Genomic DNA, 222,892 nt, shown 5'->3' with positions numbered 1-222,892 from the left:
CCCTCCAGGTCTCACTGTCATTGCCCACGTGAGCGTTGAAGTCCCCCAGTAGGACAATAGAGTCTCCAGAAGGAGCATTTTCAAGCACCCTTCCCAAGGACTCTAAGAAGGCTGGGTACTCTGAACTGCTGTTCGGTGCATAAGCACAGACAACAGTCAGGACCCGTTCCCCAACCCGAAGGCGTAGGGAAGCTACCCTCTCGTCCACCGGAGAAAATCCCAACATACAGACACCGAGTCGAGGGGCTATGAGAAAGCCCACACCTGCCCGCCGCCTCTCACCATGGGCAACTCCAGAAAAGAATAAAGTCCAGCCCCTCTCAAGGAGATTGGACCCAGAGCCCAAGCTGTGTGTTGAGGTGAGCCCGACTATATCTAGCCGGTATCTCTCAACCTCGCGCACCAACTCAGGCTCCTTCCCCGCCAGTGAGGTAACGTTCCAAGTTCCAAAAGCCAGTTTCAGCAACCGAGGATCAGAACGCCAAGGCCCACGCCTTTGGACACTGCACGATCCACAACGCACCGAACCCCTACTACTGCCCCTCCCATTGGTGGTGGGTCGATGGGAGGGGGGACTCATGTAACTCCTTCGGGCTGGGCCCGGCCGGGCACCATGAGTAAATGCCCGGCCACCAGACGCTCGCTGGCGAGCCCCTCCCCCAGGCCTGGCTCCAGGGTGGGGCCCCGGTAACCCTGTTCCGGGCAGGGTACACAAGTCCCGTTTTTGTGTATTCATAGGGGTTATTATGGATCACACTTTGTCTGACCTGTCACCTAGGACCAGTTTGCCATGGGAGACCCTACCAGGAGCTTTTGCTCCAGGCAACATAGCTCCTAAGATCATTCAAGCATGCAAACCCCTCCACCACGATAAGGTGGTGATCCAAGGAGAGGAATATGGTTTACATGATTTGCATATTATTGCATTATATATTTATCTACATTCAGCACAGCATCCCAACTTTTTTTGAGTTTGATGTGAAAGAACTGGCCTGCACAGAGTCTTGACCTCAACCCAGAACACCTTTGAGATGAATTAGTGTGGAGACTGTGAGCCAGGCCTTCTCGTCCAACGTCAGTGTCTGACCTCACAAATGTACTTCTGGAAGAATGGTCAAAAATGATCATAAACACACTCCTCAATCCTTATGGAAAGCCTTCCCAGAAGAGTTGAAGCTGACATCATATTAAACCCTATGGATTAAGAAGGGGATGTCACTCAACTTCATATGTGTGTGAAGGCAGACGAATGAATACTTTTGGCAATATAGTGTGTGTGTGTGTGTGTGTTATATATATATATACACACACACACATACATACATATACTGACTGATGGGTAAAGAATGATGGCTGCTTTACTCTCCTGTTTTTTGCCTGGGCATCTGGACTGGCTGATGAATGCTGACATGAGAGTCCAGTCATTAACATGTTTCCACCAGTACCCCCTCAATTTTGACCATGGCACCAGCAGTGAACAATCTCCATTATGCTCTTCCTGCCACACCCACTGTCATGACCCTGCCGCAGGGAATGTAGTGACTTTACTGGTCATGTACAATGAACTGAAAGTGGAATCTTCCCCCTGCCTAATTTATGTTGCAGCCTGATGGTGTCTCCCACTGGCATCAAAGATAATCACTTCCCCCTTTAATAACAGCATTCATAACATGTTTGCTAATGTTGACAAACATAACTACTCTGATCCCAGATCTATAGGTCTTGACAACAGTGAAATGCGACTACAGTTTTGGCTGTCCCACTATATATATGGGTCTAAGGACAGTTATATATTTTTGATCCAACTAAGGTTCCCTGTGGGGTGACCCAATTAGTCCATAAAATGAATGAACACCTGATATCATGTGCCTTATTAAGCTTGCCATCCAAAGCCAGGCAAAACTGTTCAAAATTAATGCATGCTGTATTCTCATTTTCACTGTGATATTCTTCTAACAGTGGTCACTAGTGTTTATGCATCTATTTCTCATTTGTTGCTCTGGTAGACATCTAACAGTAGTCAGTGACAGTAACAGTGACTGTAACAGTAACATCGTAACATGGTCAGTAGTTAGTTGCAGTAAGTGGTTTTCATAGATCTGTTTCTCATGTGTTACTCAGATATGCTCCTAACAGTAGTCATTAGCAAGAACTGGTTAATCTAAATACTGCTGTCCAATGACACTCATTTTTGTTCTTTTGTTTCTGTATCCACTATTGTGGTCAAATGTTATTCTTTATTCATATTGCTCTTGTTGTATTATTGTTTTGCTGTCTGGTGTCAGGCAGAGAAGGATGTAATCCCCTTTTGATACAGCGTTCTTCTTAAGGTTTTTTCTTTTGATTCTTATGGAGTTTTCCTTGCCACACTTTCCCTTGCCTTGTTTATTTTCAGCAATCCTACAAGGGGCTACATCAGCTCTATCCTAGAGGAGTCCTGTTTCTATTAGTCATTCTCTGTGCTTCATATGAACAGTAACAGAATGTTACTTGCCTTTTACTTGATGATATGATGAACTGTCATCAGAATCTATGAGGAGTTTTACATTTTCCACGTGATCAGTGTGCTTATATTACTCGCTGAGTCACACATGTCCCTTTGTGACTTTGTTGATATAAAAGGAGTATCCACTGTGCTTGCACACTATCTTGGGCAGTAATCCAGTATCCATAGAATTACATCTACACACAGAGCTAGTGATCTGTGTGAATTGGTGCACAGATACAGACTTCTCTCCAAATAGGTGAGTTTTATTTTATTACAAATACATTCTGATTTATCAGTGGAATCACATTAGTGGGTGCACATTTACACATTTATATCGCTGCTGTTGGAAGAAAAACTTGTATCTCCAAAATAGTAACTTTATAGGAGAAGATAAAAACATACTTCACTTTCAATGTAAGTCAGTGGAACCAGAATTTTTCCCATGTCATTTTGAGTAATTTCTTAAAGGCCATTCATCATAAAATTTACAAACAATGTAAAGAGTAACAGATACTTTCAAATTATGTCACAAACTAAAAAATGCCAAAAATGGAGATACAAGGTTTTCTTCCAACAGCAACGATATGTAGGTTTACCTATACAGATATATTGAGGTATACTGAAGAGATAATCTCAGCCCATAAAATAAAAATGTATATCTGATGTGTTAAGAAAAGCTGGCTTTGCAAATTTTCTGTGTCCCATTTTGAAGGGTTGTCTTCATTAAATGTCAATGCAAACACATTTTACTTTTGGTTATTTGTTCACTAGAAAGTTTAAGGCCACTAGAAAGTTTAATTTCCATTGCTGGTTGGCACTGGTTGGTCACATAAAAACATACATCACACCTAATTGTGAAAAAAAACAAACAAACAAAAAAAGATAATTTAGAAGTAAGCATAGGACTAGGAAACTACACATTTAAAACATACAGAATGGTCTACATGATACTTATGCTCCGTTCAAAGATATTCCACACATGATTGCAAATTTTTGTTGAGGAAAAACAGTTGATATCGCTATATGATGGAAAACATTGAAAAGAATAATTCAAATGGTGAATTAAGACAGTTCTTTCCATAAACCATATAAGTAACTTTGGTTATTGGGATTTACAAAAATGGATATGTGGAATTTTAAGGATTAAAAGATATTGCAACAACATGAATTACAGTTTTCATTGTCACAATGAAACCATTGTGAAAACTCCCATGTAAACAGGGTCTTAAAGTTTACCCAGATGCTGAATTCATTCAAATAATATTTTAGTTCATGGCAAGTGTCCTTCATTTAATGTATGGCAAAACGAAACATGGCAATTACAGTAATATAAAGTCAAAATGCTGCATCATCTTAGAACCTTGTGATAGAACGCTGTTCAAGCAACATGTACTGCTAATTATCTTTGAGAAAAAAAAACACTACTTTTGTATTTCCACTACTAAGTCACTAAAAAGAAAACATCATGCCTATAACAGGTTCAAAACATCAATACTGATATCACATGTAACATTATTGTTATTATTATTAAGTGTCTGTGCTTAGATTTTAACCATTTAAAGTATTCAAAAAAAAAAAAATTAGTTAGCCCCCTTTTACCATGTTCTTCAGTGGTCAGGACCCCCATGGACCCTCACAGAGCAGGTACTATTTGAGTAGTGGATCATTCTCAGCACTGCAGTAACACAGATGTGGTGGTGGTGTGTGATGTGCAGGTCTGAGTGGATCAGACGCAGCAGTGCTGCTGGAGTTTTTAAAGACCTCAGTGTCACTGCTGGACTGAAAATAGTCCACCAACCAGAAATATCCAGCTAACATCATCCTGTGATGACTCATGAAGGACTTAAGGATGACCAACACAAACTGTGCAGCAGCAGATGAGCTACCGTCTCTGACTTTTCATCTAAAAGGTGGACCGACAAGGGAGGAGTGTCTAATAGAGTGGACAGTGAATGGACACAGTGTTTAAAAACTCCAGTAGCACTGCTCTGACTGATCCACTCAGACCAGCGCAACACACACTCACAGACCACTACCTCATCAGTGTTACTGCAGTGCTGAGAATGATCCACCACTCGAATAGTACCTGCCCTGTGAGGGTCCATGGCCACTGAAGAACAGGGTAAAAGGGGGCTAACAAAGTATGCAGAGAAACAGATGGACTACAGCCTGTAATTGTGGGACTACAAAGTGCTTTGTTTAAATAAAGGCCAACAAAGAAGAATGTGTATCATTTATAGTGTTATAATAAGATCTATGTAATAGTTTTGAGGACCATAAACAATGATTGCAGTATAGTAACAAATAAGTAGCTACTAGATACCACAGAATGTTACATCTTACGTTTTACATTTGCATTTACATTATGAGTTTTTACCTTTATTTAACCAGGACAAATGTCACTGAGATTTAAAAATCTTTTATAATAGTGTATTGGCCAACAGGAATTTGTGTTAAGGTAGCCTCTACTCCAAGTCAGCTTTAGCTAGAAGAGACTTATTGTATTTTATTAAGGAGTTTTAATATCACATCACATAGATATAGTGCCTACAAATGTTTACATAAGCATTTTTAAATGTTTATACATGTCTTATCATTCTGTGTTATACATCTTATATGAAAATCTAAAGGAAATGAAATACTATCTAGCATTATATTTGAAAAATCTGTCAGTGAATACAAACAGCACGTATTTAAACAAAGTTGCTGTTTATGTTAGATTTGAATATGCGTAAATGAGTTCTGCAAGAAATGTGTAGCATTTACTCTTTCAGCTGTTCTTTCAGTGGAAGCCACTATTTTGTGAAATGAACACTTCAGTGTTACAATATTATTGGAATAACAAAATTTATTGAACATTCATTTATCAAAGTAAAATGCTCAAGGTTTCTAGGCAGGTATTTATCTGTCCCTATATTCCCACACAATAGAGAAAACAGATTGAGACATGAAAGAACACGCAGGCACTAGATGTTGGATAAACAAACACTACAGTTGACATTTTGTCAAGTAAATATTGCTGGCGGATAGAACGATAGTCTCTGATAAACTTATCAGCATCTATCCTTCTGCCACCTAACAGTAATAACAGACACATAAGCTCGAAAACACCAAATATCCTGAGAAATGAACATAAACTCTCTGCCCTTTCAGGGTAATTCAATAACACAGTGACAGTATACTTTTCCAGTACAGCAGCACATTTTATCAGCTCCACTAGGTAGTGTCTTGCCAACCAACCATGAGTCTCTTATGTTGTTAGAATGAATCTAAGTGCTTTTGATTTCTTTTTGTTATCCCAGTGCCTTGAACCCATGATCCAAAACTGGACCTTAGGTGGTCCAGGCAACCAGCATGAAGAGAGACATTAACAACACCTGGACGGCTTTTCCAAATGCCTCAACTCAACCAGTCAGCCCCAAGTTCTTACAATGGCCATATATTGCTGCTGAAATAATGATTTCCATCATTTCCACTTCTGGTAACCTACTGGTTTGCCTTGCAGTAGGATGCAATAAGAAGCTCCAAAATGTCACCAACTACTTCCTGGTCTCGCTGTCCGTAGCTGATTTCTTTGTAGGCACTTTGGCCATCCCCTGTGCAATAATGACAGATCTAGGTTTACCCCACCACAACCTATATCTTTGCATTGCCATTCTGTATATGCTCCTCATGTTAACACAAAGCTCCATCTTCAGCCTGCTAGCAGTGGCCATTGAACGGTATGTGGCTATTCTACTACCTTTCCAATACCAAAGGCTTTTGAAGCCAAGGAATGCTAGGCTAGTTATATTGCTAACCTGGTTGCTAGCTTTCCTTGTGGGCTCAGTGCCACTAATGGGCTGGCATGGCAGGTCTGATGAGATGAACTACTGCTCCTTTGCCTGTGTGGTGGACATGGCCTACATGGTGTACTTTAACTTCTTTGGCTGTGTTCTAGTGCCTCTGGTAACCATGTTTATCATTTACACACACATCTTTGTAACCGTGAGGCGCCATGTGAGGCGGACTGCAGCCATGCAGACTGCACTGGAGCTGCAGGCCAGGCAAAACACAGGTATGCGGGATGAAGCAAGGAAGGCAACCTCGATTTTTGTGCTTGTTTTTGTCTTTGCACTCTGTTGGATACCCTTATACACAGTGAACTGTGTACATTTGTTCTGTCCACACTGCAAAATCCCGCTGCCACTCTCCTTGATCACCATCATCCTTTCCCATGCAAATTCAGCCATTAACCCTCTGCTCTATGCCTACAAACTGAAATCATTTCGTGATGCCTTCAAAGCCATCTTTCTCTGCTGTCGAATGACTTCTCCAGTGCCTGACAGCACAGACAGTAATGGGACCTCAAGACACATAGAAACATAGAATAAAAGGTGTTGATGCTGATGCTAAAGCACTATTTATACTACTTTAAGAAAGGGCACATTTGTGCATTACAGATGTGTAACAGCCTGTGTAATTGTTATTGTAATTGTTATTGCTTTTCCTGCTGGCCCCCTGAATAAGATTTACTTTTAGATGCAGTGTTATATGTAAATTACCAACAATGCCACAGGGCACCCCAGCCCTGGGTAAAAGGACACAGTACAGTTAAGGGGACTAAAAACTGGCCTGTCATTCAAAATGTTGAATGAGATCAGCTGACATTTTGTGTCTAAGCCAATGTATTTGTTTCTATCGAAAAATGGCATAGGCCCTGCAAGATCCGAGGATCTATCTTGTACACCTAGTTGCTTTTTATGCTCTCTTAAGAACATTTTCCTTTCCCGTGATCCATGATTATTTCCAAACTTGTTACAGCAGGAAAAATAAGCCAAACTGTGCTTTACTCCAGCTCTCCAGTAATGGAATTGGGTACGATATGGTTACCTGTGTAACCCTGGTTCTCTGTAACAAGAATGAGGTATCTCACTATGGGGAGCGACCTTGTGTCTGCACCATGTCTGGCAGTGCCAATCACACCCGTGATTTGGGAGCCCTCGCCTCCCCTTATAAATTGTGGCATTACACGTGTTTGTCAAGCATACTCCTCCCCAAGTGAAATGCAAGGTGGGATGTGTAATGAGATATCTTACTCTTGTTTCAGAAAACCAGGGATATGCAAGTGATGTTTTCTTTCAACATTCATTTAGCATCTCACTATGGGAAAGATATAGCCAACTCCCATATTGCATGCTTTCCAAATTAACTGGCAAGACAGGTCTGGTAGGGGAACAACCTGGGCACTGAAATCAATTACAGTTCTGTCCAGTGTGATTGACCTGTGCCTCCATTTAAGACAGTGAGTGATGATGCACTGTCTGGAAAAGCACTGATTAAGTCAGCCAGGGTTCCAAGTCCGGCCACAGTCAACAGATGATAGAAGACATGCATCTGGGTTTCATAAAGACTGCATAAAAAGACAATATTAATTATAAACTACAACCATATACGTTACATCCTTGATATGTTGATGTCCACACTGAGGACAGTATGGGCCAGTGATGGCACAGTGACATCTAATCAATAGATCTTGATGAATGTTGAAAACCCACCAAAGCCCAGCTGGCCCCAGCACAAATGTCTTTTATGGAAATGCCCCTAAAGGGGGCCTACAAAGCATCCACTCCACTGGTGGGGGCTGGTGGTTTTTAGCCAGACTTATCATTTTGACCATCCAAAAGTAGAAGCACTGAAATGAGATGGGCAACCATCAACAGAGGTATGTGAGCCTATCTGGACTATTGACGATAATGACGACGATGATGATGATGATGAAGCCAGAGTATACTGTAGGCTACAGTTGGTACAATAGTGGTTAGAAAAGATTACTAAAATTAGTTTTGTTGAGTAAATTCAAATTAATTAAATAATTAAAGGAGCCATTAAAGCAATTAAATAATGCAATGTCCTACTACAAGCCAATACATAAATTATTTTAAGGCACCACCTTTTAAGGCATGAATAACTCAATGATCCCTCTTTCTTTGGCAATCATTGTACATAAATGAGAGTTACTATGACGTGATAGCAACAATGATGAGTTTTGTGCATTCAAATACAACTAGAAAAGGTAGCTAAATGTTAAATGGTAGGATAGTAGTAGGTGCTTCTGGCCTTCCCTGTATTAGACTCTCACATCCCATGGTGTATAAGTCCCTGGCTCTGGGGGAGGGCACTGAAACAAAACACACATATGCAAAGGTCAGTAACTGGTGTTCTGGAGTAAAACAAACAGATTTTTTACAGATTTAATTCTGCTTTTATATTTATTATATACACAGCTCTTAGGAAAGACACAAAATATATGGTGCTCCTGAACATTACAATTAAACCACTGCTCTATATTGATACTGTGTATACATTCAGGACATTTAGTCTTTGAAAAGAAAAGAAAATTTGTATCATTGTTGCAGACTGATATTTAAGAAATGATTAATACGTTATATGCACAGACTAGCAGAAATAATTGTGTTGTTTTTCATTTTTCATATTGCTGTGTTGGAAAAAAAACTTTTATCTCCTAAAAGAAAACTTTACAAGAAAAGGAAAAAAGTACCTTACTTTCAATGTAAGTCACTTTTGCAAGTAATGCATGTTACTTTTGGTCCATTCTTCATGAAATTTACACCCAGTGTAAAGGGTAACAGGTACTATGAAATCATGTCAAAAACTAAAAATGTCAAAAATGGAGATACAAGGTTTTATTCCAACAACAGTGCAATTTAACCACATATTTAAAGTAATATTACCTTTTGAGACAATATTGGTTAATATAACTGTTTATATCCATTTTTTGAAACTGCTGCTTGCAACTAATTCATGTTTCATTCATAAAAATCACTGAGCATTTTTAATTCCATCATATTTTTACAAACCTGCAATAAACCTGCTGGCCAAAAAAGACCAATAAACACATTTCATGTGAAGCTGTGATTTATTATTATATTCTGTGGGAATAAAGTAAATTTGTTCATTTAAAGAGACACTTTTTCAACATACTAGTTTGGTGAATTTGTCCTCGCACGCATTGCGTATTCTCTCAGGGGTAGCAGGGCTATCCAATCTGAAAGGTCCAGAAAGGCCAGACTCAGCCCGTGCAGCAGTAATGGCATCTTTAATGGCATAGAAGACAGAAGCTGCCAGGAATAGAGGAGGCTCTCCAACAGCCTAAACGAATAAGATATATAGACATTTTTCTTACATTTACAACACTTAATGCACTAATATACTGCAGTTTAATAAAATCTACTATGTGTGAAAGAGGTAACATCACATGTCCTTCAGCAGCATGCAGTAAATCATGAGTCAATCTCACCTTGGAGGAGAAGATGGCCTTCTCATTGGGGGCGTCTCTAAGGAGCGACACCTTCAGTTCAGTTGGAATGTCGCCAAAAGCAGGAATCTTATACATGCCAGGTCCACGGGTATACAGATAACCTTGGGGAGAGTAGCGTAGTTCCTCCAGTGTGAACAGACCCACTCCTTGCATGAACGCACCCTCCACCTACACAGTTATGGCAAATGAATGCTATAAATTAGAGACAACTATCAGTAGAATAGGTCATTGTAATTGAGAGAAAATATACCTGGCCAATGTCCAAAGCTGGATTCAGGCTTTTGCCCACATCCATGACAATAGAGGTGTGCAGGTTCTAAGGGTCCCACAAGATGGTAAAAAAACAGAACTCATGAGCAGCATATGATCTATCTTGTTATCACTGCAAGTGATGTCATACAAACTAATCATGTAGACTGTACAGGATTACTAATTCTAGTTAAGTCGTTATGACTTTTTACTATATTTTGCTGTTAGGTATTTTATGCCACACAGTTTGAATTAAGTATACCTCTAAATTCAATTATGGTTATTGTTGTGGTTACCTTGTGACTACCAGTCAGACAGTCTATCTCCACCTCTGAGACAGCTACCCCATAACTGAAGTAGTTAAATGGATGTCCTGAATTTGTTTCAAAGTCATAGCCAAGATCTGGAGTCCTAAAATCAGAATCAATAGATGAACAATGTATGCTGATAATATATATAAAATGTAACACTGATGATTTACGCAGCTTTTCAAACAAGACAATATCATCAAAGATCACAAAAAGCTTTGACATACCTATAAAACCCATTGGCTGATAAGTTAACCCTGTCAAAGTAAGCTGCTTTTACCTGCAAAAGAAGAAACAATAGAAATTTTAAGGTCATCATATTAAATAGACTGTTCCATAGCACATGAGGCTGATACAGGTCCAAAGTAAAAAGTGATTCATTCTGCTTCAAAAAGACAAATACAACACCCAAAGAAACAAACCAAAAACTCTAGCCTTGTTAGTAATCTGATTTTCCAATACTATATGGTGATGTTTTTCACCAATTAATTAGAATCAGAAATCTGGTACTTCTATATAAATCGAAGCTTGTTTCAAATATATTACAATATTTTTCTTGTGGGGAAAGAAATTGGTGAATGAGCGCATACATAAATGGATACCTATAGGGATATATATCTTAATCTACACACCCAATCCTCCCAGCTCCCCTTTGGGTTCCTGGCTTTGTATGGATCCAGTCTCTGCAGCAATGTCTGACATGCATTCTGTGTAAGATTAAACAGAGTTTTATGTCTTTATATTGCTCAGACACTCACAAGCATAACAGCAACTTTCACATTTGTGAAACAAAATTTTAACCATTACCACCTAATGCAGAGGTTTTCAACTACAGACCTGGTGCCCTATAGATGTTCAGGACTTAATTTGTGCCCGAACAAGCTGGAATTGGCAACTCCCGGACCAACACATGATACTGCTCATTGGATAATTAGAAAGCCTTTTAAGAGTTTGATCAAGGTTAGATCAAGTGTGTTGGAAATAATTGAGAATAATTTAAAAAGTGTAGGGCAGTGATCATAGTTGAGAGCCATTTGCAATGGAATAGTAGATTTCTCCTCTACTGACAATAACATCACTAGTCTGGAGAAGGTGAAGTGAAGGCCAGGCCTCTGACTTCACAATTTTACAACTTGGCCTAGTATGCACTGCTTTCTACACAGTTACTGAATGATAGAGCTAAAGATATGATAAGTCTTTTTTTAAGGGGTTTGTATTCCATAGGCATGAGAGACCTAAAGAAAACATTGCTAAATAGGTATCAGTTTAGTAGATCTTACATAGACCGCCATGCCGTTGAGATCTGAGGAAGCGGAGGCAGCAGTGGGGCTAGTGTTTGGAACTGTGTTAGTACTCGTCTCACTGATGTGAATCTTTGAGGTGGGGATTCCCAAAGTTTTGCTGGCAACCTAGGCAACAAAAACAAATAATTTTTGTAATATTATTACAAGTTGGCTGATATATCAACCTGTCAACAGCCTGAATGTAGACAAAACTAAGGAGATGGTTGTTGACTTCTGAAGAGCGCGAGGCGACCACCCCCCACTTAACATCACTGGCTCTGCTGTGGAAATCATCAGGAGCACCAAGTTCCTTGGTATCCACATCACAGAGAACCTCACCTGGTCCCTCAACACCAAAGAGCCCAGCAGCGCCTCTAATTCCTGCGGAGACTGAAGAAGGCTCATCTCCCCCCTCTCAACCTCACCATGTTCTACAGGGGGACTGTGGAGAGCATCCTGAGCAGCTGCATCATCGCCTGGTTTGGAAATTGCACCACCTCAGACCGCAAGACCCTACAGCGTATAGTGAGGACAGCTGAGAAGATCATTGGGGTCTCTCTCCCCTCCGTCATGGACATCTACACCACACGTTGTATCCGGAAAGCCACTAGCATGGCTCACATGGACTTTTTTCACTACACTACACACACACACCCCTTTTGATGCTCTGTCTGCACTATCTGGATCATTGCTGCTACACTGTGTTTTCACTGTTTTACTCAGGTTTTTATACCTCAGTAACTGCTGTGTTTATGTCATCTGACTGCGTGACTCACAGATCACAGCATGTTAAATATCTCTGCACCTTATTCTCACTACCTCATGTCCAGAAATGTGTGTTGCATTGGTGCTGCACTGTCCTTTCTGTTTATTGTGTCTAATGTCATAGAAGTTACTGAATAATAAGTCGTCAGATTGACACCCTAATATGTATGCATGTATGTTTCAAGGGGTTAAGTTGCACTTCAAATATGAATTATAGTGTGAAATTCCAAAAGCAAAAATGGAAACTTGATTGGTTACAGGTATTAGCATTGTCCAAACAATTTTAATTATACTTATTGGTCCATTATTGGTCAATATTGGTACATTATTAATGAACAGCACATTGTTTCAGAACTAAAACACTGATAACTTTATCAGTGGACAAGTAAGCATGTCTGGATGCATTTTGGTAGGCATTACCTGTATCATTTTAGTATGAAGTCCTTGCCCCATTTCTGTTCCACCATGGGTGAGAAGAACTGAACCATCTGTGTATAAATGAACCAGTGCTCCTGCCTGCAAAACAAAACAATTATCAGTCTAAATCAATGCCCCACACACTGTTAAACAGTGCTGAATAAGAGGCTGTAGGAGATCTGACCTGGTTGAGGAAGATGGCTGTAAAGCTGATACCAAACTTGGTGGGAACGATGGACAGGCCTCTTTTGGTCCAGCGATGTTGTCTGCCAAAATATCACAAAACTGTTTGGTAACATTTACTAGCTAGCATGATGCTTAATAATACCTTTAAAACGAATAAGCCCAGATAATTCCCTTTCTCTTTATGATATTTCATATAAACTAGGGTTCTAAAGGCATTATTGGTAAGAATTTGGTTTTTGGTTTTACATTGGCATCATGGCTCTTACTTGTTGTACAGCTCCACTCTGGCCTTGCGCTGATGGAAGTCTGAGATATTCACACACTCCTTCCAGCAGCGGTCTATGGTGAACTGATCCAGGCACTGATTAAATGGGGTGTATTCTCCCTGTTTGTACAGGTTTATTTCCCTCACCTGCAAGTGCAATCAGATAGTATAATAAGCATAATAAACATGATAGATAGATAGATAGATAGATAGATAGATAGATAGATAGATAGATAGATAGATAGATAGATAGATAGATAGACATGTAATATTAACAGTTAAGGAAGGCAATAAAGAATAAAAAATGTTCTTCAAGGGTTATTTAGTTTAGACAAATGGTTATATATAGAACCATGAACAAAGAGTCGTTTGCATGCTTGAACGATTCTTTGCATCATGACTGATGAAGAAGGTGTTGTATATGGGTCTATACAGAACTTTTTTTTAAAAAAAGGATTCTATATAGCACCAAAAAGGTTCTTCTATTGTTACAATGTCAAGCTTGTCACGATAGAAGAAGCCATTTTGGTCCTATATAGAACCCTTTTCAAAAAGGTTTTATGAAGAACCAAATACAACACATTCTTCATCAATCCTAAGAACAACTTAACAACATAAAGAATCCTTTAAGCATGCAGAGGGTTTTCTGAGTGTTCATGGTTCTACATAGAACCATTTGTTTTTACTAAAGAATCTTTTTCAAGAGTGCAGCTCTATGTCACCTAGATGAATATTTGCAGTATGAAGATACAGAAAAGTGAGAAAATGGCCTCATAGCCTTTACTTGATAAACACTTTATCAGTGCCAGGTACTGAGACTCTAACCCACACTCGCTATTGCCAAGTAAACTTTTACTGCAACTTGTGCGAACAGTGTTTTGTTTAATAAAGGAAATACTGAACTGAAACACGTCTATTCAGACAAGATACAATTAAATTTTTTTTTGCCTCTAATGTGGGTATGAAGCTGATTAGCTTCACTTGGTAACTTGCTAGATATCCACTCTACTGATCACAACACTAATAACACTAGGCCAATATTACAGAAAATGAAAGAATCCTGAAAGTTTAAACTAAACCTGTTCAGCAGGGACGCCACAGCACAGAGCAACATCACTTATCCAGGATTCTGACACCATCATTCCCTGCGGCCCACCAAAGCCTCTGAAAGCAGTGTTGGAGGGCAGATTGGTCTTACACATGTAACCAGTACCACGAATGTGAGGGATGTTATAGCAGTTGTCCATATGGAAGAGTGCCCGCTCCATAATCTAAAGAAAGCCAAAATAAATAAATAAAATATTGCTATGTATCAGTTTGAGACTATAACTCAATAACTCAGTCAGGCAATTTTACATAAACATTCTGATACTCACTGATAGAGAAAGGTCCATAGAATTTCCTACATTGCTGTAGTACGTCACATCAAGAGCCATCACTTTTCCATTTTTCTTGAATCCAACCTAAACATTTTTTAGAAAATATAGTGTGACACTTGAGCATAAACATAGATCTATGTTCAGTTCCTTACATGCACTGTAGCAAATCTGTCAATAGCTTGGGGTGAATATTACTTTGATACTACTTTGATGTGTCCATCCAATGGTAATTTTGTCATGGGCATTGAGGGCATTTGTCAAGGAACATTGTTTTATATAAATTGTATTACCTTATAACGCCCAAAGAATGGATGTCGGCCACCTGAGACTAGCATATCCTCATCACGGTCCAACATGCAGCGAACTGGTCTTTTGACTCTATAAAAAAGACATTTTAAAAGTGAGGTACTTTTGAATATACATAAACTCAAGTTAAAGTTCAATTACTACAGCCATTGTCACAAAGCAGCTTTATAGAATATCTGGCTCTAAGTCCCAAATGAGCAAGCCAGGGGTGAGAGAGCCAAGGAGAAACTCCCTGAGAGCAAGAGGAAGACTTAAGACTCAGACGTCAAACCTACCTTCCTCTGGGAGCAAAACAATAATACAACATGAGCAATATGAATAAAGAATAAGATTTGACAATGAGTTCACAACAGAGGATATGGATTAAAGGAGATAAATGATAGATTACATTAACCAGTGACTACTATTAGAGCCTATCAGAGAAAAAAAGAGCTACGAAAAGACTGAAAGCTGTGTTAGAAGGACTGAAGCAGTGAAAATGAGAATGAGAATACAATCCACATAAACCAGTGACTGCTGTTAGCAGGCTACCATGACAAGTTAATGTGAATATGTAAAGGACTGCATGTAGAGGATAGTGTGAGGCATTGAATGTTTAAGATTGACTAGTTCTAGTTAGAGTCTGTGCATGAGGCATGCATTTTGTTTTCTTACTTATGAGCAGCAACAGCCACAACGGTGGAGAGAATGGTGCTCCGGCTCTCTTTCCCACCAAATCCTCCTCCCATTCTTTTCACTCGACACACTATGTGACTGGCCGGCACTCCTAGTGCTTTGGCTACAAGTGCCTGAAAGATAGCAGCATAAATAGCATGGTGTAGCATTTCTCCAACATGGTGCAGCTTTCTTTCGCAGCTTAGTCTTATTTCGCCATTGCATTTTTTGTGCTAATTTCATTATAAATACTGTATATTCTTCCTCCTGTTTGGTGGTGAGGCCTTATTTTGCCTTTGCATTACTTTTCTCATATTAATTTCAACCAAATATCGATACTGATATGATGACAGAAAATTGTGAACCACTTTAAGCATTTAAAATCAGAACTGAGGAGAATATTAACAAGAAAAGGGGTTTCATCATTTAACCTCTCTTACAATAGTTTTTGTTTGAAAACTCAAAATGTTTGATTACTTGTGTCTTGGAGGCCGACTGTGTGGACACAAACAGCTCCATCTCTCCGTCCTCTCCTTGTGGGACAGCCAGGGTACAGTTTGTTTCCAGGTAAAAGTGGTCCTGCCCTCCAATGTGTATCTCACCTAAGATCCAATCCAAAACAACAGGCAGAAGTAAATTCAGTCACAATGGAGAATACAACTGCAAACACATAGTTTCTGTGATTGCAGAGACCAAACAGCATACAAAACATCAAGTAACTTTGACATATTACACACATTTAATCTATTAAAAAGAGGTCCCACATTTTCCTTGTCCACTTTGTGTGGTTTCATTTGTCCAAAAACTGTTACTGTGCCTTTAAGACTGATATACAGTCATATGCCAAAGTTTGGACACCCCTGATGTAATAATGTTTTGCTGATTTTCTGAACAGATAATAGCACACAACTTCTTCAGAGAACTATTTTTTGTGCACATTAGCAGTCACAGCTAGTGTTTATTTGCTGTGTTTAACATATTTGGAAAAAAAATTCTAAAATATAAAATGTGGCCTGTGCAAAAGTTATGGCACATAAATGCAAATATAACAACTGTGAACAGAAATGCCTTATTTACATTTGTTCTCTGTAAAGGATGTTATTCTTTGCACTGAGAAAACCAACAAAACAGGTCATTTGAGAACATTTAAACTTTTGCATACATTTGTTTGTAAAACCAATTAAATTTGAAATAACGCACACATTTTCTCATGTGATGTAGCGGTGTATTTCTTCATGTGGTGTAGTATTTGAGTGACTTGAACATGGTGGACTACTTTTAGATGGTTATCCTAAGGGAAATGTTGGAATTAAACATTGCTCTTTTAAAAATACTGGACTGATATCACAGTTTTTCCAGTATGGGTATCTGTATAGCTATCATCAAAGTTCCATCCTCCCATCTCTATTGCAAAGTACATTAACTGGGCTACTGATCCTGTTTTTAAACATTCAGAGGGTATAATACCTTCCAGGATGTTATCAGACTCATGAAACCCTTTAGCGAGATCTCCTTTCTCTATCGTTCTCACTGGCTGGTAGAATGACTGATTGGTAATGGCATCCTGTACAAAAGAAAAAGATTAAAAAATGCATGCACTGTATGTACACAAGCTGATAGGGAACTGGTGTAATCAAGCTTATCTTTCTTCTGCTGTATATTTTCTAACCTGCTGTGGTCATTTCGCTGAAACCCTCGGACTGTATAACCATATTATGTAATGCTGACAGTTGAAGCGCTGGATAAAGCATAAATATTTCTTGAATACCACATAGCATATTTTGTGTTCTGTTATGAATAGCTTTAAAACACATGAAACATTATTTAATATCATTTAAACTGTACAGACTGTGGAATAGCACAAGCAATTTCAACTGTTTAAAGTGCCACCAGTCGCACGCATTAAGAGCAGTAAAAAGTGAAAAAAAAAAAAACCCAAAGGGTATAGCTTGGTTTATCTGTACTTGGAAAACCTTCCATCACAGTTCAAAGTTCTCATTAGGTATGTGTGCAAGTTGTAGGTGTCTGTTTTAGGTATTTGAGTAACACTTTACAATACTGGTCCACAAATAAGCATAGTTAACTAGTGCTTTCATCACAATGAATTAATACATAGACTAATACTTAGCACACCAGTGAATAATGAAACATATATAATAAGGAATGGAGTCATATATGAATAGCCATTAATAATGCTAATCATTAAACATTAACATATTGCTAACTAATTTGGTTAATGGATACAACAATGCTATATTAATTAAGATCCTTTTTATAATGTATACAGTATGTTTGAAGATGATGTGTAAACACAAATTATGGGCTAATAACAATACAGAAATCAATATCTTGTGTATGCAACAGAATTCAAAATCTATACATGTTTTAATGTTATAATTACACAAAATTCTCTATAATATGGACCGTATTGGTGTGGTGCAGTTTATGTTGGGACAATCCCATCCCCTTTTTCCTCTCTTAACTCTCCTTTCCTTCGCCTACATCCTCCCCTTTTGACTTTTGTCTCATGTAAGGAGGTAGGTATTATTAAGATAAGTAAGATTATGTATCATTGTCTAATCTTAATCATTATCAGCAACTGTCATATTTTGTTGATGGTCAATTTTAAAGTGAATTATGCTCATGCACATATGGCTAACATGTTCCATTCAGTGTACTACTTACTCATGGGGCTCACTAATCAGCACTGTAAGGCTATATTTCTGTTATCAGAATAAAATTATGAAGTTAATTTTGTGCCAAAAGTTTCAAATAATAAAATTCACAAGCAAAATATAAAGTATCAAAATGATTTTCAGTGACAAGTCTTCTCAACGCATAGCCATGACCACTCAGTAAACTGTGATTTGCCTGGATTTGACAAAAAGTACAATGAACACTTCACAGGCATTAGTAATGGCACATAGGAAGGGCCTTGCACCAATGAACTAAGCCATTCTCAAACAGGACGACCCTCAAGAACCTTTTCAAACCCCTAGTCATTTACAGCCCTGCAGTGCTTCACTAATTCAGTTAATCCATCTTTTGATCCTACTGTGCCAAAGCCAAGCTTTAAAGAGGTGGTTCGTATTCTTGACAAAGTTCTTTTACTTTGCATAACTTCTTTTTTTCAGTGTTAGAAGCAACACTCTACAGCTATCAGGGACAAACCCACCAGCCTTGTCAAGTGAGAGGAAAACAAGAACACTTAACATCTGATCATTGTAAACTTCATCAACTTTGTTGCCACTGCCTAAAGCCAGGCCATTTCACAAGTGAGGGTGAAAATACTGCCCAGCCCCAGACCAGGGGTCCTTTAAACTAATTAGCCTATGTGGTGAAAGGGGAAACATGGGTAGTGTTTTTGCTACCTTATTGAGTCAGACTGAGAAGCAATCTATGTAAAGAGCTTTGCACGTTCACCTGCAATGAAGACAGCAATTTTTGTGTCTGCGATAGTCAGAGACAAAGTAACATTACAACCAGTTCCTCCTTCCACAGAAGCAGTATCAGATATGAAGGAAGCTGCCAAACACTGTATTACAAAAAGCCACTGTAATGGTTGAGCTTATGTCTTCTAGAGCAGGTCCTAGGAGCATTCTGGTTAGAATTATAACACCCATTTGGAGAGATCAGTGGGTACCATTGAGAGTTGTGCCATGTCATGCTGCAACGAAGCACCAAGCTGGCCAATGTGTCACACTGCCTTGCTGTGGAAGACCTACCAGTCACATAGGGTTTGTCCCAACATCACTCTGACTATTCGTATCTTCAAAAGTGGTGCCATCACCTGACACTAAGCAGCTGCTTACGGATTGTGGGTTGGGTGACACTGACACTGATGTGTGCAAAAATTCAGAAAGCTGGAAAGCTAAGCTGCTGAGCTCTGAGATTCCAAGATGGCTTCTCTAAAGGCAAGCTGGACTGTGGCGAAGCAAAAGATTTTGTACACTGGATTAATCTCCCCAATAACTCAAGTTCTGAATGAGATGGAGGAGAAAAATGAAGAAGAATACAGATCTAGGGATCGTCACTGTTTTTAAATGAGCTCAATGCCTGATAAGGCATCCCTTGCCACATCAAGAAGACTGCACTAAGTGGAAATTCTTACTCTAGCACCATGGATTTAACATTCAGCATCCCTTTTCATAAGGCTGATAGGTAATACACAGGCCTTGGTGATTTTTAATTTTTTTTTTAGTTAATTTTACAATAGTCTTCCATAGGTATTTTGCAACACTCTAGCTTTTTCATGAGAATGATGCTCTCCATGTTTGGAGACCTGATTTTTTTCTACTTTTTTGCACTACATTAATGACTTACTTTGGATGGCACCTTCAGAGGACACAGTGAATTTGATCTTAGAATTATCATTATTTGCACAGTTCTGTGCGGTTTCTTGGCAATATTATTAACAGTGAAGTGTGTCTGTTGACCAAGAGAAGGTGAAGGTCATCACTGACTTCAAGGCTAAGGATCTCATAATGGAGAATGGCTTCATCCCATCACAAAAACAAATCCGATTATTTTTTGCTATGGTATGATACTACCAACATTTCATTCTTGGTTGTTCATCAACTGCAAAATAATTGTTTGCACTAATGGCTGGCCAAAAGAGCAAAGCTAAAGGCAATTGAGGATGCAAGAGTCCTGGCACCATCCATCAGCTTAAACCTAATGATGGGATATCAGCTTGTGAAGCAGAGTTTGAGGAACTGAAAAGAGCGCTTATATGCTGTGTAATACTGGCCCATGCAAATTTAAAAAGGGCCTTTTATCCTTTCCAACGATGGCCTCTGTGCTGTTTTATTACAAATTCCAGATGGTGAAGACAAAGGTAGGCCAATAGCCTTCAGTGGTAAATCTTTAAGCCAAAGTCATGCCAGGGACTCAAGTCAGCACATAGACTTGAGTTCCTGGCAATTAAGCGGCCTGTTTGTGACAAGTATAGTCGCTGGCTCAAAGGTCACAGATTCATGGTTTGGACAGGCAACAATCATCTCACATACACCATGACCAAACCCAAACTGGATGCAAGTGAGCAGAGGTAGATTTCCAAACTCCCTTCATGCTGCTTCAAGACCAAACATGTTGCAGAAACACAGAATGTAGTAACTGATGCCACTACAGCCGCTTAGAGACTCTTTTCTGAAGTTTACAAACAAGAAACTCTTGTCAGACAATACACTGTTATAGCAGACATGCAGAGTGGATGATGTATGTGTTCAGGAAGTTTTTCATAGGTCATGTCAGTCACAAGTACTGTTTAGCTTTTCCACTTATAATTCAGAGTCAGTGTCCATGCCAGAGGATGATGTCTCTTGTCTCCTCACATCTCTTGAGACTTGGGAGCTACTTCTATGGTAGATTACATGGAGGAATTGATTCCTAGTAGACAAGACCTGGATCCATGGAAAGGTCACATCAATTACAAGATATTTGTATTGCTTAAATATTGTTTTATGTTGAAAAGAAGCATAGGCCAAACAGGCATGAGCAATTCAGTGAAATTCAGATTTTGAGGGACTGGGAGAAACTGACATTGGTAAATAGCATTCTGTACAGAGTTTCTAAAGATCCTGTGACCAAGCACAAAAGATTTCAGTTTGCTTTGCCTGAGTCATTAAAAAAGGTTGCCCTAACTGGTGTTCATGATCTGGCAGGACACCAGGGTTAGTCATATACATTTTCTTTTACCAGCCAGCAGTGTACTGGTGTAATTTGGAGAAAAACCATCTGAAATTAGAGGGCTGTTACTCAATGCATGCCCTCTGCGGAACTGTGTTTCTGCTGAGTAAGATAAACTTTTGTGCTAATCCATTAAACCTTTCAATATTATTTAACTGCTTTACTGTTGATAAATTTTAGCCTTTGGGAAAATTTGGGTTCAGTGGTAGGTTGGATGGATGAAAAACACCTAACAAAAAAAGATAGTAGATAAGTTTGCAATGCACATCTGTGGAGTGAGATCCTTCTGTGTGTGACTGAAATTAAATTATGTATTTCATTAGGCTTATAGATTTAACAGTTTATTTATGATTTATCCTTAACTACATCATTTCCAAATAGATATTATGCATTATAGAAAGCATTTTAATGTATTAGTTTAATGTATAGAAAGTAATTTAATATATTAACAGAATGAGTTAGTAATTTTAATGCTAAACAATTTCCATTATTAATGGTTACTCATATATAACTCAATCTTTAATTAACACATATGCTTTGTTATTCTCTGATGTGTTTAATTATGTAGAAAGCTTTAAGTAAATATGCTTTTTCATGTACTTTATGTTCTCCATGCTTGTATTATAATCAAGTAAGAAGAGGATAGTTGCATTTAGATGCAGATAGATACATTTATTTCCAGAATTACATGCTCCCCCAACCAATAAAGATAGTAAAGAAAATTTGGGATTTGGGGATAGACAAATAGGGAATATCAACATACCTGAATGGTAATAATCACAGGCTGGATTTCCTCATAAGAAATCTTCACAGCTTTGGCTGCTGTTTGTGCATGGGCCTGCGTGTCTGCCACAATAGCTCCCACTATGTGTCCCACACATGTGACCTGATGAAAAGAGGCACATCATCATGAAACACTCTGTATTTGTCTTGACATAATACCAACAAAACCACTCATGACAGCATGTGTCATTGGCAACAGCATGTTTATGGCATGGTTATGTTAATGGGTTTTTCATCAAAAATCAGTGATGTCCTATAATTGTCCTATAAAGTTTTTTGTGCATCTCACATAGAAGGACTTGAATGCAAATAGCTGATGTATAAATCACTGAACCACTGACAGCAGTCTATACAGCTAGCATGTCCCCCAAAGATGATTTGCAACAATCTCAAACTAGACACTGACATGCATGCCTTACTTACATTACTTACATACACAACCTGCTTTTACCAGTGGTGGACAGTAACTAAGTAAATGTAATTTGTAACTGTACTTAAGTAGTTTTTTATTTGCATCTGTACTTTACTAAAGTATTTCCATTTCACTCCACTACATTTCAAAGTCAAATAGCTTAATTTTTACTAGACTACATTTTGCAAAATCTGTCATTACTTTTGGCTTATGTGTGTATAAAAACGTAACATGTCAGTGTGAAGCAAGAACACCAATCAGGGCACAGCGCACACTTTGTTTTGAGCTTGTTTTGACCTGTTGGTCATACCGACCCATCAGCTGTCTATTCCAACATAAATGATAGAACTAACTTAACTTTGTGTAAAAAGACCACAATACAGAGACATGTACACATATGCATTTGTGACTGGCATGTGTCTTTTTAATGAATTCATACAAACACTTCCATTTTATAGTAAATTTGTTTTTTCTAGTTTATTTTTATGAACAGAGAGCTACAGATGCAGAAAGGAAAACTCATTTGTGAACCTGTGTTTAAAGCAAGTTTTATTAAACTTCAACTTGTAACTAAGTTGCAATTAAATCTTAAATTGAAACTTTGCTTGTTTGCAAAAAGTTATTTCAGAGCCACTCGGTTCTACCTAATGGAAATTGTTTGCCTTCAGTGTTTTGTGCTGATAATTTTAATAGACATCAGTGCCAGACTAATTAATGAGATTCTATTAAAAGACTGGTTTATCAAGTGTGACACTAGAGTATTTTCACCTAAAATGAAGTAATGAAGCAACTTCATTACTTGCTTTCGATACTTAAGTACATTTGAAGGCAAATACTTTTATACAACCCCAATTCCAATGAAGTTGGGACGTTGTGTAAAACATAAATAAAAACAGAATATGACGACTTGCAAATGCACAACCAGTATTCAATTGAATACACTACAAAGACAAGATATTTAATGTTCAAATGGATAAACTTTATTGTTTTTTGCAAATATTCACTCATTTTGAATTTGATGCCTGCAACACGTTCCAAAGAAGTTGGGACAGGGGCAACAAAAGTCTGGGAAAGTTGAGGAATACTCAAAAAACACCTGTTTGGAACATTCCACAGGTGAACAGGTTAATTGGAAACAGGTGAGTGTCATGATTGGGTATAAAGGGAGCATCCCTGAAAGGCTCAGTTGTTCACAAGCAAGGATGGGGCAAGGTTCACCACTTTGTGAACAACTGCGTGAGCAAATAGTCCAAAAGTTTAAGAACAATGTTTCTCAACGAACAATTGCAAGGAATTTAGGGATTTCATCATCTACAGTCCATAATATCATCAAAAGATTCAGAGAATCTGGAGAAATCTCTGCCAGTAAGCGGCAAGGCAGAAAACCAATACTGAATGTCTGTAACCTTCGATCCCTCTGAGACTGACACAAAGTGGAAAAGTGTCCTGTGGTCTGAGTCCACATTTCAAAATTTTTTTGGAAATCATGGACGTCGTGTCCTCCGGGCCAAAGAGGAAAAGGACTGTCAGAATTGTTATCAGCGCAAAGTTCAAAAGCCAGCATCTCTGATGGTCTGGGGGTGTGTTAGTGCCCACGGCATGGGTAACTTGCACATCTGTGAAGACGCCATTAATGCTGAAAGGTATGTACAGGTTTTGGAGCAACAAATGCTGCCATCCAAGCAATGTCTTTTTAGGGACGTCCCTGCTTACTTCAGCAAGACAATGCCAAGCCACATTCTGCACGTGTTACAACAGGGTGGCTTTGTAGTAAAAGATTGTGGGTACTAGACTGGCCTGCCTGCAGTCCAGACCTGTCTCCCATTGAAAATGTTTGGTGCATTATGAAGCGCAAAATACAACAACGGAGACCCTGGACTGATGAACAACCCCTTGTTGTTCATCAAGCAAGAATGGGAAAGAACTCCACCTACAAAGCTTCAACAATTAGTGTCCTCAGTTCCCAAACGCTTATTGAGTGTTGTTAAAAGGAAAGGTGATGTAACACAATGGTAAACTTGCCCCTGTCCCAACTTCTTTGGAACGTGTTGCAGGCATCAAATTCAAAATTTGCAAAAAACAATAAAGTTTATCCATTTGAACATTAAATATCTTGTCTTTGTAGTGTATTCAATTGAATACTGGTTGTGCATTTGCAAGTCGTCATATTCTGTTTTTATTTATGTTTTACACAACGTCCCAACTTCATTGGAATTGGGGTTGTACTCAAGTGGAGGTCTAAAGGGAGAAACTTCTACTTTTACTGGAGTAATATTTTACCTAGGGTATCTCTACTTTAACTCAAGTACAAGATTTGTGTACTTCGCCCACCACTGGCTTTTACATCACTAGATGTTTATGCAGTGTGCAGTAAGTATGAATAAAGGGTGACCTTATTTCCTGCCTATCGATTCTATGCTCCTTTTTTAAGAGGTTACAGTCATTACCATACAAACCATATGCAATACAATGATGTAAATACTCAATGACAGAAAATGAACCTTTTGGTACATAAATAAATTTGCCATTACTCCTTATACCATCGTTTATTAGTAATAGTGTTTTTTTACATATTATGCAAGTAACCTTGTTGTCAGCAAAAACAGTCTCATCACAGACAGCAGGTCCAGTCTTATTACTACCGGGGAGGTCCTTGGCAGAGACAAATGTAACTACTCCTGGAACTGCCATAGCATCATCAGTTTCTATAGATCTGCCAAAAGACATACGCACATGACTAATACTCAAAAAATGTGGAATCAGAAGTGTGGAATCAATGTTTGCAATAATGAAAATTTTGTTATAGATAAACATATAGGATTCTAAAGCACCTAAAGTAATAGTACTGTTAAACTTTACAGGCCTCAATTAATTTGTAGAAAACTAAAGGTAAAAAGAAAGAGTCCAGAAAAATGAATTATATGGTTCTAAAATGAGTGAGAAAACATTAAGCATAAACATTAATGAAATTAAATTGAATTGGATTAACACAAACATATAGAAGGTGAAGTAGTGATTAAATCTAGGGAAAAAAGAAGAAAAGAAAAAAACAAAACAGTATAGTATTTACCATTTAAGCACTTCTTGAAACATTTAATAAACTTTTAAAATACATTTTGCATTACATTGCATTGTACTGTAAAATTACAAAGGTCATTAACATGACAAGTAGTTCTTTATTTTTGAATGGTAGTGTGACAGTTGCATTACTTTGACAATACAAATGTAAATTTGTTGTCAATAAAGCAAATTTTTAATTGAACACACGGGACACTTTTTTTTTCCCTACGATTTTGTAAGATATTCAAACTGTATGTAAACCTGGATCAAACAACTAGCCATGTACATTAACTAATGCAATAAATTTCTTTCCACCACAGGTAATATTTAATTTTATTGAGTCTTATCAGCCTTTTATAACTGCGTATATAAATAGTAAAAGTTATACACTTAACCTCATTTTACGATAAAAAAAAAAATTTAACATCAGTAGTTTATACTCACTTAATATAAGCATGAGCTTTAGTGCTGGTGACCAGGGCCAAATAGAGTCCATTCTCATATTGAGGGATGTCGTCACAGTACACTGCCTCTCCTGTGGCCTGCTTCAGGGCAGATAGATGCATGATAGGACGACCTACCATATCATCTGTGCTCTGACCAGGAGGAACTGCCTATGAAAAGTAATGGACATAATGTTTCATCATGATGTGTACAAAAAACACATCAGCTGTGTAATTAGATTTTAATAATTTTGCAGAAGACAGAACTAGCCTTGAAACAGTGTACCTGGTAAAGCTGAACACTGGTAGGAGAGTCCACATGGAACAGCTCTATAGCACTGGCATAATTAGGTTTGACATCTTCAACAGAAAGATGCTGTAGAGACACTGATAACAATTAGCTAGAACACTCTCTATTTCTCTATCTTTGTCTCTCTCTCTCTCTCTCTCTCTATATATATATATATATATATATATATATATATATATATATACACACACACACACACACACACACACACACACACACACATATAGACACACACACATATACACACTCTGGAGATTTCTTTGAAAAATTGAAAGTAAGTCTCCCAACAAGAATAGAAGCTGTAATAAGGAAGCTGTAATGTGAGGGGTGGGCACGCTAAATACTGACAACACTGAAATATTTAACCGAAGATGCTTCTGTGTTATTTTCTATTAACTATATTTTTTGCTTGTACATTAAAAGTTCTTTTTGGCTGAAAATAAATGAATGAGTGGTCTCAAGGTTTTGCACAGAACTGAACATATACGATCATTTAATCTCTACTTATATTTTTTTACCATGGCTATGACTCAAGCAAACATAAGTTGGTTTTACCATTTGAGCCAATTTGTGCTGGACAGTGAGGTAGAATTTGAAGAACAGGCTGATGGCCAGCGTGCGTCTATATGTCACCATCCCACCTGGAGCAGAGGGGGACAGTGTCATCTCCTCAGCTAGGGAAGAACAAGCATCTTCCATCAGCTCCTCACCCCACCTCCTACAGCCATGTAAACAAGGCAATTGTAATAATTAATGTTCAATTTAAGCAATACATTCTAAAGCTTTTGGCAATTACCTTTGTATTTTATTTAGAGTTTACAAAAAAGCTTCTAGATTACCTGCCAATGAGCCGGTTGCACGTAGCAGTGGCTAGAACAGTGGTGGGGGCAATTCCTCCATAGCTGAGTTTGATATCCTTAACGATGTTGGAACCCTGCTGGAAAACGACATTCATCCCACAAGTAATAGTGGCGATGTCGTCCTCTTTGCGAGTTGACTGCTTAAAGGCTGAGAAATACTGGCCCTAGAAAACATTGTAATCTCATTTTTACTCTGATGCAACTGTTAGCAATTAGCCTTAAAGCATGTTTGTTTGTTTTTTTTTTTGTATACAGCGTAGTTAATTGTTTTACATTATGAAACCAAATAACATCTTGTTTTGTAACTGCAGCAAATCTGGATTTATTTATTTTGTTTCTTTTGAAGATGTGCTAAATCAGACCTTTTTTGTGTATGGAATCTCAATGGACAGCAGAATCTCCTCGGGTTTCAGAGCAGTTTTCCTGTAGCCACTGAAGAACTTGTCATCCATCTGAAGGGCACGTTTCCCCTCTTCAAACAGATTATATGATGTTTAATACATTATGATAAACAATAAGTATGCAATGTGATAGTGATTACAAATGTTGTATTAAATGAATAGTGTGGTTATATTACTTATTTAATCCTATCAAGAGATCCATAATTGATTTTTCTAACCAATAAATCACAACTACACTAATTATTATTCAAGTACAAAGCATCATATTAATTAATGTTTCCTTTTCTATTTTCATTCCGACTATGTCCTTTGCATTCACTCTGCCCATATGACAACATGCTGTGATCCAAGTAACCTTTGATCCTTAAATAGAAAATCCCAAGAAAAAAAATCGTTATTTTACCTTTGGACGTCAGAGTTAGCTTACAGCCCGCCGCCATAAACACAGGGTTAAGGTCTGAAATAGGACTCGCTGTCATAATATTCCCACCAATAGCCTGACAGCACATAAATGGCAGTCAGCCCACACACATATCACAAATACAGATGTAATTTATTGTGTTTACTATTTACTGTTGGTGACAATGGCTTGCATATGACAGTTATAGGTGTAACTGAAAACTTCTGGTTCATAATTGTGTGTATACTAAGATCTGATACTGACTGGCTGAGCCATGTTACAGGAGCCATAGAATTATCATAGAATTCTCAATATGCACACAAATGATTACTGTTGGCCTATTGTTAATGACCTAGAAACCTTTTCTCAAGACTAAGCGGGATAAGGTATGCTGTTTTGCACTAAAAGGGAAGTGACATACTGCAACATTTCGGATCTGCTGTCCTGCGAACCAGCGCAACTGCTCCAGTATGGCCTGGAAGACTTCAGTTCTGTAGTTGGGCAACTTGTTTACCTCTTCATGCAATTTCTTCCCCAGCATAGTCAATGTGACAGATGCTCCAAATTCAATCCCTAAGGCATGTACATATAGAGAGACATGGACAATGTTCTCCAAGATAAGGTGAAATTACAACAGTTAAAATGCATATAGCAATAGCAATGTTTCACATAAACTTTTTTGCATAGCATATTATTATATATCACAATGCCTCATATGGGAAGAATGTTATCACTTGTCAACCATTCATGAATATTGAAGAAGCCACCTTGCTCTTGAGCTTGGACATATAACCAAAGGGAAATTCAAAAAAAGCTTTGGATTACGGTTGTAACCAGCTAATCTATATCAGGTCAAAGAAGTGACTGTATGGAATTAGAGCTTATACTAATTATTAATACATTAAGAAAATTAATACATTAAGAAAACAACACACTGACCATTTTCAGTGTATTGAATGCTGCTGAGTTCTTGGATGTATGCTGGTGCCAGGATCACAGGGTACAGGAGGTTCTTGAATTTCATTTCTATACCTTAAAACCACAAAGATGACGACAATGAAAGATGAAACAATGACATCTCTCATCACAAACTGAATTCAACTTGCTCTCAGGTGACTGACATGTCATACATTCTCTACTTGTTTTTTGATTTGAATAGTTTCAGGAAATACCTTTAATCAATAAAGAACTTTTACATTATGTGAAGGTTCTTCAAACTTTAAACAGATTATTTGCTCTCGCACATCTCATTTATAAAGATAGTTCTTTCAAGAACCATGAAACAGTTATGAAAGGATCTTTAGAAAACCAAAAACATTTTTGTATTGCCCCAAAAGGTGCCTTTTTGGCATTCTTAAACTTGGTCATTTGAGATTCCAGACCTAGTACTCAAGTTATTCTGGTATTCCATTCCTGAGACCATAAACGAGCAGTCTCAGTCTCAACCTCATGCTCCAATGCCTCCTTCTGAGATAACTGGAAGCTGAATTATCATTGAATATCAATTAAACCAAATCCCTGTGTACTTAACTCTCTGCTCTGAGCTGCTTTTCAGCTGTGTTGCTGAAACCCATGCACACGCATTCCTACAGACAGAAGCAGCGAGAGCAGGAAAACAAAACTGAAAGTTTCAATCTTTACCGTTAAGCATCAAAAAATATTAATGTTATTGTTGCTGTCATATGTATTGAGCAATGTAGTTTTAGGCTATATATTTAACACTATATTTTACTAAATATAATACTATAATATTCTGTATTAGTATATATAATCAGTAATGATAATAAATGTACAATTAATGACAATACATGTACAAAGCTACAAACAAATACAATTTTTGAATTTTTTTGTCTGAAGAAAAAAAATCTTCATCTGGTCTTGACTCAATGTGTCATAGTCTCGTCCTTGACTCAGACTCGGACTGGCCAGACCTAGCGATAGACTACAAAACTAACCAGACCTCTGGAGAAATATTCTCTGTATGATTTTAGGACAAAACATATTCAGCTGAGGGCCTCACCTACTTCAGTGTTCCCCACCACCAGCTTGGCTGCTGGATAGACTGCCTTAAGCTCCAGGAGTTCGTTCAGTGAGCTAGGCTGAATCCACAGCACTCTCTCCCCGATGAATCTCAATGACCTTGGTGGCTGTTTACCAAGACTCTGTAGAGTGACATCAAAATTATACACTAGTTATATCCTTGCCATTCACTTAGAAGCTTCTACCATGTGTTTACAATCACTGGCCACTTCCTGAGGTCCATTGAGATCTTGTAAGTCCGTTATTCGGGCATACATATACAGTTGTCACATTTTCAGTCTCTCTCTACTTCACTTATCCATTTCTGAGAACAGGACTGCTGCTGTCCATATATTGTCCAGGAGTGGATTACTCCCAGGACAGCAGTGACACTGACACTGGCAGTGTGTGTGTGTCATTGGTCTAAGTTGCTGAGGTTTTTGCACACATCATTATTTCGCTATGCATAAAATCATGCAGACACAGGTGGGGAATTTCAATTAATAATCACATCAAGCACAAAAATTAAGAAAAAAAATCTGATTTTTGTTACTTTGACCACAGCATGGTTGTTGGTGCCAGGTGGGGTGGTTTAAGTGTTTCAGAACCTGCAGATCTCCTAGGCTTTTCATGTACAACAGTCTCTAGAGTTCACACTGAATGATACAACTTTTTTGACCTGATAGAAAGGTTAAATTAACACAATTTTTTTTACAATAGCGGTGGTAAGAAAGCATTAAGCATCTTTGAATGCACAGTGTCATATCTTGAGGTGGATGGGTTGCAACAGCAAAATACTGTTGCTGACCATAGGCATCCTTCTATGGATATAGTTTACCCATCTTCTAATCACCATGAACATGACAATGAGTTCAGTGTACTGTATTTCAGTGACCTGCCAATTACTAGATCTGAATCTAATAGAGCACATTTGAGCTGACAAATCTGCAGCTATTACATGATGGAATCATGTCAATATGGACAAGAATCTCTAAGAGAATGCTCCCTGTTAAATCCCATAGAATTTAGCCTGAAGGGAAAATGTGGGTCCCTCTCTAGTATTAGAATGGTGTTCTTAATAAAGTGTATGTGAGTGTGAGGGTACTACAATGGAACTAGATACATTATAGTTTGTGAACATACTATCAGTTCAGGAGGGAAAATGATCTCTTGTGTTGGATCCAGTGGCATAAATTCTGATGGATCGAAGAGCTGTTGACCTGAATGCGTTGAAGCTCCCTAGAAAACAGAAACATCCATCAAACAAATGCAAAGAGAACAAAGAAAAATTCTGTTATATAAAAATAACTGATCTATAAATTAGGTTTGTGTACTTTGTTGCATAGCACTAAGGCTGAATATGAGCTCATGAAACAAGTGAACTAGACCAATTTCATGACTGCATCTTTCACCTCATGGCCTTATGAATTCTTATACAAACATGTGACTCCCTTCCTATGAGAATGACATGGCTGCCGTGACATTGATTTCCAGCAAGGAACACTAAAGGTTCACCAGGACTAGGCGCAGATACAAAATGGTGATGCCTTGATTAATGATGCATGAATTGAGACTGTAGCCACAGGTCACATTGGTTGTGCTCACACTAACATGCTCCTCTTCATGTGCACTGGTCAAGCAACAGCCGTTGCCCTTTCTCCTGCTCCTACAGCATCCTCCCTCCTGTGCATAGAAAGGAGAAGATTATCAGAAAGTAAGATGCACTCTAAAAAGTAGGAATCAACTCTTTTATGAAACTTTTATCACCAATACTTATTTTAATGAGTTAAACAATTCTAAAACTAACTGTGGTGTCCAATATAATTTAATATTGCCAAAGGTTAAATAGACTCCACTGGTTTAAATTCATTAAATTACTGACCGATAAGATTGTCAGTTGTCACTTGTTGCATTTGTTCTTTATCTCAAATAAACAGAATGTCTCAAAGTCTTTTAATACATAATAAATCGCAGTGCTAGGGGAAGAGCTCACTCTTGGCTTTGTTGGTTTCTGTATGTTACTTCATATTTTTATCCATTTTTATCCAGATCTCTTCACCTTCGTCAAATGTTTTATATTGTTTTATATTATATGCTAGGTTAGATTTGGATACATTTACATGATCCTATTTCTTAAACTATGTTATTGTTTTGCTTTCAAGTTTATTAGTTGAGCACATAGTGTTTTAATAATGGAAAGTAGGAAAAAAATCATGAAGAGAAGCTTCTGAAAAGGCTGGTATAAGACCATGAAGGCATTAAAATGCTCATAAATGACCACTTCTTCATACATTTTTTCATTAAAATACAAAAACTTTATAACAGTTTAGACATGGTGAGAACTCTTAACTGATTGCACCTAATATGACACTCATCTGGATAATTTAAGACCTAAACATTAAACTTAGACATAATAATTTAAGAAACATTTCTATATATTATTGCAATTTTTTCTTCTTTTCCATTTGGAGTGCATCAAAAGAGGAACACTGCCACATGATTATGACAGTCCATCAGTGTGATTACTTTAGCAAGAAAAAAAAAGAAACTGAGGATCAGTGGCTGAACACCAAATAATAGAAAATACAATATAATACAGTTTAATACACAGCATAACCTGTGAGCACATTCAATCATAAAGTTACAACATTAGGAACTGTATTACCTTTGCAAAGGTCTTGTAGCCCTCAAGAATGGGTCTATAGCCAGTGCAGCGACATAGATTACCTAGGACCACCACCAAAACTGTATTAGTGGATTTGCCTGAATAAAGCCCCTATGTATTCATAGAGAGTTTAGTTTAAACAACATGGTAGAAAAATAGTTGGCAAGGTCAAAACACATCATTAAACCAGTGAGTAATCATTGTACCTTGGAATGCTTCCTCCATGTCCTGCATTGAAGGCTGTGGACTGTTCCTCAGCAGGGCATACATGGACATGACGATTCCTGGAGTGCAGAAACCGCACTGAGATCCATGAGCCTTGGCAATTCGTTCCTGCACGAGTGCAATGATGTTTAACACATTGTGAAAATACTGTGAGAGATATAGAAATGTCACCTTTTATTGCGAACACATTGAAATTCACGAATATGACAAAGGTAACTCTGAGTGGAAAACAAAGCACTTTTGTAAGCTGCCCTGGGTAAGAGCATCTCATCTAAACGCTGTAAACATAAATGTAACATTAAGACTGATATGCTACATCATAAGACATGTACACTATATGAAGATGTTAATCATACCTGGACAGGATGGAGTTTGCTGGCTACGCTGCCAATTCCTTCAACTGTAGTGACTGCACAATGATGCAAAGAGCACAGAGGGGCTAGACAGGCATTAACAGCATGGTGACTGAGACAGAGCTATCAAGGATGTACTTCACAAAAGTCCATGTATGACATCAGTTCATTGTGTATGTCTGCTCTTCACTATATAGTTATCTGTTGAAGTAAGTTTAAGTTAAGTTTAAGTGTAATCCATTGACATAGACTGCTTGTGGCAAGTTGCGGCTTTGCGAAAAGGATACATAATCTGGTTGTGATGTGGATTAAATCTGGACACCATCACAGTGCAGGCACCACAGCCACCTTCAGCACATCCCAGCTTAGTTCCTGTCAGACTCACTGGCAGTGTTAAGGAAAAGCTCAGGGAAAACACTCAGTTCCATTGGGATATGGAAATAACAAAAATACAATTTTTTCTTTACTATTTAAGGATGTTTAACATCCTTTAAAAACCATGCTGACATTTCCCTTGTTTTGCAAGACATCCAACACAGAGGACATATTATGCAATAATAAAACAGCAGAGGGCCAAACTCCCATTCTGTACTCACAGTAAACTTCATGAACTTTGTACTTTGCAAACGAAGAGGTATGATTATCAAAACCCATCGGATCAACTGCCATAAAATCCCAGTAGCAAAAAAAGAATTTACTCATATAGGAGTAAATTAGAATTTACATTACAGCGTTACTATAGTTTTCTACAGGATACTACACAAGCATTACAGATCACTATAAGACAGTCTTAGGTATTCATATCATATCATAGGTAATATATAGATAATAAAGTAGATAATGTAATACTATAGAGGTATCACAGAACACAACAGAGATATAAAGAGGTTATTAGACACTTACTATAGAGCTTTTCTTAGAGACTGAGGCTCCATCAAATAAGCTACTTTTATTCAAACACACGTCACTAAATATGGATCAACATTTTATTCCAACAGCGTAAGCGAGCAGCAATGAGAGATGTGTGTGAGGATACACTTTCTCCTGAGAAAGATCAGCAGCGTCATTTCTGGATCAGCATTTGTCTCAACGACCTGCGGAGAGAGCGTTAACTAGAAACCAAACACCCGGCACAACAGGAGCTTTTCACATGATAATAATTAGACGAAACTGCTGATAATAATATATTGGAGAAGCTCATCACTGACAATAACTATCAACACTCGAATCAACACATTCAATGTAGCGTTTCTTTTCTAGACTGCATTAATGAAAGGGATAAAGGGACACTCAACGAAATCATTCAAGTTACCTTTTTGCCATTTACAAAGAGAACCAAGTCATCGTGATGATTTTGGTTCATTTCCTCCATGATTTCGATCCCAGCACCCCGCTGCAGTGTGGGGCAGAACTCCAGCCATCAGCCGTGTGATCAGATATAAAGAGTTTGAGATTGGGACGGTTCAGAAAACAACACGTGACACGTGTATCAAACAGAGCAGCAGCACACTTCTACATCGGTTAACCAAACACGGGCAGAGAGAGAGAGAGAGAGAGAGAGAGAGAGAGAGAGAGAGAGAGAGAGAGAGAGACCCTTAAAACAAAGTAAAGTAAGTACTAACATTGTTCTCCAGTTTGTTTTAAATGAAGCTCAGGTCTTCCAAATGACACCAGTAAATGATCCAACATTTCCAAGATGAACTGGGCCAGTTTGAAAGCATATATGAACAGCCGTTCAGAACCTAGTGTCAGAATATAATAAACACAGACGGGATATTCAGCTTCCTGCTGGCTAAATCAGGCGGCCTGCCATCCCTGTATGCCCCAAAGCGTTTTTCAAAAAATGCTTCCACCTTCAAGATACATCATCAGCAGGGGGCTTTCCTCATCTTTAAACTAGTAAGTCTCACTCTCGAGAATATTGTGACACCCCTTCAGGAGGCGGGTAGGCATGTTTGCTGCAGATGGGTGTATTTTACGTTTTGGCTGGACTGCGCCTTTAAGAGAAGCAGAACGAAACAAAACAGTCCAATCCGGTGTTTAAAGTAGTCTTTTAGCATAGAGGAGCAGTACACAGGAAACATGGCTTCATTCATTTCATTAATGTACATTTAAATATTATCTAGTACTATGATATAATTGGTCAATATCGTGATATTGAATTTGAATTTAATTACCATCCAGTACTACGCCCCATTATAGATTCAATACTAGTCTATTCCTATTATCCAGGTGCAGAATGGTAAAACCCAGGTACTTTAAGTTGTTGTTTCTTGAGTTTGCATGTACACTGATCAGGCATAACTTTTTGACCGCCTCCTTGTTTCTATGCTCATTGTCCATGTTATCAGCTCCACTTACTACACTGCTCAAAAAAATAAAGACTCAAATAACACATCCTAGATCTGAATGAATGAAATATTCTCATTGAATACTTTGTTCTGTACAAAGTTGAATGTGCTGACAACAAAATCACACAAAAATCATCAATGGAAATCAAATTTATTAACCAATGGAGGCCTGGATTTGGAGTCACACACAAAATGAAAGTGGAAAAACACACTACAGGCTGATCCAACTTTGATGTAATGTCCTTAAAACAAGTCAAAATGAGGCTCAGTATTGTGTGTGGCCTCCACGTGCCTGTATGACCTCCCTACAATGCCTGGGCATGCTCCTGATGAGGAGTCCATAGCTTCAATGCCTTCATCTTGCAGGAACTGCTGACACACTCCAGCCACATGAGGTCTAGCATTGTCCTGCATTAAGAGGAACTCAGAGCCAACTGCACCAGCATATGGTCTCACAAGGGGTCTGAGGATCTCATCTCGGTACCTAATGGCAGTCAGGCTACCTCTGGCGAGAACATGGAGGGCTGTGCGGCCCTCCAAAGAAATGCCACCCCACACCATTACTGACCCACTGCCAAACCGGTCATGCTGAAGGATGTTGCAGGCAGCAGATCGCTCTCCACGGCATCTCCAGACTCTGTCATGTCTGTCACATGTGCTCAGTGTGAACCTGCTTTCATCTGTGAAGAGCACAGGGTGCCAGTGGCGAATTTGCGAAACCTGGTGTTCTCTGGCAAATGCCAAGCGTCGTGCACGGTGTTGGGCTGTGAGCACAACCCCCATCTGTGGACGTCGGGCCCTCATACCATCGTCATGGAGTCGGTTTCTAACCGTTTGTGCAGACACATGCACATTTGTGGTCTGCTGGAGGTCACAAAGCATAGGTACTGAGAAGGGGTCTGTGGTCCCCACCTGCAGAACCACTCCTTTATTGAGTGTTTGTTGCTAATTGGCAATAATTTCCACCTGTTGTCTATTCCATTTGCACAACAACATGTGAAATTGATTGTCAATGAGTGTTGCTTCCTAAGTGGACAGTTTGATTTCACAGAAGTTTGATTTACTTGGAGTTATATTGTGTTGTTTAAGTGTTCCCTTTATTTTTTTTTGAGCAGTGTATATAGGTGCACAGTTACAGACTGTAGTCCATCTGTTTCTCTGATACTTTGTCATCCCCATTTTACCCTGTTCTTTAGTGGTCAGGATTCCCACGGACCCTCACAGAGCAGGTACTATTTGGGTGGTTGGTCATACTCAGCACTGCAGTTAACACTGACCTGACTGTAATGGTCGGTGATGTTTTAGTGTGTGTTGTGCTAAGTGGATCAGACACAGCAGTGCTGTGGTCGCACTTCTTTATTTTTTGTGAACTGTTGGGGTGGAGGTATAGCAAAAGAGCTTTTGAACCAGAAAGCAGGCTACAAATTCTCTTCTTTTGGAGCAAATAAGAGCAAATAAGCCAACAGGGCCATATTCTGAGTTCTTACAGGAATGTGCTGGCTTTCTATCAAGTTTATTAAGGCTTCTGAATCAAGTAATAATTGTCAGAGATTTTAATATCCACTTTGATAAACCACAGAATCCACTAAGTAAGGCATTAAAATCTATCGTAGACTCTGTTGGATTCACTAGAAATATAAAGGAGTTCACTCATTACTACAGCCACACTTGACTTAATTTTGACCTTTGGTGTAAACAGAGATCATTTAACCATTCAATATATGTTTATCACCACATTATCATGTTTAAAGCGAAATATAACCATCCATAGCTAGTAGCTAGTAGAAGAAGATCATTAGTTATCTTAACTAGAGCTGTCTCAGTGCTGTGATGTGGCCTGAATCCAGATTGGAATTTTTCATATATATGGTTCTTATGTACATACGAACTAAGTTGTTGGGCCACAGCTTTTTCTAAGATCTTAGATATAAATGGTAGGTTAGAAATAGGCCTGTAATTAGACAATACGCTAGCATCAAGATTTGGTTTCTTGATCAGAGGTTTGATAACTGCTAGTTTAAAAGCTTTGGGTACTTGGCCCAGTCTAAAGGATGAGTTTACTATAGTTAAAAGAGGGCTTATAATAACGTAGTACTTCTTTTAGTAATTTTGAGGGAATTGCATCAAGTGTGCAGGTTGTACAACTTGCAGAGGAGATAATCTTCTCTAGTTCTTGCTGTGGGAGTGGGTAAAAAGTTTCCAGCCTTTCTTCTACAACTATGTTATGTTTTATATCAGCCACATCAGATGAGAGCCAAGTTGGATTTAATACTGTGGGTTGAATTTGTTGTCTAATATTATCGATTTTATTATAAAAGTCCATAAAAACTTCACTGGTGAGAGTCGCCGGAATTTGTGGTTCAGTACCTGTCTGATTTTTTGTAATTCTGGAAATCACACTAAACAGTACTCTAGGATTATATTTATTATTCTCGATCAGTGAGGCCAGATATGCTGAGCGAGCTTTAGTGAGAGTATTTCTATACTCTATAAGGCTGTCCATCCAGGCAGAGTGGAACACTTCCAGCTTGGAAGCTGGAAGTAGACACAAACTGTTTGAAAGTTGTTTTTGTTGTTTTTTTGTTGTTTTTATCATTGTGCCATGGGGCGAGCTTTTTCTGCCTTATCCTTTTTATTTTAAGTGGCGCCACATTTTCTAAAGTAGATTGAAAGGTATTTTCTAAATAGTCAGTTAGTCCATCCAGCTCCATTGGGTCTGATGGACTGGAAACTGGGGTTGATAGTTGAGAGGTTTTCTATAAATTGTAGGGCGGTAAAAGGTTTTATTGAGCGCTTTGTAGAATAGCGAGGGGACGTACATCTATTACGGCTAAGACGTAGCTCATATGAAATTAGGTAGTGGTCGGAGATTGCTGAGGTTTGCGGTAGGATATTAAGCTTGTCTATGTTAAGACCTAGTGTCAAAATTAAATCTAACATGTGACTACAGTAGTGTGTAGGCCCTGTTACCAACAGAGTCTAGGATTGAAGTAAATGCCTTTTTAGTGGGTCATCTGCCTTCTCAAAATGGATATTAAAATCTCCTACAATTATTACTTTATCATTGCACACAGCTAGGTTTGCAGCGAAATCACTAAATTCTTTTAAAAATTCAGAGTATGGCCCTGGTGGTCTGTAAATGTTAATGATAATAATGATGAATAATGAATGAATAATGATGAATAATAATGAAAATGCGTTCTTTTTTGTGACCGGATTTGTAATGTGAATGTAGAGGACCTCAAGGTGTCACATTGTTTCTGACTCATATCTAGGGTATCTTTCCCTTTATGTCAAAGATTTTAGAAATAGTTGTAGTACAACAGCTAAGTTTCTGTTAGCATAGCAATCACATACATAAAAAATTAAATCTGGATTTAGGCCTCATTTTAGTACAGAGACAGCACTAGTAAAAATTGTAAACAGTCTCTTTTTATTCTCTGACCAGGGAAATGTATCTTTTCTGGTTCTGCTTGATCTTAGTGTGGCATTTGACACAAGAGTCCCCTCTATCTTACTAGACATGTCAGAAAACCTTGTAGGAGTAACAGGAATAGATCTTTCCTGGTTCAGGTCTTACCTGACTGATCACATTTGTAAATATAAATGATAAATTCTCTGCCATGTTGATGACACACAATTTTACAGATCAACCAAACCAGAGGTTAAACTTTAACTTAAGATTAAGGACTGTGTAAAAGACATAAAAGACTTCCTCCTACTCAATTCAGATAAAAACAGGTTCTTTTTCATGGTCCAAAAGCGCCTAGAAACAAACAGTCTATTTTAACACTTAAACTTAATAACTTCTCTGTTGCATATCGTAATTCAGTAGCATACAATAATAAGCACAAAATTATTACTCAATTATTGATCATTAATCACTGATTAATTCATCTTAATTAATTGGCAGCTAATATTTAATGATGACAGGCCCACATCTAGCCACACATTATACGGTTCCTTGCTCTTGCATCTGCACCAGGGTGAAGACTATTAAGCTAAAAACATTCGGCTCTATGACAAAGCTTTTAGCCTAAACAGTACCCATCCATCCACCCATCCATCCATCCATCCATTTTCTAAGCTGCTTCTCCGTCAGGGTCGCAGGGGGGTGCTGGAGCCTATCCCAGCAGTCTTCGGGCGGAAGGCATGGTACTCCCTGGACAGGTTGCCAGTCCATTGCAGGGCAGAGCGACAGACACACTCACACCTTGGGGCAATGTAGCATGTCCAATTGGCCTGACTGCATGTCTTTGGACTGTGGGAGGAAACCGGAGAACCCGGACGAAACCCACGCATGGGGAGAACATGCAAACTCCACACAGAGAGGACCCTGGTCGCCCGGTCAGGGAATCGAACCCAGGCCCTCCTTGCTGTGAGGCGACAGCGCTACCCAGCATGCCACTGTGCCGCCCCTAAACAAAACCATTCTTCCAAATGCCACAAAGTGCATCTTTGATATGCCCTTGTGGAAAGCATAAAGCTTTTTTGCCATTTGCAGAGACAGTGGATGGTAAGATAAGGGGTAACAGACATGTTGAGATTTTTACACAGAGATTTTTGTCAATCCGAATGAATTCATTTTGACTGCAGATTCTGAAACTTTTTAACGATCCTAAACCCAGACAACACAATATACAGTGGCTTACACATAATTCTTGCAAGGGTCCTTGTCATGTAAAACTCAGTTTTCTTGCTTTTTTAGTAATGGAGATGTAATCTGCAGACATTGTTAAAGTTTCAAAACATATAATTCATTCCCCATTTCATGCAGTCCATGTATGGATACTATGCTGTTTTGAATTTGTCAACTACTGCGACAACATTGAGAATATATACACTTATCCTGAAAGTGATTAAAATGTTTACATGCTGATTATTTTTCCACTTGAACAATAATCAGCCAAGAATAGTCCTCTATCCAATGCTGTATACCATCTCTTTTGATCAGACAGAAATTAGTGTTTCTTTCATTCTTCCATTTATTATTCTATTGTGACTTAGGTGTTTGTGTGAAGGTTTTTCTATTGACTTATTAGTCATATAATTGAAGGATTATTAGGCCACACATAAAAAACATTAAAGTGTAGAAAATCTGCACTGAATTTTGCTTTGAAGGTGTAAAATTAATACACAGACATTAAAACAAATAAAAAATATTGCCACTGAACAAAGGTAGCGATCATTTTCTACTTAAATATGTTTACTTAAATCATCTCTGCTCTGTATAAAAAGGCATTCAACTCATGTAATATTTATTTAAAATTTTGAAATACATGGCACAAATGACCTATTGCCAACACTGGGATGTAATAACATCTCTTACACCACACAGCCGAATATTTTCTATTGGTGTATACACTTTTACCATTCTTTCTGTACAAAAAAATGGCACAGAGAGGAGCTGCCGAAACAACTCAAATTGTTTGCACAAATATTATAGAATAATTTAGATTTATATGCTAGATTTGTGCATCAAAGTTTAATTAGGAGTCGTTGCAGTTGAGGGAGGGGGTTGTTGTTAAATACTGCAATTTCAGAAGGTTCTGCAACTGCAACCAACAAAAATAGGTTCCCTTTGTCTTGCTCTCTTTAAGTCCTAAGGAGGCTGTGATACTGTACCAGAAATACACTTCAATTCATAAACATATGAGATATATGGAGTTCATTTCAAAATCTTGGGAAGCAATAACACACAAACTTGTGACATCTGGGTTTCCATTTGACTTCACGTCATCTCCATTAGATGAAAGACTCCGTTAGCCTCACGCAATGTCTCCCTCTTGCGGGCCTGCACCAAACCAAAGACCACTGCAGCCAAAGTGTTTCTTCCCAGAGTAAGCCTCCTAGTGGCCGTCTTCTCAGCATGACTGGACCTCTGCTCCCTGCTGTTCACGAAGTATGTGCGGACGCCTCCTTGCCGCTCGCTCACCCCTTTGACATAGATGTCACCCCGGAGCTCCAGAACGAAGCCGTGGTCAGCCAGGATGTGGCTGGTGCTCTCTGGGACCTGGATGCACCCGCTCACTCCAGTGCTGTCCATCCGACTAGCCAGATTGACTGTCATCCCCCAGATATCGTACTGTGGCTTGGTGGCACCAATGACTCCTGCCACTACTGGTCCATGGGCAATGCCTGCATGAAGCATGTAAGTTCATTTACATTGTTTTTGCAAATGCATAAATTGTTAACAAACTGCACTGTTAATCTTAATAAACTATAATCAGCATTCAAATTACAATTATGTTTAGGTGTCAGTTCAAAGAAAAGTGTGTTAGATTTAAGGTTAGAGAACAATTAGATTTAACAGGTATTAAGAATTATATTAAACATAAGTTAAAGGCAAGGTGGGCATCTGTACAACATCTACAGCAGATCATCAAAATAAAGTGCTACCATCCAGATTAGAAGAAATTTCAACTCATTTTCATGGCAGACTATAGACTGTAAATGTAGGTATAATTATACAGTAGTGTGCAAACATTTAGCTGCCTGAGAAAAAAACTTTTAAAAGCTTTTAGTTGGGCAGTAAGCATTTAATTGTCCAGAAAAGAATACTAATATTAAATACAAATAACATCAATATTTTAAGTAGAGATTTTACATGTCGCTGCTGTAGGAATAAAACCCTGTATCTCCACTGTCGTTTTTCAGTTTTAAACATAATTTTAAAGTAACCATGGTCCTATATATTTTGCGTAAATTCCATGATGAATGGACCAACAGAAATGATCTAAATTACCTGGACAAAAGTCTGGTCCCATTGATTTACCTTAAAAGTAAAGTATGTTTTTACCTTCTCCTGTAAAGTAACCATTTTGGAGATACGAGGTTTTGATCCGACAACAGCGATATGTTGAGATGTTTTGTTTAACTATCTGCAAATACTCTCTTTACACTAACAGAGTGCTAATTATAGTTATCATCCAATATCTAACACATTATATCAGGTGCGCTGGTGATGAAAATTAAGAAATCCATTCAATGACTGAGCACAGCGAGGAGATATCTGGATCTCTGTATTTTTCTTTACACAGCTTACAAGATGTCAACTACTTTTTTGAAAACAAGGAATTCTTTTACTTTTTACCGCATTAATGTTTGACTATACTTATTATTAATGTAATTTGGTATATTTACTAGCAAAAATATACATTGCTGATAAAAATGATTTAAGCAGTTTGCTTATGTACCCTGTACTGTATCCTGTTTACTGGTACATACTTTGCTTTTGTACAACTGTGTGTTATTAAGCCTGTGGGAACAAAACTTTTGGAATTTCTAATTGATATTAAATTGATATTTGAATGAAGTCAAATTCAGTATTCATCACTGAACTTGGACAGCCGAGTGTATTTGTAGTCACCAGGGGAATAAATTTTTTTAAACGATTCACTGTAACCACCAATCTGATGGAACACCATTTAAAAGCATGTATGCTATCGTATTAAGATCAGTTCTCCACATTCTTACCAACTCGTAGTCTGAAGTTGTTGTTGGTTCGCTTGTTTATTTCATTTAGTATTTCTTGCATGGCCAAAGCAAAAAGTACTAACTCACAGAGATGAGCCCATTCATCCTCTCGCTCCTTAAACACAAACACAACCTTTTAAATATGCAGCAATAATGATAACCCATCTTAAGTACATAATAAATGAAAAAAGTATTATCTGTATATACTAAGCACATCTGCATGATATTGAGAGCCCAAACATGCAAACTATGAGAAAATGAGGTGCTGTTGCAATTTCCTCCATGCTGTGTGAAGCGATCTTGGGTTTGTCAAAAGCGCTATATAAATGTAACTTATTATTATTATTTTTATTATTTTCGGAGAAAATGGATGTGCTTACCTTTTTATCAGGAGAAAGTCCAGAGGCAGCCATGTAACAACTGCCGACAGTTTTGATTTTCTCAATGTCGTGGAAGTAAGGCTCATCCAAAAGCTAAGAAGGAAAAGGTTAGTTGTATCTGTTTACAGAATGCTGCTTACAAATTTTATCTACATATGTGACCCTCAAAATGGGAACTTTTGACATTTTTGCTTTTGGTCTCAGGAAAATGTTTTGAACCAACTGCTTACCTCATCGAAATCAGCAATGATCTCATTGAGCAAGCGCAGACACTCCACATCTTGATTAATCATTTCCTTCTGCTCATAGTAGTCAGTGAAACCCGGGATAGAGGCGAACATCACCCCCACTTTCTCATAAGACTGAGAATACAGGTCCTGGCAACCAGAGCAATACAGAGAGAAACAAACCTGCAATTATGCTGGGCCACAAATATACAAATATAAAAAAATGAATAAAAAAAAAAAAACACAATCATGAATAGCCAAGGGCAGGGAATGTTATGTGTTCAGTGACCATATCTTTGGTGTGGTTCTAAGCTGCCTGTCCCTATAATACTTAAAAACTGGGTTGTCCATGTGTCGTAAGATGACTAATGCAACATTTGTTAGGTGATCTACTGACTTGTGGAAAGGAAAAAAGATTTGCTGCCAGGTACCTCATCATTCCTATCTCTTTCAAGAAAGTGTCTGGCGACATGAGCAGGGAGAATGTTGTAAAGCAGACACTCATTATGTTCTCTCAAGTCCTTCATGTCCTCTACTTCCTGTCTAGCTTGTAGGCGCCACAGGAAGTCCAGTCGGGCGGTCGTCTCTAACTGAAGGAATACCATTAACATAGGCCTATTAGTGCTTGACACAAATTCAAATAAAATATCATGACATTATCTTTCTAATTACAAGTTTACTGTAACAGCTTCAGGAAGGAGCCTACAATGTTGTTATAAACATAAACATTATGTAACTTTACTTAAGTCTTTAACTGTAACATTAAAATTTTCCAGGCCATCTGCCAGGAAGTAATAAAGCCTTATGCAATGTATAAATCTCTGTGTATAGCATATAACACATTACAATGCAAGATGGACATGGGATTCAGAGCAAGTGATGTGAAGGAATGTGAAGAAAATGAAATATTAATCTAAAAGAAAAGTGATAATACTGCACCTTTCTGCTGTTGTAGAGTACTACAACAACAAACATGGCCATCAACAGCACAGAGATGCCTTTTCTTCTCAAGTACTGAGACCTGGGTAATTTTGTTTCAGAACAATGGAATTAATTCAAAAGAAGAATAAAATGAACACTGTTTCAACATAGAGATAACCTGAAAGAAAGCAATTGTATGTGTATAACAGCACCCTTCCATTTGTTTTAGTCCTGCTCATTCAGTTATGTAATTTGTGAAAATGAATAGACAAATTTAAAATTACCCATCTTTGATAAAATAAAAAAAAAAAGTATACATTTTGATGATGTAATGAAAACCATTCCATTGGAAAACGAAGCGTAAAAAGCTTTACCTTTGAATTTGTCCATTTTGGTGTTCACGAATAAAGAGCACATGGAAGGCCACTTCGATAAGGTATGTGTAAACAGTAATGACCAGCATCAGCATTGCAAGCTTCAAAAGGCAACTCAGCCTCAGGAACACGGCACATGTCACCATAGCCACCACCCCACTCAGAATAAAGAACTTCAAAAATATATCACAGTTAGTTGTTGCACATTTGCCAAACAGTATATATCTGTTGCACAAAACCTTACAACCTAATTTAAAAGTACCTATTGCCCCTTACTTTGTGTGTAAATTTCACAATGAATGGACCAAAAGAAATGGCTTAAAATTACATGGAAAAATTCTGGTTCCACTGACTTGCATTAAAAGTAAATTAGGTTTCCTGGAAAGTTACCATTTTGGAGATACGAGGTTTTGTTCCGACAACAGCAATATATTTCTGTCTAGTTTTTAGTTCTACATACAGTTGAGTGAAAATGTTTGTATCGACTTACTTTGAGATAACAAAAGGAGTAAGACAAAGATAGTTATTTTAATGAAGTCAATGAAATGGTTTCTTTTTCGCATGGTAGAGTTTTAACTTGCATTTGTGGATGCAGCAACAAACTATTTCATAGACAATGGTTTTTAGAAGAGTTCCTGAGCCCACACAGGAATTTCCACTACAGAATTGTGTATTGATCAGGGGTCCACATTTCTTTAAAAAACATTTAAAGACTTATTTTTATTCTCTTGCTTTTAACAGCTTTTGACTGATGTGCTTTATAAGTCGGTGTGCATTTGAGTATTTAATTGTGAGTATTACTTATTTGAGTATATGATTATAATGATCTTAATTGTCTTGTATTGTATTTTATTTGTAAGTATTTTGTAAAGCCTTTTGTGAGTCACTCTGGAGAAGTGCTATATAAATAAAATTTTACTTACTTACTTTAATTTCTGCATTTTAGTCATTTTGGTTACATCCTTCTCTATGAAATGTTAGTAATTTCTTTTCAGGGCCTTCTGACAGCTGTTATCTTGATCCCCTCTTTGTTGCTCTCAGCAAACTGCTTGAGGCTGCTTCTGAAGACATTTCATCATATTGCCAACCCATTTCTGACCACAGGACCACTGTTGGCTGAATATTTTTGCAGACTATTCTCAATTTTAGCAGTGACAGTTTAAAACCCCAGCAGTGCAGCTGTACCTGATACACTCATACTGATGCAATACATGCTAACCAATACATGCACAACCAATCAGGGTTCCCACTCTTTTTAGGAAAAATTTTCCAGGACATTTTCCATGATTTTCCATGATACATCAGAGCTGTTTACTATAGAAGGTCATATTAGAACTACTTTCAACCTTAACATTACAGTCAACAATACAGCCCTTAATGGCCCTTACTGATAACAAAACACAAATAAAACATTTAATAAAATTAACATTCAGAGTTTAAATAGATAATTATAGTACAATATTTAACATAGCCCACCTCCCTCTCTAAAAAGGTTTTACTTCTATTAGAGTCCTGCCTTTTCTTAAACCTTTTCTTGGTGCTTCCAGGACTAGAAAATATCCACATTTTCCAGGTTTTACAAGACATATGGAAACTCTGGTGAATGCTATCACTGCTGAGAATTCACCACCCAAATAACACTCAGTCAACAGTGGTCCTACAGTAACAACCTTTTACTGATTAGTGAGACAAAGTGTGGTTGATAAACTGTGCAGGACCCAATGGTGAAGCAACAGAAAGTGCACTTAGTAAACTGACAATTTGCAGTACATAGGCCACCTGCTTAAAGTGTATTTAATGCAATGATGGTGCTGAAGTAAACCTCTGGATAGGTGCAGATGTTGACTGGCCATTGAGCTCCTTGCTGTTCTGAGCTCTTATTGTTCTTTGCAGCCTCTGCTTCAACTGTGCTGCACCACAACTGACAGACAGACAGACAGACAGAAAAAAACATACAATAGTTAGTCATCAGTCATAAACTATCTGGCCAACATAAACCAAGTCCAGTTTGGATTTTATTTTAAAAATCAATGGTTCAGGGGACTTTTGAAAAGCTTATAATAAATGTCTGTTATAATGGTCGATCACATTGCTCTGAGGTTACATAAATAAACTTCAGCATCAACTTCACAACAAACATCATGCACTCACAATGTCTGAAGATGCCACCCCAAAGTTCATGGCAATTGCGGTGAGTGTGAGAAGATTGCGGATGCTCTTGGTCTCATGGATCCAGCAGCACAGGTGCTGGAGACACGTTGGCGACCACTTGAACTCCTCAGCCAAAGTGACCAGCAATAGCAATGAGTAGGCCACAAGTAACACTAAGAACTGGAGCACCATAGGGCTGAGCCTGAGTGACAGAAACACAAAAGAAAAATAAGGAAAAAACTTACCATTAGTTCTTTTATTGAATGTTTTCAGTTCTGGAAAGTTACTATTGTGCACAGATTGGACTTTTGTGAAAAAAGCTGTTTCAGTCATTAAGGGCTGGTTAGCTACTTAGTTAAATCAAGTGTGATAAAGCACAATAAGACACACATGATCTAGGATACATTAGAATCACTGGTAATTAATCTTAGACATTTTATGAACGTAATGTTAAGAGTAAGTTATTAATATTGAGTGATTGCTCACTGTGGGGCAGGCATGAGACACTGTGCAGTCATGTTGAGGAGCAGTACAAAAAAGGAACAGACCACATTGGACTTGAACATCTCATCTCTCATTTGTGAAAACTGAAAGACAACAACACACTTAAGGCAAGCTTATTAAACACACATTATAAAATGAAGAATACACTGAAAGAGCTTAAAAATGAAAAATAAATTATTTTTTACTCTAAAACTAGGCTTAACCTCTAGAGTATGTGTCATGTTGCACTTCTACAATTAGTGTTTGTAACAAAAACCGGGTTTTTCTACACCAACTCTGTCATGATAACTACATTTCTGTGCATTTTTTACAGAATGTCTCATTTTTATATTAACATTAACAAACAAGCAAGACAGATTTGCTCTGTGTCCATTGTGGTATAAAAACCTTTTGATAATGAGGTGCTTGAGTAACACAATATAAGGAAGTAGTGAACAATAAAATAGAAAAACACTGGATTTGTAAATGTATATTTATAATGTTTCAGGAACTCTGTGTCGTGGTCGAGAGCTAATCAATTTCTCTGTTATTCATAGGGTTGCTAGACATGAAAGAGTACTACATAAAATTTTTAACTAAAAAAATATATATTTTGAAAACTGAAAAATAACATTCAAAAGATCTGAGTTTTATGACACAAAAGATTCACCCCTCAAATAAATTTCATGGAAATTTAGTAATCAGCTAAATCATATATTTAAGATGTAATTCAGAAAACAGTGGGTCGATGTTCATAAATAAACCAACAAACTATTTGGAGTATAGAATAGTATAGAATATCTGTACCTTTTCCTCCACATTACTGTCCTTAAAGACCAGCGTTAGGGGTGTGATGTGTTCTTTCTGCAAGCGTTCACTGCTGCGGACTTCAATGGCTTGCTCAATCCTCTTGTTGATCTCTCGGGAACGGGAGCACTGAGCAGCAGTTGGATTAGGCAGTTGCACCAAGGAGCCATTGGTGAAAGTGGCTAAGATCTGCCGCATAGGAACATTAAAGAAACATAAATGATAACTCTTATCTTGCTTATCTTGCCCAATTTCTCAAGAAACTTTTTTGATGTCTGCTTTAACTCAGAGTAATTGAGATGTGTGAATATTCATGTTTTGCACTGTAAAATGTATTGGCATGCGGAACTGAAGCTTTCTGCATGCTACTGTGTTTCCTATTTATATGGATGAATGAAGTATGAAGCTGCTTTTAGTGTTGAAAAAATTATCAGTCTTCATTAAACCGTGTTTTTTCATTTTCACACCTGGAGGACCACAGAACTCAACAGTTTAATGGCCCATTGGATATCACCTACCACATGTAAAGAACCTGAATCAAACCAGATGTGTTAGAGAGTGGCCATTCAGTACTTTTCATGGTTATCAAATAATTGTTTTCTGAATAACCTGACACCAGTTGTAAAGGAACTTTTGTCTTAGCAAAGAAGAATGTCATTTCAAAAGAGGAGAGAAAAACATATTGATATCAATGTGGGTAGAGCAAACCTACACAGTTCATGCCAATGATGTTGTCAAAGGGTAGCTCCTCTCGACTGGGCCTCCGTGCTTTAGGGGGCTCAATGTCCTCCTGCAGTGTGTGACAGATGAGGAATGTATCGATCTTATGTTTGCGCAGGAACTCGTTACGCTCATGGCCATGACCTTCCTCTGTCTCATACACTCCCTCCAAACAGTCCAGGGTCGCCCGGGAGATATGAATTCGCCTGGTGAAATATTTTTCATAACTTTAAAGCCACAAGAAAGCTAACTTCATAACACTTTTCTACTTATGTTAATTCTAGTCTTGTGAGCACATAATACACATGTTCAAAGTCAACCCTATGAACAATTCTCCCACATTTTCTACATGTACTTTGCCAGAATACTCTCTTCCAGTCTGAGTAACTTAGTGCAGTGTTTTCCAGTGCACTCCTCAGGGCCCCACAGTTGTTCCACATTTTTCCTTCATGCCTAGGTGTAATGAGTTAGGTTGGAGCAAAAATGTACACCGTCTGTGGGCCCTCTGAGGACTGGGTTGAGAAGATCGTCTGCAGGCCCCCTGAGGACTGGGTTGGGAAGACTGTCTGCAGGACCCCTGAGGACTGGGTTGTGAAACACTGACCTCGTGAAACCTAACTAGTGAGCAAAAGCTAATCCTTTGAACGATGGTTATCTGGAGGCAGACCTCCTGCCCTATTCTCAACATTAGCACTGGTAGGTACCCTCAGGTTCTTCTATGCCTTCATAAAAGGCACTGTACTGAAAGCCTAATATGTCAGATAAACCACTAATACATTTAGGAACTGACAGAGGAATCATGTAATCAGGTACTGATTTCCATTGGGCTGGACCAATATTGCCTTCTAGAAGTCCGAGATGCATCACTGACTGTTCATACAAGCAAAGCAAGCCTAAGTTTCAGTCAGTCGTTAGAAATGTAAAACAGTGGCAGAAGCTCTGTGCCTGGATTGTTCACTGAAAGCATCAAGGTAAAACAGTTATATATGCATGCATGTATATATTCATTTATCTGTTACAAGCTTCAAATAAAGAACATAGAACATTTCCACAAGCTTCAAATGTTTGTTTTTAATCTATGTTGACCTAAAAATGTTGAGGTGCTTTGCCCTTTGCTCAGCATTTACATTTTGTGGTGGTAGGTCGGTTATCCTCCACCTGCAACATAAAACTGCAAAGCTCTCTAAGACAGCAGAGAATTATATGTGGTGCTGAACCTAACTGGCTAACAGGGTTTCTGTGCCCATACTGTGGACAGCTGTGACTGCATGGCAACAGGTTGGAGCCTTCAACTACACACAAAAGACAAGTTGTCTTTTCCTTTTTTGTTGCTACTTGAATAAAGAAGTGTACTCACCCAGGGATTCCTCCTGCCTCTAACATGTTGGCAACGTCGACATCCCAGGACCACACATCAAACTGCCACTTCTGCAGACCCAAAACCCCACAGAGTACTGAGCCAGAGTGGATTCCAATGCGCATGTCTACATCTCGCTTTAACTCATTGCGAACATATCTGAGAAAGTCAAGGAGAGTGTGTAAAGATTAATCCTTTCAACATTAAGATGTCATTTTTGTATTATAGTATTGTGGCTACAGTGCTGTGAAAAGTATTTGCTTGCTCCCGATTTCCTCTATTTTCACTTTTTTTTAATTACACTACAGTTTGAGATCCTCATACAAAATGAAATATAAGAAGAACATGTGGAAACATTGAAATGACCACTAGACCACTACCAAAACCTAAATTTAGCTTATTTTGAGTAATTTAAAGGTGGACTTGCTCTAGTGCTTCAGATCTTGCCGCATAATCCAATTGTGCTTGAGCTTCACATCAAGGACTGATTATCAGACATTGTCTTGCAGGATTTTGTGGTAGAGAGCAGAATTCATGGTTCCATCCAGTTGCCCTGGCCCTAAAGCTGCGACACATCCTCACACTATCACACTACCATTAGTGTGTTTGACTATTGGTATGAGGTTCTTATTATGGAATGCTGCGTTAGCTTTACACCAGATGCAATGGGACCTCTGTCTTCCAATAAGTTGCATCAGTCCACAGAACATTATCCATGTTCTTCTTGGTTAGTGGTTTTCACATGTATGTCTCCTGTGGACACCATTTTGGCTCAGTCTTTTTCTAAAAGTGGAATCATGAACATTGACCTTATCTACATTTCCTTAGACATGTCTGGGTTCTTTTGAGACTTCTTGGATAACTCGTTGCTGTGGTCTTGGAAGAATTTTGGCAAAATGGCTACTTTTGGGCAGACTCACCACTGTTTTCTTCATTTGGTTTGCTGGAGTCCTAGAGCCTTAGAAATGGCTTTGTAACATTTCCAGTCTGATTATTTCACGAACTAACTTTCCTGTCTCTTGCACAATTTATTTTGTTGTGCTGTTTGTTGAGACCATTTAACATTTCATTTAAGTGATGTTTCGATTGAACAGAGCTGGAAATAATCAGGCCTGGGTATGTCCACTTTAATTGATCCCGATCATCAACTCAATTTGGTTATTTGGTTGATTGAGTATCTAAGAGGGCAATTATTTATTTTTAAAATCTGTGTTTTGTCTATGCTTAGGTTGTCTTTGTCTTATGTTATTTTTCTAAAGATCTAATGCTATAAAATCAATGTGAAATGTGCCAGTGGGACAGCTGGTCTGACAAGATTAAAAATCTTTCATGATTACATACACATACCGTATGGTGTTGATCATGGCCAGACCCATCTCCACACAGCAGCGAGCATGAGCTCTCTGGGGCTCTGGTACTCCAGAAACACAGTAATAACAGTCCCCCAAAATCTTTATCCTCATACAGTGGTGCTCCTGAGATTTCAGGACAGACATTTTCAGTACATATGTCACACTGTATAAACATGACACAACTAAAAATGAATGCCTAATGAATGAATGAATGCCTGGTGTATTAAATTCCATCCTTTTAATGAATCCCCATTGATTAGTTGTCCATTTAAATGACAATGCATATTTTAAATTCTCTTACTTGTCTTTCTTAAGTAAGAGCAGCAAGTGATTGACAATTACTCTCTACAATCTAATATCTACATATTTCCTGAATGGCTATGGTCCAATTAATTCTAATTTATTCTATTAGTTGATCTTTTTTCTTTTTTCATTGGATCTACATTTATATGAAGAAATGTTCAAAGTATATGATGGAGGGGTGCAGGGAAAGGAGAAAACAATACATTTGTACATGCTATGTGAAAGGGCATTATTCTTAAGTGGGTATTTCCCCCATTTCCCCTTATGTAAAGACTTTCTTGTACAAAAAAATGTACATACTGAAATATAAGTACTTCGTTCCTTAAGTGTTTCAATAGGACCTTGCTGAATCAGCATAATTATATTACAACAAGAGTTCCTTTGTGGCTTGTGACAGACACTGCACCGTTTCACATTCAGCGAGTCCACCTCTGTCTTCCCTCACCTCTGCAAGGCGATCAAAGCGACCGAACAACTCATTCAGTGTACGTACGAGGTCCTGAGCAGACATTGTCATGGAGAGAGTGGTGAAGCCTTTTATATCAGCAAATAGGATACTGAATGAGGAGGGAAAGAAAATAAATATTAGATTATGTTACTAACCTGTTGTGGAAACATGAGACCTGACAGTAGTAGTGAATGTTTATACAGAAAGACAAGTGTAGTGTGACTACCTGACATTTTTGTACTGGTGGATATAGATTTTGTGGAATTGCTGAGGCAGTAAGTCATCCCCCATGGCACTCATGTCAGCTATCATCTCCAAGGCAATGAAACGAGGTAGAATAGACATTACCAAGCGCTCCTGTAATGAAATGACAAAATACTTATAAACGTTGTATGAGTAGTGACATTCCACATATTACCACAGCATGTGGAAGTTGGGAACCAGTTATAAAGTGGAATTCCACTGTTTTTTTAAAATGGTTCATAAGATGTAAACAAATGTTCCCAAAGATGTAAATAAAATTACTCAGAATAGTTAATGTGAGTACTCAATAGTGAGTGCTCTGTCGAAAAGAAAACTACAACTACTGTATTCCAACTACTGTTGGAATTTTTCAGTGATAGGAAACAGACATATATAATTCCTTCAAAATGTGCATTATATAAAATAGAAAATTATTTGCTTAAGACCTGAAACATTGCTTAATAACAGTTTGGAGGTAAGGTTTGGGCCTAAAACATATTCAAAATTGATTAATGGCAGAAAGTTACATGCAAAGCGTGGTAAGAATAAGTATTTCCCAAAGAAAACAGATTTTTTTTTTAAATTTTATAAATAAAATTTTATTTATAAAAAGAAGATTTGCAAGTTCACTGAATGTTTTGGACAGTAAATAAATTAGCTATATTTGTGGTGTATACATCACAACCTCTGATTCATATCATCACAGTTGGTAAGTTTCTCTACAAAACATGATTTCACATCAGCCGACTCTACACTTTTTATTTTTGACTTTTTTTTAAATTACTTTATAGTGTAGAAATTAGAAAGTCCTCCTTTATCAAATAAAACAAGAACACATTCAGTGTACTGATGACTATATTATGCATCAAGACCTCTTAAGATGGGCACATAACCTACATTATTCTTGTATTTACACATTACATTTTTGTGCTTTTAGGTACCAGAGTGGCCATAATTCATTTTTACATGACCATTTCCCCATATCTTTTCATCCCTTAAAATTAAACAAGCTGTTACACTTTTAACCTCAACCTCACACTTTTAAGACTGATATGTATAAATAAGCTTCATTATGATTTGATTTGCCCTGTATTGTGCTTCATTCAAAAAAGCAGACTGGGCTAAAATATTTCTTATAACTTCAGTGTTAATGGGCAGGGCTAACCAGCTTGGATATTTAGTAGGTAAATGTACTTTTTTTATACATTACCCCAAAAAACTAAAAGATGTCGTTTTTGCAGCTTAGTTTCCATGTGTGAACTGTATAGACTGCAGAGTGAATGGGACATTTTGAAACTTTAACATTTACATATAGCCATCAAACCGTTCTATTTAAAAAAATGAGGAAAATGCTTTCACTTTGATAGCAATGCCCTTAAATGAATGTTAATATACACAACTCATTAACACATATCTAAATCAATAACCTCTGACCTGTCTCTGATTTTCTCGCTCCAATTTGACCCTCCCCTCAATGCAGCGCCGTGTCTCAAGGAAGGCTTGTCTCTGAGTGCGATCTGACAGGTAGTTTATGAACAGTCCTGCAGTGTTCATCCCCATGTACAACAGACCTTTCGCTAGCAGCTGAAACAAATGTATCATAGACAAGGATGATGCAAGTTTACATAGAAAGGTGAAAACGAAAGATCTAAAAAGGTTTCTGTCAATTCGTGAGGTCCCATGAGCAAGCTCTTCAAACACAGCTGAAACTGGGGTAAACATGCAAGAATCTTACTGCATCTCTGGTGTCAGCTTAACTTTTAGCTCTAGTTTGTTTTCAAGCTATGGAGGTCAACATTGGTTGAATTTCTCAAAACTCTCATCATATACTTCATTTTATATCAGATGTGAGTAAGCTATTCCTCATGTTTACATAATATATGATAATATAGATTTTAGGCTGTACATAATGATGGTATTTAGCATTAAGACGTTTGAAGGAATACCTGCATAAATATATAGGACTGTACAAAAACTTTTTACTCATTGGATGTATTGGATCTATATCCTCTTAGCCATAGATCTAAAAGGTAAAGAGATTAAGATATAAGCTGAAAGGGTTTCCTGCTTCTGGGCAAAGAGCCCAGTGCTTTAATGACTAGGGAAGCAGAGCTATCTGCAAGTGGATGTACATACAGGCTTAGTGTTCCACTTGCAAGACATAGCTCATCTACTGATTCCATAACCTTTTAAAATAAAGTCTATGGTCTTAAACAAAAGGGTTGCTAAATGTTCTTCAATTAGACGTACAAAAAAAAATTCACACATCTCATTTTCTAAAACGCTTAAAGAAAGAAAGATTCTTTAGGGAATTGGTAGTGGTTCTTCTACAGCCTCACTCCAAAGATCCTTTACTGAGCACCTTTGTCCTATCAAGAGTGTAAAAACATACTAATATTTCAGGGTATACAAATCTTGTAGGGGCACTAGGGGGCTAGGGGGACAGGACAAAAAAAGAGGTCTCACTACCTTTCTGACAATGGCAGATTCATTGTAGTTTCCAAGGGCCTCAACTAGCAGGTGCAGGGCTGCGGTGAGACAGCCGGTGCAGATGGACCACAGCAGAGGCAGAGGTAGCAATGTGTAAGTGGCAAAGAGTGTGAAGAGTACATACCAAGACTGGTCCTTTTCCAGTCCATAAACCAACCCACCCAGAGCCTGCACAGTCTGAGACAACCAGCTGGCCAAACCTGCATAGTGGAGGTACTCTGGAGACATGGCCCCCTTGCAAGTCAGGACCAAAAAACATAAAAGTGCACCGATGGCCATGAAGAGCCCAGCCAGCCAGCCTTGCAAGGAGTCTACCATCTCAGGAGCCATGGCCAGGTAGATGAAGAGTATGTGGAGCTTGGTGAGTATATCGATGACATTGGTGACCACCAGGGAGGTGCGACGCTGAGCCAAGGAGTGCTGCTGGTACAAGCGCTCCAGGTCGGGGGATTTAAATGTGTGGTGGAGGGTTGGGAGGAAGACCCCTCGCACTGTGGTGCCCCAACTGATGAAGTCACCATCACTCATGGAGTCTGTGGATTTCTGTGTAGCTGTTGATTCACGCTCTCGAACAGGGTGGATACGGGCAGTTGATGAACGGCGTTTGTAGTGCCCGATGTTGCCCCGTGTGGCCTTGTTGCGGATCTGGCGATTAATGTCATCGATGTAGGAATCAGTGACTATTATTTTGTGCGTAGAAGTATTTTGGACATCTTCATGGATATCTCGCCGGTCTATAATGTGACGCACGGCATTCTGCCACATGAGCTGCTTCCGTTTCAAGTTGGGACAGGGGCTCTCGGCTGGACAGGTGGGTGGCTGCAATGTGACATCTTTTGTGCTGCAAATGTCTTCAGAGACAGCCATGCTAACACACCGGACCTGTCACAACCTACACCACCTCATGAAACCTTAACAGAGAACAATGAAAGACTAATAGAACAACATGATGCATTAAATATTTTTTAATAAGACATTTCTGAAATTGCAGTACTGTACATGTACATGAAGTGCTGTCACCAAATACATTGTACTCTTTACTAAATACAAGACTAAATTAAACCAACCACCTGCAATTTGCACAACAAGCTGTTGTGTAAGAAGAAAATATGAACACAGGTCATAAAATGGATTAACATTTAATTTTATTGCAATGAATAATCACTACAGCTGGGAAAACAAGAAGTATGAGTTTACTTGCCTTGGATGCAGTGTTGCAGTTCTGTTTGATACATGAATGATACGTACATGTTCTTCTAATCCATGTACTCAAGTCCGTGAGAGAAAAAAAGTACTCCAACAGCATTCCTCTCTTAAATCCTCAATGCCTAGGAGTAGACTAGGTCCCTTTTCTCCCGTTGTCTCTCCACAGTCATCCAAAACATCACCATGGGAATGACTAGTGTATCTGTGCAACTGTTAAATCATCTCCGTAACATCACCTCAAAACACTTTTAACCACATGGTTGAAAAGTCCAGCTTCCTTCTTTAGTCTGAAGTGGTTCTTCTGTGTGACGGATTGGTATTAAGCAGTGGTGTCCTCAGGTAATGAAGTCAGCCCCTGACCAGATGGTCTAAAAAGGCCTCACCCTCTCTGATTGGGGACAGTTGCAATCTGCTACAGCTTATCCCATGAATCCTTACCAGAATTACTAAAAAAAGAAAATACCATACAAGCAGAAAATATGGCTTGCCTCTAAGTTAGCTGAAAGTCTGAGCAGAAAGTACGATTCAGTACTCACTTGGATGCATACACTCGACACAAATGTAAGGGATTATCTACTCAGCAGTACTGCACCTGCGCTGTTGTACAGACACATGCTAACAAGCTGATAAGCTTTGACTGGACAACTTATTTGTCAAAAGTAAATGCATGTTAAGCAATGTAATGTGTGAATATTGTTGTGATTTAACAGATTGATTTTGTTCTGCAGGTGGATTTATGTGCTTATATGCAGAGGGAGGGAAATATCTACACTGGCTTGATGTGATTGGTTGACTTCTGACCCTGGGCAATGACTGTGCAAGGCTGGTCAGCTGATCCAGGGAATGTGGGGTGTAAGCTGGATAAAGTGCTTCTCACTGATCTGGTCAATTACCAATAATGTGAGCCAGGCCAGAAAGTGACTGTGCCATCTGTCCAGCATCCAAGAACAGCCATGCTCATTCCTGAAGTACAAAACAAGGCTGAAAGTGGGTTGCACTGGCTCACTGGCATCACTTATTTACACAAAAAAATAGTGTACTAGTGTAAATCAGCATCCAATCGATATGAACTTTTTGTCACTCATACAGATGTTAAAGAGCCAAAAATGAATATAACTGATAACCAATGATTTCAGCCAATATATTTTTGTGTACTGATAATATTTAGCCCAGGGAGCTATGAACTATGTTTCTTATTTTAATCCTTTTTGTGCAATAACATGATGTCTTCACACTAAAACATATGTGTAGAAGTGTTTTACATGTTTTATTTGAACCATGATGATGTGCTTGAATTTAGAAGTTTGGCCTTTCTGGCTATAAGGTGGTAATTGTAGGCTTAGCAGTCTCTATGAAGATTTGCCTATGTGTACAAAACCAGAAAATCATCTTAACATCAGGGGCGTCTATTTGTTCCAATTTAAAACAAATAGAGGAACTGTTTCCTATAGAATATAGGAACCAGTAAGTTCACATCAAGCAATGCTAGCAAATAACTGATTTATTGATCTCAATCCAAACACCTTTAGAGTAGTGAGGAAACAGACAGGTGATACTTCCATTATTCCCATTATTTTCAAATCTAAAGGAAACGTCCAAGCTCATTGCAATTGTTCTTTTATTATGAAATTCAAATGGAATAAGTGAATGTGGTGCAAAAAGACAAGTTCTAAAAACTTTCTCCCATAGAGTAGTGAAATAAAATTCCATCTCAAGCAATACAGTTTTGCATTGTCCAGTTTTATATAATTAAAGACATTTGATTAAGCATGCTGTCCTCCCATGCTATTAAATCACTTTTATATCATTACTAATCAGTTGTCAAGTGAATGAAAGTGAAAGAAAAAGGCCTATAGATGTTTTCAGACAAAAACAATAAGGAAATCAAATTTGGTTAATAAACTTTAGATTTTGATCTACCACAGAAAGTTAGCAACCATGGGTACCAACACTTCATTTGTATTAAAACCTTAAATATACTGAATAAAAACAAGAACACAAATACTCAGGGCAAACAAGGCAACACATTACCCAATGCCCACAAAATGCTTAAAAATTCAGAATAAGTACTCAAAGTAAATGAATACTTAACAAAATGAATGGTAAGTATATGCAAATAAATACATGTTGTAAAAATATTAATTACAGTTACATTGCACATGAACACTCACATCAAAGGAGTATAGTTTATATATCTCTCACAAGTCATATAAAAATACAAGTTCTTAAATATCATGCAAAATATGATACACACTTGTGTAACAGTGATATCCTAGATGTAAATTGACATTTGCTGTCATAACCAGTGTTGGCACATCTACATACTTTTTCTGGACGCCTTTGCCTGACAATTAAAGCTACAACCAGCACGTTCTTAGAGAAAGTTTACATTTAAAGAAACTAAAGTAAAACATTACTCAGTTTAAACATATTAGTAAATGTCCACAATGAAAAAGATGAAATTCAGTTCCTGGATGAATAAATGCCTCTGTTCACATCCTCTACAACAACCTGAACATTCTAAGAACTAATCCATTATAGATTTATCATGTTACATGCCTGTGTTTGTGTAAACAAAACTCTTCTGCCTCTTAGCATAATGGCTGAGGGACCACAATCCATACTGTGTTAAAATATGACATTACAAATGTGAGATGTGAGAGTTTGTCATTTTTTAGCTATGTAAACAAATGTCACATGTTACAAGCCATACTATCCATGCCAGGAGACTTTGTATTAAGCATCTCTACCTGTAACACAGTGTATTGTAAAGCTTCATTAGCCTGTCCATTCATACATAAACATAACAATAAATCACACTTGGCACCACAACTTGTAAAATCTGTCTCATGAGAGTAATAAAAGCTCAACAAATGACATTATTTGCAAAAACAAATGATCACATTGTCTCTGAACAGCAGTTTAATGATTCTTAAAAGCATATTCACTCAGTAAACATCCTGTGACTCAAATTATAATAAATATTACACACTGTTCTACAACAGTTCTGCAAAATGTTCTCATTTGGTAAGAAAAAAATATTTGATTAAAAATGTATGTTTTTGACAAAAAAGCAATGATGGTTTTAAAATAATTAGGAGGTATGTAAAGAAGTACATTAGATTAGCAAGACAACTAAACTTTCTCTGTGGTTTTTCTGGGGGCAAATCATAAAAATGGCTGAGATCTAGCAGTCTTCCTGCTGTATCTATCAATCTATGATAATCAAGTATGATAACCAACTGATGATCTAGTGTTGCCACTATCTAACAGTTTAAAGAGAAGCCCTAACAGAGGGCAAGTAGTTCAACACCAATGGTGCATTTGCGCTGCTCTGGTGTGTCGATGGACATGACTGCACCCCGCCCCCTTAGTTTGCCGTATGTGGGTGTTACAACGGAGTTCCCTACAAAATCCAATTGAAATGTAGATATATATATGTAAGTAATGCTTCTATTTTTTTAATAAACAGAAAGGCAGTGTAGTAAGCATCAGTATACCAATATTTTCAAAAGAATTAAAAATGTTAAAGACCGATTAGGATTTAAGTCACTTATTATCACCTGCACTCAACATCGGGTATTTCAGTTTATTACCATCCAACAGACCATTTTCCGACCAGATTCAAAATTTTAGAGGTAAACTGTTGTGTTTAAATATACATTAGCTCTTGCTGCTGGTATTTTGTGACATGTAGGAACATTTGAAAAACGAAACCAATGTTTCATTTCTTGCTGCAGACATGAATCGCGCAAACACTAGCTGCCTCCTGATTGGACAGATCCATTGCTTTGGCTGGATTCATTTGCATTAAGTTCAGCCTCCCTCAACCTTTTGATGCTTCCCCATACTTCCCCATACAAGCTGGACCCATCATGCAAGTGGCTGCGTCTGCCAGAAACAATGCTTTCCATTGAAAACAAATGGGATAAATGGGTGTTGACATGCCGGAGCAGTGTAAATACAGTGTAAGGACATTGTTTCTCCATTTCCATATCCATGTGACAATTTCTGGCACAAGCATGCAGGCATAAGAATAAATAATGTAAGATACTGTGTTGATGTATTTCTCACTTATTAGGCCTGAAGAAGGGCCAAATTATAGCAGCAATGTGATGATGATCCACTTATAGCGCAGAGTAACTCACTGATGTATAATTAGATGAAGAACTGATATAAACAATTGTTCTTGGACATTTCTCATTCTTTGACAAAACAAAGGTCTTTCTTAAGTTGGTCATTTTGGAGGTATTTATGCCTTTTTAATCCAAAAACAAATATCTAAATATCTAGTACCTAGTGTGCATTCAAAAGAGATTTTAACTGCATGTTTATTAAGCACAAAAAAAATAAAGAAAAGTCTTGAAAAGAAAAAAAAAACTTTCACCAAACTGAAAGAGTTTAGGTGGCACAGGTAAAGCATGGTATGGTTCTCAGGTAGGACCTTTCTTTTGGTAGAGCCAGAGGGAGAATAACTTGTACAATGATGTCTTTCTGCATGTGGATGTGTCTGTTTGCATATGCTCCTACTTGATATTCTTGAGCAGGGATGTTCGAGCGTTGACCACTGCTTTAAAGGCATCCTCACTGCCTGGTGCCACACATTTGTCTGGGTGCAGTAGCACAGCTAGCTTCCTGTATGCCTTGTTGACTTCCTCCCTGTGAGTTAAACAACAAATTTATTTCATAGTATTTGCTATCAGATCTGATATGAGAACTTACATTTCTGAATAACAGTTCATGAAATCAAAAACAAATGGAATGCACAATTGATGACTCCCTATTTTTGCTGTATGATATAATGTCAATGACCTCAGGTTTAGTGATTATGCACAAAATCCTTCTATTTTGGTCTTATTGGGTCTCAGTGCTTTTGATATCAATGGTCACAAGATTCTGATCCACCATCTTGAATATGGGGTAGGCCTGTCAGTTTTAGAATACATTATATTATATATTTTTCAATTAACGATTTCCCAGTGAAACTAAGAACCTTTAAATAAATATAACATTTTTTATGGTCCCATGAGGGCCTTTGCTTTTCTCTTTGTACATATTACCACTAGGTGAGGTCATTAGGATATCGATTTTCAAAGCTATGTTGATGATATGCAATTATACATTTCTATTCCTCTGGAAAAAAGACTCTGTTGACAGCCTTACCAGTTGCAAAGTGTTAGATATTTCTGAAACAATTAATCTTGGAAATAACACTCAGAGAAAAATGTTTTATGAGAAGATATGTTCTTTAGCTTCATATTCCAAACCTAAAGTATGAAATCTTTGCGTAATCTTATTCTTATATTATGTAATTAGTCTAATACAGATTCTGAGCTGTTTTATCTTGCTAGTTTTTAAGGCTCTAATCACCTAGCAGCTGCTTAAATAAAGGAATGTCCTGGTTTTTGTACCAACAATGACCTTAGATCTGTAAATAATGGCCTTCTGCAAATACCTTTTGTAAAATCCAAAAATGAGGGAAGGCCTCTTTTGGTAATTATGCTTTTAAAATGTGAAACTCGGTGCCATGTGTCATTAGACAGCCAGTCTGTGCGCACTTTTAAAAAACATTTGAAAATACATCATAATTAAAATTCTATATCTTTTGGTATTTAACTTTTTGTATTCAAACTTTTTATTTGATCTGTATCATTTTGGCAGATTTATTAAAAAAATAGTATTAAGAGTAGAATTATTCACAACATTTGCCTTGGATTTTATTCTAAACATTCTAAAGAGTACAGTGTATTCTTTAAAGCCATTTTGCATTAAAACACAGCTCTGCTAAAACACGAAGCATCTATGATAATCAAGTATGATAACCAAGTGTTGATCTAGTGTTGCCACTACCAAACAGATTAAAGAGAAGCCCTAACAGAGGGCAAGTAGTGCAACACCAATGGTGCATTTGCGCTGCTCTGGTGTGTCGATGGACATGACTGCACCCCGCCCCCTTAGTTTGCCGTATGTGGGTGTTACAACGGAGTTCCCTACAAAATCCTAACGTAACAGTTAGTACAGTTTTGGTTGCAGTAATAGAGATTAGTCTGTAGTACCGTATAACTTCTTCATCTATTTCTGTAGATTACTAGGGGCACACTGAATCTGCCAGTCAGTGAAAAATAGCCTTACTATTGAACAACAGCACACAGTGTGCAGTACAAAACCCCAGATTCCAAACATTCATTAAGTAATAGGAAATGTGGAATTACATAAGGCTGTGAACATATCTTCAAAATTCACATAAAAAAAACCAAACAAACCATAAGCTAATAGTGTCACTGAATGTCACAAAAACATTTAGTCCCTCTTTCTTACCTTGTTGCCCCAGGCTTAACTCCCAGCATGTCCCAGCTGTCTTTACTGTTACGAATACGTCGAATGGTGTCTGCTTGCTCTTTGGTGAAGCCTATGCTCACCTCTGGTGCAGGCTTCTTTCCTCCATTCTCACACATATCAGTTATGGAGGAGAAAAATGCCTGTTGGAACAATGATCACAAAGTTTTAGAAATCCATTAATAACTTAGTGTTAACTAGTATGCATATTATTTTTTGCATTTAAAAGATGGTTGTTAACAGAAGATATTAATAGAGATGCACTCTGTCAATAGCTATTAGACGTACAAAGTACCAAACCTGCTAATATCATGTACTGTTAGCAAAACAAGCTTGGAATTATTGGAGATTTGTTTATAGGCCCAAAGTCTGCATGTTGTGCTTTGTACCATTCTATCGGAAACAACTATGCCCAATTTAGACAATGCATTTATTGCATTTATGGTTTATTAAACATCCCATTTTCAACTCAAGCTTGAAATGTAGTACAGTATGACTTGCATATATAGCATAATGGTATCTGTATTACTCATATAAACATTTTGAGAATACAAACCTGAAACATTTCACTAATGCCTTCACCACTCTGGGCAGATGTTTCAAAGTAGTGGAAACCTCTGCTTTCTGCCCACAGCCTGCCTTCACTCTCATCCACCACACGTCTTTTAGTCAAATCAACCTGCAAGAATGAGTGACTGCATTTTAGATAGCTCTATCTACACAACAAAACTTCAAGAATAGTTTCTCAACCCTGATGCTGGAGTATTTCCCTGTTCTAAAACCTTCATTTCACCTCAGAAAGGGCTAGTAAATAAGTTGAGTAATTGGACCAGGAAAGAGTATATGAGCAGTGCAAAGTGAGAGCGGAGTGATGTGATTTTTCCTTGGAGTGTGGAGCTTTTTTTCAGAAAACTAGGGCATCTGTGTCCTCTCTCTCTCCAAAATTGCTCCAATACTGCTTCATCCTGTGAGCCAGACAGCCCTTTTATCCCCTACATTAACTACCTCTGCATGACATAAGTGATGCAGCAGCGTGACTGCTACAGCCTGCACATCACAGCAAAAAAGTACTACAGGTTTGAATACAACTAGTTTTATGACATCCATTTTGCTGTGCGAATGTTAAAAGCATGTGCATTTTACTCTCTGCAGTTTTCTAGCTTGTGATTGGGCTGTTTTTTCAAGTCTAGTGTTTTGAGTGTCTTGTTGTTCAAGGCATAAAAGAAATGTCATGAGAATAAGTCATATGGAGCAGACAAGGAACAGGTTTTATTTTCTCATATAAGTGAGGAGTAGGAAACAGAAGACTCAGTGCAGAGCTGGAGCAGAATGATTACAGAATGCTTTGAGCAAGGAATGGAAATGTCTACCACTCCAATCAACTCTACTCACATAATCTGGATCAGAGAAAATACTAAATTGTGAAGGGCAGGGTTACTCTGGGATACAGGCTGGGAATATCAAACAATATAACTGCATATGAAGCAATTGCCTATAAAATATAAACAAATTCAGAATATGTTGGGAAGAAGAAGCTGACCTTGTTCGCACACACAACAAAAATAATGCTTTCCATGTTGGCTTGTGAGCCCATCTCTTGCTTCATCTCTGTGAGCCAGCTGTCCAGGGCATCAAAGCTCTCTCTTAGTCCCACGTCATACACCAGGATCACCCCTTGTGAGTCTTTATAGAACTCGTTACGCACCTGGAGAACCACAACACAATGGTACTAAAAGTAGCAGGGCACACTAACAAACAGTTTCAGTCATCAATGACATCAAATCAGTTTCAATTCAGGAAATTTGCATTAAAATCCAATTACTACAATGCTATGTTTTAACTTAAATTCAGTACTGAATATCCACTATTGCATGTCAAAGGTCTGATGATCTCTCAGCGACACAACAACAACAGCTCAAAGCTACCCCTCTGTGGCCAGTCAGTTTACTGTTCATTACAATAATCTTGACAATGCATGCTGGAACACCATGATACTGACCACCATGTGGGAAGAACTATGCTAACATATTTTAGAGTTGTTCTTTATTTCTTTAATGAAGAATCACATCAATACCTCGTAGAAGAACGGATGTCCTGCCATGTCAAAAATGTTTACTTTTATTTCTCTGTCTCGCACTTGAACCCTTGAAAGAAAAAAGGGAAAGGAAGAAAGTCAAAAATCAAGCATTACTGCATTCCTCTAACATAGCGGTGGGTTGGCTAATTGTGAAAATAAACTATAACTTCACAATTTTATAATTATATTTAATATTTATTATTATTATTATTATTATTATTATTTGTTAACAAAGTAACAAAACGATGTTCTTCTGCTTAATTAAGCCGATCCCAGCGTTACGTTTTCCACTGCTAACAGTCAAAACTTAAAAAAAAAACTGTAGGAACCTATCTAGAAGAAATCTAAAGAACATTACATAATATTACAAAATCATCATTACATAATATTACAAAAAACAAACAAATAACACCAAAAAAACAACACTACTTACTTGGTCACCCCGTAATCTATACCGATTGTGGCCAGATACTTGGGTACAAATCGCTTCTCGCAGTACCGTTTAATAATGCAACTCTAAAAGAAAAAAGCAGACAAACACTTGTTATGATCATGTTATGAGTAACCTGGAATCAGGAAAATGAACACTTATCCTAGGTTAGGTTAGGCAAGTCACACAGACACATATTCGCATTATGTGTCTTCTTGTATAAGATTTTGTAGCAGCAACCAAAAGTCAGCTGGGTAGCATCATTTGCTAACCAACCAACCTAAACACTTACCTTTCCAACCTCTGCATTACCAAGGCTGATAACCTTAACCCGCAGCGACTTTTTATTCTCTCTTCTTTTCTGCACATTTGTATCCATGTCCGCAAAACAGTGCAACGCGAGTAATAATCTATTAAGACCAGCAGCTAGAACGGTTACTGTCAGCTATTAATACATAGATAGCCACAGGCTACATGTATGTATACATATCCTAGCTAGCTGTAAACAGTAAAGGGCACCGAGAGCATGTAACAACTAGCTAAAGCAAAGGAAGGCATTTCGCTAAACCTAGCTAATGGACGTCTACTACATTTTCTTGTCAATGATTAGTCAACGATTTAAAACAGAAATAATACTTAACACGGTGACTGTTTACTGGTATTCTCTTAGCGACAATATGACAAAAATACTTCCCAGCTGCGCCTTACTGTATATAAATAACTAGCGAGCTACCTAGCATATTTTAATTCTAAGATTTGACGCAGCAGATTCAACACACAGGAGATATAAAACATTAAAACGAAGTATTTCCTGTGCACAGTTTCAAAGACTAATATGACTAGAGAGGACAATTCATAAAACAGCTGCAAAAGCCTGATATGTAAAGCAACAGCGAAAGCTCACTTCAAACTAATCGAGGCAAACCTACACATAAAGCGGAAAGGCGTTCCTATAGCAACAGCAGCAAAAAGAATCGTTTGCAATGAGGGCAACACATTCGACAACCAAATCAAATCAAATCAAATGAAAAAACAACACGCAAATTTTAAATATACCTAATGTATATTTTAAATCTATTTTCTGTTCTCTTTCTTGCCAGCTCGTAATTAAGGCCAGTCAGACTAGGTGGGGAGGGGTGGCCATGAGGGAGATGCAAAAGTGGGCTGGATCTACAATGAATAAAAGTTAACAGTTTTGTTGGTCTGACTAGTGCGCTCACACTCTCCCTACAGAACAAAAGAGACTTCCTTATAGTAGGAGCATTAACATCAAACTTCTTATAGGTTTTACTTATACTGATAGCCCTACAGCTGTGAAGATGCCATTGCAGAGTTTTCCAAATTTTCCAAATCTTCCAAGTTTTCCAAGCCTGCCAAGTCTGCCTAGCCTGCCTAGTCTTCCAGGTCTTCCACGTTTTCCAGGACCTCGTGTACTCTTACTGGACTGCAGTACTCTCTTGGACCATCAAGTCTGGGGTGGTGAGAAAACAGAGCTTTTTCTTTCCTTAAAATCCTTTTATATTCTGAAATATAAGGTTTCTAATTTTCAGTGTTTCTATTTTAAAATGAAGTACATTTTAAAAGATTGTGTCAAGTAAAATAAAGTGTAGAACTTATTTGCCCAAGCAAAAGTCGTAACAATTGTTTTTTTTTTTTTGTTTTTGTTTTTTTGCCTGTCTTGTCTGGCAGATTTGCAATCAGAATTATGGTCAGACTGCATTACTGTGCCAAACAAATTTACTTTTCCAAAATGAGCACTATAGATTATAGGCTCATCTTGTCAGTGTTTCTTTCTTTCTTTCTTTCTTTTTTAATTATTTAATTTCATTTTGTTTATACATTTGTGATATTTTTATGGCTGTAAATGTGTTATCATCATGCCAGACTTGACAGGCCAGGGGAATCTGTAAAGAAGTTGTAACAATTGTTAATTAAAAGTTCAATCAGAACGTGACTGCGTCCTGCGCAACAATTTGAGGCATAACATTGAAACATAAAGTAGGTCTTGTAAAATAGATTTGGCTATAATAGAGACGGCTGCTGCATGATGAAAATTCTCACTTATGAGTCTAAAACTGTATGCAGCTTATCTCTGAGCCATTTCACATGTCAAGGATCAGGCGCTTGAGCCTCTGCAGTACTCTGAGTAATCCAGAGTGCACAAGGGCTCCGAATCTGGATTTAGGTTGCGGATACATAGCAAGTTTAGATGAAAAATAAATTACATTTGACTATAGTCTAATAATGTAAGCAAAAATGCAACACTCTATATAACATCCAGTAGTTATAGTAGGAATGGTATTGGAGGTATCTGGTTTGAACATTAATAAACACATTGAATAATTCTTAAAAGAAAAAAAAATGATGACAGAGGTGTACCCAGAACAACCACAACCACTTTAGATTTCACCTCAGACATTACATCGATTCCCACAGCAATCAAATGTGTTTTGTTCAAATCTGTCAGCAGTACAACAAATTTAACTTAATAAAGCATGGGTTCGCTGTACTGTTTATTGGATGGTTTACTGCAAAAGTACTGGGCTGCTGTGATTGATATACATCAAATGAATACTATTGTATACATGTTATTTGTATTCATTCTAATATTAGTGGTTGTCTGAGCAAATAAATATTTACTGCTCAAATAAATGGCATTCTAATTATAATTTTCTCAGATGCTTGAAACATTTGCCCAGTACGACATAGCAATAGATCAACAGATTGTATACCTCTATGATTAATCAAGTAATCCGAGATTTTTTTCAAAGACCCAGAAAAATAGATTTAACTGAACTGACAAATCATGCATGATCTTTCATAGATTGCCAAATATTAAGGTAAAGATGACCAAGGAAGCCTTTAAAAAGACTTCATTAGGGGAGAAATATAAACTCATAGAAATGAGAGTACCATGACCTTTATTACGTGTAGAGAGACCAGCTGAATCATTTAAAAGGTGCATTAAAACCATGGTTTATTTTAGATTCAGTTGGCTAGGATGCTACGTTTTAATAACATTTTTAAATCGAGTTTAACTGAGTAATCATTACAGCCCTTGTCATTCAAAATTTACGGGGATTATTATGGCTATATGATACATGATTGAAGATAAATACTTCTTATATAAGAAGGAGGATGAAATAAAAAAAATCCTTGGCTTTTACGTAGAGAGTGGGACGGGTAAGGGGAGTGGGTCTGTTACTTGATTGATGTTTGCCTGCACCAACGGTCTTTTGCCTCTGTCTTTCCTGCGGCTGCGTCAGGCTCTTACTCTGAATTATGCCCCGCCCCCTTTTCTCTCTCTTTGTGTCGCCTGAGTGGTCAGGGGGCGTGTGTTTATTAGTGATGAGGAGGGGCGTGAATGAGTGTGTCTGTAGAGTATGAGTGCGTGTATGCGTACATTTGTGCACCTGAACCCGCTCTGAGAGAAAGAGAGGGAGGGAGAGGGAGAGAGAGAGCTGTGTGGCAGCGCTGGGAAAATCCAAGGTCATTGGAGCTTGGTCACATGTGCCGTGAGCGAGTGTGTGTGAGGCTGAGCGTGCATGAATGTGTGTGTCTGGCTATGTGACAGAGACAGGGAGAGAGACAGAGACAGAAACAGACGCTTGAGGCAAAGAACAGGCAGTTTCATCAGTGTTTCCATCGATGTATGGTAAGGACTAATCTATGTGTGCATGTGCCTGTGTGTATGCATGGCTCCAGGTATCATTCCCGCTGTGTTTGTGCACTGAGTGCTCATGTGCTTTTACGAGAGATGATGGCGCTGAGTACGGAATGATGCTAAAGCAACAGATTGCATGCAGCATCTCTTCAATATTGTATTCACTTGTGCTATGAATGACTGAGCACCTATTTGGCCTCGTGATCTCCAGGAGAATGCAGTGTTTTGGCGTTAACTGCTAAAAGCGATGTGGCTGAGTCATATTTTATGTAAGGGTCGACAATACAGCAAAAAAATAATAATGTAGACATATTTTCACGATATATGATCATAATATTTCTTCTTTTTCTGATGTTGGGATAAACAAAAAAGCTGTTTTTAACCTTTCAGCGTTTGGAAAAAATGAAGCAGAAACCAACCAACAATAATATCGAAGTATTGGTAAAAATAAACAAATAAAACTTACTAATATATATATATATATATATATATATATATATATATATATATATATATATATATATATATATATAGTTTGTGCAGTTTCTGTTAGAAACTGTAGACTCACCAACTAAATAATTACATTATAGTTACACTATAATGACACTAGAGCTGAAAGGCGGGAGGAGTGGTGGGGTGAGTTGTTAGTAAGTGCTACTCGTTTGAAAACTTTAATGTTCAAGCAATGCAGTTTCATTAGATGGTATAATTAATAGAATGTTCATTCTCACAATGTACAGTATCACACTTTATCACAATGTACAGTATCACACTTTATCATAATGTACAGTATCACACTTTAACATAATGTACAGTATCACACTTTATCATAATGTACAGTATCACACTTTATCACAATGTCATGATACATGGTTAGACCCCAATTAACAGTGCTGCCCAGTGTTGTTTTTGTGTGTAAGGCATCTATAATTGGTCTAAATCTGTCTGTGGTTTAACATGCAGTTGTTCAGTGTACTAACAATGCCCATGATATACTGTATAGAGATATAATTTATAACAATAATGATACCGTACATCATATTGCCCATCCTACTCTTATGAATATATTATCAGTATCATAAATGTAATTTGATACATGCATCACCTCCTTTAAACAGATGTAGACAGGACAGCTTCTCTCCCAGCTCAAGATACAGAAGGACGCCTTAGGCTGTCACTCTTAGACTTTGATGGCTTTGTGTGAAAATGCCTTCGAGACATGAGACTGACTCAGTTATCCCAATTGTGAAGAGAAGTTTATTTATAAGTCATCTTTGATGCTTAGCCCAGATTTTTCCTTTAATTAAAACTTGTTCTGCACCTTGGGAGGAAATGGCACTGCCATTCTTCTGGGCTCTGATTCCCAAAGCGAGAGTTTGCATTCAGAGAGAACAATTTGACTATAACATATGTATATACATGTTTATATACATATGTATATTGATATGTATTTTTCCAAATGCGTTGGACAAGTAGGACATGACCAATATGAAACTACGAATTCCATACGAATTTTGATGATTAATGATGTCAGCCTATGTAATTGAATATGGTCAAAGACTGGTAGACGTATATCAGTAGTTTTCATTAAACAGTGATTTACTGACATGAGTATTAGTTATCAACTGTCATCGTTCTCAAACTCAGATAATCAGGAGAAACTAAAAAAGACTGGCATATGAGCAGGAAGCATATGTTGAGAAATAATGGTTTTACTCAATCAGATGTGTCTATTTATAACAATGTAAAAAATAATAAAAAAAACTGATTCATTATTGATGATTTACCAATGGGAGTTTCAGAGATACTGATAAGCTACAGAATATCAATATTGACTGATATGGTCAGCCAACCGATATATTGGTTGTGCCCTAAGATTAAACTTTATATTCATCCATGAAGCTTAGTGGAAGTCAATTGACTTAGTGGAACAGAACGTAATAAAAGTGGTCTAGACAAGTGTGAAATCTAGTCCTGAAAAAAAGAATTGTCAATGGAGAATCCCCATTTTGTCCAAACTAAATTTACAGTTTGATGCTTTACTTCCTCACAAGCATCCCATTATCAGACATGATCTTGTGCTTTTGTATCTGATCGAAGACGGTGCTCATTCTGGGAAAGGTGATGAAATGAAGGCCATTAAAAGCTATGAGCAAGATATCCAATTCAAGATTGAAGAATGATTGTGGATGATGAAGAGATTGACTCATGCACTCATGCATGATTGTCATGCCTTATGCAGAGTGAATTATTACTTCTCTTCTGCTTTGTTACTGTTTGCTGCAAGGGCCTTTGGTGTCACTTTGAGTGGCTTTGATATTTTACTTGTTTTGGGACTAAATCAGAGGCATGTTGCATCTGTGATGACAAGCATGCTAAATTTAGCCACTGTTTCAAGAATCCCTAATAAGTTAGAGGAACAGTATTTGGAGCAACTGCATCACAAGCAATAGGGAACAACAAAATGGGTGAAAGAGAGAGAGAGAGAGACTGGGAATGTTTTGTGGGATGTTTTCGGAGTGCAGGGCCTAAAGGCATTGACAGATAGATTTTCCAGGCACCAGTAGCTACTCTGCACAGGGATTTGATTAATTCACATGCACAGCTTGTTGTGTGTTATGCAATAGCTGTAGTAAAATTGAACAATACTGTAACAAAGCTGGACACCCAGTGTTTCCACTCTTTTTTGTTCAAGTTTAACTTTTCAAATAAAAAGACATTATGCACTAAAAGTTTAATAAAAAGGCCATATTTAAGTTTGTTTCCTGTAGAGGATTGTGTAGTAAATCAGCAAAACATGAAATTTGACTAAAGGTGTTGAAAGCTTTGCATATGTGTATGTGCGTAGAAATGCAGACAGGGTTTCCTGAAATTGTAGTGTTAATAAAATATAAACTGTGCAGGCATCATTTCAAAATAAAACTAGATGTGCATTTCCTGAAGGAACTGCAAGAGTGCTTGAAAAGAGCTGCAAGTGTGTGTTTTTGTGTAGGTGAACAACACCTCCTTAGGTATGTGTCTGTGTGTGTGTGCGTGTGTGTGTCTGTGTGGTGTGTGTGAGAGGGAGAGATGTGTGTGTTTGAGGGGGGGGAGGGGGGAGAGTCATTCAAATGAACGGTCACTCTGTTATTATGCAGCTCTTAGTGGAGAAGCCTTGTTTGAGTCCAATTTGCACCCTCTGAACAAACAGTCATAACTGGGGAAATGTTTACTCTCTCGCTTAACTGGATAGATGGTGTGAGATAAGACCCCTTGAGCATTATTTTGGTGTAATGTTGTATGTATTGAGAAGAAAATGTCTGAGTATGACAAGTTAAACACAGAGAAAATCTTGAAATAAGCAGATTCTGATTTTGAGAAATTTGCATGGGAGTGAATGGGGCAGTTTTCTGTGCCTAGTGCCAATAAAATGCTTATAACTCTAAAGCTAATTGATAAAGTGATGAGATATTTTGACTTTTCAGAAAGGATAAGTTTCTCTACCATTTAAAACTGAAAAGGAGTTTCTAGGTGAAAGTTTAAGGATTTTAAAGCAGATTCCCTGCGTGACAGCTGTGTCTGTGAGACTGAGTGGCCTGCTGTGACATCATCAATGTCAGTTAGAATTTGAAGTTCTGAACATTCCGCCATTCATTCTTATGGGAGGTTTTTAATATTTAAACTTAATTTTATTAAAAACTACCAATCCCATTGACTCCAGAAATACATAGCACAAGTCACAGCACCGAGACCTTCGTATAGAGTCTATACGTTAAACGGTTTGGGCTGTATTAATCTCGGAATAGTCTGGAAGATGAATAAGAAGAAGTATGAGAGGTAACAATAGAGTGCTTTTTCAAGCACTCTAATTACTAATTGTGCATCAAAGGTGCATCAGAAATACAGTAGATGACAAAAAGTATGTAGACACCTGATCATCACACCTATATGAGATTTTGGACACCCCTTTCCAAAACCACAGAATTTTTAGAGTTAATTTGGAGTTGACCAATCCTTTGCTGCTGTAATAGACTCCACTCTTTTGGGAAGGTTTTCCACAAGATTTATGAGTGTGTCTGTGGAAATTTCTCGTTCAACCCAAAAAAGCATTGATGAGGTTGGGTTCTTATGTTGGAAAAGAAGGGCTAGCTTGCAAACAACGCTCCAATGAATCCCAAAGGTGTTCAGTGGGGTTAAGATCAGGGCTCTGTGCAGGCCACTATAGTACATCCACATAAAACCATATCTTTATGGACCTTGCTTTGTGCCTTTGTGCCTTACCCAAACTGTTGCCACAAAGTTGGAAGCATGACATTGTTTAAAATGTCTTTGTCTGTAGTATTAACATTAGTCTTCCCTGGAACTAAGACCATTCATCCATCAGGCTGCCGCATAGTTAAGCATGCACATGTAATTGTGCTCACAACACACAGTTCTTGTGTTGATGTTTCTTTCAGAGGCATTTTGGACCTATGTAATGAGTGAAGCAACAGAAGTTAAGCCATTTTTACCTGGTACAGCTTTTGGCAGCCTCACTCTGCAACATCCAGTATGCTAACGACAATATACCATTAGAATGATCATGGGAAAAATTCAGGTGCTATACAGATAAACTATATCAGTTCAGTGTTTCAGACCAGTCCTTGTTGTACATATTGTGCATTTCGACAAGGTTGAGCAGTGAAAAGGAATAGCTTGTAAGAAAATAAGTGATAAAGCTACCTGAAGATATTTCTGACCAGGCTTTTGATGTTCCACGTGTCACCAGGATCTGTGAGGTCCATGACTGGAATGAATACAAAGTGATAAAGAGAATTATGAAGTGGGGGGGTAGAAGGAAGTTGTGGGGCTGTGGTTTATGGTCATGTCAAAAATGAAAAATGAACATATAAATGAACACTTCTTTTCTCAAGAGACAAAAAGCAGCTCCTTTTAGGTTGTAAGACTTTGGAGTTCTGGCTTTTTGCTTTTTTGTCCACTCTTTTATTGGGTAGATGGATACTGTTTAAAGACTATGAGATTTCTCTCTGTACATGGGTATAAACATATGCCCATTGAACTTTTAGGGATAAATGACCACCTCACAAGCTATTTTACCTTGAGAACACAAGTTGTACTAAGTTGTCAGTTTGTTAGCTGCATGTACCTAAGCCTGTCACAATTTTTACATAATCACTCAGTTGAAGTCATTTGACCTGGCCAAACAATTGTTTTTATAGATGTTAACTTTCACAATCATATGTTTATGTCACAACAAGCAGAATTTAATCATATACATTTTTATCAGTTGGGTGAAGCAAAAACATTATTAAAGTAAATTAAGCCAGAAAATGCATTAATTGTACATCATTGATCTCATGTACATGTACATCATTGATCTTATGAAAACAACAGAAGTTCTAACTTCTTACTTGGTGCTTTAACACATTTAGAAGGTAACAGTGAGTGTTACACAGAATGGTGGCAAAGGCAAAGGCACAGGCCTATGATGAGCTGTATGAGAGGCTGGACAGTAAAGAAGGAGTAAAGGACTTGTATCGTTTGGCTAAACAGAGAGGTAGAGCTAGAAAGGATGTACAGCAGGTTAGGCTGATAAAGGATAGAGAGGGAAATGTACTAGTGAGTGAACAGAGGGTGTTGAGTAGATGGAAGGAGTACTTTGAAGAACTAATGAATGAGGAAAACGAGAGAGAGAGGAGGACAACGGGGGGAGAGATAGTGGATCAGGAAGTGCAGAGAATTAGTAAGGTGGAAGTGAGGGCAGATTTAAAAAGGATGAAGAATGGAAAGGCAGTTGGTCCAGATGACATACCTGTGGAGGTATGGAGATGTTTAGGAGAGAAGGCAGTGGACTTCTTAACCAGGTTGTTAATCAGAGCTGCAGTAACTACAGAGGTATAAAGTTGATGAGCCACACCATGAAGGTATGGGAAAGAGTTGTTGAAGCAAGGCTAAGGCGAGAGGTTCAGATCAGTGAGCAGCAGTTTGGTTTCATGCCCAGAAAGAGTACCACAGATGCAATTTTTGCGTTGAGAGTGTTGGTAGAGAAGTACAGAGAAGGTCAGAAGGAGCTACATTGTGTCTTTGTGGATCTAGAGAAGGCATATGATAGGGTGCCAAGAGAGGAACTGTGGTACTGTATGAGGAAGTCAGGTGTAGCTGAAAAGTATGTTAGGGTGGTGCAGGACATGTATGAGGATAGTGAGACAGTGGTGAGGTGTGCAGTTGGACTGACAAATGGTTTCAAGGTGAAGGTAGGATTACATCAGGGATCAGCTTTGAGCCCCTTCTTGTTTGCAATGGTGATGGAAAGGTTGACAGATGAGGTCAGGCAGGAGGCTCCATGGACCATGATGTTTGCAGATGACATTGTAATCTGTTGTGAGAGTAGAGAGCAGGTGGAAGAGAATCTGGAGAGGTGGAGGTTTGCACTGGAGAGGAGAGGAATGAAAGTCAGTAGAGACAAGATGGAATACATGTGTGTGAATGAGAGGGAGGCAGGTGGAACGGTGAAGATGCAAGGAGTAGAGGTCGTAAAGGTGGATGACTTCAAATATCTTGGGTCAACCATCCAGAGCAATGGACAGTGTACAAAAGAGGTGAAGAAGAAGGTGCAGGCAGGATGGAGTGGGTGGAGACGGGTGTCAGGGCTGGTGTGTGACAGAAGGATAGCAGCAAGAGTGAAAGGGAGGGTTTACAAGACAGTTGTGCGTCCTGCTATGATGTATGGTTTGGAGACTGTGGCTCTGTCTAAAAGACAGGAGGCTGAGCTGGAGGTGGTGGAGATGAAGAAGCTGAGATTTTCGTTGGGAGTGACAAGGATGGACAAGATTAGAAATGAGCAGATCAGAGGGACAGTGAAGGTGGAGAAGTTTGGAGATAAAGCCAGAGAGGCCAGGTTGAGATGGTTTGGACATGTGTTGAGGAGGAATAGTGGATATATTGGTCAAAGAATGTTGGAGATGGAGCTGCCGAGTAGAAGGAGAAGAGGTAGACCTCAGAGAAGGTTTGTGGACGTAGTGAAGGTGGACATGGAGATGGTTGGTGTAAAAGTAGAGGAGGCAGTGGATAGGGCAAGACAGAGACAGATGATCCGCTATGCCGACCCCTAAAGGGAGCAGCCGAAAGAAGAAGAAGAAGAAGGTAACAGTGAGTAATGTATGTTAGCTTGAGCTCAAACTGTTTTTGTCTTCAGTTGGGAGCTACCTATAACTTTAATACATTTTAATTGTTTTCTGAAAAATGCATTTAATTTGTTAATCACAATTATGTGGCAATTAATCATCACTTAAACTTTCATGATCATGACAGGCATACACCTACCTTGTATCTACTTTCAGTGGCCATTTTATCAGGTACACCTCCCATATAGGTTCATTTTGGAGATGTACAATTACTGACCATAGCTTGCAAAACTTGTCATCCACCCTCTACCCCATCCATCAATCAACACCATAGCCCCACCTCAGTATTGTTTGAGTGGTGGACCATTCTCAGCACAGCAGTGACACCAGTAGTATGTGTTGCGTTGGTATGAGCGCATGAGGTGTAGCTGCATTGTTGGGATGTTTAAACACACTTAACTATCTGGTCAGCAGTGGTCCTATGATGGTCTTTTTCAGTGGGTGAAACTGGTAGAAGGTGGCTTACAAATTGTGAAACAACACATGGGCTACTGCCAATTGCTGTATTCCTATATATTAGATGTGCCTGAAAATAACCCCAAAGTGCATAGGTATAAGGTAGATATTTAATATACTGACATCTCAGTGCTTTGGGTCATGGCCCTGTTCAGTCCTATTTAGACATTTTACTTCTTTTATACAGTTAAAATATATCTTTGTGTAACCTACAGTTTTGAAAGGACTAAGAATATTGGCTTTAAAACTGTTTTAACGATTTATGCAGGAAAAAAAGCCTATTGAAATGACTAAAAACAATATCTTAATTTTTTCCTCTTTGGAAATGAACAGCCGTTAGCTTTGCAGTGCATCGTGACTGACTTTTTTTTCTTCTTCTGTCTGAATGTAACGGGAGGGGAGATAGAGCATGAAGGGAGAGAGGGAGCGCTTTAAAGCTGCAACTGGAGGAGTGGGTGGTGGATGTCATCGGGTTGTCAGTTCTTTTGCCCAAACTCTTTGCAGTTTAGGTATGGAGAGTGTCACAGTGCGCTGCCGAAAACACTCACAGGCTGCCAAATCCATGACTCACACTCACCTCCCCCACCTCCTACCTCCTCCCCCTCATTCACTGCCAGGCCTGCCAGTCAAAATCCAATTGCCAGTCATGCAGTTCAACTCCACTGGTAGCTTTGCAGCCACAGATTTATGACTCATTACATGCACAGTTACACTGACCTTCACAAGAACGTGTGATTTCAGATTGTGATTGCAGAGTACTTATTTTCCGATTAAACTTGGCCTGAATCTCAGTAAAGCAGATTATAGGATATAGTTGACCATCATTTTATGTGAGTGGTATACACAGCAGAAGGATATCAGGAATCTTAGAGTTGAGTATTTAGGGTAATGATCCAAAAGTGAATGGAAGGCATTTGTGAGGGCTGTAATTTCACTGGCCCTTGTTTTTCGTCCACTGCAATGTACTATACACTGAAGTACCAGTTTATTAAGTATGCCTACCTTGTACCCACACTCACTGGACATTTTATCAGGTATACCTACCATATATATGTGTTGAAGTGCATTGTTCTGAGAACATCAGCAGCCTCTTTGTTTGATGTGCAAAAACTCTTTTTTTCTATTATGTATATTTCTTTTACTCAGTAACAGCTTCTCGACAGCTACACATTCATTCAGACTCATAGCATTGAGTTGTTTTCTCACAGTGGAAGGATGGATATGAACCCTTGTGGATTGTTTTTTCAGATCTGGAGATTGGAGATTGATTTGCTTTTATTTCACAAGGATGAATCATTTAAGTACTGCTTATCTGATGGTGACAGATTTGGTGGTCTACCAGGTCTTGTACAGTTATTAGCCCCAGTTTGTCAGTATCTTGTAATAATTTTTGAACTCTAGTTTTGGAAACCTCTGTTTTTCACTTATTTCCCTTTGACTTCATGATGCAAGTGGATCATCTTATATCTAATCTCCTCTGAAATATCTCCAAAAAATCAACTCCTACTTAATGCCTGTATTGACTAGAAATAAATGAAAGGTCGCCTTGTTTTTTCACATTATTGTAGGTGCACTACAAGTTTAGGTTTTCAGTTACTACAGTTACTCAACCTTGTCTGCGACATGTTGCATAACTTGTGAGCTGCCATCTATCCCACCCATCAAGAGAAAGAGACCATTATAGAACCACCTCTGACTGATATTATTTGGTTGGTGGAGCATTCTCAGCCCAGCAGTGACACAAGAGTGATAGTGGCATGTTAGTGTGTGTTGCGGTAGTAGACATGTATCAAGCGCAACAGCATGGCTAGGTTGCTGCCACTGTTGTGTTGAAAATAGTCTGAAAATAGTGGTCCTGTGGTCTGAAACCAACCACGGATTAAGGGCTAGAGAATGTCTAATATAAAGTGAGCATGGAAAAACAGCTGTAGTTTCTAAGTGAACAGGTACAAGGTATAGCAATAAGGTAGATGTATCTAATAAAGTGGACAGTAAGTGTACACAGTGTTTAAAACTTAATTAATTTAATTTAATTAACTTAAAGTAATGCTATTCCTATACATGGTCCCTCAACCATATATCTAGTGCTAAATCCCTACTTGACAAATTGTGCAACAACAGATGGGCTACAGTAAGTGACTGTATACTTACATAAAGTGCGCCTATAGGGTAGGTGCACCTGATAAAATTGCCAGTAAGTGTAGATACAAGATAGTTATGTGTAATAAATCGGCAATTCAATGTAGCAGCCCTGGCAGACTTGCGTAGGACTTGTGGCAGGACACAACATTTATTATTGAGGCAGTAATGGCAGGTTTGTGTGGGTGAAGCAGGCTGTTTCATCACTCTGCCTGCTCCGTGCTTGTTTATTCTCAATTGTGGTGACAGTCTCCCTCACTATGGTAATGGGATCAACAACTCCCTCCGTCCCAGGGGTCCTGCCAAGGTGTTCATTATTGACTCATCGGGACAGGTGGTGGTGGTGGTGGGGGGGGGTCTATGTGTGTTTGTGTGTGCGTATTCCTGCACCTTTTGCACAGCATGGACTGTAAGGTTGTTTTTTTCCGACAAAAGCTGTTGGTCATGTTAGAACTTACATGTAAATGATTTTTTCAGACCAGTGATTCTCTGTTATCCTAAAATGATTCATCTAAAACATTGAGATGCCTCCATAAATCCTGAACCTTATTGATTTTTGCAAAGGTTTTTTTTACCCAAAGCTGCACTCTAGACTGGACCTGGACAAATTCCTTTTCTTTCTGATCGAATCAGTCACTTAAGAGATTGCAGTGCTCCAATCTCATTCATTTAATGTGTTGGCTCAATAAATAAGCCCTACATGCAGTGTAATTACACAAACTCTCAATCAATGGAGAACCACAGCATGGAGATGACAGTGCACTTTTTTCTTGTTCTGTGCTGATGGGAAATTAGGTTCCTTTTGACTGTGTGTGCGTTTGTGTGAGCATCCTGCAATTCTTTGACTGGTAGTTAAGACTACCTTTCCGATGGATGCAGCTCCAAATCAGTTTCTCTTCTGTGTTTTAGGTGTGTGTGGGTGCTGCGGGGCATTGAGACCCCGATACAAAAGGCTGGTGGATAACATCTTTCCAGAAGACCCAGAGGTAAGAGCTGATCAACACTTCAATAAGACACAACTCCTCAGAGCCCAGCATTTACCAAAAATGTGTTGTATGTAAGTAGAGCTGTCATCAGCAATTATTTTAGTAATTGTGTCTCTAACAATTAATCTAACAATCTAACAATTATCTTGGTGTAATCAAGAATCAAATAGTCAGGGTTTTTTTTAAAGAAACAGTAGAAGTGGATTTAACTGAACAATACCAAACCATAAAGATTTTTTAGACTTTTAAAGATTCTGAAATATTTAAATTTTATTGAAAAATATTATTAATTTTTTTTTTGCTTTTTAGTCTTTTTATAATTTTTTTAGTATGTTTATTTTATACAATTTAAAAAATGAAAAAAAATCTAAAAATGCTGAAAATGCATATAAATAGATTTGCCTATCCTTTCTTCATATTAGAAATCAGTAGCAGTATTTTAAATACCCTCCTGTCAATTGCCAAATAATCAGTGCACATTCTGTCTTAAATGCTTCTTATCACCAAAGTACATTGAGTCTGAAGCATTATTTGCAAAGTCAAAACACAACTAATGTCAACAATATATGGCAAATTATGTTGGACAGTGCTTGTGGTAGACCTTTCAATGAGCATCACACTAACAAAACCAGCAGTAAAGTGGAAAGATACAGTTTCCCTCTGGAGCCTCCACTGTGAAGAGGATCCACAAGTTGTATGAACGAGAATCAGAGTGAGAGCCTCCAACTGCAAAGGAGTTAAGCCATTGACTGTAAATGTGATATATACAGCAACTGGTTGGAACATACAGCCAAAGTTGCTCTTCCTGGTGATCAAATATTTGAAACTGCTTTCAACCCATGGAAATCATGTGATTTTCCTGTTTTTAAATGGAAAAAAATGTGTTTAATTGCGATCAGCCCTAGAGGAAGTATATTTTAATTGATCATTTTTAGAATTGGGTAATAAAGATAAATAATCATGACTGCCCTATATGCAAGCACGTAGCACAATAATGTTCTTGTGCTGTCATGCTAAAGAAGTGAAGTGGATTAGTGTATATCTGTTGACTGTCAGAATTACTGCCTGGCTGATTAGATTTAGCCCTCAGCCTGACTCACATGTGTTATTCTGCTTGACCCTGGCAGCAGGGTACTGCAACTGTAATTTCCTTTGCATTCAACAAGCCATAGTACACCCATATATTCCAGTAGCTGCACTGATCTTTGCTGTTTTTGGCACCAATATGGATTGTATAATGGCATAAATGTTTACTAATCTGTCTTCTGTGCAGAGCAAGAACCTACATTATACAGTTATTAGAAGGGAATTTGTAGTTTATATTATTAGTTTTATGTTATATGTATATTATATGTATTATTAGTTTTATGTTATATGTATAGTTTAGGGGCTTATGAATCATAATCTAAAATAATTAGAGAATGTATTTCTCTTTGCCTGTCTCTCTGTGTCTGTGGTTTAGATCAAATGGCTTTTACTTGAATGGCTATATTGCCAGTTGCTGTATAGCAAATTGTGATATCAACAAAATCAACAATATCCACAATAACAACAATATTAAAGACAACAACAATAATGATAAAAATAATCATTACAAAAACCAATGAAAAAACACACATTTTTTGTATATTGTTAGGAGCCTGCAGAGTAAAAGTGGAGTGTTTTTTACCTGCTGTCACTCTGAGCTTCTTAATTTATATTTGAGCGTCTCTCTCTTCTCTATCTGTTTGTTTCCTTCTCTCTCTGAAGGACGGTTTGGTGAAGGCTAACATGGAGAAGCTCACCTTTTATGCCCTATCTGCCCCAGAGAAGCTGGACCGCATTGGCGCCTATCTGTCAGAGAGACTCTCCAGAGATGTGGCCCGCCACAGATACGGGTAAAACAAAGACAGTGAAAAGCAGCCAGAAGGTGCCAAAGACAACGATTTGCACAGATCCAGATACAAGAATTCATTGCAAAAATATTAGCATGTTTATGGCCTTGCTTATTTACAGAGATTTGAGTTGAAAGGAATACTTTGCATCCATAATGAAAAAGTTAATGTTGGAAACAATAAATGGATGCTTGTGAGAACATGTTTGCATGCAGTCATTTGCACCTGATATCTCATAGCTTTCATTTATTCTTCACAACAAGAAGCAAGCTGTACTCTATATTTTATAGCTGATTGTTCCTATCACAAGAACTTAACATTTTGTGGAGTAAAGCAGTAATGAAGTTATGAGTTGAATTCTTGGAAAGAGTTTTAGCCTAGACCTAGGCTACAGGCAACTGTGAAGGAACACGTAGTCCAGGACTAGGCTTAATCTCGGTCTGACCCTGTGTGCTTTTCAGGTATGTGTGCATCGCAATGGAGGCTTTGGATCAGCTGCTGATGGCCTGTCACTGCCAGAGCATTAACCTGTTTGTGGAAAGCTTCCTCACCATGGTGCGCAAACTACTGGAGGCCGACAAACCCAATCTACAAATCCTTGGCACCAATTCCGTGAGTACACACACACACACACACACACACACACACACACACACACACACACACACACACACACTTTCTTAGCCACTTATCCTTCTGGGCCATGGGATTGCTGGAGCCTATCCCAGCTGTCCCTGGGCATAAGGCATGAAACACTCTGGACAGGTCACCAGTCCATCGCCGGGCAAAACAAAATACAATGATGTGCAAATCATTTAAACCCTATATTTAATTGAAAATAGTAAACAACTCACTCCAAAACAATTTGGGACGGGGGCAATAAAATGCCAGAAAAATTTTATAATGCTAAAAAAAATGTGCTGGTTGATTTGCAGTTGGTCAGTAACATAAGTGTATAAAAAAAGCCTCCCAGAGAGGCTGAGTCTTTCAAGAGTAAAGATGAGTTCACCACTTGGTGAAAGACTAGGATCAAATATTGCAACAATTCAGGAATAACATTTCTCAACATAAAATAGCAAAGAACTTTTGCTTTTCATCATCTATGGTACATAATAACATTAAAAGATTTAGGGAATCAGCAGAAATCTCTGTATACAAGGGACAAGGCCAAAAAACAGTATTTGCTGGCCATGATCTTTGGGCCCTCAGGCAGCACTGCATTCAAAACAGACATGATTCTGTGGTGAAAATCACTGCTTGGGCTCAGAAAAAACTTCTGAAAACCACTGTCCACTTCTCTGGGCCCAAGCTGGATGGAAGTAGAAGTGAAAAAATGTCCTGTTGTCTGACAAATCAAAATTTGAAATACTGTGTCCTTCAGGCTAAAGACCACTCAACTTGTTATCAGTGCACATTTCAAAAGCCAGTATTCATGATGGTATGGGGGTGCATTAGGGCGCATGGCATGGGTGACATGGACATCTGTGAAGGCACTGTTAATGCTGAAGGATATATACGTGTTTTGGCAAAATGTGCTGCCAGTGTCTTTTTCAGGGAAGGACTTGATTATTTTAGCAAGACGATGTCAAACCACATTCTGCACGTATTACAACAACATTGCTCTATATTAAAAAGGTCCTGGTTAACTGGCCTGCCTGCAGCCCAGACCTGCCACCCACTGAAAACATTTGGCACATTATGAAATGAAAAATACGGCAAAGGAAACCACAAATTGATGAGTAGCTGAAGTCCTATATCAAACAAGAATGAGAAAACATTTCACTTTCAACACTACAGCAATTGGTCTCCTCAGTTCCCAAACACTTACAGTGTGTTGATAAAAGAAGAGGTGATAAAACACAGTGGTAAACAGACCCCCATACCAACTTCTTTGGAACGTGCTGTTGGCATCAAATTAAAAATGGGCATTTATTTTTCATAAATAATAAAATTTCCCTATCTCAACATTTGATTTGTTGTATGTAGTATTTTCCTTTAAAAATATGGTTTACATGATTTGCATATGACTGCATTCTGTTGTTATTTACATTCTGCACAAAATCCCAGATTTTTTGTAAATGGTGTTGTATAAATAAAAAAACAGCCATTAGGGGTGTACTTTGTGTACTTCTGGTGCCGGTCCCAAGCCCGGATAAATGGTGAGGGTTGCGTCAGGAAGGGCATCCGGCGTAAAACTTGTGCCAAAACTATCATGCGGATCACAAATATGATTGCCATACTGGATCGGTCGAGGCCCGGGTTAACAACGACCGCCTCCGGTGCTGTTGACCAGCAGGGTGCCGGTGGAAATTGGACTACTGTAGGTCGAAGACCATCAAAGAGGAGAGGAGGAAGGCGGGTTAGAAGGCAGAGAGAGAGAAGGAAAGGCAGAAGTGTGGAGGTTAGAGTAGGGACTCTGAACATAGGGACAATGACTGGTAAAGGCAGAGAGCTTGCAGACATGGTGGAGAAAAGGAAGGTAGATATTCTGTGTGTCCAGGAGACCAGATGGAAAGGAAGCAAGGCCAGGAACATTGGAGGTGAATTCAAACTGTTTTATCATGGTGTAGAGGGGAAGAGTAATGGAGTAGGGATAATCCTAAAGGAGCAGCTTGGGAAAAGTGTTCTGGATGTAAACAGAGTGTCAGACAGGATCATGAGCCTGAAGTTGGAGGTTGATGGTGTAATTTTGAATGTGGTCAGTTCATATGCACCACAGGTTGGTTGTCAGTTAGAGGAGAAAGAGGAATTTTGGAGTAAGATGGATGAAGTGGTAGATGGTGTCCCTAGAGAGGAGAGATTGGTGATTGGTGCAGACTTCAATGGACATGTTGATGAAGGAAACAGAGGGGATAAAGAGGTGCTGGGTATGTATGGTGTGAAAGACAGAAATGCGGAAGGTCAGATGGTTGTAGATTTTGCAAAGAGAATGGAAATGGCTGTGGTGAACATGTATTTTCAGAAGGGGGAAGAACACAGGGTGACATACAAGAGGTGAGGGAGGTGCACACAGGTGGATTATATCCTTAGCAGGAGATGCCACCTAAAGGAGATTGGAGATTGTAAAGTGCTACCAGGGGAAAGTGTAGCAAGGCAGCATAGGGTGGTTGTCTGTAGAATGAGATTAGAAACAAAGAAGAGGAAGATAGTGAAGACAGAACCAAAGATTAGATGGTGGAAGCTGAAGGAGGAGGATGGTTGCAGGCAGTTCAGGGAAAAATTGCAACAGGCCCTTGGGGGCAGTGAGGAGCTACCTGAGGACTGGGAAACTACAGCTAAGGTGGTGAGAAAAACTGGCAAAAATGGTTTGGGTGTTTCGGCTAGTCAGAGGAAAGAAGACAAGGAAAGTCCAGGAGAGTATTCAGAAGAAGAAGGCAGCTAAGAAAAAGTGAGATAACCAGAGAGATGAAGGAAGTAGGCAGGAGTACTGTGAGGCTAGTCGCATAGCAAAAAGAATGGTGGTAAAGGCAAAGGCTCAGGCCTATGATGAGCTGTATGAGAGGCTGGGCAGTAAAGAAGGAGTAAAGGACTTGTATCGTTTGGCTAAACAGAGAGATAGAGCTGGAAAGGATGTACAGCAGGTTAGGCTGATAAAGGATAGAGAGGGAAATGTACTAGTGAGTGAACAGAGAGTGTTGAGTAGATGGAAGGAGTACTTTGAAGAACTAATGAATGAGGAAAACGAGAGAGAGAGGAGGACAATGGGGGGAGAGATAGTGGATCAGGAAGTGCAGAGAATTAGTAAGGTGGAAGTGAGGGCAGCTTTAAAAAGGATGAAGAATGGAAAGGCAGTTGGTCCAGATGACATATCTGTGGAGGTATGGAGATGTTTAGGAGAGAAGGCAGTGGACTTTTTAACCAGGTTGTTTAACAAAATCCTGGAGAGTGAGAGGATGCCTGATGAGTGGAGAAGTAGTGTACTGGTCCCCATTTTTAAGAACAAGGGTGATGTGCAGAGCTGCAGTAACTACAGAGGTATAAAGTTGATGAGCCACACCATGAAGGTATGGGAAAGAGTTGTTGAAGCAAGGCTAAGGCGAGAGGTTCAGATCAGTGAGCAGCAGTTTGGTTTCATGCCCAGAAAGAGTACCACAGATGCAATTTTTGCGTTGAGAGTGTTGGTAGAGAAGTACAGAGAAGGTCAGAAGGAGCTACATTGTGTCTTTGTGGATCTAGAGAAGGCATATGATAGGGTGCCAAGACAGGAACTGTGGTACTGTATGAGGAAGTCAGGTGTAGCTGAAAAGTATGTTAGGGTGGTGCAGGACATGTATGAGGATAGTGAGACAGTGGTGAGGTGTGCAGTTGGACTGACAAATGGTTTCAAGGTGAAGGTAGGATTACATCAGGGATCAGCTTTGAGCCCCTTCTTGTTTGCAATGGTGATGGAAAGGTTGACAGATGAGGTCAGGCAGGAGGCTCCATGGACCATGATGTTTGCAGATGACATTGTAATCTGTTGTGAGAGTAGAGAGCAGGTGGAAGAGAATCTGGAGAGGTGGAGGTTTGCACTGGAGAAGAGAGGAATGAAAGTCAGTAGAGACAAGATGGAATACATGTGTGTGAATGAGAGGGAGGCAGGTGGAAAGGTGAAGATGCAAGGAGTAGAGGTTGTAAAGGTGGATGACTTCAAATATCTTGGGTCAACCATCCAGAGCAATGGACAGTGTACAAAAGAGGTGAAGAAGAAGGTGCAGGCAGGATGGAGTGGGTGGAGACGGGTGTCAGGGCTGGTGTGTGACAGAAGGATAGCAGCAAGAGTGAAAGGGAGGGTTTACAAGACAGTAGTGCGTTCTGCTATGATGTATGGTTTGGAGACTGTGGCTCTGTCTAAAAGACAGGAGGCTGAGCTGGAGGTGGCGGAGATGAAGAAGCTGAGATTTTCGTTGGGAGTGACAAGGATGGACAAGATTAGAAACGAGCAGATCAGAGGGACAGTGAAGGTGGAGCAGTTTGGAGATAAAGCCAGAGAGGCCAAGTTGAGATGGTTTGGACATGTATTGAGGAGGAATAGTGGATATAATGGTCAAAGAATGTTGGAGATGGAGCTGCCAGGTAGAAGGAGAAGAGGTAGACCTCAGAGAAGGTTTATGGATGTAGTGAAGGTGGACATGGAGATGGTTGGTGTAAAAGTAGAAGAGGCAGTGGATAGGGCAAGATGGAGGCGAAGATGGAGAAGAAGAAGAAGGGGTTGTATAAATAAACAAAAAAGTGGCTCATTTTTCAGTCAAATGTAAACTGTGCTGTGCTTGTTGAGGGTGTGTATATAGCGTGATCACATCCGTTAAAGCTGGCACTGTTGCTTATCCATGGGGACTGGAATATAAAGGCTTAAAGATTAAAGAGAGATTACTTTACCCAGATCTAGGCCAGCTGGGCCAGTGATTAAAACTGCATTTCCTATGAATATGGAAAGCACTGTACACACTTTAAGAAAAATGTGTGAGGACTTCACATGTGATTCAGCACTTTTTTCTTATTGTTATTTTCTGTCATTACAGTATGTGTGTTTCCGTAACATTCATTCTTCGCACACACACTTTGTGCAAACTTCCCCCCTCAGGCCTCCCCCCTTGAACTCTAAATACACGGTTTTATGCCTTTATGAGTAGTTGATACAAGTCATGGGAACAGGAGTGCTTGTGGACAATTCAATTCAAGTTTTTCAATGTTTGTGTTGTCATACCATAATAACTAGTCACCAGCAGGTGTTTTTTTAGCATTACACAATTTGTGTTTTGCTTGCCCTGTCTCATCATTTTTGGAAAGTGTTGCTAGCATTAATTTCAAAATGGGCATATATTTTTCAAAGAACTGTAACATTTTTCCGATTCAACATATATTGTGTCTATACTGTGAAAATTTTTTGCCGATTTATCCAGAAGAGCATTTGTGTGGTCAGACAGAGATGCTGAAGGAGAGGGCTGGGCTTGCAATCTCTGTTCAGGTTCACTACAAATGTGTTTGATAGGGTTAAGATCAGGGCTCTGTGTGGGCCAGTCAAGTTCTTCCACACCAAGCTCACCCAACCATGCCTTTATGGACCTTGCCTTATACACTGGGGCACTACCATTCTGGAATGGAAAAGGGCCTTCCCCAAACTGTTGCCACAAAGTTGGAAGCTTAGAATTGTTCAAAATTGTCTTGTTATGCTGAAGCATTAAGAATTCCCTTTACTGGAAAAAAGGGGCCTAGGCCAGCCATAGCAGTATTCCTCCTCCACCAAACTTGGCACAGTGCAGTCAGGTAGGTAATGTTCTGGCATTTACCAACCCAGACTCGTCCATCGCGGTAGATAGAGGAACGTGATTCATTACTTCTCAATGTGCTTCCACTGCTCCAGAGTCCAGTGATGGTGTGCCATCCCCTTTTGGCATTATGCAATTTGATCTTATGCTTGTGTAGGCTCAGCCAAAGAAACCTACATACATACATACATTTATACATGTATATTCCCTGTTTGAGTGGAATGTCTGGCGATCGGATCTCCGGTGACCAAGTGTGAGTGAGGAGATAAGTAGTGTAACTATACTGTCCTATACTATGTATGTAACTGTACTGTCCTACAGTGAACTCACCTCTTTCCAGCTTTACATAACATCTGCTCAACAAACTATATATATGCACATAAGTATGTATATATGTATGTATGTATGTGAATGTATGGTGTACATCTTTTTGACTGCAGGCAATCTATTTCTGCCCAATTTGTCAGCTTTCCTCTGTCCTGTCCATCAATGCAAAGGGACCACCATAAGACCACCCCCTGACCAGATATAATTTTGATGGTGGATCCTTCTCAGCACAACAGTGGTAATGGCATGCTGGTGTGTGTGAGGGTGTTAGGATCGTATGAGTTTATTAGGTATAGCAGTGGGATCTTTAGATACTTCACTCTCACTGTTGGTCTGTTAACCTCAAGTATCCAGCAAACTGTTGTCCTGTGGTCAGAAAATTAACATTGGCGATAGTATAACAGAATTTGTAAATGGAAAAAGAAAAGCTATAGTTTCTAACCGTAGACCTTTCCATTTACATTTGTACTGAAAAGGTAAGTATGTCTAATACATTTGTCAATATGTTTACAGCATGTTCAAAATCTGATTAACACAGGTGTGCTTAATGAACTCATCCCTGTGTAACATGATTAAATGTTTCTGCTTGGTAGATGATTGTAGTCTGTTTCTTTATTTATTAAGTTTGTGAAGTTTGCCAATATTGAAGAGGACACGCCATCTTACCACCGGAGCTATGACTTCTTTGTTTCCCGCTTCAGTGAGATGTGCCACTCCAGTTATGAAGATCCAGATATTCGCACCAAGTAGGTGTTGAACAAGCACTTCACAAAAACCTCAAAACATATTCAATAATTTATGAATGCCCAATTTAACCCCTTAATCGAAGAAGGCCTGCTGGCAGGCCCAAAGCTTTTTTATACACTTCTGTAACCTAAGATTAGCTCAGCCAGTTTACATTGAGGTCCCTGTCTTTACTGAATAATACCCCTTAATATGTATTAAGCATAATTATGTCATTTGCAAAATGCTTATTGACTTCTAGTCATTATTCCGTTACTCAGTCCTTATTCCCTTTATTCCCAATGCAGGCTGTACCATATTATAGAATGCGGAATATTTTGACTATATTAATCATTGAAGAATCTACCAATGCTGAATTCCGTGAAATTCAATTATATTTCAGTACTTACAAATGAGAAATAATCTTCATATGAGAATTTTATGTTTCAATTGCCATTTATAAGACTGTATTTGACAAATAAAATGCAGCATGGGAGAGTATGAAGGGTATGCCTATGCAAAGGTAGCCTTTAAATCTACCTTCTGCTTGTATGTGTGTATGTGTGTCTGTGTGCATGTGTGTAAGGATTCGAATGGCAGGAATCAGAGGTCTGCAGGGTGTGGTGAGGAAGACAGTGAATGATGAGTTACAGGCGAACATCTGGGATCCACAGCACATGGACAAGATAGTGCCATCACTACTGTTCAATTTACAGCAGGAAGAGATTACAGAGAGGTAACACACACACACATACACACACATGCGGTCTTAGCAGCTAGGTGGCATATTAATTATGTAACATATAAATTAGGTTAGAGAGCTCACCTGATTCAAACAACATAAAACTTTACTGAATTAATTGCATTTCGCTTTGATTTATGAGACTTTTTTAGGAAATATTATAGCTGGCCTCTCCATCTGTTACAAGTAACTCACCCAAATTTGATGTTTTCATTTGTAGTGAGATGTGAAGAGTTATTGTACAATATAAATTTTATAAATATAAATGTACCAATAAAAAATGTATTCAAATACTTTTTAAATTATTGAACAAAAAACAAAATGTGCTCTCCCCTGGGAAAAAAAAAAACCTGGGAGCAAATGTTAGACTTTTATCAGTTACCAAATGACTTGCTAATAAATCTCACTATGACTTTGATTAAGCTAATTAGCTCCTAGTGGAATGCTTATAAATGAAATACAGCTGTTGCGCTTTTGAGGCTGAAAGGACACCGTGCATAATTCATCCATTTGGCTTCCAGAATACCAGATAGTCAGGATGCTCTTGTAAAAAAAGTGTTCTCAGCGGTTTTATTCTGAATTGAGAAATACTAAAGAAATCATAGGAATGACAAATGATTAAAAATCTCAGATGACACATCAAGGTCATCTGTTTGTTAAAAAGACTGGAATTACTAAGAGGAGCTTTTTATCACTGAATTCTACTTACCTTGTTCTAGGACATTTTTTTCCTAGTTCAAGATAAAGAAGTCCTCAAAAAGATAGTTCATTAAAAAAATGCATATATGACTTTGTGCATAAGGCTCTGCAAGTGAAATCAGCAGGAGAATATTATCATCATGCACATTCAAAGGATTTTTTAAAATGAGTAATTAAGTTTATTTAATCAATCAATCAATCATGACAGCCTTGCTTTAGAATTATTATCTGACTTGTGAAAACTACGTACACTGGAGACTTGTACTGGAGTAAAATCAGAGATCTTGTAAGTAATCAGTAAAATTATAAATTAGGCTTTTCCCAGGTAAAACCAATCTATAAATAGGGCTTAAGTCAACTGCGTTAGAAGAGGCCAAACACTGAAATGTGCAGCGCAGTCTCCTCAAGGACCAGAAGAGGAAAACACTGTTCTGGAACACTGAAGATGTCAATGGATACAAGCAGGGGAAGTCAGTCACGGCCTCAGTATGTGAGCCGATTTTCTGTATGCATGAAATAGATTCATTTTATTTTATTTCTATAGCATATTTTACAAAAGACATTGTCACAGAGCAGCTTTATAGACATCTGTGTACAAGCCTCTGATGAGTGACACAGAGGGCAATAATAATAGCTAAGGGATTCATTATGAGTGTAGGGCTGAAATAGAACTTCCCAGAAAAGGCTAATGGGATGATAAGTGTGTGAATCTGTTGGTTTTTTCAGATCACCCTCTCCTGAGACAGAGAAAGAAAAAGAGAGTCCAATAGAGCTGACTGAGAGGTGTTTCAGAGAGCTGCTGGGTCGCGCTGCCTATGGCAACATAAAGAATGCTGTTAAACCGGTCCTTATGTGAGTATGTTCCCACACGAGGGTGGCATAGAGTGCATGACCATTTTCTTTGCTTGTTTGAGATTAGTAAGTCTTTTTCATTAAATTTGTAATGTGAAGTAGTAGCCTATTAACAAATGTTAGGAAGAGTCATAATTTAATATGAGTTACTCGGCAGTAAGTAATAGTAATACTATTCTTATAATTAATATATGAAAAAATTCTCAATGTTCTGAGTTAAAATATTTGACTTACAATATAAAAAAGAAATTATAAGCTATAAATTAATTATATTTACATTAATGATGTTTATTTTAAAATGACTAAATAAACAAAAATATATACAATTAAGCCCAATACACTGATAGCCCAATGTTAGTGTTGTAAGGTGAAACACTGTATGCCTTTGAGAGAAATATTTTGTGTCAGTAATGGCTGTGCAAGGTGCAGCTTTAACTGCCATTTCCTGCTTGCCAAGGCTAATCATTAATTCTCTTGTTTATGTTTCCAGGCACCTTGATAATCATTCACTGTGGGAGGGAAAAACCTTTGCTGTGCGCTGTTTCAAAATCATCATGTACTCTATTCAGGTAGCATTTACAGCTTAGGCTTTTGCACGTGTCAGGTAACTGGCATCAGAACACATGGTGGAACAAAGGGTATTTTACATCTCTATTACCAAAGAAGTTGGGACGCTGAGTGATGTGCAAATCATTTCAGCCATATATTTCATTGAAAATAGTACAAAGACAAAAAATCAAATGTTGAAACTGAGACATTTTATTGTTTTTTTGAAAAATATATGCCTGTTTTGAATTTGATACCAACAACACGTTCCAAAAAAGTTAGGATGGGAGCATGTTTACCACTGTGTTTCATCACGTCTTATTTTAACAATATGCTGTAAGCGTTTGGGAACTGAGGAGACCAACTGCTGTCGTTATGAAAGTAAAATGTTTTCCCATTTTTGCTTAACATAGGATTTCAGCTCAATAGTCTGGGGGCTACTTTGTTGTATTTTTCATTTTATAATGTGCCAAATGTTTTCAGTGGTGACAGGTCTGGACTACAGGCATGTCAGTTTAGTGCCTGGACTCTTATAATACAGAGCCATGCTGTTGTAATACATGCAGAATGTGGTTGGCATTATCTTGAAATAAGCAAGGCCTTCGCTAAAAAAAGTAATCTGGGTTGCAGCATATCGCTGCTGTCGGAAGAAAACCTTGTATCTCCATTTTTGTCGTTTTTCAGTTTTTGACGTAATCTGAAAATGCTTGTTGTCCTTTAGATACTATGTAGATTTCATACTGAATGGACCAAAAGAACCAACCCAAAATGAATGGGAAATACGTCTGGATCCATTGACTTACATTAAAAGTAAAGTATGTTTTTTCCTTCTCCTGTAAAGTTACCATTTTGGAGATAAGAGGTTTTCTTCCGACAACAGCGATATGTTGCCAGAACAGGTATGTATCATTCAGTTATATAGCATTAATGATGTCTTAACAGATGTGCATGTCACCCATGTCATGTGCACTAATGCACCCCTATACCATCATGAGCACTGGCTTTTGAACTGTGCACTGATAACTAGCTGAGTGGTCTTTAACCTAGAGTACATGGCCCATGATTTCCAAAAAGAAATTCAAATTTTCATTCATCATACCAAAGGACACAGTGTTTTTCAGAAGTTTTTCTGAGCCCATGCAGTAATTTCCACTACAGGATCATGTCTCGTTTTTAATGCAGTGCCATCTGAGGGCTCAAACATCAGCAAATTGGCCAGCAAATACTGTTTTTTGGCCTTGTGCCTTGCATACAGAGATTTCTCCAGATTCTCTGAATCTTTTAATATTATTATGTGCTGCAGATGAGATTATGTGTTTTATGGTGAGAAATGTTATTGTTGAACTGTTGCACTATTTGATTGTGCAGTCTTTCACAGAGTGGTGAACTCATCTTTACTCCTGAAAAAGTTTCAACATTTGATATGTTGTTTTTGAAGCATTTTCAGTGAAATAAATGGTTGAAATAATTTGGACATCATTGCATTTTGTTTTTATTTACATTTATCACAGTGTCTCAACTGTTTTGGAAATGGGGTTGTACATACATTTTCGATTTGTATTAACGTAGTATGTTTTCTAGCATTATTTAAGTGAATTAATCCATCATTACTCTGGATTTTCCTAATAGTCTCAGCATTCACACCTGGTCATCCAGCAGCTGCTTGGTCATTTGGATGCCAACAGTAAAAACTCAGCGACAGTGCGGGCTGGGATAGTGGAGGTGATCTCTGAAGCAGCAGTGATAGAGGCCAGCGGCTCTATTGGTGTGTGTCTGGGTTGACTCTACACTGTTAGGCCACTAGAGGGACTAAAACCTTCTAACAAAGCCACAGAACATAAAAGCTTTAGTCGTCTTTCATTTATTTAGTTATTAATCCAGCTATTATTTATTTACTGAGGGGGAATTCACTTCCTGCTAAAGTCTGGCAGGCACTCTCAATTATTATTATTATTATTATTATTATTATTATTATAGATTATATTTGTAAATTCTTTTTTTATTACAATGGGATCTATTCTGTTTGTTTCTGTTTGTATTAAGCTGAGAGGAGGGTTTTGTTCTCTGCAGGGCCGACGGTACTAGAGGTGTTTAACACTCTCCTGAAGCAGCTTCGGCTCAGTGTGGACTATGAGCTCACTGGCTGTTATGAGTCCTGCACCAGTGCAGGAAGCAAGGTCATCAAAGTGCATGAGGAGAGGCAGCTCCAGGAGGCTGTCATCAAGACCATAGGTGAGGCTGGATGTGTGTTTTGTGATTGTGACCACCTGTGATGAAACTTTCACACAGATTTTCAAAAAGATCCTTGAGTTAGCCTGAAAGTTTGAGTGGGCTACATAAGCACATTGTTTTTTAACCCGCCCCCTGTGCATGTTCCTATGCTCATTCTCTTTGCCTAAAGGATCATTTGCGAGCACTCTGCCCACGTATCAGCGCTCAGAGGTCATGCTTTTTATCATGGGCAAGATTCCTGTGCCAGGGATGTATCCTGCACTAGGGTCTGCTAACACAGGGTAAGCAAAAAAAATCCAGTAAAAAGTAATCATGTAGAAAAGTGTTTAAAAGATATGCATCTTTAGTGAATTAGCTTAATGTCACACTGAAAAATGAGGAAAATCCAAAATTGAAGCAAATTTATTCTGAGATATAAAAATATATATATATATTTTAAATATAAATATTTTTAAGAAAATCACGTGCCACATTTATCAGCACCTCTAGAAATTCTTAGAAACAACACTTAACTGAGAAAATATTTTCCATTTATTTCTTGCTTTTTAAGTTGATAAGAGTTTCTAGGAACTTTCATGCAGCAATCCATGACTGGGGTGTATGTGTATATGTATATATATATATATATATATATATATATATATATACACTGCTCAAAAAAATAAAGGGAACACTCAAATAACACATCCTAGATCTGAATGAATGAAATATTCTCATTGAATACTTTGTTCTGTACAAAGTTGAATGTGCTGACAACAAAATCACACAAAAATCATCAATGAAAATCAAATTTATTAACCAATGGAGGCCTGGATTTGGAGTCACAGACAAAATTAAAGTTGAAAACAAACTACAGGCTGATCCAACTTTGATGTAATGTCCTTAAAACAAGTCAAAATGAGGCTCAGTATTGTGTGTGGCCTCCACGTGCCTGTATGACCTCCCTACAATGCCAGGGCATGCTCCTGATGAGGTGGCGGATGGTCTCCTGAGGGATCTCCTCCCAGACCTGGACTAAAGCATCCGCCAACTCCTGGACAGTCTGTGGTGCAACGTGGTGTTGGTGGATGGAGTGAGACATGATGTCCCAGATGTGCTCAATCGGATTCAGGTCTGGGGAATGGGCGGGCCAGTCCATAGCATAGTGCCTTCATCTTGCAGGAACTGCTGACACACTCCAGCCACATGAGGTCTAGCATTGTCCTGCATTAGGAGGAACCGCAAGGGGTCTGAGGATTTCATCTCGGTACCTAATGGCAGTCAGGCTACCTCTGGCGAGAACATGGAGGGCTGTGCGGCCCTCCAAAGAAATGCCACCCCATTACTGACCAACTGCCAAACCGGTGATGCTGAAGGATGTTGCAGGCAGCAGATCGCTCTCCACGGCGTCTCCAGACTCTGTCACGTCTGTCACATGTGCTCAGTGTGAACCTGCTTTCAGTGGCGAATTTGCCAATCCTGGTGTTCTCTGGCAAATGCCAAGCGTCCTGCACGGTGTTGGGCTGTGAGCACAACCCCCATCTGTGGACGTCGGGCCCTCATACCATCCTCATGGAGTCGGTTTCTAACCGTTTGTGCAGACACATGCACATTTGTGGCCTGCTGGAGGTCATTTTGCAGGGCTCTGGCAGTGCTCCTCCTGTTCCTCCTTGCACAAAGGCGAAGGTAGCGGTCCTGCTGCTGGGTTGTTGCCCTCCTATGGCCTCCTGGTGTACTGGCCTGTCTCCTGGTAGCGCCTCCAGGCTCTGGACACTACGCTGACAGACACAGCAAACCTTCTTGCCACAGCTCGCATTGATGTGCCATCCTGGATGAGCTGCACTACCTGAGGCACTTGTGTGGGTTGTAGAGTCCGTCTCTGAAAGCACCACCAACATTCAAAAGTGATCAAAACATCAGCCAGAAAGCAGAAAGGTACTGAGAAGTGGTCTGTGGTCCCCACCTGCAAAACCACTCCTTTATTGAGTGTGTCTTGCTAATTGGCAATAATTTCCACCTGTTGTCTATTCCATTTGCACAACAGCGTGTTAAATTGATTGTCAATCAGTGTTGCTTCCTAAGTGGACAGTTTGATTTCACAGGAGTTTGATTTACTTGGAGTTATATTGTGTTGTTTAAGTGTTCCCTTTATTTTTTTGAGCAGTGTATATATATATATATATATATATATATATATATATAGCGCTGTTAGAGAATTACAAAAGAATAGTTTCTTGGAGTCACCAAGTCTCGAAAACTACCTTCAGACGCCACCTCCATGTCAACAAATCATTTGTCATTTGTAAATCATCTAACCACAAAGATTTGCTAGAGTTTGATAAACACTCCCAGGACTTTGACTGGAACCACATTCTTTGGTCAGTTGAAACAAAAATTGAGCTTTTTGGCAACAAACAAGGTAGGTTTGGTGTAAAAAGAAGCATGACTGCACTGAAAAGAACCTGATGCCCACTGGTAGGGTGCCTGTGATGTTGTGTGTCTGCTTTTCCTCCTGGAATCCTCATTTAACGTACAAGGCATCATGGACTTTATGAAATACCTGGACATTTTAAATGTAAATCTGTCTGCCTCTGCCACACAAACTAAAAATGGGTCATCATTGGATATTTCAGCAGGATAATGATCCAAAGCACATGTCCAGATCAACACGAAAATGGTTTACTGAACACAAAATCAAGTTTCTACCACAGTTATATCAGTCCCCTGATCTAAACTCCATGGAAAACCTGTGACATGAGCAAAGGAGGAGAGTACATAAGAAAATACTTGGGACCCTAGAGGTAAAGATCCTCTCTGTATTTTTACACTTTTTAAGATGTTATAGCAGAAGACTAAGTGCTATTTTATTGGCAAAGCGAGGTTGTACAAAGTACTAAATGCAGGGGTGCAAATAATTGTGGCACATATGGTTTTGTTAAAAAGAATTGTTTCTTGATTGTTTCTCTGAATAAATTTACTTTAATAAGGTCAAATTTTCTAATTTTTCAGTGTGAGATTAAGCTAATTTACCAACAGATGATTTTCCTGTAACCCTTTTTACTCATCTTTACCAGGGATGCCAGTAATTGTGGAAAAATAGATGTATGTTCCAGACTTGAAATGAAAATGCAAATTTGAAAATGCTAGTTAGATTGTGTATAGTTGCATTTCCCATGTAATCGTGCATTATTTAAAATGCAAAATGTGCATATGCATTTCTGTGTATGATGGCTGAAAAAAGTAAATATTGACCAGCAAAGTGCTTTTGACAAAGTGCTTTTTTCATTTTCAGGTATGATTTATGATGTGACTTGGACATATTAAAAAAACAGAATATCAATCACCCATCTGCAATTACATTTCCTCATTATCCCATACCAGCTCTGCCAGAATTAAAAATAATTTCCTGTTTGCAATTGCCAGTCACAAATGTCACTAACTTTGGTGCTTGTGCTTAATCAAGAAAAACTGATTAAGAGACAGAAGTTAACTTTGGTGCCCCATCCACAGTGTTTGACTAACAAGAAACCTTGTCAAAGTTATTATTCAGAGTCATACAATTAAGACAATGAAAATGAAATGTCAAAAACACCTTGTTGCTTTTCCTACCATTATGCAAACAAATCCAAACTCAGATGCACATTTTGCATTTGAATTTGAACTGTCTTAAATAATGTAATCTCACATGGGAAATGCAATTGTAAACACAGCATATAATTAGCATTTTCAAATTTGTATGAAAAGAAAAACAGCTTACGGCTATGAAGAGAAATACAACCTCTGAAGCAGTCTATTTAAAAATAATGTAATTCAAATGTTAATGCACAGTTACTTTATGTTATGCAAAACAAAAGTTTGGACACTCTAGGTCAGTATTTAATAACAGTCGCCTTGGCTGATCACCACTTGCAAACACTTTTTGTAGCCAGGTAGGAGTCTTTCTATTTTTTTAGGAACTTTAGGAATTTTTTGCTACTCCTTCTGCAGAATGCTTTTAGCTCTGCAGTATTCTTGAGCTATCATGCATGCACAGCATGTTCAAAATCTACCCACAGATTTTCAATAATACTTAAGTCAAGGGACTTTGACAGTTCATTCCAAAGTAGGTCAGGACAGATTTTGAAGTAGGTCAGAGTGGATTTTGAGATATGTTTTGAATAACTTTCCCAGTTACAGAGTCTGTGACTGGCTGGGTTACATTTGCTATCAGAATTTGCTAATATTTATTGGAGTCCATGCTTCTATCAACCTATGCAATGCCTCTTGTACAGCTGATTACCACAAAGTTCCAAAACGTTAGATCCACCCCTATGCTTAACAGTTGGCAAGGTGTTCTTTTAATCAAATGCTGCTTCTTTTTTTCTCCAGACATGCCTTTGGTGATTGTGGGCAAAGAGATCCTTTGTTACTTCAGACTACAGCATTTTTTCATGTTGACTTTTGTGATCATCCCTTTGATGGCTTTTCCATGTAGATTATTTGATTATTTTTGTGCAAAGTAGAACAGTATACCTGCCATTAGCTGGCAATTTGTCCAAACTTTTGCACATGGCACAACTACTATTTTTAAAGTAACCATGCATACCATTTACAGATATAGTTTGAAGTAGTTCATAAAATATGTGTGTATTTGTGTATATATATATATATATATATATATATATATATATATATATATATATATATATATATATATAGTGCTCTTCACAATTATTGGCACCCCTCATTAAGATGTGTTCTTAGACTTCTAATAATTTTTTTTAATAATATAGGACAATACAAAATAAGAGAAAAATCCAACCTTTAATTCAAGTGCATTTATTCTTTTGCATGAAATCATCTGTGCCACAATTATTGGCACCCCTGATGTTAATACTTTGTACAACAAGACAGCAATTAATCTTCTCCTATAACATTCCACAAGATAGGAGAATACAGAGAGAGGGATCTTCAACCATTCCTCTTTGCACAATCTGTCTAAATCACCCAGATTCCTGGGTCCTCTCCTATGCACTCTCCTCTTCAGCTCACCCCACAGGTTTTCAATTGGGTTGAGGTCTGGAGACTGAGATAGCCATGGGAGGAGCTTGATTTTGAGTCTGGTGAACCATTTTTGTGTAGATTTGGCCACATGTTTAGGGTCATTATCTTGCTGAAAGACCCAGTGAGGACCCATCTTCAGCTTTCGGGCAGAGGCCACCAGATTTTGATTTAAAATGTCCTGCTATTTCAAAGAGTTCATGATGCCATGCACCCTAAGAATGTTCCTGGGGCCTTTGGAAGGGAAACAGGCCCACAGCATCACTGATCCTACCCCATACTTCACAGTGGGCATGAGGTGCTTTTCCACATACTCATCTTTTGTGTTACGCCAGACCCACTTAGTGTGTTTGTTGCCAAAAAGCTCTATCTTGGTCTCATCTTGGTCTTGGACCAAAGCACACGGTCCCAGCTGAAGTCCCAGTACCGCTTAGTGAACTCCAGATGGTTACGTTTATGCTGGTAAGTGAGAAAAGGCTTTTTCCGTACAGCCTCCCAAACAGCTTGTTGGCATGTAGATAGTGCCTCATGGTTGTTATGGAGACGTTGTGACCCCAAGATGCTACTCTTTGATGCGATTCTGTAACAGTGAGCTTTGGAGAACTTTTTACTTCTCTTTCCGTCCTCCTCACTGTGTGTGGTGGCAAGACAAACTTGCGTCTTCATCCAGGCCTGTTTGCCACTGTTCCAGTTGTTTTAAATTTCTTGATGATTCCTCTGACTGTAGATGTGGGCAGGTGTAGGCGAGTGGCTATTTTCTTGTAGCCATTGCCTGACTTATGAAGGTCGACACACATCTGCCTTACTTGAATGGTGTGTTCTCTTGTCTTTCCCATGTTGAAAAGTGGATAAGAGAAAAAGGCCTGTGTCACATCATATTTATACCCCAGGGAAACAGGAAGTGATGAATTACTAATTAAAGGTTCCTAGATACTCTGATCAACTTTATAAATTACAGTAGAAACGACAGAAATGCTTCAATTACATTTATTTTCTAGGAATTGTTAGGGGTGCCAATAATTTTGGAACAGGTGATTTTATGAAAAATAATGATTTATTAGTCAGAGATTTTTTTTTATTCACTTGAGTTAAAGGTTACATTTTTCTACAATGATTTTTCTACAATTATTTCAGTGTGAGATTATGCTTCAGAAATAAACATTGAATTTATTTTAGGGATTTTAACACATCTTAACGAGGGGTGCCAATAATTGTGGAGGGCGCTGTATATATGTACAGTGTAGATTGATAGTTTCTGTTTCAAATAGACGTTTCTGGAAACTGTTGATTAGTCCTGCACTTCGGCATTGGCTTTTGCTGCATCTGGGCCAGGATGGCTTACCATTATTGATGGAACAATGAACTCTGAATTATACCAGCAAATTTCAGTAAAGGAAAATTTCAGGTTGTGAACACAGCTAGACAACAACCCTAAACACACAAGCCATTCTACCAAAGAATGGCTAAAGAGGAATAAAGGTAATGTTTTGGAATGGCCAAGTCAAAGTCCTGACTGTAATCCTATAGAAATGTTGTGGAAGGACAGCAGCAGTTCATGGGAGGAAACTCGCCAACATAACAATGAAGCTGTTTTGTAAAGAGTTATGGGATAAAACTGGAAATATCTAATATTTTTGTCTCCTTTGCTTCATTTGGTTCTATTTATCTACTATTAGGAGTTATGTAAAAGTCTGATAAACTTTTAGGTAAAATGTTTCTTTCATAACTTTCAAGCACCAACATATGTGTATAGTACATGGTTAAATTTAGTCTTTATTTGTATCTTTTTAAAATTGAAGTGCCATTTAAATGATCCTGTTTAGAAGCTGTGGCATTTCTATTTTCCCTCCTTTTTGCTTTTTCTGGGACACATTTCTATATAACACAAAGGATATGCCTTGATTTTTCATTTCGTTTTTCACTTTAGGTTTGAAGGAAGCAGGATGATCCAAATTATGCTGCTGAAATCTCTGCTGCAGGTATGATGATTGCCATCACTAGATTATAATTTGTGGCATGCAGATATTCTAACTACAATAACTACAGTTATTTTTGATCGACATAATAAGGGGATCTAATCTCTCTCTCTCTCTCTCTCTCTCTCTCTCTCTCTCTCTCTCTCTCTCTCTTTTTTTTCTTCTTGTTCTCAGGTGACAGCAGGTTTCCAGACTACAAACATGCTGACAGCTCTGCCAAGCTCATTCCTGGATCCTCTGCTGTCTTTTACGCTGATGGAGGATGCTGAGATCCGTCTACTCGTGCTTGATATCCTCATCAGCCTCATCGATCGCCATGACAACCAACTGAAGTTCTCCTCTCTTAGGTGAACGCGTTTATTCGTGATTCCTTGCAGGAGTCTAGGAGCAATTTTTTCTTTTGAAATAGACCAAGTTCCAAAAAATGCTTGCATTTTTGCATCAAGGAATTGAAGTTTAGGTTAATGTTTTAAAGGATGAATTTGTTACAATGATGTGAAAGCAATTTTATGAATCCATTTTTACTATTAAATGATCTATTTTTCTATTTTCTATTTCTATTTATATTATATTAATTTTGTTCTATAGCTCCTAATATAATACGTTTAAATAATTTGTAACATTATGCATTATTCATTCATTCCTTTCTGATCGTTTACAGGGTGCTAACTGACATTTCCGTGTTGAAGCTGAAAATGGACAAGTGCTCACGGCAGGACAATCTGTTCATGAAAAAGCACTCTCAGAGGCTTTACCGCCATGTCTTCCTGGCCTCTAAAGAGGAGAACAGCAGCCAGGGGCACTTCCAGTCTCTCTACGCACTGCTGGGGCTGATCTGTGTAGAGCTGGCCAATGAGGAGGTGGTGGTGGACCTGATTCGACTGGCTCTAGCACTGCAGGTGCTTTTGGATTTTTGTTTCTTTATAAAATCTCCTAATATTCCAAGACAGGTTATTGCATGAGTGCTTAACATTATCCATTAAAGGTCCCATTGTCCACATACAATTTGTTAGAGAAATCTGTTTTTTTTTTTTAAAGTTTTTTTGCTGCTGTTCATTATACGAATGTCCTCTTTAAAGCTATTTTTCATAAAGTCAGAAACATTCTAAGAATGCTTTAAATCTCCAGTGGTTTGTCACTGGCTTCTTATAATGTCTCATGAAGTACTAATATTCATTTACTCTTTATTCATTGTGCTTCTTCATAAGTATAAAGCTCATGTATTTAGATAAGTATGAGCGCATGTGCATAAAGAAACCCAGAAAAGAAATGCTGATTAAATCATTAAACCACCTTATTAAATCTCCAAACCAGAAGGTCCATTAGTGATTTTTAATGAATTCACACTGTATTTTAACTGCTTCATTCTCTTCTCAGGACCTGGCCTTGACTGAAGAGTCTCTGCCAGTCTATAATCGTTGTGCTATTCACGCCCTTTCAGCTGCATATTTGAACCTCATCAGTCAGCTGACCACCGTGCCCACCTTCTGTCAACACGTCCATGAGGTGAGTTTGAGCTGAGTGAGCATAGTCAGAGATGTGTAGGAGATAAAGCATGGTTAGTGCTGCAGTGTCTGAGGGTTGGATGTCAGACTTCAGTCCTGGAGAGCCACAACACAGAAGAGTCTGTTTTCTAATTTAATAACCCTAATTTAATCTGATTCTGATGTTTAGTATAAGAAATTAGAACAGGGTAAACACAGAACTATATGTACAACTACATATACCACTATATGTACTACCAACTTACTGTCTAATTGCCTGATCATCATGAGACATGAGATCATGAGTTCAGATCTTGGTGAAAGCCACAGCGGTCCATGAGCAGAAGTCTTAGAATGGAAAGCACTCGTCCCCACCCCATCCCCAAAGACACCATATGATAGGGGAATTTATAACTGTCCTAACCTGCAGATGGAGTAATCTGCTTATAGTCAACATGTTTACTGCTTTTTGAGATCTCAAAAAGCTGCGAAATCAGTTAACTTATCATTTTAAGATATATATTTGGAGTACAATGAAATATTAACCCCTTAAATTCCCAGGCTCATTATGCATATGGAAAGCAGTGTAAACTGACCGAGTTATTCAGCCAGTTGATGAAAGGACCTGATGAATGAGGAGTGAACGTTCCTCGCCATTTAAGGAGTTAAAGGGACAGAATAATATTTTCTGAGACAGCTAAGAGAATGTCTCATATCTTTTCTTTTTCTCCACAGGTGATTGAAGCAAGACAGAAAGAGCTTCCTTTCCTGTTGCCAGAGGATGTCTTTGTTGAGACTCCAAAGTAAAGAGTCAAAAACTGCTCTTTAACACTTTTTTTTCAATGCACTTTCACTTTGTGCCTCAGGCACATTTGCTAATACTGTTGAAGCCTGATCTTTGAGCTTTTTTTTTGTTATTTACTACATACACCCCAAAAGGCTAACAAGCTGCAGCGTGAAAGAAATTTGTATAGGTCAATATCCTTAGTCACCTCTAAAGTCCTTACACTTTGGAGTAACGTTCTCTGCTGTACAGCATTAATCTGTGCTAGGTTATCTGTCACTTAAAGATCTGACAGGTGATCTTTGGGCTCTTAGAGTAAATATTCCTGCCAAATACAAACACCTCTGCTAATCCCTTAAAATAGCTATAATGCTCATAAAAAGTGAGAAAAGCCTGACAAAAATGTAAAGATTTGATGATTTTGATCATTATAAAATATCCTAAATATCTTTTCTACTTACAAACACACACATTAAACAGAATTTCATTACTTGTTTACATGAATTTGGAGTGAAAAATTATAAATATTAAATTATATCATACTTTTTATTGCTGTGACTTCTAAAACTTAAATGTACATTTATCCTGTGAAATGTAAATTTTCCCAGCCATAACAGTGTTTTTGTATGTGCTTGGAGGTGAGATGATTTTAGCTCTGGTCTTTCAGGATTCCAGAGAAGTTGGAAAAGGTGGAAGGAGAGGTGCTGTTCTCACAGGCTAAGATAGCGGAGACGCTGGGGGGAAGCGGCTATAACTCTGAAAGACTGGCCACTCCATATATCCCACAACTCACAGGTGTGTCCTGCGCAGGATTAAAGTTTCATTTTAATTTTTCATTTTTAATTTTTAATTTAACCAGATAATCAGACTAAAATTCTAGAGGATCATTTTCTAAGATACTATTCATCTAGTGTTCCCTGTTGCTTGTGATTCAGATGAAGACAGACTGTCAAAGAGAAAAAGTATTGGGGACACCATCTCTCTGCAGCTGGAGGTAGAATCCAGACTCAGTCCAGAGAAAGAACAGGTGAGAGAGAGTCTCTCAGATGAGCCACAGGCCTGTCAGTTTCTGTGTGTGTGTGTGTGTGCGTGTGTGTGCGGTCAGGGGTGGAAAATGCTTAAGTAATCGTACTTTGTTACTACACGAGTATTATTTTGGAAGATTTGTACTTTACTCAAGTATTATTCAACTTGAATAGTTGTACTTTTACTCAATTACATTTCTAGGAGACTTTACTTTCCATCTACTCTTTCAAAGTACTTTTTACAAAAAAAGGCCATGAGGTTATTTTAATGTAAAAAATAAATGTCCTGACTCTTATCTGTTAAAATTAGGGCTGCTAGGGTTACAACTTGATAACCCTAGTTTTAACAGATAAAAGAATGATTGAGGTCTAATTATGGTCTAGTTTAATGTTGGATTTTGTCTTTACAGAAATCTCCAGCAGAGCAGATCACATTTGAAACCCTCAAACAAGCCATTGGTAAGAAAATAATACATATAATAACACAGAATAACGGGCCACACATGTGAGATGTTCGAGAACTGTGTACATCCTATGTTTATTTTGTGCACTGTATGTATGTGTGTGTGTGTGTGTGTGTGTGTGTGTGTGTGTGTGTGTGTGTGTGTGTGTGTGCACAGCAGACAGTGTGAGTTTGGAGGAGCAGGAGAGGGAGCGCAGGAGGCAGGTAGTGGAAAGATTCCAGACAGCTCCATTTGAGGAGATTGCGGCTCACTGTGGGGCCAGGGTTAGTGCACATGCTAAACTAATATATATATATGTGTGTGTATTTTTTTTTTGTTCAGTTATTTTATAAGTGTGTTTTTGCTTTATTTTAAGCAATTATTTTGAATAACTGATGCTGGTATCTTTTTTTAGGCTTCACTACTACAGAGTAAACTCAACCAAATCTTCGAAATAACAATCAGGTATGTAATGTAACAGATGTGCAATAGCAAGTCACAGTGCTCTATACACAAAAAACTTATAAATTTAAATGACTTGATTCAAATTTTGCATCATTTGAGAGCAAAAACGAAATATATTACATTAAAACTATTTTGTCCTTTAGTTTACATTCTTTTGGAAATAACAATACTAAAATATGTAATATATTTTATTAATGTAGAAATTATTTATACATTCACTACATTACTAATGCAAGTACATTAAATGCAGACCTGTTTTATTATAGATATAACTCACATGCAAATACAGTTACTATTTATTTGCTGATTGTAACATATTGGGAAAAATAAAGCATAAAATGTGCCCTGTGTAAAAGGTTTTTCACATTTATTTTTTATGATATCAATTTTCCAATATATTAAAATCAGCAAATACTTAGAAATTGTGCATTAAAATGTGCAGAAAAATTACAGTTTAAGTTCCCTACAGAGGATGTCACCATTTTTTATGTAAAATGTCAACAAAACATAATATGTCTGGGGAAGTCATTATTATCGCTGTTGTTGAAACAAAACCTTGTATCTCCATTTTTGTTGATTTTCAGTTTTTGACATAATTTGAAAATGTATGTTGACTTTTATATTGTTATTCCATGAAGGATGGAGCAAAATAAATGGCCAAAAATGACTGTAAAAGTGTCTGGTTCCTTTAACGTACATTGAAAGTGTATGTTTTTTCCTTCTCCTGTAAAGTTACCATTTTGGAGGTATAAATTTTTGTTCTGACAGCAACGATACATTTTTCTGTATGACACACTTAAATTTGTTTAAAAGGAATGGCACACAGGATAAAGTTGACATAATGATGGTGTAAAGACCCTCAGTCCAACCTTCAGCATATCAGTCGTGGGCTGGAGGTTAGGTAACTGGCCCGGTGACCGGAAGGTTGCCGGTTCAATCCCCAGTGCCAACTGTCCACAGTCCATGACTGAGGTGTCCTTGAACAAGACACCTAACCCCCAATTGCTTCCCAGCGCTGTGGATAGGTACTTGCCCAGAGCGGTGGGCAGCCCTATCCATGGCGCTGGGAAGCAATTGGGGGTTAGGTGTCTTAGGCACTGCCCCTAGTGTGTGTGTATTCACTAGTGTGTATGTGGTGTTTCACTTCACGGATGTTAAATGTGGAGGTGGGATTAAAAAAGTATTCCTTACTTAAACTGCCTCCACCCTTTTAATCAGCTCACAATGTATCTCATAAGACTCACCATCATGTTAGCTTTAACTTTAAAGCTGTAAAGTTTTACAGAGAACATTGATTTCAGTTTCATCCTACACACCACCTTGAATCTGGTTTCAGATTAACTATCTGCAGATCTTTCCTTGCATATGCAACTAGAAAAGCTGTCATGACCTTGTTTAATCTGTGTGCTCCCTTTTCATCATGTCCTATATCATAATAGACAAAATGTGATTAAAGTTCAAGAACACAGCTTGTATTGTCTTTTTCACGTGATTGACCCCTCTCCCTCCTTTTCCCTCCCTCCCTCCCTTCTCTCTCTCTCTCTTTCTCTCTCTCTCTCTCTCTCTCTCTCTCTCTCTGCACGCTCAAACAAATAGGCCTCCCCCTAGTCCATCCGGTTCTGTCGGGAATGGGCACGGACAGAGTCGCTCTGTACCAGTCTACGAGATGAAGTTCCCTGACCTCTGTGTGTACTGAGCTGCATCTTCCCATGCCACTACTCATCATCTTTGTCATGTGTTCCCTTCCCAGGCGAAGATGTCTTCTAAACTCTTATTCCGAATTATATATTTTGCTTACTTTTGTTCAAATGTGGTTATCTTTGTCCGGTATCCTGTGGCTTTTGGTAAGAAAGATGAATCCCGAGCCATGTGACAATGTGCCTGTGATCGGTTGCACTGAAAACAGAAATGCACTAATCAATGGACATGACTTGCATTGAAAATTTTTTCATAAGTATCGAGAGCAATTGACAGTACACTTGACTGTGATAGAGGAGAAACAGACACTTCAGTGGCTAGCTAGTATAGGCCAGGATGATGATTATTTGTGGATGATATTTCCATTATGCTGTTTAATTTACTTGATGTAATAGAATACCACTTACTTTTGCTAATTCAATGAGAGCAGTGACTAGCTGAGTCATTCCATAAAAAGGTCCCATTTGTGTGTAAATTTGTGTATAAATATATAGTTTTAGGCATTTTTAGATGTCTGTATATACAGCCACTGACGTTCCGTCTCAAATATTTAACATTTATTACAATCACACATCATAACCAAATTGAACTTTTTCACATTCACACGAAATATGCTAATTTAGTTGTGTTGATGAGTTTTGCTGTCCACTCTATGTTTAGCCTTGAAAATAATGGACTAGCACATTAAGGGAAATCATTTAAGCCTTTTACGTTTGACAGGGTGCATCAAGCAACATGTCTACCCCATCACTCAAAATAGATATTTTTTTGACAAATGTAATTGTAATTATTTCTTACAATTTTGAAATGGTCAAATTTATGTTAATGTGTCCATGATCATGTGGAATGACTCAGGCAGCTCATAGTTTGCTCACAGGTAGAGACACGGTGTGGCGGTACAGTAGTGCAGTTCTAGTGTGTATGCCTGCAGTAACTTTTTGCCATGAACACCAAATGAGGAAGCTGTTGGTTGGTATTTGTACAAGAGACTGCCTTAAAAGAGATTCAATTATTGTGTGGTAATATGTTAGATGTGTGCATTTTAATTTGTCTTTTCCACAGGTACTGTGGCATGTGTTTCAGTCAATGTGTCAATAAGGGTCTGTTTTATTTGAACTGTATGAAAAGGCACATTACCGAGAGTAGACAGGCACATATGTTTTCTTGCATATTTAAAACGTTGATGTTTTCTACACACTGCAATAAAATTTGTATTAAGAAGCAATAAGACTAAAGACCGATGTGTTGTTTGGTTACTCTGGTGGTTTGGTGGTTTCTGATCAACCACAGTGATCAAAGAATGATAACTGAAAACATGAATTATGGTATCAACTGTACCTGGTAGTTTTACTATACTGACGAAAACTACAGAAGGGGATGTGTGTAAAATCTATTATTTCTGTAATCAATGACTGTTGTATTTTTTGCTAAGTTGGAAAGCAGTGTGAAAAATAAGCTCAGAAACTGGCTATTACTATTCCTTCATCCCTGTTCACCAAGTAATTTAGCACTGCATTTAGTTTAACAAAATTCAAGTAGTCAAAGTAATTTTACTTAGTGCTCTTACACTTGTAGTACAGTATTTACCTTGATATTGATTTTATTTGTGTCAGTACACATACTGTGTACAACATAGTAGATTATTTTCCTGGATCACAATACAGAATTTGAGCATTGTGTGTATGTATGCTGCAATATGTACTCTGTGTTCAGTGACTGTCCATCTTCACATGTGGATGTGTTATGTTATTTTAATGTCTCTCACTTATTAACCCAAATGACAGTTTGCTTTCCTATAGTGAAACATATGTATACTGTATTTTTGGTTGTTCAGTCAATTTCCAAGGGGCAGTCAGTCTGTTCCTGTCAGTGTCAGTGTAAACTGTTTGGCCAAAATGTTGGAGGCATATGATTCATAAATGTCTTTTCGTATTATTTGTTTTTCTGTTGAAGTGGCAGATTTATTTAAATTTTTAAAAATATTGTTTTTAGAAAAGTAAAATATTCAGAACATCGCCCCACAGACTATTTTGTCCATGGTGGGTATAATGTGAAGTTAATCAAAATATTGCTAATTGTTTACATGTGAGGTGACAAAAGTGGTTTTGCATGTACGAGACAAATATCAGTATAACTACGTATTTGTTCACTTTTTTTGCCTTTTTCAATCGCTGCATGCCCAAAGTCTTGTTTGTCTTTGTCTTAATTTGTCAGGACATTTGGAGGTGCATTTTAATCACTGTGAAGGGTAATTTCGCTGTGTTCTATGTCTTCTTGTCTGGTAAAGGCATTACCTGTCCCAAACAATTCTTGAGAACACTTGTCTCCTTAAAGAGTATAATATATTGATGTAAATACATGTTGTAAAGACTATGTATGAATAATTAAAATGTTAATTTTATTAAATGAGTGGTTTGGCTTGTGTGTTTGGCATTTTACTGGCAACGGGCATGTGGTTAAAAACATTGTCAACATTGTAAAATATTTTGGAATTATATTGAACTCCAAAGAATGAGATTGTCAATTTGCGCTTGAAATATACTTGTTTTATGGATGACTTTTTCATATTTTACAATATCATACATGTTACTAAATAAAATAAAAATGCTATGACCAACATTTAATCACCACAGCATTTCTATGTACAATAGTAATTATTTATTGTTGATTTCATTGTAAATGTACTGCTGGCTACAAGAACAAAGTGCTATTTGTTGACAACGCCCCACAAGTTCACTATCAGATATGTCTACTTTTCAAAGAATTTAAGGGGAAAATAAGCAAGTTATCTGCGGTGAATAAAAACTATTTTCTCTCTCTCTCTCTCTCTCTCTCTCTCTCTCTCTCTCTCTCTCATAATGCATTTAATGTGATTGTTCCTGTCCTGTACCCTTAGTGATCTTTCTTCTGGTGTCCATCTTTATTGATGACATTCTTGAATAGTGTAAGCAGAGGTTTCTGACTGCGTTCGTCCCAAGACTTCATGAAACCACCGTAGCGCTTGCTGGCTGGGGGGCCACTCCAGCGAAAGTGGTTCATCTTGTAGGAACCATCTTTCTTCTCCTGTTGGCTGAAGGAGCTGTCCTCCAGAGGATAGTCAGCCTCATTGTTAACCAACTCACGCCTCATCTCAGCTGGCAGTGCCTCTGCTGACTCCTCCTCCACCCCGTTGGTGTAGACCTTGATGGGCCTGCGCTTGCGGCCGACAGGCTTGCCCCAGCGGAAGTGTTCCATTGAGTAGGAACGTTTGGATTCATGCAGTGGGCCTATCTCTGGAGCTTCTTCCTCTTGGGTGGGCGAGAAGGCAACAGCAGGCAGTGCAGCAGGGACCTCATTGGGTTCGGGGTCCAGTAGAGGCTGGAGGTGGCCGTCTCCAGGATAAAGAGGAGATTCTGCTGTCAGATCAGACTTGCACAAATTGATGCAGTCCTGGGAAGAAAACACAGTAACTCAGTACAATCAACTGATAAATGAATGATCTATTATCCAGCAAGTTTCTTGTAGAACATGTCTTGGCAGTCAATTTTTACATTTCTGATACTAACAGAATTAGCACAGTTTAATATTTCCCAGAAATAAAACAACAAAACAAACAGATTTAGACTTGCACATAAAATATAATACAAGTGTGCCAAAAAGTGTTCTTTGAAATAATACCATTCAATAAATTTAAATACATTTGTTTAGTTTTTTTTTTTTTTTTATATACAAAAGGCACTGTTACATATGTCCAGATCCAGGCTCCTATTAACCAAGCCAACCATGAAAGTGACCCTTGTTCATGTTCTTATTTTTTAGTAGGGTTTGTAAGTTCTGCAGCTACAGGTTACAAACATATAGCATGTATTATGCATATTATACACATATTGAAAAAAGGTAACAATGTTTATAATATTAAATTAACCATAAAGCTTTTTCATAAAGCATAAAGTTTTTTTTAGAACCATTTAAATATTGCACAAATATTCTTTGAAATTTTATGGTGGCTTCTCTAGCAGTGGAAAGGATCATCAGTAGAAGCAGAGACTCACCAGGATGTTCTGTTCAGAACTGAGGTCTCTGCAGTGAGTGTTTTCCCAGCATTGAGCTTTCACCTCTGCACTCCTTGCACACAGCACAGCCAGAGCCAAAAACCACAAAGGACACATCATTCTCAATCCCCTAATCATCACAGGGAAACTGCAGGAGAGGATAACAACTTCAGTTATATGCATAGTAACATGTAAGCCAGAAGAAAGAGCTTAAAGAATAAGTGAGAAAATATTTCTGATTGAATCCAAAATTATGATTTCCTTAAAAGAAAATAAGAGCAAAAATGATTAAAACAGAGACATTTCAGTTGAACAATATTTGTCCCCTAAAAGTGGAAACTCTGCATGTGGGATCACTCACCTGTTGCGAAGAAAGATGATGAAGCGTCTGTGAATGTTCCTCCCCAGGTTCTTCCACTCCACGCAGACGTCCCACCACGTGTGAGTCTGTATATTTCTGATGTCTGAACCATCGCTCTGCTCTTCTTTTATATGCCCACCTAAGTGACACACCTTTCAAGGACAAATAGTACGAAATTTCTTCTCTAGCTCTCAAGATGGAACAGAGTAGGAAAACCCAGCATATCCTGAACCTTACAGAAGAATAATGCATGACAAATTACCAGCTAACCTCGAAATGTCACCAGGCATTGACAGCTGGACTAGTAAGGATTATCAGATAGTTGTCATTGACAAAATCATGACGCTCTTTTCTAATATGTTAAGGGCAGCAGTGTCAGTTTACATGACTTGGAGTTATTAAAGGTTGAAATTCCATATCCAGTCAATGACGTCTGTCATTTTGCTTGGCTAACAGCATACAGGTGCTAAATCTGGGTCTTAGTTATTTGCAAAAGGATGGATTGGAAAAAGGTAGTCTTCTTATTTCAGCTGAAGTTTAAGTTCAGATGGAATTACATCAGTGTTGCAGTCGGTTAGTGCTAACTTTTACATTTTACTTTTGATGCAGCCTTAAATTGCTGTGCTTTTAATATTACATTTGATTGAACTTTATTCAGAAGTGACTGACATTTATGTGGAGCTGACGTATTGACTTATGTGGAGCATGATGCAATAGGCATCCTATAACCATATAGTAAAGGTATGAACTATTAGATTGTAGGTAAAATGTCCTGATTGGTGTAAACAGTTTATAAAATTATGATTATTCAGCATTCTAGTGGATTCCTGAAGGTGTATGATCTCTATCCACCCAATGTAAAAGAAAGAAAAAGGGAACACAGAGAGAAAGAAAAGAAGCTTGAGATCACCAACTTTAGAGATCACCAACTGTATTAATAAGCCTGTAGTAATCAAGGCTGCTGGCTGACTCAGTGAGCGTTAAGTGAAGCGTCTTCATAAAAACACCATGATTGTATCGGAGCTCTGACCTTGCTGGCCTTTCATGTTTCTCGTATCTGGTGCTTTGTCATAAAGTCCTAAGAAATGCTACAATTGAGTGGTCCATCAAGTGGAAAAGCTTTTAGTGATGAACCATAAGAGAAAATCCAGATAAACATCCAGAATGCGTAACTTGTCATTCAGCCTACAGCGCTGCATGCAGCTGGGCAATCACTTTGAAGATTTTCGACAAATACAAGGCTTATATTTCACTAAACATTCAGATTTGTTCTTGGTGCATACAAGTGATTTGTTGAGAAAGGCTTTTAAAGCCACCACACTTATAAGAAGAGACAAATTCCACATTAACAATGCCTAAATGTAAAAGATGAAGACAGAGAAAGAGTAAGGTTTTGCTACAGCAGAAATTGGTAAAAAATTAATAGCTTTAAATTCTTTTACAGTAATCTAAAGTAGAAGACACAGGAAATGAATGACATCTGAATGCAGAGTGTGGGAAAATAAGGCAATATACTCATATTTCCCATTCACTGCTCACTTTCCCTGCTGCACAAGCGCTGTTCTACGAATCCTATTAAAGAGGATTATGGGGATAAGATGTCTGTCACCCCTGAGTAACACTCTTCTACTCTGCAGTCTTACTTTATTAGGGAAACAGAGAGAGAAATGTATTCTCTTCTTACATTGTTTTGCTCTGCTGATAAAGAGATTCCTCGGGCTGGAAAGCAGGTAATATTTGTTCAGTGTTTTTTAGTTACTTGTGTTTAGACCATGTTATTTTAATAATGAAACATACTAATAGAGAGTGAGTCATTGCAGCATAAAGCTGCTGGTTCACCACATTTATGCAGAAGATTTGTGGTGTAATTGTGAAATATATGAACGAGTTGATGCAAATTTTACACATATGGTTATGGTTAAAAATAATGGTATAATTAAATGTGTGTTAATTGTACTGAGACTGTTGCAATGTCTGCCCTCCTTCCCTTCTCTACCCCGCTATTACCCTTTGGCCTCCTTTAAGGCCTGACTATGTTTGTTCTATGTACTTCATTATTTGTAAGTCGCTTTGGATAAAAGCGTCTGCTAAATGTAATGTAATGTAACGTAATGTAATGGTTGATATACTCATTTCAAACTGCTACTAAGTACTACTAAACTAAGATTTTTATTTTTTGTATACCATTCTTTTAAGACATTACTAACTTTTAGTGAAAAACAGTTATTACACAATCCTGTGCAAACTTAATTTTTTAAAATAAAACATTAGTTGACTGGTCAGTTAGCATTAACTTTCTCAGAAAACCAGCAATAGTTCAATGAATACAATTAACATTAATTAAATAAGTAGTTATTTTAAGGTATTCCATTGTGTTTGTTGCATTTATTCTACTGACACATCGATCAGACATAATATTTTCAGTGCCTCTTTGTTTCTACGCTCATTGTCCATTTTCTCAGCTCCACTTACTATATAGGTGCACTTTGTAGTTCTACAATTAAAGACTGCAGTCCATCTGTTTCTCTGCATACTTTGTTAGACCCCTTTTACCCTTTTCTTCAGTGGTTAGGATTCCCATGGACCCTCACAGAGCAGGTACTATTTGGTTGGTGGATCATTCTCAGCACAGCAGTAACACTGATGTGCTGGTGGTGTGTTTGTTTGGGTCTGAGTGGATCAGACACAGCAGTGCTGCTGGAGTATTTAAACACCTCAGTGTCACTGCTGGACTGAGAATAGCCCACCAACCAAACATACCCAGCCAACAGCATTCTGTGGGCAGCAACCACTGATGAAGGACTAGAGGATGACCAACATAAAACTGTGCAGCAACAGATGAGTTATCATGTCTGAGGAGTGTCTAATAGAATGTACAGTAAGTGGATACAGTGTTTAAAAACTCCAGCAGCACTGCTGTGTCTGATCCACTTGTACCAGCACAACACGCACTAACACACCACAACCACGTCAGTGTTACTGCAGTGCTGAGAATGATCCAACAAATAGTATCTGTTCTGTGAGGGTCCATGGGGGTCATGACCACTGAAGAACACGGTAAAAGGGGGCTAACAAAGTATGAAGAAACAGATGGACTACAGCCTGTAATTGTAGAACTACAAAGTGCACCTATATGGTAAGTGGAGCTGATAAAATGGACAATGAGCATATAAACAATGAGGTGGTTATAAAGTTTTGCCTGATTGGTGCATATGGTGATTTTACAAGCAAACACACACTTATTACCAAGATAAAAAGTTTTAAATAAGGTGCTTAGGTGCCTAAAACGTTTACACAGTACTGCATCTGGCAAAATGATCATATTAATCAGGAAATATATAATACATATGAAAACTAAAGGTAAATAATTTTAAATCATCTTCTTCTATCTTCTAAGTCACTGCTTCTTCTGAGTATTTCAAAACATGCAGAAATATCTAAAAAAACTAATATTAAATATATCATGTGAAATTTTAAGCAATACAGAAATACAATCAAAATGCATAATATTATATATTGTGCCTCAGATATAATACATGATATGCTGTGAATTTCTTGTTTTACAATTCCTTGTATATACATTATGCATGTATTTATAGTGTAAATATATTTTTTTTGTATTCATAGGAACTGGCAGTTTATTAAGGAATAGTGAAAAGCTAGAAACTGTAAATAATTATGGGCTGAATATGTTAGATTTTTGTTTATATATACATGTTCAAAGCAGTTGGGGATCATTAACTTCTTAAATAATTATGTTTTTAAGCACTTAAGTAATTAAGTACTCTGTTGTGTTATGAAACCAAAGTTGGTCTTCCATAGGTGAAATAATGCTGCCTCATGACTAAAATAGTCTTTGTGAATTTAAATATGTCTGAATCAGGAAAATGATTGTTATTCAGTTATCTGAAAGAAAAGACCTACCTACCTAAAGCTACATACCTACCTAAAGAAAATAACTACTGACCTAAATATTGAGTAGTGCAATAATTGCATTGTCTGCTTTGCTTGTGAAGCGATTTCTTTGGAGACAGACCAAGGTAGACATATGAGCAGGTAAGCACTAGGTGGGATTTTAGCTATAAGCTCACTTCTTGATAATTGTAAGACTAAATTGGAAAAGTAGACTGTCCTGTATTATGGAATGGCCCTTAGGCCTCCTAATCAGTTTCTTAGGCAGGAGTCAATGATAATAATAATAATAATAATAATAATAACAATAGCAACATATTTTATTTATAAGACCCACATATACAATCATTGCACAAAGCACACAGACAAAACTGAAAATAACAAGATCATTAGAATAGCACAGAGAGTAAACAATAAAAAAAGAAAGAAATCGCATTAAACACAGGAAAAAACTTAAATGAAAAAATTTACACTTTTACCATTTCTCTACACAGAGGCAGTCACGCCCATCGGTATACTGTGGACAAGTCTGTATATTTGAAGAGAGCCAAAGTGAGGATATCACTAGATGCCCACAGTGACTCAAGTTCCTCATGAGGTCCTTACTCTTTTGTCCTCTGTTTGAGAAATTCCCCTCTAGTGCAGAATGAAGCTTTCTCTGCTGTACAAGTCCTTAATCCTGGCAGCATGGACTCAGTCTCTAGTGCACAGTGATAATGGCACAGACACTCAGGAAACAGATTCAAATGAATCCGACTCGCACCAAACTGACAAACACCGCATTAGCAGCGGCCTAATGCAGTGTGGTGAATATAGCAACGAGGTGATGCCCAATGGACAGTGTCGCTTGATGGCCACATTGCCACAGTTAGAAGAGCAGAGGTGTCCTGACATGTTTCGCTGCACGGATGAGGTGTCGTATTGGCTGCATGAGAACGAAGAGCGTAAACAGCAAATGCAGGACCTGAAGGAGACCATCTCAGAGCTTCAAGAAGAGCTACGGAATCACAGGCACCGCATCAAAGTTCTGGAACTACAGGTGAAAGCAGCACCACACAACTGATGTCATTTAGAATATGTTTTCCATGTGACATTGTGTCAGGCACACAATTTCTCAAAGCTTTTTGCACTGTCAAAAATCGCTCATCAGATCAAGCAAAAAAAATTACTTCATGTGATAACAAGTAAATGAACTAGTTTTATTCAACCTAAATAAATACTTTGAATGAATGATTCTTTCAATCAATGTATTTTTTAACTGAGAAAAATTGTTGCTTGTTAGTAGATGAAGTCATTTTTTTAGGTTGATCTGATAAGCCATTTTTTACAGTGTGTGCTATTCAGCATTCAACAGACACCAAGGTAAAAGCTTACATTTGTGCATGCTACAGATCTAAGTGAACAGAAGGTAGTACAGGATCTAACATATACACCTGAGGAAATATACTACATTATTTATCATGAACCTACTTTGACTAGAGGGAAGCAGTAAATGTGCTTTCCATGAGATAGTGTGTAGTCTCCTCTTGCAGTACAAACAAACCATGGTTTCCCCACTAATGCCTCCTTAACCCTGAACAATAACTGGATTAAGGTTGAGACCTGCACCACAACCACATGGCCTACAGGCCGTGCTGCTCTCGGCACAAAGCCTTGACATTTCTAAATGCAGTTTTGTACAGTTTTTTCCCCTCACCCCTGCATTTGTAATGTACACCTCATACGTGCTCAAATGTGCACCCACATTTGTCTGACGACCCTCATTTTACCACATTACATAGTTCAACATGTAAGGATATAGACAAACACCAGTATCTAGCTAGCTGTCTGTAGAAAATGTTGAAACCTTTGTATGTACTATTTTTCAGTGTAGTACTGGTTATAATTAACACCTAGAACTGATTATCACAGTACAGCAATTGCATGCATTTATACCAGTCATTAAGACTAAAAAGATGGCAGTAACGAAATATCTTAAAATCATGACAAAATGTGATAAACTAGAATAAATGAAGCAACCAATATGGTGGTAAAATCAAAACATGTAAAATAAATTCAAATATGTTTTTTTGCTAGTCATAACATCAAATAGATAAAGAAATAAAATGTAATTAACGCACATTAACAAAACCATAACAAATGGAAGAGCCACCCACAACACTACAATATTAGAGACAGGCTGGTCAAGATACAATAAGTATTGTACACTTTACCAATATGGTCTGCAATAACAGCCTATTACATTTTAACATCTTTGACAAAAATCTTGTCCTGTATCTTTCAGAATGCACCATTTTATGCAGCAATCCACTGTATTTAAGGAGTTGCAGCGTGTCTACTGTGAATTTATATTTGGTTTACTTGTTTAAACACAGCTGATTTTAACTTTTAGCGTCTGACAGAGAAATTGCTGAACTATTCCAGTTATCTAGAACCAGAAAAATGCACATCTGGCCCTGTTGTTTTTGGAGTATTTTGTACTGTTTTGGTTAAGGAAGCTTTTCATCAAGTGATAAATAACACACAGTGTACACAAACTTGTTGTTCAAACCCAATTCCAAAAAAACCAAAACATTGTCAATAAACAATGTCCATCACTACATCCACAAAAGCAATTTAAGATGGTACTATGCACAGTGGAAGTCATATGGCAACAGTGTCCAGAAATGCTGCTGACTAATCTTGAGCTTGTCTAAAATGGACTGAAACCCAGTGGAAATATGTGTTGATGAGTAAACCTTTCAGATTATAAATGGAAATAATGCACGTCATGTTCTCCAGGCCAAAGAAGTAAATGGCCACCCAGTCTATACCAGCAAGTTCAAAAGCTGGGGTCTATCATGGTATGTAGGTGTACTAGTAGGTAATTTGTACATCTGTGAAAGCAACACTAACACTGGACACATGTTGAAGCAACATATGCTGCCTTTTAGACGCTGTCATAATCAGGGATTTTCACACTTATTTTATTCTGCATGCTACAATGCCATGGCTGTACACTGGCCTGCTTGCAGTCCAAAACCAAGTCCCAATCATATACAGGCCATATACACTGCTCAGCTTAAGACTCATATTGTTGTACATATTGTACATATTGTTAAAGGGAAAGGTGATTGTAATGTTTACATTGTAAACATGCTCTTGTCTCAGCTTTTTTTGGAATGTGTTGCAGGCATGGAATTTGGAATAAGCATATATTTCCAACAAACAATAATGTTAAATAGGTAAAATATAGAATATTGTGTTTTTCTAGTGTTTCCATTTAATACAGGTTATAAAATACAATTTCCTTATCACTGCATTCTGTTTTTGTGCATTGCATTCATTTGACCTGGTTTCCCCCCACCAATTTATTGGCCTCAATAATTGAGATGGTTTTAACGCCTACTTGAGTAGGAATGGACATTGGGGCAGAGGAGAAGAGGTGAAGGTGCTTGTGTACCTGGATCTGTCTGAGGATCATGAGATTTTGCAACACCAATATGAGAACCAAATTTGACTGATAGAAGTGTATAACCTGTTTGCATTAAATTATATCAGTCAATGTTTGTTGACAGAATGAAGAAAAGAACGGTCAGAACTCTTCATTGGAACAGCGATTCCATGCTTTGGAGCAAATCTATGAAGAAGCCAACACACTGTTGCACATTCATGGTTCACTCATCTATGACATGCAGACACAGATCCGAAACCTCACCATGTCTGTGGAGCGTGTTCGACGCAACCCTGGCTGCATGATCAACATCGTCCGCACAAGCCCACTCCTCAATGCACAAGAAACCTTGCATCCAGGTCTGTGTTAAAGCCTGGTTTTGAGAGTTCCTTTTACCAGTTACTCACATAAGGTTATGTGACATAATGTTAATCAAATGTCACTGCAGATTTGATAAAGCTTATCCATGCTGGATGAGGTTGCAGAATACTGATTTGCACTTTCAGTGTTATAAGGATTAGAGCTGTTGCTGTAGTTCATAATTATACTTCATATTCCTCATTATTATTACATTACAATTCTTTGCTAATTTGACAAACTACTAAATAATTTTGTATTTAGTGCTGTGTACTACTGTTTGGTATAATTTCGTGTTGATCTCTTCAGAGGTTCAGCATATACGAAACTGCCCAATCGACTGTGCTTCCTTATACTACAATGGAGTCCACAGATCTGGGATTTTTACTGTTGTCCCTTCACTAGGATCAACACCTGTTGAGGTCTACTGTGACATGGAGACAGATGGTATTCTATTTTCTATTTCTTTAAATATGGTCATTTATGGTCATTATGATTATGAGATTATCGTTTTAGAGATTCCTGTAATGAATTCCAGCTCACTGGTGCACTGTAGCTAAAAGCAGATTTTTCCAGTTCAGTAAGAACTCTCAGCACCTGAAGAGTGATACAAACACTGGAACTATTCTGATAAATTGCACTATTTACACTGAGAATGTTCATGATGTATGATGGGACATGGCCAGTAAACTTTACAGTATGCAGTGATGGGTATTTTAATTTTAGGCATCACTAGAATAAATCAGAGTGGTATACAGAGTCTACAGATTTGAGAGTAGTAACAGATGCATATCTGTGTATCACATTACCATAATCTAGAGTAAAAAATAATGGTGCTGCAACAATCGTTTTCCATGTCTGCATTGGAATACATACTTTGTTTTGAAACAGGAAGCCAAGTTTCTGCTTCAGTTTACATGTAAGAAGTTCAGAAGGCATTTAAAAGTGCATTTGTTGTCTTGCCAAGGTATTTGCATTTATTATTCTTTCAATGTCAGATCCATTCAGGGTTGTGATTTTTAAACTGTTAAAATCAGGGTTAGTGGCTTTGGAAAACAGCATTAATTTAGTTTTCTCAACATGTAGTTCAAGTTCAAGTTCAAAGTGTTTATTGTCATATGTACAGAGGAAACAGGTTTCCTTATATACAATGAAAAGCTTACTTTGCTCCTCGCTAAGAATGCCAGATATAACATTAAAAATACAAAAGGGTATATATACAACCATATATATTAATCAAGAAACAGTGCAATGTATAAATTACAGTGGTATGGATGGATAGTGCTGTGCCTTGCCAGGAACATGATTATCTGCAGCAGAAATGAGTAGTAAAGTGCAATAGTGCAATTGTAAACATGTGCTACAGTTAAAGTGACAGTAGTTGCAGGTTATTCCTGAGGAAAGTGTTCTTTACCAGTGGGATACACATCACACGTCTGTACCTAAGTCTGGCAGACCGAAGTGTGAATAGTTATTTCTGGTTCAGAACTCTGATTGCGGTGTAAGACTAGTTTATGATCGTAAAAGGCTGACTGTAGGGAATAAAAATTATACTACAATTTTTCCACTGCAGCACCGATATAGTCAGTCAAAGAGTATAGAATGGTTTTGCATATACATGTACTTTACAATCAACAATGAAAGCGGCAATAGCATTAATAGAGATATTAAATAATACTGGTCTGAGGATCGAACCTTGAGGGACCAGCTTAGTTACTGGCGGTAGCTCTGATTGGCTGTGTCCTTCACACTGCTGTCTATGCAAGAGATAATTCAAAATCTACTTGGTAGCACTGCAGTCAAAACCAATATTTTGTAGACTTTTTTAAAAGTAGGGCATGATCAATTGTACCATAGTCTTTACAGAGATCAATGAAATGACTGCACAATGTTTCTTTCTATCGATGACACTGAAATGACTGAGTGTAGACGCAGAGATTGTACTATACCCGTATCCTCAGATTCTTTAAACTTTGCTTTCTTTCCTTTAACTGTTCTTTGATGCTGCAGCCTTATACAACTGCATTCAGCCATTTCTTTCTATATCTCTTCGAACATGAAGGGGTTTAGATGAGTCTTTTGTAATTTTTTGTACAGAAATATCGCCCCAAATGTTTATAAGGTTTCAGCAACACAAAACTACGATGAATGTCGAGTTTGGATTGGCATAAATGCTGCATTAATTCTGATTTAGCTGTTGCATTGCTGCATACTGGATACGTATCAGATTTCATTATGAACGATGAGCAAATCGGAATTGAACGTCCTAGATCCAATGTGTTTTTTTTTGCTGTCCACACTGCCACACAGATGACACATCTGTATGACATGTAAAGAAAAAGATTTGGGCTGCTTTTACCTGCTGTGTGAACAAAATCAGATAGGTAGTAGTGGAGGTAGTGAATCTCTAAAGTTGATCATTCACTAAGAATTCTAAGACTTTGGCTAAGCATGGCAATTTTGAGATGGGTCTATAATACTAAATTATATGTTCTGTTTTCCAGATACTGGGAATTCTGCTTGAAAAAACAGACATTAAAAAATCCTCTCCTATTACTTTTTAGTAATGCTGTTTAAGGCTTTAGCTACTATGTGAGGAAAGACAGGGTGAATTGTAAAGAGACCAAGTCTTACATCAGGAAAGCCCTCATTAGAGACTCCCATTCAGATAATAATCAGGCCCGACCCTGCTTAGCTTCTGAGATCAGTTGACATTAGGCGTTCTCAGAGAAGTACGACTGCAAGTGCATATTGGTATGTGCACATATTAACACCGCTCCCATATGTATGTTGACCATCTCAGTCCAAACCTGAGGGCAATAATATTAAGTTGTCCCTCCGTTTGCCACCATAATAGCCTCCACTCTTCTGAAAAGGCATGGCTGTGGGGAATTGCTTCCATTAGGCCGCAAGAGCATTTGTGACATTTGGCACTGATATTATGATAAGGCCTGGCTCGCAGTTCGCATTCCATATTACCCGAAAGCTGTTACACGGGGTTGAAGTCAGGAACCAGTCAATTTCCACCAAACTTAGCAAAGCTTTTGTTTATGCAGTCCACTTTCTGCACTGGCATGTTGTCATGATGAATCAGGAAAGGGCCTTAATCAAACTGTTGTCACAAAGCTGGAAGTCCACAATTCTCTAGAATTTCATTGTGTGCTGCACTGGCATAGGCAGAAGTATATTTTTGGGTAGGCCTGTGAAAACATGGGTGGGCCAACTTGGTAGATACAATTTCCAAAGACATATCCCACAATATCATAATATCATGCTATGGCCTAGTGGTAGGAGAAGTGAGCCTTCAACTGGAAGGTTGTGAGTTCAAATCCCACGGCTGACTAGATATACCTGGTTATGCCTTTGGGAAAGGCACTTAACCCCAAATGCCCCAGGTAATGCTATGCTGCCCCTAGAACAGTGTGTGCAAAAAATTAGGAAAAACAACACAGCTTAAAAATATCAAGCATCCTAGGCTAAAACATACTATAATGGCAGGCATGATGATTAAAGACTATTTTGATGACTCCATGCACTGAAGTAGGCGACTGCATTGACATTTTGATAGCCCATTTTAGCTTCTGGGGCAAGAGAACTGTAAATATCAAATTCATAGACCACTGACAACAATGGGCCTCATTCAGAAATATCTTCCTTTTTTTTATAAAGTTTTTTTATTCTTCAATTTGTTTGAGAAAGCTCCTAAGAAAAAGTCTTCATCAGATTCATGAAATGTTCTTACACTATAGGAATGTTCACAGCTTTGTGCTTTTTAGTGTGTGTAGATACTATTCTTACCAAATCCCAATGAGAAAGCTGTTGCTAAGCAGTGATTAAAGCGGTGAGAAAACAAGATGGAGCTTGGGATTGGTTAATTAAGACTGTACTGCACACATTCAAAATGATTGAGAGCTTTATGATTGTGATTGGCCATAATGTGACAACAGCGCTCATAAAAAAAATCTTTAAAAATATGCTTTTCCCCACATTTGTAAGAATCATATGGTCTTGTTAAATTAGTTTCTTCATTACTATTAGGTGGTGGCTGGACCATGTTCCAGCGACGACAGGATGGCAAGGTTAATTTCAATCGCAAGTGGACAGAATACAGAGATGGCTTTGGAGACCTGAATGGTGAATTCTGGTTGGGTAATGACCACATTCATGACATTTCCAGCCAGGGGGATTACTGCTTACGCGTCAACTTGGAGGACTGGAATGGCAAACACAAACATGCTCTATACCAAAGTTTCAGGTGAGGCTTTCCTCTGACAGATCTTTACTTAGCTTCCCTCTACTTCTCCCCCCTAAATACATTATCTTCTGAAAAAAACAAATGTCTTTTAGACAAAGATATGAGCTGGTAAGCCTCTTAGAGCTGGATTTCTTTTCTATGATCTATTTTTGCTCCTAGATCATTTCTACTTTGAGATTATTTGTAAGTTTTGAGAATCACAGTTCAATAAAGCCTTTTCTTGTAATATCATGGAAGATAAACCATAGCAAACATGTTTGAGCTATATCCCTTCAGGATTGAAAATGAGGAGAACCAATATCGTCTCCATGTATCTGGATTTAGCGGAACAGTGGAGGACTCGTTCAGCTGGTACCATGACAAGCAGAGCTTCAGTACACCTGATACAGGCAACATCTGTGCTGAGATCTCCCATGGAGGATGGTGGTACCACCAGTGCTTCTTTGCTAACCTGAATGGCGTGTATTATAAGGTAAGAGATCAGTAAAAGTAGAGCTGGTCCAAACAGCATGCAAGTGTTCAGAAATATCTCTGAACTAGTCTTTGAATACTTGTTCTCAAAAAATCGTTAAAAAACTATGTCAAATGTGTGTGATTTGACTGTAATTTGAATTCTGAATTCTGAAGTGGTTACATAAGTGAACTGAGTTGGAAGTAGTGTGGATTAGACACATGATGGTACTCAGATACCTGTGATATCTTTGCTAAATTTGATGAAATTTAATATACACTACTCAGAAAAATAAAGGGAACACTCAAATAACACATCCTAGATCTGAATTAATTAAATATTCTCATTGAATACTTTGTCCTGTACAAAGTTGAATGTGCGGACAACAAAATCACATAAAAATCATCAATGGAAATCAAATTTATTAACCAATGGAGGCCTGGATTTGGAGTCACAGACAAAATTAAAGTGGAAAAACACACTACAGGCTGATCCAACTTTGATGTAATGTCCTTAAAACAAGTCAAAATGAGGCTCAGTATTGTGTGTGGCCTCCACGTGCCTGTATGACCTCCCTACAATGCCTGGGCATGCTCCTGATGAGGTGGCGGATGGTCTCCTGAGGGATCTCCTCCCAGACCTGGACTAAAGCATCCGCCAACCCCTGGACAGTCTGTGGTGCAACATGAAGTTGGTGGATGGAGCGAGACACGATGTCCCAGATGTGCTCAATTAGATTCAGGTCTGGGGAACAGGCGGGCCAGTCCATAGCTTCAATGCCTTCATCTTGCAGGAACTGCTGACACACTCCAGTCACACTCCAGTCACCGCACCAGCATATGGTCTCACAAGGGGTCTGAGGATCTCATCTCGGTACCTAATGGTAGTCAGGCTACCTCTGGCGAGCACATGGAGGGCTGTGCGGCCCTCCAAAGAAATGCCACCCCACTCCATTACTGACTCACTGCCAAACTGGTCATGCTGAAGGATGTTGCAGGCAGCAGATCGCTCTCCACGGTGTCTCCAGACTCTGTCACGTCTGTCACATGTGCTCAGTGTGAACCTGCTTTCATCTGTGAAGAGCACAGGGCACCAGTGGCGAATTTGCCAATCGTGGTGTTCTCTGGCAAATGCCAAGCGTCCTGCATGGTGTTGGGCTGTGAGCAGAACCCTCATCTGTGGATGTCGGGCCCTCATACCATCCTCATGGAGTTGGTTTCTAACCGTTTGTGCAGAACCACTCCTTTACTGAGTGTGTCTTGTTAATCGCCAGTAATTTCCACCTGTTGTCTATTCCATTTGCACAACAGCGTGTGAAATTGATTGTCAATCCGTGTTGCTTCCTAAGTGGACAGTTTTGATTTCACAGAAGTTTGATTTACTTGGAGTTATATTGTGTTGTTTAAGTGTTCCCTTACCTGTAGTTCAAGTTACAATGGCATAAAAATAAGACAATGCTACTAAATAGAAAAAGCAATGCCAATGTAATGCACAAGTCCCTGAGACTTAAATTTATTATAATTCATTTATATAGGTAAGAAAAAAGAAAAACAATTAAGTGATAGCTGTCATCAAATTTATTAGTAATCAAAATTATAAAACCGTATAGAAAAGATTACGAAACAGTATATAGCCAGAACATGTGTACAGTCATATGCAAAAGTTTGGGCACCCTAGCCAAATGACATATTTTGTTGATTTTCTAAGTGAAAATAAATACACATCCCATACAGAGAAAACAAATCTGTACATTGTAGCATACTGGGGGAAAAAATAAACAGAAATCAACAAAACATGTAATTCAAACTTTTGGATATGACTGTATATGTGAATGTGTCCATTAGGCTGTTTTTGATTATAAGAGATACAGCAAGAATTAAAAATAGGTATTATCACAATCATTTTAATGTAAATTTGAATAAAATATTTGTAATTATTTTTGAATGACTGGGCTCAGTAGTCCCGACTGTGGCCTTCTGACTTCCGTGTATGTTCTTCTTGACCACCAGGGGGGGCGTTACTCTGCCAAAGGTAAGAATCTTCTAGGACCAGATGGCATTGTGTGGTACACCTGGAAGGATTCAGATTACTACTCACTGAAGAAAGTGAGCATGATGATCCGCCCACGGACCTTCAAGCCCCGTCCTTCTCCTTGACAACAGACGTTGCTCAAGACATCATGGAAACTCAAACTGTGACGGTGTCAATAGAGAATATTGATTCTGCAAGGCTGGATGAAAACGCCACAAAGTGCGTGTTTATGACTTTGATCTAAAAAGTCAAAATCCTGATTGCTGCAGATGGCAATTATAATCATCTGTAGCCAGTGTTATTAGGGAGTTGTTATGCTCCAGCCTGAAAATTTAAATTCCTTGCTATTAACAGATTTTTGTATATTCTGTCAAATAATTTGGATAAAACAGCCACTGGACCATGTTCTGTGCACAATATAACAAACGGTGTATACAAACTTCCATTTGACTTGTATAGGTAACGAATCACAACAAACATGTTTTCTGTTAATGACAGACTACATGAAAGACGGTCTTGGATTTTCAACACAACTACAATACTGTAGGACTTGGAGAACATTATGCGTATGCAGGTTTATCTTTTTAAAATGCTGACAACAGCATTTGATGTCTGTTAAATACAAAAATATTCTGCAACATTACTGTATTGCCTACTATTGTACATAGGATTTTTATATAAATGCAAAATGTAAAAATGTAAATAAGCATGTATATTTACAGATTGTTCTTTAGTAGTTTTCAATGGACAGTATTTTGCCAAATCTGTTCTGCAGATCTTTCTTTATAGATAAATATACCTCATTAACTAATACAGACTGATTTCATATGTATCGCTGAGGCACAGAGGACCAACAACAAAAGAGCTATACAAATAAGATGGAAGAGAAACTGCTACACGATACAACCTGATTATGGATGTATTGTTTTTCTAAAGATGCACATTACTTATTCAGAGATCTATGGTTACAGTTTTGTTATTATTTTGTTCTTTGCATATTTTTGCCTTTGGAGTATTAGGGCACCACAAAATATACATAAATAAAATGAAAGATGCTTTTGTTTATAAAAAAACACCATGAAAAAGTAGTACTTGTAGTACTTACAAAAAACTATTCGATTATTCAGTTCTAGATTCTTATATTAATAACTGCTGACATTCTTAAGCCTTTTATTTTAGTTTATACACATATAATGCAGTGAACTTTCATTACATTGAACTTTAAAAAACAGATAAAATGCTATAATGTTTTATTGGTTTCCCTGTCTTTGATTGATCTTACTATGGTTTTTACCTTCTGAGCACACCAAAGCAAAATTCAAGCAACTATAATGGAACAGCGAAGTGAACGTAAATATCCTACATACAGTCTTGAGCCTGCTGCAGATATTTCAGGAAAGGAAACAGACAGGTTGAGACTGGCATTTTCTTTCTCAGGGTCTTCCTCTGGAGCCCTTTCCCCCTCTCTCTCACACACTCACACACACACACACACGGCACGGTGACAGGCGGAGGTCAGCTTGCTCCCCATGCACGGTTTCCTCTGATGTCAGTGGCATGTTTCCTGTTACATAGTTGTGGAGAGAGAGTGTCCCAAAGAGTTTGACTAGAACAAGCACTCCCTATCCGTGGGCAATCAGGAAGCAAAGCAAAAGCTGTTCTCTGGTCTGAGAGGGGTCAGCTCTGATATCAGATTTCTCTAACTCTCTTTGTGGTCCCTCTTGCAGAAGACTTTCACTATAGCACTGCTCACCAACCCTGCTTCTAGAGACCTACCTTTCTACAGACTATAGGTTCCAACCCCAAATCAACTCCACCTAATCTAGCAATAAGCATTGCCTTCAGAGGTCTTTGCTGAATTTGGTTCAGAGGTGAAACCTGCAAGAAGGAAGATCTCCAGGAGGAGGGTTGGTGACGACTGTACCACAGTATGAAAGCATGGACCTTCTTTTGCAGTTTTTATATATTGAAATTGAAAACTCTGTCAATATGTGGCAACCCAAAAAAATGTGGAACATTTTCAACTGCTAGGACTTTTCATACTTGGACAGGTATACATATGACTTTATTTCACAAAGGGTTATGGAAGATACATTTTCATTTTAGTTTAATATAGCAACTTTTATAACATTTTATCATTCAAAAATCCTGGCTGCTGCAGACATAGACCTGGAACAATGTTTATTAGGAGTTTTTTTTTTTAAATAAACACTGGAAAGTCAAATTTTCTATGCAGATACTATCCCATAAATATATTAATGTTTATAAATTCTAATCTGTAAATTGAAACAGTCACTGAACATTTTTAATACTCATATTATATACTGTGTTTATCAAGTTCTATTTGACTGCAGTGATTAATAGCTAACAGGTTTTCAGCAAATTAGGTTTGGGTAGATTCTTCAGATTGGGTCTTAAATTCTTCACAGTATTAAATCCACAATAAATGTATACTAAAGGTGCATCACCAACACAAACATCTCAATATTCTTTATTGCTGTAAGTGATGTCTAGTTATTTGTGTCATCTTGAGGTAGCCAATCAAAAACTTGGAGCATTTCTATCCACTGGGACTCTTTTCATCTTAACTTTATTTCATATAATGTTATGGAAGATTTCGTTAAAATATTTGTAATTTTGTATAATACATATTCTTTATCACAGTTTAATGACAGAAAAACCTAAAGTTGGGTATATTACATTTAAGAAATAGTGATTTAAAATAAATTGTGTGTGTGTTATTGAACATAAAACATACAAAAACGTTCAGACAGTCATACATTTGGTCACACAGTTTAAGGCCCTGGCTCAGTGTAAAAATCTAACTAGGCACAAATTTAAAGAGATATGCAGAGGAATAGGAGCTGGTGATCAACCTTAATCAAACAACATGGATGTCCAATCACCGTATAAGGACAACTTGCACAAGCAATAGAATAAACCGATTAGCAAAACATTAGCCATGTACTGAAACTGATCTTTGTTTCAATCATTCACTTCCTATTAATTCACCACATTTGGGTGCATTGGGTGCAAGGCAGATGGCCTCAGCAGCAAAAATATGCCTAATCCCAACTTTGTTAGGAACATGACTTCAAAGTGCCGTTATTGGTGTAGAATTCATACATAAACAAAAAATGCATCAGATACATTTTTTACTGTGCAATGGCAGGATACCTGTTAAAATGCTTTGGAATGTTTGCTTCATGGGAAGCAGTTTGCTGCTAATGCGTCTGCAGTTTCCTTAATTGGAACAAGCCTTAACTAATGGCTAATAAAGTCTGGACTACTACTGTTAAACTCTTTTCACTGTCATTTACACACAAAATTCCTCTTTTTATATATATATATATATATATATATATATTAAAAAACCCCACACTGATTACATTAAAAGAATGACCATATGTGTATGGACGCATTGCATACTTCACAGTTGAGGGAAAAAAATGAGTTCCTCTTATTGCAGGGGAGGTTGGGATGATGCTGGTAGTGGGGTGAGGGGATGGCAGGTGTTCTCAGAAAGTTGTGTATTGACTGAGAGCTTGCTTCAGCTTCCCCACAATCTAGTCAGACAGAAGGAAAGATCCATAAACAACTATATCACATGTAGTGTTCCTGAAAATGTATTAGGCTTTTGAACACCCTTTGCTGATACATAATTACAAACAACTCCCATGACAGTGCAATATATATATTAAAGTGAGCATTTAGAGTATTTAAACACTTGTTTTTGTTTTCCAATGCATATTTCCACTTAGAATTTACATACATAATGTCACTTGACTCTATTAATAAATATGATAAAAATATGTAGTCAAACAAAGATGTGTTTTAAAATTAGGATAAAATACATTCAAAACTTTTATTCTGCTACTCATGTCAAGGTTTTGGATATATTAGATGGTAAGCAAACAGTTGGTTCTCAAAGTCGACTTGTTGGAAGAAGGAGAAATGGGCAGGCGTGAAGCCATGAGCAACTTTGACAATAGTTATGGTCTGACGACTGCGTCAGAGCATCTCCAAAACAACAAGGCTTGTGGGGTGCTCCTGGTCAGCAGCGGTAAGCAGAGTACCTCTCAACAGTGGTCCAAGGACACACAAATCCCGGACCAGTGACAAGGTGTTGAGCACCGAAGGCTCACTGATACATCAAAGACAACAAAGGCTATCCTGTTTGGTCCATATGAACAGAAGAACTACTACAGCACAAGTCACTGAAATTGTTAATGATGGTGACAGGAATGTGTGACACAATATATTACATATATAATGTGATACACTGGTTTCATTATAAAAGACTGGCTGGTAAGATTTCATTACATTACAGTAGCAATCACAGTGAACAAGCTTCCTAAAGTTCTTAATGACAATATAATTACACAACACTTAAATTGAAAAAGCTACAGAGCCACAGCAAAGATCTTAAACATCTCTGTCAGTACAACTCATTTTATAACATGCAATTGGAAAGTTCGTGAAACCACTATTAATCAGCGCTTGACATTTCACTACCTGCTCTCAGATGAAAGTAACAAACAGAAGCTAACAGTCAGTCAAAAAAGACTGAAGACTGACCTGAACACCGCATATACAACAGTTACATGCAGAACAAAAAGCAATGAACTGTGATGCAAACATCTCTGTCCTCCACACCAGATGCAATCCCTAAAACACTATATCAGCAGTGAAGTACTGTACTGGGACATATTAAAATAGAATCTGACCTTTAACCAAGACAATGACCCCAAACACGCTAACAAAATGTGGTACTTTATGGTCAAAAATAAATTTGACTTTTTTGACACAGCCTGCTTTATTCAGTTTATGCTTATGACATACATATAAAAAATGGACATGGATGGAAAACTGGTTCAAACAGCACTGAGTTCTATTGAATTAACCATGATCTGCTTCGATGTACAAGATGCTTTAGCAACTGTTACAACTAGTCTCTATCTGTTACAATTAATGGCACCAAACATTGTTACACTTAAGTTACACATTTAAACTAAGTCAAACTCATGCCATTTTTGGCTGAATTATTTACAAATTATAGGTGCTAGAAACAAAGATCAGATTTTAATTTGTAGCAGAGATGTGCAGATGCCTGAACATTTTAGATTTTTTTTCTTGTACAAATACTTTTAAAAATTATTGAGAAAACCTGTGTGTTAAGTGCATCTTCCTCTTAGGCTGCAACCCGCTCTCCCCTAAGTAAAATGCTACAAATAAAGGCTACTTACAGTCTCATAGAACTGCACCTGCTCTTGCAAGTAGAGTTGCATGACTCTGTTGTAGTCATAGATACGGTTGCTATGGAAGTGGTTCATCTCAGCTAAAGGCAAAAGAGGGGGCTAGGGTTACATTTCTCATAGCTGGGCAGCCACATTAAATGCAGTCTCACATATTCACAGAGCCACACACATAGATGTTCAGATTTACACACATACAAACTCATGCATACACAGACATATTATTGTAAAAGATGCATGTAATATTATTCTCTAAATCAACATTGTGGGCAAAAACAGAGCACTGGTAATCCACCCATGACGCACATACACATAAAACATTTTAAAATACTTGCATCATAAAAACAAAAGAACGTTCTGAAATGGAATTAAATCTGGTTTAATGTAGCTCCTCAGTATTATTCAAGTATTACTTACAAACCTCTGACTCCATTGAGCATATCTAGTGACTTTTGAAAAGCTTTCTATAAAAATAAGAGCCAGGAATATTGCATAATATCAGCATCAGAAACATGTACTTTAAGACAAAAATAGAACCATTTAGAAGCAAAAGATACTATACTACACAATTCTATATAACTTCTAATCTTCATTGTGTTGGCTAAAGAAAAAAAAAAACACTGAGTTACCTTGCAATGCATATGACATTGTACTCAGATTCTTTGCCATAGTGTGCTTGTCCTGGGGTCCGATCTTATTCATTGCCACAAGACGATCTGCTTCTTTTACTTTCTCAATAGCAGCCTAAGGAAAAACATGTGTTAGGGAACATCTTCATGGATTCAGTGGATATTATAAAGGCAAGCCTTATTAAAACATTACTATTATTATTATTATTACTATTATTATAATACACCTTTAAATCCTCCTTATACATTTGAAGTCTTTTATTTAAGCACAGCTTTTTAACTGCGTTTCAAGATATTCCAAGTTTAATAAATATTAGCTTTTTCCGAGTGCATCTCTATGCATTTTGCATCTATATGCTTCATCCTTTAGTAATTATAGCACTTTTTTGTCCAGACCCTACATGTAAACTAAAGATCAAGCAGCAGTTGGCTGAACAATGGTTAAGAGAGTAGTTGCATTCCATGAACATGTATACATCACCCTTGTCTTTGGTGCCTGCCTTTAGAATCAGAAAGCATACTCAAAATGGAATTAGTTTATAAAGAGGGGAAAAATAAATAAATAAATAAACAAAACCCCAAAAACTAAAGAAGCATCTTACGAGTTGAAAACTAAAAATAGATTTGAAAAATATAATTCAAACCATAATTCACATAGAGGTAAAATAGCTAGAACAAAAGCAGCTTGTGTGTCCCTTTCTCTGGCACAAGTCAGGCTTTGAACCTGTGTGACATATTGAGTTACAGAGGTAAAGTTACATTCAACAAGGGGTGACCAGGAGTCACTCTCAAGCAAGTAAAAACTTTGATGGCAATCAAGAGATAGAGATTTGCTCTTGCTTTAGGATTCCTTGTACACTTTGTCTTTAAATGTCATATAAAACAGATGATGAAAGATAAAAAAGAAGAGCAAAAAACATAAATAAATATTGGAAATGGTAAAATCAATTAAACTAGCTAGTTAGCTTGCGCAAGCTTAACTAAAACTTTTTTTTACATGCCCAAATTATTGTCGGCACAAACAAAAACTTGATCTCAGCTTTTTCCATCACCCCGACCATCCAGACCAAATCTAACAGAGGAAATACAAGAGTTCAAAAACCTTTTGATCAAAATGAACATTACTTTTTTTAAATTAATATTCAATTCATATAGAATCCTAGAACGATCAATAAAAATGACTTGAGGAAATAAGCTGACAAAGGAAAGGAAAACAAGGTATCAGTATAATGACAAAGGCCTTATGTACTGAGAAATAGAAAAAAAAAATCTTGAAAATATATATCTTGAAACAGATATAAAATGGTTACTTGGGTTACTTGGGTGAGGAAAATAAATGGTGTTTAATAGACAAATAAGACTCCAAAGGTACAGAGAGGTAACAATTCAAAACAACAAAATATTTGCACAAAAAACATCTGCATTGTATGTACATCATGCATGCTGAGGAAGGTATTAAACCTTAAAATAATCAGCATATGATATAAAAATCTGTGATTCATTAAACTAAAAAAACATATACCTACCTTGTGGACTCCTATTATGTCAGGGAAGCAGCCAAGCAGTCCTTTGTATTCACTGTTTGTTTCCATCAGGAAGTGCAAGTCTTTTTTTGGCTGACAAAAAAAAAAAAAAGAACAATTTCCCTTATTCATTTGTAAACCACTGGGCTTTATTTCCAAGGCAAGACTAAATACAGTGACATGGCCATGGCTAACTTACAGTAACCTTCATGGTAATAATCTTATCATATGTTTAAGACAATAGGAGAGAAAAAAGGGACAAGTGCAAAGAGACAAAAATATTACATGACAGCAGCAGAGGAAGCACTGATACAAATCACAGGTAACACTAAGTTTGCTTGTCAACAATTAATTAACTATAAGCAAGTGATTAACAGTGACCAACTTACAACTAATATTTTGTAACCAATTTCAAAAATGTCATAAATGTTATTAACTGTTTGTTGATTAATGAGTTGCTAATTGTTAATTAATTGTAATCGTTCTGTTGCAAGCCATCTTTCAATGTCTCTATTTGATGTTAGCTATGGAATATAAACAGGTGATCTGAATACACAACCATCTGAATACAGCATGGTAAGGCTAGTAAATAGCCACATTGCAGTTGCAACTGTAATAAAAATAAAAAATAATTTATAAATAATAAGTATTTCAAATATATAAAAACCACAACAAAACTATAATATGCAAAACTAAACTAACTAAAACTAAAGATAATTACTGAGAAAAAAAAAGCCTTTTTTGGCCCCCCCCCCCCCCCCCCCCACTGCATGAACAAGAGTTTGGAAGTGGGTTCCCTCTTCCATCTATAGTGAAAGCTAGTGCTGAGCTGTGCTCAGTCTACTGTTGTATTGATTTTATTCTACCCTTATCAAATACCTTGCATCACAGCGTTTATCAAAAACAAAAAAACAAAAACTAAAACTACTAGTGCACTCTAAAGACTAACTAAAATGAAACTGAAATAAAAAAGAAAACTAATAAAAATCTCACTACTATCGTAAGTCCGTTGACAACTAATTGGAGAATGAACAGATTAGTAGGCCATTGCATTACTGTTTTTTTTTCTTCCTCTGAACTCTTGTTTCCTCTGCAAACTCTTAACAATTCTAACCACTGCATTCTTAACAGTGTATAGTACAGGACAAGTCAGCATTATGACAGAATAGCAAAGAACTTTGGGATGGATAAGGTAGGAAGCACTGCACTGGCACAGTAGTTTAATACTAATCCTGATTTTTTTTTTTTTTTTAACCAAAAGGTATTGGAAAATCAGAACCATTTTTTAAAACTGATCTTCCCAGGTCAATCACTTCATGACTCTGTGTGTTTAAATTTTGTCATATGATGATGAAATTGCAGCAGCCACACATTTCATTTCAGGGTTTAATGAAGAAGTGTGTTTTCCTACTGCACACGCAAAAAACAAGAAATGACCCAAAAATTAACCACGTAAACTTTTGGTCCTAGATCTAGGACCATTTTCCCCCTGCCCAAGAGACATTTGGAAACGTTTATAAATCATCACAATTAACAATTTAATTAGCTTTTTGGCCATTTCTTATCACTCTAAAGCAGACATTTACTCTAAAGCTGGAAAGCTTGCTCAGAGATAATGACAGTTTCAGAATTTAGTGTAGCCTCATCTTCAGAGTCTGACCAAAAAAGCTGTAGGTTAAATGTAATCTTAAAAGTATCCTTTTCTGTTTGAGCACAAAGTAAGAAGTAAAAACATTCAAATCACTTGAGGTTCTCCTACAGCTGTCAAAGTCATTGCTTAGCCACGCCATCTCAGCGTAGTGATATAATGTTTGTGAAAAAAACTGCCGTTATGGTGAAATATTAGCATGGTTTGAAAGATTCTCAACCAATCAGCTTGCGTGGCCAGACTGTTTTATAATAATAGTTCATTAACTGTTAAAATAAAATATTACCAAATAACCTTTAAAAAAAAGAATTCTGAAGGCCAATACCTGTCCAGCGCATATCTCTGCTATCTCTTCATATGTCTTCCCTGTTGCAGTTAATGCTTCAGTAAGAGTCGCTTCCCCTGTAATAAGAAGGAGAAGCAGAAGGAGACGAGGGAGGAAAAACAGAAAAAAAGGAATCTTACTTGTTCACTTTCGGCGTTCACAAGGTGCTCATTTATTGAAGTTCACATTAATAAGTGAGATGCTCTGGCTTCTTACCCTGGTATCCACTGGTGTTGAAAACTGAGGACAGGTTCTGAAATGCTTTTCCAATCCGCTGGTATTCTTTCTGTAGGGCTTTAAAGTAAACACAAAAGAAAAAGGAATAATTAAGTAGCTTCTTATGGTATTGTACCAAAAGAAGGTTCTATGCCTCTAGATCAAGACATGCTGGCAACAGGAAGAATGGTGATAAGGTATCTACTCTTTTTGGAAAAACTAAACATTTCCTGTTGTGATACTGGCTCTATGCAGAACTTGCTCTTGATGGACTACTTTGTGTAAAAAGGAACACAGCTGAATGTAGTAACCAATTAGTAGGACATATTATCATTTACATAATTAACTTTTGCTAAATTACCAGTGAATTAATATTGAAGTTCAACCAGCTCACTACTCACACCCACAGCTGGGACAGATAAGACAATAATTCATTCACACTGTGGCATTGACCCTGACAACATGTGTATGCCTGACATCCTCCACAAGGAGGATGTGGACTCACGTCCTGTACATCTCTTCCAGTGAAGATGGCCAACAGAAAGAAGGTCCTTAACACGATCATCCATGGATCTGGTAAAACGGCTAAATGTTTCACACTTTTGCTCTCTACATGAAAAAAAGAAAGGAATCAGTTTCAAAAGTTTCCATATAGGTGAAGTATATGCGTAAAGGATTGAAAAGCTGCCTCACACTTCTGTAGGATCTAGTTCTCGGATCTCAGGATCCATTGTGGTGAAGACCATTACTCCGACTGTCTCGTCTTTTTCTGCTTTCCGTTTGCCTATTTTCCAGTCCTAATAGAGGTGAAGAAATGTAACAGCTTTATAAGTATTGATACTATGAGTGCATGAAATATTGTGGGCCAATATATGTTATTTGTCATTAAATGGGATAATATAATTACTGTTTTTGATCTGATCTTGCTATTACAGTTGACTATTACAAGCAATAACATTATGTCCAATATCTCAACTTTCACCTACCATTGCTGTCATTTGATCATTTATATATATATATATATATATATATATATATATATATATATATATATAAAAAACACCTTTATCAACATGCAAACAGTAACAGACACACACACACACACACACACACACGTCAGAATAGTTACCTTTTAAATTTAATTCTTAGGAGCATATTTTAGACTTTCAACTAAGTAAAAAAAAATACAAGTCATCTTTAACACCACAGTGCTTGTTTATTAACCATTTCAAAACCAGTGCACAGCATGCAAAAGCAACTCTTAAAAAATAAATAAATAAACAAACAGAAAAAAAATGAAAAGAACTCAGAAAAACAGCTTGCTAATAAACACTGAAGTTCCCAATGAGCCAGCTATTAATCTCAGTGTTACTGAGCTCTGCTAAAGTCTGAGAACATTAATAACTTATTCACCACATTGATTTATTAATCTCAGCATAACTCCTTTGAGGGATGATTTGTTTTCTCAGTAGTGGAGATGTTCACAAATAAGCATAGCATCAGTATTGGCAAATGACATACATGTTATTAACCGAAATACATATAGCTGCCCAATTTATAGTCAAATTTACAAGACTTTGCAAAGTATCCTGCCCAACTTTCTCACTCAAATAACTTTGAAAAGAGAACATAAATCACCTTCATAATTGAAGACAGGTTATTTCAAAGTTTTATTCTACATTCATATAGACCTAGGGCTGGTCATAACTTACAGGAATCGGCTAAACTTGCTTGCTATCACTGTTTATCTCCCTCTCAAATATTTGAGTTTTCAATTTATTTGGGACAGTCTTCAACTATGTAAATAAAGCACTTTAAGGATATATGTGTACCTTCTCATCTGTGTAAGTGAGGAACAGTTGAAAAACTTCACTGTTTGCAACTACAGGGTGTCTGCACAAACGAGACATCCAGCCCTGTAGGCGCTCCATTCGCATTTTGATAAACTCATCTTCAAAACGACCTACACAAAAAAAAAACAAAACAATAGATAGTCCAGCCAGTTAGGTCTAAACTGTTGGTGGGGTTAGGGTTTGCACTTTTATTCAAATATACAGTACGTGTCAGATGTTTGAGCACACCTCCTTTAAATCTAGGTTTTTGATGACAGTCATGCCCTTAAAAGCACACATTGTCTACGATTATGCATAAGTAATTATATGATTTGTACAAGCATATAATCATTAGTAAATGGCATAAAAGATATTCATCATTAATGATCCCCTAAAGCAAACAAGTTTTTTTGTTTGAAGTCAAAGTTAAGACATGTTGGGTGATTTTCTTGTTACCTAAATGACTTGTGTCTGAACTTTCATTGTAATTATACTTATGCTATTGAGGCAAAATATCTTTTGTATTGAATATTGCTTTGATAATCCTTTATATTTACACTCATGCTATACATTCATTCAGTTCAAGACTGAACAACAAAAATGTTCATATTTTTAGTAAACTTCAAGTATACTATACCAATACTATAGTATACTAATATTTCATTGATTTATTTTTAAATAGTTAATTTAACAAATATTATCATAGTGTTGTCCAGAATTACTGGCAACATCAATATGAACAGTAAATGTCAGATGAAATTCAGCAGCAAGATTTGTTTTTGTGGCCCGTCTATGGAGAACTGTTTGGTTTTCACTGACCTGTGACTTGTTTATCTGGAAGACATGGAATGGGGAAAGCACATCCAAACTTTTCCATAAGTCTCTCATACAGCCAATCAAAGTGTTTGTATCTGTGATTGACAGGTCTGTTTGTACTCTGAAAAAAAAAATACAATTAAAACATTACTACAATCAACATAAACCATGGAACTTCAAAAAACTCAGATGACAAATCAGGGGTCAACTTACATTAGGTGTAATCTGATACTCAATATAACTCTTAAGACCGTACATTTTAGTCCCTTTTTTCGGATCTGCCACCACACAGTCAAGTTGAGTTTGCGGATATAGCCAAACTGGTCCCACCTCACCCATCTACCATGCAAACGGAGAAAAGGAACAAAAGTTCTTTTGACAGTAAGGACACTTAATTAATAAATAAATAAATAAATAAATAAGGAAAAAGAATAATAATAATGCATACGTATATTGGCAATCTGTCATTTTCTTTGACCATATGTTTTGTCAGTAGAAACACTTCAGGATTTGGTGTCTTGGAAAAAACTCTAAAAAGGAGTTAAAAGAATCAGAGTTTGCATCATAATGACATGGCAGGACTGTGTATAGTACCACAGAAACAGAATACTACAACACATTCAGAGCCTCAGCAACACAGACTCTTGAGTAGTGCTGGGTATACCACCATCAACTACATACTTGTGTAGTATATATGTATTATGGCATGCTGTTTAGAAAATTATTTATGTTATAAATATTTAATTACTGAAAACTCTGAATATATGGACCGAAACCTGAGAAAATGGAATGAAAGTCTGAATATATGGAATGAAGCTTGAGAATATGGAATGAAACTTGACGTCATCAAGGCACTAGCACAATCTTAATTTTTAGATGTCTGAGGTTCTGCATGGATGCAGACCGTATGAAATCTAGTAGCAATAATCCTGAATAGTGAGAAGATAATTAACACCCTGGTGAGTGCATGTATGGGCCAAAATAATACTGGTAACCAAGAAAGTTTATTCACTGTGGAAGAATGCAGTGAACCTCACAGGCGAGGCAATTAACGTTAATGCAGACAGAAGCATGCCTTCCACCTCACAGGAGCACCTCACAACAACCCTTATGTAAAATCTTCACCCGTTCACTTGAAAGGCCCCAAGACTATGGCGTGAGGTAGGACTGACTAGCTAGCGTATATATTACAAATGTAGTTTGATGGTATGTTAGGGTAACTCGACCAGCTGAGCTTAAGTTTTGGAGTTTGCTGCCAGCATCCTTGGGGGTAACTGTGCTGACCCTGATGCTGAATTTCCTCAGCCTGACAAGCTGATCTTGTCTTTTAGACTATGCATGTTGTTTACTGATTAATCGTATATAATAATAATAATAATAATAATAATAATAATTGCATTTTCCAGTGATCTGTAAATCCTTGTCTAGGGATGTATCTTGCTAAATGGAAGGACACCATATTGGAGTGAACCAATAACATTCATTTTGCCATGTTCATGTCCCTGGTTAAAACAAATCTATTTTGTCAACAAACAACTGTCCTAGAATTCCGCTGCTATGGGTGGGGAAGCAGCCATGGTGCATATTGATGTCCTACTTGTTGAGAGAAATCTTCATAGTGTGATGGCCTGTGCCACGCTGCATTGTCCCTCCTCCCTCCTCACTCTGTGACCAAGTGTAGCCGCCTGTAGACTTGCCATCATCTGACTCATCATCCCACTCATCATCATCAATGGAACCTGACATACACAAAAATAACCAACCAATCGATATATCAAAGCTACAAAAGAGAGTTCATAAACACATGAAGACTTTGCAGCACTTGCAAAACTACCTTTATAAACCACTTATTCGTCATATCTATCCTCTGTGATAACAGGAATTACATTACTTCTCCCAAGACATAAATAAACATTTCCTCACAAAACAGATTTTTGCCAATAAGATGCAGTTAAGTGACCTCAGTACACTGCTGATTAAGTTTGGAATTACTGTTTCCAATAATACAAAACTTTTGTTGCAGATACTTTTATAAAATGCTTCCTTAATGATGCTAGTACTCTACAGCTTCAAAGTCTTCAAACAATCACAGAAGAACATCAGGACAGTTTATATTTGACCAGAACGATGAAGAGCCCTAGATGATTGCAAAATGACTGACAAAGGTGTATAATGTTGAGAATGATGTTATATTAACATTAATGCCCAGTCTTTGAAAATCAAATCTGAAAGTGGAAGAAATAAATGAAGAAATGTATGTAAATAGATAAGCTTTTGTTGTTCCTTCAGAAAAAATGATTACTAAAGTTATTACTAAATAAAATAACAGCAATTATTAATGTGAAGAACGATTTCCACAGAGATGACATGACACCACTTTTCTTTTCTGATACCAATATTACAACTTTAACAACTGATTCCATTTTTTTTCTCTGAAAACTGCTAAGCCTTGAAATTATGTATTTTTAATTGGAACTACACTACCATTGGAAGAACTTTATAGCTAACAACATCACATTACACAATGTAATAATAGCAATGTGTGCTATTTTAGGCTAGGATTTTTTAATCTTTTCACAAGACTGGACTGCTGGATTCATTCTTGTTTTTCTCTCTCTTATCCAATCCAGCATTTTCTGCTGATATTTGTTCTATACCGATACCTAGTATTGGATCACTGTCATCTCTAGATAAAACAATGTAAATTCTCTAAATAAAGACGAAAGCACCTAAAATTTAAATAGTATGACAATTACTACTGGTACCTAAATAAGATGGTTGGAATACAAAAGTAACATTATTCTAAAGGAATAAAACCACATGTGCCTGAAAAACCTCACAATAAAGATGAATATTCAATAAGGTTTGTCTTTTGTTTATTTTCCATCTAGAATTATAACAGCTTGAACATAAAATAGAAATCTTGACTTCACTGTCTCACATAGCGTGGATGGAGCATATACCCTTGTCAGACATTCAATATAAAGTGCACAAAAGGAGGCTTTCCTCTGCATTATCTTCTTACCTTGATAGGCTAGTGCTTGCTGCTGAGTAGAGTCGCAATTCTCAGTACTGTGAGCTTCCCAAGCATCACTGCCATTAACTCCCTACAAAAACATTAAATGGATTTATTTTGATAAATACTGAAACAATCTTTTTTCAGAAACACGATAGAACAAATAGTTTGCCCATTTCAAATGTTTTGGTAGTATCAAAAAAATTTAGCGACTGGCTTGCAACTAAATATTGTAGACTATTTTCTTTTCAAACATCTTTAAAGTCTACAGTTAGGACTATAAAGCATACAAAAACCACTCCAAAATTCAATTAAGCCATTACCACACATTACTAAAAAAGTCAATAATAATGGGCTGCTCTTGGAATGGTGAACAATAGTCAGCAAATGGATTTACTCTATGGTACAAAGACATGGCAGACTAAAATCCTTCTGCCAAGCCCTTTGATAGTTTCACATATAAAATCAGACTGGCTGTGCTGGGGACCTAAAAGGTTTAAGGCTCTTGAGTCCCTTCCTGTGCTGTCCATCAGTCTGAGCCTTAATGGCCTGTTTTTATCAATAGATTTGACCTTGAGTCAGCTAAAGCACTGATCCATTACTATACAAATGCATTTGGCTTCCTTCCTGCCTCCAACTATCAAAATCATTTATAACAATTTATCCCGAACACAAAGTTACTCAAGTGTTTATTATGAGTACACTGATGGTGAGGAACGCCAATGAATCATCTATGGTGGCCTCCTTAAAGATGTCTTTTGCCAATTTGCAGCATTCTTTGACATGTCCTGCAAATACATCGTTTGCAACATCCTCTGCAAACACATACTTTCATTTCACAGCAGGAAGAGCTGTACTGCAGAGCTGCATTAGTCAAAAACCGCATCAGCTTTACCAAATGTGTGATTACTAATCAACTTCAAATTACTGTTATGGTCATGTTTTAATATTTCTAGCCAAGAACACTGCTGTCAGGGTATAAAGGATAACCAAATGCAAATGTCAGTGTCACTGCAGTACTAAAAATGACTTGCCACACAAATATCTTGTCGAGTGAAGGTCCTTTGGGGGGTCCTGACCATTGTAGTGTAAAGAATGACTAACAAATTATACAGAGAAACAGAAGGAGTACATTCTCTAATTGTAGTACTACAAAGCGTACCTATATTGTAACTGGACCTGCAAAATTGAACAATGAGTGCAGATAAAAAGTAGGTGTACCTAATAAAGTATCCACTGACTGTACTGCTAGCTAAATTAATGGAGACTTCTAATAACTGAAAAGGGGACACACAAATTTAGAAAGAGGAACTGAAGAGGTTGTTCTGGGCTGCACTTTAATTTAGGATGCTACTGTTTTACATTTCGTTTAGGGAACTGGGTCCCATAGCAAAATTCAGACAATTAGACAATAATGCTTACTGACTCTGAGTGATTCCGTTTTTAAGGTTCCAAAAATGAGTAATACATGAGGGCTTAATATACCTGAGGGGCTGTAGTGCTGTAGGAAGTGGCACTGTAGGCATCATTAAAAGATCCTGTTGAAGAAGCTGCTGATCTTGAATTAATCTGCAAAGCCAGTAACATTACATTTAAAGAGTGTATTTTTCAAACTGCAAGAGTTGCAATTTTAACTGTAACTAATATTTATCAAAGTTGTCTTAAAAAGCTTTAAGTGGGGAAATTTAATGTAAAATTGCAGCGCTTGTAACTTGACAATCTGGCATACTAATTAAGCATTCAAGCCTCAAGCGTGAAAAAAAAAAATGGACATGCTGGTCCTCCAAGCCAAAAAAAGTACCTGAAGCTTAATTTATTGAAAATAATCATACTTAAATTGCAGCCACAATACTAATCAGAAAATTCATATTTAGATATTTTCCCACTAATTCACTGAGCCTTATAGTAAAACTTTAGTGAACCTTACATCCGGAATGCTCTGGTTTGACTAGTATGGCTGCACCAATTTTAACCACAGATGTGTACTATGAAGCATGATTCCTGGTTTCTCAAATTAACCTTGGACTGTGTGCATTACCACTGCCTTCTCAAACACTAATCACAGTAACTTCTCTCCACAGCTACCTGTTCAATTGCAAACAAATTTGTGGGTTTGACTCAAACTAGAAAGTAAGAAAATAGTTAAGTTAATCATGATGAAATTGTCCTTAAACACCTAAAAAGTCTTTACAACAAAGACATTGTGGGCCTCACTCACCACTATCTTCTTAAGTTTTGTTTTAAATTTATTCATGAAAAAGGCCTCAGAAATAAGAAAACGCTGAAAGTCAGAATCTGAGTCAAAGAAGAAAGAAGTAGGAATTTCCTTTTAAAAATGGTTGGTGAATGAGGCTCATTGTTGTCAAAAACAAAACTCATTTTTCTTTTTATTGATGTAAGTAGATAAAGTTAACATAATACCAATACGAGCATGATTTAGTTGATTTATTACTTAAATTATTAAACTCCAATCACTAATTGTACTACATTTAAAGCAAATCAAAGATTTGTATGTTGGGTGTATATATGTATACATAGGTAATAATTGAATTGCTGCTTCTACGCACTTTATTTTAAGTATTTATGACATGTTTTTAAGCACACACTTTTTGATACAAAATAAGAAAGCTTACTGAACCTGTGTGTTTTGAACATTGATAAATATTGCCCAAAAATTCATTTTTAAAATCAGTAACTTAAAATTTTCGGCAGACAATGGATTAATTTAAACTTATTCTAGGTAATACTTGTTACTTTTCAATTAGGTAAAACACCTGTAAAGATTGGCCAAACATAAAACCATTTACTAATATTACTTTTTTAACCACTTCATGTTCATCAAATGATTTGTTAATAAGTATATAAGAAATGCACAACTGTCAGTCCCCATAATTAATTCAGTCACTATAGTGTGGAATTCTCTGCTACAGTGAGTGCATAACATAACCAGAACTGTAGAACAGACAACTATTAAGATTGCAACACTGCACATGTGGGAATGATCACTATGTAGCACAAGTATGCCAGAGAGACATAAGACCTCAGTTAAAAGTTTAATAAGTAAGACCTGTCATAAGAAACAAAGTTATTTGGTTCTTTAGTTCTTCTAAGGATAAACACAATATTTGTTTTCTTCAGTTAATATAATGGGCCAGTGGCAAGATTAAGAATTACAGATTGTTGTTTTAGTAAGCATACTATGTACATATCTTTTTTGACTGGATGTTACTGGCAAGTGGCATGTATGACCTTAATTCCTGCTCAATAAGCATCAATATAAAGGCAGGTATTGCAAAATTAATAGGGGTAAAAACAGAGGCAACATTGTCCTCTTACCTGTATATAATCTTCTGGTACCAAACCTGTTTGTCCTCTAGAGTTCTGGGCTTCTATCCAGCCTCCACCCACACTCTACATAAAGAAAATATTGCCCAAACAGGAAAATATTAGAAGAGAAAACATGGCTGCGTAATAAAAAAAACTAGATAGATATTTATTCAAACCACAGTGAGTGCAACGCTGTGAAAAGTCTGATAACTGGCTTCAGAATTATGCAGATGTTAATACATAAAACCCAGTAATATCCTGCTTTACAACATCAAAAACAGTAGTCTGATTCCTGTAATATGTTCCTGTGAAAGCAGCGTGAAGTGAAAGCAGCAGTTCTGTCCCTTGAAATGTCCAAATTCACTGGTATTTTGGGAGAAAAAGTCACTCATAGGAAATTACCAGCACCAAGTATGTCATTTTTTACTGAGCTGAAAATCAGCTAGCCTTTTATTTAGTTTACAGTTCCTAGAAAAAAAAATACATTGTTGGAACAGTAAGAACACAATTTTGTCACTTTTTGGTGTTCAGACAAGTGCCAGTATAAGATAACCAAAGAACTAGTGCTATGGAAATAAATGCTCTAAAGAAACAGGTTTACAATGACGGATGTTGGGTTGTGTAGGACTGTTGACTCTCAAGATCCTCACCTGATTTAAGAGGGTGAGTGTTTCTCCCTCTTGGACACTCAGTTCATTGTTGCCGGGCTCAGCAGTGAAGCTGTACAGTACCTGAGCCTGTACAAACATTACACATAAGACACAAAGCTTAAGATGCATACATATTAACATTATATTAAAGTAATGTGTAATATCACTTTAATTTGATAATACATTATTTAATTTCTTGCATTTTTTTTTACAAAGTTGCACAAGTCTTACAGCTCCTAAACACATTTTGCTTAATGAATTGATAGAAGCAAAACAATTCATCATAATCAAGAGCTAAGGCTGTCACAGTTTATTATATTAGGAATTAGTCATTTATTTTAGTGAATAATCCAGTAAAAAATTTAAAGAAAAAAAAGGGTTGGAGAGCAAGAGGAGACTTTTGCATATGCATTATCATTATGCACAATTGGGAAATGATAAATAGTGTACACTCCAGAAATCAGTTATAGGGGCAAAAAAGCAAAAAGGGTCCTAAAATTAGTATAATACGGACTCATTTCCTTGTATTCACCTAAAAGAGTTCAAAACTATGGCACAGACAGAAAACAACAGCCCACAAAGACTCTAATTCTCAGTGCCACAGTTTTACACAACTCTCTCCCTACTTTGTACCAAAACACAGGTTCCTGACCCCTACTCCCCAGTACTGAACTCTGACATTCTCAGGGACTGTTACGCACCCATCACTTTGTTACGCACTCATAACTTTAACTGCTCCATAAGCTCATTCTAATTGCACTACTGTTTATATTTGCACTATTTATATCCACAGACCTTAATCTGTATGTGCCTTATGTCACTTTATTGTTAATTTCAGGACCTCTTGTATTTATATTATTTTTAATTTTACTATTTTTCTACAATTCATTTACTTATTTTTGATTTGTGTTTTTTTTAGTATCTATTTAAATTCACACTGTGTGTTTACCATCTATGTTATTGTTACACCGTGGGCTCTGAGAGTAACGCAATTTCAGTACACTGTATGTTCTGTACATATTGTAGTATTGACAATAAAGCTGACTTGACTTGACACACTGTTGTGTCAGTCACACATGAGCATGCATTTACTTCTTGTTTCGTACACTGCTCAAAAAAATAAAGGGAACACTTAAACAACACAATATGACAATATGAATACATGAAGTAAATCAAACTGTCCACTTAGAAAGCAACACTGATTGACAATCAATTTCACATGCTGTTGTGCAAATGGAATAGACAACAGGTGGCAATTATTGGCAATTACCAAGACACACTCAATAAAGGAGTTGTAGGTGTTGTAGGGAGGTCATACAGGCACGTGGAGGCCACACACAATACTGAGCCTCATTTTGACTTGTTTTAAGGACATTACATCAAAGTTGGATCAGCCTCTAGTGTGTAACTTTTTCCACTTTAATTTTGTGTGTGACTCCAAATCCAGGCCTCCATTGGTTAATAAATTTGATTTCCATAGATGATTTTTGTGTGATTTTGTTGTCAGCACATTCAACTTTGTACAGAATAAAGTATTCAATAAGAATATTTCATTCATTCAGACCTAGGATGTTTTATTTGAGTGTTTCCTTTATTTTTTGAGCAGTGTACATAGCCATAAACAAATCTTTGTGTTATTTTTTATTCTGCTCTTAAGTATGAGAAGCAAATAAACACTGTCAGGAGTGGTAACTTCTATTAACTTAGAAGTACAGCAAAAATGAAAAGCATCCTGTCTTTTAAGGACCTGGAAACAGCTGTTCATGCTTTTATTTCCTCTCGTACTGACTACTACAACTTGCTGCACTTGCGAATCCCTCAGTCAAGGTTTTCATGTCTACACCTGGTCCAAAATGCAGCGGCGAGGCTCCTGACGGGTATCAAGAAAAGGGAGAGCATTTTCTATGTACTTGCTTCACTGCACTAATTACCAGTACAATTCAGAATTGAATTTCAAGTTATTATTCATTTTAAAAGGTTTGCATGGTTTATGTCTGACCTCCTCTGTTTCCATTCCACCTTGCCAGCCTTACGATTTTCCAACCATTTGCTCTTAGTCATTCCATACTCTTGGATGAGGTTCAAAGGTGCTTGAGCCTTTTCGTAGCTGCCCCAAGACTCTGGGACAGTTTTCCGCTTTTCAAAAGGGAATCACGCCCCAACAGATATTTTTAAGTCAAATTCAAAAACTAATTTATTTTCTCAGGCATTTGAGTTCTTAATGACTACATTATGCAGTATTGGCTCTGTTTGTGTTCTAAAATTTTGCAAGAAAAGTTTGAAATTTCATTGTTAGTGTCAATTTAGATAAGAAATAAATACAAGCAAAGGCTTTATTAGCATAAAACTATTTAATAATACTCTGGGTATGTTCTGCAACATTTAGCTGCTTACCATGCCTAAATAATGATTTGACAGATTTCTTTTCGAAATTATTGTAAATTGCCATTAAAAATATTTTGCCCATAACATGACTTAAGCATCTTGGCTGGCATCTTAGCACAAAGATGATTCTGAAGTGGTGTTGAAAGCATCATACTAAACACTCTATCATTTAAGATGATCTTAACACTAAGATGCTTTTTGGAAATTGAAAAAGTGATTATGTAGTGCTCTTTTCTTCATTTCTCAAGGAAAACCAATCCACTGAAAAGTACGACTTTCAGAAAAAAATTATATGAAAAACTGAGACTGTTCAAAGTGGAACAGGGGTTTTCATTTTACTATAAGATTCTTTATACTGTCAATGAAGTAGGCCTAAAATGAGAAACATTCACCTGATGACACGCCTCCTGCAGCAAAAAAGAGAAAAAAATACACTTAAACAAATCGCTAAATGATAACCAAACAGGTTTCTCTTGACCTCAACAACAAGCACTTTCCATCTACAACGCCTTTTTATAACTCTGTCTCGAGTGCAAAATGTTGCAACTGCAGTTCAGTGACATGTGCTCCTAACTGGAAATGCTGATTGTTGGTTTTACACAGTCGACAGTTGTTCTGTAGCCTTTCGATAGCCTACGTTCCCAACACTGTTCCTGTAAAAATGAGCCATGTTACTGCTGAAAGCAACAGGGGGTTGAAAACATATTTCTATATGCTCTGCTTCTTCCCAAAATCGTGTGGCTCGAGTGGAATGTGCACTTACGCCAATGTAATGATCAGCGCATACTATACGTGGGAGGATTATGAAGTGTTGGGTACAACGAGCTACTGTACATATCGGGAAAACTGAAATTCACAATATGACTGCTGTTAAGACTGGGCCTACCCATATCGGCACACTGTGTTATACATTACCTAAACAGAATACTGCCCCCGGGGGAAACCTGACCTACTTCACATGATTCCAACAAACTAGCTACCTTAGGAAAGGCTTCCTAAATATTTACAAACTCGATAGGAACAGAGAACGAACCCAAACTGCAACTCCAGTTGGTTGTAAACTAAATGAATTCACAGCATTTACAACGAATTACGGTTTATGATGCACATCTCACCGGCTTTACTTCGCAGTCGTCACTACCACCCAAACCACGTCCACATAGCCTACTTATATGCTGTTATTGTGATAAAAGTTTAGATGTGTCGTCGTCGAGAGTAAGAAAGTGAACGAAAGATGGTTAATTTGTGCTGTTAAACATTATTTAGACGTTAACACACACTTACCTTGACTGCCATTGTGGAAGCATTTATTTAGCTTACATCTGAATCTAGCAGTCTCTCTCCAACATCAGCGAAAACACGGAGTTTCTTGATGTGGGCTAATTTGCTAAGGCTGTTATTCCAAGTCAATGTTAGCTATGCTGCTGACCTGATTAGATAAACACTGGCGTCGATATCCAATTTTCAGATCCTTGCAGGTTGAATGGAGCTAGTTACATGTCTCGCCCACTTTCTCGCGTACAGAACCGGAAAAGTGCAGCACATTGGCCAAGAAATTTATGACAACTTTGCTGGGTGGCGTCTCCCTCAGAGTTAACGTTACACGCCCTCGGTGGGATCCTGCTCAAAGTAAACGGCCACGTTTTTATTCGGGTTTTCATGTGCGTTAAGTTATACAGGCCCGTCTGAACGCTTAAAGCGAATGGCCTCTTGGAAAAGCCTAATTATACCATGAAACAGGCCTGCTACGGAATTGAGGCGGGTCTTTGTGGTGAAATACAGGCCTAGAACTACGCTTATCCGTCCACAAAATGTTACATGTCGAAGACTAATCCTAAGCAAAAATGTAGCTTGTACAAACAGGTCACTCTGTGGTTTGCTGTGCCATCTCGGGACAGCCTGTGTGGAAAGATAAACACAGGAGGGAGTGTCTGTCCAGCCCAGGGCTTCACTCGAGCCAACAGCGCCATCTACAGGTCTTGAAGAGTACCTACACCCATTGTCGGGCCTTTCAAAACGGCTCACAGTCCTGGGAGCCCCACACGCTGAACGTAAGAGGTCTTCCCTCATCAAGCACATCTGACTCTGCTCACCAAGTAATTAACAAGCTCATCGTGTACTGGTCCAGATGTGGTAAATTAGGGAAAACACAAAAAATGTAACTGTCTGAGGTACATATACTGCATATATTTCCATATTGCAATACGGAAAGAGTTTTTGACCTACATGAAAGTAATTCTAAATTGTTTAAGTAATAACTGTATGTGACGGATAATTGTTCCACGCAGTATATTCTTAAATACTGATTATGCTTTGCTGTTAGTGGGGAAAGACCCACGTCTAGTTTAAACATCCCTTTGATTCACTTGTATTTCCAGTTTGTATGGTAATTAATTTTTCACTTGACATGTGCCTTCTCCATTATGTTGTCGGCACTGTGGAACAATATTTTGCTGTTGTTCTTCAACACAATGCTGCCTGACTTCTCACTGTGGCTCTGTAATGTTTGTGTGAATTTGTTTTAGGTTGTTGGCAGAATCTTTCAGGGGTCGGTTAAGGCAAGGCCTGTTGCACAGTCCATATGGCTCTGTTCTGAAGGGGCCTCCAAGCTCTTTATGGAAATATACAAGGAGAGAACAGGGTGTGATCATTAACATTTGAAAGTAGGTGTGTGTGTGTGTGTGTGCGCGTGCATGTAGTGTGTACATGCGGCTGTGTGTGTCTTTCTGTTTTTCTGTGTGCACGCTGGTGATTTACTGTCCCATTAGGATGGAGCACCCTCAGTAGCCGACGGGGATTCCCAATTTGGTGAAGGTTATGTGGTCATTTGCAAGACACTGGGTATATGTGTGGGCGGGTGGGTGGGGTGGGAGTGTAGGGGAGAGGGGTCAGGGTGCCAGCAGCTGCTCACTACTGATGGTGTTCCACTTCTGTTCTCTGTCCTCTACATCTGCCTAAGGAGAAGCAGCAGGGAGAGCACCCAAACAGAGACGCCCTCTTGTGTCAGTCGACTGATGAGTGAGGAGACATGGAAGTCAGAGGGAGAGAGAGAAATACAGGACATTTTCTACCAGGTTCTGTCAGTATAGTTTTGCAATATGACACATGGCACAAGTTACATTACACATTTAAAAAATAAGTGGTTCTTGGCTTGGACATGCAATCTTCACACACAGAAAACTTCACATACTGTGGATGTTCTTTAAACTTAAAACAGCTTGCAAATTTCTTTTACAGAAACATGATTCTGTAAAGAACTATTATTTGAAGGTTCTTAAGAGGACTAGACGTGGGTCTTCTATCTTTCAAGCATCACTTGAAGAAAACCTTTTGGTAATTATATTTTAGATTTAAAGAACTTTTAGCATCTCTTAGCCTCAGGTATTTGTGTGACATCATTCTATGAGAGGGTTCTCAAACTTTTCCATGTCAGTTACTCCCATCACTGACCACTTACAGAATGAAGACTACAGCTCAAAAAAAGTTATATTTTGTATATTTGTTGCCATATAATAATTCCATTTTTTAACAGTTTGAAAACTCTCGCTGCTCTTTACGTTTGTGCAAACATTTCATGATGAACGGACCAATAAAAACTGTCTAAAATTATTTCTTGCTACAAAAATTTCACCATGTTAACGTTCCTTAAGGTTAAGAATTTTTTGTCCTTCTCCTGAAAAGTTATCATTTCATTGAGGCAGAAGTGATTTGTTTGTATATGAAAGTACTGATATTACTCCTGTTCTTTGAACTGTATAGAAAACATGGGAACATAGCCTTGAAAAGGAGGCCAGTCTGGTAAAATTAATCTTCTGTCCAAATTAAGAATGAACCTTCAGTTCCCCCCAGCATTAGACCCATCAGCATTAGATCAGTAAATATGAAAATGCATTTTATTTTCAGTCATTTTTTCTCAAGCTTTTTGAATATGGGAAAAATACCTAATAATAAAATAATGAGTAAAAAATTGATGAAAGGATCTTTTACTTTTTTATGTGATTATAGAACAAGCAGCTGCTGGCACTTCAGTTGTACATGCAAGAAGCTTAAGAAACATTGGTACAAAGCTTTTTTACTCTTATTGCTTTTATATGTGAGTGAGTCAAATAAGTAAATTTGTCAACTCCCTTTGAAGTTAATGAAAATGGGAGCCCATTAATACACACAAGTTTCACAAAAGATTATATTTGAAACAAACACTTCCATCATAGTACATATGTAGCACCAAAAAGAGTTATTATAACAAACTTGACATCATAACAGTGGTAGAACCCTTTTTGGTTCTATGTACAACTCACGGTACTGAATAGAACTATAGTCTTTGCTAAAGAATCCTTGAAGACCCATCTTTTTTTAAGTGTTTATGTTTAAAATGTTGACACTGACACGTATTAGCTGTACGTAATAGGAACACTTGTGCTTTGGAAACACAAGCGATATTGTATCCAGGTGGAAGTACAACAATGAAGTCATGCAAGAGCAGAAAGGAACAACTTTGAGAAGAATTGATGTTGCATTTTCAACATTTGTCCAGAAGAGGTCTCCCTAACACAGTTTTATTGCATCCATAGTGGAAGGAAATTATATCCCATACAACTGTGGAGTCAGATAGCAGTTATATGTTTTATTTATGAGGTGTTAATAGCTCACAAAAACAGATGAAGTATGCACTTTAATTTGATTTAATGAACTGTTTCTAGTTTTTAATGTGTCAGTAACTATCTGCTTATTGTTTATTAATAAAGCATGGAGCGTGGCGCTTAACCTCTATTATCACAATAAATTACCCAAAATAAAGGATGGACAGTTAGTTGAACAGTGCTCTCAAGCTGAAATGACTTTAGATATCAAAAGTTAAATCCATGAATTCGGCAAATGATTCCACTGATCATCAATCTCACATTCAGAGAGGTGTGAGTCCTGAAAGAGGACTCGAACAAATCTTAATCAAGATCTTTATCAGCAAATTGGCCATGGTATGCTAATTAATGTGTTGCTATTGCCAAGGATGTCAGTGTCCAGATGGTTGACTTGAGTGCAAAAATCAAAAAATGACTTGTCTTCAACTGTGGATTAGACAATTGGATGTCATGTTGAAGAGTTAACAAGATCACTAAAATCACTCGTTTTATAATCGCATTGTTTTTAATTGTCTACATCTAAATATACACAAATTCTGAGCTCAGACTTCTCAGGGTCATAGGGCTTATTTGGGTTCTTTATTTACTTAAATGATCAAATGCAAGATTCTGTATACATATATGATGTGATTATATGAGGTTAGGGAAGGAGTTGGATTGATACTAGATCAGTACTTTTAGTTTGAGCCACTAGATGTGTATAGGTCTCTACTGAATTTCAAAACATGCAGGTGGAGACCTTTACGCTAACCTTCATATAGTTACAGTGCTTAATGCCCATTTTATCAACAAATGCAAAGCATGACAAACTTCACAATTTTGTTCCTACCAAACTGATGTGTCTGATAACTGGGAGGTGAACCAGAATAAAACATTCTCAGTTGATTGCGTTCAAAAAGTGCCTAAGTACATCAAACCACCCCAATGGGTAACTGAGAGGCTGGCATTTTGTTGGAATGAATGTAATGTGATGTTTTTACTAAAAACAAACTGAGGATAGTCTCTGAGGCTAAATGCAAATGATGCCTTTTTTTTCTATGAACAGGACAGTGGAAAGCCGATGTAAATTACTGCTTTTTTATTGCACATTTTATGAGAAGTTAAACCTGTTCTATTTATTATTTCATCAGATCTGGACTAAAATTTTTCACTACATATTAAATATTTTAATTACATTTTAATGTGCTCTTCTTAATTTTAATTATGCTCTTCTTTATACACATGAAAATTGAAAATGAAAAAAAAAAACACATTGTCTTTATTATTGATTCAGTGTCTTAGCAGTTTAAGAGCCTCTATGGTGTCACAGCATTATAAAGTTTACAATAGAAAATTCATGTGTCTCACCAACTACATTTGTGAGTATGCTTTTTTCTGTATGTGTGATCACAAATGACACATATATTTAGCATTTCATGCCTTTAATAATTGTTTGTTTTATTACATGCACTTTGGAGATGTGTAGTTCCCGGGAGCTGTGGTGGTTTTGCGGATTTCGATAAGTGTGGATATTGAGCGAAGGATGGTGTGTGTGTGTGTGTGTGTGTGTGCATATGCATATGTTCGGCGACAGCTGTGACCCAGAAATAAGGCCGTTGTCTTGTCGCGGTGTGGCGAGTTGCCCACAGTCCAGAGCGCTGTTCATATAGAGGTATTGTTTCTAATCCTGAAGCTCGGGCAGTTCCCACCACTATGAAGGATCAACTAGAACTAAAAGATTCATTCCCTTAATATAGCCCTTAGCATGACAAAAGTTATATCAAGCTTTTAAATGCAGTGTAGAATAAAATAAAAAAGAACAAAACACATTTGTCTTCATAAAAGTGCCATGAGATTGTGGGGAGGGGGGCTGATTGCCTTAATTTTACTAAGTAAATGAGCACATTAATTTCAAGTCTACAAATGCAATTTCTAAAATAAGTCAATTTGCTTACATCTTGGTACTAAAGTATACCATTATTTACAGTGAAATAATATTAATACTTACACTATTGCAAAATGGCAATAATACAATTAACAGCACCATACAGTTGTAAAGGATGAAGATATGTGGCTAATTTCTTTCTATATATTTCCATGACAGATGATACATTTGGACTGCATGTTACTTTGTACTGTTTGTAGATTTGTCTGTGTTGGTAATATGCATGTCTAATTCAATCAAAGGCCATGAGCTGTGTTCTAAATTTACTAAACCATGATTACGGCCACCAAATCACTCCACTCGATGAACTGAACATTGCAGCTTTAGCTGTTTCCAGAGCAAATCAGTTTACGATAATCCCTTAACGTTCGGCTGTCCTGCTGTGTGCCTCGGTGTGAGTTAATTAAATGCTCTAACATGTTTCTAACACATTTACTGATTACAGGTTGCTTTAGTAAAGTGTTCATGTAGTGTGAACGAGCAACATAGAAGTAACCATTACCGCATCAGTTTGAACAACGGGCTTTTGACGTGTTCAGTTATTTCTGTGCTTTTTTCTGTGTGGCTGTTGCACTTCAAGGAATTTCATTTGAGACAGTGATTACAGTCCAAGATCAAAATATGATAAGGTCTGTGGGAAAACATTGTAAGTACATTTTACGTGTACCTGTATTTTTAGAATAATAAATCAATGGTGACTGATATTTGCACTCTGAGACTGTATAATTATACATTATGAATCTATCCTGAGTTATGTGTTGTTGATTAATTGTCCCATCCATTCAAGCATTAAGCATGATTTGTAAAAACCCATTCTACTTTTATTGAGACATCTTCTTGTAGATGTCTTTAGATTACCACTGTTTCTCTAAGTGCTCCACCACTTCATTATACTAACAGAGCAATTAATGCATTAATATCAAAAGTCTCTCTCTGTGTTGACCCCCTCTGTAATGCTCCAACATGTAATTTGTGTGTCGAACATTCTTTGCATTGACCTCTGACCTCCATATTTGTGTATTTAATAGAAGCTGGAACTCTTGAATGGAGGGCTCGGTGTGTGTTGTTTTAAAGGGAATGCTGGGATTTCACTCTGAATCTACAGTAAGTTCATTATGCCAGCACAGTGAATGGCTTGAGCTGAAAACACAGTTAACACTATTGCATTTTTAAAAAAATGTGTTACATGCTTCAGAGAATGCCAGGGAGCGTAAAGAAAACCCACACAGAGGAACTGTTTAAGGTCAATGTAAATAGAAAATCATAGTGCATTTTACATACGCACTCACAGAAAAAAGTATTTTTTGGGTACTCATGGTGCCACTAAGGTAGTACTGTTTTCAGTGCCTTTAATTCAGCGCTTTTTATTTTATTTTTATGTTTAAAAAACTATTGAGCTAAGAAGAGGTACACTATGCACCTTTGCCCTGGAATGTAAAGTACCTTTAAAACACATTTAAGATACACAATTGGGACCACGTTGTACCTTATTACGGCACATTTACATTGTTTATACTTTGAGATACTATTGTTTGTATCTTGTGCCATTACCCTGCTTTCTCATAGTGATGCTGTGATGTATTTCTGAGTAAAATGTGGTATCAGGGAGGGTCTCTGAGCTCCCTGAGTGTATTCACATGTTAATAAGAGAGGGTGGTAAGGGGGGGCCAGTGAAACATATTACTGGTGAATATTATTTTTACCCACCTGCTGGTGTATAGTTATATAATTAAAACTCTGAAGAAGTGTGAAAATGTCACTACACTTTAATCAAAGATTACAAGAAAATAAGTTTGTCTTTTAAAATCGTATGATATAATGATTAATTCTTAACATAAACTAAAAGTCAGTTCCGATGATTGCTACAATAAATGTACAGTATGGAGCTGCACTATGTTACATTAACAAGCATGCAAGATTGTCCATGTCTGTAGTCTTGTTGTACAGTACTATTTTGATCTTTCAATGATTATTGTTCTAATTAAATGTTAAAAGTTAACCTAACCATGTAGCTGCAGTTAGCAAAATTCCAAAACTATTTTAAACATTAAAAAAATCCTGAAAATGAATATGAATTTCAAGACACCAATGATTACAAATACATTTCAGGGAAACTCACTAACTTCAGATAAAAAGTTTCAGTTTACAATATCAAATGTATTCAATACTTGCAAAACCACACTTTTTGGTGTGGTGCTTCATGTTTAAGACTGTTATTAAACTGTTTAAAACACTCTGAAGCCTCCATTTAGTATTTATTCCACACCTATAAATGGAAATTGTAAATAATGAACAGTATTTAATTTAATATCTGCATGCTAATGATCAGCACTGCATACACAGACTACACAGCCTACTTCTTTGATTTATCTGACAAGCAATGAAATTACTGATGAGAGAACTAGAGGCTTGCAAGAGCTCAATTTCATGACACAAACAGTGAACTGCATAAAGAGACACGTCCTATCAGACTGGGTCTGGTTCAAGGGGAAGAAGACTGGAGAAACAGAAGATGCAGGAGCATGTGTTGTTTATCATAGGTTTTCAAGGTTAGATTGTAGTGTTTATGCTGTACTTATACTTGAGCCAAGGATCAAATGGATGTTCTCAGCATTTCTCTTGCCACTGCTGCTGCCATGAAGAGTGTATGCAACAGAGTCAACAGAGGTAGACAGTGTTGTATCTTTATCTTATGGTGTGAGCAGTGCTTTATGAAGCAGGCCTGCCATGCCTTATGTAAACCAAGCTGATCTGAAATGCAAACTGTGCGAAAATGCTTGTGAACACGCAAACAAGTGCTTGTCAGTGTTGAGTCCTATTATTTGCCCGATTTTGCTGTTATCTACCTTAGGCTGTATCTAAATGTTGTCTTATGAATGTTTCAATGTAGACAGATAAACACATATATAGTCCACTTATGGCATTTGTGTGGGTTTATATGCCAGAAATTGTTCATAATTTATTTTTTCCCTATCTTTCTTTATCCATTGGAATTAAATGTTTGACTGGCTTTGTATTATGCCTCATTCAAAATCTAGTTCAGGCTAAAACACTCCTTATAACTTCAATGTCAAAGAGTGAGACTAAACTTCTGTAGGCAGTAGGCAGACAAAACAATATTTTTAATTAAATATTTTTGTCATGTAACAATGAACTTTATATATAGAATTCTTTTGTGACATCACAAAAAAAATTTGATTCAGAACAACTGTTTTTGCATTATATATATATATATATATATATATATATATATATATATATATATATATATATAATAAAACTCTTTTTGAATATATACATTTTGCACCTTCTTTCTTTTTGTAGTTGCATTTTGTGTGTTACAGGATATGGGCCTAATTTGATTCAGGAACAAAAGCCCCCTTTAGTATCTCAGTTGAACAGTTTGGCATCAACAATTGCCCACTCATTGAACTTCAAAGACCACTAAAACATTTTGCGGCAGACAGGTTTCCTCTAGAGAACATAATGTTGGGCCAATAGCATCACCTGCTTTTTTAATCAATTTATTTATCCTATATTAATCATTCATATGCTACTTCTTCACAAGCATGGCATAGAAAAGAATACTCACTATAACCTGGAAAAACTAATAGTAAATTCTTATTATTTGTGTGTTTGTTATGTGAGCTGGTGCCAGTACAACATTGACAGATGTGGAGATGGGCTCCCACTTGCAGGGAGACAAACTACAGCATTGATTCTGCATTCAGCATTAGCTGACTGTATTTGGAAATAAGGCCCCTGGCACCCGACTGTTCACCATTGGATAACGGCAGGTCTGTGAGTAGGGGAAGACGCCTCCCCCCTCAATTCCACCCTCGGCTCTAGGGCGACGGCGGATAGCAGGGGGGCAACTAGAGCTGCTTTTTACCCCAGGAGGAGCTCCCCCCTGCTGGCATGCTGGCCCGCTCAGCCACCTCCCCGCTGACCAGGTGAAAGGGACGGCTCGCCAGGGACCTGGCTGCCTTGCATTCCGCCACACGCCGAATGGCTCTCTCACCGGGAACACAGGCTGAGTGCTGTGTTGAACACTGCTATTCATGAACTACAATAGTGTCGTCATTGTCGGCAGTGATATTTGAAGGCTGATTATTAACTCTAAATTTATGTATGCAGATTCAGGTTGGTGAAGGTGAAGTGAAATAGATTTTGCTTTGTCTGTCACCGTCATGATAGCATTTTGATTCAGACTCAAAAGTGCAGAACAGAGTACTGACTAATTAATGTACCTGCATGTGTTTAGTGATAATGGCTATTTTTTTGTTGCTGTTGGAAACAAAAAAGTGTCTCCAAAATGGGAATGGTAACTGTACTTTTAATATAAAGTAAAGAGATCTTATTATAAGCAGTTTTGGAGCAATTACTGTGGTCCATGGACAGCAGCCATATATTTGTCAGTACACAAAAAGAACATTGGTATAGAACATGACTGGCACATGGAAGTGGTTTCAGATGTAAACACTGCCTGTGCGTGTCTGTGTTTATGTGAGTTATTTGAAAGTAATCAAAATAGAAAACACTGTGCTATGCATTTTCTGAATCATTCATTTAATGTCAAATGCTAATTTATATAATTCCTCTCCTACCCAAATGCAGTTGATCAACCAAGATGTTGTTTAGTGTCCAAACCTGGCTTCTTTAATAAAAATACAAATAGTAGAAGACAAAGAGATTCTGGGTGACACAGAGTTCTGTTATTAACTGAATATGTTTTGGTGTAAGGGGGATACTGTGTAAAATAGTTTTTTCACCAACATTTTCCTTATATAACACACTCTAAATTTCTGTATTTCGATATTTGTACAACTTCTCATAAGGTTGGTTAGGTTTTTTGCCATTGTTCTGTAAAGCTTGTCCAATCTCGCAGCAGTTGCTAGCAAATTTGTGTGCGCAGCATGCATGGGTGAGTATTTTCTCTGAGAAAGGACAGATCATCCTGAACAGATCAACTTTCACTTTGTGTTGCAAAGTGTTTACTAAAAGTGTACATTAAAAACTTCCAGTAATGTAATATTTTTCACCAATAACATCACACCAATAACACACATCCAAGCTGTAATATATGTTTACAGCCTAGTTTATTGCTTGAATGCAGTAGATGAGTTAAGCTCTTTCACAAACAACTTTTTTTTGCACTTAGTACTATCCTAATCCTGAATTTTGTAAACCGAACGTATTCATCTGTAATGAATTAGGCACAAGCTTGGCCAGTGTGTCTTTTCTGCTCAGCAAGCTATCAAGGTGGCAAATGCATCCAAGCATACACACTTCAATAAGCACTTCTATGTTTCCATGTGATGCCAGGCATTATCCAACAAGTAATCATTTCTGAGAGAGAGAAAGAGAGAACGAGAGGGAGAAGTAGTGAGAGAGAGAGAGAGAGAGAGACAGAGAGAGACAGAGGAGGGGAGGGTGAGAGAGGTGGGAGTGAGGGGGTACGCAAGAGGGAAATGTGTTATAATTGCTGCCGGTGAAGCATAGTCTCCATATAAAATGCATTAGTTTGGCTTGACACAATAATTACCTGTTTTTGCAGATGTTTTGCGGCATTGTTGTGCAAACAGTTTAGGGGGGGAGTAATTATGGGAAAGTGAGCTGAAAATAAAATAAGTGGGAGGTTTCTTGCAGATTCACCTTCATTCATGCAGAGAGAAGCTATGCGATGCAGCTGGAGAAAATGGAGCCGACGCAAAAGGACTGTCCCAACTAGGTTGTTATTATGGCCTCGCTCGTATGTCTAACCCCTTCATTTTTTCTTTTCTTTTTTTTACCACATAGAATTCAATCTCTCTGCCTGCTGGTTGCTGCTCTCTGTCTGGTGACAACGAGGAAAGGGGAGGTAGCAAGTCTTTCCATTCAAGCAGCACAAAGTACCATAATCAGGAAGATAAAGAAATTACACATTATAGATTTCAAAAGGAGATAATGGACTATTTGTTTGTTTGTTGTTTTTTTTATGCTTATTTGTGCAAATCGTAAGCGCTTGATGCCACCTTGCAGTCATGGCAATGCATTTCCTATTGAGCCTCTTCTTTTAAGAGATCTTAATTGCAGTGCAGACAAACAACTGTTTTTTTTTTTGTTTTTTTTTTTTGAGGTCCTTTTGGATGGCAAACACCTCTACACCTCTTTGTTATAGCATTACTCTTAACAAAAGGAAATAGACTGTGCCTTTTAGCCTTTCAGATGTCCTCATGTCGGATGAGAGAATGCATTTTTTTTCTTTTTGAATGTGAAGTGATTAAAAGGATGGCATGAAAAAAAGATGATAAAAAATCATAAGGTAGGTTGATGTGTAAAATGGTGCAGGTGCCTTGCATTCATTTGTGATTTACCAAGAGAGAGCACAAGGTCACATTGAAGGGGCCCACTGGAATATTCAGGCGCACACACATGCGCGAGCCTGTAATTGTGGCCTGCGTCTAAGTGAATGCTAATGTTGCCACTCTCTTACGCCCACTCGCTGCGGTGGCCATGCCGGCTGAGGTGCCAGGCAGAGGAAGCTGAGAGCCTTATCCTAGCCTCAATGCCAGCACCAAGTCTCATACTTAAATATGCTCACATGCATGTTTTGTTTTCATGCCTTGTCAGGACCAGTACTGCATTAAAACTACAACAGGCCCTGGAGCTAAAACACTTAGGTGGTCCCACTGAACCTCAATGCCACACATGCACATCTCCTTGTCTCATGAGCTTGTTTAGAGATGAACTAGCTGGCTACCTAGCACTTGTTATCTAGCATTTGTCAATAACTTTTAGCTAGGCTTAGGCTAGCCGTATTAGCTAGGCAATTAGCCAGCCTACTGTAAGGTGACTCTTCTACTGACCTTTTCATTCTTGTTTAATTCCATTGCTGTACAAAAATAATGTAACTTAACATCCAGACAAACATTAAAGAAAGATAACCTGTCAAGATTTAGTAGAGATGGGTATTGTTCTTCTTGTCCACTAGATTTGGATTAATCATTCAACCAGTTGATCAGTTTCTAAACGATGTTTTGGGAAGTGTTCCCATTAGATTACACAGAGGATGTGATACAAAAAGATCATCAATCAAAAAAGTTTATTATGTGTCTTGTTCAATGCACCCCTATGCCCACCCTTTAACACACTCAGAGCCTGACAAAGTGATAGCTGAGCAGCACAGCACAGACTGATAACACTGCCTTGTTGGAAATTGCTGCAAACTGTGATTCAAATCATTTATTTCCATTGTTTACTTCAGCATCATTTGGAGCCTTACCCAGCTTACTGGGCCAGACTTGAGACTTGAGCTTTGGTAAGCCTGTACATTAAAACTGCCCAGTGAAATGTTCTATACATATTATTGATATACCCTAGTGTTAAAAAAATTTGGAATGACTTGTCATATTAATATCTGATGTTATTGTAGTCTATTTAAATTATGCGATGTATATTGAAATACTATAAGCTACACACCAGAAGGTATTTCAAGATGTTTCAATATTTAAAGTTTTCAATATTTAAAGTTTTTGGGAACACCAAAAAGTAATTACATTTGAAATAATATACTTTGTTCATTCATTAATTCATTGTAATTACTTGGTAAATGTCTGTTTTACATTTGCAAGGCATTCTGCATATTATCTTTATTATAACTTTATTCTCAATGTTTTACAGCTTTCTCAGTCATTAAGGATTGTATAATTCAATTCATAACTCTAAATTCTAAACTTTCCTCTTTTTTACAGTTTCCTACTAATTAGTGATTCCAAACTTTGAATTGTGATTTATACTGTATATATAGTTGTATGCAAAATGCTTGAACACTCCCTGATAAATTGCATGTTTTGTTGATTTTCTAAGTGAAAGCAAGTGTATTCATTCATTACAGGGAATAAGCTTAGATGTGAAATTTTACTGCAAATTTAGTGCAGTTTCTATTGGTTTGCCTGTTTTTTGTTTCCATGAGTTTAACATTAGAAAAAAACTAAAATTTTATTTTTCCAGCAAATGAACAGTAATTGTGCATTAAAATATGTTCTCTCTTGAGGATGTGTACTTATTTTTAGTAAGAACAATCAACAAAAAATGTCATTTGTCCCCACATTTGGGGCAAACAAACTTTTGCATGAGAAATTACTGATATATAACTATATAAAAATGTGATTTAATTTTAGTAGTCCCTAAACCTACTCCTAACAATTTTTTGCCTTTTTGAAACATTTTGTAAAAAAAAAAAACAAAAAAAAAAAACTCTACTGTAAGCTAGCCCTGTTTTTCTCTTTGAGTTTCCTAGAGTTTGAGTTTTCTAGACTGAAACTGAAAATACACACACACATACACACTCTGCACACTCAAAATTAATGACCAAGAGTCATTGCAGCCTGCCCTCATTGGCTGCAAGTTTCAGCATGGTATCAGCTTTATCTTCACATCACAAGAGCAAGCAGAAGAGAGGCCCGATTCTGATATCTGCTTTCCTTCCCTCTGCCACTCGTGTTTCTCTAAGCTTTATCAAACAGCCATGTGTTTGTTTGCAAATATGGGATTTCATGGGTCATCCTTTATCAGCCCTCTCTCCTGTCACCTCGAGTCTTCCTAGCATATTGTGCCATGTTTTCTTTCTTGGCTCCAGCAAGCTGCTTGCCTTGGCCAGTCCACCCTGGCTCTAGTGTGTGTGTATAGAGGGAGCCATCAGCCCCCTCTTTAAACACATGGTCCTCTCACACTTACCCAACAACCCACACCCCCCCACCTCACAAAAATCATGAGCTGCTTTTTGAGGAACGCCTCTGAGAACGTTTGAGCAACGTGCAAATTTTTGGAGCTGTTGGTTTATTTACCCAAACAGCAGGGCTAACAATGTTATCACAACGCTAACAGGCGCTCCAGGGAGCCGTTACAGGGCAAGCAGCAGCTCTTCGCTAGCCCCCCTCATCCTTTCTCTGACACCCCTGAAGGTGTTAGCAATCAGCTCATCAGCGCATTTCTACAGCGATCCTCCAGAACCTTCCGCAGCGCTGCAGGGAGGTGTCAAACCCAGCCAAGCACATCACCCTGTCCTTCCCCTCAAACACCACCAGCACACTGGGTTAAATAGGACATGAGGCTGTGGAGAACAAAAGCAGTTCATATTAATGGGCAAGCTCTGTCAGATAGAGTAGCCTGCTGAACAAATCCAAATCAGGTGAAAAGGTATGCGCTAATCTGTAATGCCGGCTATCTTCTTTGTTCTGCTGCCAAAATGAGCAAAAATAAATAAACAAGTGAATGAATAAATAAAAGGAAGCTAGCAGAAGGACCCAAAACACTGGAGTGGAACGGGGGGAAGGATTGTAATCAGAGGCCCCCCATCCTTTAGCTGTTTTCCAAGCTCTTGGACGGACTCCTCTAGCTGTTGCTTGGGGAGAACTTTTGAGACAAACTAGGCCGTCACCAGGCACTGAGAGGATTGCAGCGTTAGACCAGAACAATCGCTTCTTCTTGCCGGAAGATGTAATCCACGTTTTTAACCATTTATCATTCTGTTTGTTCTTTTGTTTTGCATTGAAAGGAGGCTGCCATCTTCTGCTTTGTGCTTACAGAAGACAAAACAAAGTAATCCTACTTGCAGAGGCTGTGCAAAGCATGAGCCTCTTTTACAATTAATCCTTTAACTTCTATTGAAACATGTCTGATAGAGACCATGAAAATGACACAAAGATCCATTTGTCTTGACAGCATTTTTAAAAAGTGGTACAGCTTTATTTCTCTGCAGTAATAAAATACCATCTCAGGTGTTTAGATATATTGCTAAAACCAGGGATGGGGGAGTAGCTAATAGCTGAAGCCAGGGTTGGGATAGCTACTGAAAATTCCCAAAAATTATAGTTGGCTACAATTTAGCTACTTTTCCAGAAAAAGTAGTGGCTACTTTTTAGTTACTTTTTGAAAAGTAGAGCACTACTGTTTGAGTACTTTCAAAGTGTGATTGTCAGAATGTTTGTGAATCTCATTCTGACACACCAAACAAGCTCAACTTATAGTGTGAATAAGACACTGCATTTAGTCATGTGCCAGAAAGAAACATACAATTGAAAAGCTGCAAATATACAAGTGTAAGCAATAATCAGACTTACACACCCAAATGAGTGATATCCACAAGAAATTAGACTTAGTAAAAGCAAAGTCAATCATTCCAGATTTTTCCCATCAAAAATCAACACAAATAAACATATACAACCAAACAATTTTGTGCAAAGCATTGTCATATGTTGAAATGAAACTGCTGCAATTTAAACATTTCCCCAAGATGTGTACAGACATGACATTCAGAGTCCTTTAAACTTCAGCAATACTTAAACAACAAATTCTCATAATTGACTCTAACTCCGTTTGGGGTGAGAATCATGCCTGAATAATCTCTCCACTGCTGCAGAGCTGCTGCGGCTCCACAGCCAGCAGAACTAGATTTTTAGGTAAAACAACATAATAATCCTCCTTTGCTGTAAAATCGTTATAACACACAGTTCTAACACAGTTTTCACAATAAACGGTCTTAAACGCTGGAGCTAATGTAGAACTGCTAATTCACCCTTTAACACTGAAGACTGATGCGCAGACTGCTGGACGCAGCAACGCAGATAACGAAACCGCAAAGAGAAAGATTTAAGACGAACATCAATAATTTGGAGACGAATTGACTTATCTGCATTTATAAGCGCTCAGCTGGTTTCATGATATGTTTAACTTGTGAAGCTGAAGTCGCTTCTCTTTCTCCTATTTCTTGTTCAAATTCTCCCATTCCACCTTAAATTGCACAGCAATCTGGCACCTTAGGCACCACTTAAGGTGGAACAGGACAATTCAACAAGAAGCTGGAGAATGAGAAGCGATTTCAGCCTCGTAAAAAGTCTAACGTTGAGAGACATTTTACAAGAAACTCACGTAAAATTTCCATACTGATGTGCAAGAAAAGCAGCTACTGCTCACCTAAAGCTTAAAACAGAGCAAAGTAATTATGCGTTGTTTATATTTTTTACCCTGTACTAGTACATCAGAATATACTGAGACATGCTTATAGCCAAGATAGTAAAACTGACATGATGTGGCTCCCAAGTTGGTAAACTTTTTATTGAAAGGATAAAATGGCTCTTCTTAACATTTCAGTTGCGACCCCTGATTTTAGATTATAATTAAGGGGTGACCAGGACATGCCCGTTTGCTTGAACTGTCCGTGGCTCAGTCATTACTGCACAGTCACCACCAGCCCAGTGATAACCACGTTCTGAAGCCTGTAGCGAAATTGTAGCGAAAATTATCACTTTGTAGACGCTACAACTATTAGCTACATTTCATAAAACTGTACCAGCTCGAGCAAACAGTCACGCGCTGATCACCCCTTACTAGTAGGTTTAGCTCAGGGGTCACAACCAAAATGTTAAGATGATCCATTTTGTGCTTTCAACAAAAATGAAACCACCTGGGGAACCACATTTTAGGTCCGTTTTACCATGTAAGTTTTACCATGTAAGTTTTACCATGTAAGCATGTCTCAGCATGTGCTTACTTACTTTGCTCTGCTTTAACCTTTTAGCTCAGCTATAGTCACTTTTCTTGCAAGTTTTTCTTGCAAAAGTTTCTTATAAAATGTCTCTCAATGTTTAACTTTTTACGAGGCTGAAGTCTCTTTTCATTCTCCAGCTTTTCATTCGAATTGTCCCGCGAGTTGCTGTACATTAAATATATGAGGAAACCAGCTTATAAATGCAAATAATGAAGTCTATTCATCTCAAAATTATCGATGTTCATCTTAAATCTTCCTCTTTGCCATTTCGTAGTCTGCATTGGTGTGTGACCAGCAGTCTGGACATCAGTCTTCAGCATAAAGGTTGGTGAATTAGCATCTAACTCCAGTGTATTTACCAGAGTGTACCAGAGTATTTATTGTGAAAACTGTGTTAGAACTGTGTGTTACAACGACAGCAAAGGAGGATTATGTTATTTTACCTAAAAATCTAGTTCTGCTGTTGAGCCGCAACAGCTCTGTAGCAGTGGAGAGAATATTCAGGCATGATTCTCACCCCAAACAGAGTCAGAGTCAATGATGAGAATTTTGAGGCTAAAATGTTGCTGAAGTTTAAAGGACTCTTGGGGAAATGTTTAAATTGGAGCAGTTTTATTTCAGCAGTTGACAGTGCTTTGCACAAAAATGATTTGGTTTGTATTCAGTTATTTTTGTTTATTTTTGTAAGGAACACCTGGAATGCTTTTTGTTTTTTGTTGGATATCATGCCTTTGGTTGTATAAATTTGATACTTACTTTTTGTCACTCAAAACTACTTTGCAAGAAAAATTTTCTTGTACTCCATAGTAATGTTTAAACAGTGTTTGTAGTAAATAATCATTATCACTAAGAATGAAGACCTGGGTGTTTACCTTCAAACTGTTTGGCACTGCTGTAGTATGATTAGTCGCTAAAGCAAGTGATGCAATTATTGATGTGATAAAGTATTTACTGAAAGGAATTACCTAGAGGAGCAGCCATTAAAATACTCATCCTAAACAAACTAATTCTCTCTTGAATTGCTCTTACACTCACCCCTTAGGCACAGGCTTACCCAATAAAAAATCATTGCTGTTGGGCTCTAACTGACTAATCACTCATTTGTAGAACCTAATGTACCTAACAAAAGGCCTACCAATTTTATGTTAGAGCCAAATGCATTAAGCAATATGTCCAAACGTATGCAGACAAACCTTCTAAATAGTGAAATCAGCTACTTTAAGGTGCACCCATCACTGTCACATGAATATGGGTGATCCCATATACACAACACAGAAATGATCCCTGCGTTCTCTGAAATAATGGAGCACTATCAAATACTATTTGGATGATCTGTATCTAGGGTAAAGTCTTCCCAAAGTGTAGAAGCTGTTACTGCAGGAAAGATGGGGGGAAAACCTCTCTAGTAATATCTTTGATCTTGGAAGAGCAGGTGTCGATAAAAGAAATGTGTAATTTTAAACATTTGGATAGCGTCTGCTTTTTTGTCAAGACCAGGTCAATTGGATTGTGACCACCCAAATAAAGTGTCACCAAGAGAAAAATGTACATATTGTTCCCTATAGATCAAAATTTGCAGAAGGGTCTGTGCAGTAGATAAAAACATTACTTCAGTCCCCTTCTGTTTCATCTTTTACACTCCCTACTGCACCCAGTCAGTGTACTATCACTATTACTAATTATGTATCATAGAAAGTTTCTAGTTTCTTTAAGTGATGATACAGTATCTTATATCTCTAAATATTAGAAATATTGACTAGATTTAAGATCACATTCACTTGACAAGCCTTTTTTGCAGTGTAATCCCCACCTTATTATACCATTATTCACAGTTTACACTCTAGTCTCCACAGTCTTGTGACTAATGGGTGTACAGTCTATAGTGTATTATATTGTATAGTTTATTGTATGTTGTTGTATGTTGTACAGCTTATTGTATGTATTTATTGTCTTGCCTGTCTTCTGCTGTCTCATGTTAAATGTAAATGTAACAGCACGTCATGGCGGAACTAGATTTCATTCCTCACTCAACACATCACTGGTGTGAGGGAAGGACAATAAAGTTGTTATTGTGCCTATTCACATATAAGGTCTATGTGCATTCTGAATGATATATTTGAATGCAGTTACACTACTAATACACATAAAATCTAACATATGTAGTAAACACAAAGCAGGCCTTAAACTGATGTGACTTTACAGAATATCATAACCTTAACATTGTCATTCATCTCTCTTTTCAAAAGCTATGATCTCACCCTCTCACCTCTTTGCGGGCTTCCTGATGTGCGCTCAGGCGTCATACTTTTTGGTGTGGCCTTTCCTCCACCTCTGTTGCGCATCCTTCAAGTGGCTCCCATTGATGTTTCGTCTTTGATATCCTTTACTGGGCTCCTGGGGGCCACGGTGCTTAGGGGGCCTCCCGTAGCTAGCAGAGGGTGGTGCCCCCACCGAGGAGCTGAAGGTCTTCGGGGTCCCGGCGGTGCTGATCGAGGTGAGTCTTGAGTGGCCACTTGGGGTGTTCAGTGGTGGCTGCCGTGGGCCGCGGGGCTTTTGAAGCAAGAGATCTTAAGGATATGAAACAAAAGCACGGACGGATTGAACTTCATCCGCCTACAGGGGAGGGAAGTCAGCAGAGTCGTGGGGGGGTTGAGTTTGGGGGGGGGGTGGAGGTGCTGGGTTACTGGTGAGCCAGAAGAAAGAAGCCTTTAATCCAAGCATGTCTTGTAAGGTCAGGCAAAGTTCGCAGGATGAGCAAAGGGCAAGCCAAAGGTTGTGCTGATTTATTTAGTGCCACATAGGGCAAACGTTTTCACCTGCGCTCTACTACTGTGGAGGGCAAAGCAAAAAAAAAAAAAAAAAGAGAGAGAGTTACTTTACATCTTCTGTTGATTAGGAGAAGAGTGATCCCATATATACAGAAAAAATATATTTATCAAACATTAAATTTTTTATGTTTTATAAATATTTATCTGCCATATATGCACAAATTGATATCAATACATATATATAATCTACATATGTGTGCATGTATTTTAAGACATTGGCACATATGTGACTATATCGATATATTTAAGTTGTAAAATGCACACTTTTTCTGCCATGAGGTAGGATTTGAACCCTACTCTCTCACATATAGGCAACAACCATGTTAACCACTAAACTGTCCAATGACATTAAAAATGTATCTATGTTTACTTAAGAGAGTTGTTATTAGTTGCCATCAAGTCATTTTCGATTCCTGGCAACCATATGAAACATGTTCCTCTAGAATGTCCTGTTATCCTGAGAGTATCAACTAAAGTAATTCAAATAATTATAATAATAAAAAAATTTATGCTGACTTTTCTGGCCTTACCTTTACTTGACAGCTTCAAAACCAATTTGAATTTGAAAAAAAATTGAAAAAACCTTTGATGTATCTGATGACAAATACCTATATACATATGAGCACACATATATTTATAGATATTTTATAGATATAAAAAATCTAACTATTACAGAACAAGAGCAGAATCTTGACAACCGAGTATGGATGGCTGAGCACTTAAAACATTAATTAAAAAGCAGGTGGATCTACCCTCTGGACGGACTATTAACCCTTCAGTCAGGAGAGACTGCCCGCGGCCCTGCCACCCACACACCCCCATCTGTCTCACAGGAGACACTCCAACAGTACCACTGTCACCTGCTCCAAAAACAGAGAGACATAAAAAGAGAAAGAGAAATTAAATGAAATTGTTAGTAACTTTATTAGTAGTCATCTACATTTGTTTTTGTTTTTTTTTTGTAAACATTGTTTTAGAGTGTTCAGAAAAACGAAACAAACTTAAACAAACTTAACTTCGACTACTGTCATTGTGATTCTATAGCCTTTACTGAGGGAAAAGGACGAATATTCAGGAGTGCAAGGCAGGAAAGAGGGATGATTATTTGTTCATCATGTTGACAGCGCATATGCGTAATTCTTTTGTAATTCAAACAAATGGGCCTACTGCTGTCATGGCCTGCCCAGTGCCTCCTTCAACATTCTGCTAGTTAGGATAGAGAGAGAGAGAGAGGGAGGGAGAGAGAGCTGGGGGGATAAAAGAGTTCCTGTGTTTTTTCCCCCTCTGTGAGTGCTGTGTTAAGGAGAGTGCCTGAGGCCTTTGCTGACAAAGGGGGGGGAAGAGAGAGAGAGCTTTGCGATTGAGCGTGTCTCCATCATTGCCAGGCCAAGCTCTCTGCTGCTGGGCCCTTACCAGCATGCTGTCCTCTCCGACCTTGGTGGGCCTAGCTGGAGAACGAAAGAGAGAGAGAAAGAGAGAAAGAGAGAGATAGCCACCAGCTCCTCTTCTGTCGGCCTGCTTGGTCTCAGCCCTCGGCCCCGGGGCCAGCCTTCTGCTGGCCCTTCTGTACGACTCCTTCGGTCCCCCTCACCCAGGGTTTTGATGCATATGTTCTGAAGGTGGCGGCCGCGGTGACTCAGGCATCGTGGCAGATGGTGGACCTTCAGGCCTCCGCTGGTCAGGCTGGTGTTCATTTCCGAACTTTTTTCTGCCTGAGTGTTTTAGATGAAGACTCAGCAGTGCAGAAGACCTTCTTCTGCTGCATGAGAGAAAGGGGGGAGGAGGGGTAGCAGGGAGCAAGACTGGTGGCTTGGCAAGAGAAGCAAATTGAAGCAGACACTGAAATGCCCTCAGTGCATCAATGGCCATCTGCAGATAAAACCTCTTTAATGCAACTATTTACTAATCTTTCCCCTTGTTGATTAAACATACATTTGAGGTTTTTTTTGTTGTTTTTTTCCGCAGCCAGTTTTTATTGTCCTTGTTTGAAAAAGGTAAGTGATTTTATCTCTGAAATTGGCCTGATGATTTTGAATTAGATTCCCTTACACTGTGAAAGTCACTCGCAAAGCTGAGTACTTGTGGGAGACTGGGCCCAAAATAAGTTTTTGACAAAGTGTAATTGAACACAGGCAAGGTGAAGCATGGAGGAGGAGAAATGAGGAAGTGAGGCATGGGGGGGTTGTTGGGGGATGAGCATTGTCTGTCCTTGAGATGGATCTCCTCCTCTTCCCTCAGGGCCTCACTATTTCCCTGCACGTCCTCTGTACCATGGCAGCACACACACTTACACACATACACACACACTTGCAGACAATTAGTGTCCCTCCTCAAGATGCTTGAAGGTATAGGCCAGCTGCCATCTCTTCCAAGTTGAGAATGCTGTCCAGCACCTTGGCAGAGAGCACCTGGAGACTGGCACTTGTCTCCCCTTTTCATTCGTTGCTTCCTTAAAGTTGCATGGTGATGAACAAAACGGACAGATGGGGAGGCCTCACTGTCCTGATGTTTGGGTTCTAATTATGTTAGCGCCGACCCTGCATGGATCCACGATGAATGTTTACTCAGCCGCCAATTTATAATCATTTAGCCAACACCTGTTTCAGAGGGGTGAAAAAAAGAGAGACAGAGCAGGTCAGGGGCCAGGTGTGGAGAGCAGTGAAAGTCACATATGCTGCGAGCTGTTTGAGGGCCAGGTGAGCGACAGTGACGCCAAACAAAGTACATAAAAAATCACACAAGCAAGTCTTCTGACCAACTGATGGGAGTTGGGAGTGGGTTGTGTTGCTCAAGACTCAACTACTTTGAATGGAAGGGGCCATTTGACTGACATGCATGTCAAGCATCTGACAAGCTGTGAGACTAACTTGGGAGATCACATGACTCCTGACCTTTCATTGCGCTCCAATCAGTGCTCTTGCTGTGTTATTACCACCTGTGTTATTTGTCCTATGACCCCCTTAGTTTAGTTCATAAGCCCAGGCTTTAGCCATAGTTAATTGGGATATCTTTATCTGTATCTGTATCTTTTGGATTTGACCCCTGCCTGTTTTGTGACTATGAACTTGGACTTCGATTCTAACAGTAACGCTTCATTTGTGTTTTATAACTGCAAGCGTCTGAGTCTTTGTTGGCATGTTACAATGCCAAACAACCAATCACAGGCTGTGTGCAAACATCACATTTTTGTGTGATGTTTGCACACAGTAGGTGGAGCTCTTGCAAATTTTCCTCATAACTTGCAATACAGAAGTGAGGAAACATTATGCAAATCTATGCAACACCTACATCTTTTTCCAAAATAATTATCCATGCAGAGCAGGCAGTTGCTTGCTACTGGTGACTAGCTATCAAAAAACTCTGCATGGAAGTCAGTATACACTTCACGTTTTTCACATTGCTGTGGCCAACTTTACTTAGTAATATATCCAATCAGACAGTGTAGTTATGTGATTGGAGCCTCTGAGGCGGAGACTAGGGCGAGAGGTACAAACAAATTTGTGTGGCTCACTTGCTTTGATATCTCTTGGAGGAAGCTTTTGGTTTTGGCATAAAACTGCCATTATCGGCAATTCTCATGTTGAGTTATTGACAGGATTTTTGTCACCGCTGAGCAAGCGCGTAGGGAGCAAAGCACTCGACTCTCTTTCAGTTGGGGCTCTTTTGCCCTTCTCCCTCCCTCTTGCTCTGTTTCTCTCTCTTGCGCACTCTCTCTAAAAGGTCAGGGCTCTGAGTGGGTCTGTTTGAAGCGTGCTCTTCCGTGCCACGCGGGTGGGGTGAGCTCTGCAGGGTGAGGGAGCACTCCGCTCCCCGGCTATCGGCCTTGACGGCCCCCTCAAGGCCCGAGCCAGGTCAATTATTTAGCTCCTTAACCTCAACCTGCCATCCTTAGTTTGGGGTGAGAAAGGAGAGATTGCAATGTTGCAATGGTTAATATTTTAGTTTTGTTCTTAGAGATGCTGCACTCAAATATTCTCAAAGTTTTTAGCCCACGCATTCACAGTACAATACCATTCTTTGTCATGCTTTTGTTATACCCTAAATTGAATTGAATCAAATTATTAAAAGCACCTGTTGCCCATTACCTTGTGTGAAAATATTATAGCAACATTCATTAAAGATAAGAGTTTTTTTTCCCTTCTAACAAAAAATGTATATTTCAGAACTAGTGACAATACTTTATATGCTAAATTTATTATGCAAATGATTGAGCCACCTCACTCAACATTTTCTGAATAATCAGTGTACTGCAGTGCTCAGATCAGTTAAGAATGGGGTTTTTGAATTGTGTGTTATTTTCTATAATAATCTTTACCCAAATCACCAACAACCTTTGCCAAAAAAGGCTTTTAATAGTGTAGAGAGAGAAGAAAGGAAATTATAATAAACAATAAAAAAAAATATATCATCAATAATGAGAGGATCAGAAAATGCAAAAATGGATTTCTGCAATTTTCAGATCTGTGGCATCAACCTATCACCCAGGTTCATCCACACAGCAAAATTATAAGTCTAGTACTTCGTTCGGTATTACAGTACTTATTTCATACAGTCAATAAAACAGTATCAGAGTAAATTTGACAGTTCATTTTTTCAAAGTTTTTTTTTTTTGCGAAAAAGTAAAGAATGAAATCTAGATTAAATATTTGCTTGACTTGAATACATGCTTCTCTTGTTATAACAGTAAAAATGATCAATTTATCCATTAAACAGAGAGGGAGAGAGAGAGAGAGAGAGAGAGAGAGAGAGAGAGATCCATATTATCAGATAATATAGGGATTTTGGTTGCAGCATCTGCAGATCCTTCTCTATGTTCAAAATGCCAGCATGAGTGTGTGGTCTAAATTCAACCCGTGGTTTCACCATTACCTGTCCATGCTACTAAAGAAGCAGGAGTATGCTCTAATGAGGGACAGAACACAAATTGGCTGATGAGTGTTCTGATGGTCAAAGAGACTCTCTCTTTAGTTTCACACCTCACAGATGTGCTTGTGTGTATGCAGCACAATACCAAAGTGGCAGTAAAGCCTCTTCAAACTCTCCTATTAATAATTGCCTCTCCACATTTGAAAAGAATTAAAAAAAGACAGCAGTTGTTGCTGGAACGGCAGAAGTAGATTTATATTGAAGGCCCTATTGTTTGTCTCATATCAAGATAGAGAATAATATATCAGACACAGAAAATTTCCCTATATACTGTATGTTGTCCCTATCATATCAAAAACACAAAAATATCATTTGTGTTTTACATTTTTTAGATCTTTTAAAACACCAGCTATTCTTTGTATTATATGACAAGCGGACCAACTAGATGGTCCAAAATGGTGACATGGTAAAAACCTTTTACTCCTTCTCATATAAAGTTAACATTTGGGAGATACAAGGTTGGTTTTGACAGCAATGATATATTATATAACTGCAGTTCATTTTGCAGTTTCATTATATAGCCATCTGTAGTAATTAGTTGTATAGCACTAAGCAGTAAATAAACACTTTGAATGCTTAAAAACAGCATATTACAAGAAGAGCAGACAAAAAAAATTGATAATCACCCTTATCACATACCTGTATGCGTGTTTGTAATGTTACCATCCTCATAAACAACAACAGAAAGAAAGAACAGAAGGAAAAAAACTGTAACCTTGATGGCCTCTACTGTTTCTGAGTCTTTAGTGGAGGGTGCATAAAGGTCATAGAGAGGTTGGGGGGTAGAGCACTGTCGTCGCATCGCCATCCTGATGAGTTAGTTTGAGTAGAAATCCTCTAATAAAAACATTGACCCATGTAATTGATTTTAATGGCAGCTCCGTGCCATCTTTCCCGCGCTGGCTGGACGCCGGCCAGATGCCATCAGCGCCGCCCCCGGGGGACCGGGTGAGGAGGGGATGGGGGTGTGGGTGTGGGTTGTGTGTGTGTGGATGGGTGGGTTGTGGGTGTGGGGAGGGGGAGCACAGATGAGCGCCTGCCTCTGAAGTGGAGAGTAACAAGAATAGATTAGCGTGCTTGATAAACACGGCGCGCAGCGGGCTCCAAAGGCAGCCGAGGGTACAACTGACCTTTTTGTTCTCTGTCAGGGGCAGGGGGAGGCTGCGGGGAAGGGGCGGAGGGGACAGAAAACACCATAAAGACCATCCTCCCCGACTGAGAGCCCCCGAACACAGTCCACGGTCCACACCGCAACACCACATTGTCTAAGAAGACCCCTTGCCACTCTTAGTGTGGCAGTGTGTAACCCAATTCATTTGACCCTGCTTTTGTTTTTCCTTTTTCCATTCTCATTGCCTCTTCATGACGCATCATCAGTTCTTTCCATGATCCTGTGGTCACTGGGATGTTGATATTACACCTCTATTATAGGCCCAGAGAATCAGCATGGCACGATCTGGGCTGAAGCCTTGAGGGCTGGAGGGGGGTTGAGGAGGGGGGGTTTTATTTACATCACTTTCTCCTGATACTTCCAGGGTCTTGGCAGCTTTTAGCCAAAGGGGAAGTAACGCACGCCTGGAAAGGAGCGCTTGCTTTAAGTGCCTCACACTGTTTGTCTTTTGTTGACCACTATTGCTTTCCATAGTTCTTGGCGGGGTGGAAAAAGACACACTTAAATGCACACTGAGCAAATGAAGGTTAAGGCTGGTGTGAGCTTGACTGTGGGATAGTTTACATCTGCTAAGGACCCAGGGAGCGGCGGCCAATGATATCGACTCAGAGCCGGGAAAAAAACAGCTCAGGTGCTATTATTCCTCATTGATTGTTTTAAGCTTCTCATGTCAAGCGGCAAAGGTGGAACAAACATTTCCCCTAGTCAATTTCACATGCTGATAGAAGAACAGCTTCTGATGACCTCCCGCCAGCTCATGGTTTTGCTCGCGCTTTGGGAAGAATGTCATATAAACGATTCTGTAGAAAGAGAGAGAAGGTCAAGATGAAAATTCCCCCGTAATTAACGACTCGTTTTGCTCACCGGTGGACGGCTCTGTACGACATGAAGCGTGAGCGTTTTGCTAAGTTTGCAAGTGCAACTTTGGTGTTTAATTTACCTTGCTTGATGTCTGCCAGATGTACACGAATGCAGATAGATTAGTGAGCCCTTAATGCTCATCTCGCAAATGAACGCATCTGTGTCACATTGAAAACGAACGGCTGGCCTCCTCGGATAACCTTACACTCCTCCCCCTCCCCCCTCTATCTCGCAATCGTGCTCTCTCCTTGTAAAACACATGAGCTTTGGGGGATTAAGGTTTCGGTGAGCACACATTCAGAACAATACCCACGTGGGCCCAGAGAAAAACTGTGCTTAATTGTATTAATTTACTGCATGGACTAGCGAGAAGGCAACAGGGGGGAATGGCACATCAATGCCAGCGCAGTCTGACAGAAGGGGTTCCAGCACAGGCTGCACTGCTGCTAGGGGCCTACCTCTCTCGTCCTGTCTCTGCCTCTCTCTCCTTATTCTGCTCTATTACTCCTCTCGCCTTGCCTTGGGCTGAACCAGATGTTGCAGTGAGAAGGCGTCGTGACACAGGGCTACAGCTCCCTACAGCAGGTGGCACCACGGGTCGTGATTAGCACACACGCACACACACGTACACACACATTTCTTGCTTACATACCCACAGACCTGGCTGAGTGCAGCTGTCTAATTGGATGGCAGGTAGTTGCCTGACAAGATTTCTTGCAAGATTACCTGCAGCAGTAGCTGGGCTAATGACCAAGCTAGAAGATGCCTGTGAGACTGGTGAAGCAAGGCATTGGGGACTGGTGCTTCTCACAGCAGCTGCCTTCAGGGCAGTTGCTGCAGCATAACTAGGCCATGGCAGACTATAAGCCAGAACGGGGCCCTGTGGTAGGCCTCAAGCCAGAACAGATCCCTCTTTAGCTCCCTCTCACTGGTGGTGACTCAGGAGGATGGCTGAAGGAATGTGGACATGACTGGCAGGCGTCAGGGCTCGGTGATTTCTCAGAGTTTCTAGCACTGTCCCACTATAGACATGTTTAAAAAACGGATCCTAGCACATTTTCAAGTGAGCCATAGAGCTGACGTGTGTCACTAACTCAAAAAATATTACTTTTGTTTTGATATGCTATTCAAATGTAATTGTACAGTTCCATGTTAAATTGAATAGTGAGTCATGCAATTACTTACATTTAATTTACATTCTGTTCAAATCTGCACAGACTTTTTTAATTGGCAAGAAATGACAAAAATGTGATGTATTTTTTCTGCCAAAAAGACTACATGAATAGCAGTATTTTTTAAAATCAATTTTAAGCCATAATAAAATATTAGAATGAAATGAACAATAGCATGTTGCACCATGCTTTGTTATTTTTCCATAACTGCACATTTTAAAGGTTAATTGTCAAAAGCAGTAATAAATTGGTTAAATATCACATTAAAGTAACAGTTTATTTACACATTTAATGGTATTGTGGACAGTTATGTAGAACACATGCTACACTTACTTCCACCATACAGCAATAAACTCACACTGTGTTTGTATAGATGCAATGAAATCACTGCCAGCACTACTGAAGGGGAAAAAAAACTGGATTCAAACTCTGTGCAAGTAAATGAACTAACTAAGTGTTGGACCAACCCAGGATGACATTTGGAATGCAGCATTCCCTAAATTATTAGACTACCGTGCTGTCATTATCATAGCAGTGCTGGGCCAATTCATTTTCAAAGTGCACCAGATGTGCTCTCGCAATTATTCCAGCAAGGACCGAGGTTCAGATGTGCACTCACACTCCCCATTCTTGTTGGAACTGCAAATGTCTTCCATTTGAATTCCTGGCTGACCTTCTCTCGTTTTGCTTTCACATTCCATTTCACATGCCATGCTTTGCAGCAGTTTGAGGCAAGTTTGGAACATAACTAACGGTTGCAGGCATTTCATAATGTCTGCTCAAAATTCAGCCTTAAATATCCCTTTGAGATCTGTGTTGTAAATTGATTGTTTAAATATTGGACATTTTAGGTTGATGTAAGTGTTTTTTAATTCTTTACAGTCTATGGACAGTGGTCAATGACCAACATTAAAGATCTGAATAAAAATAAAGAAAGTATGCATGACCAAATATGTATTGTTCTTTGGTTGCTTTTATCAAAAGAGTAACCTATTTCTCTTTATGCATACTGCTTGTTATCACTGGCATGTGAAAACCTATATTTCTAGATTTCCTTTTCCTTCTCCTTTATTCATTTTGGAGATACAAGACTTTGTCTTTCTGATAGAGATGTCACAGAAACAGGTGATACAAAATGATACAAAACACTTCTAAAAATATATCTTTTGGTCAGGGCTGGAGTGGAACTCTTTTTCACATTGTACAGTTCAATGAAAGAAAAGACACTGTTAATGAAGTAGAAACAATCAATTCTCAGTAATAAAAGAAAAACCCCCAAAGGTTGGTTAGTGTAGTGGATAACACCTCTGCTTTCTACACTGTAGACTGGGGTTCAATCCTCTGCCTTGGTAAGCCCCCTACACTATACCAATAAGAGTCCTTGGGCAAGACTCCTAACATGATCTTTGCCTACCTGTGTAAACAAATGATCAAATTGTAAGTCGTTCTGGATAAGAGCATCAGCCAAATGCCATGAATGAATGTTCTGGGCTTGGTTCTAGAAAAGCTTTTAACTTATATGGAACAGTTACAATTGTGGAGGTTCTTTAACCCCTAATTGGGCAGGACTGTTCTTAAGAATTCCTCAGCTTGTTTTCCTTGGGATGTGTTACATCTTTAAGATGTAATAAACCTGTAATTTTATGGAGTTAAACTTAAAAGTCCATCACTCTCATACATTTGAGCAGTGGCTCTCAAACTGGTCCTCAGGGACCCCTGAATAATCCATTTTTTTTGCTCAAATTCAATTCACAACACATAGGCATAGAGCAAGGACATGGACCGTTTGAGATAGCTGAGGACTAGTTTGAGAACCAATGCTTTAAAGAACCATCAGTTGAACGGCTCTTTGGGAAAATAAAAGTGGTTCTTCTATGAAATTGCTCCAACAAACTTTTTTTGGTACCTTTATTTTAAAGTGTGTAGGATAATTAGAACCTATCACTTTCAAGTGCATGTCACATCTGGACCTTACAGACTTAATGAGTGCCAGACAAGCTGAGACACAAGAGTCTTGTGCTTTGAACAGTGACAGTAGCCTGAAGGACTGTACACCTGAAGGATGGTAGAGACAGGTGGAGCTGAGCTCTGTCACAGAAACAGATCTATCCCATTAATGTGTTTTACTTCAGTATAAATACAATAAAAGCATATAAATAGGATAGAAAAACATTACTAAACACAGATCTTTTGGTCAGGACTGGAGTGGAAATCTTTTTCATACCTGGAGTAGGCACATTGAACAGTAGCAAATAATTAATTTAGCACAGAATTCTAATTAACCACGGTCTTCAAATTAGGCTAGCTAACTACTTTTCCTAAAAATTATTTCGATCAACATTCCTCACTTCCCACCAGCTCGAATGATGTTAAATGCCATATTTTGGAGTTTTTGTTTTTCTTTTTTTAATATTCATTCTTCCTTTCTAGACAACATTTGCTTTTTGCGTTGTCTATCTTCAGATAATTTACATATGAAGTTGGCTGCATTGTTAGCAATTCTGAAAGCCTAATATCTGTGCAACACTGTAGGTTGTGCTAAATACTGCCACAGTCAAAGCATGGATTCTACAAGACTTCTGAAGTTGCCCTATGGTATCTGGCACCAACACATTAGAAGCAGATCGTTTAAGACCTGTAAGTTGCAAGGTGGATTGGACTTCTTCCAGCATTTCCCATGAATTGTGATCTGGGGGATTTGGGGGCCAGGGCAACACCTTACCCTCATGGAAAACTGGCATATGGCAATTTCTGGATTTTAAATATATGACATATATTACCATGTATGAATTTTCCTTATATTTCACATATTTACCAACTTCTTTGAAATTGTCCATTATTAAATATGGAATCTATATTTCATCCTTATATCAACATATACAAACAAATAGGCATAACTCATCTGTCTGACAATATATCACTGTTGTAGGAAGAAAAACTTTATAGGTAAATGAGAAAAAATACTTTAACTTTTTATGCTTTTGGGCTGTTTCCTTTGGTCCATTCTTCATGAAATTTACACACAATGTAAGGGGCAACGGGCATTTTAAAAACTTTTTTTCCAGCAGCAGCAATACAATAGTATTAATAGAAAATATTATTCACCAAGTTTTTCTTAAATGTGTTCTTGACAAAGATCCTAAGAAAAAAGTCTACCTCAGATGTGTTCTTAAACCACATAACCAAATAAGAAAACGTTAGTGAATGTCAGAATCTTTATAAAAACTGGGTAAGTGGGTCTTAGAGCAGAAAAGTGTTTTTTTTCCCATACTTTCTCATGTAGTTAAAATGAGCATAATAGCTATATGACTAAACTCTAAAAACATGCACATTGTAAGCTTTGTAATAAAATTATTAAAACACAAAAAATTATGAAAATATTGTTCCCTGACACATTTAAATAATGTAATGTTCTTCCACACCAAACTTGCTCAGTGCAGAACTAAGGGGCTGAGCCCAACTCCTGAAAAACAACCCCACACCATAATCCCACCTCCACCAAACTTTACACTTGGCACAATGCAGGCAGACAAGTACCGTTCTCCTGGCAACCACCAAACCCAGTCTCATCCATTGGATTGCCAGATGGAGAAGCGTGATTTGTCACTCCAGAGAGCACATCTCCACTGCTCTAGAGTCCAGTGGTGGTGCTTAACACCACTGCATTTGACGCTTTGCACTGGGCTTGATGATGTAAGGCTTGGATGCAGCTGCTCTGCCTTGGAAACTCATTCCATGAAGCTCTCTATGCACTGTTCTTGAGCTGATCTGAAGGCCACATGAAGTTTGGAGGTCTGTAGCAATTGACTCTGCAGAAAGTTAGCGACCTCTGCGCACTATGCACCTCAGTATGACCGCTGACCCTTCTCTGTCATTTTACTTGGCCTATGAGTTTGTGGTTGAGTTGCTGTCCTTCCCAATCGCTTCCACTTTGTTATTATACCACTGACAGTTGACTGTGGAATATTTAGTAGCCAGGAATTTCACGAATGGCACATGTGGCATAATATCACTGTATCATGCTGGAATTCACTAAGCTGCTGAGAGCGACTCGTTCTTTCATAAATGTTTGTAGTAGCAGTGCCTGCCTGCCTAGGTGCTTGGTTTTATACACCTGTGGCCAGGGAAGTGATTGGAACACCTGAATTCAATGATTTGGATGGGGGAGTGTGTATATATATATATATATATATATATATGTCCAATATTTGATACTTACATATAATATACACAACATGTATGTTGTGAAATATACACCCAACCCTTTATAATATGTCCATTTATAGCCAGCTACCAGAATTCCTCATGGACAAACTTGTCATCATGCTCCTCAAACCATTCCTGAATAAAGTGTGCAGTAGTCTATTATCCACCAAAAGAGGCCAGTGCCATTGCCATGAAGAGATGTACCTGGTTTACTGCTGTTTAGGCAGGTGGCACATGTAAAACTCATCTTTACATCAATACCCAGTCCGAGGGATTCCCAGGAGAGTAACACTCCATCTTCTCCCCATTGTGCATTCTGGTGCTATCACTTCCTCAGGTAAACGGAACATGTGTACTCTGCAGTCCACATGGTTTATTAACTCTTTCAACAGTGGACAGGGGTTAGCATGAGCTCTGGATCCTGTTCAATCTGTGGCTATGCAGCCCCACTATGTGTTGTGACACATTCCTCCTATAACTATAATTAAAAATTTGTATGACTGGTGCCATTGTAGCCCTTCTGTAGGTTCAGTTTCTTTGCTGATTCTTTGTTCCCTTCACAAATTAAAGAGCCTTAGGTGCCTGACACCCTGTTACCTCTGTCTAGTATAATACAGACCGTGACATTTTTACCATTGTTAAGAGAAAAACAACATTATAATGTCATAATATTTTGGCTCAATAGTGTATTTTAATAGCCCGCCCAAAACAATTACCCACTCTTTTGCTTTTGGTTCATATCATATAAAATGCAAGGAAACAAATGGTGAGCTCATTTTGTAGGACCAGCAAGGATTTGCTAAAGCACTGCTATAGTTAGCCTAGTTCTAGCTCTGCAGGTGTCAACAATTACTTAAATAAACAAGAATACATCAAGTTTTGTTACAGTAAAAAAAATGTGTGTCATTTGAATGAAATGCCTCTGATTACAAAATCAGCTGTAAGTTCGTATGAGGAACTGCTATGATACAGAAACTTTATCACCAGGCTGGAATAAGAAATATGTGCTGTATGTTAAAAAGCAAAATTAATGACATTCAGATTCTTATAGAAAACCAAGTAAAGTTCCAAGTAAATCTATACCTGAAATCGCTATAGGCATAACTAGCCTTAGCTATGAATAGAAAAAAAAATTGAAGGTAATTCAGAGTGTGGATTAGTCTTGCTGAGAACAGCAATGTATTTAGAGCTGGTCTAAAAGCGTAACATCAGGTCCTCACCCTCTAATGCCTGCCTCTACATGGGGCTGAATCATATACTGTGATCTACAGTGTACCGTCACTCTCCGCTAGAAAAGGTCGAGAACTTACCGTGCACGTTTTTTTTTCTTTCTCTGCAAATGCATTTCTTTTCACTTCGCTCTTTGCTTCCAATTAACTGAGTAGGCGTTTTATCCCATAATTAGTATCTTCATTTCCTGTCTGAAGCCTCATTATCAATGCGACAAATTTGCCCGCAGTAATAGCTTCTAGTACTTAATGATGCCATTATTCTTAATGATACTGTTTTTAGCTACAAAGGAATAATTACAGTTCACTTCTGCTGGAACCGTGTGCAGAGAAAAACTGTTTGGATTTGTCCTGTCAGTTTGCTGGTTTAGGATGGACAGTGTTTCCTATAATCACTTTTTTTCTTACAGTAGTACAGAGATGGAGATGTAAGGGAAAGAGAGCTGCCCTGCTGTTCTCATTGTCAAAATAGTTTGATGCTTTCCATATACCACTCACATTGATCTATAAATTACAAGAAACAATACCATGTTGTTCATCTTTCTAGCAATTGCTCTTTTTTCAAATCAGAATGTTGGCAGTGGTGTAACTGTGTAATGTGCTTGACAGTATGCATTTCTTTGTTATTAACTAACTATACATTTTTTTTCACAACAGATTGAATAAAGAATGTAGAAGTTATATCTATAAAATAATATCTGGCTTGAAATGATGATCAATCAAATTTGAGTTCAAATTCTAACAAAACACTGTAAATAGGAAATGCATTGACAACTGCATTGTAAGTTGCAGCTGGAAAATGAAAATGTGATTGAATTTGGTGTTTCTTTCTTTCCATGCCAATAGCCTTTTTCAGCTCACTTTATTGACTCACTGTCAGTACTTTGTGAATAAGGCTGTACACAGGAGCAAAATCAGCCATTTTATGCCTCGTATTAATTTAGTATAAGTACTCGTTTGACTTTGGACAGAAAGACTAGGTGGTCTGCTATTCTGATCCAACTCCACTCTCAAATGTCCCAGTAACCAGATGTCCAAGTGTATGCTGCAAGGTGGCGAGACATTAAACCACCATGTCTTTATGGACGAAGAGGTATCAATGATCATGTTGCTCAGTTTTGATGAAACTGAGAACATTTCAGAAGCTATTAAATTGACGACTGCTCCCAAACCCAGAGGCAATTTTAATGGAGCTTTGAGTTTACATTTGTTACAATCACTAATTGTGAAATGGCTTGTTGTGTTTTGGTGTGTTGACCAAACTTGCCTTTACATTGAAACACCCTAAGGGCAAACGGGCTCTCTTTAATAATAAAATGCCTGACATCATTCTTCTGATGTGGTTTCGTATAAGTCCACATTTACAAATGCTGAATTCAAATTAAATATGTAAAGCCAAAGCATTTAAGTCATTTGCTTCAGAATTTATATGGAAGGCAGCATGATAACCCTATTATTTCTCATGGCTGTTATGTATATTTGTGCATGAACTAGGATTTAGAACAAACAAAGCAGAATCTTTCACTAAAAAGGCATAGAAAAAGGACTTTGTTGCAGGTTTAATTGAAAAGATGCTTGAGACTGCCTCAGGTAGTGCATCTCTTAAAACATGAAAGGGTTTTTTGAAAATGTACTGCAGTCCTGGATGAAACCAAAAGTTCGCATGGAAATGAATAAATGAATATGCATGATCGTCATCTTATGGGTCTGTGAAAACATGGAATTGTAAAGCAACTAGACAAAGGTCTTTGTTGCCGCTTTCCTCTGATTCTACGCCAGGGCAATTTCCATCTGTCCGCTCGAGCTGAACTCTCTCTTTTTCTCTCTCTCCCCCTCTCTCTCTTTCTCTCTCACTCTCATTTCTGTCTCTCACTGACACTCTCACACACCCCTCTTTGTTCTGGCATTAGAACCACAGGAAACAGTGTCCATTCCTTTACGCGATGCGACAGTCTGTTCACCTACCCAGGGCTAACACGGTGTGATGGGCTCACTGTCCTGCTCAGGGAGCTGCTGACTCGCACCTGAGGCTCCAACTCCTCCACCCCTTCACTCCTCCAATTCCCTCCATCCCACAGAAAATGCTCTTTCCTCTGTCCCCTTCCATCCTCAACAACTTGCATTTTTTCCTTCTCTCTTCAGCTGCGCTCTAGTTTCTCTTTCCAGCTGTTTCACCTCTTCATAAAGGTTCTTTTTGTCAGATCTTTCTACTATATAAAATGACAAGAACTAATAGCACTAAAGAATAAATATAATTATGTCTAAATTTTATAGTAGACTGCAGACTCCTTAGTAATATCTAAATGGAAATATTATGAAATATGGAAGATGTATGTCTCATGGCTTAGCAAAGTCGATGCCACTTTTCTCTGAAATTCTGTGCACAACCTGTGTGCCATGACTGCTTTATCTAAATGAAATGAAGTGATTGTAGATCATTTCACCAATTGAATATTGTCACTCAGATCTTTTAAATCCTCTGCTTGGGCTCTTTCTTTGATCAAATTTCTCTGTAAATTGCAGAAGAATCTTAGTGAAAGAGCATACTGACATTTTCCTAATTTCCCTAAAACTAGCTTAACAGTGAGACATGAAGACAAAGGTTGTCCAATCGCCTAAAAGAAGCACTTCTGGGATTGCTTGCAGTGATGAAAATAACTTTTGGCAGAAGGGAAAAGCATACAGAAATCTTTGGATTCAAGCTAAGAAGATTTTTGTGTCAGACAAACGTATGTCATTTTATTACACTGAAAGCACACTTAGAAAAATAGGACACAGCCTTAAGCGTTAAAGCTCACTCAAACTGTGCAATCATTTAATAAAAGACTTTCAGACATATGGCAGAGTCTTAGGAAGACATTCCGGGCCAAGGGAAAAAGAAGCACATGAGTCAAAAACGCAAAGCTGCAATCTGTCTCAAATCAACACTAATGATGCTGATACATATTAATTACGTTAGCAGGCATTGTCAAGTATTAGTGGTGTTGCCAGTTGAAGTGGCATTCCTCGCCAGTCTGACTGATTAGATACAAAAGTGAAATAGCTCCCGTTTTGACGGCTCCTTAAAAGACCTCTCGTAATAGCTTTGTGAGGCATATGCTAAGCTCAATCTGTGGAGAAAGCCAGATGATTAAGAGAGTTTAGGCCTAACGCCTCCAGGGATGGGATTAGGGTGTGATTTGTACTGCTTTGAGGTAGGCATTCTAAGTCTGCATTCATCCCCAGATTGACCCTGCGACTCCATTAAGATCACTGATGCTTAGCGTGAGATCTTCTCTCACATGTCTTAGAGAGAGTGCTGCTTTAGGATTGATTTTGGCCTCATAAAAAGCAGATATGTGTACTTTAACCCAGAGGTTTTCAATCCATTTCTCAGGGACACACAGTCAGTCCACTTTTATATTCAGTTTCATCTACAAACATAACTTTGGCCAGTCCTAAAAGGCTGTAGAGTGCTGAGTATGAAGGTATTCAAGGTGCAGGGACACAGGAAATGGGGGTGCTCAGGATGGTAACATTTCAAAATAATAATAATAATAATAATGTAGCAAGGGGGATTTCCTCATGAAAGTTGGGAGAGTGAAGGTTCTGGACCATAATTCAGTTTTAATGAAGTAAAACACAGTTCTAGAGCTAGCTTTAAGTTCATACTGTAAGTGTTAGCTATACTCTGTTTACACCTAAGCTTTCTGAAGCTTGCTATCACACCTAACACTGTTCGTACATAGTCCTGCCCTTCAGAATAAATGTCCCTAGCAAATGTAAACCCCATGAATAAATGCAGGGGCATTATTTGAACTGACTAGGCCATTACTTTCAAACTAAACAGAATCAGGCATGATCTGATTTATAATGACTTGAGTGCAGTAAAGACCCAGATGTGTGTTTCAAACTGGAGTTTATATTTTATATTTTATTCCTTAATTTTCTAAATCTGCAGTAGTTGTGCACCATTAATGTCATTACAGTGAGCCAACAACTGTATGTCACTTTGGTTGCATGTGACTAAAACACCCACGGGTCGAGCTGCAATAAGATGCGTAAAGTACAGCATGACATCATTGTTAATGTGACATACATGCTATTTTTCAGCACCTCCAACTTAAAAAGATCTTCCTATGTCCTATGTTGCTTTAAGAAACAAATACAACAAAACTAAATATATAATGGTTTTGCTAAGAGCTTTGCTTTTTTCAAAGAAACCTGCAGGGTTTTTCCTCACCTCCAAAGATCTGTCTTAGTAATCTCAACACATTCAATGATGTTGAGGTCTGGACTCTTGGGTGGCCAGTCCATTGTTCTGAGAAAAACAGCAGCTTCTCTGCTTAATTTGCGATTTTTCATCTTTTTTTTCCTCTATTCATTTTTCTCAGTAACAACTTCTTGACAGCTACACATCCTTTCAGACCACAGTGGAAGGATGGACAGAAACACCTGTGGATTTTTTTACATCTGAAGCAAGAGTGATTTCTTAAAGATGACACTTTTATATTTTGGTGGTGTACAAGGTCCTGCACAGTTGTTAGGACTCCCATTTTCTCTGTGTCTTTTTATATTTTTTTCAGTCCACTTTAGGAAATTCCTATTTTCTATTTATTTTCCTTACATCTTATTGACCAAGACAGCCATAATGTATTTCCACATGCAAAAGAGAAAGTAAAAGGAAAAATAATAAAAGGAAATAATAACAGGAAAAACATAAATAATAATAATGGAAAAACATAAAAAACAAGTTAAAAAATAATAAAAGATATAGAGAAAAGGGAACTCCTAGCAACAATGCAAGACCTGGCAGAGCACCAAAAACTGTTACCATTAGATAAATGTAATGCCAGAGTGGGTAATTGGTGGGCTAGTAGTATTTTAGGCTGGTTACTGGATAAACATGAGTTAATGGATAAACATAAAAGCACATAAACACTCAGACAAACAATACATCTAAGTGTATATGTTGTAGTAGGTTAAAGGTTAAACTAGAGGCCCCCACCTCAAGTGATACTACCCCGCTAAGTTTCATACAGTGGATAGAGATTAGATGAAGCTAGCTAAGAAGTTAATAGGAAGTTAGCATCTTATTCTCATTTCCTGATCCATCTTACATGATGTAGCCACAAGGTACAAATTACAGGGGGTCTTGGGGGGTCCAGGACATGATTAATCTCTTGGATCCTTGAATGTCTCAAAATCATCATTCTGGGGGGGGTCCATTAAAATATACTTGTTATGAAGTCATGCTTTTTGTTGACACTCGAATACAAATTCAGGAAAAATTATTATTATTATTATTATTATTTTTTAAATTATTTATCCTATTTCACAAATGGCAAGCTTCTGTCTTTAATATTCTTAATATAACTATGCAGCACTGGTCTGCATTGTAGCAAATTGGTTCACCCTGTTGGTTGTCCGTATCCTGTATGCCTGTATATATCCATACCTATATATGTCCATAGCAACTGTAACTATGTTTGGACTGCCTCTCAAAACTTTACAATGCGCCATAGCACATTTGTAAATCAGAAAAACTGCCCAATTTCGCAAGAGATTGGTGGAAAAAGTGAATTGTTCTCATTTCTCAAACCAAAGACATTAGAGGAGATGTTCGATCTCAACTAATGTGAGGAAGACCGCCAAACCAAAAAAGCAACTTTCCCAAAGAAGAATTGTTGAGCCAAAGTAGTAAGTAAAGTGAATAAGTTAGCAGTTTGCCAACACTGGAGTAGTCAGCCATCATAGGACCGCCCAAATACCAAGTATTTTGCACACTGTGTATTATTTTTGTTCAGATATCTGTAAAAGTGCTAGCGTTTAACTACCAGGCTATTTAAGGTGGAAAGAAAATTCGAATAATAAGCTAACATCATCCTTGAGAAGTTCTAACATCCAATCTGGTAATGGCTGTTGCAGCAGGCAGTGTTTTAAAAGGTTCATTACATTTTAACATTATCGCAGGAATTTAGACAAAGATTGGTCACAGGCCTTTCCAATCAAACAGTGATAGAATTATTATTTAAAGTTAAGCAGAATATTTGAAGATGAAGAATTTGTTTTGCTTTCTTTGAGTGCTGTGTTGTATTATATCAAATCATTACACTCTCCACCAAGCTCTGTATTATTTCCTCAGCCCTCCAGTCATTGCTTACCAACTGTTGCTATCTACCATTGCTTCAAGCCTTCAGTCCATTATCCGCATGCCCATGTTTGAATTTGAAATTCAAGTTGTGGTTGATGCGAATGGAGACATTTCAGTGTGAGATTTTGTCTTATAGATTATATAATTTTCTACCTGTCCAAAGTCTAAAACAAATTTTTAAAAACATTGTTGTCAATTTTCTGCAAATTTGGGACTTACAATGCTCTTTTACTCTTTCGCTAAAACTGATACATGTTTTGTGAAATCAGATGACCAAACATGTATTTTGAGTCATCACAAGTAAGACATTTATTTACATCATGTAACTGCCAGTCAGAAAAGAAGTCCCAATCTGGCCTTGGCTAAACAGCACTTAAAGCTTTCATGTTTAACAGATAGGAGAAAATCAAGCTTCACTCTTGCTTCAGATCTGAAAAAAATCAACAGCTATTTCTGTCCATCTTTCCACTGTGAAAAGACAACTCAATGGTTTGTGCCTAAAAGGATGTGTAGCTCAAACAGGGATGGGGGAGTAGCTAAGTAGTATGCTACTTTTTTGTAGTTAGCTACAAATTTTAGTAGTTAATAGCTGTAGCAGCTACAGTTTTATGAAATGTAGCTAGTAGCTGTAGTGCCTACAAATTTTTGTGTAGCTATAGTGAAAATTTTGGCGACAATTTAGCTACAGGCTTCAGTCAATCTGGGAAAAATGAAGCACGGAAGGAGCAGGAGAATGAGACACTGACTGAAATTGCTGCAGATTAAACATATCAGCAAACCAGAGTGATTATAAATGTAAATAAGTCAATTTATCGATGTTCATCTTCTTTCTCTTTGCCATTTTGTTATGTGCATTGCTGTGTCCAGCAGTCTGCGCATCAGTCTTCAGCGTTAAAGGTTGGTGAATTAGCAGCTTTCATTAACTCCAGCATTTAAGACCGTTTGTTGTGAAAACTGTGTTAGAACTGTGTGTTATAACGATTTTACAGCAAAGGAGGATTATGTTGTTTTACCTAGAAATCTAGTTCTGCTCTGGAGCCGCAGCAGCTCTGCAGCAGTGGAGAGATTATTCAGGCCTGTTTCTCACTCCAAACAGAGTCAGAGTCAGACTCTGAATGTGAATATCTATCAGGCATAACATTATGACCACCTCCTTGTGCTTATTGTCCATTTTTAGCTCTGCTTACTATATAGGTTCACTTTGTAGTTCTACAATTACAGACTGTGGTCCATATGTTTCTCTGCATACTTTGTTAGCCCCCTTTTACCCTATTCTTCAGTGGTCAGGACCCCCATGGACTCTCATAGAGCAGGTACTATTTGGGTGGTGGAGCATTCTCAGCACTGCAGGAACACTGACGTGGTGGTCGTGGTGTGTTAGTGTGTGTTGTGCTGGTATGAGTGGATCAGACACATTAGTGCTGCTGGAGTTTTAAACACTGTGTTCACTCACTGTCTACTCTATTATATGCACCTGCATTGTTGGTTCACCCTGTAGATGCAAAGCCAGAAATGACAGCTCACCTCTTGCTGTACAGAATGATCTAATCATCGTTTAGTTCTTCATCAGTGGTAACAGGACGCTGCCCACAGGACGCTGTTGGCTGGATATTTTTGGTTAGCAGACTATTCTCAGTCCAGCAGTGACACTGAGGTGTTCAAAAGCTCCAGCAGCACTGCTGTGTCTGATTCACTCAGACCAGCGCAACACACACTTACACACCACCACCACATCAGTGTTACTGCAGTGCTGAGAATGATCCACCATCCAATTAGTACCTGCTCTCCATGGGGGTCCTGACCACTGAAGAACAGAGTAAAAGGTGGCTAACAAAGTATGCAGAGAAGCACACTACAGTCTGTAATTGTAGAACACCTATATAGTAAGTGGAGCTGATAAAATGGACAATGAGCGTCAAAACAAGGAGGTGATCATAATGTTATGCCTGATTGGTGTATCCTGCTGAAATGTTTTAAGTGGAGCAGTTTTATTTCAACAGTTATAAATGCTTTTTTTGTTGATTTTCATAAGGAAAAACCTGGAATGATTGACTTTTAGTGATTTAGTCTTAATTTTTTATTGGATATCACGCCTTTGCATATGTGAGTTTAACTGTAGGTTACACTTTTTGGTGATCTTTTTGTTTATTTTACAGCTTTTCAATTGTATGGTTCTTTCTGGCTCATGATAAAATGTAGTTGCGCCTTGTTGACGCTATCAGTTGGGTTTGTTTGGTGTGTCAGGTGGAGATTCACCAACATTCTGACAATTGCACTATGAAAGTAGCTAAAAAGTTACACAGTACTTTTCAAAAAGTTGCAAAAAAGCAGCCACTGCTCTTTCTGGAAAGGTGGCTATGAAAAGCTGCAAGCAAGTCACCTGAAAAGAATGGAAGTTGTAGTAAAGGCAAAAGATTGTCACAGTAAATACTGTTTTGATATTATATTTAGTTGCTAAGGCAAATATTCCTGATTCTGAAAATGAATCACTTGTACTTGATGGCCATTTTGACTGGAAATTAAATAAAAAGCAGTCTCTGACTTTTGCACAATACTGTATAATGCACATATATTTTGCATCAGGAAATATATGTACATATTTCAGGTGAGTTACAAAGAATGTCCCAGACATTTTATTCAAATCATTCAAATCATTCTACCTAAAATGTTGTACTCCTACATTCCATGTATTTAGTGTCATAAATAGCTCTGCACCATTCATAATGAAACGAATTGGAAGTGCATTTCAAAGATAATCTCAGCTTCACCACTGTTCGGTTTGGAAATTGAAGTCTAAGTTCAGCATGAATGTCCAAAAAAGGCTTTGACAGACAGTTCATGTTTGATCCTGTCCAGTTATCTGATTTACTAGAAGAGTGATTGACTCTAGGAAACTTTTCCTAAAACTGTCCTGCAGAATACTTGAAACACCAGTGCTTGGAAATCAACATGTTGTTAATGATTACTGTTTTTATCTGAAATCACTTATCTGTGTTGCGACTCTGTGGGGACATACTCAAAATAGGAACATAGCCACAACCCAAAATAGTTTAGTAACAACATGGTTGAATTCTTTCATTTATTTTATATGCTTATTTTTTTAGTGAGATAACCTCTGTTAATTGTTTTTAATCTGAGACTGTCTACAGACGAATAAGCCGCTGCATTCACTGATATTGCACCTCATCATTGTTATATCAAAACCTCTGAACTCCTTTTATTAAAGTTTCCATTCATTTATTTGTTTAATTGCATTATTTGAAAATGACCTTACCTTAACGCTGTGTGAATTTCATGATTAGTAGATTAACAGAAATAATCCAAAATTTCTTGGAATAAAATCTTGTTACATTAAGTTAATTTAGTGCTATTTCCTTCTCCTACACAGGTACTATTTCTGACCTACGTGGTTTCTTTATGGCCATGATGATACAATTATAGTTTCTTATCAGGTTCCTGGCTGGCTCTCTGTCTGTCTTGTACCTTCCAGTGAAGTGACTATCGTTTACCAGGAGGGGGCGACATGTGCTGTGTCTGTATATGCACTCGTTACGGACCATTTAAAGTGCCACTCTTCTCCTCTCCTCACCTCTCAGAGTTTTGTAGGCCTGTGGAGAGTGAGGGATACCACCCTCATAAAATGTGTGCAACCTGCGTAAGGGAAAGGGTGGGGTGGAATGTCACGTCAAATTGGTCATGAGCTAATTTTGCTTCTATCTGTCAAATCAAGTCACAGCTAAAAAAGCTTGCTAAATATCACAGTCTGACTGCAAATGAGGGTTATTAACACCTTTCACCCATCCCAGCAATCTATTGAAAAGTGAAGTGTTTAAAAAATCCATTTAACTGCTGCAAAACACTTTTAAACATTGTTTTCTTATAGTGGTTAAACTCAAGTTTATGTGATCATGTGATCAAAGTGATTAGCTATTCAGCAACAGTTTCCATTTAATTAATGAAGTGTTTTATGTAGAGTAAAAAAAAAAAAAAAACTAAACTCAGTTCAGTAATAAAAGTCTAGCAATGTGGGCCACTGGGTCATGGCTGTGTAATGACACTATACCTGCGCTCAACTCTTCTTCTGTTTGTCAAACCTGACAGCTCAGTGAGGGGGGCTCCTGTGCAGCACTGTTGTGGTGTGTGTGTGTATGTGTGTGTGTGTGTGTGTGTGTGTGTGTGTGTGTGTGTGTGTGTGTGTGTGGCCTATGTCCCTGACACTGTGTGTGTGTTTGTGTGTACATGTCTGATTATCTCCCAGTGTTTGGAGCGCTGATTCACACACACTGATTACACTGTGATCAAAAATTTAAACAAGAGAGTGGAGGACCATTATCGCTGTCTGCAGCAGGGTGCATTTGGCAAGACAAGGGAGAAGAGTAAACAAGAAAAGATGACGCATTTTCCAAAATGTAGAAAAGCCTCTTCAAAATGCTTCTGAAAGCCTTGAGCAGGCAAAATAACTTGGAGCGTGTAACTGAAATCATGATGTCGTTATATAATTGGAATTATAAAACAGACACTTATAGTACTAAAATTTGATTGGCGGAGCCATGTTCAGAGCTAGTGTACAATATTCGGTAAATACACACATCCATACACACACTCATCTATTGAAATGAATGTCAAGTTATGAAAAAACAAATATGTCTCATGTGGATTCTAATAGAATTATGCTGCTTGACAGCCTTATTGTACTATAAAAAAGTTACATTTCTGAGCAGTAGAAATGACCATTTGCCAAATCTAAGAAAGTACCATCTCCTTTAGTGAGTGTTGCTATAGTCTTCAAACTTTCAGTTCATGCTCCTGGGAAACATCCATTGCACTTGTGCTAGCAGAATAGAAGGTTCAGCAATATAAATGTACAAATTTTGGTTTTAGATCTGGTTTTTATTATTATTATCAGCATTTGGCTGATGCTCTTATCCAGAGCGACTTACAATTTGATCATTTTACACAATTGGCCTGACTTTTGGACGAAACCCACGCAGAACATGCAAACTCCACACAGAGAGGACCCCAGTCGCCCAGCCGGGGAATAGAACCCAGGCCCTCCTTGCTGTGAGGCGACAGCGCTACCCACCACGCCACCGTGCCGCGGTTTTACAAGATGTTCAGTACAGATATATATATTCGAGAACAGACTAAATTGACTCATAGGCCAATTTACAGCAAACAAAAAATGGATTCTGGAAATCATATTTACATTAATGAACCCTGGGAAATCACTTAGTGTTATAACGAGGTGGGTGGTAACAAGTACTAATTGCATATACACAAGCACTATACAAATTTGTTTAAGAATACCTTTACTCCTCCTCAAGTATGTTTGTGAGGAAAGGACTCTATTTTGTGCTCAGTTACATTTTAGTCAGTATCATTTAGTTACTAGGTCCTTTTTTGTGTTACTTTGGTGACAGCATCTGTCATGCTTTGTGATGAGCAATGCCTCAGACTTTTCAGGTTTGCCTTTTATTTCAGATGAAAAGTGTATCAAAAAGAATAGAGCAACTTATCTTAGTAGCTAATAGATGATGGATATAAAAAGAAGTTCCACTGCAGTTCTATTGGTTACTCAGTAGTACATGATTAGCTTTTTGACCTGCTACATTTTGTAGTTCTACTCAATTTGCTTTTTTGAAAAGTATTTTTACCTTTATTTGAGTCATTATTTCACTAAATAAATACTTCTCCTTGAGTATAGGTTTGGGCTAGTCCACCTACCTCTGGTTATCATGTCTAATACGAAGAAAGTTTTAGCAATTAACACTGCCCCTTCAGATGAGCTGATGCTCTGACTAGCAGTGGAGCTAGTCAGAGCAACAGTAGATGCTGAGGAGGACTCATTATGTTTTGCATCTTTTTCACAGAGTTTTCAGCAAAATTTTCATGAACCAGTAAAAAGTACATGTATATGGATGCATTTATGTTAATCTTTACAAATGTATCAGTAACACTTTTTACAGCACTTTTCCACCCTTTCTTAGTTTAGTAATTCTGACTAATTTACTGCCACCACTGTAGCTTTATTTTGAGGAGTACTGTCAATTTTTTTCTTTACTTCACAGAGGTTTAGAGATGGCTGTGGTTGGATGAAAAGTCAGTCAGAATTTCTAATGGGTCAATTGTGTGACAATTATTAATTATTGTGTTATTTATTATACAACATTGGTGAATATTATCATATTGATCACATATTGACACAGTACAGGGGGTTTAGGCACTTTATTGCTTGAACTTAACATTTCATCACCTTTAAATGCTTCTTATACTAGCACATTATGTTCCAAATGTACTTTATATAGCAATAAAGAAATAACAGACCATTAGCAAGTGTTATGCAAAAGAAAAAGTGTGTGGCAAACTGGTCATGAGAAGGGAGTTATGCGTGCTGTACCCTTGAGGGAGCATTAGATCAGCATTAACCACTCTTAAAAATAAAGGTACCAAAAAATGTAACAAAACAACTTCCCAACAAACCCTTCTATTGCTCTTTAAAGAACATTTTTTGTAAATGAGATACGAGAGTGAGAGGGACTTTTATAATGTAGACGTTCTTTACAAATTAGTCTTTCCCCTAGAACCATGCAATTTTTTAAAGAATGTCCCTGGAAACCTTGTCTATGATGATTTTTCCACTTTAACCTTTCCATTGCAGCTGGGAGGGATTTTGATCTCTTACCAATATAGCGTGGTGACCCCTCCCAAGCCCTGCCCTCTCCCAAGAGGGCAGTTAGTGCCCCACCTGCTTGGCCCCCAACTGGGCCTCTTATCAACTCAGCAACATTTTCTCACACATTAGATTGGACATCTTCTGTGTTTTTCAGTGTTAGATAGATAGGTAGATAGCGCGAGAGAGAGCGAGAGAGAGAGAGAAAGAGAGAGAGAAAGAGAGATATTCCACCAACAACTTTATTTCCACTGACAGATTTGTGAGCTGGTGCCAAAAAACAAGCAGTGCTCTCCTTTTGTAGTAAGTCTTTAAATAACAAGCAGTTGGAACAATATGTTTTCGGCCAAACAGAAACTTCAGAGCGGCACCAGGGGCAGCAGGGATCATGGGGACAGTGCTTTTTTTCAGTCCTTCTCTTCCTTTTATTCTTGTCCTGCCACTTTGGCGAGTTTCTTTGTGTTTCGCTGAGGGGAGAGCACATGATGAGCAGCTCCGTTCTTTCGGGATGGCTGCATGAAGGTATATTAATAGTGTGTGTCACCATTGTTAAGCTGCCTGACCACTTGTGTTCACGTGAAGAGCAGGGAGGCTGGAAGAAAAGCATGCTATTAGCACTGAGTGCATTTCTGTATGCCAGATTTATGTTTTTTTATAGTTATTTTTCTGCTTCTTAAAGATGTGGGTGACAACAGTGAAGTGGTTCATTATATTTGACCTGTGGGGTAGATTAGAGGCCTGCTGTGACTTCATTACGGGCTTCTTCTATCACAGACCTCATTTTTGAAAGAAGATAAACTCTTTTGCCTCACTTTTAACCTTTAGAATTTGAGAGTTATTAATTCTCTTTTGCTATATAATATATTTAAAATGTCATTACATATTTACATACTTGCTTATGTGGTAACTGAAAATTGCAGTTGGATTCAATCGAAGTTCCGTATCAATATCTTTGAGTCTGCATTTCTGACTTTTTTCCATTTTTTTCTATGTGAAGAAAAGACAGAAATGTGGCAAAAATGTAAAGACATAAAACAAGATATATCACAAGAACAATGTCTCATAAGAATGATCTCCATTTCTATGAATACACATAACTGAAACTTCTGCATCAACACAAACCTGTATTAAGTTTACCTCAGCAAAAGTGCTCAGAGGATTACGAGAGGAGATTCGTGGAGAGGACGGGCCTCAGATTTCAAAGGCTGAGTGTGTGTGTGAGAGACAGTGTGTGCGGACGCAGCAGCCGTGCAGGCAGCCCACACCTGAGCCCCTTCTGAGGGATGTAGTTACACTTGCCTTCTCTCTCTCCCCCTCTCTCTCTAAAGGGACACGCTCATTACACTTCAACCCATCTTTCCGTGTAACGTGCCCTCACATTGTTAAGCTTTAGTGAATCTTTTCCTCTGGGAGTGCAACTGTGTGTGAATGTGTGTATGCGTGTGTGCTCATGTGCATGTGTGTGTGTGTGTGTGTAGGCCTCCTCCTTGTTTGTTAAGAATAGAGGGAAGCAGGCCAGGAATGGGACATAGTACTTTAGTGTGCACAGGCAGATGTGGTAGTAAAATACAGGAGTATGTGTGTGGTGTGTGTGTGTATGTTTCAGACTCTGCTCCCTTGAGAGGCTTTGTTTTTGTACCCTCAGTGAGATACTGTATTTCATTGCAATAATGATTGCTCTTTTTGCAATCCCCAGCTGGACCAGTCAGGCTGTGCTTAATATGTAACTAAACCTAATCCCTGTGGTTAGTCTAGAGTACATGGCTGTTTATCTGTGTTCATGTGGTCAACTGCATGCACTGGCAGTCATAGACATAGAAATATTGAGCAGCATTTTCATAATGATGCCCATTCTTCTGCAGTTTTGCATCAAAATATTCTACCTGGTACTTTGATGCATGCAGTGAAAGGTGATGTTGAACAATGGCTGCAGGTCAGCTTTGGAGAAGTGTCAAACCCACGCGAGTTCTCAGGGAAGAACACAGGTTCTCCTTATTCATCTCCTTAGTCTCGAAAGGGCAAAGGGGAACTCCTTCACACACGAAAGAAGAGGAGCTAAACAGCCATCAGAAGAACCACTTCATAGACACTTCTCCAATTTCCCCCTTTCAATTACAGAGAGCTTTCTTTAATATGCAGTGCCACTCTCTAAAAGCCTACTTCTAACAATGAGGAAAGACTTACCATTTCAAATCAGAGTAGTATGGTTATGACGTGATTGGATCTCACATGCAATTTTTATCATTGCTGTCATGATTATTACTATTATTATTTTTATTAGCAACTCAAAGTCCCCCAAAGTAGATTTACACAAATATATGGATGCCAACCCAAATTAAGCCTAAGATGAACATAATATTTAAGGTCAATAATGGTCAGGGATTAAATCTAGTCCTGGATTAAATTTTCCTTTCAATGGAAAATCTCCATTATGAATTTTATGTAGTTAAAAACTTGAAACTGACCCTTGGTGGAAAAACACCACCGGTATTGCAATGTAATCCTAACCTAGGTTTATTTCATGTCCAAGAACCAGCCTGCAGAGTTTGTGAATTTTCTGTTCTCAAGGCTTCCAACTTAGCTGCACTGTCTGAATTAATGGAGGTGATTGCTTTGCACAAAGACTTTAACTCCTTTTCCAAAAAGAGGAACACTGAAGGCAGATCTCTTCAATTCAAACAGGGACAATTTCTCCTTTGTTTATGGTCAATGCCTTTGTGTCAACAGCATGTAAATATTGGATGTTAATTTGCCTTAGGGCATGTCATTTTGTTGACTTAAGGCTCACCTCCATTGTTTGTTGTTTCACAGCAGGAGATGTGCACAGATGCATGGAAGGGAGACACACCCTAACAATTTCCCCAGAAAGTCCCACACGTCTGCACCTGTCTTATCACTTCCATCAGGCTAGCCAACATATGAGTGAAACTCATTAAGAATTAAAACAAAGCAATGGATGCACAATGCATTACATACAGACATACATTAGATATGTACTTGGGCTGGGCATAGTGTTGTAGGAAAAGCTTATTATTGATATAGAACGTGAAGGTTCTTTGAAAAAGTTCTTCATACTAGCATATCTCATACAAATGGTTCTTTAAAGAAGCATCAAATGAGATGTTTTTATGAAGCAAAAGTGATTCTTATATGGCACCTCTCTAAAGTATCGTTCTTGGCATATTTTTAGGAAGAGTAAGGTGTTGTTTGACTTAAAAAAATGTTTTGTATTCATTATATTTTGACTTAATTATATTTAATTTGTGATTACTTTTTGTGCTGCAGTAGTTCCTAATTACTGACACTACTCTGTATGATTGAATTGAAATGTGTGACATCATTTAAATCAAGTTCACACAATGTAATGCATTAGATAGTCCTAAATGTTGCATAGTAGGCCAGGTTATTATTCTCCCTTTGGGTAGAGGTTGCAGAACAGGAGCTGATGGAGTCTTTAGTAACCTTGGCTGGAAAAGAGCTGTCAGTGCCCTCCCTGAGGTACAGAGGGTTTCAACCCCACATCCTGACCTGTGTGGACCCCCCCCCACACCCCCCCACCCGGCCAGCTCACCCACTCGCTCACTCACTCGCTTACTCACTTCAGGCCATTGTATTCTCAGCCCATTCCTCTGGAAAAAAGAACGAGAGAGAAAGAGAGGGGGAAGGAAAAACAAAAAACCCACACCGAGGGCCATCTGCTAGTGCCGGCAGCCGCAGAGCTGACCTCCTTGTCACTCTCACTGTCCGTCCCGCCTCCCTAAATGGTTGTGCGAGATGCAGGGACCCACCGGCGCCGGGCCAGGGGAGGCACGTCCTTTCACCTTGGGAGAGCGCGCAACAACGAAACCTGACAGACTCCAGGGCTCAGTTTCACCTTTACAAAAGCAAACCATGGGAAAAAATGAGAGAGAGAGAGAGAGAGAGAGAGAGAGAGAGAGAGAGAGAGAGAGAGAGAGTGAACGAGAGAGAGAGAGAGAGAGAGAGAGAGAGAGAGAGAGAAAGAGAGGGAAAGCGTGAGAGAAAGTGTCAGACAGAAGGAGAGCAAAAGAGAAGGCTGTTTATTTTGATTTCTTTCTTAAAAGCCTTTTCTCTTCTTTTAACAAAGCATATTTATTATATTTTATGAACAATGAAAGAAGAAAAGGAACTTAGTAAACATTCTCTCTGAGCGCATGTGCCATCTCGATCATATCTTTTGTTACTTCAAATACAGTTTTTACTGGGCAATCAAGATGTACATAATGACAACAATTGTTTTTTTACAGCTTTATTTCTTATTCTTATTCTTATTAAGAACCATTAATAGCTGAAAATAGTTATTTACGCCATTACAAAATGAGCTTTTCTGATTCCTAACATCTTTAAAAAAATGAATGCATACTTAAAGAAACTTTATTTCTGTTTTTCACCTTTAACATTGTGGCTCAGTGTATCTTAATAAATTCTGTAGATCTTGTGTTCATAAGAGGACCTTTAACATTGTGTCTTGTTTCCTCAGTGTGTAATCATAAGGAATACCTGAATGCATAGCAAATGACTGATTGAGACAAAAAGTTCTTCCAAAGTTTTTCACTATTATCTTAGAACACTGGGAGAAGTCTTTCTGCAGTGTTTAACCCAAAAAGGGTAATGTTTTACTTTGTTAGATGCTTTGTAGATGCATAACCTAAATACGATTTAATTAAGTATCTATTAAATGCAATTGAAAAAGTTGAGTGTGACTGATTCTGTTATGTCTAATCCTAACCCTAAACGCAACTTTGAGACCTACGCCCCCTCCTAAACCTAACATTTACCATAAAGGTGTTGATAATAAACCTAGTTTGTTAATAATATAAGTATCTGTGGAACATCTATGGGGACCGTCAAAATAAAATGTGACTGAAAATTGTTCTGTAGGCAATAGCCCAGATAGCTTGTTAACAGTTTCCATTAACAGACTGTATTTGGTGTGTTTATTTGAAAGGAATGGCCATATTGAAATAATAATCTGTCTTTTCAGTGTTTCCTGTTGGCTTATGGAACAATATCAAGTGGGCTAAAATATAAGCTAGTTTCTCATTCTAATCAATGTGTGCAAAGTGTGATCCTTCTGAAAGGATAACATGTTTTTAGCTATTTAAAAGGATAACTGAGGGTGTGTCAGCATGGGAAAATGATGAACAACTCTTCTGTAAACACATTCACCCATTATTTTTGCATCACAGGAATGTGTGAAATATTTGCATCTCCATTTTCACACCAGGCGATGCAGATACATGAAGTATGGCTGATCACTTTGACTCTTCTGTCTAAAAAGCACAACATACAACATAGCAACATTATACTGAATGCATGTGTACAGTGTAAATGGCATGTATTTTACCAGCTTCAACACTTGCAGGGTTGTAGCTGTGTACAAAGACACTGTGTTCCTTTAAACTCCTAGTACTCAGAAGGATTTCATTCTGAAAATATACACGATTACATTAGCGGACTGATTAACTTTGCTCTCTAATTGGTCTAATTATAGAATTATTTTTATCACTTAATGTAAATTGTCAAACATGATTTTTTTTTCAAGTATCACATGTATATCATTTGAAAATGAACCACCTCATTATTTCAATTTTAAAGAACAATTAAATCTTTCACACTTGTGCATGTGTTAAAAAGCCCTACCAATATTTGTTTGGTCGATACCCACTGCCATCCATCTTACTCTTAACTTTGATGGCCATTTAGCCAATTATTGTGCCCATAATGGCTTTTCATCAGTGTGCCTCTCCTTCCCCGAGATGTGCTGTAGCCATTTACCTTCCCTGGAAATGTCAGGTTGTGTCAGAGTTGTTGGCAAATGTTGCCTCAATTATCTTGACTACTCAAATTCCTCGGGGAGGGGAGGTGATTGTCGCTAATTTGCCCATATGAGTGCAGCAGGCCTTGCAGCAGACTGGTAAGGATATCTAACACAGACGGGGTGGGGAGTTACAGTGTCTAATGCCTGATAATGTATTCTATTTTTCTGTTACATTATTACATTTTTTGGAGGCTGCCTTGTCTTTGGGATGGCAACACTGTAGTTGCTTCCAATTCAACAATATATAGATTTTGTTTATCTCTTTAACAAAGCATTGGCAAATTCAAAGTGTAGGTATCTGTCCAAAGAGGAGGAAAAAAAACAGCTTGAGCTTCTCGAGAAACCATCAGAAAAGGTTTATTGAAAGCTCGCCATTTAAATCCCACGTGAAGAAGCTTTGTCAACTGGACCCACTTATGCTTGGTTTCTTCGCCTGGCCTTCTTTATTTAAATATTTGGACTAATTTGCAAGGAGGACAGTGGCAAAGAGTAGAGAAAGAATTGGGCAAGCGTTCACCATCTGAACACTCCTCATTTAAGGTGGCTGAGCAGAAGGAAGGCGCTTGAGAACAATGATGAGTCTTTCCAAGGCCTCCTTTTCTCCTCTTGCTCCTCCTCTCGGGCCCGCGTGAGCTCGAAGGCAGCACCAGGTGTCTCTGCCTACCACTGGCATTCCTTCTCTCGAACCCGAAGCCCAGCGGAGGGAAGAATCAAGGAGAAAAAAAAGAAAAAAAGGCAGACGAGCGCCCAACCTTTGCCGCCCCCGGCTAGAATGGATTCATCTGATTCGCGCCTCTTCTTCTTTCGCATGGGAGAAGAAGTGCCAACTGCGGCTAACGTGCTGCTGGAAGCGCGGCGCGTTTGTGACACTCCTCAGCACACACAAGCGTACAGCTGGCACTCACACAGACAGGTGGCCTGGCAAGGATCTCCCTCCAAAGGAGCTGGCACGCCCTGGAAAAAAAGCAGTCCCTCCTCTCTTTACCACCTTCTCTCTTTTTCTTTCTTTCAGTGCGAGTTGTGTTGTGAAGTGGAGCGCCGGTTGCACTGGGACTTGCATTGTACTTGCTGAGCATATGCTTTACATATGTTCGACACAGTGGAAAGTCTGTGAAACAACCAAACAAACAAACAAAATAAATAAATAAATACATTTAAAAAAAGAATCAAATGAAAGTAATGACAGGGTGTGCATGGGCATACCCAACTTTCAAATTTTAACTTTAACACTTTTTGTGTGTACCTTCGTGGTGTGATGGTCACTGCTGAGTGTTTCTCAAGCATTTGTCTGAACATTCATTCATTCCAAGCTGTTTTGGTTTTTGCAATCTTGTTTCAAAACCCTATTTAAACCCAAAATCTGAAAATCTACTGCTTTCTCCTAAATCCAGCCATTGTCCCCAAATGAAAAAGGTTTGCCTGAGGCAAGGAAAACAATGTCACTCTTTGGACGGGAGGGGGATGAGTGTTTATGAAGACAGACAAAGGGTACACATCTTGGCTTCCTGCTCCGCTTTGGCACTTTCCAGTGGTGCCAGCGTGTGCAGTGCCAGCTCGTCGTGCCCACTCTGCCTTCTCCTCCATCTGCTAGGGCAAGAGGCCTAAGAGGGTCAGTGCCCACTCCTCTATACGCCCAGTCTTCAGCTGCAGCCTGTAGTTAGTTACTGTGGCCACAACTACTGTGAATGGAAAAGGTCGGTGTTCATACCCCATATGTTCTACATTCATTTCTTAATCAGAACACAAACGGTTGCACAGTACAAACAAACAAACAAACAAAAACCCTCAAAAATGTCTTACTCAATTTGCTATAACTCCTCAGAGAAGCTTTAGGTTATTGCCAGAAGTAGACAGTCAAATGCAAACATTTACAGAGTCATGTTTCTTCCTCCTTAAGACGAGGCTGAACTAGCCTGGAGCGGTCTTAACTGTCTCTGGGAACGGCGCCATACCCTCCATGCAGCATGTGTAATAGCCTAGAAAATCACTTAGCAGATTCCCTCAAAACCCAACATCCACACTTGGGGTTTCCTTTTCTTCCCCTCCCCCTCCATTCAGCTGTAACGACCATGCCTGTCAGTTTGTTTCTTCCTCTTTTTATCTTCCCCCTCAAGTATTTACATGTTCTCAGAGTCAGAGGCTGATGGCTACTAGGCATTATAAACACGCTTGCGATAATCATTCAAAGCACCCTTGTGTTTCTAGCTAAAAGCCATATTATTTGAATAAAGATGTCTGTTAAGATGATAATAGTAGATCGTAGTGGTAATAGTAGAGAATAGCAGATGCCATATTGAGAGGAATTTTAGTGTGCATCTGTGTGTGTGTGTGTGTATGTGTGTGTGTGTGTGTGTGTGTGTGTGGCCAATCTTATTAACATCCTTATACATTTGTAATAATAATAAATTACATTTATACAGCACCTTTCACAATCCCAAGGTCATTTTTAAAATGAGAAGCTTCTAAATGGTTCTTATCTTGGATGGGTATAGAACCTACTTACAATGTGGTTATATAGTTCTTTACATGTTGATGGCCCACATTTTAAATTTTTCTGGAATTAATTTTTTTCCCCCTGAGGTCCACTTATAATGTTAGTGCAGCTTTATAAACCACAAGCAATTCAGTTTCCTACCACTCTTTATTCCTTAGAATTAAACAGGTTGTTTTTGTTACTATGCCTTTAAGACTGGTATATATAAATGACCTCTGCTGTGACTGGGTGCCCTGTATTTTGTCTATTTCCGAGCTTAAACACTTCTTGTAACCTTGGTGTGAATGGTCAGGGTTGAACTGCTGTAGGCTGAATAGGCATATAATGCAAATTTCGTGACATTGCGAAAATAATGCATTCAAAAAGTGCCATTTGCTTGTGCAACTTAGTTCCCATATGCGGCATGTATGGCCTGTTGAGTAAATGGTACGTTTTGAAACCTTAAAGCATTGCATACTACATCATTTTTCTTAAAAAAAAAAAAAAAAAAAGCAGGGAAAAGCAATTTCCACTATATGAGGCGTTTAAGCACAGCTCACATTTTCACAGCTCAGGTCTGGAGCAAAAAAAAAAACTCATTGATCTGTGAGACTCTTTAGGGACCCAAAAGTATACTTTGTGCATGGCATTACCCCAAAAAGCACTATTGGGGATCTTTATTTTTAAGATTGTGTTTCCCCTCGATCCGTAGCAGAAGGCTTAGGCATGTGACAACATGAAATCTTGTTTGTGACTGATGCCTCACTTCCATATTGAGAATAAGAAGGACAATGAAGTTACAGCTTGACCATGTGTGGTCACATCTCAGAATCATGTTTTCTCTCTGTGAGGGGCCTCTGGATAGAAGAGCAGAGAGAAGGGGCAGATTGGAGACTCGTTCCACAGCTCTCCTCCAGGCTGCCTAGTCAGCTGTCAGCACACTAACACGACCTGTCGCCACTCTCCTCGCCTCAACGCACTTTCACCCTTTTGTCCCACCCTGATCCAGACAAGCAATTAGCATCACAAGCTAACTGCTAGGAGTCACTTTCCTGCTTTTTTGGTGCTGCCTAGAGACAGTGGACATCATGTTGGGGTAGATAATCATCAACTCCTGGCAGTGCATGATACTCATGTTTTCGGACTAATTGGCTGCTTGCTAATACAAAGCAGAATGGATTTTCTGCTTAATTTATGGGGAATCTTACATAGGGCAACACTAAGATTTGACTGCAACCATACATTTTACTTAAGTATATTATTAACACAGGTAGCTACAGAATTACAGCATACGCCAATAAAACTGGAATGTAATGAAACTGTTGTCTGGCTTTTACAAACAATACATTTGGAATAAAAAAATATTACTCAAAAAAGAGTTTTTTCTCCATAAAGGAATATTTGGCAGTAATCTGAGGTCTTACATACATACACATACACACACACACACACACACCTGCATACATATAAAATACTCAGCACAGCCTTGAAGCCTTCTTGTAAATTACCCTTTGAGAAGCTAGCAATGAAGTTCTTCTTAAAAACTACAAGAATGGCAAATGAATATTCCAGGCATGTCTCTCAAAGCAATCAGAATTATGAACAGCCTCTTGGTAATTAAAATCTTGCGTCCCCAAGGAGCAGGCATTTAACTAATGAAAGCTGTGTTCTAATGAAAGGGAGACTCTCTCATTAGCAAGCAAAGAATGCTCTCAAAAGAGTCGCACATAGGGTGAAAGCACGTCATCAAAACACTCTTCACTTGAAAGACACTGGGAAATATTGTAATAAAGCCAAGATCCTTGCCTAAACAAATTTCAAGGCCTACAAAAGACAATCATAATGACTGCTTTGAGGAATGGGGGGAAAAGTTATCTTAATTTCCACCATCTTAATTAAAAAGCTGTGGGAGGACAGTATTTTTGACTTGGTTTTTAAAAAGAACACCTTTTTTAAGGAAAGTACTCCTTAGACTCCAAATTGAAAATGAGTGAAAGGAAAATGTTTTTCAGACATTTTTAAATAGCTATAACCTTTGATGCATGTTGCTTTATTGGACACTATTTGAAATCGACTTGGACCTGTGCACAACTGTGGAAGACTGCTCATACATTTGAATGTGGCCCAGAGCCGGAGGCTGTACTATTTGAATAGATGCTTAGTACCACATCATGGGCCAACTTAACAATCATCATCAGCAGAGGACAACTGAAGAACACACTCTCACACAACTGCCAAGTCCATATTGATTCATGGCAAGAAAAACAATTTTTAAAAAAATATAATTTACACTGAATCCTTTTGTGATATAATCTTTTTGGTCAGTGGCTTTTGAATGTGAATTGTGCTCAGTAGATGAGTGACTCCCAGCCTGGTAATAAGGAGAATCTGTACAGTGATTTCAGGGAAGACTTATAACAATTATAATAATGTTCTTGACTAAACTAAGTGTTGTATATCTTATATACAATATAAACTTCACTGTAAAATTATTTAGTGTTTAACTTCAAAAAGTAGGTAACCTGTAGGCCATAACATTTCATTAAACTTCAACAGTCACTCAGTGCTAGTAAAAAGATCCAGGGATTGCAAGGTATATAAATACATTTTATTTGTCTCCAAAATGAATAATGACCTACATGTGTCTTTTGTGTTGTTATATGTAATGTTGATAGTGTTAAAATAGTGTTAAATCCAAACATATGTTTTCTTTGGGTCTGGTCTCTTACAAAGTATTGTAAGACCTTGTAAGTACCTCTCCAACATGAATGGCTTAAAAAGATATTGTAGGTCAAAATTTAAAAATTGTGTTTTAAAACAATTTCAGGTATCAGGATGTGTATAAGCATTTCATGGAGTAGTTTTTAAAGGTATAAGATGCTTTGGATGTCTTGTACTTGTCACCACCATGCTTAATGATTGCTACTTTGCAAATTTACCTAAAATGACACAAGTTCACATCAAACTGCTCTGAATGACTTTTTCAAATTTAATCATTTAATTACGCATACATTTTGAATGTAAGACAACAATTATTGTTCTGTTAATACACTATTAAATGTTCAATTAATAGAAAAATTTAAGGCAGTCAAGTTACTTTTTAAAGCTAAAACAGCAAACAGCAATTAGCATTTTTTTTAACACAGTGCCTTAATATTTGGACCAGCCATTGAGATGATGTATGCAGTGCGTGCCAGCATGTTCAGGTTTTAGCATGATTATGCACACTGATTGTATAATAGTCTAAGCTTTGAACAAGCAGTTGATCCCATACATCTTTCATATGTCTTTCAAGTCTGCAAGAAACTTTTTTTAAGAAATCACATAAAATCCCTGAAAGACACTTAAACCTGATAAATCTGTCACGGTCAGTATGTAACAGTGAGGAGCTGCCGATGTGGTGAAACTGTAGACAGTTTTTAGGCAGGCAAAAACACTCGCTTTGTAATTGGACTCAGAGATACAGTGGCACAGAGGTCAGTCCATGGACTGCACATGCTACAGTTGGCACATGAACCTCAGTAACAGATGAAGTCTTGACCTTAGCACAGCTTAGCATGCATTTATGCTCTAAAAATGAGATTTAGCATGCTACTATTTTGCTTACAATATTTACAGTTCAAAACTATTTTGCTGAATGTTGGTATACCCCTCTAATAGTAAATAATTCCAGTATTCAATCTTAGGCCAGACTGTAGCCATTTGCAAGCAAAAAGGCTCATGTAGGTGTTTGTCCCCAGTTTCTCTGTTGTCTTGCCTGTCTGATGTTTAGCTCTTTTGACAAGAGCAATTTAGCAGTATCATCTCCTCTTGCCTTGCTTCGGTAGAGCAGGGTGCCTGGCTCAGACACCGGCTGCCAAGGGCTAGCCCAGCTCCAACATGCGCAGCCCCTCTAGTGCCCTACCGGCAACTCAGCCATTGGCACCTGTCAGCTAACTCCGCCAGCCATGCCATGTGAAGCAAACTAATAGGTCATAACATGTGACCTACGGCCTGTGGAGGTCTGTGTCTTACACTAGCGTGGAAAGATTTTGACCACAGAGGAGGTAATTGACATAGTTGTTGTAGGTCAATATGATGATATTTATCATTATCGTGAAACATTATGTCAGAATAAGCTTTTCTGAATATGCTGTGGATATTGTCAGATTAACTGCATGCTCCATTACACAGAGAGTACTATTTAACATTATTCAGTGCTGTATGTGGAATGTCCAGTGTGTGGAATTTTGAATAAAAATCATTGTATTCATATTTTAGTCAAATTGGCTCTCTTTTTGGTCCGTTCCAAATCATTAGATCGTAACTTATATTGTATCATAAATATTTCTTGTAGTATTGTGATATTATGTTTTTGCCATATTGCCTAACCCTTAAATCAGAGAGTAATGGTGCCTTTTTAATGCATTTAACAGAGATTTTACAAGTTACAGTATGAAAGATATGTGTGATACAAAAAAAAAGTGTTTGGTGTGCAGTAGCTACACCATAAGAGATCACTTTGTCTGAGGCTAAACTAATGTTAGTCCATGTTACATTAATTTTATCCGTGGTTGTGATAGCTAGGGCTAATAGCTAAAATTAAAGTAGCTGTAAAAGAAAAAAAAATATCTGAAGGATATATAAAAGCTTTATTATCCACAAGTTGTCTCTTTTAAACCCATTAGAAACAATTGTCCATGGTAGAACTTCTAACTAGTGTTAATTAAGTCCTTAAATCTACATATTTCCCAGCTCCATCTGACACATAGGTGCACTTTGTATTTCTACAACTACAGACTGTTGTCCAACTGTTTCTCCGCATACTTTGCTAGACCCTTTTCACCCTTTACTTTCACAACCCCTACAGGACCACCGCAGAGCAGGTACTATTTGGGTGGTGTGTCATTCTCAGCAGTGACTCCTACTTGGTGGTAGAGTGTTAGTGTGTGTTGTGCTGGTAAATCGAATACAGTAGTGCTGCTGGGGTTTTTAAACACTGTGTCCACTTATTGTCCACTCCTTTAGACACTCCTAACTTAGTCCACCTTGTAGACGTGAAGTCGGAGACAACTGCTCATCTGGTCACGGAATACTGCCCACAGGATTCTGTTAGTTGGATATTTTTGGTTGGTGGACTATTCTCAGTCCAGCAGTGACAGCAGTGTTTAAAAACTCCAGCAGCACAGCTATGTCTAATCCATTCATATCAGCACAACACGCACTAATATGCCACCATCACATCAGTGTCACTGGAGTGCTGAGTATGATCCACTACCCAAATAAAAACTGCTCTGTGGTGGTCTTGTGGGGGCCCTGACCATTGAAAAACAAAGTAAAATAGGGATTTGTAGCACTTGGTTTTAGTACTACATAAGCCAGCTCTACATGAACATTTGAAGCATTTGAAGCTAGTAACAGACATTCAAATGTCATATTCTTTACTTTAGAGGAGTCTGTTAGCTGTCTGGTGAACTGTTCAGCCTAGATTTGATTCAAATACTATATGCCTTCATATACACTTCTACTTAAATTTACATTTACATACACTATATTGCCAAAAGTATTCACTCCCCCATCCAAAAAATTTAATTCAGGTGTTCCAATCATTACCATGGCCACAGGTGCATAAAACCAAGCACCTAGGCATGCAGACTGTTTCTACAAACATTTGTGAAAGAATGAGTTGCTCTCATGAGCTCAGTGAATTCCAGCATGGTACTGTGATAGGAAGCCACCTGTGCAACAAGTCCAGTTGTGAACTGGACAACTGTCAGTGGTATTATAACAAAGTGGAAGCGATTGGGAACGACAGCAACTCAAAGTTGTAGACCACGTAAAATGACAGAGCAAGGTCAGTGGATGCTGACGTGCATAGTGCACAGAGGTTGCCAACTTTCTGCAGAGTCAATCACTACAGACCTCCAAACTTCATGTGGCCTTCAGATTAGCTCAATGTAGAGAGCTTCATGGAATGGGTTTCCACCTATTACATCACCAAGCACAGTGTACAGCATTGAATAAGTGACCCTTATTAGTCCCACAGTGGGGAAATTTCACCTCCGCATTTAACCCATCCGTGAAGTGAAACACCACATACACACTAGTGAATACACACACACACACACACACACACACACACACACACACACACACACACACACACACACACACACACACACACACACACACACACACACTTGCCCGGAGCGGTGGGCAGCCCTATCCACGGCACCCGGGGAGCAGTTGGGGGTTAGGTGTCTTGCTCACGGACACCTCAGTCATGGACTGTCAGCACTGGGGATCGAACCGGCAACCTTCCAGTCACAGGGCCAGATCCCTAACCTCCAGCCCACGACTGCCCCCAGTGGTGTAAAGCACCGCCACTGGACTCTAGAGCAGTGGAGATTGTTCTCTGGAGTGATGAATCACGCTTCTCCATCTGGTAATCCAATGGACAAGACTGGGTTTGGTGGTTGCCAGGAGAATGGTACTTGTCTGACATTGTGCCAAGTGTAAAGTTTGGTGGAGGGGGGATTATGGTGTGGGGTTGTTTTTCAGGAGTTGGGCTCAGCCCCTTAGTTCCAGTGAAAGGAACTCTTAATGCTTCAGCAGGCCAAGAGATTTTGAACAATTTCATGCTCCCAACTTTGTGGGAACAGTTTGGGGACGGTCCCTTCCTGTTCCAACATGGCTATGCACCAGTGCACAAAGCAAGGTCCATTAAGACATGGATGAGCAAGTTTGGTGTGGAGGAATTTGACTGCCCTGCACAGAGTCCTGACCACAACCCGATAGAACTCCTTTGGAATGAATTAGTGTGGAGACTGCGAGCCAGGCCTTCTTGTCCAACATCAGTGTCTGACCTCACAAATGCGCTTTTGGAAGAATGGTCAAAAATTCCCATAAACACACTCCTAACCACTCTGGAAAGCATTCCCAGAAGAGTTGAAGCTTTTATAGCTGCAAAGGGTGGACCGACATCATATTAAACCCTACAGATTAAGAATGCAATGTCACTCAATTTCATATGCATGTGAAGGCAGTTGAGCGAAAACCTTTGGAAATATAGTGTATGTGCATTTGTGTGATCCTGCTGGTGTGAGGTTGCTATTTTTCAGTGATGTGCACAAAAACAACTTGAGTGTAAATATCTTCCCCTCGTGGTTTAATCATTTCAGGTTAAAGTTTCTCCAGAGATCCAGAATATTTTCTTATTTCTGCATATGGGACAAATCCTTGTTTTTTGAGGTTGATTTGGCAATGTGGGAGTGGTGGTCATCTAATTTTACAAGCCAGACTTCTGACTTTGGTGAATTTAATTGCTTAAGATGCCCAAGAACTGTCTACTTTAACAGGAAAGCTTTTTGGCCACAATACACAGTAACCAGTGATGTCTCTGGCACAGAAAGCCTGGTGGGGCACAATAAACTGTAGGGGCAGCAGCTGACTCCTCAATGAAACTACAGACACAAGCCAAACACAAACGCAGTCCATCAATGAACACATTCACAAACTAATGTAATGCGGTGCAGGAGTTAAGGAAAATTGAGGCAGAAATATGAGTTATATCACAGCATTAGATCTCACAAAACCTTGTTATACAGAATTGCATTACAAATCCAAGGTTATCTAGCAGTATATGATTATTGTGATCTGCACCTACATATCCAAAGCAACATATCAGTGCAGGGAATCACACTTTCTGGGCATTAGGAATAACAAAGAAAAGATGCACAGTGATCTTTCATCTGGGCAAACTATCCAAATATTTTTCTTTCCACCAACCCATGAATGAATTCTTATGATAGTATAGCAAATTGCAGGCACAGAAAGTAGAGGAGTGTATTTAGCTACACTCACAGTTAGCCATGTTTTTCTCTTGAACCACTCTGGATTGAAGAGCAGTTTTGTCCTTTCCAAACTGAATTATGTTGGAATCCTCTGGCTGGTGTGTCCCAAACATTTAATCTCTAATACCTGTTTTAGTACCTTGAACTTACATTACTTTTTTGACATGACTCATTATATTACCTTGCTATTGTAACGTGGAGCGAGGCGGATGCATATGCAGAGATTTTATTTATTAAAAATTTATTAAGAGCAAATCCAAAATCAGTGCAGAGACAGTCCTGGGTCATAGAGTCAACATGGATAGATCGGGGGGCAGACATGACATAAACCAGAATACAACAGAACAAACAGGACAAACAACACAGCAGATAACAAACAAAGCAAACAAAGACCAGCACTAGACTAATGAAAACACGGCTTAAATACAAGAGGGCTAACGAGGGTTCACAAGACACAGGTGGAAACACAGGTGAGAATAATCAGGTGAGGAGTCACCAAAACAAGGGGCCAGACTAGGAAACCAAAACAAATGCACATGGAAGATCAGAACACAACACGAACACATGGACAGGACTAGGAGGGGCCTATCGTGACAGCTATTAGGAATGGCTACCATAACTGTTGAAGAACAATTTCTAGCTGCGTAGCAACGTCCATACCATAAACGCCATTACTAAACATCTGTACCTATGTAAATTTATTCTTTTTTGTTGGCTGCTCTCAGCATGGGGCCAACGTGATCTTGCCCCACAGCTGGTTATTGAAAGCATGAACATGCAAATTTTTTTTTTTTAAGTTGTTATACGGAATTACTGATCATGTCATGCACTGCTCCCCAGTGACATCTGGTGGGGCAAGGCCCCACTGGCCCCTAATGTAGAGACACCACTGAAAGTAACCACCTACGAACTGTTTTAGTGAGACTAGCAATTATTTTTTATTTTTATTATTATCTGCATTGTTTATGTTTATAGGCTGAAGGCCTCTTAAAAAAAGTCAATATTTTTTTTACACTTTAACATCCCAAGTTATAGAATAAAATATGACAAATATGAAAAACAACCTTCTTAAATTTGTTGACATTTCCTTTTAGGAATGTAATTTCTTTATAAGCTATAACCGGTTTCCTGTCTGTTATATGTGCTTTGTGCATTCTGAGCCTGACTCCATTAATGAGTAGAAGTAATGAATCACTCGCTGAACGGAATCTCATTATGCATGAAGGAGATATAAATAAACTTGACTTCTGAATCAGTGAATTGTTGAATTGGATGTTCATTTCATTAAAATACATGAAAAATTTGAAAAAGTGTTATGTTAACTACCTGCCAGGGTTGGCAAATCCAACAATGACAGCCCTGACAGCACGAATAGTGTTTATTTTCATCTGAAGATCAATTTTATATATCATAGATGTATGTACAAATACATAAAATTTAGGACAAAAATGCATGTGTGATAACTGTACAGTTAGAAACATTATTGGTGTATTGTAGCTTCTACAAATCCAATTCCCAAAAAGTTGGGACAGTAGATACTGCAAACAAAACTGAAAGCAATGATTTATGAATTCATGTTGATTATTATTTAAGTGAAAAGAGCACACTGTTTTACCCTTTGAACTTCAATTTTTTGTATATAATAATGCATTCTAAAATGTTCCTAGAAATGTTGTGAAAAGTTCACAAACAGGTGACGAAATCATGCTTGTGTATAAAAGGAGCATCCATGAAACACAGAGTCCTTTATAAGAAAAACTGGGTCAAGGCGATTTTGCCAAAAAAACCCAAAAAAATGTATCACTGGTTTGAGAAAAATATTCCTTAACAAGAGTTTGCATGGATTTCAGGTATTTAATTACACACATCGATACACATAATGCACAATATCATTATGCACCATGTGTGTCAGGAAATCTGGACAAATTTATGTGCATGAAGGGCAAGGCCTAAAACCAATACTGAATGCCCATGACCTTCAATATATCAGACAGCACTGCATTAAAAATCAGCATGCTTCTGAATGTAACTACATGTGCTAGGGAATATTAGTTAAGATGTCACTGTGCAAAGCAGATACCATATTTCACTAACATCTAGAAACACTGCTGACTTCTCTGGGGTAATGCTCATCTGAGATAGACTGGTGCAAGGCAGAAACATGTGCTGTGGCCTGACAAATTCACTTTTCAAATTGTTTTTGGAAATAACAGACATCCAGGTCAAAGAGGAAATGACCATCCTGATTGTTACCAATATTCAAAAGTAATTGGTGTTCCCAACTTTTCTGGAACATTTTGCCAGCATCATATTTAGAAAAAACATCTGTTTTTTTTTTATCTAATTAAAGAAATTTAATTAGATAAAACATTAAACAATAAAGTTAATTAGTTGAAACATGAAATGCCTAGTCTTAGTTCAATGGGTCAAAAGGGATTCCAGGATCATCGCTTTCTGTTTTTGTTTTATTTTTTACCCATCTTTTTTAGGATTGTGCTTATAATTCATCCTTCCTGAATTACCTACTAGCGTTTTTTTTGGGTGTGGCATTAAAATGAAAAGAAGGAGAGGTCGTAAAAGCAGCCCATTGTTTTTATATTTTCAATCACATCAATACAGAGAGAGAGAAAGAGAGTGGAGGAGAGGGTGGTATTGTTCAGATTTGATAGCAAATAGAAAGTCTGAATTTTCCAAAAGTTATTTTACTTTATTTAAAGCTAAACAGAACAAAACTTAGCCAAAAATACTTTTAAATACCACACATTTGCTTTACTTTGTCACTAGCCACGAACAATGCTGGAACAACACAACAATATATTTGTTCAGCCAAACCCTCCTCTCTTAGTGTGCACTGGTGGAGAGCACTGTGTGTGGGAGTCTTCTGAAGGACTGGAGGACTCTCATGCACAAATGGAGCTGCGGGCCGGCTAGAGGACTCTTTCAAAGTGAACAATCTGTCTCTCCACCAAAGGTCTCCCTTGCAGTAAACAGTGTGTGAGGCTGCAGTGAAGGACGGTCGTGGAGTGGCTAATCGGCTGGACGTAGAGAACCTCCATAGCAGAGAGAGAACAATGTGGCCAGGCTGCTTAAGAGCAGCAGGCTTGGGCAGGTCCTGAGGCACATCACTGAACTGTGACCTTGCTCATAAAGACTGCTCCCTGCCACTACCTCTTTGGAGAAACTTATGATTCATATAGCCCTAGTGCTCATGCGCTTTCTACCCATTTCTCTCTCTCTCTCTCTCTCTCTCTCTCTCTCTCTCTCTCTCTCTCTCTCTCTCTCAGATGCATTCTCTTCAGCAGATTCACACACACACACACACACACACACACACACACACACACACACACACACACACACACACACACACACACACACACACACAAACACACACTCATTGCATGACCTTAACATCAGATTGCTGATGGTTAGGCTTTTTCCCCACTCCCTTTAGATGTCCTACATATCACAATAGCCTTGCCTTAAGTGGAAACAAAACTCTCTCTCTCTCTCTTGCTCTCTCTCTCTCTCTCTCTCTCTCTCTCTCTCTCTCTCTCTCTCTCTCTCTCTCTCTCACTCAAACCTGCTCACATTGTCTCCAACCTCTGGCACTGCCTTAATTAGAACACACTAAGGCTCCTCTTCACTCTCTGTCTTTCTTTTTAGCAGCATAATTAGATTAGTGTCGGAGACCTGACGAAATCACTTCGAGGGAGGCTGAAGCAGTGGAAGCAATGAAGGAAGACAGGTGGTTTCTCTCTCTTCCCCTTTTCTCCCCTTATCTAGCTCTTCTGTCCGACAATAAGACATGATGAGACAAGGTGTGGCCCCCTTTCTGCTCCCCTCGCCAGGTGCTCCTACAGTGCAGGTGTTTCGCGTTAGCAAATAAGTGCATATGTGCGCTTTGTGTGTGAGTACAGAAAAGACCAGACCAGACCAGACACAAGTCTATAGCTTGACACCTTAATATGTGACACTTGATACAAATGGATATTTTCTCCATGAACAATTTATATTCCACATTATACCTACCAACCTAATTCTACATTATATATACTAACTTGTTTTGGTCTGGGAATGATGCATTTTGCTGGACAAATCAATAACATTATGAACATATATTGGCTTTAACATTACACAGCACCTACACTGTGCTATCATATGATGATCTATCCTCAACGCTTGTATGTTCTTCAACAATCTAATATAAACTCTTTACTTATGAGAATTTTCTTGGCAGTCTGAGAAGCACTTGAGTTATTCCTAGAAACTTCTTTTTCTCATCCCGCACTCCTGAAGCCAGTTTTAAATGGAGTGCTGCAGCTTGCAAATGTGAGAGCAGTTATCAGTCCACATTGTTGTGGTTTTTAGTAGTAGAAAACGGGTAACTTTTTATTGACTGTCAGGTCATTATGAACATGCAACAACTATTAAAAGGTCTATTTGCTCTGTCTCTCCCTAAACTATATTCTAGTTCATTCTATAACATTTTTAAGGAACATATCTTGATTATAATTAATGTTGAAAAATGTACCTGAAATAAATAGTTTTATGTTAAAGTTAGTCTGAAAATTAAATTTAGGCTACACTATTTTCTGCTAACTGCAAATACGATCAGCCAAGACATGTGAAGTGTTGTAAATATGCTTCTTTAGATTTGCGCTAGCAACAAGGCAAATATTACTATATCCTACCAAACTTGCATTGTGCCAACTGCATGCCTAATCATCATGCACTTGCCTAAAAAGACATTGTTTTAAGTGATAGTATATGAACACAAACCCTAAAGCACATTTTAGTTTCTTTTTACCTCCGAAAGTGTAAAAACTGTTAGGTGGTGCAACCGCCCAACCATATATGTTGATTAAGTAAACATGCAAGTAAAAAAGGTGTCATTAAATAAAATTTGAAATAAAATAGTTTGCCACACTTTTATGTTTCAAAACATTAAAATAAATGCTATGTTACAAAATAAGTCATCTTTAAAAATATTTGACTTTCTTTTACATCAGGTTGCAAAATCCTTTATTTTGACATGTTTTTATGAAAGATGGGCCAGGGTATTGCACCATAAGCAGTGGTGGACAGTAACTAAGTAAATGTAATTTGTTAGTGTACTTAAGTAGTTTTTTGCGTATCTGTACTTTACTGAAGTATTTCCATTTTGGGTGACTTTTTACTTTCACTCCACTACATTTCAAAGTCAAATATCTTACTTTTAATCTTACTTAAAAAATATCTTGCTTCTTACTACATTATGAAATCTGCCGTTCCTTTTGGCTTATGTGTGCATAAAAAAGTAACATGTCAAAACAAAAGAAACGTGAAGCAAGAACACCAATCAGGGCACAGCGCACACTTTGTTTTGAGCTTGTTTTGACCTGTTGGACATACCAACCCAGTGCAAGCATACTGTTCAATGTCAGTGCAGCACCAAAACATTTTTTCATTTTAAACCTAAATGATGGAACTAACCTAACATTGTGTAAATAGACCACAATATAGAAATATGTACAGTTGTGACTGGCATGTGTCTTTTTTTCTGAATTTATACAAAAAATTTCATGTTGTAGTAAAATTGTTTACTATAACAGATGTTTTGTTTACTTAATTTGCTAGTTTATGAACAGAGACCTACAGATGCAATATAGTAAAGGAAAACTAATTTGTGAACCTGCGATTAAAGCAAGTTTTTAAACTTGTAACTAAGTTACAAATAAATGGTAAACTAAAACTTTACTTGCTTGCAAAAGGTTATTTCAGAGCCACTTGGTTCTACCTCATGGAAATTTCGTGCCTTCAGTGTTTTATGTTTATGATAATTTTAATAGACATCACTTTCACTAATTAATGACATTCTATTAAAAGATTGGTTTACCAAGAGTGATGCTGGAGTATTTTCACCTAAAATGAGTGAATGAAGCAAGCATTTTGTTAAAAAATGATAATAAAATATTAGAGACAAAATATTTCATTTGAACAGATAAACATTTTGTTTAAACACCGTGGGCTGCAGCCCCAAGTTGACTGTGGTGTTACTGCTGATTTTTTAACACAAAACTTTGTTACAATACAACCATTTAACCAAACCTTGTTTTCAAAATGTTACAAATATTATTTATTATTTGCAAAAATAAAACATTATAGGATAATCTGGGGTTGACTATTCAATACAGTTTGTGTCTGCATTGTTGTTGGCAGAGGTGGGAACAAGTCACTATTCTATTAGTTTCTATTAACAAGTAAGTCTTCACACTCCCCAGTCAAGTCCCAAGACAAGACAGTCAAGTCTCAATTCAAGTCCCGAGTCAATACAGGCAAGTCTCAAATCAGATTCCAAGTCATCAAATTTGTGACTTGAGTCTGATTCAAGTCCAAGTCATATGACTTGAGTCTACACCACTGGTTGGGGGAATGTCTAACCATAAAGGTTGGATAAACTGAGATTCACTGCATGAATCTGAATGTCCTTTTCTGAAGGCAGAAAAATGTAAGAGTTCACACTGCAGTTCCTGAAAGCTGCTTCTGCTTGTGCTTCTTCTTGTTACATTGTGCATGTTTTTCAGCCTGAGTGAATGTGTTTTGCTCAATGTTTCTGCAAAAAAGAATGCAGTGTAAACCGCCAAGAAAATTGGTTGTGTATTTCAGCTTTCAGAAAAACACCATGTTTTAACTTCTCTTAAGTTAGCTAATTACAAAATAGTTTATAGCAGTGCATCAGGAGTTGGATTTCCTTCTCTATGTATTCCAAACATATAAGACTTTCCCTGACAAAAAAGTTCTTTACTTTTCAAGGTCAGAATCTGCCAATGTGTCTGCAGTTTTAAGCATTTAGTGTCCAGTCCTCTCTGAACATTCCCAGTTTGCCTAGCAGTTGCCAGGCATTTATATACACTTGATCGAGAAACCAAGTGAGCATACAAAGGAAAAGCTCATGGTTTATCACTCTGTGCATCCATATAACTATTTGTTTAGAGGCTACATCCAAGAAGTATGACACAATCATACAAGACCACCGTCAGTGTCATACTTTTCAGTTTCACTTATCCTCTTCATTGACTGCTTTCTCCTGAAAAGTGCCACTTGATGGGCAGAATTTATCTGCTTAAGTCAAACATTTTTCAACTCGGAATCTGCATGCTGCTGTAGTGGTGCACCATGGCATGAAAAAAAACCCATTGTGCTGTTAATGGAATAATCTTTGATTCTCATGCTGCTCGCATGGACCACTAAGTATATTGATGAAGTAAGAAACCGTTTTTTGTTTAAACTAAGGGGCTGGCTACTTAAGTTCTTAACTAGAACTAGGCTTTACAGCTAGCTAACGGGCTAAACAACTCATTAGATTAATATCACAGGTTTGAATTAAGGCTCTTAGAGTAAAACATCAATATAAAAGTCTGAAAAAAATGTAACTTTAATAGACTACACGCTTCAAATGTTTGCATTTCAGTCAGAAGTAGCGTTAATCCCAGGCTGAATTCCAAATGGCTCTGTATTCCCTAAATAGTGTGCTAGCTATAAGAGTTTATAAATTCTAGGCTCTACAGCCAAATAGGGTATTATTTATCATTTGGCTGAGTCCCAAAGGACTATTTCTTAGCTATATTTTGCACTGTGGGGCTGCAGGATCGAGTATTTAAATTCCAACATATTGCACTATGTAGGGAGCAGAGGACCATTTGAGATTCAGCCCCAGCATGAGAAGAGGTTGCCGCTGGATTGGTGCTAAATAAGACTCACAGTGGCAATTTGCTGACCAATAAGTACTTATAAAGTGAAAGTTTTTACAGTGCTGTGTTACCATATGTTCATCGTTATATGACAAAAAGTTTTTAAAAAATTCATGAAATGAGCCCAGTATATAGTGACTGGCAACCGAATATTCTCCTCATTAAGGTGTCCATGGTTGCATGGCAATCATTACATACACTAAATTAACTACATTTCTTGGCAGAATACTTGTCATTTTAAAAAAACAATAAGCAACTTGAGACCATGCATTTCTGTGATTTTATCACAAGGAAGGGAATATGTGGCTTACTGTTTTAATAAACCTTAGTGTATAATAAGCCTGAGATTTTAAGGGGTTAATCAAGGGGAGAGCTGGAGCCTGCTCATAGACTCTTACATTATCACAGGTAGCCTGCTTAGTGTACTTTACTTTTAACTCCTTAAATGACCAGGATCCACCAGCAGGCCCAAAGTTTTATTATACACTTATATAACCTAAGAATAGCTCAGCCAGCTTGCATTGAAGTCCCTGAGCTTACTGAATAATATGCCTCAGTATGTAATAAGCCTGGGTTTTTAAGCACTTAACCATCCTCATCGGTCTTGAACATTGGAGAATTTGTGCTGGAGCTGTCTGCTACAGTAAAGAACATGAAAGGTGCTGACTGTATACAGACTACCCATGCGTCTTGTGTGCACAGGGATGTAAAGACAATATGGAGTTTGTACATGCATGAGCACAGATCTCCAAATCACAGTATAGTTTTGCTCTGAGATCGCCATTGACTGTGACTGGTCCTAATCACTGCCTCGTTTATTCCAAGACCCCCACCCCGACTGGGATTTGTCTTAATCACTCTTCGTTCTTAGACCTCACACTGCACAAAGCAGCATCTTCTAGCAGTGCTGGAACATACCCTGGAGCTGCATTCAGTATACTGCATATACTACAAATCTGTGTAGTTTGTAAAAATAGTATTATTAGAAATATACTAATTGATATATTTTATAGCAATGTAGTGTATGCAATGTTGAATGCCGAGTTTTTTTAAAGTGTGCTTATTTCTTGCTTTTAATGTACCTTTCAAACACACAGACAGACTGTTACAGAATGCATTGTGAACATGCTTAAGAGAGAGCTGAAAGTAATTTTCTCTATAATTTCACTATGATACAGACATGTCCATAAACATTTGGACATCAACAAAGTTATTGTTATTTTAGCTGTCCACCACAGCATAGAGAAAAATGTGGCAATTACCAGCTTTTTCATATATAGCCCACACTTCACAGGGGCTAAGAAGAACTAAAGAAAAGTTTCTTTAGATCAACATGTTCTTTTTTTTGTCATTTGAAGTATACTGCCCCAGCTTTATAGCATATACAGTTTATAGTACTTTTGATATTCCCTAGAGATGAGAAGCTCTTTTTGTCCTTTAACTTCTCTAAAGATATCTTCAAATCTGAGAAATTTGTTCAAATCTCATTTTTGCCTCCAGCTCTGAAAGCTATTGAAGAGAACATTTAAGATATCTAAAATGGGATGGAATGGAGATAAGTGGACCCAGTTTTCTAAATAGCAGTGCCTGGTCTGTGTGATGGTTGTGTCTGTAAAAGATCTTGAATGGCTAACTGATATGGTCAATGACAGTAAAGATTATAAAATTGTCTATATCAAACTAAATAATAAACATGTGATGTGAATAACCAGATGGTAGGCTGGTGTTTGTAGGTAGGTATATTTACAGGGAGAGGTGCTGTCTTACATTTACAGTATAAAAGCAGTGTAATCATACTGTCCTGTAAGATTGCTTGCAGTTTATGATACAATGAATGTGAAAGACCTAGTCCTGCAGGCATGATTGTCTCACATATAATTTAGCTTTGACTTTATTTGAATATTTCTTCCAAAAAAAAAAAAAACCCTTAAACCTGCCTAACAAGAGGGTGAGTAATACAACACATATCAAGTTTTGTGTACTCATAATAAGAAAATTCACATATAGCTACTGTAGGTCTCTAATCATTGCGCAAGGTTGATTACTTCACATAGTCTATATTAAATAGATATGAAAAAAGTCTCCAACTTTAAGCCATTAAATAACATTTGGTGAAGAGGGTATGTAAAAGATCAAACAGGATCATCCTTAAAGTAGCCTAGATTCTATCTGAGAAGTTAATAGACTTATCTGAGGTGTGCAGAAGTGATGTAATAGGTGGACACAGGTGCTTCGTTTACTAACATGAAACGAGTCCATATGGCTTCGGCATGCTGGCAGCCTTTTAGCTGCTCATTAACCACCCCTTCCACACTTAATGCATGCTCCTGGAGCTAACTGATTGCAACCCTCCAAAACTAATTTTGACCACTAATATAAATGATCTTTTAGAGTTGATCACTACTTTTATCATCAGGCTTGTTCAGCAGCTAATTTGCTTTAAAACGATTGCATCATTACTTCTTGTGAATAACTAACATGTGAATGATCAGTTAATAACTGTGCGAAGACTGTGCCTCTATTCTTCTCTCTACTGTGATAAACACATCACTTTTTAAAAGCTTATGCTTGTCCTGCACTCGTCCAAATAGGCTCTTGGATAAAGCCAAGATATCAGCAATTGGGAATCATTTTTTCCCCCTTTCCCTCCCTTTCCCCACCACCCTCAGCGTAGCGCATCGGGTTTGACTTTGAGGCACAGTCCTTGGTTCCAGCGCCATTATATCACATCTTCTTCTGTTGCCCAAGCCTGAGGCGCCTCAGGCGTCTAATGCCTTTTAAGAGCCATCACTGAAAAATGCAGGATCCATTGGTGTCCTTTGAGGCTAGCTGTTTTGGCATGGAGGCAGGGTGGTAACAGCTTGCTGGAGTAAGGTGACATTTCTGGGTATGCAAAGTAATGGGAAGGGAGGGGAGGGCGAGCAAGGGAATCCTTGCGGGAGCTGGGGGTAGCTCCTCAAAGCCCTGCACCTTTTGACTTTGCTTGGAGTAAAACAGATGCTAACAGCCTTAGTTATGGTGTAGATGGCATGGCACACTCCAAAACAGGCCTAATGAAGGGAATGGTGGGTGAGGGGGGAGGGTGGAGATAAAAAGGTGTTGTTTGGAAGGTGTGGCGTCCTTTCTGAAAGCTGTCAGGACAGGTTATTTTTAATGGCGGCTGACATGGGGGGCAGGATCATGAGTGATGGCTAGACAGCTCTTGTTTGTGCCACAGTGGCAATGAGCGGGACCACTGAGGTGCAGATTAGTTTGTCGGGGAAAGAGGGTGAGAGAGAGAGAGCAGGGGAAGGAGACCTGGGAAGTTGCCCTGGGGAGTCTGGGCACAACTCAAGGTGAGACCAGAATAGTTAGGCTGGATGGTGGGTTTTGTTTTTGCTTTGAGTAAGTCAAATTTGATTTTCCTTTCCATCTCAAACATACACCTGAATATGAATAAAGGAATAAAGGACAAACTAACAATGCTGACCTGCCTGGGTAGCAATAGCAATAGAGGGATGCTAAAAGCACAGATAGCTCAGAGCTTCACAGTGGATGGAGGTGTTTTTCTGGCAGCTCGTTTTTACTTTATTTCAGCTTACAAATATATGGCACAGACATTTAAATTCTTACTTGTTAAGATTTAGGGCCTTCCATTGTTAATTTAGTCGCAGTTTTGAGTTTTGAAGCCATGGCTTCTTCCTGAATCTATCTCCCTGCAAGGCTTCTCTTTAAAACCAATGCCCAGGCATCTCAGCATGCAACATAACATAAGGATTTGAGGTGCTTTATCTCCACACTCTGTGAAACCATTCCTCTGGCTGCAATGGCACCGAGCCTGTGCTTCCTTTCGTTTGCGTGTGTAGCAGATTACAGTTCCTGTGAGGGTGGTTCCACTCTTCCACACTCTCTGTCGGGTGTGCTTGAGGTAGAAACATGATCAGTGCAGGCAGTTGAGGCCCCCTGTCGTCTCACCTGTCTTGGCCCACCGCACCAAGCAGGTTTAGGCCCAAAAGAGCCACTGATGTGCTCTGAAATAGAGGGCCTCTCATGGAGAACAGGTCCGGGAGCATTGTGGGTTAGACATGCCAAAGTGAGGAGAGGCCTAAAAGCCATGGCATGCCAGAGGGCAGTGAACACTGGGACATCTCACTATCAGTCTGGTCTCAGACTGGCTAACAAAAACTATATAGGCCTTTACTTAATACATACATCTTTTGCTACATACACTCTCAAAAATAAAGGTGCCAAAAAAGTGGGGCAACACCACTGAAAACACTTTTTCTTCCCTAAAGAATGTTATAATCAATGGTTATATTAAAGAAACCATTTTTATAAATGACATGTGATTGTAAGGAACCTTTTGAGGTTTAAAG

At 38.2% G+C, this 222,892-nt stretch overlaps 8 protein-coding genes across 10 annotated transcripts; 3 read left to right on the top strand and 5 right to left on the bottom strand.

Moving 5' to 3' along the window:
* Window positions 1–5,318: 5,318 nt before the first annotated feature.
* On the bottom strand, window positions 5,319–34,704 carry xdh (xanthine dehydrogenase). Its single transcript, XM_017708806.2, has 36 exons — window positions 34,553–34,704; window positions 34,277–34,334; window positions 33,528–33,624; window positions 33,244–33,352; window positions 32,869–32,995; window positions 32,663–32,724; window positions 31,603–31,680; window positions 31,141–31,236; window positions 29,999–30,140; window positions 28,918–29,010; window positions 28,400–28,551; window positions 27,982–28,075; window positions 27,540–27,649; window positions 27,157–27,341; window positions 26,873–27,035; window positions 26,294–26,383; window positions 26,009–26,178; window positions 25,091–25,217; window positions 22,073–22,195; window positions 17,089–17,185; window positions 16,099–16,223; window positions 15,622–15,755; window positions 14,952–15,039; window positions 14,659–14,745; window positions 14,362–14,553; window positions 13,284–13,429; window positions 13,016–13,097; window positions 12,835–12,930; window positions 11,647–11,775; window positions 10,999–11,073; window positions 10,594–10,646; window positions 10,355–10,469; window positions 10,060–10,125; window positions 9,789–9,977; window positions 9,473–9,640; window positions 5,319–8,648 (listed from the first exon to the last, which is right to left on the bottom strand). The coding sequence occupies exons 1-36, from the start codon at window positions 34,610–34,612 to the stop codon at window positions 8,598–8,600; spliced, it is 4,029 nt and encodes a 1,342-aa protein (XP_017564295.1). The 5' UTR covers window positions 34,613–34,704; the 3' UTR covers window positions 5,319–8,597.
* Window positions 5,843–6,856, top strand: LOC119264155 (adenosine receptor A1-like). The gene has a single exon (XM_037541957.1). The coding sequence runs from the start codon at window positions 5,843–5,845 to the stop codon at window positions 6,854–6,856; it is 1,014 nt and encodes a 337-aa protein (XP_037397854.1).
* A 6,231-nt stretch (window positions 34,705–40,935) lies between the features above and the next one.
* On the bottom strand, window positions 40,936–56,190 carry si:ch211-132f19.7 (adenylate cyclase type 8). The gene is made up of 18 exons (XM_017708780.2): window positions 55,303–56,190; window positions 54,268–54,417; window positions 52,817–52,947; window positions 52,588–52,699; window positions 51,835–51,962; window positions 50,488–50,646; window positions 49,123–49,336; window positions 48,411–48,599; window positions 47,607–47,707; window positions 47,121–47,322; window positions 46,792–46,890; window positions 44,970–45,142; window positions 44,614–44,695; window positions 44,106–44,264; window positions 43,678–43,824; window positions 43,448–43,540; window positions 43,068–43,182; window positions 40,936–41,729 (listed from the first exon to the last, which is right to left on the bottom strand). The coding sequence occupies exons 1-18, from the start codon at window positions 56,188–56,190 to the stop codon at window positions 41,323–41,325; spliced, it is 3,549 nt and encodes a 1,182-aa protein (XP_017564269.1). The 3' UTR covers window positions 40,936–41,322.
* An 83-nt stretch (window positions 56,191–56,273) lies between these two features.
* On the bottom strand, window positions 56,274–66,273 carry dnajc27 (DnaJ (Hsp40) homolog, subfamily C, member 27). Its single transcript, XM_017708808.2, has 8 exons — window positions 65,665–66,273; window positions 65,376–65,458; window positions 64,940–65,009; window positions 64,406–64,570; window positions 63,422–63,544; window positions 62,848–63,008; window positions 61,060–61,188; window positions 56,274–59,279 (listed from the first exon to the last, which is right to left on the bottom strand). Exons 1-8 carry the CDS (start codon window positions 65,749–65,751, stop codon window positions 59,276–59,278), a joined length of 822 nt encoding a protein of 273 aa, XP_017564297.1. The 5' UTR covers window positions 65,752–66,273; the 3' UTR covers window positions 56,274–59,275.
* Window positions 66,274–68,731: 2,458 nt separating this feature from the next.
* On the top strand, window positions 68,732–109,318 carry efr3ba (EFR3 homolog Ba (S. cerevisiae)). Of its 2 annotated transcripts, none has more exons than XM_037541937.1 (22): window positions 68,732–69,027; window positions 79,704–79,780; window positions 81,530–81,657; window positions 82,116–82,266; window positions 88,854–88,975; window positions 89,539–89,688; window positions 91,120–91,245; window positions 91,736–91,814; window positions 93,421–93,556; window positions 93,862–94,023; window positions 94,193–94,304; window positions 100,970–101,021; window positions 101,193–101,365; window positions 101,680–101,917; window positions 102,396–102,524; window positions 103,238–103,305; window positions 103,954–104,081; window positions 104,222–104,313; window positions 104,722–104,770; window positions 104,935–105,038; window positions 105,170–105,219; window positions 106,816–109,318. In XM_037541937.1, exons 1-22 carry the CDS (start codon window positions 69,021–69,023, stop codon window positions 106,913–106,915), a joined length of 2,433 nt encoding a protein of 810 aa, XP_037397834.1. In that variant the 5' UTR covers window positions 68,732–69,020; the 3' UTR covers window positions 106,916–109,318. The 2 variants fall into 2 exon arrangements, with proteins under 2 accessions (XP_037397834.1, XP_017564300.1); XM_017708811.2 differs by having other exon boundaries at window positions 104,932–105,038.
* Window positions 109,319–109,552: 234 nt separating this feature from the next.
* On the bottom strand, window positions 109,553–111,413 carry pomca (proopiomelanocortin a). The gene is made up of 3 exons (XM_017708812.2): window positions 111,310–111,413; window positions 110,949–111,096; window positions 109,553–110,346 (listed from the first exon to the last, which is right to left on the bottom strand). The coding sequence occupies exons 2-3, from the start codon at window positions 111,084–111,086 to the stop codon at window positions 109,810–109,812; spliced, it is 675 nt and encodes a 224-aa protein (XP_017564301.1). The 5' UTR covers window positions 111,087–111,096; window positions 111,310–111,413; the 3' UTR covers window positions 109,553–109,809.
* A 1,512-nt stretch (window positions 111,414–112,925) lies between these two features.
* On the top strand, window positions 112,926–125,873 carry LOC108433935 (angiopoietin-related protein 7). Its single transcript, XM_017708817.2, has 7 exons — window positions 112,926–113,039; window positions 115,716–116,260; window positions 118,779–119,013; window positions 119,321–119,458; window positions 123,050–123,266; window positions 123,543–123,738; window positions 125,727–125,873. The coding sequence occupies exons 2-7, from the start codon at window positions 115,868–115,870 to the stop codon at window positions 125,871–125,873; spliced, it is 1,326 nt and encodes a 441-aa protein (XP_017564306.1). The 5' UTR covers window positions 112,926–113,039; window positions 115,716–115,867.
* Window positions 125,280–149,257, bottom strand: snx9a (sorting nexin 9a). Of its 2 annotated transcripts, XM_017708813.2 has the most exons (19): window positions 148,655–149,257; window positions 147,763–147,777; window positions 144,986–145,072; window positions 144,345–144,419; window positions 142,494–142,577; window positions 141,018–141,099; window positions 139,590–139,731; window positions 138,441–138,522; window positions 138,206–138,331; window positions 137,996–138,113; window positions 137,177–137,307; window positions 136,038–136,141; window positions 135,850–135,953; window positions 135,345–135,422; window positions 135,129–135,205; window positions 133,159–133,248; window positions 131,633–131,747; window positions 130,995–131,086; window positions 125,280–129,314 (listed from the first exon to the last, which is right to left on the bottom strand). In XM_017708813.2, exons 1-19 carry the CDS (start codon window positions 148,664–148,666, stop codon window positions 129,267–129,269), a joined length of 1,662 nt encoding a protein of 553 aa, XP_017564302.1. In that variant the 5' UTR covers window positions 148,667–149,257; the 3' UTR covers window positions 125,280–129,266. The 2 variants fall into 2 exon arrangements, with proteins under 2 accessions (XP_017564302.1, XP_017564303.1); XM_017708814.2 differs by lacking the exon at window positions 147,763–147,777.
* Window positions 149,258–222,892: the final 73,635 nt, after the last annotated feature.

The sequence above is a fragment of the Pygocentrus nattereri genome, chromosome 10 (assembly GCF_015220715.1).
Source record: "Pygocentrus nattereri isolate fPygNat1 chromosome 10, fPygNat1.pri, whole genome shotgun sequence".
NCBI lineage: Eukaryota > Metazoa > Chordata > Actinopteri > Characiformes > Serrasalmidae > Pygocentrus > Pygocentrus nattereri.
The sequence above is the reverse complement of the archived record's forward strand: the minus strand, read 5'-3'. Positions and strand labels throughout refer to the sequence as shown.

Bases quoted from the DNA above. Each gene is read 5' to 3' on its own strand.
- si:ch211-132f19.7 (XM_017708780.2), bottom strand. From the start codon at position 56,190: ATGGCTGTCTCTGAAGACATTTGCAGCACAAAAGATGTCACATTGCAG. The intron at 52,948-54,267 runs GTCAGAGGTTAT...ATTTCATTACAG, and splicing joins AGCGAGAAAATCAGAGACAG to GAGCGCTTGGTAATGTCTAT. The intron at 44,265-44,613 runs GTGCAGTATTAT...GTATTCCTTCAG, and splicing joins TACTCTACAACAGCAGAAAG to TTAGAGACGACCGCCCGACT.
- LOC108433935 (XM_017708817.2), top strand. From the start codon at position 115,868: ATGAAGCTTTCTCTGCTGTACAAGTCCTTAATCCTGGCAGCATGGACT. The intron at 116,261-118,778 runs GTGAAAGCAGCA...GTTTGTTGACAG, and splicing joins TCAAAGTTCTGGAACTACAG to AATGAAGAAAAGAACGGTCA. The intron at 119,014-119,320 runs GTCTGTGTTAAA...TGATCTCTTCAG, and splicing joins ACAAGAAACCTTGCATCCAG to AGGTTCAGCATATACGAAAC.
- xdh (XM_017708806.2), bottom strand. From the start codon at position 34,612: ATGGAGGAAATGAACCAAAATCATCACGATGACTTGGTTCTCTTTGTA. The intron at 15,040-15,621 runs GTAAGAAAACAA...TCTTTTTTATAG, and splicing joins GTGGCTGTTGCTGCTCATAA to AGTCAAAAGACCAGTTCGCT. The intron at 13,430-14,361 runs GTTTAGTTTAAA...TTGCACTTGCAG, and splicing joins GTGGCGTCCCTGCTGAACAG to GTGAGGGAAATAAACCTGTA.
- LOC119264155 (XM_037541957.1), top strand. From the start codon at position 5,843: ATGAAGAGAGACATTAACAACACCTGGACGGCTTTTCCAAATGCCTCA.
- snx9a (XM_017708813.2), bottom strand. The intron at 138,332-138,440 runs GTATGCATTATT...TTTGCATGGTAG, and splicing joins ATGACAGATTGCCAATATAC to ATGGGTGAGGTGGGACCAGT. The intron at 129,315-130,994 runs GTAAGTAGCCTT...CTGTCTGACTAG, and splicing joins AGGTGCAGTTCTATGAGACT to ATTGTGGGGAAGCTGAAGCA.
- dnajc27 (XM_017708808.2), bottom strand. From the start codon at position 65,751: ATGGATACAAATGTGCAGAAAAGAAGAGAGAATAAAAAGTCGCTGCGG. The intron at 64,571-64,939 runs GTATTGATGTGA...GTGGTTCTCCAG, and splicing joins GACATCCGTTCTTCTACGAG to GTGCGTAACGAGTTCTATAA. The intron at 61,189-62,847 runs GTAAGAAAGAGG...TTTAACTCACAG, and splicing joins GTTAAGCCTGGGGCAACAAG to GGAGGAAGTCAACAAGGCAT.
- efr3ba (XM_017708811.2), top strand. The intron at 91,815-93,420 runs GTAGCATTTACA...TTTTCCTAATAG, and splicing joins TCATCATGTACTCTATTCAG to TCTCAGCATTCACACCTGGT. The intron at 104,082-104,221 runs GTGTGTCCTGCG...CTTGTGATTCAG, and splicing joins ATATATCCCACAACTCACAG to ATGAAGACAGACTGTCAAAG.
- pomca (XM_017708812.2), bottom strand. From the start codon at position 111,086: ATGATTAGGGGATTGAGAATGATGTGTCCTTTGTGGTTTTTGGCTCTG. The intron at 110,347-110,948 runs GTGAGTCTCTGC...TTTTCTTCCCAG, and splicing joins GTTCTGAACAGAACATCCTG to GACTGCATCAATTTGTGCAA.